The sequence below is a fragment of the Callorhinchus milii genome, unplaced genomic scaffold (assembly GCF_018977255.1).
Source record: "Callorhinchus milii isolate IMCB2004 unplaced genomic scaffold, IMCB_Cmil_1.0 Scaffold7, whole genome shotgun sequence".
Lineage (NCBI taxonomy): Eukaryota > Metazoa > Chordata > Chondrichthyes > Chimaeriformes > Callorhinchidae > Callorhinchus > Callorhinchus milii.
The window spans coordinates 19,980,864-20,187,321 of NW_024704748.1; the positions used below are offsets into that span (position 1 = coordinate 19,980,864).

The 206,458-nt window shown below is 38.7% G+C and overlaps 8 protein-coding genes across 12 annotated transcripts; 3 read left to right on the plus strand and 5 right to left on the minus strand.

Moving 5' to 3' along the window:
- Nucleotides 1-2,056: 2,056 nt before the first annotated feature.
- On the minus strand, nucleotides 2,057-12,468 carry lgi1b (leucine-rich, glioma inactivated 1b). The gene is made up of 9 exons (XM_042336979.1): nucleotides 11,671-12,468; nucleotides 8,969-9,346; nucleotides 8,550-8,621; nucleotides 7,922-7,993; nucleotides 7,739-7,810; nucleotides 6,545-6,616; nucleotides 5,943-6,106; nucleotides 4,320-4,484; nucleotides 2,057-4,215 (listed from the first exon to the last, which is right to left on the minus strand). The coding sequence occupies exons 2-9, from the start codon at nucleotides 9,157-9,159 to the stop codon at nucleotides 3,395-3,397; spliced, it is 1,629 nt and encodes a 542-aa protein (XP_042192913.1). The 5' UTR covers nucleotides 9,160-9,346; nucleotides 11,671-12,468; the 3' UTR covers nucleotides 2,057-3,394.
- Nucleotides 12,469-14,452: 1,984 nt separating this feature from the next.
- fra10ac1 (FRA10A associated CGG repeat 1) lies at nucleotides 14,453-28,825 on the plus strand. The gene is made up of 15 exons (XM_007896663.2): nucleotides 14,453-14,545; nucleotides 16,549-16,628; nucleotides 17,494-17,583; nucleotides 17,725-17,770; nucleotides 18,274-18,350; nucleotides 18,680-18,763; nucleotides 19,888-19,972; nucleotides 21,095-21,140; nucleotides 23,548-23,661; nucleotides 24,222-24,264; nucleotides 24,883-24,998; nucleotides 26,047-26,097; nucleotides 26,517-26,604; nucleotides 27,145-27,201; nucleotides 28,256-28,825. The coding sequence occupies exons 1-14, from the start codon at nucleotides 14,513-14,515 to the stop codon at nucleotides 27,185-27,187; spliced, it is 996 nt and encodes a 331-aa protein (XP_007894854.1). The 5' UTR covers nucleotides 14,453-14,512; the 3' UTR covers nucleotides 27,188-27,201; nucleotides 28,256-28,825.
- Nucleotides 28,826-31,771: 2,946 nt separating this feature from the next.
- Nucleotides 31,772-44,202, minus strand: pde6c (phosphodiesterase 6C, cGMP-specific, cone, alpha prime). Its single transcript, XM_042336850.1, has 22 exons — nucleotides 43,726-44,202; nucleotides 42,120-42,272; nucleotides 41,927-42,016; nucleotides 40,771-40,911; nucleotides 40,572-40,646; nucleotides 40,408-40,472; nucleotides 40,246-40,312; nucleotides 39,700-39,747; nucleotides 38,391-38,540; nucleotides 37,713-37,856; nucleotides 37,552-37,617; nucleotides 37,296-37,442; nucleotides 36,418-36,525; nucleotides 36,171-36,280; nucleotides 35,526-35,613; nucleotides 35,289-35,389; nucleotides 34,611-34,718; nucleotides 34,451-34,514; nucleotides 33,836-33,910; nucleotides 32,673-32,756; nucleotides 32,047-32,197; nucleotides 31,772-31,824 (listed from the first exon to the last, which is right to left on the minus strand). Exons 1-22 carry the CDS (start codon nucleotides 44,200-44,202, stop codon nucleotides 31,772-31,774), a joined length of 2,565 nt encoding a protein of 854 aa, XP_042192784.1.
- A 3,832-nt stretch (nucleotides 44,203-48,034) lies between these two features.
- On the plus strand, nucleotides 48,035-51,200 carry rbp4 (retinol binding protein 4, plasma). Of its 2 annotated transcripts, none has more exons than XM_042337063.1 (6): nucleotides 48,035-48,465; nucleotides 48,701-48,857; nucleotides 48,944-49,080; nucleotides 49,178-49,284; nucleotides 49,548-49,760; nucleotides 50,925-51,200. In XM_042337063.1, the coding sequence occupies exons 2-6, from the start codon at nucleotides 48,735-48,737 to the stop codon at nucleotides 50,939-50,941; spliced, it is 597 nt and encodes a 198-aa protein (XP_042192997.1). In that variant the 5' UTR covers nucleotides 48,035-48,465; nucleotides 48,701-48,734; the 3' UTR covers nucleotides 50,942-51,200. The 2 variants fall into 2 exon arrangements, with proteins under 2 accessions (XP_042192997.1, XP_042192996.1); XM_042337062.1 differs by having other exon boundaries at nucleotides 48,723-48,857.
- A 7,235-nt stretch (nucleotides 51,201-58,435) lies between these two features.
- On the minus strand, nucleotides 58,436-64,777 carry cep55l (centrosomal protein 55 like). Its single transcript, XM_042336915.1, has 6 exons — nucleotides 64,383-64,777; nucleotides 62,092-62,373; nucleotides 61,786-61,839; nucleotides 60,143-60,284; nucleotides 59,592-59,905; nucleotides 58,436-58,667 (listed from the first exon to the last, which is right to left on the minus strand). The coding sequence occupies exons 1-6, from the start codon at nucleotides 64,584-64,586 to the stop codon at nucleotides 58,479-58,481; spliced, it is 1,185 nt and encodes a 394-aa protein (XP_042192849.1). The 5' UTR covers nucleotides 64,587-64,777; the 3' UTR covers nucleotides 58,436-58,478.
- Nucleotides 64,778-68,330: 3,553 nt separating this feature from the next.
- LOC103180644 (myoferlin) lies at nucleotides 68,331-176,179 on the plus strand. Of its 2 annotated transcripts, XM_042337102.1 has the most exons (55): nucleotides 68,331-68,596; nucleotides 72,622-72,677; nucleotides 73,253-73,344; nucleotides 84,011-84,119; nucleotides 85,572-85,659; nucleotides 88,307-88,470; nucleotides 89,138-89,266; nucleotides 89,823-89,885; nucleotides 89,972-90,022; nucleotides 90,468-90,498; nucleotides 91,071-91,186; nucleotides 92,608-92,734; nucleotides 93,309-93,412; nucleotides 93,511-93,579; nucleotides 94,136-94,179; nucleotides 95,073-95,155; nucleotides 97,359-97,391; nucleotides 100,285-100,409; nucleotides 100,864-100,977; nucleotides 102,243-102,420; nucleotides 102,969-103,093; nucleotides 103,526-103,632; nucleotides 103,880-104,072; nucleotides 104,636-104,791; nucleotides 105,776-105,907; nucleotides 106,196-106,356; nucleotides 107,919-108,033; nucleotides 108,827-108,929; nucleotides 109,438-109,577; nucleotides 109,901-110,071; nucleotides 110,557-110,644; nucleotides 111,176-111,253; nucleotides 114,922-115,103; nucleotides 115,193-115,351; nucleotides 115,548-115,649; nucleotides 115,875-116,036; nucleotides 116,544-116,709; nucleotides 117,359-117,429; nucleotides 118,400-118,456; nucleotides 120,696-120,704; nucleotides 122,191-122,289; nucleotides 123,749-123,874; nucleotides 127,157-127,312; nucleotides 127,797-127,888; nucleotides 129,596-129,766; nucleotides 131,064-131,212; nucleotides 145,420-145,559; nucleotides 146,550-146,638; nucleotides 147,887-147,982; nucleotides 159,929-160,070; nucleotides 161,039-161,138; nucleotides 164,022-164,209; nucleotides 165,824-165,933; nucleotides 167,502-167,649; nucleotides 175,493-176,179. In XM_042337102.1, the coding sequence occupies exons 1-55, from the start codon at nucleotides 68,509-68,511 to the stop codon at nucleotides 175,532-175,534; spliced, it is 6,189 nt and encodes a 2,062-aa protein (XP_042193036.1). In that variant the 5' UTR covers nucleotides 68,331-68,508; the 3' UTR covers nucleotides 175,535-176,179. The 2 variants fall into 2 exon arrangements, with proteins under 2 accessions (XP_042193036.1, XP_007894818.2); XM_007896627.2 differs by lacking the exon at nucleotides 118,400-118,456.
- Nucleotides 176,180-176,182: 3 nt separating this feature from the next.
- Nucleotides 176,183-182,283, minus strand: LOC103180634 (cytochrome P450 26A1). Of its 3 annotated transcripts, none has more exons than XM_042337104.1 (7): nucleotides 181,799-182,283; nucleotides 180,345-180,569; nucleotides 179,455-179,739; nucleotides 178,902-179,051; nucleotides 178,479-178,613; nucleotides 178,084-178,239; nucleotides 176,183-177,267 (listed from the first exon to the last, which is right to left on the minus strand). In XM_042337104.1, the coding sequence occupies exons 2-7, from the start codon at nucleotides 180,549-180,551 to the stop codon at nucleotides 176,923-176,925; spliced, it is 1,278 nt and encodes a 425-aa protein (XP_042193038.1). In that variant the 5' UTR covers nucleotides 180,552-180,569; nucleotides 181,799-182,283; the 3' UTR covers nucleotides 176,183-176,922. The 3 variants fall into 3 exon arrangements, with proteins under 3 accessions (XP_042193038.1, XP_042193039.1, XP_042193037.1); XM_042337105.1 differs by lacking the exon at nucleotides 181,799-182,283 and adding an exon at nucleotides 181,470-181,637; XM_042337103.1 differs by lacking the exon at nucleotides 181,799-182,283 and adding an exon at nucleotides 181,114-181,637.
- A 9,536-nt stretch (nucleotides 182,284-191,819) lies between these two features.
- LOC103180630 (cytochrome P450 26B1) lies at nucleotides 191,820-200,320 on the minus strand. Its single transcript, XM_007896592.2, has 6 exons — nucleotides 200,016-200,320; nucleotides 198,610-198,834; nucleotides 197,820-198,095; nucleotides 196,781-196,936; nucleotides 194,314-194,973; nucleotides 191,820-192,440 (listed from the first exon to the last, which is right to left on the minus strand). Exons 1-6 carry the CDS (start codon nucleotides 200,217-200,219, stop codon nucleotides 192,072-192,074), a joined length of 1,890 nt encoding a protein of 629 aa, XP_007894783.2. The 5' UTR covers nucleotides 200,220-200,320; the 3' UTR covers nucleotides 191,820-192,071.
- Between the last annotated feature and the right edge of the window lie 6,138 nt (nucleotides 200,321-206,458).

The window sequence follows — 206,458 nt, forward strand, 5'->3', positions numbered from 1 at the left end:
AAGGACTGATACCTGCAGAATCTGGAAGCACCTTTCTCAGTTACCTTTATCTAACCTCTTTGTAATTGAATGATAGACTTAAAAGCGGCTCTCAAAGGTCTACTGCAATAGCTGCAACACTGTTCCAGAGGACTGACGACTCTTCAAATGACTGCTCAATACTATTGCACAATCCTGAAACAAAACATAAAGATTTTTCCATAACATAAGCCTTTTCAACATAAAACGGGTAATGTATTTTGCATTGAAAGAATTGATTTTGCTTAAATGAACAGATTAAACTGATTCCAGGAAAATCCTTTTTACTGATATCTTATCAGTAAAAAGATGGAGAGTAATTTGTTAATTATTAACTTACAAGTTACTAAAGGTGCATTAGGAAGATAACTAAAACACCTGATTTTGCCTCCAATACCATTTGAAAGTAAATGTGAGAAAAGATTATTTCAAGGAGAATCTTCTAGATATCTGAATTACTAATATATTCAGGTGACAGTTATCACAAAAATATTATTGGATAGTTGTCTAGATTGCTCTCTTGTGGCACTAGGCAGACTGCAATCATAATTGTCACAGATATGAATTGAAATGACAAGGAATAACATATTATCCAGTACCATCAATAAATCCCAGGTAAAACCCTAAGAGAGATCAAAGTTAAACTTCATTCAAACCTTGACTGAACTCCCCTACATGGGGAATTCAAATAAATAGAAATATTAATGAAGCCATGATGAGAAAGCAATTAATGGAAATATAAAAATGTGATAGAAAGCTGAGATATATTTTGATGTTACGAAATCAAGCTAAAAGGTGAATCAGACATCTAAAACTTTTTTGCAAGAGTAATAAACTCTAAAGGTTTGTCCTTGGTGATATTTACCATTCAGCTGAATTTTCCTGTGCAGCAATAATTTTAAAAACACATATGCCACCACACAAATTCTTCAAACATCTTGCAGCAAAACAAGGCAAAAAAGAAATCTGTTTATGGTCTTTTGGAGTTCAGCAAAATAAAACTGAATCTTGAGTCCGTAAATTATTGAAGGAATGAATCTGACTGTTAGGATGGCATAATTTGACATAATTCCAAAAGCATTACAATAAAAGCACACAAGATTCAAATGTCTTCAAGAAAGTGCCAGCTTTGCAGTCAACTAGAATTCCCCATTTGGCACTTTCTCAATCTTTAGGGAGAGTTACTAGATGAAGGCAGAACAAGTCTTCTTCCTCCCCCCACCCCATAATGGAGAATCACAGGGAGCATCAACCTAACAACTCTAGCACACTTGCTAATGTGCAGTTACACAGCAACAGTGGGCAAGGCCTAGAAATATGCCCCCTTTGTCAGTAACTGAAGACCTAAACAGGAGCAAAAAGAATAATTTATAACAACAACAAAGTTACATTTGTAAAGCACCTTTCACATCAAGAGGACGTCCCAAGGTGCTGGACGGACAGAGTTACGGACCCGAGCTAGGGGTCGGGGAGGGTGGAAGGCGGGGGGGGGGGGGGGGCAATGCGAGATCGAAAGCACTGTTGAAGAGAAGGGTCTTGAGATGGATCTTGAAAGTGGCAAGGGAGGGGACGAGACGGAGGGACTGCGGGATGGATTTCCAGAGGGTGGGGGCAGAGTGGTGGAAGGCCCGCCCGCCAATAGTGGGGCAAGCGAGGCGGGGGACATGGAGCAGGGTAGCGGGGAGCCACACCATGGAGGGCTTTGAAGGTGAGTTCCAGGATCTTGAACTGCATTCTCTGTGTGATGGGAAGCCAGTGTAGTTGGGCGAAGATGGAGGTGATAGGGTCGTCGAGCCTAGTGAGGGAGAGGACACGGGCTGCAGAGTACTGGATGATCTGCAGCCTTTGGAGGGAGGAGTTGGGGAGGCTGACAAGCAATGAGTTTGCATAATCTAACCTTGATGTAATGAAAGCACGTATGAGGGTTTATATATAAATACAGTATATATATATAGGTAGTATATTTCAACCATTATTTTGAGGAAGACTTTAGAAAATTTACTGGGCAACTAGATTGCAATACATTCCATGGATATGATGTAGTTCAAAATTCAGTGTTTTAATTACAATATCCATGCATCAGTCAGATTAACCCTGTACAATTATTATTGCTTGACAATAATTTTGTTGATCTGTTAGTTTGCCTTCTTTATAGATATGTTTATATTATTGAATTACTATTGTCTTTACTATTTGTTATTGAATATTAATTTGGGAAAGGTCATATGTATTTCAAAAGTTCAGGTATACATAAATCCACTCACAAAAGACAAATTACAATCTTGTTTCAAAGCAACATTAGAAAACGTGGAAAAAACATGTACATTTTAATGCTTATCATGGCAAATGACAGTTAAAAAATGACTAGAAGTTCTATTTACTAAATCTTTAAGCAAGCACACAGGTGCTCAATCAGTGCAGAAGACAATGTTGTTTCAGTTATAATTATTTGTAATCTAAGAATGAGTGAGGGGAGGGGCGCAGATCCATCTCTCAAAATTAATTAAATTTCAACTTGAAAATAGCCTGATTTTGGCTAATTTACATTCAAATTCTAAAGATCATATTTTAGTGTTATCAGAATGTATTATCTCATTGAACAAAAGGCATTGAACTACTCCATTTCACATTTGGACAACATTTAAAGCTCATTAGGTAGTTGCAGATTCTGAAAGATCCATTATCTTGAAAACTATAGGTAGTCAAAATATCCCAATTGCTTCACAACGAGTTATCAAATGTAACTTTTTGTGGGCAAGCATAAGAGTCATTTATGCTTGCATGGTCCCACAGCTAGCCATGAGGTGATTAAATAATTGATCTGGAGAATCGTTAGCCAGGAAAACATATTTATCAGCTGGATTCCACTAAAGGAATGTAATAGGGGTGAAGTATGCATGGTAAATCAATAGTGCTTCCCATTTCCCTAACTTCTTCAAGCCTGGTGACTAGGGGAAGTAGTAGGAAGAATGGAAGAGAGATTTATGTTTTTTTTTAAAATGAACAACATGAAAGCAAAACTGTTGGTTCAGTGGCAAATTTATGGCCACCCAGAAATTACTCCTCAGTCCTTGCAAAGGCACCTTACAAGAATTAAAGCAACTTATACGATTGTATTAAATCTGATTACACCTTAGCAAGATAATCCCTTAAACAAGATCCACGATTCCAAGGAGGAATTTGAGTGAGGCATTTCCTTGTTAATATTGTAAATGAAATATTAGGATACGTAGAGGCGATAAGACACCGATTATGCCTTTTCAAGCAATGTTAAACAAAAAAAGTGCTAACTGTTGTCATGTCTACTTATATTTACCTATTTATCACGGTTTCAAGAAGTATTTTATTGACAGGAAAATATATCTATGGGGCCTTTTTATATTTTACTTGTGTCAATTATAACATGTTCATATAATAGAGTATTTCCTGTAAAACTTGAGGCAAATAAAAAATCACGATTACCTGCCGATACGCGAGTGAATGCTCTTGGAGCCTGAACATTTATTTGTTTGAATTTGACAAATTTTTCTTCTTCTGTATCCCATCGATATATCTGAGTAAAAAAGTAATTATTTCCAAGAATGGCATAATGCCATTTGTTTATTGTAAGAGGCTGCAATACCATTGATCCTCGTGATGGTAATGTCTGTATTTCAACAAACCTGGAGTCTTTCCATTTCATTACCTTGGAGTCCCCAATGAATGTTGTTAAGCAAATGTACAAATCATTTTGGATTTTAAAATGCTTGACTGCATATACATCTTCTGTCTCAGGAATATCAATGCGCCTAGTGAACTGTTTCTGCTCTTTGTTCCACTGATAGATAACAGGACGCTGAGAACTACTTGACAAGATCAAATGTGGTTTGTTAGCTATTTCAAGATATTCCACATCTATATCCCTGTACCATTCATGTAATGAATGATGGGAATAAAATCCATTTCCATTCCATTTATATACAGTGGTTTTACCAGCTTTTGAACTATCAGCAATAACAAAGTACCATTCACTTTCTATTTTAAATGATTCAATGTCGTTAGGTTTTCTGATTTTCATAATCTCTATATCCTGGATTTTAATGAACTTGTTGGCAGCTGTTTCCCATTTGTATATGTGAGAGCCACCAAAGAGTTGTGCAACGACAATGAAAAGATGACTATCAACGACCAGCGGTTTGCAGAATACAGTCGAAGTGCCTATAGAAAGAAGCAAAAGTCAGACAATAATAGTAATAATAAAAGCCACACAGCAATATACAAAGAAATGAACTTTTCATGCTAAATGAGACAGCTGTTCTTACCAGCTATACTTTCAAAATTCCTGAAAAACAGTTCCACGTGATTCCATTCCAAAATTTGGCAGTTCCCAGTGGAAGGTTGAGCAATCGCTACATAAATATCATTCATGTAATTGAAGCTTTCTATTGAAATGGATTTAAATGGCAGAGTCTGGTGAATAGTGAAACCTATGAAAAGAGAAAATAACAGTTAACATGATTAAATTGTTCATTTACTATTTTAAACATCATTAAATAAGTTAGTGCATTCCAGGTAAACAGATACTCTAACACAGCAAGCACTAGGAAACTCTAGCTAACTTTCTAGTGGGTATCATTGTAAAGCTCTCATTCTGCACTGCCTTGTGTTGTTCACCGCGAGATACAGTAAGTGTGATGAATTACAGTTCTACTATCACAACAAAGCAATAACTCATTTCTAGGCTTGAGGCAAAACAAAATACTAATGAAAAATTTACAAAGGCCCTACAAAGATGTCTGGATGCTCTTGTATCAGATTCTTAATTTGAGGATCCAAATTTAAATCTGACATTCTATTGATGAGGTTAACTCAATCACGGGCTGAGATTTGTCTGGATCTCTGTGCCACAGACTTCCAACATGAGTTTTATTCACCTAAACAAGTACAGTACTTCATTTTAAAATAAATTATTGGACAAATAGGTACCCTCAGATTCAGGTCCTTTAACAAGTCTATTAAGGTGAAGCAAGAGCCAGGGAGTTACCTACAGTTTGGCCTGGGGCCCCTACTCTTCACACTGTTCATATACTATTCTTAGCACCGTAATTGTACTATTGTAAATCTGATTATGATGCCACATCATATGGCCAGGAGATAGATTATAGCACTTAAGTGAGATGTGGACCAGTTGAACAGGGCTATTCAATGTTAAATAGAGAATTTCTGTCATGTGTAATGAATGTGCATTTTGACAAGAAAACAGCAGGTAATTTGTTTACCACAAAATGCCGTGGAGTGAATATATAATTGTATTTGGAGGATGGGCAGATTACTGGAGAAATAATTTCTCTTTTAAAATAGTGTCAAGAGAACTTTAAAGTCTACAGGTAGTGAGATCTTTAAAGACCACATAAATATGCAGATTAGTCCTCAGTTTAACATCTTATCTGAAGGATGGCAGCTTTGACAGTGTAGCACTCTCTTGTACTGCATTGGAGTGTCAACCTAGATTGTGGCCTTGAATTTACAACTTTCTAACCCAGAGGTGAGAATGCTGCCAACTGAGTCAGAGAGAGGTATGAGGAAAAGATAAATGGGACTGAATAAATTGTTATTTAGTGACCATATGTTTAAAATATTCAGTCACTTAATAGTAATTCCTGTGAAGCACTTTGAGATGTAATCCCAACGTTAATCACACTATTGCAAATGCAAGGATTATTATTATTTTTATAAACCTGCAAGAGGTAATTAGAATGCCCTGGGGTTAAAATCTGCCAAATGCAAATTATAGGGACGCACAAAAACCAGTAAGTAAAGACTTGCATCCAATCAATCAAACACAAGTCCCAGAGGTGAAAGACAACTATAAACAAGTTAACCCAATTTGTAATATGCTAACCCTGCTCCTCAGACAAATATCTCTATAACTCCTACTGAATCACCTGTAGTTATGCAGTCAAATTCTTTCAGTGAGAGGCTACTTATCTTAGATCCCTTGATCGGACTTTCACAAAAGATCTCATCAACTGTTGCATTGGTGCTACCCAACCATTCCACCAGCCATTTCAGTTTGCAATCACAGTGGAAGAAATTGTTTCTAAGATCTCTATATTAAAAAATACATTTTTCATTGGTTACTTGGGTTATGGGTGAAATACTACCATTACAGTATTATATATTAATATTTCTGTATTTAAACTTATGGTTTGCAAAATATCAAAATGCAAAAACTTATTTGTTTGGAACGGTTGTAGTGAATGGATCATCAAATATTGATGAGGTAGTGTGGTGAACTAATGAATAGTAACTGACAATTGTTTTTAAATGGCAGGTAAAATTGGAAAAAGTTAGAATTAATAATTGGAATAATTCAAAGGTTATAGCTATGGATATCAATACAAATAAGATTATTTATCTCCGGACAAAGAAACGCTGCATGATATTTTTTGTAAAATGTAAACATAACATATTTAGATCTTCAGGAATATTAGATATAAATAATAACATTAGGTATGAAATAATAATTGATATAAATATGTCTTACATATTTGTCAATGATTCAAGGCCTTTGAACAAGTCTTTAGGAAGTGTTTGAAGGCTATTGTTTGCCAGACTCCTGTTGGAAACAAAACAGTGCAAAGCAACATAAACAAATACTGCTTCATTTTAAACTGCTACCCTGAGCAACATTTCCTGTGCTAGGTCAAAAAACGCACAGCTAAGACAGCTCGGTGGTTAGAGCACTCGCCTTGCAAGCAAGACACCTGGGTTCAATTCCAGGCAGGGCGAAACCTTGGGCAAGTTTCCTTACTCCACACACCTAATAATAATCCCTCCAAAACAAAAAANTAATAAATTGGTCATTTTCAATCCATGACTGTTTGTGGGACACTGCCGTGCACAATTGGCTGCCACGTTTCAACCCACAAATATATGGTCAATTCACTTTACAGCATATTCTGTGAAGCACTTTGAGACGTCGATAAGACGTGAAAAGCACCATATCAAATGCAAGGATTATTATTATTATTACTACAAGTATTGCACTATGAAAGGGAATGTTCAAGGACATCTTCAGTTTAATGGAGCAGCAGGCACGAGTGAAGGAAGGTATTATTTGTGTTTTATTGACCCTCTCATTGGTCCTGGGTATAGAAATGCAGGAAACATATTCAGCTAATAACACATACACTTGGACTATTGCTGTTAATGATTGATTAATTAATGTCTTAAAAATCTGTGGTAGTGAATGTTGTTATCTCACAATCTCTACTATCATCAAACCTTGATCTCCAGTTGAGTACAAGCATAGTTTGCCAATATAAAGTATTTAAAATGCAGATGCAAAGGTTAACTGGTTTTCAATTTTGGAATTATGTATAGCTTCCAAATGCCATTCTTAACTTTTGCACTTTCATTTTAGCATACTGTAGTGACCATGCACATTTGATTGTAATCCCATGTGCAATTTCTAGGTTGCGCCACACGGGATTCACAATTCCATGCAGATTCCCCAAAACTGACGTACACACACCTGACACTGAAAAAGAATCGGACAATTCCTTTCTTAAAATGACATTCAGGAGAAAATAGCTTTTTTTGTTTACTATTCAACATCAAAAATTGATATAAACATACTTTTATCCTTATTTAATTGTTATAATCCTTTCATTTTAAATGTTAAAACTCAAGTTATTCTGATACAGATTTACATTTTGAATAAGCGTACCGTACTTACAGATAAGCAAGAGACGTCAGGCCTCGAAATGCGTGTCTTGAAATAGACTGTATTTCATTGTTCTCAATAAACCTGGAAAATGGTAACCAGAACATTGCATAGTATTATTATATACAATCATGCCAATAAAGGATGTGCTAGTTTCATTCTGTTAAGTAAGGCCTTAACTTGAAAGCTACTTACAGATATTTCAGGTCAGAAAGTCCACGGAATGCATCATTGGCAATCACAGCAAAACTATTGGAGTCAAACAAGCTGTTTAAAAAATGGGCAAATGATTAAATCAATTCTATTTAATTCTGATCATTTACCTTGGTGTGATTCAAGCAGTTTATACTTCATAGAAATTCTGAAAAGAATAATTATGGTTGCTTAAAGCAAACTTAAGTAAGTTAATTTGTATCAAGATTGCTGAAATATCAGACTAGATGCAAATATTATTTTCAATCTTGAGCTCTTGTAAGTATTACAAAATTCTTCCATTTCATACTTTAATGAGAGAAACTTAAATATTCAGTATATGAGCTAAATCAGCTATCATCACAGAACTACTTGCTGCGTGAGGAGCTATGGGAAGTTGGGTAATTGTTTGAAACCTCTGTATGATACAGTAGACATTTGATAACTACTGAGACTTTACAGATTGTATTATAATTTACAGTTCTTGTTGCAATATTGTTGCTACTCAGGAGACCAGCTTCTTGGATTGAAGCCCCAATAATACAAATGTAACCACATAATTACTATTCCTAGTCAGAAAGATAAATCTTTTCCACTACACACAAAACAATGGAAAAACAATCAATCTCACAGAAGCTGGAGTATCTTCATATTTGGAAAGCTGCCTTCTGGAATTGTACTGAAACCAGACTTCATGAATGACCTGAAAACAAAAGAAACTAGGAGTTACAGTAGTTGGCAACCACAGTTCTCAATCTGTATTTACTGGTCAAGCACAAATAAACAATTGTACGCAACATAGTTTCAATAAAATGATTTTCATTTTCATTAAAAACAAATGTTCAAAAACAACCCGAATTATACAGAGGATTGACTGTTGTAATTCGCTACCAGCAGAATATTGGTTCAAATGAAAGCAGTTTAGATCAGTATATCTGCTCAAACAAAAAGTAGTGACTGCAATTATGTGATCCATACAGTAAAGCTTTTCACATCACAATTACTTTGATTTCAAGAAAACTGATACAATCCTGATAGTACAATACTTACAGCTTAACTATATCTCGAGGAAAGTGTTGAGGAATGAATTTACTATCTACACACTGGGCGTGTTCCTCAGTACAAATACATTTTTCGGGACATCTTGCTGATTTATGTTTTGCTGCCTCAGTTGAAAAGAGCAGAGTCAATATCCAAACTACAAGAGTGAATCTTTTTGTACATTTAGTGGTATTTTCCATGACTGAATCCGCGTACTGCACAACTGTGAAGAATATCCCAGAGCAGAAGCACTTCTTGTTGAAATCCCTTTTCTTATTTTGTGCCAAAGCTTTTTTTCTGTATTTTATGGAACTTCAGTAGTACTTCCCACTGATCACACATTCAAGTTCGCCACCACCACCCCCACTTTTATGTCAGTAGGAAAATCTGGAATGGATCACAGTAAAGAAAAATCAGTTTGGGTTCAGAACTCCGCGTATATAAAGGAAGAATAAATGATCTAAGCTGACTGCACTTGCTGTAAGATAATAATAATAATAAGCCTTGCATTTGATATAGTGCCTTATCATGTCATCCAAAAGAAAAAAAAACAATGTTCCTTTTCTCATCTCCACAATAAATAAAATAAATTTATATTAAAAGTATTCAGTAATTCATTGTGATGGTTTTCCAGCAAACTATATTCACATTTACGTTCAATGATAAGGAACAGTGAGTTCACAAATCTGTCTTTAGGGGAGGAACAAATGCACATTTCAAATTATTGATAATTTACAGAACCATAGGTTTAAGACTGCAAAACAATCTCAATGTAGAAAAATATCCTTGCATTGATGTGATAAAGTTAAAATTGAATGTTATGTTCATGTCTTTAAACAAGCTGGTAGTACTGATCAATGAGTCGATCTGAATCTACCTACAAAATATAAATTAAGATTATACATGATCCCACCTAATAAAACATTTGACACTCAGGACAAAATAACTATTCTACAGCTTACATTTTTGTTGACAGTTTTGCAAAATAATTAAATAATCTCTTGTAAAAAAACTGTCTTCTATTCTTCAATTTATTGTCCTTTCTACACCCTCTGAATCTACAGGATAGGGATTAATGTACCGCTTTTCAAAATATATACTCTTAACTTATCTGAAATCTCAAGCAAAGATCTCCAAAAACACAATATATTGACAGACCTTTACAGAATGATATGAAAAACAACAAAAATATGGAACTGAAACAGTTATAAGTTACAAATGATCTTCTACGAAACCTAAAAGCAAAGAGCCCCATTTGACCTTACACAGCAAATAATAAATTTTTGTGGCAGAAAAACATTGAATCAAAAATTCTAATATCCCTAAAATAAACGTTAAAGCCCTCTGGCAATTATGTCTGAAATGATTGCAAAATCATTGAGAATCAACAATATAGGCTTTCTTCCTTCATTTGGAAGTGCATATATTCATGTGTTTTTCTAGGGAGGGATTTCAGTGTTGCTGAAGTATAGGGAATGAGATAATGGAAAATATTACTGCAAACTGGGGCTCCTCCTATAAAGACAGTATGTACTCACATTGTGCATGAATATGACTCACTCATAATTGGAAAAGAAGATGTGGCAATATAGTAGTTCAAGAGATGCATTCCCAGGATTGTCATAGATTAAATAAAAACACAGGATAGTTAGAAAAAGGATAAGGTTTTTAAAATGCTTTGAAAGCAATGAAGAAAGGTTCAAGAGGCAGAAGGATTTAAAGAGAGAATTTCAGAAAGCAGAACCAAAGTGTCTGAAAAGTCACCCACCACACTTGTTATAAGCAAATCTGGTTATTGTATTATTTCTGCTTATCCTGATACATTTACTAATCAACCTTCTTAAGTATATTATTGCTTCCTGCTCATTTAATTACGATTCAGGTTGGATCTTTCTAGTAAGTTAGATTATTCTCAGCCCAGCTCTCCAGTGAACAGAAAAGAAACAACAGTAATCTACACTTTGTTGTTGCAGGGAACATTCATCTAAATGTAACTGTACAATTCATTTTTGATATAATTGGCTGTAAATAAAATTCAGTATTTCCTTTTGTAAACAATCTGCAATCCATGCCATAATATCTAACATTCAAACGTAGTAGAGTATAAAAAGTGCTTGCATTTCTAGATTCACAAAGGTTTATTGTTCACCTAGGATGTGACCATGAAGACAGTGTGGTCATATTCTAAATAATATTTAGAATTTGATTTTGGTATCAAATGTTGTGCATTGGTAAATTGTGTGAATGTCATAAAATTACATAAGCAGGGTTAAATAAGTCCTAGGCATCCAGCCAATCAGAGATTGTTTCTTAAGCAATCTTAACTGGCTATTTAAGCGCTGCAAGACACCACCCCGTGGGAAGGGTGTTATAAATTAAAGTTATTGTTGTAGTTAGGGTGACAGGGAGAGGCGGCTTCTGCAGTCTTGCTGTCAGAAAACTCAAGCAGCTCCTTGCACGGTGCTTTTATGTTATGCATATGGTCAATTGAAGAATTGAAAAAAAGGTGCTGTATTTTCTCTTTTACCCTCTATCATGCATTCGGCACCTATGCCATGATATATTGAAAATCAAAACTATTTTTCACTCCTAGAAATTCTTACTAAAGAACACAATGACAGATTGGGAAAAAAATAAAAATATTTTATTGTGCAATCATATATCAATTAAAAATTACAGTAGGATGCCTTATTTGATACAAATGCACTTACACGCAGTCAGTCAGCTTTGTGATGCCATGGCTATTATCCTCATGCATTATGACAAGTGAAAAATATTGTTAAAGCATTGGAATGCAATAAACAGTCCCCAAGTGCCTACTACCATTTCCAAAACAAATTAAGAGTTTCAAAGAGATTAATTTATACAGATTGCTCTTCATACATAACAATTGTCTGCTTTTCATTACCAGCTTGTTTTTTCACAGCAATGATAGTGGGAGATTACTACAATGGTCCATATCAATATTTGTCATTTTAAGCTTCAGCGAGCAACCACGGGTAGAGAATGAGATGCCATAGGATTTCAACTCAGCAGTAAATAGTACTAATATCTACATACTTGATGGTACAGAACACCATTGAGTTTTAAGAAAGCACATAGACAGCTCTAGCTGATTTGACAACAAATGAAGTGCATCAACCCATCTCCTAATTATGCTTTACCCTTGACATGACACAAATACCTGATGTTCACTTGGGAGTTTTATAAGACACAAATTTATTGCCAATGCAGAAATCTTAAACGATTTTAATTAGTAAAGCATTCAAGCAAATGTAATGGTGCCGAAAAGGTAGGTAGCTTGTAAATGATCATCTATCTACTCATGTTAACGAAACAAAAATCATCTTTAAGCTAATTAAGCCATTCAACTTCTTTAGAATGTACAGGATTTAAAGAGTAAACTTCATAAGCATTTAATATGGTGCAATTAGTGTTTTTATGGAGATGCTGAACATTTTAATTCCAAAAAAAACTTCAGAATTGTAATTATGGTGTCCAGAATATGGGTCCAGAGAAACAAAGGAGATGACAATATGATATAAGAATTGAAAGAGTATTATAAATAATAAAAAGCTGCTATTCTCCAGCAGTCATCTTACTTTAGAAAAATATTAAACATCAACAAAATGGTGTGATGTAAATCCATGGCAAGATCTGCAATTCCACGGAATTACAAAAGTTATAATTTCCTACAATTAAGAATTAATATATAAAAAATCTCGTGTTTTAATAAAAACAATTCAGCTCAGAAATCTTAATGATTTATGAACATTTGCAAATCAGTATAGTCATGGGATTAATATTTGTTGTAGACTGCTTTCTTGGTTTACACAGCTGTTCATATAAAAACAAATTACATTTGTATACTGCCTTTCACATTGGGAAGACGTCCCAAGGCGATAGACAGTCAGGGATTTGGACCTGAGCTGGGGATTGTGATCAGGAGGGGTGGAGGGCAGGGAGGATAACTGTGCAATGAGTCCCTTAAAAAAAGAATGCTGATCTTCAAATGCAAAAAAAAACCTTTACTAAATTTTAAAAATGATTATAAATGTGATTAATTATAAGTTTTATTTCTTGAGGAATGTATTTCTGTTCTTTATTTCATTACAGGAGTGATGCAGCAGAGTTTTCCCGATTAGATCATAAGAGCAATAACATAAACATGTCGGTAATGCACAATGCCCTACACTTTATCAATTTAATAAGATTGTTGCATTTTTAAACCCACAACTCCTGGTTATGTCTACAAAATACAGTTAATCCATTTCGCAAAATATTTTGTGAAGCACTTTGAGACATCACAGCAACATGATCAGGCGCTATATCAAATTGCCTTTTGTGCTTATTACTTTCCTAGTTATATGCAAAAAGAATCAATGATAGATTGAATTACTCACTCCAGATTCACATTAAAAACAAACTACTTTAAGCAACTGACATTCATTTAGTTGTGTACTGATAAAGCAAATATTGTTGTTTAACCGGGAAAGAAATACACCAAACCAGGGATTCAAATTAAATTCAGATGAGATCCATCGCCTAGTTATTGATCTTACAAAGGTTGGACGGGCTATTTGGATGAGTACCAGGAATATAACCAGGTCAGGGAAAATACCGTCAGAGCTTCCTTTCAAACCATAGTCCACAATTTGGATTCCCTTGATGTAATCTCTTGACAACTCAACGACCAAACGGCCGTTCACCAGGCGAGACTACAACACACCACAACAGCTCGCACTCTTATAACAACAACTTGGATGTAGCGCCCTCCCCGCAGGGAAGGCCATTTCAATACAGCAAAACAAATGTGTTCTACGCGGTGTGACCGAGACCGACATCGGGGTCTCCTGATCCTCCACATTTATGTCATGAAATCAGGGGGTTGAACAATGATTCGGTTGGAACCAGAGCGGCATCAGACACAAAACATCTGAACCAGATGCCAACACAAAACATCTGAACCAGATGCCAACACAAAACATCTGAACCAGATGCCAACACAAAACATCTGAACCAGATGCCAACACAAAACGACCTCTCGAGTTGCACTCCTGGCGTCTCGCCTGGACTGCGCCCGGAGCTTGAGCCAACCGCCAAACCTCTTGTTCTCGGGCCCTGACTTGCCCAGACTCGGGAGCAAGTCACTGGCGAGTTTCCCCGCCGCAAAACCGGACGCCGCAACCGCCGCCCGGCGTTTGGGAGAGAAACGGCCTTATTCCGGCTCGTGCGGGGGCGGCCGTGGGATCAGCGCTGTCACGAGGATGGGATAACATCGGCGCCCCCCCCCCCTCATCTCCCAACTACATTCTACAACAAGATTTAGATTGTTTTTATATATATATATTAAAAAAAGGTTGAAGTCGATTTAAGACGCATTTCAATCTAATTCAATGACACGCGCGGGCGACGGGGGGGGAGAAGAACCGCTGTCGCAGTCTCATGACGTCGCAGCGCAGCCTCATGACGCCGCAGCGCAGCGCCATTCGCCCGGTGCGCCTGCGCGCTCGATCCCGGGTCGCCCGCCCGCCCGCCCGCCCGGACGTCAACATGAGCGGCTGCGCGAGGCTCGAGCTGCTCAAGGTACCGTTCGCGGAGGCGGCGAAACTCGTCCTTCGCTTAACGAGAAGAGGGCGGAAGGGGGGAAACTAACGCCCATAAGATAATAGCCGTGTGCCCTCCCCTCGCTTGTCAGACCTCAGGGCCTTCGAGACACCGCGGGTAGTCGGTGACGTGTTGGGTCACAGGGCATTAAGGGTTACGGGGCAACTGGACTTGAGGTACGGATCAGCCACGATCTCATAAAATGGCGGACCAGTCTCGAGGGGCTGAACGGCCGACTCCTGTTACGGTGGACGAGCGCTAACTTTCCGCAGCCGAAAGTTGACTGGACAGAAACCGTTGGCTCGCGTCAGTGTCTCCTCCTCGCCCGCGGCTCTTGATTTCCCCGAAGCTCCTCGGCCTGTCTCTCGGACTGGCTGAACCTGTGCGCGGCCGAGTCGGGTGTCGGGTTTAATCCTCCATCGTTCCTCCTTCCCCACATTCAGGCCCTGACCGCCACATTGCCGGCCTCCGACCTGAGCTGTCCTTTCTCCCTCACATCCGCACCACAACTGGCACCGCCTTCCATCACCTCCGGAACATCGCCAGACTACGGCATTACCTCACCCCTCACGCTGCTGAAACCCTGGTCCACGCCTTTGTCACCTCAAGGCTGGACTACGGGAACTCTCTCCTCGCCGTCCTTCCCGCCACCTCCCTCCACAAGCTGCAGGTCATTCAGAACTCTGCAGCTCGTGTACTGTCCCGCACCAGGCTTCGGGACCACATCACTCCCACCCTCGCTCGCCTCCACTGGCTCCCCATCCCCCAGAGGATTGATTTCAAGATCCTCATCCTCACCTACAAGGCCATTCACGGCCTTGCTCCCTCCTACCTCTCCGACCTACTATCCCCCTACCTACCTGCCCGTACCCTCCGTTCCTCTGGCTCCGGTCTGCTCCACATCCCCCGCCCCAACCGCCCTTCCATCGGTGGTCGGGCCTTCAGCCTCTCAGCCCCCAGGCTCTGGAACTCCATCCCCCAGTGCCTTCGCCTTGCTTCCTCCCTTTCCTCCTTCAAGGCCGGTCTCAAAATCTTTCTCTTTGACCGTGCCTTCAGCTCCCCTCTCGACTCTCTACCCCCTCCTCGCTCCCTCCCTTCCCTCCCCTCACCCTGACCATTTCCCCCTCCTCGCTCCCTCCCTTCCTTCCCCTCACCCTGACCATTTCCCCCCTGCTCGGGTCATGACCCAACTGTGCAGCGCCTTGGGACGTCCTCCTGACGTGAAAGGCGCTTTATAAATGGAATCTTGTTGTTGTTGTACCTCGCACATATTATAGCCGAATCCCTTATTAATGCATTTTTTCACCTCCTGCCTCGAATACTCCCAATACCCTCCTTGCTGGTCTCCCCAACGCCACCGTTCATAAAATCCAATTACAGTAATTCAAAAAATCTGCCAACCATATCCTACGTGCACAAAACCTCTTGCAGAAAGGAGCGATTTCAAAATCCTCGCACTCGCATGCAAATCACTTCATGCCTTGGTACCCCACTAATCACACGCTCCCTTCGTCCAGCTGGCTCCAGCCTCTTGCACAGCCCCCGTACATTTCTCCAACTGTGGCTGTGTTTTTAGAGGAATATCCTGATGAGATGTAATATTGCCAATTACATCCACAACTTTGAACCCTACAACAACAACAAGATTACATTTGAATAGCACTTTTCAGGTCGGGAGGACGTCCCAAAGCGCTGGACGGTGTACAGCATTTCAAACCCGAGCTGGGATCAGGCAGGGAGAAGGGAGGGGAAGGGGACAACAACAACAAAATTACATTTGTAAAGAAATGAGATACATGAAAATAAGCTATTCTCTAATGCATCTTTCTCTGTTGAACATATAATAATAATAATCCTTGCATTTGATATAGCTTCTTATCGTGTCTTCAGAACATCTCAAAACACTTCACAGAATATACTGTAAAGTGAATTGACTGCGTATTTTGTAGGTGAAATATTACTTCTTCCTTTTTTTAAACCAGGAGCATGGTCTTGGAGGCTATGATTCTGAATTCAGCGAGGATGAAAATGAAGGAGAGACGTCTGATTCTAAATCTAAAAGGTACCACAGTGTAAAATGTTGGAGTAGTTGCTATTTTGATGTTAACATTTATTGTGGCATTTTACAAGGCAAGTCAGATAAAAGATACATCCCAGGCATCAAACCCTACATGTCCCACAATTTTTTTTGATCAACCCGCTGTCTGATCCATGCAGAAACCCATTACCATGCTTAAGAATATTCAGACCAAACAGAGTTCCATGCATCTGACCAATACATTGAAATATTTAACAGAATGGAATGCTCACTCTCCCTATAGGGATGCATCTACTTATCTAATTCTGGAGAGCATTAGGTGCAGGTTGGCAAAAGCCAAGGCTTGGGGACCCCAGAGTTTGTGTTGGGGAACTGCTGGAGTTTGAACAGCTAAAACCACATAGATTGCTACTGAATGCACTGTATGGCAATCTTTCCTTCTGACATTCTGTTGCCGAACATGTCACCTTGGAGCCACTTCAGCTTCAGGGACTGCTACCTCTCGCCCAAAGAGGATACATCTATTAATCATCTATTAACACTGTGGTGAAGTACAGTATATGTTAGATTCAAATTGATTTGTATTAGTCAGATTCATATGATCTTTGCTTCACAAACATAATGCTTATTTTTGTTGCCTTGGCACCTAATGTGTCAAAAAAACTGCTGCAAACAATATGATTTCGTAAGGATAAACAAATAAGTTATTATGAGGAGTTAATTTTATCAAAGTCTGAATTTCTCTTCTAAATTTAATAGAGATAATCTGTAACATAGTTCAATCCTATGAAGGTTATCTGTAATTTCTTTGGTTCGTTTCTACTTGTTCTCTGCCACTATTCATTGCAGAACTTTAAGTAGTTTATTGTATTTAATGTTTGGATTACAGTAAAGATGCTGCACTTCTTAAAAAGCCATTTCAAAAGGAAAAGCATGTCCACGTGGCTCACAAGCGAATTGCAGCTCAAGAATGGGACAGGTAAATGTATCTTTTTCAAACTTGATATTTACTGATCTATTGTAGTGGTAGCAAATGCCTGACAAACTTACATTTTAATGTCCATTTAATTTACAAGGTTTATTCATTCAGTAATGAGTACATTGTATTTTCGTTGAACAGGGAAGAAGCAAGACACCAACGGTTCCATCTTATTGCCATGGATGCTGTATCCTTGAAATCTGAGAAAACAAGTCTGAATACAATGCTGATTAATTCCTAAATGTGTATTTTTTAAAAATTGTAATTATTCTAGCGGTTTTGAATGTGTAGTGTAACTGATTTATTAATCCTCTCTTGCTAATTTACTGAATTATTCTGGGCAATTAATTTAACTAGAAATGCTCAGTGAAATAGAGTTTTCATCCAAATTGGGTTTGGATAGATACCATTCATACAGTACAATATAATGTAATGTCTAGTTTTTTTTAGAATGGCAAACCTCACCTATTGGAGATATTACCTTCAATAAAATCCCCTCAATTTCTCATACACATTTTATTCTAATGACAAAAGTGATCCTGAATTTATTTTGATGTCAAAAAACAGTGAGTGACCTTTTACAGTATATCTGAAGCACTTTGAGACATCCTCTTAACGTAAAAGATATTATGCTAAATGTAAGGGTTATTATCTGAACTATTTATTGTGATAGTTTCTTAACATTTTAAGTATGCAAGACACAAGAAGTTTATCAACGATTATCTGCTGTATTATGGTGGCTCAAAAGAAGACTTGAAGAGATCAAGGTAAAGAATCAAATGTTGAAATAATGCATTTTCAGTGCTTTATATTTACTAGTAAAATGTTCCATGTTGAATTTGCTATCCGAATGATGAAAATAGAAGAAACTTTGTTGATGGGAGGGTACATTTCAATCTTCATCCTTAAAACACTTCAGGGGTGAATCAATTTCAGTAGTGCCACAATATATGTAAATCAGTTTTATAGTCTAGTTGAAAACTGTCTTGTTCTTATATATTAGTGTTAATTTTCACCTAGTAGCATCATTTTATTTTATTTTCAGCAAACATTCATGTTCTGAATATACTGAATTGCACAATATTTTTGTTGGCAGAACTAATGATAAAACCGACTTGGATGTGATAAAGGAAAACCATAGGTTCTTATGGACAGAAGGTGATGAAGATGATTTGACTTGGTAAACACATTTTTCCAAAACTGTATTCAATTAAGAATGGTCATTTACTTTTAATCTCTTTAACCTAATTTAATATTTTAGTTTCTGCATAAGATGTTCCAGTTGTGAAAACTATTTTTGAAATATTCTGTCAAGAAGAATATATCTAAAGACGCTATCCCAAAGGTGCAAGGATTGTATTAATTGAGAACACATCCTTGAAAGCTTGTAATAATCATCTAGCAGTTGTTTACATGGCTTATTGAATAGTTGAAAAACAACAGCTTTGATTTGTAAAGTGCCTTTCATGTACAATAGCATGTCAAAACACTTCACAACAGGGTTCTCCAATCAGTCGATCACGATCGACTTCTTGGAGCATCAAGAAGTGCCTCGCCCAACACCTGCACAACAACAATAATAACTTTGATTTATATAGCGCCCTCTATGCCGGACGACGTCTCAGAGCGCTTCACAGTAATGGATCCCGGGGCCGAGCCAGGGGGAGCGGGAGGAAGGTGACCAAAGGCCCGGTCGAAAAGAAAGGTCTTCAGCAGAGACCGGAAAATAGGAAGAGAGGGGGCGAGGCGAAGGGAGTGAGGAAGGGAGTTCCAGAGCCTCGGGGCATAGTGGCTGAAGGCACGGCCGCCGAGGGTGGAGCTGAGGACTCGGGGGACAACAAGGAGGCCAGACCCAGAGGAACAAAGGCAAAGGGTACTGTTTTGAGGAGAGAGGAGGTCAGAGAGGTAGGGCTGTGTGGAGTAGTGGAGGGATTTGAAGACAAGGGTGAGGATCTTGAACTCAAGGCAAGTTCAGTCATGAATGCGCCAAAGATCCAGTAGCTCCCCAGCCGTGATACCCATGGTGTGGCCATATATGAAGAAATATTCAATAAAGAAAAATATTTTGTTGGCAATCACTGCTTTACAATGAGGGGAAAAATTTAAAGATAGAGAGTTGTCTCATTGCCCCCAGAGACTTAAGACCTATTATCAAATCTAGGCGGCTTGGTGTCTGGAAGGAGAAATATAAGAGGTGATATGCAGACAATTGATTTAGATCAGTAATGTTAAATGTTTATTTTGTATAAGCAACTGAACAAAAAATCCTTTAGAGAATGACTTTTAAAAACCTTCAACTTATAGGGAGAAAAAACTTGCAAAGAAATACTACGACAAATTATTTAAGGAATATTGCATTGCTGATTTGAGCCGATACAAAGAGAATAAGGTATGTACCAGAGCATTGATTACTTATCAACTGCATTGTACCTATCATTGATATGTATTTTTAGACTTTTATTTGTACCCAGCTTGAAAATGGTAATTTAGAGAAACAAATACAGAAGTTTAACTTTATGGAAGAGAACAAAATTAACTTTTAGTTGCTTCAGATGTATGGTTTATAGTTTTATTAGAACTCATAGAAACTCAGTTCAGATGGCCATCCAATTTCACCTATGTTGTACCTACATAGATAATATTTCATGTAAAATGGTGTTTTTTTTTGCCCCATCATTGGCGGGAGAGCCTTCAGCCACTCTGCCGCCAACCTCTGGAATTCCATCCCCCAGTCACTCCGCCTCGGCCCCTCCTTAGCCTCCTTTAAGTCCCGCCTCAAGACCCTCCTCTTCGACCATGTCAACGGCCACCTCCCTTCCCCTCCCCTTCCGACCCCAGCTTGGGTCTGAAATGCCGTACTCTGTCTAGCGCCTTGGGACGTCCTCGCAATGTGAAAGGCACTTTACAAATGTAATCTTGTTGTTTGAATTCAAATGATATTTTTTAGTAATTTAGCAGTGGGAGTATAAACCATACAGGCAAAGTAGCTTATTGAAATAGTATGCCATCTGTAATGACCAAAAGCAGCATTGAGATTTATAAAAGTTGATAGTGTTTGTTTATAATATCAGTGATTGAATCATTTCTATGCCTTGTGAGAAAGGTGGCTTTCTAAATAAAGTTAGTTCCCAGGGTTCCCACTGGATGGCACTGCTGTAATGAAAAATGATGTTTTGGTTGGGAATGCCAACCCTCTAACTTCAGATAAGCATTTTTTTAAATAAAAAGGTCATCAAACAATTCTACTATAACAACATTTTTAATGCAAAATAATGTATATTTTAACACCATCATTCATTTCCCAACAGCAAGAACCTGACTGTTATGCTTGCAAATAAATATCTTTATATAAACAACTAATTTTATTAAGAAGATGCCACTTTGAATACTTGAATAGGAGCAACATTCTGCCAAGTTATAAATTGCATTTATCATTATAATACAGTATTATTGGTCAGGTAGGTAGGTTTTAGATTTTTTAATAATCTAATGATATTTTCTCCTGTGACAGTTTGGATTTCGATGGCGAACAGACAAAGAAGTGATTTCAGGCAAAGGTAATGTAATTTTTACTGTTAAAAATGTTTCCAAACCTGTTTTAAAAACCTTTCAATTGACTTTTGAAAATCCTCTTCACCATTTGGCTACTGTAAAATTGAGGTCTTAGGACAGTCAAAACTTCTCATAATTTTAAGGAACTCTAATCAGGTCATCCTCAACCCTCTTTGTTCCAACGGGAAAAAGTCTCAGTCCCTCAAGTCTTTCTGCCTTGCAAGAAAATGGCCGACATCGCTTTGATCACTGATCTCACTGCTTGCACATACACAGTATGCAGGATGTGACATCAACGGCAACCTGATGACCTATAAGTAGACCTTTTTTTAGCATGGAAGCCAACTAATGAGAAAATGAGCGAGCCAGCTAGCTGGATGTAAATTATATGAATCGGGGGTGGGAAGAAACTACAGCTGGATTCAATTCAAATACATATTGCTCATCAAATAATTATAAAAATATGATCAATGGTAGAGTATAAATTCTGCAAACGTATACTGTATGAATGAATATTTTCCTTGAAAATGTTTACTGTTCCAGTAGGATTGTCATAATAATAATTCTCGCAGCTGATATAACGCTCTAAACATTACATGGAGAGTCAGTGGTTAGAGCACTCAACTCGCAAGTGAGAGACCTGGGTTCGATTCCCGGTAGGGTGAAATGTTGGGCAAGTTTGCTTACTCCACACGCCTCTGTTCATCTAGCAGTAAGTAGAAACCCGGTTGTTAGTCGATTAGCGGATAGCATTTCCGTGGGTAATAATTCCTTCAAAAAAATTATCATGGGTCACTCAATTCCAATGTTTGTGGAACATTGCTGTGTGCAATTGGCTGCTGAGTTTTGCCCATAGAATGTACAATCAATTCACTTTACAGTATATTCTGTGAAAACGTGGTAAGGCATTATATCAAATGCAAGGATTATTATTGTTACAACATTGCAAAGTGCACAGATAATTGCTATCAAATGTAGTGCCTGTATATTGTACGCAAACAATCATTTTAAGCGGAGCAAGTTAAGATAGGCCATGTTTTAAATTTAGGTATGTTCCATGCCTAATATAGCCATGAGCTGAACATCCTTGATATAGCTGCTATCAGAAATCCTTAGCTTCTAATCTGCACTGTGATTGCTTTGACATTATGTTTGACTAATACTCCAATTCAGAGCTTGGTAAATTGATTAGTTTACTTTAAAGAACGGAAGGATAATAAACCACTGGGACTGAGCTTAAAGCCAAGTAAAGGTAGAAACTTGGGGACTGAAAGAAAGTTACAAAAGGCAAGATTCAAGTTAATTTCTTCAATTTACAGTCACTGGTCAAAATGTGTCTCCACCGAAGCTAAGTTGTTTTAAATATTTAATCATACAGGAAATTAAACTTAAATACAGAAACTGCTTTTGATGAAATGTATTTTCATGAGACATTTGAGAAATGATAGACAAATTGAATCAAAATTGCAGGAAAATAATCTTGTTATTTTCTATCCTGATTTCAAAGAATCCACTTATCCTCATACACAATAGAGTACAATTTACATTTATTTAATGCCTTTCACATCAGGAGGATGACCCAAAGCGCCTTACCATTGACCACTCTATCCTCCTCAACCTTCATGGTTCTGTCCTTGACTGGTTCAGATTCTACCACTCACACTGTCTCTACTTCATCAAGACCTTCCTCTTTGACCATGCCTTCGATCACACTCCCTCCCTCCGCCTGCCATCCCACCCTCCCCGATCCCGACCCCCAGCTCAGGTCCGAAACACTGATGGTCCAGCGCCTTGTGATGTCCTCCCAAAGTGAAAGGTGCTATACAAATGTAATTTTGGTATTATTGTTTACACTGCTGGCCTGATTTTACTTTACTTGATTGGACCATCATAGTTGAATGGAACTTTTGGCAATTGGCTTTTTGCTTCTCCTCACATCTTGGGAAGTAACTGTCTAACATTCCTTCATGAACTCTGATCATTGCCTTCTGACTCTGATCTTAACATCAGAGAAGCCAGAAAAGAGTGACAGAAGAAATTAAATAATTTATGACTAATCTGACATTGTTCTGTAGTCCTTAATTTAAAATTTCTTGAATAGATTTTGGAATGAGGAAATTCACACAGTGGCTAAACTGAATATTGATCTTATTCTTTTGTAATATGGGAGAGCGGTTAATATGACCAATAAACTTTTGCATCATTTGGGGATAAACCCAAGTGAATTACAATTTAATTTGCCTTGCCAATGGCATTAGCATTAGAGAGGTTTAGACTGGAGGCCTAAAGTATCTGAGGACAAGTACAATCCATTTTAACATCTGATGTAAATATAGTTAAGTTTAATGTCTAATGCCACGTAGCATGTGAATGAATTATAATTTGTCAGTAATTACCTATTTCCATTTCCAGGTCAATTTTGCTGTGGAAATAAGTACTGTGATGTGAAAGAAGGATTAAAAAGCTGGGAGGTTAACTTTGGTTACATTGAACATGGCGAAAAAAGAAATGCCCTTGTGAAATTGAGTGAGTCTGATCTTGCAGTTTTGTCAGTGGTAACTACATCTGCACATGCCAAGTGTATCAGTCTCATTTGAGATCTGGAGGCAAATCTGTCACTCTTGATCCTAGCTTAGACAATCTGTAGTTGTAAAGGAAGAGTGTACCTTATTTGTACTTTCATTTGCCTGATCAATTGGTCATATGCTATATAGCTTAAGACTCATACATTGCCTCATTTGACAGTAAGGTCCAATCCTTAATAATTAATTATTTGTCTTCAGGTAAGTACCAAAATATTTTAACACATGTCAGTTGTGGCCTACAACAGTTGACAGTCGGGGATAACTTAAATTCACCTGCCTTGACTTGGGTTCAGCTGAGGTATAGAACAGGCTCTAATGTTGTGTCGTGAGTTCATGAGGACCAGCAGATCATGAGGATCAGCATTGTCTGTATACTTTCAATAGTAACACAAGCTTTTCTTCATATTGTTTCAGTTGTGAAAATATAGCATTATCACACAGTTTTCTTCTTCATGTTGAGTTTTAACTGAGTTTTAACTAAAAATTGTATTTCTATTGTAGGAGTATGCCCAGAATGTTCATCTATGTTGAACTATTTTCACAGGTAATATTCCTTACTCTTCTATAGCTTTATCTTAAAGTACTGGAGCTAATTACTCTAATCCAGCTCTGCACTTTTGCTGTACCCATTGTGTACTAATATCCATGTATTAATATGATGGGATTGGACATTGAACAGGTGGGAGTGGGAGTTGATTATAGGCATGGGTGAAGAGTACAGTTTTGAGGCAGTACTTGAAGACACATACAGAGGGAACATGGCAGAGAGGTAGACTGGATACACAATAAGTTTGGTATTTTATTGATAACTGAGTTGTCACAAATTTAGAATTCTGTATAACTGTTTGATAAACCTTGCATTTTATTTTATTACATTTTATTTTTACGATATTAAATTAAACACAATATTAAACGTCATTTTATTGTATTAAATTTAAACCTTTTATTGTATTGCAATCACTTTGCATTCTATTTCTCAGAAAAATACCCTATTGGTATAAAGTCGCAGAGTATATATCGAAACAGTTGCAGTACTAGTTTGGATTACATGCTGTATAATTTGTCTCATGGAGAGGGTTATTAAGTACTTCAATCAACTGTATAAAATGTAAACTGAATTTGCAGAAATATGTACTTATATTTATGTTATTAATTGGCAAAGGAGAAAAGAAGTAAAAGCGACAAAGAGAAAAAAACAAAAGGAACATAGCCTTGATGCACCACCAAAAAAGGCAAAGAGAGTGTCAGATAAAGAAAAGCATAGTTCTAAACAAAAAGGTAGGTAACCTAAAATATTATATTAAATTGAATTGATTTTTTTCATCCCAAAGTTCTATATTGGATATAGAAATTAACAATTTTTCCTAAAAGTACTTGAAGGACAACAAAGGAAGAGTCCACTATCTAATCAAAATTAGCCCAATAATGAACAAACAGATGATTTATCCAATATTCCAGCTGCAACCAAACCTCTGTTTTATACAGATTTGTCAACATTTCCTAATTGTTGTACTCAAAGGGTCTGTATATAAAACTCAGCATCCTATTTGTACCTAAACAGCCTTCTCTACCTGCAATCCCACTTTTTAATGAACTTTGAACTTCGAGGTCTCTCTGTTCCTCCATTGAGAATTTTACTACAAGGGTATAATTTCCTCGTCCTATTTATTCTCCTAAAATTTGAACAGCTTGCCTTGAAAGATTAAAATCTTGTGTTTCCTTCTCATGCCCCAGTTTGTTTGATTTGTATACATCATCCAGAACATCTCTGAGGATCTGTTTATCCCATGCCATAGTTTCATGATTTGGACTTTTTTTTCTTTGCTAAAGTATTTGTTCTTGCAGCGATTCCACTTCCTTGTTCAACCAGCTGGTGGAACGTAATCCAGACAGCCATCTGGTGTTTTTCCACGGATTTGTGAATGAGAGCGTCTGTTTTGTGGTTTACGTCTTGCTCACCACATTCCATTTCATCAGGCTTGGGGGCCACGAAGATAAATACATTCCAGAAGAGTTTTTTTTAATTTTCTTTCTCATTGTCCCCTAGAGAGTTGGTTCACCCACCTATATTGTCCTCAGTGAGATTGAAATGGTGAACAGTTCTAGTTTATACATATCAATACAATGTATATGATCTGTTCACCGGGAGGTTTAAACGTTCCATTTTAGAGCACTGCAAAACAATTTCTGCAACAGTTTGAGTGTGAATATCTTTTGAGATTAAATCTCTTGTTTCAACGCCAGAAGCCAAGATGCAGGGCCATGTTGTATTTAGTTGATGTTTTGTTTGGTTTATCGATGTGGAATGTTTTCTCTGTTTACACAGGTAAATCTTCCACATGTGGAACAGAGAAATCTGATAGTGATTCAGACCAAAGTAGGTATACTGTGTGCAATAAAGAATTCATTTCTGTATTTTTTTGCTGACGTGTCAGTTTATTGTCAGTCTTATTCGTTTATAGTGTCTTATTACAGCACTCTGTCCTGTGTAGATAGAAATTGAACTTAGGATGCATAAGATTGCTTATTTCAGGACATTGAGTACCATGTTAGAATGTGCATTTACCATTTGGGAGAGCATCATTGTGAATTTGACTAATGCTTATATCTAAGTCTAGGAAGGTAAGTAGGGTCTGGTTAACTGTTTTTGTGGGAGAATGTCATATTATTCAAATCTTCTTGTCAATGTTTTTATTGGGCTGACAAAGTGACAGTAACAGAAATCCACATGTTGTTGAAATGTAACCGTTCAGATTGCTTTTATTTCTTTGTTTGAATATAACTTTTAAATTATAGAATTATCAGAAGACAAAGAGGATAAAGATGATTCCTCGGATGCAAAGTTTTGGAAGGGACCAGTTCAGGATGTCGAAGAAAAAAGCAGGTCTGTTTTACTGTTTGTATTCAGAGGATCACAAGAGATGTTTAGATGAAGAAGGCCTTTTGGCTCATTTGATCTCACTCTTCCAGAATACCCACCCTACTGTCTTCTCATTACGGCATCAAGCTGCTCTTCTAAATTAGTCCAATGGGTGAACGTTCCTTTAGATGAAATTTAGATGAAATGGAGTCCTGTGGCTCAGTGGTTAGAGCACTCGCTTTGCAAGCGAGAGACCTGAGTTCAATTCCAGGCAGGGCGAAACCTTGGGCAAGTTTCCTTACTCCACACGCCTAATAATAATCCCTCCAAAAACCAAAAACAATAATAAATTGGTCATTTTCAATCTACGACTGTTTGTGGGATATTGCTGTGCGCAATTGGCTGCCGCGTTCGCCCACAAATATACAGTCAATTCACTTTACAGTGTGTTCTGTGAAGCGCTTTGGGACGTCCTCCTGACGTGAAAAGCGCTATATCAAATGCAAGGATTATTATTATTATTATTATTATTAAACAATGCTAAAACCTGTTCTTAATCTGCAGAGAGGACGCGTTTGATGAATATTTTGAAGGCATGTTTCTGTGATCTCCTTGAAGAAGGTAACCCACATTAATCACTTTGAAGTTTATTCAGAAAGACACCATAACTTTTTATTGCAAAAATAGTTTTAACATACTTCACAAAATGGAATCAAGCCTGTTTGGGTGGATGTATTGCTTATTAATGAAATCCTGTAAAGTAACATTGAGCCCTGTGACCTGTCAGCTTGCTGTATATAGCATTAAATGTGGCTTCCTACTCTTTTCCCTTTAGAACCAATGTAAATACAGTTATTTTTTGCCATTTTATAATAAAATAATCCTTACATTTGATATAGCGCTTTTTACATCGAGAGGACGTCCCAAAGCGCTTCACAGAACACACTGTAAAGTGAATTGACTGTATATTTGTGGGCGAACGCGGCAGCCAATTGCGCACAGCAATGTCCCACAAACAGTCGTAGATTGAAAATGACCATTTTTTTATTATTGTTTTGGGTTTTGGAGGGATTATTATCAGGCTCTGTGTGGAGTAAGGAAACTTGCCCAAGGTTTCGCCCTGCCTGGAATTGAACTCGGGTCTCTCGCTTGCAAAGCGAGTGCTCTAACCACTGAGCTACAGGACTCCACAATTTTGATTCTAATAGAATTTCATTTATAATGTGATTTTCCAAATAAACTGCATCTTTATGGCCATTTTTAGCACATAAAAGTTGACCAGCATTTTGAAGTAAGCCAACTGGTTGGAATATTGTGGACGCCTAATGTCTTCCTCCCTAACCACACTGTTATAATATACACATTGCAGCCCCGTAATCATGTGCTTCATTTGAGAACTGTGAAAAAGAATGAACTAGTAGATTTCTGATCTCCTTAGCAGTGAATGGTAAAGCTAATCCATTAGGCCCTTCTTAAAATGTAATCTTATTGGAGAAGATAGAACATGAAGGCACATCATTCTTGACACTGCATTCCCACATTTCGTTATTAATTGAAATGTTGTGGGAATTCTGTGTTTTAAACATTCACTAGTATAGATTGGCCAGAAAATTGCAACCAATCCTAAATCTGTTTCAGAAAGCTGGTTTAATCAAATTTATTTCTCTGTCTACAGGGCAGAAGAGTGGACATCTATGGGATAGAGTGACTCAATTGAATGAATTCGAGAACTGGCTTCTGTGATTGGATATTCTTCGTGATTCCATCTGGAAGATTTATGACAAAGAACATATTCATTACAAATCATCATCCCAATTAGATATGTAATTAATAGTTTCTGTGGAACTGAAAATACTAAAGAATGATTTGTAATTTTGTTTTGGTCAGGCTGGATGTCTGGCACATGGGGAAACCCATCACCATGTATAGCCTGCTGTTTATATGTTGCATCAAAACACACCTGCACATTGAACAGTTCTTTTTATTGTGTATATATATTTCACAGACATTTGTAGTAGCATTCAAGTCCAGTCATAATTTAAAGAGCTCCTTTCACTTTTCTTGGTTTACACACATACAGTAGCAATTTATATTACATAATCTTCCCAACAATCTTTTACATCTGTTATTGTGAAAAGCTCCCAAGTGCTTTATCAAACAATCTTCATGGCTGATTTACAACACTTTTGCCAACTTGTTCATATATATTTCAGACTTGTAAATACAAAATTTTTTTAACTGAAAAGGTTCTTTCTCATTTATGATATTCAACTCCTACCTTTCTGGGCCTGAAAAACAGATACTACAATAACAACTTGTATTTATATAGTGCCCTTTACACTTGGTAGTGTCCTGGAGCGTTTATACTGTCTTTGTGTTTCAATTTGACTGTATAATGTATATGGTGCATTATCACTACATGCCCATGAGAAGGAATACAACAGATCATGCTTTCACAAATGTCCTTGAAGAACAGATAGCAACAGTCGTCCTTTTCAAAGTCAGGTATATATTCAAAGTCTGCTTTAGGTAAGCAGAGGATTTAAAGGTTAAATCTTTATTTGTCCAACTTTAAAGCTTGGTTAAATTCTCAATCCAATTCAAAGCAATCTCCTTATACCAATGGATATGTGTCTCATAGCGGCTTTACCACGCTATATTGCTCTGTATTTTCCACAGCCACAGAAATACATCAGAGCTTCAGTAACAATAATGTTGTAAGAACACATGGAAGGATAGTGCAAGAAATGTTAATTCAGTCCATCAAGCCTCTTTCAACAGCAACAACAAAATTACATTTGTGAAGCGCCTTTCATGTCAGGAGGACATCCCAAGGCGTTCACAACTATGTACAAATTACCTTATGGAGTTCCACCACCTACTGGGGAAAGTATTGTGTACATACGCGCTGAACACCAAACATAATCGAGCAAAAATTCCAGAATGCCAATATTCAATTGTAATATTTCTTAACTATTGCATACTGGTAATATGCTCCAACAGCACAGAAATTATTGTGCTCTCTGGAGTATTTGTTTATCTCATTTGGCATTCCTATATCCTCCATGCTGATATCAAGATTTTTTTAAACAAGTTAATCAATGAAAATCAACTGCTTTGCTGAGACTTCATTCCACGTAATCGATATTCAGGGAAGAAAATATTCTAATCCTTATTGCTTGAAACATTACATTTTTTTCAACTGTGAACTCTAGTTTGGTTCTTACTATGTACACTGATCTAAATAATTTGTGTACATCATAAAATCAGAGTGAAATCAGTTCCATTTTGAATCAATGGATTCTATTTAGATTTCCTTTGAATCTAATATTGTCTTTAACTAAATGGTAGTGACTCAGCCTGCGAAAATGTACAACTTCTGCACCTCATAGTATTGCAAGTAAGATGTAGCCTATTTGCGATTTAACAGGGACAGCACTGTAAAATGAATGTTTATTTTTGTACTCATTGAAACACAGTGCAATTTATTAAAACAAACTTACAAAAATAGAAAGTAGATAGTAGAAGATAAAATTTGAGAGCTCTTATTTCTCTGATAATTTTAAATCTCTTATTGTTCAATTGAAAAGACCAAAACAAATGATAGTTCCATCATGTCTTTCAAGAAAATAGTTCTCACTAAAACAAATAGAGGAAGGTATTTAGTAATATCATAGTATACTGTATTTTTTAAATTGGGAGCAAACAATTGATAAGTCTGTAGAGAAACTACAAAAATCTTGCCAAACAAAAATACAGTAATATGCTACAACTGATTTTTCCGTAGATTTTTGGAATATAATATATCATTTTGTCACAGTTGTTATATCTCAGTTATATTTAGGTTTTCAATTACAACTCAATTTGTATTATAGACTCCTGCCTCACTCTGTATGGATAAGCATTTGAAAGTGGTAAATAGCAATATTGCAAAATGATAAGATTTGGGTTATGTGTAGACTTATTACTCATCTTAAATCAAGATCACAAATTCCTTGCAATATTTTTNAAAAATATTGAAACTATCAATAATTTTATATTTTACTTAATTTCACAACATTAAATAGAAGGGATCAATCTAATCATTGTGTGTTAATGATGCAAAAGCAAAAGAAAAATCATTAACATTCTGTCACTGGTCAAATACTTAATTCTGTGGTGTATTTATTTGTGTGATGTTCTCTTGAGAGTGCACAGTCCCTTTAAATGCTACAGTGGAGTCAGGCATTTCAAAAGTTAACACACAGACAGAAAAAATGCTACTAATAGCTATAAAACAAACATTACAGTGCTTGAAATACTATTTACTACAATTGATACACTAACATGCATCTTAAACGTGCTATTTGTCTAATCGGAGTCTCATTCATGATATTTGCAAACCAGATTTGTTCCATTAATTGCTACTTGCTATTTCCAAAATTTGCAACAGGCAAATTGTGAATCATGAGGGTTTGATAAAAGGCCAGCAAGCAAACTGCCTACTTAATGGCACTCTGATTTTCTCAATGGATTTTATTCAGAGTTTGGTGGTTTGAAATTCGCTGTTTCGTAATTTAGTAAACTGGAAATTGCAAGAAATGGAATGAATCCAATTTGCAAATATCACAAATTAGACCCGTAGTCAGTTACACAGACAATGAAACGGTTTGTTCAATTACAACAGTGAAGATTTTCAAATTGCATTCTTCCAGCAATTTATTTGGAAAAATCCCCCCAAGTATATGTAGACAAGGAAATAAAGTTAATTACATTTAATGTAATTCAAAATAATAGCAACAATAAATGTTAATTTGCTAAGTTAATATGTACAATAGATGGCAGAATCTACACAACTTGTAACTTTTCTATTCATGAAGTATTCAATCATGTATCATTTCTAAATATGTTCAATTTTAATTTTCATAACACTAAAACAATTACCCATTATTTTACTTCAATGAATCGGCTTCCAAGACCAATATGTCTGATGGGTAGGATTTATTTTGTGATGTCAGTGAGAGAAAGGAAATGCAAGATAATTGATGGCATGATTCTCCAAATGGATAACTTTTTTGTTCTGGTTTATTCACCAGAGTACTATCAGAAGGGTCGTTGAATTTGAACTGGTGATTCAATGAAGCTGTGATTGGCTCTTACTGTAGATGAACAGTTTGCTGTTTCCCTGAGACGCAAGCGTATTTCCAAGCTTTTAAACTATTGCACATGTTTTGGATTTTCCTCCTTCGTCCCCATTTCCTCGAACTCCTACTTCTCCATTTGCTGCTATGAGAGGCAAAGAGATTGAAATGTTAGTCTTGGAAATATAAAAACTTAGAACTAATTCTAAGAAAACATGTGGTAACAACTTGCTATTCTTGTTGAAGTAAAGAGTATTGAAAGAAAATTGAATAAGTTAATTCAACTGTAAACTAAATGAGCTAATAGTTTTAAGGAACAAAATTGGAAATTGAATAGCATCGTAACCCTTTGTGGCTGCCTCCTCTTCCTGTTTCTTCTTTTCTTCAATCGCCTTCATTTTTTCTTCATATTCATCAGCTAGTGATTTCCAGTGTACCCTGTTATTTAGGAGACCATCTAACATTGGTGTTATTTCTTTGTGGAATCTTGAAAATTCCTGCACAAGACAAAAGTGTGGTGAACTTGTGTCATTTAATCACGTAATAAATGTTAGGCATTATTATTAATAATAATACTTGCATTTGGGATAGAGCCTCATCACATCGAGACGTCTCAAAGCACTCGTTTCACAGGATATACTGTTAAGTATGTACTTTGTCTACTGTACATACTGTGTTAATACTGTACTTTGTGGGCCAAGTGTGGCAGCCAATTTTCACACAGCTACGTCCCACAGACAGCCATGGAATGATTGACCAATTTTATTTGGGGTATTGGCCACAACACTAGGAGAAACTCCCTTACCTTTTCGAAATGTGCCTTGGGATCTTTAAAAACGTCGACCTGAACAGGCAGTTGGGACCTTGGCTTAACATCTCATCCGAAGGACATTCATTGAATATGAGCATATTTGAATGAATAAGTTGAATATGAAATAGTCTAATTATAAAATCAACAACATTTGTACCTACTTTATATACAAAGGTACACACAAAGTCGATGAAGCCACATTGTAGTTTGGGGAGTTCAGCTGCTTTGTTTCGGTCCATCATGGGCTGTTTAAAACAAAAGGATCTCATTACTACAAGTTTTTTTTAACTGGTTTGAATTTGTTAATGTGAAAGGCAGTATGTATGGTACCATACATTTAAGTTCTGAAAAGTACTGTGATTCTATATCAGTATTACTGGCATTGATGCTGAAATATAATGCAATGTATATTTCCCAACTGAGGTTTTTTCACAGATTGGATTCTCACCTATAGCTAAAAATATAGAAAATGAAAAAAGGCAGCTGAGGTTCCCTTTGTAAAATATGGAAGAAATACAAAATGATTCTTTGATCAAAAACTGTGATTCTTTGATTAAAAAAACTGAATGTGAATAACATGAAATAACACAGTAGCTGTTCTAAGAACCGGCTGTTTTTAAGTTACTGCTCAGATGTGTTTTTTCAGATGGGGTTTTGTGCAGTTGTTAACATCTAACCTGTTTAATGGAGTGGCTGGTGTAAAAGTGGCTAGTCATACTGTAAATGGCACCTTCCTTTATATTTTGTAAAAATATGCATTCTGTTTACCATTGTATAATCTGCAGAAGTCTATATGTTTGTCTAGGAAACCATCCTCATCAATCTTGTGTACCAATGAAACAGAGGAATGTACCTTTGAAGCTATACTTTAAGAATTTCAAAGGCAATGACTTTGGCATTGAATGCAGTTAAAAGCAGAGACTTTGAAACAGTTTGTATGTCTGTCAGAGGTGTGAATGGGAAAACTCAAGCAACGCCTGCCTGGAAAAGTTAAACTTGCTAAACTACAAAGTGACCTTTATTCATTGGTGCCTCAAACTGACAACATCTGGAAAGTGTTTTTTTTCACTAATACGCTCATTGACTCCATCAGGGTTTCATTATTGTTTTTCATGAAGTAGAGGCATATTTTCTGCTTTTAGAAAATTTTTCATGTTTGCCATTTGTAGGACAAAAATATCACACAATGTATTATTCTACATAATAAAGTGTTTTGTAGATATGTTTTCTCATTGAAGGATTTAGGGTATTATAATTATTCAATAGTTGATCCAAGTCGACTAACCACATAACTAATCATTAGCATTCAGTTAAAACATCTTACAATAGGCTGTTGTTCTAAAACTGTCCTCTCCAAATCACCCTGCTCCCAGAATTCATTCGCTACCATAAGTGCAACCTGGAATTAAAGCACAATATCAATAAAAGGAGCAAACGAAAAAGTCAAGTGAATTTATTTTAATTACAAATACTGAAAAAGTGCATTGGTAAAAGTTACTGGTTGGTTATCAATAGGGGGTGTCGGATAAGATTTTGAGCAGTACAGACATGCTACTCATTAAAAACAGAAAGTGGTGGATAGTGCACATTGCACACTAGCAAACAGCAATTAAAGTGTTATTTGCTGATGGAAGCCAATTAAACAAGATAAAGCACATTTTCATTTTCTGAAACTCTCAAAAAGAATCTCTATATTACAATAAATGGTTTTATACATTAACCTCATAATTTTGTCTTTACTATTGCTCAGTGCAAGTGTTGTCTCATGAGCGCCCCGGGATGTTACTACGCTTGAAGGGCACTATATGAATTGTTGTTGTCGTGGTGCCGGTTTATGCCGGAGTTAAGATCAATCTTAAAATCAAGGGTGTTTTAATGTGTTTATTGGTTAAAATCAAATATCAGAAGCCCTGCTTATCAATTACAGTAGCAAACATACCTTGCTTTGAACTTCCCAAGGCTTGGTAATAGCAGACAAGTCACACCCTGTCATCATCATTGCCCTGTTCAAAATCATAGGGGTACAATATGTCAATAAATTCAGAATTCAGTGTGTCAGAAAATACAAATGTTAGAAGAAAAATAAGAAAAACACTTACATGACAATTTCTTTCTTGGTTGGATCACAAGAAATATACTTTATGGCTTCCTCTTCATTTTGTGTTTGTTCTATATGATCAACAATTTTTTTAAACATTGTCCTTTTTCTGTGAAACATTTGAAGGAGCAAATGATATTAAATACTGTCTAGTCCTCTGAATTTTATGCAGTATGTTTGTATGAAGCGGACACAAGGTTCAGGTAATTGACTTTTTGACTCATATAAGTATGTATTTCACACTTATCATTAATAGTAGTGATTTGTTTGCTACAACTTTTCCTTTTTGAAACAACACTCTGCTGTAATGCATTCTTTCACCCATCAGCCTAATGAAAAACTAGTGGCATATTCCATCTATATATTGTTGGGATTAAAAATATGCATGGCCTAAATCTGATATCAAAATATTTTCAGTTATTTTTTCAGCCGAGCAGAAATAACTTTTTGTGGTCAATGTTATAATGCCACGTTAAAGATTTAGGTATAATAGGATCAACACACAAGCAAAACAAATTAATACAGATGAGGATCAATGTATGTATATATATATTTATATGTGTGTGTGTAAAACATAAAACATTAGAACATTTTTGTGAATTTAATCTTGAAACTATTTTAAGAATAGATTGCTCCACTTCAGCTAAGTGAGAAAAGGTAGCACAAGTAGAGCACTCACTTGAAATACAAGGCCAAGTCTGTCGCTATTATAGCAACTTCCATTAAGTGCATGACTGTTTCAAACTGGCGCTTGTTCAGATTCTGAAAGATGTTTATACTCTGGTAATCCGAGAGAAGAAAAAGAAGGAAACACTGTGAAATTAATATGTCCATTCTAAAACCATAAATTCATATTTTTAATATTATTGCACTAAACTATCGATCAAACATATTCAGATATGAATAACTCACTGACCTCATCCTGAAGCAGGGTTTTGCTGTATTCAAGGTGATGCCTTTCCATAATGGAGGAGCCATGCAGCTTTGCAAGAGGTGCTGCTGATCTGTGGTTAAGTATCATTTAAATATAACTTTCAGATTTTGTCTAAACTGTAAACAGTAAATTGCAATCTCATATTTGTGAAGCGTAACTTAAATTCTATCCAATTCTCAACAAATCAGCCTATGCCTGATGTAGTGGTAGCACTCTCACATCAAAGTCATAAGGCTGTGGGTTCAAACCCACTTCGAGATTCAGAATCACATAGTCTGACACTCCAATTCAGTGCTGGGATTGTGTTACATTGGCAGAGGTGCCACCCTTTAGATGAAAGGTTAAACTAGGGTTCCGTCCGCCTTTTCAGGTGGATGTTAAAGATCCCATGGCATTATTCGAAAAGAGAAAGGAGTTTCTCCCAGTGTCCTCACAAACAAAACCCCGAAATAAAATTGGTCACTCGCTCCATGGTTGTCTGTGGGATATTGCTGTATGTAAACTGGCTGCCCCGTTTTGCCCACAAAATATACAGTTAATCCATTTTACAGTGTATCCTGTGAAGAACTTTGAGATCTCTCAACAATGTGATAAGGTGCTGTTATCACATTGTTAAATTCCACCTACTTCATCTGATATAAATTGTTGGTTCCCCTGTGATCAATATCGTGGCAGAAAGCTGCGGCAACCATGGCAAACGCTTCCAGATCAGTGTAGTACTTCTTTATTTTACCTGTCTACATAAATAGATTATAAAATTTGAACGACTAAGGATACAACAGAAATTCACATGAACAAAGTGATTGAACAATGAATAAAACGGTTGCTCTTTGTTAACAGTTTTGTTTGTTCCTCTTTAAATGGTGTATCTTACCATCAGTAGTGTAAACATAGTTTGTCCCACATTGAACCCATGCCGCCAGTTGTGATAGGTAATATCACGATAGCCTTTTCTAATAGTGTACATCCATCGAGTCAATACCTGTCAGAAAACAATTCCCATTTAAGATATTAAGTGGTACAAAAAATAAAATACATACTGTAATGTAGACCTATGGACTTAATCATTCCTATGTTACATACTCAATTCTACTTCTACAAATATGGTATCACACTTGGGGCTATAGGGTATCCTTTAAGATAATCTATAGATTATTCTAATTATTACTGTGTCTTTCCTACTTTTATCAAGGCTTTAGAATTTTTGCCTTTATCAAGGCAAAATGTTTCTCCAGCATTGGACCACTATCATTTTCAGCCTTGTTTTTCTCAGGTCCCTAAGAGTGAAATAATGAAAACAAATGCAAGAAAATATACATTGTTGCCCTATTACCATTTCTGATATTATTTTTATGAAAACAAAACATACTGTGGATCAGTTATGTTATTATCTGTAGTTATTATAAACGCTCCAGGATGCTACCCCTCGTGAAAGGCGCTATGTGAATGCAAGTTGTTGTTATTTATACTGCTGGATGCAAAGCAATATTGCTTCTGGCAGTATGATTTATATTTCTCACTCCACGTTGCCCAAAGAACCATCAGAGCAATTTATTGTACAATTTTGTATGCAAATTTCATACAGTTCAGGAACATGAACAGAGGCAAATTCAAAGCCCAGGATGGTATATTCCAATACCCTGTTACTTCAGGGTATTGGAATATACAAATTATAAGAATTGTAATAATCCAGTTTTACAAGTAATTAAACATAATCACAATACTGCAAGTGAATAAACCGAAAAGACTCACTTCAGGTGGTACTTTGAACTTTTGAACTGCATTAATTTCAAAGAAACACTTAATCCCACACTTGATCAGGTCAAATTCTGAAACAGGAATGTCACTGAAGTGGAATTCATACAGATCAACAACTTTTGGATCAGGTAATTCTTCTTTCTGTGAGCAAAATTTAAGTTGTAGTTAACACTTAAATGAGGTAAATATTACAAATAATAATTTAGTATCAAACAACTAGTTTTGTATAACAGATGCAAATATAACTTACCAAGATCTTAATCATTTCATTTTGTTCACAGTCTTCAATTTCCTTATTTATTTTTTCCTTTGTTTTCTATTAAAACATGGGATTCACAAAATTATTAACAATGTTATTCACGTTATTCTTAAGTAATAGTTAATGCAAATAGTCTTTTCCTTTGCACTCACCAGAATAGTCTGAAGTTCTTTGTTACTGCATTTTGAATGGTACATTAGCATTTCAGCAGCAATGTCTCTCCTGTTTTCTAATTTGTTCATTTTGTCATATGCATCCGTGTTCAGAACTGACCATCCTAGGAATTGTGTGAGACCCTGAAGCAAGCAACACTTTAATTCAGTAAAGCTAATAAGATCAATGGTGGACTATTAGCTGTGTCTTACTGATAGATCTTTGTATTTCAGTAACATTGTGTGGTTAAATAATAAGTTAATAGGTTCAAAGTATCAGGGTCAACTCAGAGCTAGCTTTATATACTCCCTGTGGAATTCAGTGTGAAACAAAGTGCATAAATGCTCCATTAATGAGGCCTCAATAATGTTAATAAGTCATTGTGCACACTTAGAGGAAAATAAGATTGTACTTGAATTTCAATTTAATGGATTAGACTATCAGGAATGCCAAAAAGCCAAATACTGTATCTTGCTAACTCCTGATGTTCTGCATTCTTTCGCATATATTGCCAAGGTTGTAACTTTACTTGTCAGCATGTATCTCTCCCCAACCTTTGTAGTATTGCTTTGTTCGCCACCCAAATTCACGTGTTCTTAAAATATAATTGACAATTGAGGTCTGAAAGTGACCCTGCCTTGATAAATGGTGTGAAAAATGTATTCTTTAGTACTTACTTCAATGATCTGTTCATCATGTTCATCAAAGGGCTTTCCATCTTTTCTGTTGTAAAATGTAGCTATTCCCACTATTTCTTCTTTCTTGTTTACAATTGGCAATGACAGGACATTTTTTATTACCCAGCCTGTTTCATCCACTGGCCCTTTCTTTCAAAGAAAGCCATGAGATATATAATAAATACAATGAAAATCTCTTGTGTTCAGAAGCTAATTTCAATTGGTGGATTAATAATAGCGTAAGTGCTTAGCAAACTCTGATGTGATAATAACAACATATGACCTATTTGCATCTTCATTGTAATTTTACATAACCTTTGGAAAGTAAAATAGGTAAAATAAGTAGTGATTCAAGAATACAATAGTAATATTACAACATACAACAGCCAGCCATAACTGGTAACATTATACTCATGGAATCATCAAGGCACAAATAAGATTGAGTTGTGGTGATGTGTAGTGTTTTAGATTATGTATGTTCATACTTACAGTTATAACTTTCTATCCTGTTCTTAACCAGATATTGATATAATTCCTTTCAAGTGAATAATGTTTAATGGACATCTATTCTTCACACCCAATTCTGTGGACAATCCTCTTTGTGGGAGGAGAGGGAGCACGGGATGGAGAGGTAAGTAGGGTCTCCGTGCAGCTGAGCTGATTCCAAGTTGATATGCTTGGCAATTGAATGTTGGAATCGAGTCAACCCTCTCTCTCGGTAGTCCAGTTCCTGAGACAGGTGGGTTTGCAGTACTCCAGGGCACTGCTGATGACAGACAAATTAGCCTGATTCATCAGCTGGGAGCAGGGATTCTTCCCATTCCATTCGAGACACAGAGAAATTTCCATGTGTACATGGCATTCACATCTGGGTGGATACTGTTAAACATGGCACGGATTTCCACATGTATCAGACCCTTGCTGGCAAAAAAATACCATTCTGTGGAGAAGCAATTCTCTTCTAATTTCTAGTCTTGCTTGAGGGTTGTTTAATTTTTGGCAGATCTCTAATTTTACAATCTCAGACTAAATTAGATATGTCTTTTATTTTTATGAAGGCCTAGGTATTCTCTTAGTTTGGTCTTCTTCTCATCCCAGATTCACATCCCAGACTCACTTGTATAAAATGGTTAGCTTTTACATGTTATATCCTACTCTGTCAAGTTCTTTGACAAACTGTCGAACTGCACGGTGAATGGTATTGCTGTTAATGAGTGTGTGCCAATAACTCCGAGTTTTGGTGCATGCAGCATTTGAAACTTGGTTTAATTGATTTAGGTACAGAGAACACATTTATTTTTGTACTTACTTGAAATGTAAAGTAGTCATCAGCCACAGCATTCATCATGTTGCAGATCTGCCACAAACATAAGTTATACATATATAGTAATAATATATAAATTGAGAGTGAGCAGGATTAGACAGCAGTGCATGCTCTTGTGGAGATGCTCTTGTGTTCTTTTGAAGAACATAATAACTATTTGTATCCTTATTTTGATTTATTCCTTTAATTATTATCTTTGCCCACCTAAGTTCAATGCAAGCTTCTGAAGCAGAAACTTCTATTCCTCTTCAGTATTATTCAACCACTTACCTGTACATTGACTAACACATTCACACCTTATCTGTAATATTCCATTTTCCTACCCCATGTTTCACTTTCTGTTACATATAATGTTTTTTTTTCTTCAGCAGAATAATACAGATCTATTTTACAAAATTAATTGCAGGTATTATTTATTATGGTATGAATAAATATATGTATGTGTGTGTATGTTTATATATAGTATGTCATAGCTAACCACTCCAACAAATAGCAACTAAGCTGGACATTTTCATTGAGTTCTTTACTTACAAATCCATTTTCGGCAACATAAGTCGGCAGCCCGCTCACAAGGGACCAATGATCTGCAGGAGGCGATCTTCAAACACAAAATGGAAGCAAAGCACATTAATTGTCAGTGTGCCATCTAATAAACCTTGTCTTACTTGTTTTGGAGGAGCTATTGGTACTTACGGGATGACTTTAATTTCTTCTTTCCCGACCAATAAATAATCAATGATCTTGTAAAAGATGATTTCCTGTAGAGTAAGAGTGAATTTAAGTGCCATCATCCTATGATTAATCTTAAAGATTTATCATGAACTCCTGAAATTAACAATAATTCAAAAACCACTTACTCTGCCATCTGGAGTTTTTGGACCTTTGTAAGGTTCTGCCTCACCCATCAGAATTGGCCATTCATCAAAGAACTCCTAAAAAGCACAACATGTTTAATTCTGATTTCTTTTATTTAATTAAGCAAAGCATATTATGGTGGTTCTGAATTAATAACCATAAGAAAGAGGGATGCAACATTAACTTTAGAAATATGGTTACCTTTTGTTTGGTCATGTCCAGCAGAGCAACTGAATATCTTTCCACATTTAAATAAATTCGAACTGTATACAAAGCTTTGTGGAACTGACGCTCAATATCTGTAAGCTCCTCAAACACCTTGTTAGCAGACCACAATAGGACCTGTTCATGGGAAGCAAAAGTAAATTAACCAAAGACGAATTAAAAAGAAACTACTGATCAAAATTAAAATTAGAAATCATTGATTGTATCTCTAAAACAAGCCATCATCATGGAAAGAAATTTATTTTTTGCTAAAACTATTTTAATTGCATTTTAGATAGTTATGGTTAAGACAATCGCTGAAATATGCTGTAAGGGTTTTCTGATTGATTTTAGGCTCATGCTGTTGGCATGGAGGTAGTTGTAAGAAATGGAGGAAGCAGGAAAAGTCTGCTTAAATTAATATTATCAGATTTTCTTTTATCTACAGATTTCTTGTTAGTAATAAGAACTCTTCAGTTCTGAAATATCAATGTGAGGCTTGAACCCATTACACTCAGATTCAGACGCAACAGTGCTACTGAGCCAAGATTTTAAGCACTTTGGAAATCCTCCTGACATAAAAGACGCTATATAAGTGTAAATCATATTTTATTATAAAATAACACCAGTATATTATACATAAATTTATAATCCAAAACTTATCCTCTGAATTCCAGTATAAGCTTTGGAGTCCTGTAGCTCAGTGGTTAGAGCACTCGCTTTGCAAGCGAGAGACCTGAGTTCAATTCCAGGCAGAGGGCGAAACCTTGGGCAAGTTTCCTTACTCCACACAGAGCCTAATAATAATCCCTCCAAAAAAAAAAAAAAAACAATAATAAATTGGTCATTTTCAATCTACGACTGTTTGTGGGACATTGCTGTGCGCAATTGGCTGCCGCGTTCGCCCGCAAATATACAGTCAATTCACTTTACAGTGTGTTCTGTGAAGCGCTTTGGGACGTCCTCCCGACGTGAAAAGCGCTATATCAAATGCAAGGATTATTATTATTATAAAATGTGCCTTGCCGATGGTAGTTAATTTTTATAGTACATATTATGATATTTACTACTGTCAGCCTCATGAAGACGTATATATTGATATCAAAATGTTTGAAGATATTGGGGATTTTTTTAATATAAAATTAAACATTACCTGGGTCCGTCGGGATTCAACATTGTAGAGATAATTCAAATGAGAGTATTTCAATCCTAAAGATGCAAAATTAAGGTATTTGGCAAACACCTGAGGATATAAAAGAATTAAATGAATTATGGGGAAACAGTACATTCAATGGATTTGCAATGTTTTAAATTTATTCACGAATATGTGGGTTCACTACATTTACCTCTTGGTCCAGTTTGGAGAAGTGAGGTTCGTCAATCTTGTTGACTAACATAAAGACTGCTAATACTTCTTTCCCCAGCAAAATTGGAGCAGCAAGAATGTTGGAGGTTGTGTAAGCAGTCTGTTTATCAACAAAGTCAGAAAAATGGCTATCCTAAGACAGAACGACAAAGTTACATTATAACATTATAGGCTCCAAATTGCACTGCAGGTCATTTTTTCAAGAATATTGGAGATTATATTACATTGAAGAAATCTAAGAGCGGTCTCCCTAGTAGTAATTATAACATTTTCTTTATCAGTTCTAGCTCAAATCCATAGTAACTTGGTGCTAGATACGCATAGACAGAGTTATAAGAGTAAGAACCAACAGTGTCTGCCAACATTGGAAGATTTACTTTGTAGATTGATTAGGGACAGTAGCTTTGTGCTGAAGGTAATTTGCTTTGACAAAGCTTATCTGGTGATAATCACGTGATTCCGTGTTTGCATCCATGAGAGGTATTTTGGGGCAAATATTACAAATGGAATTTCTAGATATATTATGAATGGAAGTTCCCTAGATGATCTTGGATAAAGTGGCTGAATTGGGATGCAGTGGCAAGCCATCTGTGCTATTAGGTAAAGTTCAATGATATCTTTGATGTCACAATCCAGAACCAGCCCCTCGTGCATTTTGACTATGTAAGGAATATAGATCGCCAGCTGACGACACGTCCTGAAAATACTCATCTTGATCCTTCTTGATCTTTTCCTCCTAATAAGCATTATACATTTAGAAGGATTATCCACCATTGTCTTGATTTGGCAATAAGCAGTTGCAAGTCAAAAGCTGCAGTGTTTTTCTTAGTAACCCATGACACCTCTTTGAATCTAAGCAAAATAAAAAGACCTGTTTGATCAACTGGATATTGCCTATCACTGTATTATTCTCATGTTCGATTATGCAACCACGCTCTGCATACATCATTACACTTTAAGAAAGAAAAATGATGCAAAAATGTTGCAGCAGTGCATATCCACATGATGAATTTCCAATTTGTTTTCACAATACCGGTAACGGATTCGGATTTGAAGCAGTTTAATTGAAAGCTGACAAATTGGTTTCACTGGATAACAGCAATCTAATGTAATAAGACTTGCAGTCATTTCTGGGCTGGTTTTGCTATTTAGCAGAAAGGCAGCATATGTGGTGAAAGCTGTGCAGAGAAATATTCCGGTGAATTCTCTCACAACACAAAATGAGATTTTCTAGCTTTACAAATAAATTACAAATAATAAACAAATCCACTGCACATAAAAGAGTAGGCAAGAAAGATTATTTATGTGATGCTACTTAAGTGAAGATATAAATTGAATGAAAATTCAATTGCCCGGGATAAAATTGATCATTTACTTCATAATTTTTGTAGTACATTGCTAAACACAAAATTGCCTGCTGTGTTGGTCGATAAATACACAGTCACTACACATTACAGTAAATTCTTTAAAGCGCTTGAGACGTCCTCTCCGCAAAAAAGGCACTAAATCAAATGCAAGGATTAATATTAATACCCATTTTTAAATGCAGTTCATTGTGTTGGCTTTAGTAGTTCAATCAAACCTACCTTTTTAACATCAGCAATATTCTGCACCTTCCTGGTGTGCGCGGTCCATCCTACCAGCCCAATATCGTACGGGAATACTATTTCGCTCTCTGGAGCAACAAGATTGGCTTGCAGTTCAGAGTTTCGGGTCACATCAAAAAGTCTTGTGGCCAGCTCGGGGATGCCATTCCTCGACCTCATTATGAACATGCTACCTCTGTCCGCATTGACTAGAGTTACAATCCTCTGCACTACCTTGTGCATCTGCTTGTCGATGTCGTTGGTATCTTGCATCTCAACCATCATCTCAAACACTATGTCAGACTCCTCCAACTTGCATAGGTCCTTGAAAGACGCCCCATCTTTCACTTCTACTTTTCTATCGTTAAACAACGCTCCTATTGTTTCTGGCTTGAGCTTCTTGTCAAAATATTCCTTGGCAAACTGTGGGTTGTTCTCCAAGTATTGCTCGACCGCTTGCTTGTTAACTTCCCCCATGTTTGCTGTTATTTTCCTTTTAGATTCGCATCGTCAAAGAGACAAAAGGGTAGAATCAAAGGCCCCTCGTATCTTGCTGCAGCTGACAGTAGATCATAGACATCATACGCCCAGTTTTACCATGGGAGTCCCAGCCAGCAGATCACACACCATCTGATGTCTCTCTTAGGTTGACAGCAGGCAATGGCTTAGAGGCTAAGGAGATCTTGCTGACTGCTAATAAACATGACGTCATTATCCTGATCATTATTATTAGAAAATAAATCCCAATCTTCTCTATTTTAGAATCCAATTAAAGCGCAAAAGTGATATTTCCAATGAGCACAGACAGATTATGCACAACTATGGTACTTCCTCGGTTTTCTATAACTATTCAATTGTGGATAACTGTTCTGTATGTTGGATTAGTACACGTGCAATACATTAGTACACTATTGCGTTATCCGTGACTCGTACCATTTAAAATACCCCTGTGACTCTGACTTAATACATTCTCATTCATGGGTAATTTACTTAAAGAAAAAAGGCAATCGTGCGTATTTGTAAGATCTGCCATATCCGCCTGAAAGAACAGAAATCAGCTTAATAACTGATTATTGCTTTGCTTTGAAAATCAACAACAAATCTTGTCTTTTTTGTATACTTTATTTGTGACTTCAGAAACTGTCTCCCGTATAATCTTTATTCGGTGTCACTTTCTAAATGTACATGTTTTGTTGAATATTGAATGTTTTTTTCCCAATACATATTGTACAAACGAGTCCTTTTTAGCTTATCTTTAGTTGATGTATGAACTCCCTTGTTTCACACCTGCAACGTTTTCGTTTGCAATTCCATTCAACTGGATCCAATAGAACTTCATTTTGGTTCTGGTTATTTTGTTGATTGAAGTCATATTGGTTGCATTGATTGGCAAAGTGGTTTTGAAAGCTTGCTTCGAAAACAATTTCTTACAATTCCACAAAAAGAGATAGAAAACGTATGTTGTTTCTGGCCAGGAGATTATCCTGACCAATGAGTCAATGAGGAATTTTGCGAATTAACCTTTGAAGCAATAACCTAAAGAGAGATTGAAAGCAATATTCGAATTTAGCAATGTGTTCTTTCACATAATTGTTGGGGCTCATTGGTGAAGTTGTGTAGAACTAAAACTTCAGTAGCTCGTAATATTCAGCGATGGTGATGTTGAATTGTACCTGTTGTTTAGATGTTTCCGGACACTGAAAGATTTGGTTCAACATTATTTTAATCGGAACGCTCTATGATATTTGACAGCTAATGGTTTAATCTACACGGTTTTTGCTAACCAGTTAATGGTTTAATCTACACGGTTAATCCACACTGCAGACTTTTGCCTCAGCAATTCAAGAAAACGGCATCACTATTCTAGACCTGTGTTCAATTCCAGGCAGGGCGAAACCTTGGGCAAGTTTCCTTACTCCACACGCCTAATAATAATCCCTCCAAAAAACAAAACAATAATAAATTGGTCATTTTCAATCCATGACTGTTTGTGGGACGTTGCTGTGCGCAATTGGCTGCCGCGTTCGGCCACAAATATACAGTCAATTCACTTTACAGTATATTCTGTGAAGCGCTTTGGGACGTCTAGAGAACGTGAAAAGCGCTATATCAAATGCAAGGATTATTAATATTATTATTATAGAATTGTTAACCGATCACAGATTTCTCAAACTGATAGGCGATTATCAGTCAGAGAATGCAAAGAGAGAAAAAGCTAAAACAGATCAAACAGAGAATCAAAGGCTCTGCTGAAGTTTCAAGAATTTGGATCCATATATACAATTTGATATTTTGCTCGAAAGTGATGATTCAGAAAGTGCCGAATTAATGATGGATTGCAATTAAAGCATTTCTGTCCGTTGTCTCGATCTTGGTTAAAGGTTACCTAATAACACGGTTGGCAACCAGTGAAAACAAAAGTATCTTATCCACGAAAGAAAATTATTGTTGGGAAAGGACTCCCATTTAGCTCTCTGCAGAATAAGCAGGTGTTTGCATTTTCTTTTGAAATCACCATAATACACAAACATGAGTCTGTCTGAGGCACTTCAAGGAGCTCAATCTGTCATAAGAGTAAATCCTGAGCTGTCAGTGTACAGCACATGTTCTGGATCTGAATCCCATAAAGTTCATAATTTGTCCATTTCAAGAAATCGAAATTCACTAAAGCATCAAAGTGGTCCCTATCCTCACTGACCCGAGCATTTAAAACAAGGGTAAGTCTAAACTCTCGTGTTCTTGCTTAGAAACTGTCTGACTGTTGTGTTTGTTAATTTGCAATTGAGTCAGAGTTTTTTTTGTTAATCTAAGATACATGAATATAAAAAGGAAATCGAATTCCACAGCATAGTGAACAACGGGTCTGCTTACAAAATCTACTGTGAGGATGTGATAGGTGGAACAATACTCTCCAAAATCCTAAACTATAATATAAATTAACACAATGAGGTGAATGGGATATATTGTCCTAATTTAATTATGATTTAATAAACCTGTCTCAGGTTAAGTATTACGCTCATGATTATTGCCCCTGGTGATTATAATGTAGATTGCAACATGGAGGGAGCATTTGCATAAATTTTATAAATGCATATGAGATGTTAAAATTATTTAAGAATCTATTTTGATCCAGGTGATACGACATTTTTAGATTATGTCCTTTATTTGTAGTGAATTTAGACTTAAAATAATATATAGTTATGCATAACATTTTAAAATATGTTTCATCAAATTATATTCATGTTTCTGTGCTGGCTCCATCAAACTGCACACTTAGATGCAAAATAAAGCTTTGTATGCAGTGTCTAATCTAACGCCCACAGTCAGGTTCAGCAAAGGATGAGATGCAGAGATACTTCATCTACTTTGTTGAAAATAGGCGTTTAGATTAGAACATTGGCTCCGAGTGTACGTGTGACATTTTCCACATTCCTCGTGGTTTCTCGGAATGAAACGTTGCGATTTAGTGTCACCTTATACTGAGTTGCAAGCAGTTTTCTGCATCCGCCAAGAACTGGCCCTGAAACAATACCAAGCTATTTTCATTTGGCACAATTGCACACATCAATTGTATTCAACGTTACATCACTGTTATACATTGTCATCGTTAAAATGAGGCAGAGCTCGTCCAGTTCTTCTTTCCCAAACTGAAAGAAATCTGCTTTGTCGATTTAATTCTCATAGCTTGTACTTTTACAACATTTCAAACACATAGGGACTTTGAGATCATAGTCCAGGCTGCCTATGATTGCTGGGGACTTCTGCTGTCCTTCAGATGAGACCAGGTCCCATCTACCAATTCAAGTGGATATTAAAGAGCTCATGGCACTATTTGGAAAGAGTAAAAAAACTTTCTCCCAGGGCTCTGGCCAAAAATCCTCTGGTTACATTTGATCATTCATCTCATGGCTTTTCGTGGGATGGCAATGCATGTTAACCCAATTATAACTTTGGATCCTTTTGCATTATACAACATAATTTTTTTTAATTACAAACAAGTTCTGTGGTATATTGAATTTGATAGAAAAAAAAACTAGGGTGTATATACATCTAAACCTGATGCCAAAGTACGATAACGTTGCTTAGCACACTCACTATTGGTATAAACTATAATATTTAATTAGACGAGATTACCCTTTTTTTAAAAAAAAAGCCTTAAAAAAACATCTGTGTTTCAACACAGCCAAAAAGCTGTCACGTTTAGCGCCAGGTCTTTTTTTTTTGGACATTGGATTGTGCAATGGAAAGAGATTATACAAGAAACTGTTATGAAAGCATGCATTAAATGCTCCAAAACGAGAGCATCTGTATTTTGTAAAGATTAAACAGGGAGTTCATTCATTGTTGATAGCTCCCAGATGTGGGCCTGCACACCACCACTCTTCGCAGCTTCTCGTGAAACCGAGACACTAACGTTTGCAAAGAACGGGATACATCGAAATAAGGTGCGAGTTGAGAATCTTTCATGTTGTCACGAAAAGTGACAAATCCGCAGTTTGCATTGTGCGTGAGACGGGCTGACCAACCTACTGGGTCGAGATAAATAGACGATCAATTATGCAACCGTTGAATTATGTAAACTCTGGTGAGAATGAGAGGCTTTGCCAATGAAATTTGCATTCCAAACTGAGGGCGGAGTGACTGAGATGCTGTTTACTGCAGAGTCCGAACGCACGTATATATAGATCGAGCAAAATCTGAATTGCTGCTCACAACTTGCAACTCGCCATTGCATCCCAGGTAAATCTCGATCTTTATTGGAACAGTACAGGGGTGGGGGGGGGACCCGGGTTTTGTGCCATGTAACTATTTTCGGATGAATACAGCTAGAATTCACTGTGTATTAGATGCGTCTGCAGAAGCAGCTTGAGCCAAACTGCCTGAACGCACAGTGCAGTCGTCTCTGCCGAATCACACAGAAATGTTGGGCGTTTTAATGTCGTGATGTATTGATTGATTTTTTTTGTCGAAGAAGAATTCGATTGTTGTTTTTGCAGACGTCCTCCAAGATGCTAGCAGAAGTTAAGATCCTGGGACTCTCTTTGGTTCTCATCTCCATCTGCCACTGTTATGCACAGTCCAACTGCAATGTGAGCACTTTCCCAGTCAAAGAAAACTTCAACAAAACACGAGTAAGTTGAATTTCTCCCCAGCATCAAAAAAAAACTGTGGTGAAAGCCGCCCACCCACCCTCTAACTGGTTGAAATTCCGTTACAGTATCTAGGACGATGGTATGCGATGGCAAAGAAAAGTCCAGACTCAATTTTCCTAGAAGACAACATCTACGCTGACTTTGCGCAGGATGACCAGGGATTCATGAACGCCACAGCCAGAGGAAGAGTCACTCTGCTCGAGTAAGCGCTAAAAAAACAACCCAAATCACCATTGAGCGCCGTACCGATCGTGAATAATCCGTTGTTTTCAGTTTGTGTGGTTGCCTTTTTAATGCAGAAACTGGCCAACCTGCGTCCAAATGCTGGGAAAGTTCCTGGAAACCTCGAACCCGGCTAAATTCAAACTGAAATACCGAGGAGCTTTGCATTACCTCCAGTCCGGCTGTAAGTAACAGTTCTGCAAGAGGCGATCACCACCTTAACCTCTCTCTCTCTCTCTGTCTCTCTCTCTCTCTCTCTCTCTCTCACACATTAATTCTAGGCAATGTCTTAAGCTATTTTAAGTCAAGCTATTTAAGTTATTTTTTTTATTAATAACGCGAGTCAACGTGACGCTAATGCACGTGTGGATTTGGGGAGAACGGCACCACATTCACGCCACGTTACCTGGAAAATATTTTTTAAAAGTTTTGAATTATTTCTTTCAGTTGATGATCACTGGGTGATTGACACAGATTATGATACATTTGCCATCACCTACACCTGTCGACAACTGAATGATGATGAAACCTGTGCAGACAGCTACTCACTTGTGTTCTCTCGGGATCCCAAAGGCATTCCCCCCGAGGTGCATGGTATAATTCGACAAAGGCAGGGACAAATCTGTCTGGCAAATAAATACGGACGCGTCCGGCATGAAGGTAAAAACAATGAATGCTGATCACATAGGGACATAGGAATTGCTAAAGACCAAGGTCCGTCCTGCTAGTCCCACACTACAATAAGAATGGAGATGTTAACACATCATATGGCAATCAATCTCTATTGCTTTGTCTACAACAGACTCAAGCCTGAGGCAAGGAAAACCCACTCGTGGTGGAAAGCTTTGGGAACCACTGGTGCAAAGTTCCCTGTTTCTCCCAAGCACACACTTGTCATATGTCATGACTCAAACTATTCATACGTTGTCTCCCAAAATATGATTTTCTGAAACAAAAAGGAATCTAATTTGCATTTGAATGAATCGACACGTTTTCCTTCCACCGACCCTAACCCTAACCCTAGGGGAACCTGTTGCATTATTTTTACCACTTGCTCACTGAAATAATGTTTCTGCAGATTAGTTTTGCATTTACAAGCGCAGGCTGTGTCCTCTGGTTCTACTGTTCTGGATAAGATTGTAGGACATTTTAAATGGCACCATCAGCCAAGCTTCCTTCATTTAAAATTTATGTGTGTTTTTTCTTGCGATCTCACCATGTGGCCTTTTGTTAAGCATAGTGATCCTATGCTTGAAAAGTCATCAGATTCTACCACTAAGACCTCATATAGAGCTTTTGAAGGTTGATATTAACAAGAGAACAGAGCAGTGCAAGTATATTTTATAATCATGTTTGTTGAAGGGATTAAAGGTAAGCAAAATAGTACTCTTTGTGCAACTTTCTATGTTACACACTAGCTCTTATCCTAGTCAGACTTTTTATAGCAGTATTAAAATGGACTCAGCATTTACAGGAAACATTATTAAAATGAGATTCTTCAGAGTCTATAATGTAACTTATGGAGTGTCCAAGGATAGTTTGTTATTGAGAAATTATTGAAAATGTAGCTTGTAATGGCAGCATCCCATGTCTGTATAATTCTTCATTTATTTTATTATATTCCTCTCTGAGAGTAGGACAAAATATCCATGATATTGCCAATAACATTTTGATTTATCTCTATATTCATTTTATTTTTCTTTACTTTGTACATTGTCTTGTTTGGATTGAATGTTATATTTTACTCTTGTCTAAAACAATAAACAGTTTATAGGTATTGTAGTTATAAAGTCTGATCTACATGTACTTTTGGTATATTTGCAGGTCTGTGCCTTGTGTAGGTCCACTGAATTATGTTAATGTTGACAAGAACATCATGGCTGTGAGTGTGAATCTGCAACACTGCACAAAAACCAGCTTCAATCATCTTGTGAATATCTTTTGCTAAAACTCTGAGATGCTACCCTGCGTGGAGGGTGCTATATAAGTGCAAGTTGTTGTTCCTAAAATTCACTCTGTAGCAATATTGTAAATTCAAACAGATTTCCACACGTTGTTTACTTTCACAATTGTTAGAGTTGAATAAAATAATTATAAACATTTGTGTACACTGCTTTCATAATTTTAATAGCTGTCAGACAAACTCACTTTTTGACTATAGGAAGAAAGAAATTCTTTAGTTGCAACACCACGGTGTTAAAATATTATCTTGATACAAATTGTGGAAAACAATTCAAATAGTGTGCTGTTTTAACATCTCCTGATGTAATCATTCCTAATGTTGACTGTTACACTTAATGCTGCTACAGCACAGCATGTAGCAAATAGCATCCATGCCTTGTGAATGAGGTACTATTAAAAACAGTTCCTCACTCATGACTTCTATTCGCTTGCTGCTCTACTAACCTCCGAACCAAGGAGGAAACAGGCCACTCGGCTCAACCAATCCATGTCAGTGTTTATTCTCCACATGAGTCTCCACCCATTCCTTTACTCCCCACCAAATTCACTACTGTGAATGTAGTGTTCCAAGCATATGCGAGAGCATTAATGTGTGGTGCTCTTATCGTTTGTTCACAATTTGGAAATAGAAGTCAAATGCATGTTAAATCGATCGGGTGGTGGGGGAAGGCAGACTAATTTTGTCAGGTAGACTGATTGACATAACATAAATGTATAACTTATTCCCTCACCGTTTAGACTCAGACCTGAAGTAGTGTAAGGCCACCTAATGACTTGCTGGTGCGATTGTTGAACTCACTGCTGGAAGCGATAGTTGAATCAGAAAGTATGAATACATTCAAGAGGAAGCTTAGACCTTCACATGAGAGAGAGGGGAATAAAAAGAATGGGAAGGAGTAAGGAGTGAATGGAGTAATATGGAGTATAAACACCGGCATGGATTCTTCCCGTGCTGTACATTCTTTGTAAATCTTAGTAATTCAAATGAACTATAACTCCTGGTGTTATACTTAAGAATTCGACGTTGGATTACTTCATTTAAACCAGCACCAAATTAATTACTTAACAACAACAGTATAACACAGTAAAAAGTCTTAACTTTATGTTGGAATGTGGCATCTTACAACTAATGTTACAAGATGTCAACTTCGAATCTGTATAAGAGAGCCAGCAATATTAAGCTATGCTGCTGACATCATACTTTACTTAAACAACGCAGAGTTCTGTCTGTGGACACTCACATGTACATGTAGTGCTCCACCAACATTCAATTTTCACAGCATTCAAAATATTTCTGCAAGACTTGCAAATGTGTAATAAAGCAGAGAGATCACCCAATTGTTTTGCAGTGAGTCGTCTGGTTACTTTCAAGTCAAATACAGAAAGAAGTCTTGTGTTTGGGAGTGGGGGGAGGGGAGTTTCACATGTTCTACACACGTTCAATGAAAATGTTTCTGTGAATTGTACTCCATTTGAGTTGCTTGGACAAAGTCCAACTATTTGTCCTACTGAGGCTTGACACCTGTTCCTCATCTGGTTTAGCCATTTTTTTAACCAAATGTGGATCTTTCACTGATCCCATCTTCCCAGCCCACGTCCCCAAATGCACAATTATCAAATGACAACTCTAAAGACTAATATTACCTGGCCATAGTTTTGCAATTGAAGAGATTTGGAAGGTGTTTTTCTTCCAGTGCCTGAATATAATGCAATTAAATTTTCCGGCGCCTTGGAAAGTCCTCCCAACATGAAAGGTACTAGGTAAATGTAATTTTGTTGTTGTTGCTGTTGTTTCGTGAAAAGAAACAATGGGACATGTAGTGCTCAGGTTGCCAGTAAGGGTAGTTGGACCAGGATACTAGACAATTTAAAAGTAGCTTAATACTCTGATGGGAGGATAATAGAGTGGATATGATCAAAGGGCCTTCTTCACCCAACTAATCTAGTGATTTATTTATTAAACCAACTTATATATGTTTAAAGGCTTACTGGATACCTTTATGCCGACTGACCTTCATTGTCTAGGTTCACACATGAAGAATAGGCACTTGTAAACTTTACAAACAAGCTATATGGTATACTGAGCTGGATAAAGTAAACATTTTGACATAGAATGACTTTGCTTCTAGAACCCAAACATATATAATATTGTTTTAGCAAGTATTTTACCACAAAGTACAATACTTCAATGGACATTACTGACCCAGTTTTCTGTCCTATAAACATCTGTGTCCCAATGCAGCCAACAGACTGACAATTGTACTGTCATTCTGCCAGTTTTTTTTTGAACATGGATTGTGCAAGCGAAAGGGATTAAACAAGAAAATGCTTATGTGAGCAAGCATTAAACAATCCCAACCATCTGAAAAACATCTGTATTTTGTCAAGATTAAATAAGAAAATCAATCATTGTTGATAGCTGCCAGATGTAGATCTGCACATAAGAGGCTTTGCACTTTTGCATTTTCTGAAGGTGTTCCCAATATTTTCTTTGATTAGGTTATGTATAAAGGGTTGCAATTTCTCCTGGCAGTAAAGCTGCATTTTACTTTTTCTGTAATATCTTTATGAAGGCAAGTGGTAATCAGATATTTTGAGATTCAATTTAGCTGGAGGTTGGGGGCACTACACTTAGTCCCACATCTCCCCTCCCCCACCCACCCACTCCCTCAGGATTCACATTACTGATTACAGTACTATCCATTAATCCCCAAAGGAAAGTCTGCTGATACTCACTGGTTTTTAACAACAACTTGCATTTATATAACGCCCCTCATGCAGGGTAGTCTCAGAACACTGAGAATGAGGACCATTAACAAAGTGAGTGAGTGTAACTATTACACCTGGAAATGTACATTTGGGTTCAGGCTTGGGTACTGTTTCATGGTTCCAACATTTTCAGGAAAGCAGAGGAGAAAATACTGACTGGACTTAATTAACTTACTAAATGAATGAAATGAACAATAGAGGTTTAACTTTAATCTTCAAATCCATTTCTGAGTGAATTGAAAAAAAATGCAATGATTTGGGTTTTACAACTGTGTACGGCATTGACGTTTGAATAAATAATTTAGATAACATAAATTGTTTTACTAAATAAGTAAATACGGAGCACTCTTCCCATCAATTGTTCTGACTGGTCCTGCTTTGCACCATTCCTTCCAATGCCATGTTTGGTTCCTGCATTTAACTGCACTGAGGTTGCCCCCTTCCCTCAGACACCCTTCTACTAAATACATTTGGTCAATTTAGTCCACATATGCTAACCTTTCCAGTCTACATGTTGAATCAATTAAATTTTCAGCACCAGAAAGCACTCAGATTCCAGCATCCTCTTCTTTGTAGCGCAGAGATGAATTTATTTTTGGGGGCAACCTGAAGCTTCCTTGCTGTTCTATCTGGGTTGAGCGAGTGTGGCGAGAGACCCATTCAGAGTCGAAAATGTATAATTGGTACATGACATCTTGGCTCTAGACCGACTGTAAATGTGATAATTTATTAATTTTTCAGCCTGCAGCCCAATATGTAAGATATAGTTGCAATATATCTTACATATTTATGCATACACATCGTATTGCCTAATTTTAGTATTATTAATATCCATAAGAAATAGGAGCAGGAGTAGGCCATTTGGTCCCTCGAGCCTGCCCCGCCATTTAATAAGATCATGGCTGATCTAACCTAATTCCATTTACCTGCTCTATCTCCATATCACTTAATCTCTTTAGTTTGTAAAAATCTATTGATCTCAGTTTTGAATATGTTCAATGATTGAGCACCTGGGCTAGAGAATTCCATAAATTCACTGCCCTCTGAGTGAAGAAATGGTTTTCACTCAGAGGTTCTTAAGAATACCATACTCATTTTTGTGTAAAAAAAAAGTAGCTATGTGTTGTTAATATTCTGAGCGCAGAACTTAATCTCTTCCCATTTTGTGTTGGTTTTGATGCTTTTAAATCAGAATTCGAAAATGAAACATTTTAAAAATATCATCATTATAATAAGAGCTTGAAAAAAAGTTCTTTACATGTTATGATTCTGGCTCTCACGATACAATGTCAGATCATTAATTTGTTCAGGGTTTTTAAGAATGCAGTATTTACAAATACCTATATTGCAGAAAGTTGTTGCTTTTACAACTGCTAAGTTACAGAGTTGAACTGATCCGACTAAAACCCAACTCTTGCAAAGGAAGCAGTGATCACTCTCAACAATTGATTATGCATTACAACAACAAGATTACAATTGTATAGCGCCTTTCACACTGGGATTATGAGGGAAAGCTTGTGAACGGTTATTAGATATTTTCAAGAGGAATGTTATCAGCAGGATCTGTCAAGGTTATCACTCAGACCACACTGTTTACCACTTATGATACAATGTAACCTGGCAGTTATATGGTACTGTCCCTACATGAATACTATAGCTCAAAAAGAAGTTTGTGGTATGAGAACAATTCTTTGAAGAAATAGCACACAGTGTAAATTTTTTCATACTAAATTAGCAATAGAACAAATGTTCTCTGTCAAGTGCAGTTCTGAGCAACATTTTGTCACAGATCTGCATCCTTGAAAAATGTAACTACTTGTCAAAATTGATTGTTTCCTCACGAGTGAGCTGTACTTAATACAGGCTATTCAATTTATAAACGGAACACAAGAGACAACAACAAACATTAAAGTGAACTGCATTGAATTCATGCAAAACAAGTATCTTTACATGAGGCAGTTCCAAGAATTTTTGATTCAACCAATAATTGCCAAATACATATCTTGAATGGGTCTGCTATCTGCAATCTAATACTTCCAACATATTCAAAATTGAAAGAGCACTTTCTAACTTCTGTAGCCTTATTTTCCCAGCATTTATCCGGAGGACAAACTTGCCAAATAACCAATTTTATCAAATAAATCTCTTATGCATTTGGCAATTTGCCTTTTCAGATATTCCCTTTTTGTGAGCATGTGTATTTAGCTTGCCCAAAATCTTCTCCCGTTGAGTGTTTAGCTAGGATTAACTTGTATCAGACAGGCTGGATTCTTTCACCAATCATTCCATTTAGTAATGCGACTTCAAGTCTGAAGATAAGCAGATGGTTAAACAAACCCAAACTGTTTACCCTCAAAGTAAAGCCTGCTTTGAATGAAGTCTTACAAAATAGCTAACCAATCTTTTAACCAAAGGGTTAAAAAACTCCACCAAGCAAGTTTTTTTTTTAAATTGATGATAGCATTTATTTTTAAAAAGTTGCATATAAATTGACTGGCACATTGCTTTGTTCTATAACAATTGAAATCGCACTAGCAAAATACTCTATACATCAAGTCAAGCACATGTTAAAAAAAAGTATCCCAATAACTGAAAAGCAGGAATTAGATTTCAGTATCCTTTTCAACCAAATAATTTACGTTTTGCAAAAATATCAGATTTATCAGTATGTTAAATGGCATGTAACCTAACTGGAGTGAAGCCTTTACATTTATTAAGACTGCATTTAAAATAGCTGCACAAATTGGTTTTCGGAGTCAGAGAAAGTTTGGGGTGTCGGGGGGGCGGGGTAATAAAGTATAGGAGAAATAAATACTGCTAGCACAGTATAATTGGAAGATCATGAAGTGATAGTCACTTCGGTAACTATCATAGTTGTTCACTTCGGCTGTGCTGTAGTGGATGTCAAGCAGAGACCCTTATGGGGTGCAGAGTGAAGGGCAAAGATATTAGAATGAGTGTCTCACACCAGAGCAGCAAAGGTTTGGAAGCAAGTGGGCTACAAACGGCACTTGGCTGGAAGACGCTCTCACAATATTTGAACCTGTATTAAAACATTCTGGTTCAGTATTTAGTCATCCTGCAGCACGATCCATGAATGTAGGACAAATTAGAAACCACTCTACACATTCCCTTTTTCAGAGGTAAGGTCCAGTGTAAATAAAAAGTAGAATGGATTCAAATTTTGACATGTCTATTGTATTGAACTGGTGTACGATCGCATACAAAGACAGGGAAGTGAATGATTCATATGGGAAGTGTAACCTGCAATTACCTTCATACAAGAATCAGTGAGTGCAATTTCCACAAAAGGTGTATGACTGCATCTCAGAAATAAGAGCATAAAACGCCTTAAACTCAAATATAAAAATAAATTCTTTAAATAAATTGCGCTTCTTGAATTTTGAAATTCTCTGATACTTTTTCTACAGTAGTATACATTCAGTTATGAAATGTCTGTCTTAACAGGTTGCTGCATTATCTTATGTCAGTACAATCTGTAAGAAACTTACATTATTTAACTTCTACTAAACACTGTTCTTTACTCTTGGCTAATATTAATTGAATCTCAAAAGTTAAAGGTGACACTTTAAATCTGCATTTCAGCTGAAATTAAAACAAAATACACTATCTACTGAAATAATTTCTTTTTTGTGCATTAGCTGATCATCATAAAGCACCTATCCATTGTGAATGGATAGCTTAGAAATGTTTAAAAAATGTACAATAGTTCTTTGTTAACTGATTCGTTGAGAACTGAAACACTATCTGTATTACAGAAAGTAAACAGCCACATAATCACAAATAGGTATAATCTGTCAAAAGTTGATAACCATAAATAGAAAAATAGTTCAGCAGGAAATTGCCGATCCATAGAAAACTATTGAATGGCAATTTTATGGGAACACTTTCAAATTACCCTTGCACATAGGTCCATGTGCAAATCAAATAGCAAAAATACAGAAAAAAAATAAAAGCAGATATTTTAAAACCCTATTATTGTGATGAATATATTAACACCGAGTGCTATTCATTCAATGAAAAAAAATTGACTCTGGCTCCAATAGGTCAAAATCCTTACTCAAAATATATTTTACCCCATCTAATTTTGCTAGTCTGTCTGAACAGTTTTAAAAACTTATCACACTATTTTTATAGGTCATAAAATATGTTTGCGTTTGCAGCTTTGGAAAAAAAACAGATGGAGTGATCCCCAACCTAGAATGTATTGCCATCCTATTTGGGGAGGAAGAGGAAATACTGAATATTTCAGCAATAATGTAAAAGATACATTTTTCAGGATTGTGAATTCCCAGATAGATGGACACCTGGACCTGGAAGTAAAATCATGTAAAGTTCAATTCCTCCAAAAAAAGGCAATGAACTAAAGATAGGGCATCCCAAATGACCATTCCGGTCAAACTTCTAAGTCAGAGTACTTAGCGTAATCAGAATTGCTCATCATTCTCAATTGCATTGTAACACGAATAATAATTTATTTCATGCCCCCAAATACACTTTCTAACACCACTGTTCTAGCTTTGTTCAAACAAACACATTTCACAAAAATGGAAAAATGAAAATAATACAATACAAAATTACATTTTTATAACACTTTTCATGTCGGGAGGACGTGAATATAAGTGGTTAGTTAGTACAAAAATCAATATGGTCCAGCAAGTCCCGGTGTTGGCTGGTGGGATACTGGGCTTTGCATTTAGGACATTCTAAGAAACTGTTATCGAGAAGGTTGCTGGATGTTCGTAAGCCTAATCTGCCATCATCTTCACCGTTTTTGTACAAAGCTGAGTCTGAAAGGCACATTTCGTACAGTTTCTGAAAGAGATAAAAACAATGTGATCATTTATTCCAATTGCTGATTTCCTTGTATGAAATAGGACTTGCTCCAAGAAAAACTACAGGAACTTTAAAGCAACTCTTTATTCCCAATTCTCTTTAAATAACTTTAGAAATCTGAACAGTTGTCTATAATGTTCAACAAGAAATGCCCAATAAAATGTTTTTGCAGTAAAGCCCAAAAATTAAAAATGCAGAGTTGCAGTCAGAAATACAAAAGAGATTTCAAATTTGAAATCTAAATGGGAAATTGAGATTAATCCCAATCTACAATGGATCATCATCTCTAAGTAAATGTTAGAGGTAGATATTCATCACTGTCTCAAGGCTCGTGATCTGTTCTCGTGCATTGTGGAGTTCCTTCAAGACTACCTGTAGCTGATGATGTAGATTTTTACAATTTTTTTTTCAAATTCAACATCTGAAGTGCAAATCTGTATCTGATAATAGATTCAAAATAAAGTGAGCAAGCAATTAATATAGGGAACACCTATGCTACACTAATAGTTATCCTTGCCTTTGATAAAAGTGCTTTCTCTCGTCATCAAAAGTCTTTTCACAGAATTTGCAGTAAAGCATGGCAATTGTATTTGTAGGTGAAAACCAATTTGCACACAGCAATGCCCCACAAACAACCATGAAGTGAATGACCAATTTTATCTGGGGAAATGTTGACCAGGACGGCACTCAGAGGCCCTATCAACAACAACAACAAAATTACATTTGTAAAGCGCCTTTCACATTGGGAGGACGTCTCAAGGCACACCAGCGAATGAGATTGAGCAAGTGTGACAGCACAGCCCACTCCATAATTGCTGCTCACACTTTTAAAGTGGCCTTATCAGAAACAAAAACAACTAGCCTAAGTAAGAATTAAAATTAAAATAATGCATCGAGTTTTACCTGATGAAAAAAATCTGAAGATTTCCTTTTCTCCTCTTCGTATTGCCTTTTTAAGCTTTCCAGCTCAGATTTAAGTTTCTGAACTGTTTCCGCTGCACGTTTCTTTTCCTCATCAACCTTCCACTTGCCAGCTTCCTGATTTACTTTCAGTTTTACGTTGAGGTCCTTGATTATCAACTTCTTTTCCGCATACTGCTTTTTCAATTCAGAAAGCTCTGAACGCAACTGCTCTCCAATCGCACACTGTGCTTCTGTATCTTTTTTTGCAGCGAGGAGCAGTTTTTCATATTTCTGTTTATCTTCCAATAGTTGATCTGAATTATCAAACATGCAATTTAGGTTTACATAAAGCAGATACGTACCTTGCAGAATACCCACAAACACATCAACAACAACAACATGCATTTATATAGCACCCTTCACCAGGGGTAGCGTCCCGGAGCACTTCACAGTGGCGGATTCTGACAGCGAGCCATGGGGAGAGTGAGGGTGGAAGTGGACCTAAGCACAATCACAAGCAACAAATAGAAACATCTAATGCAATTCAATACCTTCTGATCTGAAGTCTTCACGATGCTGCTGGCGTGCTAAACCAACTTGCTGCTCAAGCTCAAAGACGCGAGCGAGCAATCCTCTGACGTAGGCTTCACGTTGTTGGTCATAAACCAGCCACTGTTGGTTTTTCTCCAAAGCCTTCAATGGCAAGAAATCATTTATAAATGGCATGAATTAAATGTCATTAGGCAACTTTCATTATGTTACAAAAGCTCATGTATAAGAGTAACTCTTGGGCCCCAGCAAACCGAACAGTTGAAGCATTATTATGTGATTAACTGGTGGTATCGTACATCAATATTTAAGTATACAAATTCATAGTGGTGAATGGTTCTTCCAATGATATTCCCATCATGGGAAGTTCTACATTTCAGGCAGGCAGCTAAAGGGAGGCACCAAGTGGAGCCAGGAAGAAATGCATCTCTAACGAAGCAGTAGGAAAGGTTGAGTTGAAAGTCAGCCCAGCAGTAGAGTTTCATTTTTAATCAATGCGTCCTGTGATAGGGAAGCTTAATCTAGAGAAGACCAAAAACAAATATTTTGTCATCGGGGAAGAAGTGTTTTAAGAGTTATGTTATTTTGTCAATAAATATCATTGTAAACGGACACTTAAGTCATCTTACTAAGGGAGTATTTAGTGCTAGAGAGCTGGTTAGTATTCTTCATAACAATAACATTATAAAAATAATAATCCTTGCATTTGATATAGTGCTTTTCAAGTCTTCTAGACGTTTCAAAGCGCTTGACAGAATATACTGTAAAGTGAATTGACTGTATATTTGTGGGCAAAATGCAGCAGCCAATTGCGCACAGCAGTGTCCCACAAACAGTCGTGGATTGAGTGATCAAATTATTATTATTGTTTTTTTTATTTGTTTATTTATTTTTATGCTCATTAAAAGCATTTGAGGTGTAAATAGATACAACAATCTACACACAGATGTTGCATATAAGTTTATTGTAAAACAGTCCAATGTCTTGATGGTTTGTGACATCTAGTGGAAAAAGTTGGTGTCGACTCAACCACAAGTAACAAGCCTCTTTTCCTTTATTTTGCCTCTACATTCAGAATGGAAGTTTGTTAGAAAGTTTCACTGGAGCACCATTATATTATCAACAATAACAACTTATATTTATATAGCACCTCTTAGGCAGGGTATCTACTCTACACTATTTGACCAATATTAATAATAGTCTACAAACTATATTGTCCTGCATTATGCCAACGCAATTGCAACCTTAACAATAAGAATCAATTCTTCAAAAGTTAAAATGTAATTATTGAATCCACCAATATTGATAATCTCAATCTTTCACTCTATCACAGTCTAGATGCAGCCTATAAATACTAAAACTTGATCTTATTTCTCCATCAAAGCCTTCGTGATAATTTTTAGGGGCCCTTTTGCCAATATAAGTCATTCAATCCTTCTTAAAATTGTAATTGTTAGGTATTTATTATACAAGCATTTGCTATAGGTATTTCTCATTAAAATCCAACTTTAAAAGTCTATTCATTTTAACAACAACAAAATGACATTTGTGTAGTGCTTTTCACGTCGAGAGGATATTAAAAGATCTTTTTCTTAATTTTGAATGATCTTTGCCTTCCAATCAATATCTATTTAAAAGTACTTACATCTTTCAGTTGATCCTGGATAGCTGTAGTTTTTTGAGTTGATGCTTTTTCATTCTAGAAGGAATTAAAACAGTTACTCTTACACCACAGAACTTTACGAACAGCGAAACTGAAATGTGGAAATATGACAAAGAAGGAAACTTAAGGGCCCATTTGAAAATCAAGTTACCACACCTCAGTTGGTATCAACCCCAATTAAGATAAAATAACCCCACCCCGACAACAGGATAATGACAATTATAATTATATAGTGCATGTTCTGGAAAATATTCAATTACATAAAAGAAGATTTTTTAAAAAATCTACCTGTGTCTGGAAAGTTGGAGTGTGGTTTTCAAGCTCTTGGCATTTTAAAGTGATAACAGTCAGTTTATTTTTCAAGTTTTCAGTATCTTCAGTCAGAGACTTAAAGAGACATTCTCTCTTTTCATCTTCTTTATTTTTTTCTGCAAGTTGGCAGCGCAGGGATTGGACTTCAGCAAAACATTTAGATTTTGACAGTTGATCTTTCAATGCCTGGATCTCCTTATCTTTCTGTTCAAGCGCATATATCTGTTTTTGCTTTGTCGTTTCAAGTGAAAGAATTTTCTGCATGAACAGAAAGAGTAAAGCATCAATTTGTATACACGATACTTTGAAAATGTCAGCATTAACAATATACAATATTGGCTAGAATTAAAACATTTTAGAAGGAATAATATTCCCGTTTCAGCCCACGCATCATAAAAAAGGGAGTGTTTCTTAATTTCAAAAGAATCACAATTTAGTTATACGTTTACATACATCATTTGCAATACATTAACCAAATGTGGGTATTTCCTAAATGCTGTTTGATGTTGATAATTTTGATCAGAATTATATTTCTAAGGGAAAAAATAAATGCAACATCTGATGTAAACTCAAAACTGCCCTATTACAACATGGTATTGACATGAGAAAGAGGGAAATTTACCTCTAAAGCCCTACATGATCATGCTCCTCCCTATCTCTACGACCCATTAAAACATTTCCAACCTGTCTGCTCCCTCCGCACAGCAGGCACTGGCCTGCTCCATGTCCTTTGCCCTGCTTGCTCCATCTCGGCAGTCGGGCCTTCAGGTTTTCTGCTCCCATCCTCTGGAATTCCACCTCAAAGCCCCTCTGCCTCACCTCCTTCAATGCCTGTCTCAAGGCCTTCCTATTTGACTGTGCCTTCGGTCATCCTCCCATCCCCACTTGTCCTACACCCTTCTGGACTCCAACCCCCAACTCGGATGATAAACACTCACTGTCCAGCACCTTGGGATGTCTTCCCGGTGTGAAAGGCACTAAATAAATTTGTTGTTGTTGTAAATGGGATATGGACAAGGGGATTGTGGAGTGGAGACTTGTGTGTAGTATAAATAGAGGAACAGAATAGTTGGACCAAATGGCATGTTTCTATGTAATTCTGTGCAACAACCTCACTGAAATATAGGAAAGACACCCATAGGATCGCCATGAAGCCTTCTCCTTTTCCCTTTTTAAAGAAAAGTAATGGACGTAACCACCTGTTGCAGGAGGGTCTCACAGGTGGAAAACAAACAGGCCAAAAAGATTGCCAAAAAGTGATGAAAACAGAGAATCCCCACTGGAGACTCTCACAATATACAGCCTGCTTCACGTCTCCCGCTTGCCACCATTGGCAGGCGGGCCTTCAGCCTTTCTGCCCCTATCCTCTGGAACTCCATCTCACAGTCCCTCCGTCTCGCCCCTTCCATTGCTTCCTTCAGGACCCTCCTCTTCGACCGTGCCTTCGGTCACCCTTCTACCCGTACCCTTCCCCTCTCCAGATCCCAACCATCAGCTCGGGTGCGGACCCCTGACTGTCCAGCGCCTTAGGACGTCCTCCTGATGTGAAAGGCACTATACAAATACGAGAAATATACATATATATTATCCACTTTATAGTATACTCTGTGAAGCACTTTGAGACATCTCAAAGACAAAAGGCAGTTCTATCATCCAGAACTCTGCAGCTCGTGTCATCTCCCGCACCTGGCTCCCCTGGCTCCCCATCCCTCAGAGGATCGAATTAAAAATACTCGTCTTCACCTTCAAGGCCCTCCATGGCCTTGCCCCCTCCTACCTCTCTGACCTGCTAAGCCCTTATCAACCTCTCCGCTCCCTCTGCTCAGCAGACTCCGTCCAGCTTGTTCCATGTCCCCCGCCCGTCCCGACTCAACAGCGGCGGTCAGACCTTCAGCCTTCCTGCCCCCACCCTCTGGAACTCCATCCCACATTCCCTTCGCCTTGCTCCCTCCCTTGCCTCCTCCTGCAAGGCACGTCTCATGACCCTCCTCTTCGACGGCGCCTTCGGCCACCCTTCTACCCTCCCCGATCCCAACCCCCACCCTCCACCCCTATGGGTCCCAATCCCTGATTGTCCAGCGCCTGGGGACGTCCTCCCGATGTGAAAAGTAATTTTGCATTGTGTATCAAATGAAACGATTATTATTGCAAGTGCTTCACTCTTAACCTTGTCCCCCCTCCCCCTCCCCCTCTCTCTCTCTCTCACACACACACACACACACACACACACGGTGACGGTGGGGGCGGGGGGGGGGGGAGGGACCCACCTCCAGCAATCTGCTCCTCTCCCCGTCAGTCACTTTACTTTTTGCTTTGCTCGGCTCCGCCAGGCGCTTCTTGAGCGACGCGTTCTCCTTCCGCAGCTTATCCAGGTCCGTCTCGCAGGAAGTACCGCCTTTCCATTGCCCCAACCGGCCCGTCGCCGCCACCGCCGCCGCCGCCACCGCGGCCTTTTCATTCCTGGAAGTCATCTCACGCCCCAACTTTTGCCCTCGTCCTTTCTCCTCCACTCTCCTCCTCCTCCTCCTCCGGCCCTGAGACCAGCGTCAAACCTCAGATGAGTCACCCGGATTCCGCCGGGAGTCAGTCAGCGCACCGGAACCGCGTTCAAATCACGCCCTGAGCCGCCCGCCAGCGTTTACACCGCACGATTTCAAACTGCCCGCCCGAGGCGCACGGCATGCCGGGAAGTGCACCAGCGGGCCAATGGCTGTTGGGATCGGAGTGCGCGTGCGCTGGACTCGCCGTCGCCGCCGCGGTGCGGCCGGGCGGGCGGGCGTTTCAAACTGAGAATTTTTCTTTATATCCCCTTCCCCCACCGGGATTGTTATATTGTTTGTACGGACGGGCGGGCGGGGCGAGGCGTGCGGGCGGGCAGAGTAAAAGCAACGCTTGACTTCCGGCACAGCCCTGAAGGTGGTCCCTCATGTGTTCTCAGAGGACTCTCCAGTCCTAACCATCACCTCCCCCCCCCCCCCTCCCCCCCCCCCCCCCCCCCCCCCACCGCGCTGCGGAGCCGAGAGGAGATGTTCGGGAAACCTGGGTCTCAATGGGTCAATGGGAGGAGTGGTCTCCAGTCGGTGGTCTCGAGGCTCTCGCGGTTTCGCCCACACAACGTCCCGTCAGATTGACTTTACGGTCTGTTCCGTGAAGCGCTCCGAGACGTCTCGAAGACGTGAAAAGGCGCTGTGCCAAATGCACGGATTATTATCAATTCACTTTACAGTGTGTTCTGTGAAGCGCTTTGGGACGTCCTCCAGACGTGAAAAGCGCTGTATCAAATGCAAGGATTATTATTATTATTATTATGATGATGATGATGATGTGCCGAGACCTCTCCTGCGTCATGTAACGTTTTTGCAGACCCGCTCCCTAAGGCAGTTGGATTTGCAGGTGGCGCTAAAGTTGGGGGACTTGCGGACTCCAGAGGAGACGACAAAGGTCTTTGCAAAAAAATTCAATACGAGCTGATGACGTGAGCAAATAAAGTGCAGTACAGTTACATGCGAGGAACTACAAATAGGAAGTACGAAGAGGAGAACGTTGGACCTGTTTTAAAAAAGCAGCTTTATGATATAATAATATATAAGTCAATGCTTGAATTTGATATAATTATATAATTATAACAATTACATGATATGGTGGGAGGGCAGTGGGAAGAGATCAAATGATCTTTTTCATCTGAACCAATCAATATTTGTAAAGCACTCCCTTGAGCCATGAAGACACATAATACTTGGGGAGTGGCATTCTGCACACCACCGTATAACCACCAGGTTACCCTGTTGTTCAACACGGTAAATTGAGAGTCCCTTGACTGTACGAGTTCAAAGTCTTGTAGCGTTGCTTAAGCCCACAACCTTCTGATTCAGTCTACTGACTGAGCCAGGCTGACACATTTTTAGTACTGCTGCGTTGTGCATTGTCGCAACAAAGTATACTGAGGCCCCGGACAGTGGTATGGGAGGAAGTGAACGGGCAGGTGTTGCATCTCCTGCGCTGGCATGGGAAGGTGCCAGTAGAGGGAGGGCAGGTGTTAATGTGATGGTGGAGTGGACCAGGGAGTCACGGAGAGAGTGGAATGCTGAGAGGAAGGGAGTGGAGGGGAAAATATATTTGGGGGTGGGATCAACATTATGGGTTCATGCCCATATGGGGACTTTGAGCTCATTCCAGGCTAAAATTCCAATACAGTACTGGGGGAGCACTGCATTGTTGGAGAGATGCTGTCTTTTGGATGAGCCAAGTCCCCAAGTTCCTGTTCAGTTGTATGTTAAAGATCCCATGGCACTATTTGAAAAGAGAAGGGAGTTTAAATTAAAGAAGCTACTTTAATTTGATCACTGACAGCAATTGAAAATCAGTCAATTTATCATAATATCAACTGATAAAATTATAATCACTGCCACAATAATACACATTATTTATAACAAGCTATGAACAAATTTTACATTTGTGTTAAATGACAAGTGACAACTCCAAATGACTGCTAAGTTGTTCTTTGAAATATCTAAAACATTTTGTTTTGATTAGCCGAGTGCCTGAAATGTGGAAACTCATCACCACATTTAAGAACAACAACTTGGATTTATATAGCGCCCTCCACTCCGGTTGCCGTCTCAGAGCGCTTCGCAATAACAGATCCCGGGGCTGAGTCAGGGGAAGGGGGAAGAAGGTGACCAAAGGTGCCGTCGAAAAAAAAGGTCTTTAGCCGAGACCTTAAAATAGGAAGAGAGGGGGCGAGGCAAAGGGAGTGAGGAAGGGAGTTCCAGAGCCTCGGGGCGTAGTAGATGAAGGCACGGACGCCGATGGTGGAGCGGAAGATTTGGGGGACAAGGAGGAGGCCAGACCCCTTGATGTGGAGTGAAGGCAACGGGCACTGTTGTGAGGAGAGAGGAGATCAGAGAGGTAGGGGGGTGCAGAGGAGTGGAGGGATTTGAAGACAAGAAATCGATCCTCTCTGGGACAGGCAGCCAGTGCAGTCTGGCAAGGACTGGGGTAATCGGGGAGTGGATTTTGGTGTGGGTAAGAATTCAGGATGACCTGGATTTTATGAATGGTTGTGGAGGGGAGACCGGTGAGGAGGGCATTTGAATAAGAATATATCAACCAAATAGAGTTCCAATATGTATGCCACCTATTCATGTAAATTTCCCATGACTCAAATGGAAAGTGTACTCTCTTCCCGGATGCACCCTACCTATCTGATTCCAGGAGCATTGAAACAAGGCATGAAGCAAAGGTTATTGCAACATAATTGCAAACTTTGTTTTTCACTTAATTATAAACATTATGTGAACCTATTATGGGTTGTGGGTTCAAGCCCCATGTGGAGACTTGTAATCAAATAGTTTAAGATGACACTCCAATGCAGTGTTGGGAGTGTTTTGCATTGACAGAGGGGCCATCCTTTGGATGAGACATTAAACCAAGGTCCTGTCCGCCTGTTCAGGTGAACGTTAAAAATCCCACAGCTCTATTTGAAAAGAAAAGGGCGTTTCTCTCTGGCCAACAAATCCCCCAAATAAAATTGGTCACTCATTCCATGGCTGTTTTGGGGACATTGCTGTGCACAAACTGGCTGCATTATTTCACCCACCAAATACCCAGTCAATCAACTCTAAGTATATCTTTTGAAGTGCTCTGAAACGTCTCAAATGACGTGACAGAGCTCTAAACCAAATGCAAGGATTATTATAATGTATATTATAATTTATTATAATTTATAAATTATAATATCAATATCATTTATATAATATAATGAATAATCTGATGTAATAAATAACGCATAAATATTCAACAGTAGTCCCGATTTTATCGTTCCCTGTTTGCCTTATGAGTATTTGCTTCCCCAATTCAGTGCAATGGGAGGAGTGTAACTGGTGGAGGGGCAAACAGAGATGTTAATTGGGAATGGTCACAGTATTGTGTGCTCTCTCGATGTAGTCAATCTCAGAACCTGATGCCCTTGAATCCTTGCAAAGTTGACCGTCCTGATCCCTCGACCTGTTGCTTTTTAATTTGACAGCAAAATGGAACGGGTCCCAATTGCATTCACCAAACCCGTGTCTCACGCCTCAGGGATCGGTTGGGACGTGTGATGCGCAAAACGATACCATCACTCCACCAAAGGGTCGAAATGAATAAACGTTCAAATTAAGACGCTGAAGCCTCGCCTCTTTATCATCGGCATCTGGAACTCCTCCGATCCGATCCGTACTGCAGATAAACATTTGGCTGTTTGGGACTGAGGCAGGTATTGGTTTTCAGGTGCAGGAACCAATCCGCCCACGATCCGCCTCGGCGATGACATCTGTGCAGCAGTGGCCACACAGCCAGTTCCTGCTTCAGTGAAGTCGGGGAGTGATCTGGGACTTGCCCACTGCGATCAAGATGCTTCGGATCATAGTGGAGTCGGCCAGTAATCTCCCCGATTCAACATTTGGAACACCAGACCCAATAGCGACGATCATTTTTAAAGGTAAGTGAAGTGGGTGGTGATGAAACCTTGGAATATGTCACTGCACAAAGACCTGTGAGCAGTTCCAAAATGCGTACGGTGCGGAGTTTTGGAAAAGGGATTGCAAACTCGGGTCAGTGCAACGCACAGGGAGTCTCGTTTCGCTTCGTTGGGTAACGATGTATTTTTTGTGATTTGGCACATTTGTTCGTGTGTGTTTGTTTGTGTGTGTGTGTGTTTTGTGGGTGAAGTTGAAACTGCACACAGCGAAATCCTGTCCCCTTTTTTTTTCGGACTCTTTCTGTGTCATGTTTCAGCTTTCTGGGCGTTTCCCGAAGCGCAAGAAAAGTTTTTAACCAAAGCCATCCCTGGCTTCATCCCTGGCATTTTCCCATTCTGTTCCCTTCCTGATGTCAATGTGAAGTGCATGTTGCTTTGTGCTGTTTTATTGTCTAAAGGTGTAGCCATTTGATTAGTGTTGATTAGAAAAGACTGTTCCCGTTTATACACCGAGAATGAGCAGCTGCCCCCCATACACACAACTGTTGGTGGAGTACTATAGTTTTTGCATTACGTTCAGAATAACAAGCAGCTGACTTTTTTTCTTTCTTCATGTGTCTTATAATAATAATAATAATCCTCGCATTTGATATAGCGCCTTTCACGTTGGGAGGACGTCCCAAAGCGCTTCACAGAACACACTGTAAAGTGAATTGACTGTATATTTGTGGGCGAACGCGGCAGCCAATTGCGCACAGCAATGTCCCACAAACAGTCGTAGATTGAAAATGACCAATTTATTATTGGTTTTGGAGGGATTATTATTAGGTGTGTGGAGTAAGGAAACTTGCCCAAGGTTTCGCCCTGACCTGCCTGGAATTGAACTCAGGTCTCTCACTTGCAAAGCGAGTGCTCTAACCACTGAGCTACAGGACTCCATGTTTTGGGGGGTTTAACCAGAAGCTTTTGTTGTTTCATGAAAGTTCACAAAGTCATTCGGCCTTCATGGGGTTAATTTAATTTACTCCCTTTTTCATCCAGATAGAAGAGTAGCAGTGGCTGCATTAGTTCATAACAGTAGTCATAAACTTCCTCTTGTTCTGGGTACTGGTCATGATGGAAACTATGGTGCAAAGTTAAAATGCCCTTGTATGAAAATCGCATCTGTTTCAGCTGGTGCAAATGCAAACTCAATACTTTAATCTTGCTTGGAATGTCCCGAGGTGCTAATAACCAGAGTTGCATGTAAAGCAGAATGACATTTTTTTGTTTACATCTATTTATTCACAAACATGAATCACCAAATAAAGATATTTTCTATAGTATCAAAGACCATAATTGTAAACTACAAGTTGTTTTTCCCTCTCTTTCTCCTCCCCACATACTCCCCAGTTATATCAGAGTGGGGGTGGGGGTGTTTTGAATTGACTAAAGTACTGCTTTATATCTGTCTCAGCACCTTTTGAATACAGTATGTGTATGAATTGTATGTGTCTTACCTGCCCTAAATGGGAGTTGGTCCACTATGTGTTTGTTTTTGATCTGCTTGAGAGATATATGTGGGCAGCCTTATCTGATAATTTCTTAGGCCTATATTTCGATGGGGAAATGTAATATCTTGACTAGTTTGCTTTTCCACTGTTTCCTTTTTTGATGCCGTTTTTTTATCTCCAACCAATTAAAGCCTTACGCAAATTAATTTGGGTATCTTTGCAATCTTTGTCTCCAGTAATACAATTGGTTATTGTACGTTCCTCATCTCTTCTGTGATAAATTACTGTATTTGTAGAAAGTCCATAAACCCCCTCAATGCCTAGTACAGCTCTGGGATGTACCAGTAGAAGGTTGGAAGTTCAAATTCTGCTCTGTGTTTGCTTTTTGCTTCTGGTGCGGCAGTGTACATGCTACAATTGGCCACTAGGAACAAGAAAATTAATCAGGGTTCCAGCTGTTAATTGTTATCCAGAGACCTTTACTAGAGTGTCAGTACTATAGTTTTTGCATTACGTTCAAAATAACAACCAGCTGACTTTTTTTCTTCATGTGTCTTATAATAATAATAATAATCCTCGCATTTGATATAGCGCCTTTCACGTTGGGAGGACGTCCCAAAGCGCTTCACAGAACACACTGTAAAGTGAATTGACTGTATATTTGTGGGCGAACGCGGCAGCCAATTGCGCACAGCAATGTCCCACAAACAGTCGTAGATTGAAAAGAAAGAAAAACGTATATAAGAATGCTTGCAGGAGAGTGTGTGTGTGGGGGTGGGGGGTGATAATGGTAAATGTCTGACGAAGAGGTCCAAATACACATTCCCATCCATTCAATATAATTTATTAAGTTCCATCAGCCTGTGGATGCACTCGCCAACTTTAATATCCTCAGAGTATTTGAAGCATATACCTATAACCTAAATTGAATGTGCATAACTTCAAGATTGTTTTCATACTACAGCTTTACATCTGCATTCAGAACTTAAAGATCATATTATACATTCGATAGACGTGATAGATGCAGAATATTCAGGAAGATGTTTGCCTCAATGTTAGCATAAAATTTGGATTAATAATAATAATCCTTGCATTTGATATAGTGCCTTATCATGTCTTCGAGATGTCTCAAAGCGCTTCACAGAATATACTGTAAAGTGAATTGACTGCATATTTTGTGGGCAAAAGATCAATATTGATACACATTCACAAATTGCTTATCAAAAAGTTATGTTGGGGGTCCGCTACAAGGAGTTTCCTTACAATAACTGGGAGATTATTGCACCAAATCTGTTCCAAAAGTAGATTGTTTTGGGGTAGCGAATGCAGGATCCTACTAAGTGGCACAGCTGAGAATGAATGAAACTGTAGCCACGTGAATTGTATATTGTATATAAACTAGATGATTTAATACATCCTATCTAGTTAGCTGTAGTACTGTAAAGTATGGCTAAAAACTAATTGCTAGTCTTATGGGTTGCTCATCTATGTCCGAGCTGTTAACGCAAAGAACAATCTGTTATTACCACAGGCCCCAACCTACACTCCTTTTTCCCCCATCTCTTCTTTCTCCGTCTCATCCTCCACCACCCAGGTGAAATCCACTACCTACTACCTTGACCCCCTTCCCACCCAGCTGTTGGTCACTCAACTTTCCCTCCCCTGCCCACTGCTGGCAGACACAATAAATCAATCCTGCTTCTCAGGCTCCCATCCCATTCAAAGCTCATCAAAATAACAAATTGCGTCCTCTCTCTCTGTGACCAGAGCTCCCTCTGCCTCCTCATCCTCCTGGACCTCTCTGCTGCGTTCAACAAAGTCAACTACGCCATCCTCCTCAACTGCCTCTCCTCCCTCATCCACCTTAGTGGGACCACACTTGCATAGTTCAAGTCCTAAACCCAGCACTTCATCTCGGCAAATGTTTTTTTACTTTCGCCCTCACCTGGTCACCTGCAGGGTATCCCAAAGCCCCCTTCCATTCCTCATCTACACGCTTCCTCTCAGCGATGTCATCCGCAGACACGGGATCAACTTCCACTTGTATGCGGATGGCACACAAATCTACTTCTCCTTATGTGACTCCCAGTCGACTGATTCCCTGTCAGCTTGTCTGATAGACATCAAGGCCTGGATGAGCACAAATTTCTGCAATTGAATGTCGGCAAGATGGAAGCAGATACTCTTTGGCTCCCATCAACATCTTCTCTCCTGCGGGTTTGAACTCCTCAACCTCCTTCCTCAGACTCTCCAAACTCGTGCTCAATTTAGGCGTTAGGTTCGATCCCCAGCTTTCCTTTCTTCCCCATCCCTGCCCAGGACTGCTTTTTTCAACCTCGGCCACATTGCCCACCTCTGTCTGTTCCTCACAACCAACGCAGCTATATAAATGTAAATTGTTGTTGTTTACTACAGGAAGAATGAATGGAGTTGGGGATTTCTTTTAATCTTGTGTAAGATTAAGATTAATCCCGATTTTTCTTTTCACTGTTTCATTAAGTCGGTCCTATATGTACTAGATTTCAACTAATACTGTTATTTTAACTTTTTCAGGTGAAAAGAAGAAAACTCAGTCAGTTAATAATAATCTGAACCCAGTGTGGGATGAGGTAAGAAAAAAACATTTAGATCTGATTCATTACAGCAATATCTACACTAACAATTTATATTTGTTGGACTTTAATTGTTGGAGTTCAAGTAATGATTGAATATATGGGTATAATCAATTACAGGTTATTTATTTGAAAACATTTAACTTATTTTAAACAATATCAAATGCTACTTCTATTTGAGTTAAAATTCTTGTAACTACAAATTTGTTTTATTCTAATAGGAAATGATTAAAAAATGAAAACTAGTCATGAGTTCAAATTATAGATCTAAATTGCTATATCTTTGCTTGGAGTGTGCTATTGAAATTGTTCCTCCACTGGTCCTTGTTAACCAAAGTTTCAGTGATGTTTATTTTAGCAATCAAAACTATTATCCTTCTAAAACAAGATTCATTGTTTCATATTTTTGCTCAGTGTTATCTGAACAAATGTTAGGCTAATTAACATCAAAGCTCCATTTGATTCATTGACTTTTCTTTTTTAATATTGCCAATGTAAGGACCAAAATTTGTTAGTGATGCTTAACCGTTTACATTGATGTTTACTGACTGTTCCTATTACTCTTTCTGCAGAAAATTGAGTTTGATTTGAAGGGAGTCCCATTAGATAGCTCCTCATCGATCCAAGCTGTGGTCAAGGACTATGAGACGATTGGACAGAACAAGTGCGTATTTTGATGTATATATTTGTGGGCTAGATACTTCATTAAGGTGTTGCTGTAATTGGTTGACACTAGAACACTAAATGAAATTTGAAAGACATGCCCCAAAATTATTTGTGGATATAATTTAGTCCAAAGCCCAGTACAAAACAACTATTTTTCTTCCCATGGTGTGGATTTAGTCTCTTGCATAACAAAGGAAAATCCTATTTGTCCCCTCATTTCATGACCCACTTAATCTATTCAGAATTGTCTACAATAGATGTGGGAAGCTTGCGATTCTTTACTTCATATTCTTGACCAAAGGCATTTTTTTAAATGCATTGACATGTTTAGATCATTGTTATCGGTTGATATCTTTCTGCCTGGATTCTGGGAAGGTTTAGAGGTGTGATTTCCATGCAATTTCCATCCATGTTGAAGTTCTTTTCAAACTGGTCAACTTAAGTTTTGCCAGTTTTTAGCCCCCTTTTAATATATTAATTTCCTCTGAATATCTTGTAAGATACCCACTGGATATTTTTAAATATCCATTCTGCTTCCGATTTGTAATGCCTTGCATCTTAACTCCACTAGAAAAGGTGTAAATATAATTTATTAAATGTATGTGGGCTAGGAAGACTGAATAGAAACTGGTACAAAAAATATTTCTAAATATTTAGTGTTTAGTTTTTCTCATTGAAAGGATGTTTTTGTGACGAAGTACAAAGTGTAGTGAACATTGGTTATTGGTGTGGTAACTTGTATGTTTCTATATTTAACTGCTGAAAATGAGTGATCGAATACTCCTAAAGTACTTTGTAGGCTCATTCTAGAATGCAATAGACTTGCATTTATATCACAACCTTAAAGATTAATTAAGCACTCCTAAGACACTACCTTGTTTGAAGAGTGCAAAATAAATGCAAGTTGTTGTCAGATTTTTTAATGTATGATAATGTCTCGGAATGCTTCTCAGAGATGGTGTTGAGGGAAACGGGATATGATATCATTGTAACTGCAGTCAGAGGTAGATTTTTTAGGCAGATTTAAAGACTAATAGATAAGAGCAATGTAGAGGGAGCAAGTGCCAAAGTCAAAGTGCAGTGATCACATTTTCTTTTGAAAGAGCTTTTATATGTAACCTATGTTCTCCCTCTGTAATGATTTGTGAATTTTATCAATTCAGACTTTCTGTGGGGATTTCTGATTTAAAGAAGTTCCTTTTTATGTCCATACAAAGAGTGCCTGCCTTTATTCTTCTCCTTTTTTGAACGGTGCTGCAAATATTTGTGGTTAGTGGGTAGAAATGAGGAACAGGCATTCCAATCATTTATCAGTGAGCAACGTTTATCAACTTGTAAATTCTTCTAATGACCTCATCTCGAAAGGGAACTCGCCAGAATACCTTTCCAATCATAGCAATAGTTGTGGCGAAGTTGATACAGACTACCACAGTCTCTTGAATTTTGCCTCAGATCAAGCATTACAGCATTGCAAGTTGATCCGGTGGATTGTTAATCACAAAGTCATAAAGAAAGGAAATCAGGCTTGTCTGTCATTTTGTGGTAAAGTCACACAATTTGGGGGGCATGAGTTGCCTGACACTGAGTTACCGTTGGGGCAACTCACACATGTATATAAAGGAATTATATGTGGGGTGGGAAGGGCAGCCTCGCTCACTGAAAAACAAACGGTCGCTTGACTGATTGCAGATGGAAGGGGCCGGGTGAGAAATGTGAATCAGTTTCAGTCGAGTACCACCCTCTCTGACTAAATATCTTGGCAATAAAATTAAATCTTTCTTCAGTCATTTGAGGCCGCTGGTTTCAACATTGAATTCCTTTTTACATTTGTGTATGTTCAGAGTTTACGCACACAATCACTTCATGTAGACTTTCACATCAGCACAGCTTGGGGTTGGGTGGGGGGGAAGAATTCCTTGTTGATCTATCTACATTCTGGAAACCGAAGAACCTATTCATTTTTTGAGGGTTCATTTTGTCATTTGGCTTTATTAGAAATTGCGAAATCTTGGCTCGACTTAACAGCCTCTTGCATGCTCTTTGTACAAACTGCAATATGTGTATTCGTCACAAGCTTTGTTATCTTGGGGAAGCTTATTTTTCATTCTAGGAGAAGCTGAACTTTCAAAAGTAGCGATATGAATGTAAGAGAGTCCATTGTTCCACCTCCATTATGATGTGTTTAAAATGAGCCTCATCAGTCTTTGCAAGGATATTTTGCTCATTCTATCTTCAAGCTGTAACCATTACCATATTAAGACCTGTTGCAAGTGGCATCCTCCCCTTCTCTCATTTGTTTCCACAACCTTTTAGCTGCTAATTTCTCTGGAATACAGGAGGCCTCGAGGAAATCTAAAAACAGTCATTTTTATCTTTAGTAAAGGTAATCTATTAACCCCACCTCCTATGTTTTAAGAAATGAATATTCTGTAGAACTTTGAAAATATCTCTTCTGTTCAGTTATCGACTGTGGGGAAAAAAAACACACACACGCTTTGTTTCAGTCAGGTATACTTGTTATTGGTGCTTGTGGACCTCCATTTCACAGAAAGTGGAGGTTTGTAATTTATTTAGTTCTGCTACTAACTCAATTTGACCACTTATGGCAGGAGCTATAGGGCTGTGTTTAAAGGCTGGGATAAGCTATCTTAGGCAATTCCAGACATTAGTCTGGAATTTTTCATGGACAGAACGCATAAATGACTTTTTGGACATTTCTCCTATAATTGGCTAATTTGTACAGCACCTTCCACTTTCTTTAAAAAAAACTCAAATACTTTATACAAAACGTAAGTCCATATTTTCTTTGATATCATGGCCACTAATGGGATTTCCCATTTACCACTATAATTGCAAGGCCAAAATAATTGTAGGTTTCGCTGAAGGGATTTTTAAAAAAATAATAATACTTGCATTTGATATAGTGCTTTAACACATCTTTGAGACGTATCAAAGTGCTTCACAGAATATTTTGTGGGGGAACCACAGCAGCCAATTGTTAGAAATGAAGATTGTCGGTAAAAGTATTGGCAAATGTGGCAGCTAATCTATTCAAGCAATATCTGATGAATAGCCATGAGATGAGAAACCAATTCATTTGGATTTAAATTGGGATCAGAATATAAACCAGAAGAAAGTCTGCATGTTTTCTTTGCTGTAGCAATGGCATTCCAGCAGTCCTTTTACAGTCTCGTGAATTATGAGGCGGACAGAATTTAAACAAACACACTGAATGGTATGATCATCTGGAAATAAAAAATGAATTGTATATAATATTAAATGCTACAGTATGTGTCAAAGGATAGCTACATTAACTTGATTTCCATTTATTTCATGCACCACTCCGGACAGTGTCAGTGTCCAAGATTAAAGATAATGCCTTATCCAACATTTTGTAGAAAAAAATGCTGTTAATGCTGTACATGTCTCCACAGTTCCCGACCTGCTGGTAACTTAGTAACCCCATTCAGGACAGAACACGATTTGATGTAGGGAATGCAGGAAGATGAGACCATGCTTTCAGAGAACTCTCAAGCTTTATGTTAAATTAACTTTAATCCATGAGTTGCCAACCATTTGGCTAAAGTTTTCAAAGATTAAGTAAAAACATGTTTCTTGAACTTTTTGTAGCTGTGTTTAAAGCAGAGTCTGGATCAGTGCCAAAGAACTCTCTGTAATGGACACAGCCAAAAATTCCAATTGAACTTTTAAGCATTTCCACATGGGGAAGAGCTTATTCCTTGACTTGAAGTAATCAAAACTGAGGCCTGAATAGTTGTGCAGAGGCATCTCTTCAGAGTGAGAAATGTTAGGACAGAATTTGTTTACCAAAAGCTAGTATTTTCATTTTTGCAAATGTAAGAGCCCTTCACATTTTCAACTGACTGAAAAGTCTGCTTGATTGGATTTTATTTTTGAAACGTCACCACAGTTCTGAGTTTTAACCTTTGCTTTTATAATTACTGTATTTGCTGATCTGACAAGGCTCTGGATTTTTGATTGAACCAGTTTGTCAACTACTTTGGTAAAGAATACAAACTTGAAATGAATCGCTTCGAAAACACTGCTGGATGCAGGAAAATGAAATTGAATTTGATGTTCTATTTTATTGAGCATTGACATGATGTCTTGATAAAGTAACCATAAGCTTTTAAGTACAGTGATTTTAAATCTGTCTGTAAATCAGTTTCTTAATTACAAACGCCCTAAGGGCTAGTTTTGTGCAAACTAATCATCATACAGGCAAAGGACAAAGCTGTTGGTTGCTGTGGCGTGGCACAAATGGTTGCTGGGCAGGTCTGAGTGTTCCACAAACTCACTTCAGTATTTAACTCTTGGAGTACTTTTTCTTTATGGCATAAATGCAAAACTAGTTTTTCTGCAACATGACACATGGCTTTGTTCAGCGCTGAAAACAAATGGCAAAATGTCATTCCTGTTACAGTTCTAATGAGAAGACTTCTGATATTCCATGCATCCCCACTAAACATGGAAATCCCAGAGATAGATTGTTGGAATGGAATGTGGACTCTCTCCCTGGAGGGACGTATCCTGTTTACTTCATTCCGGAAAGTATTTGGCATGGGTTGCCAAGAGCCAAGGCTTAGGGATCCCAGAGTGTGAGTTGTGATACTGCTGGAGTTTAACCAACTAAAATGGCGCAGCTTGCCATTTATAACACTGTCTGGCAAGCTTTTCTGCTACTTGTCCAGCTCGGACCATCATACCCGTTAGGGCTTTGGCTTGCAGGGTTAACAGGGACTGAGTGGCAGGATTACCTGCGTCCAGTCACTGGTCTGCCCTTCCAGGTCCTGCCAATGATTCAAGCTGGCTGTGCTGTCATCACCAGTGCCCTGGAATACCTGCCTGGTTCAGGAACCGGACTATCAAGACTGCCACCACCTTCCTGTCCACAGCTCAGGCGCACATCCTTTCCCATTGAGCAATGATTCCACCAATTGAAGGTGTGGAGTTTAAGCAGCAACTGCTAATCTCTCTGCAACCCAGTCAAAGTGGATTCCAGGTGCTGGACATACGAACGTGTGTTCACAGACTTCGACGCCAGGAAACACCTTCCAGCAGCTGTTTCCCCAAATCACCAGTTTCCTCGTCAGCTATCTGGAGAACATCTACCTTAAGCATGGTAGGAGGACAGTTGCAGGACAGCTTGTGACATGCCAGCCACCTTGATGTTCTCAAAGTCCAATGCAGTGTACCAGGCTTACTCAGTACCAGCTGCTTAATGCAGGTCCACATGCGAGGGGTCTTGGCAAATAGACATGCCCACTGTGAAACTGACTGCACCTCCACGGTGCTTAATAACAGATCAGTGTAGGCCAGAGCCCTCCCTCCCTGTTGCCGAGTCCCGTGTTTGCCACAAATCCACCTCAATGCTTGATTCTGGACTTTGCAAATGGGTCGGAGGAACCCTCTCCACTGCATCCCCAGGAGCTCAGATCCCTAAAGTTTGCATACAGGTCTTATATGCTCCAAGAGTGATCTGCATTGGGACCTTGCTGTTTTTGAAGATGGATGAGACTGACCAGAACGCCCTTCGACCGTTCTCAGTGCAGACCTTCAGGACAGTGTCCAGGCAAACGTTCGTGACCCCGAGCTACCGATAAGGATCAACAATCAGGATTTAATTCTCTCCATGTCTTCACTTAGGCTATTTGGAACCATAATTCTGCACTTGGAGGCACCCACTATGTACTGCAGCCTCATTGTATATTTTTGTTTCAAAAATCTGACACTGCACACTAGATCCTGGATATTAGCCAAGTTTGGGGCTCAAGCACCCAGAACCATTTCTTCAAAAAACTAAAATGCCTGTTAGTATTTGCTAAAAGGTGATGAAGAGAAACAAAAATACAGAATTGTCTCCCATTTGGTCCTACAACAACAATTTGTATTCATATAGGGCCCTTCACGTGGGGTAGCATCCCGCAGTATTTCAAGGGAAACCTGCAAGTGATGCTTCTGAATGGCAGACATTTCAAACTGTAATTATAAAAATAGCTCCTAAACCTGTTCTTAAAATGTTACTCAGAACTTGCATAGCAGTTATAACTAAATTCTTAACTAATCCCATGTTTAAAATTGTTTGTGCTCATCGGGTACTAGTTAATAATGGGAGGATTAAAAAGAACATGTTCATTTTTCAGGCGTCTATCAAACACTAAGTGTGGTATTGTAAAAACCAGTGCTAATTATAAACATTCCTGAGAAGAACTCTTTCTCACCTCCGCCCCCCCACCCCGCCATACTGCTCTGGTGTGAGATTTCCCACATAAGTCAACCAATATCTCTTTTGAATCCCATTAATCTAAGGTGATCTGTCTGAAATGAAACTAGTGTGCTGATCCATTCCCCGTGTAAGAATATCTTTAAAATTTCCAGATGCCTCCTGGATTGTGTTGAATCAACTAATCTGTCTGTTTTCAGTACCCTAAGGTAGGGAGGGGAAGCTTCAAAATAGCAGTCAGACTAATAACCCGTAACTGCTGATATGCTAGTTTGTGCATATACGTAGGTGTTGGATCCTAACTAGATAGTACTCCGCTGTCCTTTGTTGTCAGAATGATATGGTAATATTGGTTAACACCTTCCGACACTTTTACTGTAGGTTGACTGATGACTAATGAAATCAGCCAAATCATCTTCAATTGATTTAATTGATTTAACACAATCCAATGAATAATGGCCAAATGGTTGAGACACCATAATGCTGCCGCCCCAACCAAAACTGTATCCCAGCAAGAGTTAGTGCTTTAAGCAAAAGAGAAAATTGGCAATAGTGTACTTTGGGCACTCTACACAATGGGAACAATGGATCATCCAGTGAATTAAATTTGTGAGGAAGATAGAAACCTACTAAAATATCTAGTTCTATCACTAGTGGAATATACTGGATATTTCATTTCTAAAAGGAAAAAAGGTCCTCTATGGGTGGGGTTGGAATACCATTCACACTCCTCTTCACAAATCACATGAATCTGCCCCCATTACTTGTTCCCTCTAAGTATTTCCCTGTTGCCTTGCCTGTCGTTCTCAATCCCCACCTCCTCCAGTCCTCTCTCCAGCCTTGGTACTAAACATCAGTAAAATCAGTGCAGCTATCCATTGGTGTAGATGCACTCATAGTTGTCTACTTCAACCTGTCTGAGCAGAGTGGGTGTTGGGGTGAGGATTTCATTTCTGGTGGCAGCAGCAGTGTAAACAGAGACTGACTGGGTGATTCTGGATTTGAATACAAAGTCACTTGTGCATGTTAAAACTTGCGTGCACATATTTGCCAGCACTTATCTATCAAATTCATCTTTTAAGGATCAGTGTGCATTAGTTGGGAGTCTTTTTATCAAACATGCAAATGTTGTTTCGCCCACAAAACATACAATTTACAGTATATTCTGTGAAGCTCTTTGAGACGTCTAGAAGACGTGATAACACGCTATATCAAATGCAAGGATTATTACATTATATAAACCTAGGGAGGTTATTTTACTTTAACCTTTTTAAACATTGCAGCTAGTTATACGAAAACAATTTCCATCCCTTTTAGTGACTTAAACAAAGAATCTGTAGGAGACGATTTCATCTCTGTTGGTTGTAAAGAAAGCACACTAAAATTTCACTGTAGAGAGATCTGTCTTTCAAAAGTTGAGTCAATTAAACTAAGCAGGAAAATGACGCATTTGTTCCAAGCAGGATAGGTGGAGCTTACCATGGGTGGTGACTGATTCATGGTATCCTAGTCAGGCTGTTGTGTTTAACCACAAAGTGAATAGGCTCAGACATTGTCGAATTAATAGCAGAACTAAGGATACAGACTTTCTCCCTATTTCCCAAGATATTGTCAACATTATAGGAGTTTTGCAACAGTGCAATAATGAACAATACATGCTTGTGTTTTAAATTATGAAGTATGATCCAAGACTGTAAAATCTACAAATTTGTCAGCAAATAAGAGCTCTGATGAAATTGTTGCTTTTTCTATTCTATTGATGGTGATGATGTGTTCTGTGCAAATCCTGCATTGAATACAATAAAATTTACATTTATATAATGCCTTTCATATCAGGAGGAGATCTCAAAGCGCTTCAAACAACAATATTTAATGATTTATCTGTTGTACATTGCCAAGGGCATCTTGAAGGTTGTTTCATGGTAATGAAATGTTCTGTGCAAATCCTGTATTGAATACAATAGAATTTATATTTATATAACACCTTTCATATCAGGAGGATATCAAAGTCTTGTAATGCAGATGCTAACATGTTAAATTCTAATATTGGCAAAATCATTGTTCCTTGACTGTAAGAGTCCCAAAGAGTTTTTTCCACTTCAGAAATCATGGAATCAGTGAGTGGTTGCTTGGAATGTATGTAGGATGTTTGTTTTTCTCTCCAGTGAAGGATTTTTACTGTAAGAATTAATTAACGACTTGGGGAGGGGAGGAATTTGAGGGGCCAAATGCCTGAAAGCTTTCTTTGGTTTTCTTTGGAGCTAGAGACTAAAACGTATTTCTGTGTGCTAGTTTTGAAGTTGACAAAACATTGAAGTAGTATAAACAACTAGTATAATAGTTAGTTCCGGTTGTCTTGAAGCTAAATTTGCCCTTCCATTGCTTTTTTTTCTCTCTAGCAAAAACTGACTAGTTTTAACCTCAGTAAGTTGGTATTACAATTCTGTACATTTTATGCATTTGTTGGAGCTGCAAGCTACTGTATTAACTAAGATTGTGAAACTATACTATCCAAAAAAAACTTCTCTATAATCTGTTGAAGCCTACGTATGTATACAGTACTTGACCAAACACTCTTAGTGTGCTGCATGGAAACTCTTTGCAGTTCCTAACAGAACAATTCCAGTTGCAGCAGCCAAATACCAGCTCATTTCCTCCATCTGCTTCAATAAAAATTGAATAATTTTTTGGTTCACAAGCTGGAAAAAACATACAATCCTCAGTTGGTCAGTTGCAATATTGAACTCTCCTTCAATATCTATAGTATTTTTCCTTTGGGGCCCCAAGAATTTTCCACGTCACATGATTGCTTCTTGGCTGCTGTTAACATTCCCCAGCAATTCAAACAAGTGGTTTAATGGCATATTTGTATTAAAAGTTTACCAATGGTGGATCCAAAGTTGTTTGCAACCTCAATGCTTGATCTATTGTAAACAGCACCCCCACCAAAAGAGACTGATTTTATCCATGGCTCTGGAAAAGCAACTTGACATTGTACGGAGGTGATTGTAGATTTTACTGTTTGACGTGCTGAATGGCTGTTATTGTACCAGCCAAATTGCTTGCCCTCACTTGCCTTCTCCAACCACTGGATTGTTATTGGCTCCAATAAAATCATTCCAACTTTTAAAGCCATCCATTATGCAGTTACAGCTGTTATCCAAGGTGGATTGTCACTACAAGCAATTATGTCTAACATGAGATCAAAGACTTCACTTTTCGACCGTGCATTCGTTTTTTTTATTTTCTCCCTCTCATCTAGTTCAGTTGCACAACCAGCTAAAGAAAGCACTTTGAGTTTCTTCTTGACATGAAAGACTCCATATAAATGTAATTTGTATTGTATCAAAATATCCTGCAATGAAAATTGGTTGGTTTCTTTAGAGTGAATAGTGTGGCATCTCGGATGACGTGAGCACTTCAGAATACTTATCAGCAGGAGTGGAATTCAGATCCACAGAAGAAGCTACACATTAGCTATAGTTATACTGATCCATGTTGCAACTAAAATTGATCTTGCTTTTGTTAGTTTGAGGTGTGTTTTAGCAAAGAGGTACTTTTAAAGCAATTTCAATAAGTGCAGATTCCATTTGTTCTGAATAGTTGATTCATATCCTGTTGGGCTGCAATAAAATTGCTCCAGAAGCAGCCACTGCATCTTACAAGGCGGGTCTTCACTAATCAGCAAGTGCATTCAACAGGCAGTGTGTGATTTTCCTTGATATTGCATACCCATGCTAACAGAACTTTTTTTTGTTATCTTGCAAGCAAATGATAGCAACCACTCAAAAGGAGCCAAGAGGCTTACAGAAGGGGTCTTTGCTGCTATATCTTACTTACACAGACCTCTGCAATGTAGATTGGTTAAACCCGAGCATCATGTGTATACTATCCAACATCTGATAGTGAACAGCTGATATAGAACACCTGGCACCTCTCCCGCCATCCCCTTGATATACATGATAAATTATTGTGATAAAATAAATAAGAAAACCACGGCTGGATAAGTATTTAAGGTGACGCACTGAACTGAAAATACCTGGAGTTGCTTTTGCTGCTGTGAATTCTTGGCTTCTTTTGATAATTACAGGAAAGCTTTCATTTCACAATTTTCTGGCCATTCAGCAGTGGAAAAGAAGAATTACAAATTTCACAACTGTGGATTTTTCAGTCAGAAACAATATCACGAGAGGACAGGAAAATTGTATGGTTGAAGCAAAATAGCGAAGCACTACCCCTCCTATGTTCAATGAGAAATGCGTCAATTTTATCCTTTTTGTATGGCTTTTTTTTTAGCTTATCCTCCCTGCCCTTTGATTAATTGTTTAGGTGGGTTTCTTGTGGATTTGGAACCATCTTCCTGTCTGTTCAAAAACAGTGTCTTAATTGCTCATTATTTTCTTTTTTGATTTTGTTTTAGATTTCTTGGCTCTGCAAACATTTCCTTGCGGGAGCTTGCAAGTGGCCAAGCTCGAACAACGCCATTCAAGAATGTGCCGTTGCTCAGTGAAAAGAAACAGCCAACTGGGGTAAGAATTATAAATTGCATATGTCCTCTTTTTTGTAGGAATAATGGGTGGTGGTCTTTCTGATCCTTTAGAACAGTTTATACTAGACTATTGAGTCTTTTGAGTCACTTCATCTACACTAGGAAGTTTCATAAAGAATTAGTACCGCAATTGGATCTCGGCATTGTGGCTTCTAAATTCATATTGGTATTAAAATTTGTTGGTCGGTGCCCACATCTATAAGAAGTAATGAGATCCATTATTCATGACTTAATAATAATAATAATCCTTGCATTTGATATAGCGCTTTTCACATCTTCTAGACGTCCCAAAGTGCTTCACAGAATATACTGTAAAGTGAATTGACTGTATATTTGTGGGCGAACACGGCAGCCAATTGCGCACAGCAATATCCTACAGTCAGTCGTGGATTGAAAATGACCAATTTATTATTTATTTTTTTGGAGGGATTATTATTAGGCGTGTGGAGTAAGGAAACTTGCTCAAGGTTTCGCCCTGCCTGGAATTGAACTCAGGTCTTAAGCATGAGTATACTCCATATATAGTGTAGTTCATGAATGCATTTTCACGATCAAGATACAAATGATCAATGAAGTCAGTATGGCTGCTCGCAGTTTTCTGGGACCTGTTTTAATCACTGCTGCTTATGCAAGTCCAAAAAGAGAGTAAAAGGATGTGGGATAACAAATATCAAATGAGGACCACTGTCAACCATTGTTTAATTATAGATCTGCTTCCAACTGCAGATGCCGGTGGTGGCTGCACACTGCAACAGCACTTAGAATTTAAAATCTGTTGCTTGTAATTTAGAGGCATTTGAGATATTACTGTGTGCAATATTTGCTGTTATGTTTGCCTACAGTCACTACATTTTACAGTAAAACTCTCAAGCACTTGAGGATGTGATTAGGCACTGTATAAAATGCAAAGATTATCATTATTAATTCATGAAACCTCTCTGTGCCAATTTTGTAATTTCGTCAGCCCACAGCAGTGCAAATCCAAGTCCCCTGATGAATCACGAGAATGAAATAGTGAATCATTAAGGTGGAACTTAATACCATATCCTTGCACAATGTTTAACTAAGGTTGAGTTTAACCTAGTATACTATTCTGGCTGAGTGCAGGATTATATGATTTTTATCCTTTTGTGTTTGCATAAAAATAGCTTCAGGGTAAAAGTGTGGTTCATGAATGCAGTTTTGAAGCTCAATTATTGTCTAACTCTAATAACGAGAAACGAGAAAAAAAATGCAGAAAAGAATTTCAGATAGATTTATTAGTTTTCATGAAGACATTTCAATGTGCTGAGGTGCTGTAAAATGCAAGTTTTGTGTTTTACTCTCCCTAACCCAAACACACACTTTTCTATGAGGTATTTTCTATGAACATAATTGGCTGGTTGGGGTAAGTGGTTAATCTCATGTTTTTGGCCTACGATTTTCCCCCAAGATGACTATAAGCTTGACAGCCTCGTATGAGCCACCGGCTGGATCAGGACCTCCTGAGGCTACAGGTTCCAATGCTCCCGGTGAAGCAGGTATGTTTTATTTAATCTGTACTTGGATGCCTTCATTAACGCTCATTGTGGGCAGGGTGCCACATTTAGGAAGGAACAGTCAGAACATTCGGTCAATGCTTCATGGCTGCAATGCTTATCCACCAAAAAATCACTACTCAACAGTAAGCACTTTGAGATGTTTTGATGTGTTAAGGTGCTATGCTAAATACATTCTCCTTAACATGCTCAATTAGTGTTACTGTTAGTTTACTCTGGTACTTGTTTCATTATTAGAACTTTCCAGGACTCTGTTCTCTGCCATCATTCCTCTTCCATTGCTCATCCTTTACTCAGTCGATCTTCATAAACTCCCTGCAGGAAACAATAACATGAATTAGTTGTGCCAAATGGTCAGGTTCCACGCTGTGCAATCTCTCAATCAAATTAAACCTGAACAGCTCCAAGCCCTTTGAGGGGTAGTAAATCTTTTTCATTCAGTTATTTGGCCCATATCTTGAAAGTCTAACTTGCCAATTAGCATCCCTTAAATTAGTAATGGTCAACCTTTATGGTTTATATGGTAAACCATACACATGGTTTTAAATGTGTTGTGTCGTGCTCTGTCTTTCTGCATTTCAAAGGTTAGCAGCTGACAAAATTCAGCAGGTGAAATGTGATGCCTTCCCTATTCGGTGTGTCAGCTTTGTGCACTCAAGTTTGCCTGCAACTGAAGCGCTTTGGGACGTCCTCCCGACGTGAAAAGCGCTATATCAAATGCAAGAATTATTATTATTATTATAACTGACTTCTCCCCAAAAACAGTAACTCAACAAATGGTATTAAAGCAACTGAGTGACTTAATTCTATTAGATTTCTCTAATGCACCCAACAAACATGAGACAAGTGGGATATAAAGATAACATGTGGCTATTTGCTCTTCAGATTTGTGAAATCGTATGCCATGTTTTGTTCATTGGGAGAAATTGAGGATCCAAAAGAGATGCTAAATTTAAAGATCAAAATCAATTTTGATATGATCTTTATCAATAAACTTCAATTTTGGAGCACAGCTCCCTGTGTATTGAGAGTGGTGCAGAACATTTGCCCACTCTATGACCGTTGATGTGGCAGCAGTGAAGACTTTAAAATGAAAAACTGAAGGGAGGAGCAGCAAAAAATGGCTTCTAGATTTTTGGTCAATATTTAACTTATTTGTCAATATGTATCTGATGCTATGATTCCACATTCAGTTCTTAATTCAAGTATAAATAAAAGTTCAGTTCTTAATTCAAGTATAAATAATTCAGTTCTTAATTCAAGTATAAATAAAAGTAATGTCACAAGGAAACTGAGTCAATGTTTATCTTCCGTGGACAATGGCTTTGACGAAACACTAATTGAGTGAAATGATGGGTGTGGGTAAATCTCCCAATAAAATGCCTCAGCCCCTACATTCAAAGAGTCCGAAGTGCAAAACTTTCTGTTCTATGATTTTCTGCCCAAACCATTCACACTCGCTCAATGATATTGCAGATTTAATGCTGACAAGGCCTCTGATCACGACCAATAGACTGAAAGTTACTTGTTGACACCAGAGACAAGGCCTAAATTCTCTAGTCATTATGACACCAAATACACACGCACAGAACTGGTGATTTGTTCAATTGTTATAGTCATCTGCACCAAAATATCTGGTTCCATAATTAGAATGATATATCTCTTCCTAAATGCCAACTTCCTTGAATTCCTGTTCTCCAATTCTTTTTATATAGAAGCTGCAGAATGTGGGTGTGGGATAGTGATAAAGCATTATTATCTTCCTTGCATTCTCACTTATTGAGCTGTCTCCTATTCTACAAATACAGAACTGGTGATTTGATCAATTTTTAAAGTCATGTGCACCAAAGTAGTCTGTCTGGTCCTATAATTAGAGTGATATATCTCTTCGTAAATGCCAACTTCCTTAAATTCCTGTGCTTCAATTCTTTTTATATAGAAGCTGCAGAATTTGGGTGTGGGATAATAATAATAATAATATAATAATCCTTGCATTTGATATAGCGCTTTTCACGTCGGGAGGACGTCCCAAAGCGCTTCACAGAACACACTGTAAAGTGAATTGACTGTATATTTGTGGGCGCACAGCAATGTCCCACAAACAGTCGTAGATTGAAAATGACCAATTTATTATTGTTTTTGGTTTTGGAGGGATTATTATTAGGCGTGTGGAGTAAGGAAACTTGCCCAAGGTTTCACCCTGCCTGGAATTGAACTCCGGTCTCTCGCTTGCAAAGCGAGTGCTCTAACCACTGAGCTACAAGACTCCACATAGTGATAAAGCATTATTGTCTTCCTTACATTCTCACTTATTGGGCTGTCTCCTATTCTAACACTATTATTTTCCCTCATATGTCTCTTAATGGTGTCCTGTTTTCTTACTGGACAGAAAACAAGAGGCCAAAGACAGAAATCCAGTAGTGGTAACAGCTCATTTGTGCTTTATGATGTCTCAAAGATGTGATAAGTGCTATATCAAGTGCAAGGATTATTATTATTATTTTATGAAGGCCCAGAAATACATGGAACAAAATCTCTCAAGGGTCAAACATAGAGCAAATTGGTTGCAGATATCTGTATTCTTCTAGATTGATTCATTGTTTTAATTGAAACTACATGGTAATTCCAGAGGGAGATGGGGATGAGGATGTGGATGAAGATGAAGATGCAGATGATGGGGCAGTGGCTGGTAACATTCCAGGCGTGCCAGCTCAGCCAGGTGTACCACCCACCAGACGATTTAAGAAGAGAAAGAAGAGCAAGATTCTTTCAAACAAACCTCAAGACTTCCAGGTACATATTGGACTAATAGCGATGTGGATTAGGAAAGTGCCAGATTTGATCTCTGGAATGCACTGTGTTTGCTGATCTGAGCCAAGTAGCAGAAGTGCTGTAACAGGCTTGAGCTGAACAGTCAGCTAGTGTTCACATTCCTGATTACTGCCACTGGTGCTGTGGGTGTGGGATGTTGGGCACAATCAACTTCCACTTTAATCCTTTCCCTTCCCAATCTTTGGAAGAGCTATCAACACCTAGGCAGAAGGGAGACTTGGGGGCCCCTACAAGGGAAGAAAAATACCTTCAGATGTAGAGTGAAGAAAGAATGCTGAAGCAGAGATCTCTTAGGATGAAGACTGTTTTATATACTTTCCATTCATTGAGAAAAATCTGAAATTTCTTACTATGCAATTGATTTTGTTTTACTGGTGAACTTACTTGTGATCTAATTCACTACTTAGCTTCTATTTATAGAAATATCTATTTTAAAATGCATTTAAGTGATGAATATAAATCATCCGATAAGTGGTTATATTTTATACCACCTCAGTAATACGATTCCATTTTATAAAGCAAAGAACTGTTTCATTAAGTCAGAAATCAATTGTTGTTCCAATTTTTTTAAAGCCAGCTATTCAGCTTGTCAGGTTGTCTTCATTGCGTAATTTGCCCTCTCTTGCAGATCCGGGTCAGAGTGATTGCAGCTCGACAATTGCCTGGTAATAATATAAAGCCCGTTGTGAAAGTGTCTGTGTGCAACCAGACTCACCGAACAAGGATCCGAAGAGGAAACAATCCTCACTTTGACGAGGTACAGAGCAATTTCAACAGCCTATAGTAAAATGACCTAATATCTGTCGACTGCCAGCAATCTTGAGCAAATAACAATAATTTGGTCGCTCAATCCACGATCATTTGTGGGATACCGCTATGAGTGCTTTTTTTTGGAAAAATTATTTCATAACTTTAAACTGGAACCTTGGTTTCCTCCCTCTCCCAACCACACACACAAATGAGCCTGTGGTATTTAAGAATACCGGCTGGATATTTAATAATACAGTAATATCAAGAGTAATATCAAACTCCACTTAACTATAGAAAGGCTAGAGAAAATCTCAATTAAAGACTGCATGAAAGTACATCTGCACCAATTGCTCTCACCTCCACCTACGTTATTAACACTGACAAACTATACAGTCAATTCACTTTACTGTATATTCTGTGAAGCGCTTTGAGATATCTAGAAGACATGATAAGGCACTATATCAAATGCAAGGATTATTATTATTAATGTTCTATTGGTGTCATTGGTCTCTTGCCCGTGTTGTAGTACCAAAATCTTACTCGCCTCTATAAACTGATTTCAGATTTTCTTCTACAATGTAACTCAGTCACCAGCAGAGCTCTTTGACGATACAATCCAAATCAGGGTAAGTTATACTCAATACTACATTAAATTCAGCAAACTATAACTGTATATAACCTCTGACCAATATTCACATTTTTCAACCCGCAGGTGTACAATTCTTATTCACTACGTTCAGATTCCCAAATAGGAGAATTCAAGGTGTGTTGTCTTTCATTATCTCCCGCCACCCCACCAGCTAAGCGCTCCGGGACACTACCCCGCATGAAGGGTGCTGTATAAATGCAAGTTGTTGTTAATCTCAACCTTCCATCTGGTGTGACATGCACAACTACCAGTAGAGGGTGCTGAAGAAGGGCCAGGAGCAGAAAATCTGGCTGGTTTTATCCTCAACCTCGGCAAAGACAAGGCCAATTTAGTCTTCCTATGAAGCCATGGCTGAGACAAGCAAGTTCACCATAGAATCAAACCAGCGGAACTGTCCGTAAACTGCAGCTCTGACCATTACATCACTGCCGTTAACCCTGTGGCTTTCAGATACACAAATATTGGCTATTTGTGAACGGAGTTGGTCAAAAAAAAATGTGATGAAACCAAATGTTTTAGAAGCAACCAATTCTAAATTCTACATTTTTATTTCTTTCAGCTGGACATTGGCTATGTGTATGATGAGCCTGGTGGGTACTGCCCTTTGAACACTGACATTTTGACCTGCTCATTTTCTCTGCACAGCTTTTAGAAAATGTTTGGCCATAATACTGCGTGCAGACATGCAATGGCTTGCTTTAAATACACTCTGGTATCTGGCACTGAGCAATGTCAACTATTCAATGCGTGTACCTACCTGCAAGAACCATGTACTGGATGATCATGGCTCAAACTCTACTGCAACTCAATTTAACTTTGTTTTATTTTAAGGTTTAAAAGATATGTTTGGAACAGCTAGAACTTTGAGAGTCCCTTTTTTCCCCCTCTAAAATCAATGTCTTGAAATAATGCAGATTTTGCATTGTATTACGTTGAAGATTTGGTCTAAGAGATATAACTGGTTTTACCTTTCTATTTCTATTTCACCCTTGTGTTCTTGTTGCAGTGGTAAGATGATTTTGAAATGTGTATTGAGTATTTGGAGAATAGTGAAATTACTCGCACATCCGAGCATTAATATATCGAAAAGCCCTTCACACATCGGTAAGAATACTGAATTGATTCTGGATGTGCACCTCATCTTTATTTTATATCTTTATAGGACATGCTGTTATGAGAAAGTGGCTGCTGCTTCATGATCCAGAAGAAATAAGTAGTGGATCCAAGGGCTACCTGAAAGTCAGTTTATTTGTTCTGGCAACCGGAGATGAGGCCCCGGTAATATTTTTTTCCTTATGTTGTTTGTGGCCGAGTAAAAGACTCGGCACCAATTGCTTATGATGTCTTTGTTTTTTCGATAATGGTAGTAAATACGTATAAAACTCATGATCAGAATGTGCTATAATGCAAAAGACTTGGTAGGAATCTACAATGATGCAAGTGCATGAGATTTATAAGATTGAACAAAAGCAAAATTCAGTTTTTGTATCTTGGATAGATTCCACAGTGATCTTGTACATGGAATATTAATTTTAAACTGAACCAATCAAGTCCATTCATTGTTCATTCAGCTCTCTAGGATGGTGGAAAAGTGTTGTAAAATGCACTGTACTTGTTTTTTATTTCATAATGTAGTCACTACAAGCTGACAGCCTGCCTGTCAGATCTCAGCGGCTGGATGAGCGCAAACTTCCTTTAGCTGAACGTTGACAAGACGGAAGCCATACTCTTTGGCTCTCATCTCAAATCTCACGGCTCTCACCTCCACCTACCCGACCTCCCCTAAAACTCTCTGAACCCGTACGCAACCTAAGCGTCAGGTTCGACCCCCAATTATCCTTCCTCCCCCACATCCGGTCCCTCACCAGCACCGCCTTCTACAACCTCCGACGCATCACCTGTCTGCGCCAATACCTCTCCCCAAAAGCCGCTGAAACCCTTTGCCTTTGTCACTTCTCGGCTGGACTACTCTTAACGCCCTCCTCAACAGTCTCCCATCCACTACTATCTATAAAATCCAAATCATTCAAAACGCTGCTGCCCGCATTCTCACCCGCACGAAACTCCGTTCCCCGATCGCCCCAGTCCTTGCCAGACTGCACTGGTTGCCTATCCCAGAGAGGATCGATTTCAAGATCCTCACCCTTGTATTCAAGTCTCTGCACTCCTCTGTATCCCCCTACCTCTCTGACCTCTCTCCTCAAAACAGTACCCATTGCCTTCGTTCCTCCGGGTCTGGCCTCCTCCTCATCCCCCGAGTCATCCGCTCCACCCTCGGCGGCCGTGCCTTCAGCCACTATGCCCCGAGGCTCTAGAACTGCCTTCCTCACTCCCTTCGCCTCGCCCCCTCCCTTCCCATTTTCAGGTCACTGCCGAAGACCTTTCTTTTCAACCGCGCCTTTGGTCACCTCCCCCCCCCCCCCCCGGCTCGGTCCCAGGATTTGTTACTGTAAAGCGCACTGAGACGCCGTCCTGCGTGGAGGGCGCTATATAAATCCAAGTTGTTGTTGTTGTTGACAAGGGTAATTGGCTGAATTACTATTTGAAGCGGTAAAATTGGCACAACTGACTTGGAGAATGATAATGTGCCAAAAATAAGTGCCTCTTTTGGATGTTTAGGCTTGATATTAGCTGTTCTATGCTGTATGGCCTCTTGTAAATTTGGTAATGGAGTAGTGTTCTGTGTATGTGGTGAATAGGCTGAGAAAAAGGAACTTGATGAAGAGAATGACGATGTGGAAAGCAACCTGCTGCTACCAGCTGGCCTCACACTTCGATGGTTGACATTCATTTTGAAAATCTACAGAGCAGAAGATATTCCGCAGAGTAAGCCACATAATGAATGCTTTAGCATGAGTGGATCAAATGCAACTTGGGATGTGTTTTTGTGTGTGAAGTAGGGAAGACCTGCTCCATTGATTCATTTACCTTTTTATGTGGGGTGTTCAGAAAACATAACAAAAAAAATATTTCTAGCGCACTAGATCTGTGTGTGTTTCACAATTCTGCATAAATCACTGTTGACTGATGATGGGCTTCCCACTGCTGTGACCCAGATTGGAAATATTTGGGTAGGACAGGATTCATCTCCGCTCTAATGGTCTCTCCCATAGATAACATCTCAGGTTGACTTGTGAAAAATGGCCATGTGGAAGATGTATAGGGGCAGCAGTTTATGTGTAAAATGGGGTAGAGAGTGAAATTAGATGAAGAAACAGAAGTGGAAAAGACTATGAAGGATTTTCCAATTATAAGCAAGTGTACATTATATGGTGTTAAGAAGACATTACTGCATAATTGTTAAATATTCAAAAGCTTTGAGTTTTGTTAATCACTACTTATTGTGCACAAGTTATTTGTGGCACGCACAATGACCAAAGTTCTTGTGTTTTTCTTCAAGTGGATGATGCCTTTGCGCAAACTATTAAATCCATATTTGGAGCGGAGTCTGACAAGAAGAATCTAGTGGATCCATATGTAGAGGTTGGCTTTGCTGGAAAAAAGGTGAGAGCAATCTAAGCTTTCATGTGACATGTGATGGAATTTCAATTGATTTCACTCAGGTGTCCAGGTACTGTAACGATGGTTGTCCTGTGTTGTAGATCTGCACAAAGATAATAGAAAAAAATGCAAACCCTGAGTGGAACCAAGCTGTCAATCTTCAAATCAAGGTAAAACCACTTATTAAACTGGAATTTTTATTCCTTGTTTACCTTCAACAATTATAAAGGCGATAAACTGCCGTAGATTTTGGAGAGGGAAAGTTATTTTAAATTGGCCATCGTTTTACAAGGGAAGAAATGGGAGTCAATAAACAATATGTAAGAAATAGCCCTATACACAGTTAATGTAATCTTTGACTTTGAATAGACACAGCATTTAATTCCTAAGATCCCAGAGGGAAGAGCAGACATGGTATCAGCTTTGGATTTGCAACAAAAGGATCTGGTTTCAAATGGCACTGTGACCATGTCAAGGGCATAGATCAAATGAAAGTTTATGGTTTTCACTTCAGAGAAAATTCTAGAGCTTTTGTTTCCTGGTTAGGTATGATTAAATGAAGTTGTTCTTAAAATGACATTGATGATCCCTTCTTTGTAAAGGCTTCCTTGTTTCCCATGAAGTCAAAACCTGAATTTCACAAATCTTCAGTGACCTTGAGATTTTATAAATAAACTAAAGATATTTTAAACGAACAGTAGCTGTCTAATGACTTTTCTTCTACAGTTTCCTTCTATGTGTGAAAGAATTCGCCTGACTATATTTGATTGGTGAGTCCAAAGCATCTTTGTATTTTTAATCCAATTTTTCTTCCCTTAATGACCATTTCTCTTAATAGTCTTGAATTTGATATAATATCTGATCACATCATCAAAATGCCTTCCCAGGAATTTTACTTTAAAATCGACTACAAAGATTATATTTTAATAACCAAATGAAAATTCTGTTATGTTTTCCCCATGAATCCATACTGTTTTATCAGTGGAAATTAGAATAAATTGATACAATGTAACTGCATAATACAAAATTAGTCTTTGGTGAAAACTCCCTCCTTCGGGAGTCCTGTAGCTCAGTGGTTAGAGCACTCGACTTGCAAGTGAGAGACCTGGGTTCAATTCCCAGTACGGCGAAACCTTGGGCAAGTTTCCTTACTCCACACGCCTGGTAATAATCCCTCGAGAAAAAAAAGCAATAAAAATTGGTCACTTCAATCCACGACTGTTTGTGAGACACTGCTGTGCGCAATTGGCTGCCGCGTTTTGCCCACAAATATACAGTCAACTCACTTTACAGTATACTCTGTGTAAAAGTGCTATATCAAATGCAAGGATGATTATTATTTTTTTTAAAAATGTGTACTCAATACAAGAAAATAGCCCTATCCAGAATGTGCATGAATTTGTATTCTGTGACTCCTTGTGAAATGGCTGGACAATACAGCTAAGCTATCAATTGCATGAATCTTGAATTAATTATCTCTAAATTTGTAATGTTGTGCAAATGAAACCATGTACTGATCAGCGCCACATATGAGGTGCAGGATGACTTGAAAGTGATGTTTAGCGAGAGCAGTTACATGGGTTCTTTAGAAAATGAAGTTATAAATCTAGGTTGGCTATGAACTGTGTCATCTCTTTTGTTATGTTGAATGTGTATCTTGCAGGGATCGGATGACCAGAAACGATGCTATTGGGACAGCATTTATGTTCCTCTCTAAGATCGCCTCATCTGGTGGTGAGGTTGAAGGTTGGTGCTCTTCAATGGGGCTGTTTATAGATTCTAGTGCTATAATTTCATATTCTGGATAGTAGATGAGAGAAACTATATTTCTGTTCTAGATTTAAGATCAGGCACTCTAATGTGAAGTATCTGAACAACAGCCAGATTGTGCAACAAATGGTGTCCATGTGTCACTTTTCTGCAATTTGCATTGGAAAAGAACAGAAGTGTAACATGGACCAATTGTTGCATTTTCCATAATCCAGTTGCCTGGGTGTGGATTAGATGGCTTCCATCTCTCACATTTACAAACCGATTAATATGTCAAAAAGGTGTGTGGCTATTTTAGAACCATATCGCTGTATAGTATGCTAAATATTGTTGAGACACTGGTTTGTTGTTTTTCTTTCTTATGTAATGGTATACGATGTTCATTTATCCCAGTCATTGATTCCAAGTCAGTTTTAACAACAACAAATAATAACAAATTGCATTTATATTGACCTTTCACATCGGGAGGAAGTCCCAAGGCGCTGGACAATGAGGGTTTGCACCTGAGATGCGGGTTCGGATCATAGAGGGGCTGGAGGGCAAAGGGGGTGGAGAAGGGAAGATGACTGAAGGCAAGGTCGAAAAGGAAGGTCTTGAGATGGGTCTTGAAGGAGCAAGGGAAGAGGTGAGGTAGAGGGGCTCCGGGATGGAGTTCTGGAGGGTGGAGACAGAAAGGCTGAAGAGCCAACCGCCTTTAGTGAAGGACGTGGAACAGGCCAGTGCCTGCAGAGTGGAGGGGGTGGACAGGTTGGTGAAGTTTAACTAGGTTGCAGAGATAGGGAGGTGCATTCATGAAGATTGTCTGAAAAAGGGAAAACCAACAATAACTTGCATTTATATAGCGCCCTCCACGCAGGGTAGCGTCTCAGAGCACCTGCTGCCTATCCAATAGCCTATGCTGGAAATGTGTCCATGTTGAAATTGGTCGTGGGCAGGCTGGAGCTTTCTGTTCCTTTCCTCTCCCCCATCCGCTTCAATTAGCCAGTTGACATTTCATTATCCATGAACAATGGGTACTTATTGAGGCACTGAAAAGTGGCCAAGAAGTTTTATCATAGAGGAAGGAAGTGAAAAAGCCTCACAGAAAGGGAAGAGGAAATGATTAGCAAGCAAGGGGAGCTTTCTTTTGTGTTATTTGAAACATTTTTTTAAACTTGCTTTAATTTATATATTTTTACAGAAGGGGAACATTTTAATGAGAGAAAAATTGTGCAGAAGAATTTCTCATTTGAGGAAAATAGTTCATGAAACATTATAGCTGACCTTTAAACGCTGAACTATCTTAATTAAATACACATTTTACTTTCAAACAAACTGCTGGGTTATCAATAGCTAATTTAACCTGTTAACTTTGAGATTGCAGTATCTTCTTGTTGATGTTTAAAGGTTAGAGAAAGGAAAAGGCATGGAAAATGTGAATATGAACTGGGTCACATTGCCAACCTTACTCTAGCACCACCTAGCTTGCAGGATACATACAAATGTAGGTAATCTTTCTTTACTGGAGCATTCATACCATCTTTGACCAACAGGGTGATTCTGGACTTCTGCTGCTCCTCTACTAGGTGACTAGTAATAAAAGCCTTTATAACTGTCTGACCTGGATAACGCAATGATTTGGGTCCAGTTACAACTGGTCTCGTTATAAAATGGATGCAAAAAGGCTGGTCTGTCTGTCAGGTTGCTGCTAATATCACTTCCTGCGTGCATGGGCGCATCATGCAGAAAGCTGGCAATTGCTTGAGTATTTCCAGGGATTTCTGCGATACTGTTAGATGCTGGGAGGCCTACTGTGCCTATGCACTATGCGCCGAAAGCTAGCCAGCTGAAGCTGTCAGTGTACCGCACTGGTAAACCACACCGGAGGTCTTGGTAACCTCCACAATAAATTGACCCATGATCCATTCAAGTGTATTATAATGGGATCTAGCTGTATCTGTTTGTTTATATCTTTTGGGCAGATGTCAGAACTCCTGTTGTCCAACGCAAAATCTCAACAAAGTGGGAGTTGAACTTGGTGTTCCCCTGTACTTCACCATAAATTGTCCATTTCACTCATAAGCTATATTCTGAAGTACTTTATATGAAATATCTATAGGACTGATGTACAATACATGTTAATGATATTGTTTGCTTTGTGATTTCTTGTTCTAATGCTGATTTTTTTTCTACAATCCAGACACTGAGGGAAGTGGGTCTTCTGCAAATGAAGGTTTTATTTGTTGGTCTATAATTTTTCTATTTCTATTGCCCAAACTGGAAACTGGTGTGGGATGAAAGCGTCAATTTCCATAAACTTGAATCATTTCATGAGACAAATGGGGGAGTTTGATTTTGAATCTGTTGAATGTTTCAGACAGTTTTGGCAATAGATGAATTAGCTGTTTGGCTTTTCTTGAAGCTTAATTATTCTGAAATGCTAACTGCATTTTTTTCCCATGTAGGCCTACATGCACTAAATGGCAAATTTTAACTCTGAAAATGGATAAAATGTTTTATCCCAGTTTTGCTATTGAGCTTCCCAATAACATATCCAAACAGCCTTCACCTGCAAACCTAAGAACTGAGCGTTCAATTATGAGATGACAGCCATCCTGACTGACCTTGCCTCTCACCCAATTCTCTTTTGCATGCTTTCAACAAATGTTTGAGATCAGAATTGGGATTGCTGTCTGTGTAGACCTTTCCTCTTTACCGAGGAATATTATTTTGATTGTAAATGATTGTAAATGACTACGTTTGAGCAATTAACTTCCTGATCTATGTGGTTCACTATTACACCATGCATTCCAATTAACCAATGAACCATTATCGCACCCCTCCCAGCAACAATTTCCATGGCAAGCTTTTCCTGACTGAAACTACATGCAATTGTCTCAAATGCATTGGAACTATAGCCAAAGTGCACTATAGGCTTGCATGCTTCAGCTGAAAGCTGTACAGATTGCTTACAAGTGCTCTTTCAGTGTACTAATAGTTTTTTCATGGAGCAAAATATTAAGAGTTAGATACTGCCAATTATTATCAATTGTTTTCAAAATGTATTGAAACAGAAAACTAAATGTTGCACTGCATTTCTTAAAAACAATTCTATAGTTTAAATAAATACCGTGAAACGTTTAATTTTCTCTTTCTTTGGGTTCTATATCTTTGCATGTCTGAGAGCCTACAATTCCAGCCATATCTTGTGTTTGACTACATTTTTCTCATGGGTGGAAAGCTTTGAAATTAGTGGGTGACTCTATCCTCAGTTGTAATAGCTTTTCTTTCCCTGATGTTGCCATTCTGTTTTCTTAACCAATTGCCATTATGGCTTGTTCTTTTTTTTAGAATGCCTCCACCTCATTATCCTCCCCTTGTGTCCTTATGTGTTGCTCTATATCCTTGTGTGTAACCTTCCTACTCTATGATAACTTCACTTGATCCTTTCCATTCCCCACGATGCACTTTTCTTGATGGGATTCAGTGCACAAATGTATAATGCATGATTAATATCTGGTACTCCACAATGCTGGAGTCTGTGACTAAGGATGTGAGCCACAGGGTGTTTCCAGAATCAGCTGTGCTCATTTTCATTCAGGTTGACACAATAATTTCAAGTCTTGAGTTACTCCTAGATAATTGCTTGATGAAAATGATGTCCAAATAGTTAACTGACCAAGTCTTTATTTAAACCAATAGTCAACTTGTAACTTAAAAGTAGATATTATTGCTATCTGGGTAATGGTCTGGCTAACCAAATCGTAACCATTTCATTCAGTTGGGAGATGAAGTGTCTCCATATTTGCTGGCTGGATTCTGGGAAGCAGTGGTATTCAAAATTACCTTTCACATTTTCCCAGCTGCATACCTATACTTACAATTTCTCTTATCTACCATAACTACTGTGAACTTTTTTTTTAGTTTTTTTACTCCACATAACTAAACATTTCAAGAGGACTTTCTATGAATTTTAATTTTATCTCATCTTAAAATCTTGCACTGAATTTCGCTTTTGATTTTCAACATTAAACAAAACAAAGGTTATCTTACTCAGCAATCGGAACTAAATCTATTATGGCAAAACCTCTCTGGATAGAGAAATTAGAATGCTGGCAATGTGGAATGACTTGTAAATCTTTTTTAATGTATATGATTTATGTAAAAGGTGTCTAACTCTTGATGCTTCTCTTGTTTAACTTGATTTATGAGTATTAAGAGAGTCCTAACCTTATGTCTTGCTGCTTAAAAACACATTTTTACTTCAGGCATAGCCATTTTCTTTCTGATATACCTGGGGTTACGGTGACTTCAGGGGTTTGAGATTAATTCAATGGGGCTGTCACATTTTTCCTCTTGGGTCTTGTGACCTTCCAACATCTTCAGCTGCCAGATAATCTGGAAGTCATTGAATCCTCTAGTTTTACATCAGACATGACACTGATTGGGAGTGCTACTGGGTGATGGAGTAAAATGTCCTGTTTAGGTTTCTCCAGTTATTCCATGGTCCATTACCTCCTCTCCACCACCCAAACCTAACGTTACTGTACAATCTCTCTCCCTGATGGTCTTGACTGATAGTAAGGGCAAGAATACTGAAGTCGAACTGTGGAAATAATGGATACAATTAGCAGTAAAACCTCTGGCTTATTTCCAAACTAAACTGTGCCAAAAAGCATAAACTCTCCCACAAGGCTTCTAACTTACTATCTGCCTTTTCAGACCAATATTCACATTTTCAGTCGAGTGACAAAGAATTCTGACCTTTCCCTTTCCTTGGTTTTTTCTCCCCCATCAATGTGGTACTCTCATGTTTCTTCCCAGCAGAGAATAGAGTAAAATAAAATGTACCAATGCTAGACTCAGAAAGGATTTCTAGCCACACAGAGAATACTTGATTCATAGTACCTTTTATATTTCAGATTTTATAAACTGAAAACTTAGTTTTGTCTCACTCCATGTGATGAAGTAACCAACTGCTATAATTGCAAGTGCATAGTAATGCATTCTCAGCATGTTTCTGTGTAAACTAACCCGAGTCACCACTTTTTAGCAAATGCATTGTTTAAAAAATTAAACCCAGCCCTATATGATACTGAACAATTTTTTTTTTGCATCTTCACAAGCAAAAACAGGAGATGAAGAAGTAGGATTTCTTCCAGCTTTTGGACCTTGTTATGTAAATGTTTATGGAAGTCCCAGGGAATTCACAGGTTTTGCTGATCCTTACGAAGACTTGAACTATGGAAAGGTAACTAATTTCCAGGGGGATTTGAAAGCTGCTCCCCATTGTTCTTTCATTTCTTTTACATTAATTTAAAAAAAACATGCATTTTGCTCAAGGCAAAATATAACAATGCTGGATAAAGGAATGCCTTCCTAGTTTTAAGTACTCCTTGTACTAGCTTTGCAAGGTCAGATCAAGCCTATTTGTATACAGAGTACTTCCTTCTGCTCCAATTTCCTGCAGTATGACTCTTATTTTGTACATCACACAATCTGTGATTTACAAAATATTTCAAAAACCCGTATCCACTAGGAGCTGGGAACAAACTATCCATTCCTGTATTTCACATATTTCACATTGCAGAATACATTTTCTTATGCACAACTTAATTTTGACTACTCCGACATGACAAAGATTTGCAGTAAGATTTGTTAATGTTTAACCTTGTATTTAACAAATTCCTATTTTTTTCTGTCAGGGTGAGGGAATGTCATATCGTGGAAGATTATTGATTGAATTAATCACCAAACTTGATGAAGCTCCAGAGAATAAGTTAGAAGAAATACCTAGTGACGATGTTTTGGTTGCTCAGGTCAGTTGTCGGTTTGGCACAGCGCTTGTGAAAGATTCAGCAAACTCTAACCATTCCATGTGAAGCTGAGTTGTTTTTTGTCGGTTGAGTGTCTGACATATGCAATCCATCACCATCCTTAAGAATATTGAAACTAGGCTTAGTTTGTATTCATATATATTCCACAAACTATGGCTGAATTCCACGTGGACATTTCCATTCTCTCTCTGGAGGGATTTCCCATTGCTCACCTAATTCACAAGAGTGTAGGTGCAGGTTGTTGAGAGACCAAAGCTTGGTGCAAGATTACACGATGCTGACATTCTGTTGCTAAGTGTGTTACTTTGAAGCCAGTTTAGGCCCAAGGAGACCCTGAGATTAGGAAACCTTAGTCCTTCATTTCTACCCACTCCCCGCGAGGATAGGATAGTTGATCAATTTGGGGATTGAGACTTGGTATACAAGTACAAAGACTCTTTCTAATAAAATTACGTAATCTAATGTTTACAGCAATGTGCATTTTTACTCCCAGATCCATGATGCTGTTGCTCTTTCCTCTTGAATGGGAGTGAACAGATGACAGATTACCAATGCAGTAACCAATACCCATCGTAGGTTTTCTGAACCAATAAAAACTGTACATTGAAAAGTATTAAATGGTTGTCATCATACAAAATTAGTCAGATGAACTGGCTTTGTTCCAGTGCTGTATAGCTCAGAAGCAAGCTGAGGAAGGCACGTTACATTTTTGGTTTTAGATTATAATCTGAATCAACTATTATGTTGTAATTGGGTACACAGTAATTAGGGTTATGGTCTCTATTAAACTACATTTCTTGATGTTCTGGTGCTGCTTTTAAACTAAGCCTGTGTAACCAATAAACATAACAGTAAGGAAGATGATCAAGATCTTGTGCGATGGTTTTATAAATTATTACAATTTAGTGAAGCAAGCCAAAAAGAATGCACTTGAATTGGAAATGGTCAATTTGTAATCAGTAAATTTAGCACTCAATGATAATTCTTGCACTTGGTAGTGCCTTTCACATCAGGAGGACAACAACAACTTGCATTTATATGTGCCTCATACTTTGAAGATATCTCAAAGTGCCTTTCACATCAGGAGGGCATCTCAGAGTGCTTCATAATATTTACTGTAAAGTGTAGTGAGTGTATTTATGGCAGCAGAATAAAAATTCCCTTTTCATGTCAGTTTTAAATTGTACTTGGGGTTGACTGGAAATTTCTCTCCATTTGAGTGACCAAGTTGTCCTGTTAATCTTCAGAAATATCAACGGCGCCGCAAGTACAATCTCTGTGCTGTCTTTTACTCTGCCACAATGCAACAAGAAGTCGGTGATGCCATCCAGTTTGAAGTCAGCATTGGCAATTACGGCAACAAATTTGATAAGACTTGCCGGCCTTTAGCTTCTACAACTCAGTACAGTCGAGCAGTGTTTGATGGTAAGTCTCTGCACTTGGAATCCATGGTGAACCATTTCCCTTGTAATGTGCAAGAGCAACTTGTCACATGTTTATAGCTCCCAAAGGAGTATGTTTATATTCAATTGTCTCCTACTTTCTAGTATGAAATTTTTATCGGCCAGTATCTGATGAGCAGCAATGTAAAACTCTAGGTTTTATATATAACTTTGACGTACAAGTATATGTATTTTGTCGTTTGTTTTCAGTAACCAATGATGTAACCAAAAAAACCTTAAATTCTCACCCATGAGACAAATGAGCCAGTTATAAAAACTACTGTCACAAAAATTCATCTGGATCTAGATTTGCTCCATTTGTCATCATTGCACAGATGGCAGCACTCGCCTTTGTCAGAAGGTTATGGGTTGAAACTCCATGATGGGATTCTTGAGATCATAATTAGAGGCTAACATTCCTATGCATTGTCAGAGGTGCTGACCTTCATATGAGAGGTTAAAGGCAAGATCTGTACCTTTACCATCACTAAATGTTTCTTAAGTGGCTTCAACTGCTTGTTTTTGTGCCAGGCAACTACTATTATTTTCTACCATGGGCTGATTCAAAGCCTGTAATCACGCTGACCTCTTTCTGGGAAGACATTAGTCACAGGCTGGATTTTGTGAATATTCTCCGAAACATAATTGACAGATTGGTAAGTAACATATTTCATATTCTTCTTAATGGGTTAGAAGGTATTCCAAATGTTTTAGACATTATATACAAGTTAAATGCTATGCTATAAAAAGAATCTACCTTTATGTTTTGCAATTTCTGGATGGTATTAAAATGGTGCTATATTTTTATTCTGTACGATTTGTTTGGTTTCATTTCTGTTTTCCTAACTTAATCTCTGGTGGCAATGGATTTACTTAAAAATAAGTGTGTTGAAGTGTCTTTCAACAGGGAAATAGTGTATGTCCTCCCTAGCCACCAATATTCATTCACCCAGCGCCTTTCCATTTTCTATTTGATCAACGCAGGCCACTCAGATTAAAAGTTGGTTGTCAAAAACTGACACACTGGAACTGAAAGATTGTACTAGAGTGATTGAATAAAATAATTCTCATTTTCTTTTTTATTCAAGGAAAATAGCTTAACTATGCTGAAGACAGCCATTCAAGCCAAATGTAATGATCTACTGGTGGCTGAGATTTGGTTGAAACTTGTTGAGCAAGTCATAGAGGACTGCAGGTAAAAACTGACTGTCTAGCTTTGCGGCAAAAGTTGCGACTTTACGGTTTTCTAATCAGCCTTAGTGATGTACTCCACCTTGAGTCATGGGGACCTTCGTTTAAGTCATTGATTAAAATGTCATGGGTTTTATTATACTACTGCTTATTCCATCTTCACTACTTCAAATGAAATTCATTTCAGTTGTTTCATCAAAACGATGGCTTTTTGGTGCTGCAAAATCAATACTCAATTCCTCTGATTTCAGCTGTTTTCTACCGGACCTGCAAGGAAAGCCCAATGTGACATTGCTTGACTTTCAAATCCTGAACCTTCGTAAGAAGGCTATGGAAAGCATTATTCAATCAGCAAACTTTTTGAAGATGAACGCAGAAAATCCCAAAGAAACACTTGTTGATATTGAGGACTGGCTGGAGAGACTTAGATCAGTGGCTGAGGAGGTTGGTGGCATTAAAACACTCTTGGAATAAATAACAACTTTGAAGCTCCCCTCAAATAGCGTAGTGAACAAAGGCAGCATTCAGTGAAGCATTGGGTCACAGCACAGGAAGGGGACAGTTTTAAATGTGAGTTAACTGATTTTAGTAATTTAATGCACTATTGTTAGATTAGTCTGCACCTTTTGATTAGGGAGTGGAGACTCCTGCTGGAGAGTGGGTGTTAGTGAGAACAGGATTGAGCTCAATTGCGATCATTTTATGGAGGGTTGCACAAAAAAAACTCCCTTTCCAGGTTCCCAGACTTGAAAGAAACATAGAAGGGTGCCTGTTTAACATACCCCAGTGGAAGGGGGTATGGTTTAACATACCCTTTAGTGGACGGACAACACTTGTTTTGAGCAATCAGTTAGGTTAGGGAAGCGTTCCCTCCTGCAATGAGACTGAGAATGTAAACACCCTCCCAAATGATTTATGCTCAATTCTTTATGTATACATGTGTACATTAGTTTTGTGTGTGATTAGATTTCAGAAGAATATTGATCATTCTTGTTCTCTTCTAACAGCCACAAAACAGCATGCCAGATGTCATCATCTGGATGATCTGTGACGAGAAGCGAGTGGCATACGCTCGAATTCCGGCCCATGAGGTTCTCTACTCCTCTGCCAGTGACAAGGCATGTGGCAAATATTGTGGCAAGACACAGACCATCTTCTTGAAGGTGAAGTGAAAACTTTCAGTCTTAACAAGGACCCATTCCATATAGTACTGTTCAAAAAGAAGGACGGGGAACTTCCTCCTGGCACATCATTTTGTTTTATCTGAAAGCACTTGTAATGCTTTTTACAAGATCATGAGTATGGGTGAAGAGGAGCTTTTGGGCTATTTTATCATCTTTCTGGAGTACCCAGCTTGCTGTCTTCCCATTGTAGTATCGAGCTGCTTCTTAGAATCAGTGTCCAGGCTTTACCTGGTTACCTGTTCCAGTTATTGATAACCCTGCTATGTGAAGACCTGGTTCTTGGTGTTTGTCATAAGATGTCCTTCATAATCCTGATCATGTGTCCTCTTTTCCTGCTTTATTGTACCCGAGTTTATTGTGGGGTTTATTTTGCATGTTTAACTAAATCTGTAATGTAATTCCAATCCATGTAGCACATGTACCTCTTTTATTTCAACGTATATATTTATATTGAGTTTCATTTGCTAGTGGCCAGCCAAGACCCTCCTGCTCTGTCAGTATCATTCTCTTTTTTTATGCAGAATAGCATTTTTACAAACTCAGTCAATTTCAGCAATTGATCTACCACAAGGCAGTTTGACGATAAGAAAAGGCAATAATGAATATTTACCATGCTAATTCCTGATATTAAAATGTTGATTATTGCAAAATCGATACAGTTACTAAAAGACCTTATTTGTGATCGGCAAGCATCTTCAAGAGGACAATGTATTTGTTCAGGCTGTTCGTTCAGTACATTTTGTTCTAGCTTTTTAATTCTTCCTTTCCAAATGGCAGTGATGTGCTGAAGTAGTCTCTGGTACTTGTGCTCCAACAACATCCATTATTCGCTCTGCCATAGAATCATTGTTTCTTTTCAGATGAAAAGCTTGAGGAGCAGAATGCAGCACCACATACTCATTCATCAGATTTTTCTCTCTAATGTACTATTGACAGTTTAACACTGTTCTCTTTGCCTTCCAGTATGTCAAGGACAAGAGCAAAGGTGCCAAAATTCCGACACAGTTGCATGTCCGTATTTGGCTTGGACTCGCAGCACTCGAAAGCAAATTTAACAGCTTTGCCGAAGGGCGCTTCAGTGTCTTTGCTGAACTGGTAAATAAAATATTTGTTTTTAAGATTTGAACCTTTGCAAAATGTGTTTTGCATTGTAAAAAATTTAATAAAGACTACTGTACTATTATGGCATAAACTCTAAGTCTTTGTATCTAGGTTCTCCATGATTAGGGCATGAAAATCAAATCTGTTCATTACCAACACATAATTGATTCCTTTGCAGTATTTTTAAAATTATACTTTTAAGTGAAATAGTTTGCATTGCTAGGTGTAGTTCCTTTGACTGCCTTTTATTTTTTATTTTTGTTCACTCCTTGTTGTAAACAGTATGAAAACCAAGCTCAAGTTGGAAAGTGGGGCACCACAGGGTTGGTTGGTCGTCACAAGTTTTCTGATGTAACTGGCAAGATCAAACTCAAGAAGGAGAGCTTCCTGCCTCCAAAAGGCTGGGAATGGGAAGGAGACTGGATAGTGGATCCACAGACAAGGTCAGTCAATTATTTTTTTTTTTGAAAACATCAATCTCTTTTGCTTAAATATTTTTCAGAATTTTATCTCAATTGAGGAAAAAGTAATTAATCCATGTGGAAAAAAATGTAGACTGATGCTGTAAGCCACCTTTTCTGTGTGATATCTATTAACACTGGCACGATGGGCCAAATGGCCTCCTTCTGTGCTGTAATATTATATGGTTCTGACTATATGCATGCTTTTATCCTGCTTCTATTTTTCCATCAAAAGTGGTTATGTGGAGTCCTGTAGCTCAGTGGTTAGAGCACTCGCTTTGCAAGTGAGAGACCTGAGTTCAATTCCAGGCAGGTCAGGGCGAAACCTTGGGCAAGTTTCCTTACTCTACACAGAGCCTAATAATAGTCCCTCCAAAACCAAAAACAATAATAAATTGGTCATTTTCAATCTACGACTGTGTGTGGGACATTGCTGTGCGCAATTGGCTGCCGCGTTCGCCCACAGATGTACAGTCAATTCACTTTACAGTGTATTCTGTGAAGCGCTTTGGGATGTCCTCCTGACATGAAACGCGCTATATCAAATGCAAGGATTATTATTATATTATTATTATTATGGAATTCATTTACAATTTTGTTTTATCTGTTGTTAATGAATTGGCTGCAATTTTAGTGATTGCCAACTGGTGGCAGCACTGCACAGTGCAATGCTGCCTCCTTTGAGCTAATGTTGAGGTACTCTTAATAGCTTCATGTTTTTTCTGTTAAGCCATTCAAGGCCAAAAACCATCTATGAGCCATTCATTTTAATTGAGTTTTTTTAATTTTCTTTCCAAAACCTGATATTTTTGAAGTTCACATTTTTTTTGTTATTACCCTGTTAGAACCTCCCCCGACCCCAACATTTTTAAAAATAGTTTACACCTTTGCTAAAAGTTTTTCCAAAGGGTTAAACATTTCAGAATCCCCAAAGGGTTCAACGTTAAAATTGTGAAGAATTCATGGAACATTGAATCTAGTTCATGGGTATTAACTGTGAGGTCTCGACATGTTGAAATGCGTGTAACTATGGTTGGATTCCCAGCCAGATGATCTTGAACAAGACTGGAAAATTCCATTTGCAAGTAGCCAGGGGCTGAGTTTCTTTGAGCTGAGAACCAGCCACTCCCATCTCAGACCTTCCATGGCTTCTCTCTTTATAGTACTCCTTTGGTTTCTGGTAGCAACTTGCAAGCTTTTTGAAATCCGAAGCATTAAAGCAAGCTGTCTGTAGCCAGGCTGGAAATCTTCCTGTGGCTCTAGGAGTTTGTCATTTTTGTCCTCTCTCCCTACCTCCTTCTCCCATCGAGATAGCATACATTCAAGATAGCATAGCCTGTGTCTAAGAAGAGGAATCACTCAATGACTGTTGTACTCCACAATGCTCCCATCAGTAGCATTGACTCAGTGGAGAGAGCAGCACAAGCATATTCTAAGGTGAAGAAAGCTGTTTTTGGCCTAATGTGAGCGAAAAATGTTTGTCAAATGCTTGCATTCTCAAAAAGTGGTTATAAACCTCACCAGGGTCATCTTTGTGTTGCCAGTATGCTTACAGAAGCTGATGCTGGTCACACTGAATTTATTGACGAAGTTTATGAGAATGAATCGCGTTATCCTGGAACTGAGTGGAAGTTGCCTGAGGAGCCTTATGCAGATGTGGTGTGTATACTTACTCAGTGCTTACAGTAAGATCATCTCATTCAAGGGAAAACTGATGAATTCTGGTGTGGGTTCCTTTGTATGCAATCACCATCCAGACTAGTATTGGACTGGAAAATCCCTTCAAGCAATATTAAAACGTGTTAGAACAGTGTAGAATAAATGCATTCTCGTAACTTTAACAGCAAAAGTTTTTTTTGTTCTAATCCTTAGATGGAATACCTGCACCTTTTAACTAGAGGACTGTTGGATTAAAAGTTGGCCGTCTGTATATTTTCTGTGGGTACAGGGTGTTGTTCATGCTCTGCTGATCATGCAGGGCATATAGTGTAACTTTATAAGTTCACACTAAGCACACATTTTATGTTCCTGCTGTTAAAATGTAGTTGATGCTATATCACTCCATACAGCTTAATCTAGGGGCATGAGCTAGATCTCCATTGTTACAAGACTTGCTGATGCTGCACTTTGGTATTTGCCCAGCGGTCTGCGGTGTATTCAGGCAGAAATATTTTGTATTCTTCATGGATGTGGAACTCTGATTGGCCCTCACCTGAACTATTTCTTGTATTGGGTAAACAACTGAGAGTCAAGTTAAGCGCTGAGCTAGGTTGGGCATGTCTTGTTTTCTGCAAGCTGGCCGGTGTTGCAGGTTTAGTCAGTATGCGCAAGGCAGGTGTCTAGTCCTATATCTTCCAGGCTCTAAGATAATTAAGCTACTTTAAGCTTATTGGTGCCATCAAGTTTCACTAAAACTAGTATTCCTTAAACATTACCTTTTACCCTCTAACAGAATGGGGAAAAATCTGTGGCAAAAGAGGAGATTGAGTGTCCTCCAGGCTGGAAATGGATATCAAGATGGGAATATGATGTCAATCGAGCTGTTGATGAGCAAGGTGAATTTATTTTTTGTTTTAGGATTAATTAAGTTTTTAATTAAAGATGTGAGTCGGTAGGCATGAAGTCTTTGTTCCGCAGTGAATTTTTTTTTCAATATTCCAATCCTTTCCACTGCAATTGACTCCATGCAATCATGCCTAAAGAACACCTTGAACACGAAAAGACTATTTGTACAATTCCCTTGACAGTGTTTGGATAACACCCTATCATTATTCTGTCTGTCAATCTAATTTGCTCCTTATCCACGATCGTAGAAAAAAAGCAGAGATGGTTACTATCCCTATAAATGAGAATGGGTGTGGAAACAGAAGTAAAATGTTACCAGAGCTTGAGGTCACAACAGACAGGTCAAACTTTTGGACACAAGTGTCATTTTTAATTCTGTCCCCAGCTATCTGCTAAACTCTTTTGTGAACAATCATTCATTTGTTGTACCTGATTAATCCATCATTTCAATTATATTGGCTGTTTATATACCAGAGCTAATTGACTATTTGATTTTAGGTTGGGAGTATGGGATAAAAATACCCCCCGATGACTGTCCGAAATCCTGGGTTTCAACAGAGAAAATGTACCACACCCAGAAACGTAGGCGTTGGGTGAGAAGACGTAAGCGAGAGTCACAGCAAACTGCACTGGCCAAGGTAAATGTGTTCTGATTATTTGTATTAAATATACATTTGTCTAGTAGCACATTCATCAATTGAATTTAGGATCTCAAAAAATTATCCTCATCCAGCTATAAAGTTCCTCATCCAACTTTTTGCATGTCTGTGGCATCAGTTTTATTGGTTTGGGTTTGGCATGTTCTGTAAAATCATTGCAAATGCAGCTACTAATATGTGACATGGGGAGAGAAGGTGATGGCAAGCAGGAAACTAATCAAAAGAATAAGTCTAATCAGGTCTGAGTATTGCAAATTTTGCCGGCCACTAAATAATTCTTGAATTCTGTTTAACATTTTCAGAGTAAATCTGAGTCAGATAGTGAAGGATGGGAATATGCATCCCTGATTGGCTGGAACTTCCATTTGAAGCAACGAAGGTCAGACACTTTCAGGCGTAGGAGATGGAGACGACAAATGGCACCATCTGGACATCTTGGGGCTGCAGCAATTTTCAAACTGGAAGGTGCTCTTGTAAGTGAATCAGTAAGATTTTCCCCTAAAACCAAGAGAGTGATATCTTCTGAGCGTAGCTACACTTCACTTTGAATCAGAATTGACAGTGTTGTGTAAATATAGTTTGAGATAGAAAAACTGGTTTGTTTCAGAGTAAGGCTTATTAATTAAGCTCCAGGAGGTGGCTTCAATAGTCAGGTCTGACTGAAGCCAACACAGCCCAATTTTCTACTTACAATTATTTTGCATTTTGCTTGTTTGGACATTCTGTGAAATGAATGTTTAGCACCAGGATTGCACTTGTTGCTTTTTCGAAAATCAACTGGTTCAATGGTGTTCCATGTTTGGGGATCAGCAGAATAACTGCGGAATCTTTAACTTTAAGTTTCCTTTTGCATTGCACTTGTTTTTTGTTAAATTGCAAAACGTTATTCTACCATTTGCTACAGTTCAACTAGGAAATGGAATGTCCTAAAATATGAAAAATAGTGGGGTTTTTTTAGATTTCAGATGGTGGGGATGGTGATAAATCACCAAGTACGGAAAGTATGTTTGGAGCAAATACCCCCATGATTTCCTGCATATTTGACCGTAAGTACACCATTGTTTTCATTTTAGAATATAACTTGATTTTGTGTTTGGAGCCTCTTTGTATCAGCTACAGTTAGCTAGCTTGTTAAGGAGTGGGAACAATAGTGAACAGGACTGGATTATCTTTATGTACTTTGTATTGCATTTAATATTTAAAATGGCTATAGATGAATATTTGAGAAGTAAGGGTCGTGGGGATTAAACGATGTACCATGCTCTAATAAAATGGTTAACAGATTTGACTGGCTGAATGTCCTACTTATTTTGTGGTCCTGGTAGGCATTAAGTGGAACTTGTCTATCCTGATGGTTTGATTTTGATCTTAAATTTTGAATTGGGCAGTTATATAGAGTAATGTGTTGTCCAGAAAAAAGATGTGCTCCATGACATATTGTGCAAGATGTTGAATCCATAGTTCCAGTAATCGGATACAAGCCATTTTGATTATTGGTAACTTCCATGATTGATTACATTGTCATTACCTGAGATAGACATCAGTTCCTCTTTTGTGACATTAGCATATTGTTTCAGGACCCTCAATCTATCACCTACGCTGCTACATTTATCAAGCAAGAGGCGTAGTAGCTATGGACAAAGACAGCTTTTCAGGTATGTTTATTGATCTTCAACCTGTGATCAATTTCTAATTTATGATCATGGTCGGATAATAAAAATCTCAAATCATCATTTGAACTCTATTTTTCATGGGTCAGTTCAATTAAAAGTTTGAGTACTGGTCTATGGTGAGTTATCTGATTTCAGCAGTTCCCTTAGAGGCTCTATAATTGACCTCCACACCTTAAGATCGAAAGGAACATTTTTTAAGTCCATGTTTCCGTGTTCCCACTTCTGATTGCTTTCTAGAAATGCCTGCTGGATGCTGCTTGCATGTGGAAGCATCCTCAAAATCACCGAAACTGTGAACTCTTGCTATGCAGCCTTGCACATTAATTTCTTTAGGGAGGATGGGGGAGAAAGTGTGTGTTGGGAGGGGGGAAAGTGTGTGTTGGGAAATACATCTCTCTGCTCTGATGTGGTCTACCACAAAAGTTCCCAGGGGTTCAGTGGAATTCTAACTGGCTACTTTAAATGCTGCAAATTAGATCCTAATTTTTATGGAAGTGATTTTTTAAATGAGTTTATTCCTTCAAAAGAATTTGAAAGAGTTTAAGTGCTCTGAATTTGCGTCTCCAGACAGCTATTGAAAGCTGACCTGAAGGTGACCTAAATAGTAGCTTTTGGAACTGGGCTTGACATTGTAAAGGAAATAGCAATGTTCTTCAGGAGTTCCTTCTAAACGGATAAAGGCAACTTAAGGTCTGTCAAAGCTACCGACCTCAAAGGTTTCCACAATTTAGTGGATGTACAGCTACCCATAAATACCACCTAGCTTAGTTTCTTCTTGATTGCTTCATATGAAGTTTAAGTATTTATTGGGCTGCAGCTAGTCTGTATTGAAGTAGATGGGCAAAGTTATTTATGTGTGTGTTTCTCTTTTGTGAACTCAGTGCCTTAAGTATGTGATAGTAAATATTGGCGGTTAACAGCGAATAGTTGGTTGTACGTTTCCTGATGTGAGCTATGCAAAGTGTTTGAGAAAAGAGTGCAGGGAGAATTAGTCAGAATTGACTATGAACAATTGTATAGTAAACCTCAAGTCTTATCTTTATAAATCATATAAATGCCTAAGTCATACATTTACTGGAATCCCATTCAGTTTCCTATCAAAACCACATAGATATATTTGCATTACTCATATTATTCACCTCTTAACTCATAACGCCACCCCCTCTACCCTCTATTACTTCTGCACTTACTGCGGACCTCGAATTATGGGAAATTACATGCTTGCCTGTCGAAACATGGCACACTTGCTGGCTGGTTGCATTGAATCACAGGAAACATCTTTATCTGTTGACGAATGTGCAGAAGTCCTGTAGCCTTGTGGTTAGAGCTCTCGCCTCGCAAATGAGAGGACTTAGATTTCATTCCTGGGCAGGGCGAAACGTTGGGCAAGTTTCCTTACACACCTCTGTTTACCTAGCAGTAAGTAGGAACCCAGTTGTTAGTCGACCTGCGGATCGCTTTTCTGGGGGTAATAATTCCTTCAAAAAATAAATAAATAATATTTTGGTCACTCAATCCACAACTGTTTGCTGTGCACAATTGATTGCTGCGTTTCGTCAAGGAAATATACAGTCAATTCACTTTACAGTAGATTCTGTGAAGCGCTTTGAGACGTCTTATTATAATTTCCTACAAGTCAGTGAGATTCCAACCTTCGATGGTAAGTGCGTGTGCAGTGACAGGTGAAGACGCATTAAATCAGGGCAAATGTAGTCTTAATCAGTTACTGCATGTGCGCTTACCAGCTGCAATGGCAAAATACGTGTGAATTTGAAGCTACTGGAGATTTTCCAATCTTGATAACAATGCAATATAAAATCCAATGACCAATATTATAGGGTCATTAGTGTGGGCTAAGTAGTTCTGAGATGGATCATGGAGCATTATTGTTTTCAAGTGACTAGAAAGAAGTATTGTAGTTGCTGGCAGAATATTTTAAAATTTTGTTCCTGTTCCTAAACAAATTATTGAAGAATAATAATAATCCTTGCATTCGATATAGCGCCTCATCATTGAGACGTCTCAAAGCGCTTCACAGAATATACTGTAAAGTGTAGTGACGGTGTAGTGACTGTGGGTGAAATGGCAGCCAGTTGCAGTGTTCCACAAACTCTCATGGATTGAGTGACCATATTTTTAAAAAAAAATTATTTGGAGAATTAATCATTTGCAGTGAAATATTACATTGGTAGTTTTATGTTGCTATTAAAGATTATCCAAAGTGTTCATTAAAATGATTGTATTCATAAAGTGTTACAAAAAGATTGCACTCTTTATACTAATCAATATGTGTATATTTATTTAAATTTCTCTGAAATAAATACTAGTAAATTCTGACTTCCTGTACCTGGAAAATTCTAGCATATATCTTGATTATTGTTAATCTCGTGCATTCCTAAAATGAGAACAAAAGTCTTGTAAGATGGGAAATTCAGACAATGATGTCTTGAACTTTATATTAAAAAAATACAAATTCCCAGTATAAATATTAGTATCCGTGTGCTAATAGAGGGTGAGAATCTTTGCTATGAACCTATTCAAAGTAAAAACGCTATTGCTGGAATAAGGACTGACTAATGGAAAACAGAAAGTAAAATTGCGCATCTTGGGGCAGAAGCTTTTTTTGTCTTCCTGAAACTGTTGGAATAATTACCTGATAATAGACTGAAGTAAGTTCAGGCCATGAAGACCATTCCACCTGTAATCCCACGAATTGTGAGCTCATTCACATGAAGCAGGAGGGGAGGACTGGGGGCTGGGATATAACAAATCTTTCATAACCTTGTAAAACTGAAATTCTGTCACTTGATGCATTCTTTATTATTTTCGTTTAATATTTTAGCCACTACAGATGTTGGGACTTATTGGTGAATAGTTCCTGGGCATCCTTATGACCATTCTTATGTCTAGCATTACATTGCCACCATTCCAGTCCTCTTTGGCGTTCTAGATTTAAAATGTTTCTGAAAGTATCTAATGGAATTGATTGCATTTCACTGGACACCTCCTTAAATATTTCACAATTCAATATTATGTCATAACACTGATTTTGAATATGATCCTAGATAAGGTACAAACAAACCTGGAAAATTGTTTTTAAAAAGTGGAGGGAGAGCCTGATGTTTGAGAGTGATAGTCCTATAAACCAGTAAAATTATTTGAGTGCCTAATAATAATCTTTGCATTTGATATAGTGCCTTATCACATAATTGAGACATCTCAAAACGCTTCACAGATTATACTGTAAAGTGTACATTTTGCGGGTGAAGCACAGCAGCCAATTGCGCACAGCAATGTGCCACAAACGATCGTGGCTTGAGTGACCAAATTATTACACTTTTATTTTAAAGGAAATATTATCCCTAGAAAGCAATCCACCAATCGACTAACAAAATTGTCTTTAATCCAGCCTACAGGAACAAATGTACATTTGATTGTGAGAAATTAAATTAATCCATTTAGCTTTTAGACCAGATTCCCTATATGATGATGATTATGTGAGTTACACTATTTGTTCTGGCAATAAGGAATAAAATAATGGATTGGTTTTCCCTCACCCTTTCCACACCTTGTGAGTTTTTTCATGCTGCCTTTTTTTTTTACACACATTAAAACTTGCTGCCACTTGATTAGGTATTTTTCTTTTGCAGATCCATATGCTCATGTTTCATTTCTTCACCAAAGCAAGTCAACTGAGGTTCTCAAATCCACCTTGAACCCAACTTGGGACCAGTCCCTTATTTTCAATGATATTGATATATATGGAGACCCTCAAGATTTAGTTAGAAATCCACCAAATGTGATTATTGAAATATTCGACGAAGATCAAGTTGTAAGTTTTATGTGGTTTAATTAAGCTTTAATTTGCATACTTGTACCCTTTGGATTTATTAACTTGGAACTTGTTTTTATTTTGGACAGGGAAAAGATGAGTTCTTGGGCAGATGTGTCTGTCCTCCAATGGTGAAGCTGAACCCAAATGTTGATGAAACACCCAAACTTCTCTGGTACCCAATCAAGACTGGAGGCAAGAATATTGGGGAACTCCTGGTTTCTGCTGAACTAATGTTGAAAGATAAGGTAATATTTTAAAGCCTTTTGTTTAGTGAAATAAATTTGTGCCATTGTTTTTCCCCAGTAGTCAAACATGATGGACACGTGTTAGTGAGCTAGAAATTGTGATTTCATTTAAAAGATAAAATGAGTTACAACAGCAATGTTTATAATAATGGCAGCTTTTGTGTGTTTTTTAAAAACATATTTTTGTTTCCAACAGCCTGATGGGTCTAATTTGCCAATTCTTCCACCTGTTAGAGGTGCTAGTTTATACATGGTGCCACATGGCATCAGACCTGTTGTGCAGCTCACTGGAGTGGAGGTAAGGCTGATTTTTTTCCTGGCACCTTTGCTTGGTGATGACATTTGATCACTGAGGTGAACAGAATGAGTAATTTGTATTATCTTTTCCAGGTCTATGCTAACTTCTCTGAGCAGTTTATTTTGATTTCCTAATGTAGTATTATTGAAAATCGTATTTCTCTCTCTCTCTCTCTAGCTGTAGTGCAGATTATTTATATTTAAAGAATGTGCTCCTTTCTCCCAGATTCTGACATGGGGTTTACGAAACATGAAGAGTTACCAGCTGGCCTCAGTTTCTTCCCCAAGTCTCATTGTGGAGTGTGGTGGTGAATGTGTCGAATCTGCTGTGATCAAGAACCTTAAGAAAAATCCAAACTTCCCTTGCTCCGTTCTCTTCATGAAAGTGGTATGTGTTGATTACAAGAATATGGCTTTGAAAGGATACAGCAATCTGTTAATTTGTTCCCATTTTATTTTTAAATACCCGATGAATAAGTATAACAGTGTAGAATTGAGCCGTAAGAAATGGACATATCCCAGTATCGATCACTAGATAGGCTTGTTTGGGCTATTTTTAGTTAGGAATTTTTAGAATTGTACAGTGATAATCTCATATTTGTATTCTCAATTATTTTGTGGTTGTCACTCTCAGCAATTTAAAATTAATGGAATTTCACATGTTTAAAAAGTTTCTGAAATATTTGAGCACTGCACTGATACAATTTGTTCATACACACTTTGAGAAAGCAAATGTAATGTGTTGTTGTCATCATTGGTCTGCTCTCTGCAGAGAGTGGAAATGGGTTGCAAAAAATGAAATTCACTCGAGGAGTAAATGAACTAAGTCTCCGAGTGGAGAACCAGATAAAGTAACCTGATAGCACTTAACCCCATGATTTCTGTATGTTTCTAGCTTCTGCCAAAAGAAGAAATGTACGCACCTCCAATTATCATAAAGGTCATTGACCACAGACCGTTTGGACGTAAACCAGTGGTGGGGCAGTGCACAATTTATTCGCTGCAAAAATATCGGAGTGATCCATTTGCTCAAAAAGAAACTGTTGGAACCCAATCAAAAGGTATTGTACACTATTCCTCAAAGGCTTAAGGCTCATGATTCAAAATTATTTAAAATCATTACATTTGATAATGCACCTTATGTCATTAAAACATCTTTGAGCACTTTGTAGGCTTATACTGTAAAGTGTAGTGACTATTTTTAGGTGAATGTGTAGCCAATTTGTATGCAGTAATGTCCCACAAACGGCCATGAAGTAAATAACCAAATGTATCTAGGGGATTGTTGGCAAGGACACTGGAAGAAACTCCATGCTCTTTTGGAAAAGTGCCATGGGATCTTTAGTGCCTACCTGAATGGGCAGAAGGGGCCCTCCTTTTAATATCCCATCCAAAGAATGGCATCACCAACAATGCAGCACTCCCCCAGCCCCCCAGGCAATGTCAGCCTCGCCAGTAAGTTCAAAATCTTAACCAGGGACTTTAACCCACAATCTTTTGACTCTGACGAAAGTGCTACCAAGGCCAGGTTATCAAAGATAGACTAAAATCTGCTCTTAAGCAAACTCATTTGTTAAATAGTTTCATCACTCTTCATAGTTATTGGTCAGGCCAGCGTCCTCTCATGTTCATTGCACATAATGAATTTGGTCCTACAAGTTCAGGGTACTGGAGGTAAAGCCTTCATAACAGTTGCTTAATTTCTTGCAGCTTCTTTACTTTCAACTGCCCACGAATGTGTGATTGATATGGATGACCAAAAACCTCTCCTGGAAACTCAGGTAACGTATTCCATTATAATCACAGAACCTAAAGAGATATAGGATTGGGAAGAATTTGCATTTGGTATGTGACAAATGTCAAATCACTTACCACAAGTTTTCTCCCCATGGTAGTGTTGGTTTTAAAATACTGTCCATTTTCTAAAACTGTAAAAGAGAGAACCTCAATATTTTCTGAGCTGATTTGCTGAGGATTAAAAACTGCTTTATTTGAATAGAGCAGATGGTGTAATGACTATGTATTAAAAATAATGGGAAGTGGCAGGATGTGATTTGGTTAAACAGATGATCCGATCACCCCATCCTCGCCCGGCTTCACTGACTCCCCTTCTGAGTTTAAAATCCTTGTCCTCAGCTTTAAAGCCCTCCATGGTCTTGCTCCACTGTACCGCTGTGATCTCCTAAAACCCTGTCCACTCCCTCCGCTCAGCAGGTACTGGCCTGCTCCACATCCCACTATCAGAGGTTGGGCTTTTAGCCGTTTTGCAAACACCCTCTGGAACTCCTCCGGAGCCCCTTCGCCATTCCCACTCGCCTCCTTCAAGGCCCTTTTCAAGACCTTCCTCTTATCTTCCCACCACCCCCTTGCCCTTCAACCCTCTTGATTCCAGCCCACAGCTCGGGTGCAAACCCTTGACTGTCCAGCACCTTGAAACATCCTCCTGATATGAAAGGCACTATATAATGCAATTTGTTATTGTATGGATCCAGATTAATGTAGGTTCTAGCCTGAGCTTCGTTTGCTTTGTTTCAGTATACTTTGATTGCATAATGTATTTAATGACCATCCAGTGTATATCCTGCCAATACAGGCAGCTTACTAAACCTGTTATGTGAAAGCAAAGATCATCACAATGTAATCTACATTTTAAAGTTTTCAGTCTAGCTAGAATTTGAATGGCTTGGATGAGGAATGTGACTCTTCAAAGCTACCAGTGATGGAACTCATGCAATACCTTCTAACTTTCAGTTTGTAGACAGTATGACCAAAGCAGTCATCAAAATGGCTACTCCATCGACTCTGCATGTATGTATGTGAAGTGAATATATAGAAAAGATAACACTGGTTAAAAGTCTGAAAACTCAAATTTTTTCCATCACTTTGTGTGAAATTGTAGGAGTAACTACTATATCTGCTGCTTCCAGTATTTCTGCAAACATGCTCCCTGCCAACAGCTAGCACTCTTTCCTGGATATTAATATCCCTGAATAGCTTCATTTAGTGCCCAGCTGCATCTGTTTTCCAATTTCAGTTCTCTAACTGACCTAGGTAGAAACCACTTCTTAAATTGCATTTTTTTTGTACAACAGTTGGATTGACTTAAACTGCAATTGGGACTAGTTTTGTTTCTTTGGAAGTTTTTGCAAATAGCTGGGGAAGATCCATGCAGACCAATGGTAGAATAACTTTTTTTTGGTGGGTGCATTTCAGTGGGTGTAATTGAATGCTCGGCAAGACTGACTCTAAATGCCTTGCACTGTAATTCCAGGTGACTCTTTCTGGCTTTGAACTTGAACCCTAAATACAATCCCAGCACTTTGTTTTGTTATGGACACTTATTGCTTTCTCCTGTCCCTTATTTTGTACTGATTTAATCTCTTTAAGGCTTCTAGGGGTGGGTGGAGGGGGCAATGGCAAACAGGATTTCATCTTTTAAAAATGAAAACTGATCTTTGCCTACACTCTAAAACCCTTTGGTGCAATTTTTCAGGCAGCTAACCTGAGACATTTCTAACATTATATCCCCCAGCAGATCAAATTCAAATTCAGGATCCTCGTCCTCACTTTCAATTTCCCCCCTTTACACCATCAATTTACACCATCTGCTCTAGCCTTGCCCCAACCTATCTCTGCAATCCTACTATTGATGGTCCACCATCAATAGTAGGCAGGTTTTCAGCCAATCTGTCCCCTCTCTGGAACTTCATCTTGGAGTCCATCTCCACCTTGCCCCCTCCCTCTCCACCTTTAAGAGCCATCTTTTCAACTGCACTTTTGGTCACGTCTTCTCTCTTTTCCCCACCCACACCCAAACTCGGGCCCCTAGTCACCTTTGTGAAGTGCTTCGAGACGTTCTCCCAATGTGAAAGGCACTATATACATGAAGGCTATTAAAGTAATCCTTTTTAATTCATCATGTAAGTTGCAAATTAACATGCTTAAGAGTGTTTGGCTGCTAAGGGAACTTCAAGGAAAGCTAGCTGTTGGCAAGATTTAGCATACAGATTGCAATGGTAAGACTTTTTTAAGATTCAATATTTATATGCAAGCAAAGCAGTCATAGTCTGTTACTCTTTAACCTCACCTAAACCCAAACCTCATCTAATAACACAATCTCAAATTCCAATTAGACATTATCTCCTCTCCTGGTCTACACAGATTACATTTTAATTTTTTTGGAAAATAAGGTCCAACAAGGATCATCTTTAAACTATACAGCATTGTTAACAAATTCCTTATCTTTTCTTACTAAATAAATCAAAGACTGGGTCGTTGATATGAATGAATCTGCAAGAATGGCTGCCTATCGGTCTTCACAGGTATGTAGTATGAAACTGTTTCTATGCAGGGTGAACCATTGAGCCTTTGCATGCTGTTAATAATGCTGTATGGATTTAAAAAAAAAGTCTTTCAGTCAAGACTGTGTAGGCTGATAGGAAGCGAGTGTTTCTAAAGACACAGAGGAAATTTGAAACTTGAATTTTCATAGTCATAATTTGTCATAAATTGGATGATAATTTTGGTTTCATTCCCTGTCAGCAGCTTTAAAGTACACATTGCATGATCATTATATAAAGCTGCATTTGTTTTAAAATAAAGAGGATTTCCTTTGGAATTAAATAATTCTGGTACTAACATTAATTATTCATTACATACCTTCATAAAAATCAATTTTAAAAAAACGTACATGTAGTGGAAACAAAATTTCTGAAGCAAACCCATTACAATTTTTTGAATCTTACGTGTTGCCCGCATGAGGGTAAATAATGCTTTCAGCCCAGCCAGCATCCTGAAGAGGTATGTAATAAATAAAACTTGTTTGAACACTCTTCTCAGTGGGTATGGTGGGTGGGGTAGGGAGAAATCACAGCACTGAAAAATCTCTTCCTGCTGAAAACTAAAATGTCCATTTTAATCTTGCCTGGAAATGGTGCATTCTTCCAATTTTTCCAGGGGCATTTTACTGTTCTAGTCACTGACGTTTTCTCAACTTTTCTTTTCCTTTTATTGACCCCACTTTGAAACAATATCACGATGTCAACAGGCTGCAAAGGTAAGTAACTTAATTAGAATTATGGGTTTTATTTCAATCCAAAATGCAACTGGAGACAACATCTATCACTATCAATAATAATAATAATCCTTGCATTTGATATAGCGCTTTTCACGTCGGGAGGACGTCCCAAAGCGCTTCACAGAACACACTGTAAAGTGAATTGACTGTATATTTGTGGGCGAACGCGGCAGCCAATTGTGCACAGCAATGTCCCACAAACAGTCAGGGATTGAAAATGACCAATTTATTATTGTTTTGGGTTTTGGAGGGATTATTATTAGGTGTGTGGAGTAAGGAAACTTACCCAAGGTTTCGCCCTGCCTGGAATTGAACTCAGGTCTCTCGCTTGCAAAGCGAGTGCTTTAATCACTGAGCTACAGGACTCTATCAAGGATGACTCCATTGAGTCACAGTCTGGAGTTGGTATTTTATAGGTGTAAAGCTGATATTTTGGGATTGGGGTGAGCAAAATCTTAACTGAGGCATCCATAGTAGTATCATATAGACCTAGAAACATCTCAGGGATGAGATTTCAGGCTGCCGAGTTCTGGATCAGTAGAGGCTTCTGGAGAATGGCATTAAGGAGACTGATGAAGAGTATTGAAAATCTAACCTTGAAGTAAATGAAGCATGACTGAGTTGTAGCAGTAGTTGGTTGGGTAAGGCTGGAAACCAGTAATGTTTTGGAAGTGGACGGAGGTCTAGCCAACAAACTAGAGATGGGGTTTGAAATTTCACTTGGGATCAAGCAGAATGTCAAAGAGGCAGTGTCTGGTTCAGACTGAGTGAGCAACCAGGGAACTTGATGACTTTGAGGCAGGAGCACATGGGTGCTAGCGAGAACTATGCAAGGAGGACAAAATACTTTTCATTGAAGGACACTAGGGTTCACAATTTGTCACATCAAGTGGTGTTCAATATCGCTAAATAACAGGCTCAGTCATGCTCTTGTTCAATGTTCACCTAACTGGCATTGCTTATTGTGAAATTATGAATATTTAAGATTTGAATTATTAACTTTGCAAGATTAACTTTAGATTTGCAACACAGTAATCAATCTAGTCAACCAGGTCAAATGCCCAGTTGAGTCCTTCAATATATCTATCTTTAAATCTAATAACCCTGAATATCATAAATACTTAGAGGAGTGCTGTTTAAGGTTAGCTTTGCAGATTAATGTTGTAGATGTAGCAGATGGCAAATATAGTCCTAATGGATAAGTTGATACTTCCACCTTTTAAGCCTTCAACCCAGTCCTCGGTCAGATTTTCAAGGAACTATTTATTGTAGTCTCACTGCAATTCCTAGGATTAAATTGTGATTATTGCAACCTCACTTCACTGAGTCTCATAAATCCATACGATTTATGGAGTTTGATTTGATTCATGTCTATAAGCTTCCCTAAGTTTGAGTTGTCTGTCCCATAGGTGAATACTGTACATGACTACATTATACTTAAAGAGGTTGTGAATGTTCTATTTAGCAGGATGAATCAATTGACTGGTGGAGCAAGTTTTACGCCTCCATAGGGGAACTGGACCGATGTGGCGGTTATCTTCAGAAAGGCTATGATACTCTGAAGGTAGTGTTAGCATTTTACTGTTTGTTTTTTTAAACTCTTGTACTCCAGATTCTATTCCTTTTTTTTATTTGATGCATTTTACTTTTATGCCTATCTATTTCAATACGTGAATCAAAACTGTGCAAAACCTTCTCAGGTGCCTGGTGCAATAGCAACAATCTCATTTTTTGTGTGTTGCCTTTATTGTAACACTCTTATATTGATTCAAAATGTTATCCTGCATGCAAACACATTATTTGTGGCAGGTAGTTCAGAGAATTAAAGGGTTGCAACCCAAATGCAATGGAAAGAGAGAAAATTGAATTTATTTTCACTACGGTCAAGATTCAATTTACATATAACTTTCTGTTCTGGACAGTAATTATTGAGACATTTTAATGAAGTTTTTAGCATATGCATTATCGAAGCCGCTCAATTGTCGAGCAACCTCTTTTAAAACTCCTTTTGAATTAAACTTTGCCAAAGTTGAACCTCTTTTGCCATCTTTTTGTGGAAACCAGATGGTGCAGTTCTTCTAGTGCTCTGTAGATGGACCACTTGCAGTTTAAATGAAAACTGAATCAACCTGGAAAGTTCAACTTCAGGATTCACTTGCTGCTTATGTAAAACTATTCCAGTTCATTCTGAGAAAACTAATTTTGGTTACGAGTCCAACTATTTTTAGTTCAGATTTGCATGTGATATGATTTATGGAGTTTGATTTGATTCATGCAATTTTGAGTGAACCTGGATCATCTTTGAATAATTGGGTCAACCAATGGTTAATTCTATTGTCTGCATTGAAAAACTGATGGCAACTTGCTTAAAATTCTTGATTCATTCGATTGAGTATATTTTTGTAGTACGTTTCTTTTCGGTTTTTTCCTGAAGTTGCTGACTCTCCTGTTAAAATGCTGAATTAGTTTGATGAAATATTTGACCTGGGGCACTAGAGGATATCTATTATTTAATAAAGAAAACCTCACAGGGAACTGTATATATTATATATATATTATTTATATATATATTATATATACAAGACTCCCAACAAAAAACTACTTTTATTTATTCATGATTTCAAGAAATAATTGGTTAAATATCTACTTGATAGAACTGGAGAATATCAGGATGCTATCACCCAGGTTCTTCTGTTGCTACTTTTCCATTCAAATTGGATTCCGTATTTGTCTTCACTTGAAAACTAGAAAGTTAAACTTTTCATATTGCCTGTAGACATGTAACTGCCAACGCAATTAAGAGAAATGATTTTTTAAAACTGACATTGCCTGGATATTTTCAGATTACACCTGGCCCTCACTGTTACCAATAAACAGCCTCATGCCAAACTGCATCTAGATAAGATGACTTTTGCCTTCTAGACAAAAAGTGAAGTTGGCTAGTCGGTGACTAGCTGAAATACCTTATCTAGCTGTTGCATATGTTTCTTTGTCTTGATCACATTTTAACATCTCTCCAATAGGTGTATGATAAAGAACTGGAGAATGTTCCTGAATTTAAAGGATTGACCGATTTCTGCAACACTTTTCAACTGTTCAGAGGAAAGCAGGAGGATGATGAAGACCCATCAGTCGTGGGTGAATTTAAGGTGATTGACTGTTCTTTGTCATAAAGCTTAGTCAAACATATATCCTCTGTTTGACCTTTTTGCTCTATCCGGTTAGTTGGGCACGACCTCTTACTCCTTAGTTCTTTTGTACTGTTCAGGTAATTGATGAAATTGCTGTCACTCCCCTATTCCAAGGATGCACTTGACTACCAACTTCTAGGTTACCATTTTTTTAAGTGACGAAAGTCCAACGCTACATGTTCTAGGCTAACCCTTAGGAGTTCAGACAGACAAAATAATCTGCAAACGCAGCTGTATCTTGGGCCCAGTGGTGGTCTCTCCAACTTATGGAGAAGGAATTAAGCCTCTACTCAAACCCACACAAATCCTACTTAATAGATTATTTCCTTGTCTGCTATCAGTCACAAATTACTGTTAGCCCAGAGCAGTTTCAGAGTGCAGATGTTTTGCTCCAGTTCGCCCTGAAGAACTTGATCTTCCATACCTGACATTGCTGCCTCAACGCTTCAAGAAAGCATTTAGGTTGACTTTGGACTGTATCATTGCTTCGACAAAGAATCAAATCAAAGGTAATACATTTTAAGGAGACTGAGATATGCCCACAGCAGGTATCAGTTGTTGTCGTGTTATTTTTAGCCAGGCCATAGACAACCTGGAGTCACCAAAAGGGGAAAAGTTCTGTGGTCCAGTAATGGGTGGACGAACCCATTGAGTGATGAACTAGGAAAGCTCCTCTCATACATCTTATAGCAAAACCAGAGAACAATTGCAATATTAGCTGTACAGCAAGCTTTCGCCCAAGGCCACTGACCAGGCGAAATGCACCTTCCTGAATACTAATAGTGCCTTATGCTTATGCTAATTCCAGCCTAATGATGGGTCTATCTTACTGACTGCATATTTTTGCCCTCTCACTAATTTAATGCATTTGAACTTACGGAGCCTAAGTCACAAATAAATTTAGGTCTCCTACATCAGCAGATGATGCCAGAAGCAAGCTAGCTGCTCTGTAGTGGTCAGCCTGCAGCATGCCAATAATCGTTCACCTTGGTGAGCACAGCCTGTGCTGTTATCTCCTTATCTTTTTCAGGATGCAAATACTAAAATTTCAGTGCAAATTGTCCCTTTACAACTGCCTTTGTAGCCTGAAGATGTATGAGATGCATTTTCAGCCTATGTGTCATATTATTCTGTCATAAGAGAATACCAAAAGCCTAATGGAGCCCTAGGGGTGCGACCCAGGGTATTGCTTTACAACCGAGGAATGAGCAAGATATGGAAACTGTCATTTTTTGACCTGTATATCCAACAGAATGCAGAAAGGTCATCTTAACATGATACTGAACATGCCAAACCCCATGCAAGCAACACAAATTCCATCCTTCTCTATCAGATTGCTGGAGGGGTTGTGGCATTGCAATGCATTTTCTGATCTTCCCCCAATCCTGTTCCTTTGAGCCATCAACATTAGCACAAGGGTTATGGACCAGTACTTTACTAATTTCAGCCAGAACTACACGAGAGGGTTAGGTTGGCCCCAGCCTTCCTGGGGACAGAGAAGGGGAAAAATCAGTCGGCATTCCTGCTCTTTCTCCAGCACCTCTACCGGTTGTACAAAGTGTGTAGCAGCTGGGTGGGGAATAATAATAATAATCCTTGCATTTGATATAGCGCTTTTCACATCAGGAGGACGTCCCAAAGCGCTTCACAGAACACACTGTAAAGTGAATTGACTGTATATTTGTGGGCGAACGCAGCAGCCAATTGCACACAGCAGTGTCCCACAAACAGTCGTGGATTGAAAACGACCAATTTATTATTGTTTTTGGTTTTGGAGGGATTATTATTATTAGGCGTGTGGAGTAAGGAAACTTGCCCAAGGTTTCGCCCTGCCTGGAATTGAACTCAGGTCTCTCGCTTGCAAAGCGAGTGCTCTAACCACTGAGCTACAGGACTCCAGGAAGAGATCAGGCCTCAACAATCAATGGTTGAGTGTCCTGCCAACATTCACAGCTGGTATTCACACATTAACAGCGATCGTTTAGGTGACATAATGGAGGCAACCAGTGCTCATAAACCCACACCCCACCAACAGGCCACACCAGAGGTAGAGAAGCTAACAGCCTTGTTCAACGAGTGATGGTTAATTACATGGATGGATGTTGGATTAGTGAAGTCCAGAAAAACTAGTATATTAGCTTCTAAAAGACATTTGGATAAGTAATTGGAGGGAGAAATGTGTGATGTATAAAGGAAATGAGATTTTCATTGAACTTTAGAATTTGTCCTGTAGTCAGATCAATAAGATGTCCTAACCAGTAATATGTCTGTCAGGAGGTAAGTGAAAATAATTAATGATACAAAGGTGTGGCAAAATGTAATCCCTCCTGCTGAAGATGCTCCTCACAATTTAATGGCTTTTTAATTAAAAAAACAAATCTTTATCTTCCTCCTCTGGTTACTGGAAGCTTGTCTTTCTCTCAAACATCTTTGCTTTCTGTCCTATTAGCAATAAATGCCTAGGTATGCAATTTAAAGCTTTTACATCAAATATCCAGTCATATTGTTGATAGGAAATTCAATAACCTATTCAATAGTCTAAAATATGCATCATGTCATCTCACGGTTTGGAATGGGTATATCTGTATTCAAATGTTGATAACTAAATACATTTATTGGGTAAATTTTGGAACTAAAATGTATCCCCTTTACTTGAGGCCATGAGGAAGTGAATTTTCTGTTAGTTCAGAAATTTACACCTCACAGTTGATCAGAAATGATTAGTTTCAAAAGCAGTTTTGCACATTTGAGTGCTCTCATTTTCTAAAATAAAACAATCCTTAGACTCCTTTACTGCATTCATGACCATACATTGTATATCAGGAGCTGGACAGTGCTTCTGAAGAGCTTGGAGTTCATTGGAACCTCCAAATCTTCATCCTGTGTCTTATTTAAATGTTTGCTATTCACACTTTGACCATTTATGGACAACACATGCTTTTTCTTTCTCCTCCTTGCTCTTTCGCTTTTTTTGGGTCTTGGTTGTCCACTGGCAGTGAGGAAACTTCTTTTCTGGCTTGTGATGTTCCTACATAAATATAATAATAATCCTTGCTTCTGATATAAATCTTTACAGATGTCTCAAAGCGCTTCACAATCATAACAATAAATGTTTAAATTGCACAAAATGTGATCTGGTCTAATTTATGATTCAGCAAAAATTATTAGTCTTCTGATATGCCTGTGTATGTAATCTATTCAAAGTGCTTTGGTTAACTTTCAATTGCCCTTGCCTTCCAGGGTTCCTTCAAAATCTATCCTTTAAGTGATGACCCGAGTGTGGAGCAGCCTCCACGGCAGTTCTGTGAGTTGCCGGACAGCGTACCTCAGGAATGCATTGTGCGCATTTACATCATTCGAGCTATTGATTTGCAACCAAAAGATAACAATGGCAAGGTGAGAAACGTACCACTGATTTTTAGTTTTTCTTTCTCTAGAACTTCCAAAAACTCCCACATCTCCCGTTTGGGCGTGAAACCATGTATGGGAGCCTTGGTTCATTGTAAACCAGCAGTGACTGAATTGGTTGCTCAAAAAGCATGACTACCAATTGCCTGAAGTCCTATTGCTTCTTCCTGATTTTATGACCGCTTTGAGCAGCTGTTTTAACATCTTCTACCACTTAGGTGCAAAGTTCACATGTGGGCAACATTCCATCTCTGTATAGTGTTTAAGAGAATTGGTTAAATGCCTACTATGTTCCCCTTTCTGTTAGTAGGTGTGCCTGGCACAATTTTGCCAGCAGAAACCTAAAGTGCAAAGGTACTGAGAGCAACTCTGACCATATTAGCTGGTAATGGTGCGGGGGCCTTTTACAAATGGGATTGTTTTGAACTATAATATATATATATACTTTTTAAACTTTCATTTTCTTCCTTAGTGTGACCCATATGTGAAGATCAGCTTGGGCAAAAAAGTAATTGAGGACCGTGATAACTACATCCCTAATACACTGACCCCTCTGTTTGGCAGGTGATGATTTATTTTCTTTCATTACAGTCAATGATAAAGACTTAACTCAGTTTATGTTGGTTTTATTTCAGTTTTGGTAACTTGAATCTAAGGTAAGGCACTTTCTATGGTAGTGCTTCCAGGATTGTATATATTTTTAAAACGTCTTCTAAAACTGCAGTATGCCTCAGAGTTAGTGTGAAAATGCAGTGTGCTGCAATTAATACAGAACTGCGAGTTTAAAGTATTTGCTTTTTTTTATTCTGCTTATTAATTATTCCCAAAGGTGGAGCATGCAATAGTTGGTATAGTTAATTTATTTATCCTGGTATGGGGTTAGGCAGGGGGAGAATTCAACCTGTTTTTCCCTCTGCTAATACCTATGTAGAGTACTGCTGCAAATTTACAGTTAGACCCTATTATAATGCAGTAGTTTAGTTCCATAAAATTTGACCCCACATTGTAACTCGCCGTGCTATAAAAACAGTTGCCTCTGGTCACTTCTGTATGCACAGGTGGTGCCACTAATGTCACTTTCTGCATGCACACTGTTGTACAGGACGCACTGCTGACATTATTTGGACTAGGAAGGCCATTCACGGCCTTGCTCCCTCCTACCTCTCCAACCTACTATCCCCCTACCTACCTGTCCGTACCCTCCGTTCCTCTGGCTCCGGTCTGCTCCACGTCCCCCGCCCCAACCGCCCTACCATCGGTGGTCGGGCCTTCAGCCTCTCAGCCCCGAGGCTCTGGAACTCCATCCCCCAGTGCCTTCGCCTTGCTTCCTCCCTTTCCTCCTTCAAGGCCGGTCTCAAAACCTTTCTCTTTGACCGAGCCTTCAGCTCCCCTCTCGACTCTCTTCCCCCTCCTCGCTCCCTCCCTTCCTTCCCCTCACCCTGACCATTTCCCCCTCCTCGCTCCCTCCCTTCCCTCACCCTGACCATATCCCCCCTGCTCGGGTCATGACCCAACTGTGCAGCGCCTTGGGACGTCCTCCTGACGTGAAAGGCGCTTTATAAATGGAATCTTGTTGTTGTTGTTGTTGTAGGAATGTTCCATGTGAGAACACATAAGATAACCCATGCTATTGCAGGAAACATTTTATAGCCATATCTGACTTTGTGAACAATAGGTGAGCACAGGATTAGGCTTTGCTGTGATGCTTTTCTTTCTCTTCCATTCTGCCCCCACCACACCTCTCCCAAACTAGACAACAATGCAGCATATCATTTGACTATATGAGAAATCTACTGGGCTGACTGATCTTGAATCTGCTGGAGAAAAAATGAATGACTTTCTAAACCTATTTTAAAGAGACTATGAACCAGTTACTTGGCACATTTTGTTGTTATGATTGCTTATTTTTTAGACTTCACCTCCATCTCTTAAAAACAAATCCACTGCCAAAGCCAGCAACTGGATTGAAAGATAATGCTATAAGTGCTGACATTTTATTTGTGTGTATAGAACCTCTGTGTAAGACTGTTGATAACTATAAAAACTCTGGAATACCACAATGTTCTCAATCCTTCTCTGAGCCTATTTCAAGATGTATGAATTTTGTGCAACAAACTACACTCATGCCTTCATATATAGCCATGTTTGTTTTAATGTAAGCCCTGTAAACTTACTTTTAATCTTCTTGTAAGCTTTGGTAAAGTATTTGTGTTAAAGGTTTTTACAATAAAGTGAAGTAACCTCTCCTTCCTCATTGCTCTCTTTCCTTAGGATGTTTGAACTTACTTGCATCTTGCCTACAGAGAAGGATCTCAAAATTGCACTTTATGACTTTGACTTGATGACTCGCGATGAAAAAGTGGGTGAAACAGTTATTGACTTGGAAAACAGGCTCTTATCCCGCTTTGCATCTTATTGCGGATTACCTCAATCATACTGCATGTAAGTTGAGATTTAACAACCAATTCTATCTGCTTCAAAGTTTTTTTTAAAAACGGGCTGAAATCTGGATTTGACTAAAACATGACCTGTTTATTAAAACACAAGATCTACTGAAATGATCTTGTTAAGGCTTATGTATTTGAGAATTTCACCATCAATACCTCTTTCCAAGAAAATGTAATTCCAGTCGACAGATTTTTTCTGATTCTCTATGACGAGGTATTGGAAAAAATGAACATTCAGCCTAATCCGTTGCCCATATAAGGAATTTCACGTTCATCTTAACACCAAAAATATTGAGATAAGATGGAAATCCTGTTTCACCAGGTGAATTGTGGTTTGTTTTTGTGTGCACATCTGCTTGTTTCCTCTGCTAATGAGTGAGATGAAATTTATTGTAGCTAAACACCACCTGACATTTTATATGCCAATTTGAATTTGTCCAGCTTCTATTCATTTATTGCTCTAAATCTCCTTTGCACTACTTCTGTATTTTTGATAAAAGCAGCCTTCTCAATTGTTCATGAATGGTATAAGCATCAGGCAATGTAGGACTGGGCCCTGACGAATTGTCCCTCAGAACAGAGCCTTTACTAATGAAACCCAACCAGTGAGTGAAACTGAGTGCTTTTGAAAAATGTTGAATTGTCTTCATGATGCTATAAAATTATTCTTCATTGTGAACATTCGGACAAATGAAGAACTCATGTTTAATTGCCAGTTGCAAAGATCTATGCACATTTACCTCCTTGTATGTAAATGTTATTTTGTAGATGTCTACTCTGTTTGCTTAGCAAGCATTGAAGCTGTCAAGATGAGAATAAAATACTTTCATTTGTTGCTGCATCAAACACTGCCAGATTATATATGAGTAGATGGAGAATAATGCTCCTATTAATGTAACAAACATTTGGACCTTACTTCCAGAGCACAATGTACTGTATCACTGTGACATTTCAATTTTCCATGCCAGCGTCCTTATAGGTAATGAGTGAAAATGAGTGCCAACTGTCAGCAAATTTATAATTCTGGACAGCTTTTGGCTTTGGACACTTTGAGCACTGGGAACTGGCTTGCGAATTATGAACTCATTTCAGCAAAGATCCTCTTTCATCGAAAGACTGGGAAACTCATTTTGCATCTGGGACCCAAATCCAGCTCAGACAGTGTCAGCCAATGTATCATCCAGTCTTTTTTTTAAACTTTTCTATAACTTAATCCTTTTTATTAAAGACTTGACCAATTTTTTTCATGAGTATGCTTAATGTATTGATTACCTTTCTTATATTTTACACAGGTCTGGGGTAAATACATGGCGGGATCAACTGAAACCTTCCCAGCTGTTACAGAATTTAGCCAAAATGAGGGGTGTTTCTCCACCGGTTGTGTCTGATAACGGAAAGAAGCTTCAATACAATGGTCAGGAGTACACATTAAGTGAATTTGGTGAGTACTTTAGAATACACTAAAACCCTGGCTGGCAAGGTGGGTGGGGGGCATTTACAGCTAGGTGTAATTACAATGCTAGTAACGGCATTTACCGGTTTTCTTTACTGTACCGACATTGGAATTGTTTGAACCCTGTGAGCAAAAGATAGCGAATAAGCTATCTTTTCACAAGTTTCAAACTGAGTGAGTCTATCCCTGGCCACTGCAGGCTCGCAAGCATGGTGAGGTAGGGCAGAAATCCTCACGTGGGTCTGGAAATTTTGAAAAAATAATAATTTGGTTTGGAGCCCGGGCCGAATTCAGGAAACCTGGAGACCTGGGTTTATTGCATTGAAATTGAGGTTCAAATTGCATAAAGCTTCCAAAGAAATCATTAATCTGCCAGAAAAGGAAACATTTGGCTTATACCATGAGCTGTAAGTTTAGGTCCTTTTAAATGTGAAGTTAAAATAAATACTTTGTCTTGTTTTAAGTAGAGAAAACTTACAATTAGTAACAGTTACTGTTTTGTCATTTGCCCTGTATCTTACAAATCCACAGTAATGCTGTATTTATTTTCAAAGCTGTTTCAGAATTGCACAATTACAATTCCATGAATGGACCTGATTTGATAGTTTTAAGAATTGATGCTTTATTATTCAATCCATTGGATCAATATCATTGCAAATCTATGCTAAAGTATCCTCTCAAAGTTCCTGGCAGTTATTTCCCATCCATGTCTAGTATTTCAAGTGTGGTCTGATCAGTCTCTGTTCGAAAAATGACTGCAGAATAACTTTCAGAATCTTGAACTATGCTTTCTGGCTATATGTTGTAGCGTTCTGATAGCCTTTATAATTGTTCTGCTAATGTCAATTCAACTCCTTACACCATCAAATTCAGGAACTCTTTCCAGCCAGGTCCTCCAATGAGTCTATCAGGATCCACAGCTTAAACATATCCTAAAGTGAGCAATACAACTTTTGTGAACCATCAGAAAAGGGAGTGAGGGACAGGAGTGAAGAGAAAATGTGAAACTGTTCAAAAGGGGAAATGCTAATGTTTTTAATTACGTTCTGACAAATAGTGAATGCACTTGTCAGTCGCAATGTAACACCAGGGCACAATTTGCACGGGATACAAGGCACAGAGTCTGGTTTTCAGTGATGTAACTGCTATTACATTTGTTCGATAAATATAAAAAAAATCACTATAGTGAAATTTGTCCCCACACGGTAATAAAATGCTGCATTAATATGGTACTGACAGAGCGAGTATTATTGCAGCTATTTTTCAGCCTGCTCAATTCTCCCAAAATTTGGACGAGATGGAGTGTTGCCTTAAATGCTCAAGGAATAAGCATTCTATTGAGTGCCACAATTAATCCTTGATCTATCGACTGAAAGGTGCAGTTCATTCTTTTTAAGGATACAACTGTAAAGGCTATAGATGTCCACACATGGTAATCGTAGCATAACTACCCAAAAATTCCCAGTTCCAAAGGCACAAGGTCGTGACCTGTAGATAAAATGGGTGAAACCTAATTACGATGTCTTTGTTTATCAAGTAGCCCAGTTAAGCTGAATAGGAAGCCTGGCTCGGTTTCTGGGAATCTTCTGGCAAATTCCTATTTTTGCCCCTCCCCCTCCCCCCCACCTCAGACAAGCTGATCACTTAAGCACTTAAGTCACCAATGAAATGCTATCTCCATTCAAAATAAGGACTTGTTTGTGTCGGGGGAGGAAAGAGAGAAAGAAAGGGATCGCTCATATCTGGCAAGTGCTACCACCAGTACCAGTGATATTCAGTGCCATTACCTTTTATGGTTTAAGTAGGCAGGCACCAGTACAGATTGGAATAGGATTTGAGACTGCAGAAAATAAAAACATGTCAGTGAACTATAATTTACCGGCTGCTGCTCTAAGTGAACTCTTGCTCGCTGGGTGACCTGATGTTATCTTGCTGCCTTCGCACTCTGTCAGAGTTGCTTCTGGTTGTAATTAGACCATTGGAAGGGTATCAATGTAATGTAGCACAAATTGTTTGCTTGGCAGTGATGTTAGTGGTTGTGCTGAATGGCTGTCCAGCCTGTGCAGTAGATTGACAGGTGCAGTGAAATTGGGCTGCTTTAGCCATGACCGTACTAGTTGTGTTTTTACTGCAGGTGTAGATGTAATTAATGCAATAGATCAGATGAAAAGTGAAATAATCGCAGGAAGCTGAACAGAGTCCAGCAGTTCTGACCTGTAGTAGAAGAGAAGACTTTAAATGAATCTTGCCTGTGTGTACAGGTTTTCAATTTTAGCCTTGAAGGGCATTTATAAAATGCAATGTATAGTATGAAAAAGATTCTATGTTGTAAGTATTTTCTAGGTTCAAATTTAAGTCACATCTGGAATTTATTTGTATATATGTATTGGTGCAGTGAACCAATGGATTGTCAATCTATTGAGTTAACGGTATAGTCCACCTATTTTAATTTCAGCTTAATAGCATTGTGCTAATTGCCCCAGCAGACTAAGTTCAAGATCTTCCTCCTCACATTTAAATCCCTTCACGGACTCGCCCCACTCTGCAACTTCTTCCAATCACACTGTTTCCATATCCCCTGCCCTAACCATCACAGGCATTCTGCCCCCACTCTCTTCAACTCTATTGTGAAGTCCCTCTTCCTCCCTCCACCTCTTTCAAGGCATGACTCAAATTTTGCTGAAGAGAAAAGTGCCTTGCTAAAATGTACGGTATATTATACTCAATTTCCCAATGATATGCTTGGCTGGCTTTGAAATCACGTGGTTGACAAATTTCCTAGAAATAGGCTATAATCCTTTCAAGGGAATTCCCTATATCCTCCTCCTGGGAAGGATTATTTTATTCATTTTCATCTGCAATTTTGCTTCCCTTCTCAACCTCTTGCTTCTCCTCCTCTATTTCCCCCCCTCCACACACCCCCACCAAAGGCAGGCTCATGCTGCAGCAACTATGTGTGATGCCCTATGGTACCTCGTCTGAGTTGCCATGATTAATGCGTTGTTCTGGAGATGGAAGTATTCAAAAGGCTTTGGATCAAGATTGTCCCCATCAGATACCTGCAGACATGCACATGTTTCCAGCGGGGCATACAGCCAGTGATGAGAGAGAGAGAGAACCACGGCAGTTTGATTCTATTATCTTTTTTTTCTTGCCCCCGCTAAGCCAGGGTCAATTTGCAGCTCCCCACTGCTTATTCAGCTGAGATCAGTTAATTCAATACAGACCGAAGATCTTCTTCACAATCCGCTGGATCTCCATGACTCAATTTCTTACTTGCTGGTGGCTATTGATTAAACCATCAGTGGAGTCATTTCATCAGTTCTTTAAGGAACTAAATGAGCATTTAGAATTTAATGTTCAACTTAAGAAAAATGCATTAAAACTGCTAAAGGTCTTTGGCAGTCATGGCATCAAATTGGGAAATTTTGCTGTATCAATTTCTCTACATAATTAGCTACTACTGTTTCTATTGTGTAGAGTATGGTAATGATTGAACTAAAATGATGTACGTATTCAATAAGGCACGTTCAAGCAACTTTGCCGGGGGAGGGAGCAATGAAGGTCTAAATTTATACTTTTAACCTGAACAAAACTCAATTTGCCTTCAGGAGATATTTTTCTTTCCATATTGTACCCAATATAGACAATAACAGATGTTCAAACAGATATTTTATAATTACAGTTGCTGCTTATCAGATTGACTGGGTTAATGTGTCCCAGTCCTAAGGAAGTTAGATTTACAGTGAGCACAATTGTAAAGTGCTGCATGGTGGTTTTATTTCCTCATTGATGCTGTCGGTTGAGGACATTCAGATGTTCCTTTGATGGCCTGTTGGGCAGCCACTGCCCCCAGTTTAGCACAGACTCGTATATACCAGAGGGCATAGTATGATTGCCAGACTGCACTTTGTTAGCTGATCTCAACCAGGGCAACATTTTGGGTATGTTGATTCCTCTTAGTATTCCTCATTTATGGAGAGGGAAAATTGACCAAGATTCTTGCTTTAATCGATATCTAGTGACCCCCCCATCCCCATTACCGGAATGTGCAAAATTGCATACAAGGGACTATAGGATATGATTGTAATGCCTTCTAAAACAGAATAACCTGCTGGTGCTTTGTCCAGACCTCCCTCTGAAAGAAGTACAAGAGGACACCCAGTATCTGGAGTCTTCAAGAGCAATTTAAGAAAGTTAGCAAAATATATTCAGAGAGCTAAGAAATACATTTGTGTATCTGACTGGAAGCGAGAGAGGGTTCACAAATGTGCATGGCTTTTTCATTTGTAAAAGTAGCATCCTTCTTGGCATGAATAATCCCGTTTTGTATTCGGATGGGAAAAAGATAGCAGGAGAATTCACCCATAGCATAAAATTCTAATTGGTTTATTCCAATTTATTTGCAATCTTGCATACTATTCAAGCACACTATAAGCCTCGATGATTACACTATTCAGCTGTAATGTGGAAATTGTTCTGAACCAGAAAGTCAATAAATGACCTATTTTTGCTCACTATATTTGAAGCAATCTTGGGATTAATTTGTCAAGTAAATGGGAACCTCTCAGAAATTGTAGCATTTGAGTACTCAGCTAAAACGCAGGTAATGTGATGCAGCTAGTAAGATGAAACAGGATATCAATCTGTTTTCAGTGTCTTAGTGGTATGGCTAATGTTGCTATCTCAAAAGCTAAAGAAATTAGCTGCTAAACCTAAAAGCTGCTAAATTTGTAGCTCATTGTTGGCCAATAAGATTATTTAGATCAAACTGCAGATTGCTTAGTATTTGGTGTTGCATTTACTGTGACATTTAATGTAACACAACTGGAATCTTTGATACCTTGGGATCCGTAATAAATAGGGTTAATGCGATCTCCATGTGAATTGCTGCACATGTATGCTCACTACATATGTGTGCCTGGTCTGCTCCTTTACACTTCATCATACGGCACATGTTGATTGATTGCTATCAGTGGGGTCTTCATTTTCTTTATGTTGAGGCCATTCACTTTGAAAGGATCTTGATCTTGCTGTAACTTTATCAAGCTTTTGCTTGCGGCATTAATTAATTCATTTTCATACCTCTTTTTAAAATCTTTCTACTTCTTTTGAAGGCACTGCCTTTTTGCTGGGATATAGTTTGGGGGGTGCTAGCTGACTTCAGTAACCTGCACTTGTCGCTTCTCTTCATGTATGAACTAGACTGTGATGGACTATTTGATCATGAAAGGAATTGCAACCAACCCAAGCTTTTTATGGTGGTTATATTTTCAAGTTCTCCTAACCTACTAGCTTAATATTTTCAACTTCAGTTATTTTAGCATTGCTAATATTCTTTTTGTTAACTTGTCAAAACTCGAGGTAAGGTTTTTTAGATTTGTAGCACTACTTCAGAACCGTAGAAATCTCTGACACAGTAGGAGCCATTTTGTCCGTGCCTGTGTTGCTCCTCCAATAAAGCTATCTAACGTAATCCCTATATGGCTTTCTCCATAACTTCTAATACCTTTCTTCTGCCTGTGCTCATCTCATTACCTTATAATGCACCAATCAATTCTACTCCAATTGTCACCCATGCTAATGATTCAATATTGTGATCTAAATCATCCACCAGCGCAGATTGTCCTTTATCCTTTTATGTTAAATACCTCTGTCATATCATCCATCAAACTTCTGTTATCCAACAGAAAGATGTAACTTCTCTAGCTGCTCCTCTTACCTTTAGTATCATCCCTGTGAATCTACACTGCATCTACGATAGCTCTAATATCTGTTATAATGTGGTCCTCAGCCTAACCTGTTCTATTTTTCTGGTTGCTTTGAGTGTAGCAAAAACTGCATCTGTTTATTATTGGACAGTTTCTACGGCAATTGGTTTCCCTTTAAAAATGACCGAACAGGTCAAAGCTATTAACTATGATGATATGTCCACTAATGACTGAAGAGGGTTTGTACTAGTCATTGATCTCAAAACTACTTGGAAATCTGCATCGGGCTGATGTGAGCTTCACCTGTTCAGCCTGATACCGGTAGCAGCCACAGTTCTGCTTCTATTTGCTGTCTAAAGGTTGTCAGTGTCAACGTTGGCTGAAAGCATCTCTTTGGTATATTCATTTAGTTCCTGGTTTGCTGCAGGCACTGAATTTTTTTAGAAATATTCTCACATGGAAAGATCCTTGTAAATGAAACTTTTATTGACCGACTCCTTTTTTAAAAAATGCTGAAATTGACAGTGAAGCCCTGCTATAAATCATATAAACGTGCCTGTGCTTTTAGCACCTGAGGGGCTTCAGATTCTAACTACCTTCCCCCACCCCAGTCTATTACTGTCTGTCAACCTGGGTTTGTTGCTTCAAAGATGGGAGTGTTAAAGATTACACTGAGAGCTGTTTGGAAACTCTTGAATTTAATTATGTGTACATAGACTAATCTGGCATAAGGCAGTATGTGCTTTAGGAACAGAAGCTTGACTCCTATAGACCAACCACTGAGGCAGAAGAGGTAGCACTGATTCAAAAAGGTGTCAGGCTTCTGATAAAGCCTTGAGATTTTTGCAAGCCATGCAACGTGGAGAGACCCAGCAGTGATCGAAAACCTCATTTTTGTTAGTCAGATTTAGTGATTCTGAGAGCGTTCGTAATTAAAGGGAAAGAACTGCAGTTTTAAATGAGCCACAGTAATTCCTTAGCGAATGATTTAATGGGAGACTTGCAGAGAATTTAAATAGGTACACTACATCAGAGCTCCGACACGAAGCTTTGAAAGTGCAAAATTTATGTTGGTTAATGTTTCTATATTCATATGCTTAGGCGTCATTACAATCAGCCTTTGTTTGTACTAAAGTTGGCAGGCCAGACCTATTACATTTGGGTAAGGGGAAATTTTAGGGTCATTTGACATTGTGTTGCTCTTGATGCTCCAAGCACTACTATAATTCTGCCAAAGCAGTATAGTAGGCTTCTCTAGTGCAGTTTGCTCCAACTTCAATTATTGTTTATCTCCAGACTGTTTGAATAGTTATAGTAGCAAGGAGGAAGTTTTTACTCCTTAATTCAGGGTCAATTTGTAGTGAACCATGGCTTTTAGCCGCACGAACAGCTGCCTCTTTTATAAGCAAGAAGGGTTCACTGGCAGTTCAGGGTAATACAATAATAATTTCATGAACAAGGAAACTTCTATTCATTGCATTATTTTGATATGTGCTTGAAACATTTTGACAACTGACTCATCCAGCTGACTTAAAACTGATATGGTGAGTTTTGCAATACAGTTAAATCTGAGTGCAACGAAACCCAAAATGATACGGGCTTAAACCTTTTTGGTACAGAACATGTGTTTGATAGAGCAAATGACCCTCCATATATCTTTACTGAAATACAATTTAAAAGTCCATTTTTCAGAAAATGGAACAAGCAACAGATTTCAGTATCCTATTCTGTACTTGTGCAACTTATTGAAATTAGTGGTTGACTATGTCAGCAGTAGTTACTGTCTTGTGAAATAAATCCGTATTACTTTCAAGCTGGTCATGTGATCAAAACTAGATTTGTATTTACAAGATCACAAGAGGTTTGGATGAAGAATGCCATTTGGTCCATTTCATCTCATCCTTCCGGAATACCTGCTCTGCTGTCTTCCCATCACAGCATCAAACTGTTTTTGAAATGAGTGCTGGCCTCAACCATGCTTCCTGGTAACCTGTTCAAGTCATTAATTACCCTCCGAGTTTTTTTTAAAAAGAAACTACTTCCTCCTGGCGTCTGTGCAGAAATTTCCATTTGCACTGTAAACTTATCTTGGTGCATTCATTGTAAAACCCCAGAATCATTTTAGGTGAATTGAGGGAGCTCAAAATCTGCAAATTCTCAACCCTCACAGCATCCGTTTTACTTTTAATACAGCAGCTCATCAACGTTAAATTTTGTGGTGCAGGTCTGTGACGCTTATAAACCTCACCCAAGTGGTACTTCATGTGTGAGCCTAGTCTGGATGTCAGCAGGCTAATCCACCCTTGCAGGGCATCACAGCTGTGCATGATCCTGTTAACTGACATCCACATGTGCACTTTTCTAGCAAGGTTCACTGATAGTGATCAGGAGCAGAAATCCCGGCTTTTTTTTTCCTGCTTAACTCACAGCAACTGAAGCCAACTAATGCTCTGGCGAGATTCATCTAACTCAGAACAGAGAGTTGAACCTGAAACCTTCTGGTTTATGTGGGTTGCCACTGTGCCAAGTGAACTAGTCCATTAGGGGAAGGAAGCCTCAATCTTTTAATGGAGTTAAAACCTTCCTCATTGCCAGTATTGGATCATTCTCAGTGGGGGGGAAAAATGTGCTTCAAGAGAGATTTGTCTCTTGAGTTATAATTTTCAAAAGGGAAAAGTCTAATCTCGTCAACATTTAGCATCTTGGCTCCATATCAGCACCTTCTCACCTGAAAACAATGGATGCTCACTTCATCCCAGAGTGTCTTCACCCGCTCCTCCAACTATCCTTCAAACCCTACATCTGGGATCGTGTACTTTGCTTTTCCTCATCTAGACAACTTTGCCTACCTCCATCACTGCCCTCATCATGAAATGAAAGGCGCTATATCAACGTAACTTTTATGCCCCTGCAAATTTCTAGACTGATGTACAGTTCATTTTTACCCGGCTTCAGTTTGAAAAATGTTACTGGGAATGAGGGTTTTCTCAAACTAAATGTCTAACTCAGTTATAAGCTAGCAATGTTCTTTGCTTTACAAAGCTTGTAAAATCTGCTTGTATTGCTTTGTGATGTCCTTTACATGCCTTGATGCCGACATTGCATTTAAAGGGCTCTCCTGTTGATTTACACGTATTATTGCAGGATTCTAAGGCATTGTCTGAATCCAACAGAAGAACTTTTGTGACTGAAACTCTCTCATCCACAGCAACTCTTCAAGTACTATAATCCTTCGGGATTCTGGATATTTCCTCCTGCTCCATCTCTTTATCCAAGAAGCAAAGCCACTTTAGGTCCATAATAAGCAAGAAGCTGCTTTGCACTTCAAAATGTCAGTTCACAAGTTCAAAGCATAAGTCGGTGTTTTTACATTCTGAACTGACAAAGATCAGAGTGGGTCCTTTTGTTTATACCCCTTTTAACCTTCTGCCCTCACGGGAGGGGGAAAGAAAGGGCCAGATCACCTTCCACTGAAACAAAGATTTAGATCTCGAATTGGAACGAACCACATCTGACTTTGGTGTTGAGTGACACTTCATTTCAGATCCTCATTCTGACATGAAGTCTCAGAAACGTGTGCAATTTAATACCAGCCTGAACAGATAAGCCTGCAAAAAAATAAAATTCTGCACTTCATACTAGAAGCAGCTTAGTAACACAGGTAAAATCCCAAGCCTTTTACAGCCACTGGGAATGTGGTGCATTGATGGTGGCTGCATAAATACCTCTTGTTCCCAGGAGTTGTGAAATAGTTAACCTTGACAACTTCTGTCCAGGTTCAAATCAGCCTAACTTCTTCCAAGTTCTTTGAAGTTAACAACATTTTTAGTAAAAAGTGGAAACTTGGAGGGGGAAGCGATTGCTGACTGTAAATACTGCAAGACTTCAATAAAGCCCATGCAAAAAGCTCTGTGTGCCCCAAGTGCTAAGTGCCTTAGGCTGGACGTAACCCAATACTGTGTACACTTTTCATGCTAAACCCAATGTTCTCTTAGAAGATTTTATTTTCAAGTGCTACATATGCAAAATCATTTGAAATACATGATTTGATGAGAATACATTGGCAGTTTAAAGGTGAAGTTCAGGGCAGATCAGTGATAGCTTTGTCCGTATGTTAACAACATCAGATGAGCTCTGTTGAGTCTTCCTCCTCCAAAGACTTGCTTTTTGCTCCCGACCAAGCCAGCTCTTTGAAGATGTGTTGGGAAGAAGTAGAAAGCTGTGCCAACCAAGCCTGTGACTTTTTTTGTTCACATAGGGCTTCAGTTCAAATTGCTTGCTGTCCAGCAGGAGGGGTTGATATTCATCTGGTCTAAACCGTTCTGTTGCCATAGCAATATCATTGATTTAGGAATAATGGTGGGGTGAGGGTACTTGGCAATCCTGGATCTTGTACCAACAGTCATGAATTGGTAAATTTGTAACAGAGTAAACTCCCAGTCTCAATAAGTAGTAGACGTTTCTCAGTGGGAAAGGAAATGAAAGGGGGAGTTATCCTGGTACTCTTATGCTCCTTCCAGCAGCAACTTAAACTTGATGGAGGCTCGATCATGGGATTCCTGATTGTGCTCTCTGCAGAGAAATTGGGGGAGGAAAGAAGAGGGCAATAATGAGAGCGCAGAAAGGATTGGTTTGCTTTTTATTTTCGACCATTTCAAGACTTTGTTGTGTAAAAACAATTTTGTTACAGATGATTCAGTTCTATGAATTGAGAATCCAAAATTGCCAGTATTTGTAACTTGGGATTCTTTTACTGAACCTGACTTTGTAGGACTTAAATGTAAAACTAGAGTGACTGATTTCCCTCTCCCGATCTGTAATTACGAAAGATAAAGAGTTCAGTGTTGTGTGGACCATTTGCATTACATCAGCGCTTCTGATCCAAGCCTCAACTTGGCACCAATGCTGTAATGTAAATGTAATGCAATGGCCATTACCTCAAAAGGTGCCCAAACTTGCCTAAATATTGGGGGCCAAAGCATCAGCTATTTCATGCTCTTTTTCTGGTCACCAAAATTTTCCTCAGACGTCATGGAAAGTCTGCTCACCAGAAAAAAATATTCATATCTCTACATGCATAGTTATTGCTGCCAAACTGTAGGATTTGCATGTAAAAGTTGTAAATTACTTGCCTTGAACTTTACGGGCTCTCTCCCATGGTACTCAATGGGTGGGACTACAGAGAATTTGAATGAATGTATCATTGTTTTGCTGATATTGTGCTTCTGCCGAAACCAATACGCAAACAAATGGATTCAAATTCAAAATGTAGTCGTGCATTAGCAGGGCAGCAGGGGTGTTGCAAACTGCCTCAACACTGTTGAGATAAGAAAGCTTATGTCTATTAGGGTTCTTCCTGATTGCTGTTTGGAGACCCCATGCTGGATCAGTAGGGGGAAATCAAGCTATGTTTTGATGCTGCACCCTCAAGAGGAGCTCAAAAGATAACAATTGGGACCACATATGAAGTGAGACAAAATGAGTCATTGGCTTTTTACCTTTTAGGATCTAGATTCCAATCCAAACCAGATGTGGGATAAGTCTTATCTGGCTGTAGAGTGTACAGAGTGTAAAGAGTTTTATGTGGAGTGTGTTTTGAGAAGTCTTAACAGTTACTGGTGACCATGTGCCACATTTTTCTCAATCAGGAGGATGGCTGCAAAGTAGAAAAGTGTCATGCTGGTGCAGTGACTGATTTAATTAGTGGTTGAGGGGTTGTGTAATGAAAGCTTTTGCTACCCCTGATCATGGAATGCATAGCGCTGGTGACATGTGGTCTGACATCCTTAACTTTGAGCATAAAATATACCAAAAAGAATGTACCTGAAGTTTTAATTCAAGGTACACATTGTTAATGCTGTTCTATATTAAAAAAAACTTTCTTCATGGATAATTTTAATATTTTTACCTCTGATAGATTTAATAAACTTGTGTATAGTAGCATTGGTTTAGAAGTGTTGTCTGTGCATCACTCGTGGCTATTCTGCATTTATCCATTACTGTACAGTAACTTTATATTGGGATCACCAGCACATCATAGCAACATTCCAGCTGGTGAAAGTCTCAATAGGAGGAGTTAGAAGGGGTCAAGAGGAAACTCTATGGCCTTTTACTTGCCTCACCCAATTATATAGTTTATTGGTATAGTATTGTATTCAAATACTACATTTCAACAATATGAATATCTAACATGTTTGCATTCACAATGATTATGAACCCGCCATAACTTTGATATGAGTTTAAACTATTTTTGGAATTTATTCTGGGTGGTTTTGCAACCTGTCAGTAACTTTAGACTGTTGGTTCTTTACCTTTCCATCGTATGCTATTGTGGTAGCTTCCAAGTTATTTGCATTCGTATATTCTTTCGTTGACCCTTAAAATTGGAAAAAAATTCCAAAGTGTTTTAAAATGCTTTACAATCCAAGCATTAGTTAAATCTTTGAAGATCAGTATTTCAATAGAGCGAAACTGTGCTTTCCTGCAGTAATGAGAGAGCGGTCTAATGCACAAGCTAGACTGGTGGGTTTGACATGGGAATGAACCCAAAGAGTATGAAAAGTAGAGATAATGGGTGCTAAAATGAGAGTGAAATGTTGTGAAGAGCATTTCTTCTCGCTGATTCAGGGGGAGATTTGTAGCGGGGCAGCTGGGGGTGATTCTTTCTGCCTGTGTGTGCAAAAGTGTCAGGGACTCGCTGCACTATATCGTTTCTGCCCTCTCCATGAACTGGGCAGCTTCCTTTCACCAGTTTATTTTAACTCGTGCTTTGGCAGCTGCCTGAAAGCTGCAGATGTTCCATATAAATAAATGCGCTACTTGCCTTAGTAACTGTGTTCAAGTACAGGAAAGTTAACCATTTCCTTCCATAGAAGAGCATTAGTAGAAGTGGAAAATACTGGCATTTGACGAAATAATGCTGAGGAAAGTGTGTTTTGTGTTGGGACTAAGCTCTCCCGCACACTTCAAATTATTGTACATTAAGCAGCTAAAATGCCACTGGAGTCTTGCATACCACAAAGGTCGCAGATTTAATCTTAACTTAACTGATTTGTTGAGAGCAGCAGCAGGGAGTGATACAAATAAACTCAGGACTCCTGGACTTGGGAGGGTAATGTCCACCATGGTTCTATCTCCTAAGCTACCAGTGACCTTGATGGAAAGTGGACATCTGCTGAGCAAAATTTGGTCTTCCTCCGATGCCCATTGCAGCCAAATATACTGCCAACGTTCATTGGATTTATGGAGTCCAAGATCACAGAAGGTTTAGTTGAAGAAAGTTCTTTGATTGATTTGAACTCACCTTTTTCAGAACAATGATCTTACTGTCTTCACACAACAACAACCTTTTTTTAGACTAGTGTCCCAACCTCAATCACCTTCCTGGTATCCTGGTCCAACTGTTGAATATGCTGTGTAAATAATTCCTGGTATTTGGGGTATGAACAGAGATGCACAGACCCTTGCTGAAAATTGTAAACCACAGAGCACAAGATTCATTTTGCATTTAATAGTGGTAAATTGCATTATGCTATTTTATGGTTACTGTACTGAGGAATAAAAGGGAATGCAAGATCTTGAGAACTGTGCAGAGTCTCTCGTCTGTGCAGAGTATCTAGAATATTAATGTAGAAGAGTGCTAATGTGTAAGTTTCATGGTCTTGTATTGAGTTTTGCAACTTTCTGGATTTGTTTGTGTAATCCAGCTGTTTTTAATGTAATAAATCTAGGGAACGTTATGTAATCTAGTGTCAAAATATGTGGTTTCCTGGAGTGTATGCAACTAGATCTTGTTTATTTGGGAACCTCATTTGCACAGAGTTGTGTTTTGGGAATTGTGGCATAAAGCCAAGTAGTGCAATCGTGTTGAAATGATGCTTTCTTGGAAATTAGTGTCAGAATAAGTTCATGGAGAACGATTAAGGGCATGAACTCTTGCAGTTTTTAGTGTTTGTAGAAATTTGGACACAATGTGAAAACAAGATGCCCTTAGGAAATGCTAAATGTTAGAACTACAGAATACCCATGACAAAACATTTTTTTACTTCTATGTCCACCTTTTTGCCAATTTTTTGTTTCTAAGGACATTTTGTCTTCGTATCTCAAAATGGGAAGAGATATAATTGGATAACTTGTATATGATTGTATTTTTATAAGGAGTCTGTGATCTCTGGTGTAAAGAAAATATCATTCATCTTTTTTCAAAAGAATCGCACAATGATCTATTTCTTTTTAAAATGAGCAATAGATAAAAAGAGCTGATTGAAATTTGCCTTCACTTTGTGACATCTGTTTGCTTCTCATTATTTATGGAGTATTCTACAGAAGCTCTTAAGTCTATGGCGGTCTAGTCATTACCTTATAAGAACACACTATTAAATTGTATTACTAAATATTGACCATATGTACAGTTATCAGAATAAACAAGCAATTTTTAATCATCTAATTTGTTTTGTTCATTTTTAAAAAAAAAAACTACTACAGAAAATAACCAGCCTCTTAATGACCATCTTGGACCTCAGGGTGAGCGCCTTGCTCTTCATGTTTTGAGACTCCAAGGATTGGTACCTGAACATACAGAGATGAGAACATTATTCAGCAGCTTCCAACCCAATCTTCCCCAGGTAAGTGAATTTATTTTTATTGAAAAATGACCAGCACAAAAAGGCTTGCAACAAAATATAAACTATAATATCTTGGATATTGTTCAATGACGGTATAGATTCTGAAGTGGTTACTCTGCAAGTGTGTAACATTTTAAATGGGATTGAGCAAATAAATCCAGAATAATGTTTCAGATATGCCAAGGGGGCTCACATTCAGGATGGCAATAGGTAACTTTAGGATAGATGGCGGCAAGCATTTTTTAACCCAAATGGTAATTAACAACTGCAATGAATTACTAGGCAAGATAGTTGAGCCCAAGACCAGGAATCATTTAAAACACAACCTAAAGCTGTAATAGAAGAATGGTAGTGGGGGATTCTGGAAGGATGAGATCAAATGGGCCAAAAGATCTTCATCGGAACCTCTTGTGAACCAATTTGTACTTTCGACCCCTTCTCCATTAAGGTCCACTGGATAAGATACAAGAGAGGAATATGTTTCAGAGGTCATTTGGCCTTTTGTGTCTTTGTTTTGTGTTTTTTGGTTAGCCGGGTGTCTGACACATGCGGAACCCATCGCCATGCTTAATGCCCTGAAATATTGTGGACCCGCCTGGCTCAGGAACCAGACTATCGAGACCGCCACAGAGGGCAGGCTCGATTCTGACATTCCATTGCCAAGCATGTCACCTTGACACCAGTTCAACTCCAAGAAGACCCCATTTATCATGCCATACCATATTGTGTACATGCTGTGCTAACTCTTCACTGGAGCTATAAATTCTTAATTCTATTTCCATATTCATCCCTATTTTTATTAATATATTGGTACCAAAGCAAACCATCTTGTGTCCTGAGGAACTGCTAGGTGAAATGAATAGCTTAGGAGATAGGAATCAGGAGATAGTGTTACTTTATGCATGTTCTAGGCATTAATTTATGACTATATGTAAAATATCCATTTCTTTTACTCCTTTATACTGACTCTCTGAAGTTGTGTTGTATTAGGGAAAGCTCCAGATGTGGGTTGATATATTTCCAAAGAGTCTGGGTCCACCTGGGCCACCTTTTGACATCACTCCAAGAAAACCCAAAAAGTAAGTGTAATTGAGACAAGCAACGTCGAAGCAATTTTTAATGAATATTTGCGGCTGGTTAGCTCATGTAATGTTTTTGCCTTCAAAATTCTGTCTACGCCATGCAGTGTATAATGTACAGTATAGTGCACTATACAGTAAATCATGTCATGTTTTGAGAAGGCTGACTGATGTGAAGGGGATGGTATAAAATGCTATTTATATTTAAATAGAATGGGCAAAGGATGAGTGTTTTTAATCTTGTTTGCCTATTAATGCTGTGTAAGATTTAGCAAATATTCTAATTTATGTATGTGAATAGAAGTTGAAATTATTATAATCCTTGTGTTTGACGTGGAGCCTTTCACATCTGGAGGGCGTCTCAAAGCGCTAGATTTTCTGTGAAGCGTAGTTACAATTTGGAGGTGAATGAAATTGATGCTACACATAGCAATTGCGTGTGTGCTTATGCGGGCACATTGTAAGCATAATTTCAGTCCCTACACTTTGCTCTTGTCTTGCTCTCTCTCCCCTGAATATTCATGTTGCTTCCATTATGGTGTTTACTGCCTTTAATCATTGGGACTTTTTTAATGAAATGTCTTTGGGGTTCCCTGTTCATTATAATTTGTGGACGGTATTCAATGAGTATTTAAAGAAAAGCTTTACTTTTCCTTACAGCTTGGTTGGTAAGTCCACTGCCTGGAATAAAACTCAGTTGTGCAAATCCAGCAGGTCCCAGATTTTCAGCACTGATCTGTGCTTTTATCAGATCTCAGCTGGAAAAAACACAGAAGGATGTTCTTTTTTAATTGCTCCAGGCCCCCTGGGCTAGGGAGGGAGAAAATATTCATAATCCAAATTGCTATTCAGTGTAAGAGACATATTCTGCTTTACCTGTGATGGCTTTGTCTTGGCTCACACATGCAAAATGGTGTTACTCCAGATACGGCCTATGTAATTGCACCCCAGAATGAATTGGTCTCTTAAGAAGAGGTGGGGAAAAATTTAAGAAAGGTTGGGTGATATTCTTAAAATTTACTTCTGAAGTTGCTCTAGTTTTCTTTTTTTAACTGTTAGTATATATTGGATACAATGCGTATTTAAAAGGTCGAACCTTTGTTCAATATTGCAAGTGTTCATCAGTTTAGGAAGAGAAAATGTTGACTAGTCCAATTATCAGATCATTAACTGAGCTTGCTGGGCTGGATATCGTCTGCTTCAACTACTACAACCTTGCTGATCATGTTGATAATGTGATCTATGCAGGAATGTGCTACGCTGCATAATTTGGAATACTAGTGATGTAATCCTGGACGAAAAGAGCATCACTGGAGAAGAGATGAGTGACGTCTATATTAAAGGGTAAGTGAGGTCATTTTAACATTATCTGATCTTGGACAATATTTTAATAAATAATGCTAGCAAGTAGTAAAGAAATATCACAGTCTTATGTATATCTGGCCTGATATACCTAATGTTAGAATTACCAGTTCTATTTGCCATCTGGTAGGGCTCTGCTCTCTGTCACACCAGCATTGAGTAGAGTGGAGTTCATACACAGGCCACATGAGACCCCAGGGGAGATGCTGGTATTCTGACTATTAGTTTTACGGATGGTCTGATGAAAGACTTTGGTCCCTGAAAGGCTCATGACCTTGTTGACTATTTTCATGCAGTCAGAAGTTCAGCAGTGGCGCAGGTGGGAGTTCTAGAGAAAGTAATCAAATTTTCATTTTGTATACATTTATTTTTTTCCTTTTTAAAATGATACGACAAAAATACAGTGGATGTATGCTTGTCTCTGAGTTTTGATTGAAAATTCCTTTTTCTAATATTGCCTCTTAAATTAATCTGCCAGACCAATAAGAAGGTGAAGTGGACAACCCGTTCCCAACCTCTTCCAGGTTGTATCTCACATCAAAGCTTTTCATAACATGCCATTTATTTTACTCCATGGGTAACGCCTTGTGTTTGCTTGCCGCCTACCATCATGACACTGACCTGGGTCAGAAACTTAAGAATACTCTTTGCATTTTGATATAGCACCCTATCACATTGTCGAGGCACCTCAAAGTGCTTCACAGGATTTACTGTAAAGTGCATTGATTGTATTTTGTGGGCGAAATTAGTTACCCAGTTGCATACAAGCAGCCATGGAATGAGTGACCAATTCTATTTGAGGAATTCTTGGACAGGATACAGGGAGAAACTCACTTTTCTTTTCGAATAGCACCGTGATCTTTAACATCCACCTGAACAGGCAGACAGGACCACAGTTTAACGTCTCATCTGAAGGACGACATCTCTGACAATGCAACACACCATCAGGAATGCATTGGAGTTTCACCTTAGGCTCTGTTTCAAAGTCCACTGCGACAGTCTAACGCACACAATTTGCTACGTCGATACCCTTTTTAACTTGTATTCATTAAGTTGATGAAAGTTTTAAAACTTCCTGTCCTCCTGAAATAATATAGAACTTTTGTAAAGAAGAAAAACAATAGTTAAGAACTTTCTTGGTTAAAGTAAAAGGAGGATGAACTTTTCTTTTTAAAAAAAATCTGTGGCAAGACAGGCTAAGACTATATGGAATTTCAGGCCTCATGGGAGAAAGAAGTTGAACAACAACTTTGAAGGGATCCAGAGAGGAAAGCTGAGGAGAAATTATACTGTAGAAATACAGATGGAGTGGGACTGGAGACGATCCAATGGATCTTACTTTTAAGTGATAGCCTATTCGATCTTTGACTGAAGCTGAAAAAGCTAAGTGGATCTGTGACACAATGTAATACAATTTATCTTAAGTTAAATTCCAAAGTGATCATTTGAATCCTTCTACTTCATATATTCAGTTCATGCTCAAGTACTTCTAATTTCTGGGAAATCGTAGCTTAGTTCTGACTGCAGGCAGCTGCTACAGTATTACTGGATTTCCCATCTGTTAGTAATACAGTACTTCAATAGAATATCACACATTTGATAGGAAATCGCATATTTTCTCACAATTGCACCACTTGTATCGACTGGTGAATTATAAACTTTGCGGCAAGTAAATATAGAATTGAAGCTCATATTTTACCTTAAATAGCACTTTACCTTAAATAGCACGATGGGGGGGCTGTCTTTAAACTTAATGTTTGTTCAAATATAGTTTGTTGGGAAGAAATGTTTGCTAGATTTTGTATTGCCAAATGAAGGCTTTTTTTATATTAGTAGTGGAAGAGCTGTTGCAGTCACCTTCACAGAGAGGGTCTTGAATAGCATATTTAAGTTATAGTTGTAAACTTAGCATCTAAAAAGGAGTTTACTCTATGAGCACAATCTACTCTTTTGAACTTCTCCTCTTGAAGGAGCATACTTCAAAATTGTCTGGGTGCACTTCCGTCTGGAATAAGCACTGAGTCCAAGAATTCCTGATTGTGTACCACCTGATGAACAAATGTAGATAGCCTACTTGAGCAGGATTCTCTCATTCTTCAAATAATCTCCTCCACATAAGATCCCACTTGAGCATGTCTATAGGAATTCAGATCTTTTCTAGTGCTTTAACCCAAAGTGCAGATCTTCGTTTGCTGCTTTGGAAAAAAGCACTAAAGATATTGAGTGGGGTTACGGACCGGGAAAGATTGGAGTCCTCTGGTATTTCTGTCTTCAACCAAACAGTTCATAATCTTTTTTTTAATTCATTGTTTAGTTTACAGTAGTGTGCTCTACTCTTGTCTGCACTCAAAACCTGTGATCTGATTGAAAAGCCTTGGTAGTGTGCAACTCTGCTATTCCCTGCAGTCTCGTTAGTGTTTTGCTAAGCAAACATTAGTTTTGAGGGCCACCAGGATTGTAAATTTTGTCTAATAATTGACAAATTGTTCTCAATGCTCTACGTATAGGATTTGGACTCTTCTTCCTCCTTTCTTCCCCGATCCCCACCCCCAACTCGCTCACTGACATTGCCTGTCTCAACAATTGTGAGATGTCAGAACGTGTGCTATGTGTGTTTTTATATGTTCCTGTAAAAATCTGGATGAGTAATTTCCTTGTTAGCACATAAAGTTAAAGGAGTAGGGGACATATGTTTGTTTTCATTCCCAGCTTAATTATGCTTTGTACTGTTTTGCATGGCTGGGTCCAAGGCCACATCACAAGATGACATGTACATCAGCTTTAAACAAATACTGAAAGTCATGACCCATTTGTTTTGATTTTTCCACTAAGTTCCGTACCAGGCGGAATGCCACCACAGAGACCAAAAGACATGACCAGGAATACAAATCCTCTTAGAATTTTCTTTTTTTTCCTGAATAACTCTAGTAGATTTACTTTCCAAAGTAATGGCTCATCATCACTAAGTATTTGGCCAGAAGCACTAAAAACCTGTATTGACTCCTTATAAGGTCTTAAAAGTAAATCTCTTTACCATATTAGTTCACGACTATCTTTCCCTTTCCATTTCTCTTCTCTTTTCTCCCCCCCCCACTTCCCCACCCCATATGAGGGGCAAGGAAGGAGGGACAAAGTTACTTCAACACAGCCATGCTTGGATTTGTGCTTTGGGGACGTTAACCACTTTTTCCTTTTGGTTGTATTTGTGGAACAGTCTTCTGTGAAATGGTAAAGTTCATGGTTCATCTGAACTTTTGAACTGCTAGCAGCATTTGTCGCAGGACAACAGACTAAATCAACTTAGCAGAGAGGTTTGTCGACAGAATCTTGCGCATGGGCCCTTGTCTGGGTCATTTGGCAGGGGAAAAGTTTTTTTTATTTACTTAGTATAAGCCATCAGTTTAATAACTAGCAGGGATTGGAGATAAGTGAAAGGAGCACCTTGGAAAAGCTGATATTGTTGATTTGTCAGTTCACTGAACTCTGTTTGACCCCCTTATTGGAGGCTTCCCCAGGACAAGTCATAGCAACATTGAGATAGTCGAGGCTTCCTATCCGATTTCACATGCTGCAGGGCAGGGAGTTCACTGGAACAAACCATGATGTGTTTACTGCACTTTTTAACTCAATATAACCATTTGTAAATACTGAGTTATTGATCTGCTCAACAATAGAATGGTTACGTAGAATGGGTTCATTTTATAAATGTAAAAAAAATTGTACTTAATACTGTAGACCCATAAATAAGGTACTGTAACCTTTAGCAATTTAAACCACTGAATGCTGAATATTTTTCTTGGCAATGTATTTTATTAAATCATTGCAGTTCTATTGTATTCAGACAGCCAACGACCTTCACCCATTTCTCCATTTTTGGGGGGCTTTCACTTACTTTTGTGGAATTACTCAAGACTACAGTTATTTTATAAGCTGCACTCAGCTGTAGCTAAGGCATAAGGGTCTGTTACTCTCACTCTTTAACTGAAATTGGCCTGCTCTGACCTTGAATTGTCTGCATTGCTCCATAGTCATACATTCTGCAATTTGTTTTGGTTTGCATCTCTGCTGAAACTTTCTCAACATGAGGAGGTGTAGTGCATGTTGCATGGATTCCTGCGCAAATTATTGAAGGTTTCTCTTCCTCGATTTCCTTTCTCCCCCAAACTACATTATCTCCTGATCTAAAGTTATGATTCTATAAGACTGCCATCATCCAGGATCATGTCCAAGTTGCCCTTCATTTATGAGCATAGCCTATGAATGTTGATGAGATACTCGACCAAGGGAGCACAGCAACTCTTAGACTTTCTTGGCGTCAAAGCACTTTCTGGCAGGAATTACTAGTCAGTGATTGGGTGCAAGAATGCTGGCTCTTTTTCTTCTCCATGGCCACAGCCCACAACACTATTGTCTCTCTGAGATCCAGCTTAAGACTAAACCTGGCTTTCTTTCCCTCCACTATTTGTTTTACTCAATACATGACAATTAACCATTAAGCCAAGGAAAAGCAGGTTCCAAGTTGCTGAAAGAGTGATTGTATTGTATTTTTTTTTGTCTTCAATCCATCTGGCTGTTTTTTTTTGCTCTCCATGATGCATTTGTTGGCTATAAAGATTTACTGGGTCTAATGGTCTGGAAATCGTAATAAGGATGCAGCCCGTTAAAGCCACAGTGAAGCACCTGGCTGTGGAGAATGCAAGGTCAACCTTGTGCTGAAGAGAAGCTGAGGCTAAGCATATTCTGGAGGGAGAGAGTATTCCAGGTCACTGTTACAAGACTCTCAGTAACAGGCTTGCTGTCTACCTAGGACAAAGATAAGGTGGTATCATCTCAGTATCACCTCATTAGTTTCCTCTGCTTTTAAAACGGCAGATAACAGACAGTGTGTGTTCATGCAATTGGAGCCAGTCTGTGGTTGGCACAAATAGGGTACCTTTACTACTTAAGTAACTTAGTACAAGTGATCAAAGATACTTATTTAATATAATTACTTGGTCCTTATACAAACTGGGCATTAATCCAATTAGTGACCATTGGGAAACCGTTTAAAATTAAGAATATCTTTAGCAAAAGTAAAAAAAATTCTAACTTAAAGTAATTTGCTTAATTTAAAAATTCCTGTATAGCTGAGTACATCCTATGAAACAAGTTATTCAACACTTCAGTTCACAAAAGCATATCTGTTTACAGTTAGGGCCACAATCAACAAAATGTTGAATAAGGAATTCAAAAAAACCACATGTAATTCTAGAAGTTCAGATAACGCAATAATGTAGCCATTGTGCAGGTATATTCTGCTTGATTTAATTGCTGTAGTTTTAGAATTGAGTATTTATCTATTGGTTTAGATTAGGTTCAGCAGCTTTCACTCTAGTGTACGCTGCTTTCATTAAACTCATCACAAGATGCATTAGAGGTTTTCTGAATTTCATTAGAAGTTATCTGGTAATGGAGCTGTTGTTTCTGCTGTTTTTTTAAAAAAAACTTAGCCTTTAGCTCCTCTGATTGCTTGTTTGGTAAAGCTACTTCCCTCTGTGAAACTGAGCTGTATAGACCAGGATGGGTGAAGATTTAAATTATTTTCTTCCGCCAACCACCATTACAGGGATAGTGTTTTTATTGAGGGTGGCAGAAGAGGGTTGTCTCAATTGGCTGAATATTCCATCGACTAGGGAAGAAAAAATACAATCTCATTCCTGATAACTAACTGCAGCCTGAAATTTGTATGTGGTTGTGAGTGTGAGGGTGAGAAATCAGGTCAGGTTTGGCTGTGATGTCCAACGTCTTCACTGAATTCAACGGTCCTCACTTTTGAACCCGAGTTAACAAAGACTGACTGAATGAAATCCTCTTCTCTGTTTCTCATGAAACCTCAGCAAAAGCAACACATTTCATAGGCAGCACAGAATTCAAGCAATCTTTCTCAAATTATCTGAGGCCATAACAATGGCTAGTGTGAGAAATGGAAAAAATTGCTGGTACTGTACAGGAAGAGGCACTCTATTGAAGTTAAGGTTATGGCACATTGTTGTAGTTTAGAGAGCTTTCATCTGGCCTGAACTATATCTGACCTTGGTGTGTGTTGCTGATATTGGGTGCCAAAAGGGGAAAAATGAACATTTGTATTTTTTCCAAAAAAAACTTAACTGAAATCAAAGATGCATTTTTTGAGAAATTCAACAATTGAATTTCTTGTGCTTAGCCTAGGCTTTAGATGACTTTATCTGGTGGGGAAAAAATTCAAAATATGTCTCTTGACTTTTACAAGCTCATTATTAAGATGGGTTTAGTGCCTGGGCAATAACCTTGAATAACACTTGTATGAATGCTATAACATTTGAAAAGCAGGCAAGCAGCCATCCTATACAGTATGCGCATTAAACGTATAAGATGTAGGCATGTGGGAGGAGGTTGTCGTATGGGTATGAACAAAACTGCCTGGAGCAGCTGTCAAACGTGAACTTCAGAGGGAAGTTTCAGCATGTCCTCCCGAGTTCAAGAATGCTGCAGAAACAGGTGGTGTCTGACAAAGGCAATAATTATCTTTCAGCTTGATGGATGTAGGTTTAATCTTCTTCTTACATGGTAGCCAAAGCCTTCAGCTCAGGTAGTGTCAACCAAGCAGATGGGATCTTCATGTGGTTTGCATGCCATAGAGAATGCCCCAGACGGTATTTTATGCACCTATTTGATTTATATAACACTTAGGAGTGCTAATGGTACCTCTGGTCTTGTTATGGATGATGGCCTTAACACACACAGCTGTTTATTACACCACAGGAACGGCACTTGGACATAATGTCAGCAGCATAGTTCCTCTCCACCAGTTTGAAGCATTTGATGTGCTATCTAGAAAGCGAGTTAAATGTCAAATCCACCACCAGTTTAAAAACAATTTTTAAATGTCACATTACTGTTTTTTAATTGCTATACAACATTAATGTGTTATTGATTTAACAAGGACATGCAGACAATATTTTAGTTATAGTGACCTTGTAAATTTGCAATAGACGATGATATTGCTCACAGATAACTGTTTTAATGAGAAACCTAGGTGAAGGGCCAATGCCCATAGAGCAACAGACTAAGGCTGAAAATAATATAAATGGTTTAAGATTAAACAAATAGCAGCTAGTAATATTTTGTTGGAAGCTTGTCTAACCTGTGAATAAATTTAAATCTAATTTAAATCAACCTTTAAAGTGAACACTTTAAGTGTTCTTTTTACCCTGACTGATGGTCCCCAGTGATTAAAGTGCTGTGCGCAATTGGCTGCCGCGTTCGCCCACAAATATACAGTCAATTCACTTTACAGTGTGTTCTGTGAAGCGCTTTGGGACGTCCTCCCGACGTGAAAAGAGCTATATCAAATGCAAGAATTATTATTATTATTAACACTTCCTTTTAACATTCAATTAAACTGTCAAGAAATGAGTAATATTTTTACAATGAGAAAAAATTATTTTTGCTGCTGTCTTACACATTACTGAATTGATTGTAGGGGTAGCATTGTTTTAATTTTTTCTCAAATGATAACGTACATCTACAAACTGACATACTATATACATTTGGACATTTTGATCCCAGGAAATCAATTTATTTTGGTGAGGTTCTGTATGTGTTGAGAGCAAAGTATGTCAAAGGTTCAATATAAATGCAGTTTGTTGTTGGTGGTCGATGGTTGAAACAATGCTTGACTGGAAATTGGGTTTCCTTTTTACCCTGACTGATGGTCCTCAGTGATTCAAATTCTGTCAGTGAGTCTTCTGTTGAGTCATGATTGAGTTTCCCCCTCCTCGGATGGTGCTGTTCCTTCAAGATTTACCCCAAACTGTCCGGTATTTCCCCAGTTACCACAGAGCCCACAAAAGCATCACAAGTATTGTTTGTTGTATATAACCAGAGATGTTCAGCCATGCATATTTGGGTGATGGGGTTTGCACACCATCACATTGATAGGAAGTAACTCTTTGCCACTAAGAGGAAAGTGCTGCTGAGGTGCTCCTTTTGCTTCCAATCGGTAGTCACAACTCTCAAGGTCAGTGAGATTGCAACCCAAGTCATGGTGTTTCTGGTCTTCTGGACTGTAGTCCAGGAATGAATGAACATATTATTATTAACGTGGAAGAATAATCTCAGGCCAGTGTCTCTCTAGCACTGATTAGTTAAGGAAGAATGGAATTTGTGCAGGTCCGTTGAATAACCATGCATTTCAGAATATATAACAACCGTTCTGTGACTGGCCGTGTTTAAGATTTAACTTTTGAAATCAGTTTCTAATTTACTGATCACAAATTCTGTATTACTTGTGGGCTTTCAAGTTTTGAGTGTGTTCACGATGGAGCATGTTGAATGTGTTCACAATGGATTTTGGACAGCAGCTTGTGTTAGTTTTTTGTAATCATTTGTTAGCAAGGCTAGAGTTTATTCCTCAACACAGGGAGAGTTGTTTATTGCCAGATGTAATAACTTGGGAAGGTATTAGTGACAGGCTTCTGAAATCATGCAGACAGGAGTCTTTGACCATTGTTAAGTGTAGAATGCTTGACCATTTAAGAGTCAGTGTCCCTTAATATGCATGGGTAACACATGAATTTAATCAATATGCATGCAAAGTTTAGCCCTCCACATTGAAATAATAAAATAAAATGTGACATGTTTTTAATCTGCCAGGTGAAGTGAATCTCTTATTCTGCCCAAACTGAGAATTTATATTGCACTGCCCTGACTGATTCAAATGCCTGATATCTTCAATGTAATTTTACCACCCATCTCCTAACAAGATTACTGCTTTGACAGATTGGGTTGAAGTTAAATGAACTTACAACGTAATGAACTATAACTTAAATTTTTTTAAATTAAAAACTGATGCCCTTCATTGTTTAACTGCAATATTTCTAAAAAAAATCCTTGCACAATACTGCTTTTTTTTATATTGCCCCGTATTGCATAACGGTACAAAAGGTCAATTTGAAGAATGGGTTTCATTTCCCAGAAGTCCTGTGTGTAGAAGGTAAAACAGCTGCTTAAATATTTAATGCCAAATAACATTGACTCTTTTTGCAGATTCCGCCAGTATTTCCTGTTTTTAATGGGGGTAAGGAGCAGCTGAGTTTATCAATATTTCAATTGCAACTTACTGCATTTTTATGAATTCAGGAGTGTGAAATTGGTTCTAGTTACTGCATTCCTGTGTAACATACAAGTTAGGTGCCAAGTTTTTAACCAGAAAATCTCAAATTAAAATAGAAACTGCTAGTGCTTATAGTTTCAGGCATCTGCTACCAACTGAGTCAGAAGGTTATGGATTTGGAGTTAACCAAGGTCCCAAATGCCTATTCCAATAGGCATTAAAGATCCTTCATACTATATGAAAAGAGAAGGGAATTATTCCTAGTGTCCTGGCCAAAACATGATAGTTGCCATTCATATTAATACTATAGGTGGTATACAGTACATAAAATAGCTGGCTTGTTTGCTTGCAAAGTCACTATATTGGACAGTAATTTCTTAGACAGCTCAACCTTCTATTGGGGAAATAAAAAAGCACATTTCTTCTGTCCCAGAGTAATGCACCACCAACTAAAGCTGAAAAGGCGATCGCACAAACTGTATCCAAGTGTCTAATTCAGCTCTGAGCCAACTCTGAGATATGTGAAAGCAGCTGGGAGGCATTCACTTTGAATCTCAAGTCTTTAAGTTCTTGATCTCAATCCTTATCCACAGAAGATGCTCGAAATGGACAGCAGGTTGATCCACTCTGGCGAAGGGTCACACCTGAAACCTAAGCCCATTTTATTTGTTTCAGTAACTAATTGACCTGTGTTTCCAGCATTTTTTGGTTTCATATCAGATTTCCACAATTCATTTTTTTTTATTGATATTCCTTGTCCTCTGACCATGTGCTGATTCTCCACATACTGAATCACTGCAAGCCTCCACTTTATCAATTGTCAAAGCAGGTATTACATGGGAAATTGAGAAACTCATTGAATTACAAAAGGCTATCTATTGCATATTTCTAAAGTTCACTCATATAGTATAATCCTCACAGCCTCCATCATACAGAACAGATTCCGCTGCCCTGGATGGCCATTTGACTTGTTGAACAGAAAGGGGGACATTGAGTCAAGGCTGATGTGTGCTATGTAACAGTCAAAATAATAACGTTACTGAAAAGACTTGCAACTCGTGTACCCAGGGTAAGAACTGAAAGCTACGTATCTCCCAAACCAAGCTCCTGATCAATCGCTGTTGGGAGGTATGAGCCGTAAGATTCGACTGCAGTCCATCTAATGATGGAAAGTATAGCCACATCTGAATGTTTGAATACAACTGACTAAGGCTGGATACAATTTTTATGTATTTTAAGGACAATGGGAGATTGTCATTCCTTCCCAAAGGATATAATGGGTAACTGATTTCACAGCACAAGAACAATAGTCAAACAGAACATGCACAAATTCACACGTACAGTCTGACTATGTTCCTTTCCTAGCTAACAGGTATTTCCTGCTGGCTGAGAGCTCAGCCCACCTGTGGCCAGGAAGAGAGAGGCAGGATGAGAAGCTTTTTTTTTTCCACCTGCTAAGCTGCTGCCTTTGAAAGTGGACCTTGGCTTCTCTAGAGGCAAGAGTGTCACACTCTTTACATTTATGGCAATCTGTTTGTGTTTAAGTTTGCGTAGTTGGCAATGCTGTAATGTAAAGCAGACGTTACTTTGTGCTAGCAAAAATCACTATAATACTGGTTCTGTCAGTGTTTCATCAGTACTGTTATTCCATTCACTTATGCTATAGAGCAGTAGATTAAAACCAAGAAAATGTTTCCTGGATGGCAGGGGAGATTCTTCTGAAGGTCCTGTTTATGCTGACATACTCGCAGAGGTGCTCGTTGCTCTTTGGTCCCTCGTCTGAATGATCATTCTCTTATGAGCTGAGATAACTTGTTTGTGGAGGCCATCCAAATGCATGCACTTTCTGAAGGGGTCAATTTTGGACCAGCAACCCTGGCTATTTTCCATCTTTCTTCCCCTTCTCTTCTCTCCCCGCCCCACCCCCACCACCAAATCCAAGCAGCATTGAGCAGATTTGTGAGTCTCAATTTCATAGAAGCAGCTAATAAACATAATCCTTACATTTGGTATAGTGGCTCTCACCAGGGGAGGATGTCCCAGAGATGCTTAACGAACATAGAGGGAGATTTTCAAAGAAGGGAACAGTTTTCTTAGAAATGTTTATAAAAACTAAGGGATTACCAATGGTGGAGAGGAGAACAATCCAATATTGGCACCATGCACTCCTAGGTCAGGCATGGCCTTCTTTTCTACTTCTGTAATATGCCTGAATCTAGTCCCCTTCTGCTCCAGTGATTTCCTTTCTTCTCTCCTTCCCTCATTTTTTTTCACACAAACTATCTATGGCCTCTTTGAGTAACCATGCCAGTTTAGAGTTCATTTGTGCAAAAATTGTTGGCAGCTCTGTGCTCCTGGCCCATGCCCAGTCAAACTCATTTCATATAGGACTCATAAAGTCAACAGGGATTAGAAGACTCATTTGGCTGGATTCAGGCCCAAGCCTTGTAGGTCAAGAGGCAGCAGATTTTAATTTTGTTTTATGCCCTGTACTGAGGGAGTTTCCTGCTCTGAATCAAAATTCCTGCTGTTCTGGGATCCCTGCAGTTTAATGTACCATTTCTGTTGGCTGTCGTTTACAAAATGCTTTACTGAAAAATGGAATCGCAATATAGATGTGTTCAAGTCACTGTCCATGAAGTTAAATTTCTTTTTTTTAAACTATTCACAAAACAAACAGCATGGTAGCAATTTCAGGGAAACATTTAGAATAGTATTTCTTTCTCTCGTTTATATATTTTTTAATGTTATAGCATCTTGTATTTTATTTCAAGATATCTCTGAATTCTTTGCAGCTGGATGGCTGGGCTTGAAGACCAGAAGCAGAAGACAGATGTGCATTACAGGTCAATGGGAGGAGAAGGGAATTTTAACTGGAGATTTGTTTTCCCATTTGAGTTCCTCCCAGCTGAACAGCTTTGTGTTGTGTCCAAGAAGGTGGGTTCCTGAATGAGAGAGCATTCATCCGTGGGTATTGAAGGGTCATAACGATGTGTGAAATTCTTCAGACAGCTCTTAAATCCTACAGATTATCTTAATAAATGGTTCACATCAACATTACCATGTAGAACATGAAATGTATGTGAGGAAATCAGCATGTAGTTGGGAGGGTTGAAAGTCTGTCTGAAGTTCAGTTTTAACTTTTTGTATACTCTGCTCACAAGAGGACAAAGTCAATCCCATAGGGTAATGCACTTTCTATGGAATGTGCAGGTTCAAGTACAGTAATTGCTGAGTGCTCCTATCCCCACAGGGCAGTTGCATTGGTTTGTAACTAGTTCGGCTTTTGAAAAAGGTTCCCATAGGGAGATCTATTGTCCTCCACCCTAGCCCATTTCCTCTTGTTTATAAGCATACACTCTCTCTATTCATACTAACAGCCATGTGAGTGTAACCCTTGCTGAGCAGTTATTTATGCAGTCTTCTGTGGGAATACTACAACACGTAGAAATGTATTCCATGGTTGGAGCTAGCAAAGGTCACTTCTAACTGACCCCTACCTTTCTTTGGACCTGAAAATACATCATATTAGAGTGACCCTTTAGCTTTCGTACTTTGTACTCCTGCTGGCTTTCTTCTTAGCTCCCTCTAATTTGACTGTGTACAGCTGGTTGTGTGTTTTTAAACCAGGTGTTGAGGGTGTACCCTCTATTGCCAAACAATTTTCCTCCTTATTTACAAGAATCTGCCTACATCTGATTTCATTAAAGTTAAGGACTACCTCATTATGAATGAACATTAACAAAAGGGCACCAATCGTTATGTTAATGTGTTTTGCTGCCTGCATCTCTGAATAATCTCCAGTATTCTATGTACAATGTTTAAATCCCCACTGATCTCTTTGCATTTTTTAAAAAACGAAAAAAAGGGGAAAAGAATAATTCACTTATTTTGTTTTGTTCCAGGAACACTTTTGGAGCCTTGACAATACTGAGTTTAGGATACCACCAAAACTAATCCTTCAAATATGGGACAATGATAAATTTTCTATGGATGATTACTTGGGTATGCAATTCCTGTCACTATTTATCTTGCTCTGCTTAACCTGCAATTGATAACCTGAAGTAATGCCATAAATTGCCTAATTTTAATAATGTGGCAATAAATACGTTAATCAAGTACAATCTCCTGAAGGTAAGGAATGCATGTGAGTATCTAAAGGTGCAAACCTTGCTATCCTTTTTTGTATAAATGTATGAGTTATTTGACTGAACTCCATTCTGCCAAATGAGCTTTTAATGTCAGGTAAAGCTATCACTTTATAACATTGAATACTTCATCACTGTTTACTCCAAATGACTACAAAACCTTAAATTGCTCCCTTTAAATATTTCTTACACTGTAATTACTTTCTTAAATATTAAAATGCTTATGATACTGCTACCTCAGTACCACAAGAAAATGAATCTTATGAAGCACCACTGGAGAAATATTACTCCTATTCACAATTCACATGTATCTTTTTCTGTGAAACATGTTCAGCCATGAGCTAGTCCTAATTTACTGAAAATTCAACATGCAAATTCATCTAATTTTCACACCTTCTTTGGCCCTTTTCCTGACAAAACAATAAGTATTTAACTCTATTTAACTCTATTATTATGTAAACCAAGAAGTGAGTAGCCCCATAATTATAGCATTTAACCTATGAATGTAATCCATTCATTTAAATTCCTATGATTACATTCTATGTGATCTTTCCTCTAATAGTGTTGATCCAGAAGTACATGTTGTAACCTACCTTTGTTTAATTCCTTAATTCTCATTTATAGGCATGTGAGTATTCTTTTTGTCTCTTGCCCTATTTTGGGAGTTGAATTGAGTTTGACAAGCAAGTCCTATTGTTTCCAACACAGCACAAAGCTTCTTTCAGGAAGCTGTGTGTCCTGAGCTAACGGTACTAATTACATACCCGTCTGTTCTAGCAAGTTAGGCTATTTCTCTTGCCACACAAAGACTAATGTTCGCATAGAGATTATGTAAGACAACTTTTTTGTTTTTAAAAATCCTGGGTTCGGGATGATTTGTATATGATTTGATAGGGGAAGTGGAGGACAGGGAGAGGGGCAGGACAATGGAAAGAAACTTGATGGAAATTTTAATCTGATTCAGGCTTTACATGAACAACCTGTCTACTGATTATTGGAGACCTAGAGCAAAACCTAAATATCAGATGACTTTGTTCTCTGCCCTTTTCTCTTTTTTTGGGTAGCAGGCCAGTTGATTTCATGGATCTTCCTTAGCTGTAGTGAATGGTGTCCTTTCAGCTACTGAGACTGCCATCCCTGGGTGCATACAGACGAGACCCAGGATACAATTGGCTAATGAGTTGCAAACCATGTTTGAAAGTAGTTGAGTACTTTAGGTTTTTTTGCATATAAATCCAGCAAATATGTGGTTTTATATTGGTGGTATTTTTTGCCATAGGAATTTACAAGAAATAACTGGTGCAAAAATTATTTGGTGCCACCCAATTTGTTTTCCCATCTCTGCTCCTGCTGGAAAGGGCACAGTGCATTGTAAGATGAGACATCTTTCTTGCTTGAAATATTTTTTCTCTTTCTTTTCACCCCAACCTCCCCTGCCCCTCCCACCCTTTCCCCCCATTAAAAAAAAACTTGTCACGTGCTTGTCACCCGAATGGTTATCTGGTTGGAGTGGCTGGTACTGGTGGCTTGTGAAACAATACCCAGTATGTATCTGCAGAGACACAGAAATTTTAGTCAAACCGCTGCAATTCTGAACACAGAAGTGCACACTTATTTTTGCATAGCCGCTCTCAATGACGATTGAAAAGATGTTTGCAGAACCCGGTGACAGGCTTGATCCCTGTGCTGTTAGCTCATATCAGTTATAGGGGATTTTACAATGGATATCTGGGAACTGAAATGGGCCCAACTGATGTACGGGCACACACACAAACGATATGCCCTTCTAAAACAACAAAACCTTGCATTTATATAATGTACTTTATCCAGGATACTATCTTGGAGCACACTATCTAAGATCACATATGAAGAATGACTACTTGAACAAGGCTTGCTGTACAGTAACCTGTATCTGTGCCTTTAGAAGAATAAGGGAGAAGACTAGAAGGATCAGTAAAAATCTCTTTTGCAGAGGGGAATGTTTTCTATCTGGCTGCTCCACCTCTTTTTCTGGATATTTCTCAGTCCCTGGTTCCTGACTGGCACAAGAAATGGACGGTAATATCAGTCAGTTGCAATCTTGAGGTGACACGATGAGAGATTACTCTTCAGAATTAATTTTTAACTTGCAGCAGATAACGTTAGCTTGTTGACAGGTCCTAAAGAAATTGTTTGGCTCTATCACAGTCAGCAACTGAGTTGTATTAAGTCTGTGTTAATTTAATTCCACCCTGCACTGTTAAGCTTCTAGTTATTACTATGGTTATAAAATGCATGTTGTCATTGGACAGTCCTCTAATTCGTCAGGGTTTTTTCCTGCTCCTGTGTTAACTATTTTTCTGAGTAGCAGTTTGGTCTCTCGCTGCCATGAATTTCACGGTTTACCACATAATTGACTGTATCAAATGGTTTAAGATTGCAGAAAGGCCGTAAGGGAATGAAGACATTTATCCAGAGGGAGAATAATCTGTTGATTATTAACATGATGTGTTTATTTCCTGGACTCTCACGAATCATCAACATCTAAAGGAAAGCACAAGGCTATTTTAGATGCCTTAAGACCAAAACATTTCAAACACTAAATATTTAAATATAAGTGTTTTATGAATAATGGGATGTATCAAAAAAGAGTTGGTGAGTTTAGAAGTCTGTGGCTCAGTGGGTAAAATTGAAGTGCATCAGCTAACAGATTCCCTAACATGTTTTTTGTTACATTTGTGACTTCGTCTCAAATTCGCAGGTGCTATTGAGCTAGATCTGAATTCCACCATATCTCCAGCAAAAACAGCTAAAGGATGCAACTTGAGCATGCTGCCAGAGAAGGGAGGTGACCCTAAAGCAGGAAAAACTGCCTCTCTTTTCTCCCAAAAGTCTATGAGAGGATGGTGGCCATGCACTCAAGAAAAAGATGGCAAGCGCATTCTGGCTGTAAGAAGCTTAAACATTGTGATTTTTATTTTCAGTAAAAGCATCTAACTTGACTGAATTTTTTTATTCCTAGTTTGCCTCAATATGAGGCAAATGTGAACTACTTTGATTATTTGGTGGTGTGGGGGGGCGCAAGGGAAAGCAGAGGAAATTTTGCGGTAGTACAGATTTATACTCACTGGCACCCACTCATATTTTGGTTATTCGCCATGTGTGAGCCTAGTAATTAAATTACTGTCAACAGGTTCAACTTGGGTCAACTTGGGAAGTGAATTGCATTCAAGAGATGGGAAGGGGTGGTGTAAAGATTTTTTTTCTTATGATTTTATCAACTGTGGAATGCCTGATTTTTCTCATTGTGTTCCCTGGAAATGACTGCTTGCTTTAACTGCTCTTTAACTGGCAAGTTACATATGTATTGAGAAAGGCTGCTAAAACGTAATCCTTGGGATTAACATTACTCATTTCAAACCTGCAAATTAAATTTTATTATGGTTTAGAAATGAAATACTGGCAGGTTTTATAAGCTGTTTTGTGCCATGGTGTATACTTTGATGCTTTCCAAAAATCATGGAATCCCATTGAATAAATCCAAGATTGTTGAAGTTTAAATGATTATGGTTTGAAATTGCTTGATTTTTCAAGACTGAAATATGGACACCGAGTCCTTGGATTTGATGATGTAAGTATATTATCAAAACTAAAGCCCATTACTAAATTACCAGTTTCTTCAGAAAGTAGTATTTTGGGAAAGTCTACAAATAGGATTCAAAGGTAATCTTCAGATTTAAAAAAATGTGTAATACTTTGTTGTGTATATGTACATTTAGAAGAAAAGAAGTTACATATTGATGCAACTTCTGTATGCACATCTGTTTTGTAAAGAAGCTTAAACAGCTCAACATCTGTCTGGAATGTCAACAAGAACGTCCATTTATCTGTATCTTTTACATTTTGCCATGTGTTCTGAATTTTTCACTACTGTTACTTCAATTTGATTCCCTGGTGTAATGCACTGAACAGTGTGTGTTGTTTACTCTGAACCAGACTTCAGTGCACTTATATTTATTCTGCAATGTTTCAAAGAGCTGAGATGCATGTTATCCCTACAGAGAAAACTGGCAAGATTGTCATCTGCATGAAATCATAAGAAATCTAAAAGGCTACTTGATTGATGGCTTAAACGGTCAAGAGCTGAGTGTATGTTCAGCATTGCCATGAAATGCCTTAATTTAATCAGTTCAGTAATAATATTTGGCATCTTGTTAAAGGGCTTAATCTTTTCCCCTTTTATTTAGTAAAAACACATGCATTCCTCTAATTAAGTATAAGGCTTGAATAACAGGCAAACCTTTTAGAACAACTGTTTGGTTAACTAATTGACAGTGTCACTTAAATAGGCCTCCTCCCAATTCAGGATTGTATACCTGCTTCAGTAAACTTTAAGAGATCAGGCTGAGCCTCTAAAGGGATTGAATAGTGTTCTGCTTTTAAAAGGCTGAGGTAATACTAGAAGTCTGGTAATTTAAAGTTAACAGTATCACTTATCTCTGAATCCCACTCTGGTTAGACAACTTATTGAGCAGGGATTTTTTTTCCTTTTCTGTTTTCCAGGGTAAAATTGAAATGTCACTGGAGATTGTCTCTGAACAAGAGGTTGAGGAGAGACCTGCTGGCAAAGGAAGAGATGAACCCAACATGAACCCAAAATTAGAGCTTCCAAAGTGAGTTGTCTTTTTTAAAATTAACACTTTCTACAAAAATTGGATAATTTATGAACACAATGGGCTTCTATATTTTAAGCCTTGAAATACTAGCCACTTAAACGCTTTAAATCCAGTCTTTCAAGTGAAAAGAAAAGGGCTTTTTACCTTCTCTTATTTCATGAAATCAGTATTTACATTTAAGTGTTCTATTGATTTGTGCTCAGAGATGGTGGCTAGTTGAAAGTTATGTTCTTTGAACTATCAGAAATAAGAACAGCAGTTAACTTTGTAATTCTTTGTAATTTAAGCAAAAAAAATTAGATTGTTAGCAATTCACCATTTCAAACATTTACTTGTTAATTGGCATGAATTTACTGTTGTCTACATTTGTCCAGTCTGCTGGAATATCCTGTGTATAAAATAACTTTCCCCCTATATTCATTAGAATATATTGGTCATCTTCCACCAGTTACAGATTTGGACAAGTTCTCTCCTTCCAATATTTTCATTTTCCCATATTTTCATCCTGCTCAGGATATCCATGTTTCCCAGCAATCCTATTAGATTTCCAAGAACAAGGTAGAATTCAACATCACAAGTTGCCTCGAGCTGTAGTTCAGCTTTGTCTATGGAAATGTTGGGAACAGATTATTGGAGCTGCTTCAGTTATTTTAGTGCTTTTAGCACGCATTTAAATGTGTGCTGCCATGGAACAAATGCCTGAGGTGGCCTGTTACTCTGGCACCGACTTGGCTGAGTTGTATTTAACATCAAAAGTCTGTGGCCAGTATCAGTTGTCTGACATCCAATGTGCATATGAGCAGGACATTCATTCCCTCCAGCTAGCTGGCTTCCAGTGGGTAGACTGATAACTTGGGAAGAACCAAGCCGTTCTGTCGTCCAAGAATTTCACCTACTTTCTGTAGTCAAACTAAGGAGTTCATTTGATTTCTATTCTGATTCATTCAAATGTAATGGGTATTAGAGATCTGGCATGCTGGGCTACATTAATGAGGCATGCTTAGTTGAAGAACGCACACTGAGTTTCCGGTATCAGTCATTCTGCTGTCTGGTGTGTGAGAGCAGTAATCATTCATATCACCAGGATGCCTAAGAGGAACATGGGAAAAAATATGGGAGCAAGCAGTTCATATGTTGCCTTCTCAGCTGTAATGTACAGTGGAGAAAATTGAGAGGTAACTGCAAAATGAGAAAGGAAAATTGAGGGCAATCCAAATTTGGATGTGTTCAAGCCCCGCGTAGGGACTTTGAGTTCATCTAGACTGATACTCCAGTACAGTACTGGGGATTATTGCATTGTAATGCTTCAGATGAGATGTTAAAATCAGGGTCCTATCTGCCTTTTCAAGTGGAAGTTAAAGATTCCATGACATAATTTGAAAAGAGAAGGGAGTTTCTCTTGGTGCCCTAACGAGCAATCCCTCAAATAAAATTTGGTCATTCACTTCATGGAGGATGGTGGAAGAAGAGGGAAGAAATGATTTGGTTCCTTGTTTCAGTCATTCTAACTATTGTAAACCAGATTGCAGTTAAATGAAATTAATCATTTACCTTTTTATATGTAGCCGTCCAGCAACGTCATTCCTGTGGTTCACGAGTCCTTGCAAAACAATGAAGTACATAATCTGGCGTCGATTCAAATGGGTCTTTATTGGTCTCATCATACTCATATTTGTAGTTCTGTTCCTTGCAATCTTCTTCTATTCATTGCCGGTAAGTAGAGAAACTGAAAAGCAACTGAGTAGTAGTTTTTTTGTGTATGTGCTTTTTATATTGAGTTCATAAATGTTTGTAATATTTGATAGGTAAGTTAATGATAGATTTTGCTTACCTTTTAACTGGACCTTAATGGTGAATATTGTCATCCATTACATTGAGAGTTGGTACTACAGTATTATTTTGGCAAGGTTTATTTAATATCTAGAATATCCTAGATTAAGCTGAAGTTTGGGCTTTTAATTCATGGCCAACAAAAAATTAAATCCAAAATAGATTTATTCACAGCAGGTTTGTTCCAACTTAAATGTTTTATAATAGGCTGTAGGTAACTTCATTGAAAGGCAGCAATAAACAAGACGGGATCCTGGCTGATGTTGCCAAATCACCCAGGGTGAGTTTAGAATGCCCCAGAAGCTATGCTCAAGCTGTAAAGATCTCTGATCAGGCTGAACTTGGAGTTGCATACATGTTTGGTTGCAGCAACCTAACAGGCCTGCCTAGAGCAGTGCAGAAGAGAGCAATGAGGGAGCAGTCACTCCCCTCTGTTAGAGGAATGAGTTATGTATGAGCAACTATTAGGCAAGTCAGGGCTGCTCAGTCTTGAACAAACGCATCTCAGTGGGGACCTTATAGAGGCATAAAATATTCTAAATGGAAATGAGAAAGTAAAGATAGAACAGTACATTCAGATACAAGTAGCACAAGAAGGCCATGGGTTCAGGATTGCAAAGGACAATTTCGAGACAGATACCAGGAGTATTTTTTTTACTCCAAGGATAAGTAATACCTGTAACAGGGATGCTGGACTCATTTAAGAAATAGCCTGTAACCCAAGGATGGTAGGATGAAATCAAATGGTTCAACATGACACACACCATGCTTTAAGAGTATCCAAGCCAGATAGCGTTCCACATATGTATGCCACTTCCTCATTGACCAAAGTGAACACGTTTTATATCCTTTATTTTCTTTACAAAAGCCCCAGTCCAATTTTAAACTATTCTGTGGAGAGCTTAATTGTTTGGGTTAGGATGTAAAAGAAAATTGATAAGTAGTAAATAGTTTTGATATTGCAACGATAGTTACCAGACTACATACTCGGGTATTGATTGACAGAGTTGACAATTGTGTTAGCATTTTTTTTATCCTATCTAACATTCATAAAGAACAAATTATACAAACCAATTCAAGTTATTGAATTCTGAAAATGCTGAATGAAGCAGGTGTTGATTTGCACAAAGAACAGCTCTAATTCAAAATTGAATTAAAAGGAAATCTTTATTCTCCTAGACCAACTTTTCCTCGTTGGATTTAAATGAGTGTGGGATAATCTGGGCTTCCCCATTGTTATATTAACAATTCTATTGACCTACTTTGCCTCATGGAGTTTGTCTCCCTGAGATGTTGAATCTTACGTAGACAAAAATGGTGAAATATGTTCCTGCAGGCTGCCTTGTGTTTTAATGCTGGGGTTTGCTCCAATTAAAATTTAGAATCCCTCAATGGGAGCCCAGTACTTTACTACCATTGCCAAGCTACCTTAAAGGGGTGAGGGTGAGGAATTCAACGAACTGAAAGGAAAAAAAAACTGATTTGCTGGATTTTGCCTCTACATAATAGAAACAATTGTACATTGCTTTCATTATTTATAGCTTAACTAATACTTTATCTGGCTGACTGTAAAATTGATCCTCAACATAACTTGCATTGTATCAGCAATTGAAGAGTTAATGTTGGTAACTTGAGTTCTTCCCCCAGCGGCCCCCACCACCCCCATTATCTTAACATTTTCAATTCTGTACACCAAATTACCAATGGTGCTCAGAATAAAGTATTGCTACAATAATGTTGGACGAGCAGCAATTACATTGATTTACTCTGGACTATGTTCAGTTCATTGGGTAGAAAAAAAAGAAATTGGAGTTTAAGAATTTCACTGGTGTAATAAATTCTGTATATTGCTACAATGTTAGAGCAACAGAGCTGTTAATTTAAATTAAATAAAACCCCTTCTGTTTCCCACTTTGACGGAAGACAAAAGATTATGGGAAAGTTCTTTTAAAGGTGATAAGAGGAAAAGTTCAGCAGCATCCATCACAGCCTCCAGGCCTGCTGGGATAGGAGGGAGGGACATAAAGGTGTCAACACTCGAATTGGTACAGTAGTAAATCACAGTTAGTGGAGCTAGCACAGGAATGGCAACCCGAGCCAGCTGTTCGCTGTTCCAGTCCTGGATCTCTCAATGTTGTGTTAAGGCAAGACCCCTTCTCGTGACCTTACAGCGCAATTTGTATACCATCTCCCCTTGTTAATTCTTGCGACCTTGAGTTTTATTTAAAGTGGTTAAAGTGTGAAGACTGGGATGTTTGGTGGTTTAACAATTATTAATGTAAGGCTAGATTTTTCAATGACTATGAAACAGTGATGCTGTTTTATTGTCATTCTTTCTTTAAAGAAAACTATCATTGATTATGGGATTATATTGCTCCGTGCTGCTTAATGTGAACATTTTTAAAAAAGCTCAACATCCCTTAAGTTTCCTGTTTTAAGCAGCACATAGCAATACGCAACTGCAGTACTGTCCTTGATCTGGTTTGGAATATATTGACCTTTTTAAAAGATGTGGCTGCATGTGTTTTTTCTGCTTCCACTTACAATGAGAGCTTTGTTTAAAATCTGGGTGGATGTTTGCATTTCCAACACGTATTGATGTAAATGGCTGTTTCCAACATGTATTGATGTAAATGGCTGTTTAATTCATTCAATTTGTTTTTTAGTTTACAAACTTTTTTCGACCATTGCCATTTTTTAAAAATAATTATCTGGGCTGACTCTACTCTGAATCATACTAGCTGCAGCCAAAATATGGTCTATCTAGTATTTATAAAACTAAAGACCTCAGACTTTGTAATCCCAGGAGAAATAGTTTGTCCCATGATCTCAAATAACATTCATCGGCATTCATTCTTTCTTGGATGTGAACAGTGTAAGGTGGTCACTTGTTTGAGCTGTGAGCAGCATTTCTTCCCTCCCTTGTATCAGTTTTATCAGTATAGCATTCCTATGAATCAAGTAATTTTCGTACTAATTGATGTGTTCATGTCTGATTTTGATTTACCCAGAATTAACCTTTGTGGTACATTTGTGTTTTAAGGCCGTCACAGGCAATTCATTTTTGGCATCAAATTTACCTGAAATTTTCCAGTTTCCCCCCCCGCCCCCCACCTCCCACATCCCCAATTAAACATAGCACTCAGAAGTATCCAGCCCCAGGACAAGGAATTTGCTTTCATGTCATTCGATCTAGATTTATTTAAATTTTCTACTCTCTCTGAAAGGCAATGACTATATCCATATATGGTTATGAAGTGACAGCAGTTTAATATTTTGCCCAAGTGGTCATTCTTAATGTTGGCTTTCACAATGATGTCCAATTACATAGCCCTACAGTAATCAGCTTCAATAAAAAATGATCTTGGCCCTAAGTTTTGTGCCTTTGTTGATTTACAACGTGATCATCATTATCACTCTAGCAACTGGAGGAATTTCTCAACTCTTAGGTTTGAATTCCAACCTTATTTAAACACATCTGCCTTCATTGGACAAGTTTCTCTCGTTCTTAGACTGACCACTAGGTAGAGCTCTGTACAGCACTGAAATGCTACTGCTTGGAATAGAGGGAAAAGTGCACAAGATGAGTTCCTATTCATTGAATGCAGAATGGAAACCTGGGTCCAGTGACGGGGAACATCGAGGAAGGTGCCAGAGAATACCTGAGAGCATTCCATTGAAAATGGAATTTTTTAAAAACTTATTTCAGTTCCAGGGTTTTCAATTTCTCACTTGTATTGTTGCCTTTTGCTTACAGAACTTTGGCAAACATTATTTCATACTATTTATGAAGTTAAGGTGCAATGTGTTGTTATTTAAGGATGTTTTTCTTCAAGGCTATTTGTGAGACCATGCTGATTCGAATAGCAGAAAAAGCTACTAACTTGACAGAAAGTACCTGTGAAATGCTTTGTGCTATTATAATAGATAATAATTCTTGCATTTGATACAGCACCTTTTTACATCATTAATATGTCTCAAAGCACTGCACAGGATTTATGCAAAATGTGGTGACTGTATTTGTATTCTGACATGAGGTGCTATAAAGTGTGAAAAGCATGTCAGGATAGAAATGGTTATAGTGATGGTGTGGAGTCCTGTAGCTCAGTGGTTAAGAGCACTCGCCTTGCAAGTGAGACACTTGGGTTCAATTCCAGGCAGGGCGAAACCGTGGACAAATTTCCTTACTCCACACACCTAATAATAATCCCTCCAAAAAACAAAACAATAATAAATTGGTCATTTTCAATCCACGACTGTTTGTGGGACACTGCTGTATGCAATTGGCTGCCGCGTTTCACCCACAAATATACAGTCAATTCACTTTACAATCTATTCTGTGAAGCGCTTTGAGATGTCTCGAAGACATGAAAAGCGCTATATCAAATGCAAGTATTATTATATCTGTAGTTAAAAATTGGTCATATAAATTTGCCACAAATGAGATGCTAAATTAGCAATCTCACACACTAGTGAAATCTGGTATAAAAAATGTAAAAAATGCACACAAGTGCTAACCTGAATTGGGGTTAAACCACATTAAATGAAGCTAGTGCTGCTTTTACTGATATTGAAAGAGAAGATATTCCATTCCCCTACACAATCTTCTTGAGGCACAAACATTGAACAAAAAATAGAAAATTGAATGTGAAGAGCATCAATCAAACATCAGAGTGGACTACATGCAAAAGATAAATCATCACCTCTTATGTAGAATGTGCTATAATGTTCCCCTGCTGCCTCCATGGTATTAATAGCCAGCATCCTTCCTGAATGGAGAAAAGCTGGTGGTGCCATAAAGAAATGCAATGATGCCTATTAATTAACTCAGTTAGAACCTGTTCTTGAATATAATTCTCTCCATTTGTAACATCCTTTTAATTGGGAGCAAATCTTCAGTCAATAACTCTCTCCAGGTAGAGAGTACACATTCCATTCCCACAATCTATCTCCATGTATAGGTGGGATGCCTGGAAATCTTGGTTTGGATACGCATAAGCATGGTGATGGGTTTCTGCATGTGTCAGACATCCAGCTGACCAAAATAAAATCAACAACAGTCTGAGCACAAACATTATATGATGCTCCTTAGCAGTCACATGGCACCTGCATCCAGTGGATGAAACTTATGCAACTATAGATTCACCCACAAAAATATACAGTCAATTCACTTTACAGTATATTCTGTGAAGAGCTTTGTGGTGTCTAAGAGGTGATAAGGCACTATATCAAATGCAAGTATTATTATTATAGTTGGTTGACCTTAGTACAGCTGTTGTTTAGAAATTGCTGCTTTAGGTTCCACCAACAACTACTTGCATTCATACCTGGCCCTTCACACGGAGTAGCATTGTGTCCTAGGTTTATTTCTCTCCCTCACCCCAAATTATTAGGAAACTTGATCTTGAGATGGCTTGGGTTGAGTGTTTCACTCCTGAAGCTACTTGCAGATAGACCCTAATTACATTACGTAATTAGCTATTCTTCAAGTGTGAAGCTAGACAATGAGTACTACTATGCTCTTTGATCTGGCAAGAAAAAAGGGCATCACAGCTGTTCCTGTTTTCACCTCATGTCCACCTGCAGATTTTCCAGAGCAATGGTAGATGGATAGGGGCAGTGGTAGGATCCCAGATTTTTCTTTTCTTAGACCCTCTTTACAATTTCGTTTCAAGGATAAGTGAAACATTTGGTGAACTGCCCCTTATTTTATGTTGTATGTGGAATCATGAGATTTTAATTTAAACCCAAAACTGATGTGTCAGTGCATATTCATCCACGACAAAAAATAATAAACTGGAAACAACAACAAGATTTCATTTATAGAGTGCCTTTTACGTCGGGAGGACATCCCAAGGCGCTGGACAGCTGGGTCGGGACCCGAGCAGGAGGGAAATGGTCAGGGTGAGGGAAGGGAGGGAGCGAGGAGGGGATAGAGAGTCGAGAGGGGAGCTGAAGGCACGGTCTAAGAGAACTGCCCTCTGGTTCCCCAATTGCTCTGTGAGAATGGCCATGATCTTAAAATAGTCCATTTTCATAAAGTACACACACTATTTTACTTCACTTTAGAAGTGAAATGTTCATAAAAGGCAAATAAGCACAGTGAAATGGTGAAACATTTTTGAATGCTTTCCATGTAGGTTTCTGCTGTGAGCTCCTAATCTTTGTAACTACACTGAATTATGCATAGAATGAAAAGTAACTTAATGATGCTGTATAACTTACTATTTTTTAAACAGTACTTTAAAACCTGTACCCTATTAGAAATCTTTCATTGCCTATGTGAGGTCTGGTGATTATATGATGCTACAATTTGATTATTATCAGTCATCATTTACTCACTCAGACCTTGTTTTTTTTGTGTTGATATCCACTGCATAATCTTGCATGGAGAGTTCACAAATATCAATGTGAGGTCACACTAAGGTGAAAATTGCCATTGCATGCTGAATAACCAACCCATGTTATGCTTTCATTATAAGAATTGAATTGGGAGTGTCCTTCCTATGTACATCTCAATTCCTGGGCAGCACCTTTGCTTATTTAAAATATCTGATCATTGTGGTCATGAGCAGAACTAGTCAATGATTAATCGTATGATCTGGTGGATAATAGAGAAGGGATAATGTTTATTTGCCTTTTAAAACAGGATGCATGGTCACAGACCAGGAAGTTCCCACACTTGATTTTTGTTCTGGGTTCTCCGGCAAAGTGGCAGGACCTCTGCGTTCCTGGTGTTGGGAGAGTCTGAGACGATGGCCAGAATTCCCAATTATAAATAATCCTGTAAATGTAAATATTGTGTATAAACATTTTACCTCATTGTGACCTTCCCATTGTTGAATAGCCTGCTGTCATTTGTCTTGCCCCACAAATGAAGATTTAGCTTGGCTCATTTGGCAACGCTCTTGCCTGTGGGCCAGAAGACGATGGGTTCAAGTCCCTCATTGGGGTCTCCAAACTCAAAGTCTCGGCTAATACTTGAGCACAGTGTTGGAAGAGAACTCCATTATTGGTCATTCAGATGAGACATTAAACCCAAATCTCTACCTTTTCAGATGGTAGTTAAAGAACCAATGACACTATTGAAAAAGAAGGTGTTTCTCCTGGCCAACAAGCCATCAGTTTTTTTTAAAAAATTGGTCATTTACTTCATGGCATGCTGTGTGCAAATTGGCAACATATAGTCATTGCCAACATATTGCTACACTTCACTGAAATCTTTGAATTGCTTTAGGATGTTTTGACATAAAAAGGCACTATTTAATGCAAGGATAATTATTAACGTTGAATTGGGTTGCCAATACGACTGAACTCTGTCGATGTGTTTCAAGAAAGGAGACAATATGGAGTCCTGTAGCTCAGTGGTTAGAGCACTCGCTTTGCAAGTGAGAGACCTGAGTTCAATTCCAGGCAGGGCGAAACCTTGGGCAAGTTTCCTTACTCCACACGCCTAATAATAATCCCTCCAAAAAACCAAAAACAATAATTAAATTGGTCATTTTCAATCTACGACTGTTTGTGGGACATTGCTGTGCGCAATTGGCTGCCGCGTTCGCCCACAAATATACAGTCAATTCACTTTACAGTGTGTTCTGTGAAGCGCTTTGGGACGTCCTCCCGACGTGAAAAGCGCTATATCAAATGCAAGGATTATTATTATTATTATTAATATGCTGGACGTTTTCATGGTATTGAAATTTGTATCTTCTGTTTTTTTTTATAGAACTATTTGTCCATGCGAATTGTGAGTCCTTTCAATGGATAGGACAGTTCTCCATCAGCAGCAGCTCCTACCCTGCTTTGTGTAGCTGGACCAAGAGATCTCATTTCTTATGTTTTCAGGCTTCTAACTTTAAGGATGGAAATCAGCTGGGTTTAGGATGGTGACGAGTTCTATGTTTACCAAGGTTAGTCAAGGTTCACGGGGTCATGACTGGGCTTTTTATCAGTGATTCCATGTTAATGTGTTGACCTCAATGACCAGAGCCCTGCTGATTTTTCTCTCAGCATTTGTGAAACTTGGTTAGCTCCTTTAGCAGGTGGTTTTGAAAGGCCAGGTGTTTCTTTGTATATTGAGAATAGTACAATTGTGAAGCATGGCTATTTGAGGTGATCGGTTTGCTAAATGTTGCATGATAAATATGGAAAACCGTTACATTATAGATATGGGAAAACAATCAATTGTAATAAAAATTACATAAAAATAGTGTCTTCAATAGATGTTTCTCAAACCTACCTATGGCCATATCAAATTACAGTATTGAATCAGACAAAAGATGGCAATTTATTTTTCAGCTCTAGCTGCGTATATCTGTTTGACTGTGCCTAATTTACTGTATACTGACATAACATTAGATATGTAATCAATGTGTCAACAACATTTGTTTCTCTAATAAAGACATGAATCACAGGCTACCAGTGAAAATATTTATTATATATATATATATATCATTGATAAACATTCACGATATAAGGAACTCATACATTATGAATCCTCTCAATGCATGACCTTGTGCTCAGAAGATGCTTCGCACCCAGCCTGTACTTGTTGAATTTACAAAAAAATTTACAGTCCAAGACTTATCATAAATTAACTGTCCTATTACGAGCTATTACAAGCTACAAGTATTAAATTATTTTTAAATCAAGAGATTCAAAAAACCTAAAGGTTAATTGTATAAAATAGCTGGTTATTTACAGATCATTAAAAAACTGATCTGTGCAACAATTAGGAATATGTGACAATATTAAACAATATATTCTGACAGGTTTTCTTCATCACCTTCTCCCTCTCCTTGCTTCCCATCCTTGGCATGAAACCATCATACTGAAAAAGGTGCAAGTGTAAAGCATCTAGTAAGGTGAATCCAAATCTGAAAGGATCAGGAACCTTTTATAAAACCGAAGCCGATCACAGCATCTTTATATATATAAAATACCTAACGTTGGAGCCACCTTCTTTGGACATGCGCTTTAGCATCAATTATTTAATGAAATTGAAGCCAAAACCACCTGATTGCTGAAGGAGTCTTCGCTCACCCTCCCAAAACATTACAATGCCTCATGTTGAACATTACAAGAGTTTGAAAAGGGACAATACAATACCACTTAAGGCTACATTAAGTTTAGAGAGACTGCAGGTCTGCTGGAAGATCAGACTGTGTCATAAAACTCTGTGAATTTTGTGGGCAGATTGTCCACCGGATACACAGTGGGACTAGTCTTCATTGTCGGAGGTCCATTTAAAAGCTCCCAATCGCAAGTCCTCACCAGCTCCACTGTGAAGATCTTGAGAAGGACTTTGGCAAATTCTTTGCCCACGCAGCTCCTAGAGCCTCCGCCGAACGGGATATAACCAAATCTGGAAGAATCCTTTTCCAGACAACCTTCCATGAAGCGGTCAGGGTTAAATTCATCCTTTTTGGAGAAAATTTCTGCTATGTCATGTGTGTCACAGATACTGTAGATGACATTCCAGCCTTTCGGGATTTGATATCCCTGCAAAGAAAATCAAATGTTTGGAATCATTTTCTATCTATTAGGAATATCTATTTTTCGGTTGCAGTTAAAAATAAGGTTCAGATAATTTGTCACTAAAATATTGGAATTAAACTCAGTTTTTTACTCCTCATTACTGTACCTCTAATACATCTGAAATAGACCATGTAAGTCATCCCTAATTAGGCCCCCTTAGACGACTAAGGGTGAAAGGGCAGGCATGAAATTAGCTGCAAGTTGTTAGATATTATCAACTGCTTCTGTAAGCAACCTTCTGACCCAAGTTTATTATTGCTTTCAAATGAATCTTCCCAGGCGAAAGGTTGGACCTAGTTCAATCGTCTAAATCAGATTTGCAATTATTTCCTCAGAGAAGGCCGACCTAAATTTGATAAGTTATTGTTAGATAAACCAAGTGGCTCATCCATCATGAAAGTTAATTTTCCCGGTTTTGCCGGGCCAGTGGTATTTGCTATTTGAAAGTGAAAGCTCTGGGCAGCTTGCATTAATTATCCTAACTGCTTATCTCGATCAGCGAGACTTGACAAAGACCCGCTTTAAACGATGCATGATGTCCGTACCGCTTTGAGCTATTCGAGGCGGGTTAACTTGGAAGCGCATTTTCACCTTTGAAGCCTTAAGTCACAGCGAAACCGCAATCCATGTGGAATCGATTTCATGCCGGTGTAATATTTGTGAGGTGGTGGGCGGAGTGGGGGGGGGGTGTGTGCTTAAATTTTCCATAATTCATTGATGGTCAAGTCAAAAAAAAAAAAAATGTTTTGGGGGGTGGGGGGGGGGGGAAGAAAAGCTTACATTTAACACGAAGGTCTTTAGGGCCACGCGGAATCCTCCCGGGACGGGGGGACTCAGTCGAAGCGTTTCTTTGATGACGCTTCCAGTGTACTTGAGCTGTTCCAGGACTTCAATGGTGATGTGTTTGTTCTCTTGAGCGTCGCTGGACAGTAATCCCTGCAAAGCCACCAAAAGCCACGTTAGACCCCCATCCAACCCGAGCCGAGCCAACCCGAGCCGAGCAGTGCAGCGCTGAGCTCCTGTCACTTGTTGCTCGCGGATCCTCTCCAGTTCCCAATCCCTCAGCTCCACAGGAGGAAATGCGGTTGAGAATTGGTAGGGAAGGAGGGAGGGAGGGAGGGAGGGAGGGATGGAGGAAAAAAGGCGGATGCTTTATTTTTTTAATATTTATTTACCTGCTCCTGCAATTCCTTTCGGACTTTCCGCACGACTTCGGGATGCAAACCCAGAAACATGACTAAGGAGGTGGCGGTGCTCGCTGTGGTCTCGTGTCCCCCAAACAGGAGCTCGGTTGCAGATTCCTTCAACTCCTAACGTGTGTGTGTGTGACAGAGAGAGAGAGAGAGAGAGAGAAAATAACATGAGCCCAACTGGAGCCATGGAATCGAGTCGCGATGTGCGCTCTCGCAACAGACACTTGGTTAGAAGGACCTAAATTCGCTATTGCTTATATATATATATATACACATACAAATAACTTCCCGAAAGCCAGCAAAGGGGGGGCTGAGATGCGTGCAATATGTCGGATGGGGGTGTTGGGGTTGGGGGGGGGGATGTGGGTGGGGGGGATGTGGGTGGGGGGGGGGGGGGGGGTTTACCTGCAAACGCAGAGGTTCATCGTCCTTTTGCGAGTGCTCAATCAGCAGCTGCAGAACATCTTTGAACTGGTCGCTGGTGTCCCGCTTTGCCATCTTTTTCCTGATGTTTTCTTCGATTTTTGCGTGGATTACATTCCGAGCCTTCAGCCCCTGTCAAACAGAGGAGCAAAAGCAAGTGGTCAAAATCCTGAACGAATGAAGAGGAAGCACGAAGTGAAACCCGAAGCATTCAACCCAATATATATGGGGGGGGGGGGGGGGGGGTGGGGGGGGGCGTTTTGTTTATTCGTTGCGCCTTCGTTTTGATACCATTTCTGGTCTCGATCCGTGCGATTTCGGGGACCTTTGGGCAAATCGGGCAATACTGAGCGTATTGATAATGAGAGCACCGGCGTGAAAGGAAGGAAAAAAAAACGTCTCCAGACTGAATCCCACCCCACACCCCCCCCCATCCATTCCCCTTAACCCCCAGGGTCCGACTCCCACCGGTGTTGTCTTTGCTGCCATGGAGGTGGGGGTGGGGGGGTGGGGTGGGGGGGGGGGGGTCTCTTACCCTGTACAGGCCGCTGAAGGGCACGTCGATGGGCAGAGAGAAGAGATTGCGAATCATTTCCTCGAAGGCTTCGATCAGCTGCTCTTGCGTTCCCCGGTTGGTCTGTGCTGGCTCGAAGCCCAGTAAGATCCTCATGGCGATGCCGAACATGATCCGCTTCATCTCGGGGTAAACCAGCACCCTGGGGGCTCCTTCCAGCCATCCCCGGACCCCAGCCCTGATCTCCTCGCTCATCACCGGAATGTAATTCTGCAGAGCTTCTCGAGAGAAGGCTTTCAAAATGACCTATATTTTTTTTTTTTCCGCACACCCCCCCCCACCCACCCATCACCATCACCAACCACCCCGAACACACACACACACACACACACACACAAACAAACACACACACACACACAAAAAAAAAGAAACAACACAAAAAAAAAGAGTTTAGGAAAGAAACTCCCACGTACTCGCACCTCAGTTCTGAAAAGCTGCGAAGATGCATCCACTCTGATGTGACCACCATCCAGCCATCTATGACATGGCAAGACTATCTTTATGCTTTTATATTGATATCTAATCCAGGCACGGAAGGGGGAGTGGGGGGTGGTGGTGGTTGGGGAGGGGGGGGGGGGGAAGTAACACAATTCGTGAATTTTGCAGCAAGAAGAAAAATATTTTGCTAAACCTTGCATGAAATGCAAACGCAGGCTGTTCTGTGGAGAGCATCTCCTTTTATTATGCTTATTGGGTCTAAGTTCAGACTTAAATTTAGAAAGGGGGGGGAAAAAAAGCTTACAGACTGAAAGACCCCTTGCAAACCAACATGTATGTCCAAGTGAATGGGGTCATATGTGGGAGCATGGTCCTGGTAAAACATGCTTTGTTACTGAGAACGGTGCACTTACTCTTTTCCTGTGTTTGTGCTCGGAATCGTGGAGGCTGGACAGACAGGCAGCCCCCAGGATTGTCCTCACAGAGGCTGGCCACTGCACCGAGACAAGTTTATGTTCCCCCAATAAAATCTGTTTGACGTTCTCAGCCCCCATGATTCGCACCGTGGGGCTCCCGAAAAGATGAGTCTTGTAGATGTAGCCATATTTCTGTACTTTCATCTTCAGGAATTTGTATCTCTGTCAAAATAGATACACAGTTTCAAGTTACTTGCCATTAATGATGAGAGCTATTTATTCTTCATTAACCCCCCCCACACACACACACACACACACACAAACACACTTGTCCAACGCTCCAAGAATATCCTTTTAAAAATGTTATGGAGAGATGTGTGGGAAAAGAATCAACCTTCAGCCAGTCATCTTATTACACTTACTACTACATCAATCAGTTTGCTGGGCATTCAAATGAGTCAAATTGTGCTCGTCTAACACTCTAGACTGCCTCCCCCCTCTGCTGTACTCCAGTGTTACACATACACCCCATTGCATTGCTCCAGTTTGCCAGGTGTTCTTGCCTTTCTACCTGAAACAGCTCTGCAAGTGTCTACCTGTTGGAAGCAATTGATGTTCTCTCTTCTCTCCACCCCCAACTTTTAACGTATTCGATAAAATGCAACTCGGGTTACCTGGACTGTTATTTTAGGTTTCCCTCGGAGAAAATAATAGTCTTCCAACTGTTCTTAGACTTGAAAGCTGGTGCAGCAAATGAATATCTTACCTGCAGGACCAGCTGAAGCGTTTCTCCCAGGAAGGGCAACCCCATGGACCCTGGAGGAAGGGGACTTTTACAGCTCGGGTCCCTTCCGCTTATACAGTAAACCTCCCACAGCTTCACAGCAGCGAGGAACAGTAACAACGGCAACACACATGTGCACAGGAAAGTAGCGAACAGTGTAAATAAAACCATGTTAAACAGACGTGGAAGCGCCACTTCTTTTAAAGACACACTCGGTCTCTCTGAAGCTCTTTTGCTGCACTCGGGATGAGGTGAGTGAGAGCAATGAATTGCCAAACTGTTCACTCTCCAGGTTCAAGCCTCTTTATAACTGCTCCCAGGTCTCAGCCCCCTCTTACCTTGGTCAGTTAAATTAGTTCACACAAAGTTCATCTTTAATTGTGTAGATTGTGCCATCCCTCCGACTCCACCTACTTCAATGACGCAGAGCAAAAATCTTTAACCTTTTATTCGCCAAGAGTGCAGCTATCCTTCCAAGAGGTCAAACTGCATGTTTTTTTTACCCCCCCCCCCCCCCCAACACTAACCACATTTTTGGGGGGATTCAGTTTGTTCAGAGGGTTAATTACAGTCGTGACACACGGCCGCAGAGGTTCTTCATTACGCATTTCAGCTCAAATATCACTGACTTAAAAAGACACATTTGAATAAGAAAGGAGTCGGGTACCTTTTAGAAGGGAAGAAGTTCCACTCTTTATGGGCTCAGTTAATCTCCACCAACCAGGTAACCAGTCTAGTTGTTCTATTAAGACAGGAATTCTTCTCTATGCTGTGTGCATATCACCCAAACTGGACTGTCATCCACGAGTTACCTGAAGTTTGTCATTATTTACGTTTTTGCACATCAAAGTGGTGTTGATGTTGATGTGTGTTGTCGGGTCACTGGTCCAGGACCCGGTTGCGAAGAACACGATATTAATACCTTGACGAGGTGCATATGTTGACTGAATGAATTTGTAAGATTTTGCACCGCGATAATAAAATAGCAAACACGATATTTATCGCCACGCACCGAACCCACGAAGATTGAAATGTGTCAATGCATTAAGACTGCGAGAACTCCGGTTTGAACGGTCATATTTTCAAATCATTCAACAATTATTGCGATAACTTGATTGATAACTGCTCCCCCTTTTATATCTCACACCAGGGGACTCGTGCTGCAATGTATGAAACGGTTAAGCATTTAGCTGCGACATTAGTGGAAAGATAATAAATGCGGGTTTGCTTTTTTCTTAAAAAAAAGAAGTCTGCGGGAGTCTTCTTACAAAGCCTGAGACGATTCCAAGTGAATATACCACTGGAATTTTGTACTCGAAGTCTCCACGTCCTCTTAGACTGCAGTCAGACTGACCGAACTCACTGCAAAGATAATTATGTAATCGCAATGGAACAGAACTGTGCAGAGAGAGAGAGAGAGAGAGAGAGACGTGGCACCGGGGCTGATTGACAGTTATCTAAAATAACAGCCTGGCCTGGAGTTAACCTCAATTTCAGATTAAACCGCGCCTTGGGTACTGTGAGAAATAACCACAACGTCATTCAGATGTGAATTCCTAAAATTATGATCCCGTGCTAACCAGAGGTTCAAACGTGGGTCAGCCAGGGAAACACTGGAAAAGCAAGGTTATATCAGAAAGTAAACACGCCTGTCACTGCCACCCACAGTTTATAGGTACTTTTACAGCAGTTACAACCCAGCAAAAAAAAGTATGTACGAGGATGCTCGTCTGCAAAGCGGGGAAAAGGAGATTTGGACTTGTTGCTCTCAAGCCAAGTATCCATTTCCTGGAAACAGCAGTGAAGAGTATATAACAAAGTACAAAGACTGCTGTCCCCCGCCTGAACTCTCGTGTTTATTTAATTCTAATTTGATTTCCGTAAAATGTAATTACAGGGCTATATTTACCGAGGGTTCTCCTTTCTAAATCAGCCCAGGACGGATTTAAGATAGTTGAAGGAATTTATCCTGAAACTGAGACCCCGCGTGTTTAATGGGTACAGTACTCAGTCTTTATTGCAGTTCATTCCATTTATGTGAACTGGTGATAAATCATTACTGTACCCTTTCAACTCAGTAGAAATCGAACAATTATTTCTGTATATATCTCTCTTTTTTTGTTAGTGTGATGTGTTATTCGACAGCATTAACCCTTGCTCGGGAAACACTTTTTTTTAACAATATAATACAATAGCTTCCACTTTCTACACCCGCGCAGGTCACCACATTGAATATTTATCACAGGGATTCTTGTCAAAACGTCACGAATGGCTCTCTATCCATTTGTGTGCGATGGACCAAAGGTCGTGAAGTTACAAAGAATACAAATTATGTATTAAGAGAACGCCATCAGCTGCGTATTAGAAGCTTCACGGCAGCGATTTGTTTTATAAAATTCCGCACATTTTCAATGGCAGAAAATGGGTTTTAGGTTCAGAGATTCCTGGCCCTTAACGTGATGAAGGAAGCGATTCCTCAACGGGGAAACTAGCACCTCCAGGATAAGCCTTGTGTGCTGAAAATCACATTTTATGTCAGCCGCTGTGACAGGGTATTAATGAGATATAATATTACCGCCGCTTAATTGCTTGGACTCCAGCCAGTGTTGCGATACAATGAAAGAGAAGCTGTTTTGGGACCTTGGCTGGAAGTTGTCGATGTAAAATCGCTTAACATGTGCACAGAGTTTGAAATGGCCAACACAGCAGCTGTCTCTGCTCCACTGAATTCCTCTAACAGGTGCTGCTGCTGAAGTTCAAGGCTCGAAACAGTGCTTTACCGCACAGAGCTCACTCTTTATTCAGAGTTTAAACCCATTCCACCGGAGTCTCCACGTTGCAAATGGCAGTGCGCGCCAATAACTAATTTAATATGACGACCCGCGTTTGCTGATGGAGAGGGAGGTAACCGTACTTACAGCGCTATTCATTTGCTAATTGTCGGCTGGAATTCCGTTTCGATCAGTGCGACCCCACTCCCGTCTGTTCACGTGGCAGAAAACAAAAGTCTCACCAAAAGTGCCACCGCAATTCAGCCCCGATTCGGCATTGACAGGTGAAATATTCACACTCTGCAAACTGCTTCTGAAACCCAGTAAAAAAAAAGAGTTTGTTTTATTGCAATGTTTTTAACCACACATATAATAAATGTACAGCGATAACTACACAGAAAGGCTATTAACATCGAGTGCCTTAGATTACTATATGGAGATCCATCCTGAGTCAGTCAGTCAATCAGCCGAAAATGATGTGCCGAAGGCGGTTTGACACTGGAATGATTTTACACCATGGAATTTTTTGTTCAATTTGCTGGAGCAGAATGTATTCCCTACACACTTTCATTGGATTTACTTCATATGGCTTTGTCATCGGGATTTAAATACATTTTTTTCCCCAAATGCACGTGTAAAACAATATACCAAACGGAACCACGGTGTTTGGCAAGAGCCAGGAATTCGCTGGCGGTGTTAACCGCCTTCTGTGTATCATCAAGCGGTTGAGATGACCTGTGAGAACAGTTAACGTGTCCCCCAGAATTACGCACGAAATACCTTTCATTGTTTTCCGCTCATTAACTACAACATTTTCAAACGCTGCCCTGGTCTCGATTGCCTGCAACGTTAAGATCATTGCGGAATGCGGCTAAAATCTGATAATGATGCTAAACTCGAGGTTAAACACAAAATTACGAATTGGTAGATAGCTCGTTTACAGATACTACGATTGAATATCAGCTGCATTGATCCAAGACGTAGGGCGTTACTGTTTTTTCTCCCCCCCAAACAACACAAACTGTACTGGTTCTCTATGTTCCAGCACGCAATCTGTCGATGGGTGCCAATTGAAATGCATTCTGTGTTATCTTGACTCCTACCCAGATTCGGTCTCGAGTAGATGACATGATACGAAAATAAGAAACGATGCATATAAGAAAGATCATTCGCTTAACGCCCACTCTTGCCACAGTCATACAAACCTAAACCCTACCATGGACTTCACACCACCTCCCTATCTCTTGGGGTGGGGGGGGGGGGGGGGGGGGAATTGTATAGATACTCCCTGAACCACAAAGTTAATTAAGTAAATGAATCCATGAATAATCATCCACCCCCTCCATCTTCCTATTCAGCCTGGCCTCTTTCGTTACACAGTTTGCATTCCCCTACCCCAGCAGCTCAACAGTCATTGTGTTCCTTTCAGTCCATCTTTATTCATACATACAGTACTCCAATACTATTCTCAGAGAAATCATATCATATTACAGCACAGAAATAGGTCATCAGTCGCATCAAGTCCGTCTACGTTGTTCCTTTTCTTCACAGTAACCGCCTAATGGGATCTACTTTCCTGCTTATTCCTGATAATTTTCTCAAACACCTTATATCTATATTATATTTGCCTCCCGTCATTTTAAAATTCTGAATATAATATTCGCTCTGTAGTTTTTCTATGGACAACACAATTCGAAGTTCTCCAATATGTCAATGAAATCTTTGAGAAAACAGGATGCCAAAGTATACATCAAATATTCCAAATATGCTCTCTCAGTGCAAACTGATCTCGTAGATAGTTCATTCTACAGTACAGTACTTTCCATTTAATAAATGCCCTCACAATAGAACTTAATATTTGATCAGTTTTATTATAAGGAGCTCGAAACCTTTGTCTGGAAACCTCCAGTGACCAATAATCTTTATCCCAAAGGTTTTCGATTTTTAAAACACAGACAACGGCCAATGAAGGTGACAATTTATTCCGCAGTTGTCTATGGAATGGGAGTACATTAATCTTCCTATATAAATTGCAGCTGTGAAACCGTTTTTTTTAAAAAATGATCTGGATCAGATTAAATGTCTTGGTCTATTCTACCTGTGTTGTTGGTAGACTTTTACGGGAATCCCAACAAAAGTCAAAGAAGGTCCAATGCGCACAGTAGGTTCACAGTATATCACAGTATAAGGTTCACTTGCATATCTCTCATGCTGACACTGCAATACGTCTCTTTCAAAATGATCCATTCACTCCGCGTCCCATACCTGATCTAAGCTTAGCATTCCAACGTCGTAAGTCATTTCACATTCCGTGCCATTAGAATAACACTTGAATGCGTTATTCTCATTCAGAATATACTTCAAATTATCTGCGGTTTCACTGTTAAGCACAATATTATTGCAGCAACTGAGCAAAAGGTGTTACAACATATTGGCTTTGCACGTTACTACACTATGAATCGTTGAGTGGAGAAGGTGGATTTTTCACGTTTACAAACTTGATTTTGGAAACAGGCCATAGAAAGTGTGATTCGTGCAAAACTGATTGAAATTTACAAACACCTGCGTTCTACAGATAGTCAGTTCTGTCTTTAAAAAGGTGTACAGGCAGCACTGTTTACAGAGTGGAATAGAATAATTATTTATTAATCAATGTGATGATAATTTAATGATGGCGTTGGTGTGTTGGCCCCAGCAGATGGCGTAATTATGGATAGCGGCGTGAAGTCATAACAACATTAATCTTAAGGACATCGCTCTCAATTATCGGTGCTTCAAAGCTACTGTAATTGAATTAAATCAGAATTCACTGTTATGTCAAAAGACATGTGCGGCATTTATCACGAATATCACAAAGCCGTGTAGGTCTGGAGAAAATTGGAGAATAATGCTAATCATTTCGATTCTGTTGATGACAGATTTTCCAAAGCCCATCAGTTGCAGGTGAACCTATTAGTTCAGCTTTAAAAATGCATTGTATTTGCTCTTCTCTGATTACTGGTTAGCCTAGAGGTGAGGTGGGTGACTTTTCAGTCTATACACGTTTACAGTAATGTATGGATTGCAGCGTGATGTCTGTGTTCCCGAGGATTGTCATTGAATGGGACTCCTGTTTGTTGCCCATCGCAGGGCTTTTTGCCCCCAAGGCTTGTTCCCATTCCTGGCCCGAGCTGACCCGAATCTGACCTAAATGACGGACCATGACATTTCTGTGAACTTTGCATGAAACTTCGTCAAGTTCACCGTCCATCAAATAAACAGATGCGCGATGTGGTGTTGGACGCGTCCATCCAGCCCAGAAATTCCTTATTATCTTATATCCACAAAGATATGGAAATCAAGCCATAGCTTTCGCATTTAGGCAATGCCATAGGGGCACGAGCATAGTGTGAAGTTGTTTTTTTTACAATCTACATGGCAAACTGATCAACTTCTGCGGCAGGAAGAAAAACTGAATATAGGCAGCTTTTACGCACGATATATCAACCGTCGCTTTTGCATCAAAAAGTGTACAGTTTAGACAGACAATTGCGAAAATGATGTTGTTTCGTAGAATCTGCATTTCTACCACAGTCCTTGTGTTAAGAAATTTACAGGGAAGGAAACGATTAAGAATCCACAAATAAAACACTCGTGAAATAGTGCATACACACACACACACACACATGTATATATATATAATTGCACCGTTTTGTCTCTGCGGATAACGAGCATAACAGACCTTAACACATGTACAAGTATATATGTTGCTTGCTGAAATTTTTTTAAAAAGCTACTCATGCACGTTTTATCAGAACTGTGATATTTTACATTTCTTCAGAGGCAGTCAAGCGTTGCAGATGCTCACCAAGTAATCATTAGTTAACGCCAGTCGTGGGTGACATATCTACCACCTACAGATCTATCCTCTTACTGACCATGAGGATTGACCATAATGGCAAGGTCACAAGGACACGTGCTAGTAGTTCATTGAAGGGTCAGTTAGTAATATGGACAACTTGCACTAATCAGGCAAACAAGGTTTACAATACCCCATTAGTTCCGATCTAAGGGCTAAAATCAGAAGGCACCTGACACAACACCTCTCCATTTACAGGCATTCATTTATCTGACCCATAAACTGTTTTTAAAATACTTGCTGGAGTAATTGCAATGAATACATTGCTACGTCTTCACGACAGTCACTCCCATGAATTTGGTCAGGCTGAACACGGTGATAAGGTATTTGTTTAACCTGCTGATTGAGAAATGGATCTGTTACCGCCTAAATGATCCTTTACAGTTCCTGTCATCATATATCACAATTTAAGGCATGAATCCTGTAGCTCAGTGGTTAGAGCACTCGCTTCGCAAGCGAGAGACCTGAGTTCAATTCCAGGCAGAGGGCCAAACCTTGGGCAAGTTTCCTTACTCCACACACCTAATAATAATCCCTCCAAAACCCAAAACAATAATAAATTGGTCATTTTCAATCTACGACTGTTTGTGGGACATTGCGCAATTGGCTGCCGCGTTGGCCCACAAATATACAGTCAATTCACTTTACAATATTTTCTGTGAAGCGCTTTGGGACGTCCTCCCGACGTGAAAAGCGCTATATCAAATGCAAGGATTATTATTATTATTATTATTATATTATATTCTGACACCATGCTACGTTAATAGACGAATATGTGGTGTATTGCAGATGAATTAATTGTATTTCAAAGATGATTCACAATTCAGGAACTGAACAGGAAAGAGACATTTACCTCCACATCAATAAGCCATCATTGAACGTTTAAACAAAATTGGATTCGTGGTCATGAAAGGTGTAACAAAGATACGTGCCTGTTTTAAAAACAATCTTAATTTATTTTACCCTTGACTCCAAAGAATAGGTGCAGGCCATAGGGTCAATCTTGTTTTCCTTCTGTTATCTGATATTCTGACACAAGTGTGTGTTAGCCACAGTTCAAACTAGATTACAGTTGTTTGGTGATCCCGGATGGCGTAATTATATGTTTAAAAACCTGTTTGATGATTCCGGATGGCGTAATTATATGTTAAAAAGTAAACAGCTTACTGTCTGGTTTCCACAAGTTTTGAAGTAAACGCAAAAGACAGATTAATGTGCCCTGAACGTTTTTGAAACAGTATTGTTTGAACCATACGGAAACCAATGTAGGCCACGCATCAATTTCTTATCAGATTTTATAATTGCAATTAGTTTTCAATTGTATCTTGCAAATGTTTCCCCACGTGACGTGCATAATAATAACTTTTTGCTTTGTGATGTGCTAACCTTTCTTATGGTATCTAATTTTTGTGTATATGTATGTGGAAAAATAAATTGGCCTTCCTTTTATGAATAATGGATCTTCTCTCAAGAGTAGTGACTTTGTGGAAGCGCCTATAGTCAAAGCTGTTAAATTTACCGGTAGCGGAATAATAAACATTCAAGACATGAAAAAAAAACATTGTTTTTTGCGGTAGGAGTGTTGATGCTGCTCAGCGAATGCAAGAGTGATTTTCCACATTTTCATACTCTCATTGAGAAATTTATTCACAAATTTCATCAAAATCAGTACGATAATATCAAAGTACATCTCATATTTTTCATTGCAATCGTTTTAAATGATATGATTTTATTAGTTTAGTATTTAAACAATTGAGGTCAAAATCTACACAAACACACCATGAGCATTCAAGTAATATATTATGTTTCATATTTCTAAAATACAATAAGGGAGCAAACTATTACAATTCATATATAGAAATGTGATGTCTTATATCAACTCGTCAACATTTAACAAGAGGAAAATCAGAGAAAACAGTACCTTTCAAGACGAGGTCCCAGGAACTAAATTTTAAAAAAATTGTGACAAAACCAAAATTGGAAATAAAGCTTGTGTTTCTGTGGAATTCTACTATTGAAATTATGCAGTGTTTTATAATATAATTCCGAATTATAATGTAATTATATTATAGAATTAACAATTATTAATCTGCGAGCCGGTCATATCCTTCCTGTCATTTCATGGCTGTTTGTTTCATTGCGATGCACAAATTGGATGCCCAGGTTGTCTGGAAAATACAGTCACTCCACTTTAAAGTGAAGCATTTTGAGACTTCCTGCCCACGTGAAAGTTAGATCAGATGCAAGAATTATTATTAAATGCAGGAAATGGGAGTGTGGACTAATGCATGCATATTTCTGAATACGCTTATCTGTTATTTCTAAGTATTATTTTATTATCCATTTAAAATTAAACCACTATTCTGAGCAAACTCAGTGACTCTCACATCAGTAGGTAATGCACCACCTTATGTATGCGCGTATGTGTGTGGGAGGTGATCAGTTGTACAGAGCAGGAAGGGAATGCACACCTGCTCTAATCCTGTGTCAGCTCATATCACTCGGACTGCAGTGGCTACAATTGTTTGGGCCCTGTAGAATTGGGAGATCAGGCAGATCAGGCCATACCCGATAATCATCCCAGGAAATCTCCCTGTATAGTTAGGATGGGCTCCATCGTGGGATTGCTCTCATGGCGACTACAGCAATATAAACGACTCAAGCACCTTCGGCAATATAATGGGAAAATAAATTGCAATGGAACCAGACCTCAACTTGAGTTATAGATTTCAGGAGATGAAACCTAACTACCTGTTGGTTTCAAATTTCACTGGAAATATTTAGATATATGATAGAAGTTATTTCACACATAGATAAAAACTGGACACTATTTTGGATCCATCAGGATTAACTTATTGGCTCAGAAATACGTGAGGAGTGTAAGAATCTTTTCATAAAATGGAATTTTATGCTGCTCATCAGTTTAACGAAGTGGTGATGCGTTCATGCAGTATATACAGAATTTTACAATAACAGATTGCATCGATGGTGTAATACACTTTTAACCAGACATTGAATTACATTTACTCATTTGGAATAACATTGGTTATTGGAAAGTGTTCCGCCTACGCTTCTAAACCGATTTCCAGCAACGTTTTGTTCCAGAATAGATTGCAAGCAGTACTTTTAAAATATTTGTTGGGGTTTTATTATGAACGTTCATTTATTATTCATAAAATATCACAACACAGAGACACACATCAAACATTATAACATATTCCAACATCACAAACACAATATAATATGTGAACAGGAAAGTTAGCTTATTTTAAATCGTTTCTTTTTTCACAGCAAGAGACAGGCTGGTATATCCACCATCCACAAATGTCCAATGTGAGAATTATGTTGAGCCTGTTGTTGCTGTGAACAGCAATTGGCTAACAAGCTTCAAACAAGAATACGTGCAATGAGGTAACACCAAACAAGTGCCAAATCGAGAGGGTAAAAGCCAAACTGGGCAATTCTACATCTTGTTCTTGTATTGACTTTTTCGCATGATGATGGTATTTCCCAAGTTTCAGCATGGTCTTGTTAATTAACACTTCAGACCATAGCTACTGGTTTGAACGCTTTTTTGTAGGTATATATGGATTGATATATTGTAACATATTGTAGCAGCCCGCAAACATGATTACTTTAGGGATATAAATTATCACATATACACACTGAAATCTAAATTCTATGCAACAGTTTATGAAATGCTGGGCATTAAGATAATATAAAAGAAGTTTCATGTTCCTAAAACCATCTCCAGCATACCGACTTTTCCTCTATTTCACATCCCTCACACAATCGATCTTCTAGGCACTGGTCCTAATAGTTGCTTCACAGAAGTCTTCACCCACAGAAGTATCTGCTTTTACTCAATCTTGAGTGACACCCATTATATCAAAGGGCATTGCAACTTAATTTTAATAACAGCATTTAAACAGAATCTATGGTTTTAATAAATTATAGACTATCCTGATGTTTAAGTGCATGGATTAAATGTGAAGATTTTCAAATGTCTTTCAATAATATTTCATTCTAGCATTAAAAATTGAATACTAAAAATGGCTACATGATTCTGTAATCAGTTGAGAGTGGCAGCAGCTTTTTGGGGCAATCTTGATGCCACTCAAGAAATGGTGACCAACATCCTCCTTAAGTGAAGAGTGGCAAAAATGTCCCATGATGAAGATGATTTATTTGAAATCACCATAAGATTCATGACGAGTCACAGAATGGAATGCATTTTGCACTGCTTTACCTGTTGCCAGTGTTTGAGGATATTATTCCTCTGTGGGCAATTTGTTTCCCTTTGCATCCACACAATGAAATCTAACTTTCAGCCCATCCACAGGGTGCACAACAGGAACAGTCTGCATCTTAGGGTAGGTGGCAGTCGCCAATTCCCACCTAGCTGCACTGGTTAATTCAATTGCCAGAATTTTCAGGATCACTTGTGCCAGCTCTTTGCCTATGCAGCTCCGAACGCCTGCTCCAAAGGGTATGTAATTAAATCGCCCTTTTTTGTTCTCATCCCTCTCTGGTCCAAAACGATCAGGATCAAATGTGTCAGGATTCAGGAAGACAGCAGCAGTTTCTTGTGTGTCACGGATGCTGTATATAATATTCCAACCTTTGGGAATCTGGCACCCCTAGTAAGAAGACAGATCACATTATCTATAACATAGGAATGCACAGGATGAGATTTTTCTCATTTTCAGTCTATTTGGACAGTTAGAAATAATACCACCAAAATGATACTACATATTCCATCTCTCATACCCAAAATTGTTTTAGCTACTGCTATCTAATTTCCTCTTGAATATGATAACATCCAATAAATCTATTCTTTCGAAATTACTGTTCAGAACCCTTTAGATAGTTAACCACCATTTGGATAGGCAATAAAATGTAGGTTCTATGTGCAATATTAATATAATCATATTTAATATTGAAAATTGTACATACAATAACCAATGCAGCCAATACCTATCCCACAAATATAATTAATGCTGTTAGGAAGTTGGCCAGTGAATTTTAGATGTTTAGATAGCTCAATACATATTATTTTATAAATATATCACTTCAGACACAATATTTCAGTTCTGCTCAAGAGCATTCATTTGAATAAAACTTTGGCAGATTGAATACTTTGTATCTGGATTCAATTGTTTGCTTGAGGTGATCTGATACACGAGAATATCACTTGTTTCAAAATAGTTGAAACAAACATCCCTCAGGAATAACAGCAAAAGCTTTCAAACAAACTACAAAGTGTCATTTTGGTGACCTACGTGTTTGTACATATTAGTTTATATGAACATGGTTTGTGTTTCACTGGGATATAGCTTTTAGGATACCTTTGTTTTAGAATGTTTGCATGTGTTTTTGTATCTGCTTTTAGAATTATAGATGTGCAGGGTTTGTATGTATACCGGTTATGTGGTTTACATGTACAAGATAGGTGTTTATATTTGTGACACCATTTGTTTATATGTCCAAAAACGAATTTAGATCTGATTTGGAGTTTATGTGAACAGTGCAGAATATGCAATGTGTACTCTAAAACCCTAATGCCCTATACAAATTGTACCAGATACCCTTTGGTGCGATTCAAAACAAACATGGAAATATACAGGAATCAGAAGATATATGGCATACAAGTGCCATACGGTTCTAGATCATTTTTAAAAATCATTGCAGTGAGTGTGAACTCGCTGAGCTGCTGGTAGTAATCATTGCTCACACCTCCTTATAATAGTAATAGAAAACGTAGTGTCAATTGCAAGCAATCAAACTGTATAATTCCCAAAATATCATGCCAAGTTCAGGATGGGAGACATCAGGGTCAATAGAGCTTGAGTTGATTCAGAGCTCTCTGTCTTTCACATGTTGCCATATGATATTCTGATATTAATGTTTTAAACTATGAAGGAACCACATCATACAATGAGAAATACCTTGCAGATGTGGCTATTTCCAGCATTAGGGAGAATTAGAAATGTTTATCTTTGCTCATTATTTCAGATTCATCTCATCAAATGGTGTGGATTCCATCATTTAAAGCCTTTCTTTTGAACTCTCCCCTCCCTCAATCCAGTTGTACTCCCATTTTTGCTGAAAGTGTATGTGTGTGTGTGTGTGGGGGGGGGGGGGGTGGGAGTGGTGGTGGGAGGGGAGGGGGTCTCTTTGCTCACTAGGTGTATGAGACGTTTTTTGGATGAGTACGGTTTTATACCGATGAAAACAAAAAAATGTAGCTTGATGGCAATTAACCCTGCATGAAAACTGAACCATACCTCGCACTCCTGAGACACACTCAACATAGCTACATTTTGGAGATAATCGACCTGACAATTTTTTTTAAAAAAAAGATAGGAGAATTATCTTGAGGTATGAGTTAACTACCTAAATTGTGTTAAGGTGCTTCTCCGCTCACAGTTGAAATCAAACTGACTTTACTTTACAAATCTTTCCGGCTTATCGAGGCTACTGGTGAGTGTTTTCTTACTAAACGCCACTTACATCTAATTCGAAGGTTTGCAGTGCTGTCCTGTAGCCCCCAGAAACCGGGGGAAGCAGCCTCAACACCTCCTTGATCACACAGTCGAGATAGCGCAGACGACTCAAGGTTTCCAGCCTCAGATAGCGTTGGCACTCACAGTCCTGGGACACCTGACATCTCTCACTCTCTGTCCCCTTCCCCTGTGAGAGAGGGTCTTGCTGACCATCACTATCCAGTGTGTGGTGGGATTGCAAGTTCCCTTTATCCTCAATTCCTTCCTCTTCGCTGATGTATATTTGTTGGCACTCCTTATCCTGCGCCATTCTATTTGAGGAGGCAGTGTGTTGATGGCAAACCCTGTCCCGGTTTTGGTTCTCCTGGTTGAAGGAAGATTGGTGGCAGTTTTCATCCTGAGTCCGTTTCCCCAGGACCATGGTTCTTTGGTGAGTTGTGATATTGCCTGGAGTACTGGAGGACTGTTGACTGTCCTTGTGGAGAGTAATTTTATCCTGGGTGGTGAGGAATTGATGCCATTCGCAATCCCGGATCAAACCATGCTGTTCCAATTCCTGTCTCATTTTCTCTAGGACCTGACCATTCTGGAGCAGCTGGAGCATCAGTGATGTGCTGGCACTGGCCGTGGTGGCGAAAGCAGCAAAGATCAACTCGACAGCAGATTCCTAAACACAAGGAAATGCTCAGAAAAAACATAGGCACCTCAGTTGCCTCATTTCAGCTGATCTGGATATACGATTCAATCAGGGTTCCCAGTCCCAACTGCTATCCAACGCCACCTCCCAGCCTCCGCTGAAAAATGCCTTAGGTGGATGTTGGATAAGTACAGATAAAAGCATCCACTGTGAAGTTACCCAACAGTCTTACACCTTTCAGTGTCTGGGCTCAAACATGAAGAATTATTACTTGGCTAATGAGCTTCTAGTGCGAGTGGAATCATGCTGCAGCTCGAGTCAAAACTAGTGAAAAAAGATGAATTCTGCCAATATTTTATTATTTTCCTTTAACATAAAAGCTAACTACAAATAGATAAAATAGTGTTTGCATATCTATGTTGCCTCAGGTCAATTGGCTGAGCAATAGAGAATTTCTGAACTACAATTATTCCGTCAGTCTTGTGAAATGAGCGCGAGAATCTGAGCATTTTGAAAATACCTAACCAGTGGCACCCAAACATTGTGGTAGAAGTCATCCCTTCTTGTCAATGAGTAGACAATCAGCTCAAATTTCACAATGTCCTCTACAAGCAGTACCAGTGCTCAACAGAGGAGGGACTCAAGGTCTCCAAGAGAGCAGTATGCAACACCCAGCATCAGTATTATCAGTTGATTGGGTTGTTCGAGTTGGGAAGTGGAACCCTAATGTGCCTGTTAGCATATAGCACATTGCCTTGGACGAGACACTCTCCAGTAAGTCCACATTGCTCATAGAAAATGTCGTATAATTGCAACACCTTTTGGTGGCATTAACGAAAGATTCAAACCTGCATGCTGACAGAATCGTGCCTCGCATATTCCCTTCCATCAAAGATGTCCCTACCCAAACTCCACGCCGATTGACTATTTCCATCCTATTACTGCTCACTATCTATACATCTTAAAATCATTTCATTAAATTTCAGCATGATTTTGGAATGGAATGTTCTGAAGTATTCATTATTTAATAATAATAATCATTGATTGTTTCAGTTCTACCGGCATGTCTGCGGGTATGAATATGATATTGACAGGAATATTAATATTCGTGCAAATGGAGCAGAAAAGAGTGAAGTTGAGAATTTTCCCTGTGAAACTTTCAATATGTTAAATGCTTCGATCAACCCAATATCAACACATTTAACACCCATCGTCTCTTCACGTACAAAAAAAAAGTTAGACAAAGTAACCAACTTGTGTCTTCTGGCCTGATCTTATAAATGGGTAGTGAAACAATAAAAGTCAAGGGTTAATTTTTGAAAAAGACCAAATTGCATTTATGATTCATGTGCCTTACCCGTGTCTTACATGTGCTCTATCATATGCCCTACAACAATCAGGACGCAGTACTTCTCTCCCATGCGCAGCCAGTGATTGAGGCACGAAGCTGCCACAAACCAGAGCTGAGCTTCACAAGAGTGAAACTTAACTCGGAGCATCCACAAGTCAAATACATTATTTCTAACCCGAAAGCGACAATTATTGCAACAGAAGCTTTTGCAAATATCTGTTTTAACCCCCACCCCATTAAAACTACTGTTTCTTAAGATTTAGATTCAAGCGGTGAACCTTAATAGAGTCGCTTACTTCCTGCAGTGCTACCTTACAAGTAAATGTATTTGTTTGTGAGTTAGGCTCGGGATGTTTTTTTTACAGAAACAAAGAGGAAGGTAATGGGAATGGCAAACGAAACATTGTGCAAACAGAAAGGAAATCACTGGGAGGAGAATACGGGATGAAAGAGATGAGGATCTTCTCGGAGTTGGGATCCTATTACCTTTAGTTCCTGAAGGCTGAGCTCTTTTCCATGCTCTCTGGCGCTGTTCAGCATAAAATCCAATGCATCTGGGTAATCGCCTGAACTATTTTTCTGTAGCTTCTCTATAATTGCTTTCTCCAGATATTCGTGCAGTGTATCGCGTGCTTTGATACCCTATTTAAATGGCAATAACAAGAATAAATGGTTTCACGCCCAGTACAGTTCGTATTAAAGATTTCATTACACATAACGTCTAATACAGGCAATTAAATTCGACATCTCTTTCGGTTAAGCCATTTTCCGGAAGGTTAGATTTTCTAGTATAAATCTACTGTTAAGGCTCATTGAGGCTTTGGTACTTAGCGAACACCATTCGAGCGCTAAACATTCAGTTTGAAATGTCACAGATGGAATACGGGAATTGCTGGACTTAAATATATACAGACAAACCCTGCGAAAAGCTTAACTTCAGAATTCTAACACATGGACACACATAAGAAAGTGCAATTATGACACAGCCCTTTGCAACATTTACAATACTGGTGATGGAGGATCCACAATTTCAAGCTCCGAGGCATCAGTGCTGTTTGGTTCGCCACAGACAGATGTTCTTTAGAAAATAGATATATCGCAAACAGTGAAAGGGACTATCTCTGTGGTGCCAGGGCTCATAGGAAAAGCTCTATATCAAATGCAAGGATTATATTGCTATTAGTATTTATAGGTTTTTAAACGGCTGATCTGCTGGAGAAAGCGGGGGGGGGGGGGATATTGGTGATCCAGTCTGAAAAAAACACAGCACTAACAAACTGAATTTAAATTTAAATTTGAACAGAACTGAAATGTAAAAAAAAATAAACATTGTGTGTAGATTTCACTGGAACACAGACTGCGGGTAATAAACCTGAAATCCGTCTGAGATCAAAGCTCGATGCGAACCAGGTTGCGCGGCAGTGCTGGTGGGGAATGGATTGAGAGGCGATGGAGGCAGACAGACAGACAGACACACAGACAGACACACAGACAGACAGCATGGCTGGCTCGGTCGGTGCCTTACCTTGCGCAGACCGCTGAAGGGAATGTCCAGGGGCAGCGAAAAAATGTTGTCCATCAGCTGCTCGAAGATGTCGGCGAGGTGAGTGAGCTGCTGGTCGGTGGCCCGCAGCCCGAGGAGGATCCGAATGGCAATGCGGAAGGTCAGGGCTTTGGTGGCCGGGTAGACAGTCACTGCACCTCGCTCTCCACACCAGCCCCGGATCCGACTGCGCACCACCTGCTGGATCCGAGGAATGTAGCTGTCCAGAGCAGAGTGACTGAATACCTTGGCCAGAATCTGCAACAGCAATTGGGTGTGTGTCAGGGTGGATAAAATCAAGATTGCAAGGGTTTTTTTTCCTCTCTCTCTCTCTCTCTCTCTCTCTTTCTCTCCATCTCCGCGTTCGTACAATTGGCAAACACATCACTTGGCAAAGTACCTGCCAGGACTGCACAAGAAGATATCGCACAACGCCCGAAGGACGAAGAGATATTCGAATGCACGAACTATATATATATATAGATATATGTCACACTGTAAAGCCGACCATTTCTGAGGACCGGTTGCACTCATCCAACAGTCCCGACGTTTTATTTGACAGTAAACAGTCGCTTTCTGTCCTCAGGTCGGCTATTCCCGTCCCGTCTCGCAGTTTCTGATCAGTTACGCACACAGTTTACCCGCAACAACATTTCGGTTTACGCCGTGAGTCACATTATTAGAATTGCATTTTTTTAAAAAAAAAATTTTTTTTTCTAAAGACATAATATCCTCTCTCCCCTCCTCCCCTCCCCGAATGCTGTACACTTACTCTTCTTCTCTGGCGGTGGAGCTCTCCGATGGAGTTGGCCAGAGTGTTAAAGCCAAGGATGATCCTTGTGCTCTGCGGCCACTGAGCACTGACCAGACTGTGTTCCCCCATCAGGATTTTCCGGATATTCTCAGCACCTGTCACTCGGATCACCGGTTTACCTAAAAGATGCGTCTTAAAGACATTTCCATACTTTTCTCTCCTGGAAGCGTGGAAATTAGAGCCCTGAAAAAAAAAACCCACCCACACACAGAAAGACAGTCATTTACTCCTGTGCAGCCTCTCTGTCTTCTCCAGGCGTTGGTGAAGTGGATTCCGAACTAACTGCAACCGCCTCTGCAGCGAACTCGGTCAGAAATACATGCGATCAAAAACAAAGTTGTGTTCGGTTTCTCGGCCGCTTGTTCAGAGACATTAAGAACAAACCCGAAGGCCTTTCAAACCCCGAAGCATTTACAAAAAGCCTCGAGAAGCTGCCGCTGAAGGCAAAGCAGACCTCGTAACCTTGGCATCTGATCACAGTTCGGCACCGGCCTTCATTAACCCACGTTAAGTGCGTTTGCAACGCGACAAGAATAGTTGCATTGGAGCGCCTCCGAGTTGGGATTGGGACGCGTCCCTCTACAACATCAAACTCAGTGTTTGCTTTAAGTCTATCGCCTTTCCCCAAAGTGACTGAAAACGCCGCGATGGAGTGGAATGATATTGTTTTGAAATCATCAGAAAGTTCAGCCTTCCATTCAGGTTAAGTACATTTATCATTACTATTTTAAGGCCTTTATAAAGTGTATGTCTACTCGGTGTCTTCCCCGTATTGTTGAAAACTTCCAACGCAGTGATTTTTATCTTTATGCATAGGTTTGGAATGTAATAATCTGATAATATTAACATTATTTTCCTTCGGGCAGATTCAGTATTAGCCATCTTTACAGCTTTAACGGACTGTAACTGGGCTCCTTCCAGTTAATGAGGAATCGTTTAAGGAAATCGCAGCAATGAAATAAATTTAAACACAAATAATGATTTAAAAGAACTGACTGCCAAGAAAAGAGTGTATAGTAGTCATGAAAAAACTCCACCCGTGGCCTCGGATGAAGCTGACTTTCTTGGTGGCGACCACTGACTTGCATTGTCTACGGAAAATATATATCTAAAGAGCTAATCATTCTTTTAGTCGAGGGGCCACACGCTGGATCGGAATTGTAGATTACTTTAACCGACTTTGACAGCATTTTCATAACAGAAAACTAATGCCACGAGGGAAGCAGAGCTGCCTTACACGGTCAGTCAGAACGCGAGAGGGAATCGATTGCCAATAATAACACTTTGCAATACATATCGGTATTCGCAACAGTGCATTTTTTTTCCAAAGAAAAACCCAACGCGCACACATCTCGCTTTCTCACCTGTACCAGCCAGTGAAGCGTCTCCCCGAGCAGTGGCCAACCCATTGAGCCTTTGGGCAGCGGTAGTTTGTTGCCCCGGTCTCTGGTCACATTCCAGCCCAGAGTCCATAGCTGTCGCGATACAGCGAGCAGCAGCAGCACAGACAGCAGAGAGGTGAGAGCGGTGGCCAACACCGACAGATAGTCAACCCCCAGCAGGAACATTGCTCGGAGTCACTCGGACTGTCACAGATCTGACCCCCTAAATAGATTAGTTGTCCACAGCAGAGAACTCCGCAGCTCCTACCTCTTTGACGGTGCACTTTACAATTCGGATTTTTTTTTTTCCCTTTCCCCCCCCCCACATAGAAGTGAAATACTTTCTTTTCGATATCAGATCGTGAGCGTTGATCAGCTGTTCAGGAACCGTTCATGTTTTCTGTTGGGCAAACAGGCCCGTGAAACTCCCGACTTCTTTATAATGTCCTACAGACAAAAAGGTAAATGAATTTAATTTTTAAAAAGTAATAGCTCAAAAAAGGACCGAGCCCCGTAACTTTGTAAACACAAATGTCAGCTTGAGTTAATCATTGTTTATTTCTAACGATAGTCTGAAAATTAGGGGTAAACTCCAAATGGTGTTTGATTTCATGTAAAGATAATTAATATTTGGGCGCAATAAATTTGGGAACAATTATGTTGCAATAGAAATACTTGTCTACATATTACGTTGCGTAGAAACTAAGCAAAAAGTAACTATTAATGGCATTGTGTCTGGGTGTTTATATAAAACTTTCGAATTAAATTTAATCTGGTCAACTTTCAATTTACAGATCAATACTCGAGTCTGGATTATAACTCTCAATTTTCAAGCTCTGTATCATCTCTTGCTATCATATCACATGCCTAGAAACAATTCCTGAATATTTTAACTGCGAGGAATTTTAAAGTAGAATTAAAGTATGACAAATTATATTTTGCTAACGTTGCAATTTTTTTCTGAATGCATGAAGTGCGTGGTAAAGTAACGTTTATCCTTATGCATAAATGAAATGTTCATTTAGTAGCACCAGACTACAGGAGTTACATTCTTATATGATCAGATTTATCTTTGGAAATCATCTATATGGTTGAGTAATTTAGGGAGAAAGTAAAAAAAAAGCTTGTTTTATTCATTATCCTTGATGATCCATCAGAAGTAATGTGCCACCTTCACACAATAATATGTACATTTGACGCATGGAATAAATCTCGGCTCCAAAACAAAGTTGATTTAAAACAGAACAACCCACAACCCTGTATTTTACCGCATGATTAAACTCATGATCACGAATGTTAACACATAACTTTCCTTGTAAAAACACGTATGCGGGTTCCAAACAGATTAGATTTGATTGAAACGCTTTATCAAAAATGTAAGCCAAATGAGAATAAACTGCTACGTTGATCAATTTGAATGCACTTTGAGTCTTCCTACCACCCCCCCGGAAAATCTTACTAAGTGTGCGATTGGTTTTGTTCACAGTACTCCCGATAGCGTTACCGTGATTTGCTGAGAAGAACTTTATATCTCACCAACATTGCTTAGAATCCCAGACAGCACATTGCCAGAATGCTACCTTTCCGGTGACAAAGCGTGAGGGTTTACATTGCTTACTTCACACTTGTCAGGGAAACACTCAAAGCAAATATATTTTCAAACAAGAGAAACCATCAGTACTTACTGTTTAGACAGACGTGCAAACAAACTCACACCATTCGGGATGCAAAACCTCCCTTTATCTGATCGTGAGCGGGTTTCATTCAAAATTCCACCATAAAACGTGCTCCTGGTTTGCACTGATCTTTCTGGACGGCCTTTTTATAGAGGTTCGCTGAATAAACCATCCACCTCCCCAAATGACGTCGTTTGCAACATTTAAATACGTTGTAAAGTGCAATGATCAGATTGTGATAATCCCTGTCAGGTTAGTGGCACTCCGGGGAAGTGATCACATTGATTGAGATCCGAGCGAGCGAGCGAGCGAGCGAGAGGGGGGGAGAGCGCAGCAGCACAGGCAGTGTGACAGATTGCTGCTCGGACTCGCTCTGTCAGCTCATGAAAGAACAGGTAACCAATAGCAGGAACTGCACAAACTCCCCATATCTGCAGTGAGCTCCTGCCATACATCCTCCCAGAGAACACTCAGCACACTCCGGGCCACCGATCCACGAGCGAGCAACACAAGTCACAAAACTCGTATTTCAGCAGTGAGATGGAATTAACACTTAAATGTCATTTTTATTGGTCATTGGCAGCCTGGAGAGTAAAGAAACTAGTGCCTACAGGCGGATCTTTATGCATGATTAATTTTTGTCTTTTAAGCGATTTACACTCTGTCATTTTGCATTGTTTCTAAGTCAAAAATGTTCAGTGTTTACTCCAGTTACATCCTTTCGCGTTTCCCTATGTGGTTGGGGTGTTGAATAAGCTACTTTGTGTTTTCACTTAATACGGTTTAGCTGAAGAAAAGTACCGGAGGCTAAATGCAAGTGGGTGCTTTTCAGAAGCTCAACCAAGTTATGGTCAAATGTAACGCCGTATTGGATGGGCAATTATTGCTATAATCCAGCACTATAGTTCTGTAAAGATCAAACCTTTATAATATGCATTCATCACAATAGAAGTTTGTATTGAAGCATTACAAAACTACAGTCTACATGTTTTAAGAGACTAATGCAGAGACTTTCTATGTTTTGATTTTTTTATCATAAAAGCATACTGCAAAATGATGGCACTCGATTTAAAGTTGTACATTGGGGCATTTGACCTATTTGACCTCAGTCATAGAACTTTGTACTCCCGAAATATTATTGTTGAGCCTTAAGATGCGGCGAAAGTTTGCGGTTCTAAGTTCTTTGTAAATGAAAATTACAGGTCAAACCAGCAACTATTGTCAGAAAGTATTAAAGGGGCTTTTATTCAGTAGCTTCGCATATGGGCAGATCTAAACAACTGTTTGGGATTCCACACTTGAAAATATTCAAATAAGAATGAATACTGAAATGGAAATGATCAAATGAAATTAGGACCATACATATATTGAAAACCACTTGCTCCTGTAATTGCTAAAATATTGGACAACAGCTTTCAGATGCGAGTTGCTGAGTCAATACTCGCATTGAACATATTTCGGTAACCCTCTGCATTGCGTTTTAAGATGCAAGTCCCAACATTTTCTTAGGTGCTGCATGACAGACACTTGTCATTTAGAGATGCTCACTCGTTTAGTGATTGAGGTTGTAGCACTTTGTGGGCGGGAGGATAACTCTCAACTGTATTGGAATAGACTCGCCCACTTGGATTTAGTCCCGGTTCGAGTCAATACTTTTCTTTATGCATTATTTACTATCACTTTCGAGGCAGTGTTTTGCATCAGTCTAATCTGTTGCACATTTCTTCGATGGTAATACCTTTTTTGTCCCTGTTATCACAGATTACTCCGAACCCAGGCCTTTCTCCCTTGCACCGTTTTCTTTCTACTGATCATTTTTTTCGAGGCAGCCATTGACATGGGTTTAAGAAGTTCTTGAATTTTAAATATAGGATTTAATTATCTGCATGGGCGTGTGTCTTTTTCGACGGTTCCCTTTAAACCAGACCACCAACTGGGCAAGTATGCTTGATCTAAATCCTTGCAAGTACAACACCATTTGAACCCAGAGGATCATTAAATCGTGAAAAACCTTATTTATAATTTTGATGGTAAGTTGCAAAGTTCACGATTTGCAGAACCGACCCATGTCTCCACCTACACAATCTGTTTTAATGCACAATCCGTTAGTCGCCGGCTTTTCTTTGACACGCTCAGTACATAATGGTCCAGTTACTTCTCTAAATTAATTATGTTCCTTTTCGATTCCCCTGGACACCCTTCATGACACTCCGATTTTCTTACTGGACTTAAAGCATAGCTCCAGGTGCATCCCATCGTTTTCCCAGGTTCATCCCATCCCCGAGCTTCCAAAGGCACCTGTCCGGTGTTTGTTAAGATGTTTCTTTAGGAAATGTCCCTTTAACAAAAAGCGTAGAGACTCACAGGGGCCGAATCTCAAGTGGCCAGGCTCCACCAGGCTCTCCTGATAAATCACTCCGTTTTTTTTTGGTCAGCTTTTGGAAACGAAAGCAATTAAAAAGCAATTTAATTAGTTTACATCCAGCTTCTTTGAATGCAGCTTGGGATTGTGGTTCTCTTCGACATGGGTGTCAATCTACTTTGGATTGGACTTCCAGTAGATCAGGCAGTGAAGCATGCTATGAACTGGTGGGGTGCAAACTCCATGCTATTCGTGTTATAGAGATAGGTATCTATCTAAATAGTCAATACAATTAGATGTGTGCATATAAACATTCTACATATATGTATAAGCCAAGATCTGAACGTGTTACCCTGTAATTATCATTAAAGAAACGTACCCTTGTAGCTTTTTACATCCATTACATATTCGAGCTGAATTCTGAATTTGGAGCACACATGATAGTTAAATAAAGACCCACCAAGTACTTTTGTTACACCTCCACTATGTTTCCCTGTATGTTTCAGTTCCCGAGAAACCGACATGAATTTCAAAGACACGATGACTAACTATTAAGTTACATGTACATGCAGAATACACTTTTTGGAAAAAAAAAGTTTAAGCAGCTATGGATTCAGGTAATCTTATTCAATTGCGGATTCGTCCAAGAGTTTTGGTTGCTTTGATGGAAGTATGTGTACAGAAGGGCACAGATATTGCTGTCTGCCCGGCGGAGAGGTTTAAACAGACAAATACATTAAAAACTATTGTACATCCATCCCCAAACACGGGCTTCGATAGAAGCCAATGTGAATTCATTTCAACTTGTCCAACGCAAAAGTAAACGTCCTTATCCATTCATATGAAAGTGCCCATTGGAAATCTCTAAAAAATGGTTAAGATACAACATTTACATTAGCAGCTTCACTGGCTGGGGGAAGTTCCCCCCCCCACCCCACCCCCAACAAAAAAAGTGGCGTTTTTGAAGGGTGTATTCTTTCAAGAAAAAAAGAAGTACAAAAAACGTGAGAGACCCCAAATGGATCGGTGAGCTTCTCCATAAGAGCCCGATTTTGTTTGCAGCTCTCGGTTACCCCACTGGGGACTGAGAGAACTGTTCCACCCTACAGCAGGAGCAGCGGCACAGTGATGGGGTGAATTAAATGCTTTAGTGGAACTCTGGAATCCCTTTCCATCTTCCTGCTTCCGGAGCACAGCTTCTTCCACGATTCCAGCAAACTTAAAGCCAATTAGCACATTAGGAAGCGGCTGTCCCCGGTGGTTGAGACGCGTTTCATTCTCCACCTCATACAAACACGAATCGCATCTTTCACTAGAAAACAAAAACGATTGCAACTTCACCCTGGATTTAATTTCTCTCAACCATTAACACCCACACGAGCAGATACGACGATAAGAAAACACAAAACGCAGGGAAGTTGAAGATGGAAACCCGACTGACTTATTTCTCTTTACGAGCAGTTTTTTTTAAAAAAAAACAATCGTGGAGTGATTGCCAAAAATAAAAAAACACGCATTTGGTAACACCAGTCTCCACCTCCAGTCCAGGTGAGCATCTGGAATTTACTTGTAGAAACACTGGAGTGGGAGGGAATAAGAAAAACGATCGGCCAATGTATGACCTAAATAAGCCAGTCAATGGGAAACCTATTACAGCCATTCCCCCCACCACCAAAAAAAAAGAGATAATGAACCAAATGACCACTTTAAAAAATTCTTAACAGCTTGAATAGCTTGTCGAGAAAACACTCCCCTCTTGGTTTCCCAAAGACAAGTACAGACCAACATTTCCACGCAGAATAAAAACACCGACGATCGCCTTCTGCTCGTGTTCTTAATGGAAGTGAAAAAGCTGAAACGCAAAGCAAGTCGTTTCCTTTTTGTTTGGGATTGTAAGAATTTTTTTTTGAAAAAAGAAGAAAACGCAGGGATGGACAGCTGAGGAATTCTGAGCTGTAATGTACATCGTTTTCTTCTGCCCATGTAGGGTTATAGTTTAAACAGGGAATAATGGACATCCGAGAGTGATTACAAGAGAGCTTACACTGTATAATCAATGTGTTCCGATGGCGGACTAAACCGTGGCAGCGAAGGTACGGTAGTTTATAACATCATCTGAACCACGTGAACAGACGACGGTCTTGAAGCAATTTCACGGTATTAACCATTTGGTTTTGCTTAAAAAATAAACAATTTATGGGGTCCAGATATCAATTTGGGGGTCTGCTTTTGCGTTTGCAGAAGGTAACTGACAGCCCATCCATTGCATTGCCGAGTGACATTCAAACTGAAAGACTGAGTGGCTTTATGAATGAAGTGAGTGAGTGAGTGAATGAATGAATGAATGCAACGTTATTCAAAATAAATTGCAGCTAATTAGTACAGTT

Bases quoted from the DNA above. Each gene is read 5' to 3' on its own strand.
- lgi1b (XM_042336979.1), bottom strand. From the start codon at position 9,159: ATGGAAAATACCACTAAATGTACAAAAAGATTCACTCTTGTAGTTTGG. The intron at 7,994-8,549 runs GTGAGATTGATT...TTTTTTAAACAG, and splicing joins ATGAAGATACTCCAGCTTCT to CTTGTTTGACTCCAATAGTT. The intron at 4,485-5,942 runs GTGATTCAGTAG...CTCTTTTCATAG, and splicing joins ATTTGACTGCATAACTACAG to GTTTCACTATTCACCAGACT.
- fra10ac1 (XM_007896663.2), top strand. From the start codon at position 14,513: ATGAGCGGCTGCGCGAGGCTCGAGCTGCTCAAG. The intron at 17,584-17,724 runs GTAAATGTATCT...TTCGTTGAACAG, and splicing joins GCAGCTCAAGAATGGGACAG to GGAAGAAGCAAGACACCAAC. The intron at 24,265-24,882 runs GTAATATTCCTT...TAATTGGCAAAG, and splicing joins ATGTTGAACTATTTTCACAG to GAGAAAAGAAGTAAAAGCGA.
- pde6c (XM_042336850.1), bottom strand. From the start codon at position 44,202: ATGGGGGAAGTTAACAAGCAAGCGGTCGAGCAATACTTGGAGAACAAC. The intron at 40,912-41,926 runs GTAATGTTTAAT...TCCCATGAACAG, and splicing joins TTGAATCCCGACGGACCCAG to GTCCTATTGTGGTCTGCTAA. The intron at 37,618-37,712 runs GTGAGTGCAAAG...ATGTTTTAATAG, and splicing joins AAGAACTTCAGACTATTCTG to AAAACAAAGGAAAAAATAAA.
- rbp4 (XM_042337063.1), top strand. From the start codon at position 48,735: ATGCTAGCAGAAGTTAAGATCCTGGGACTCTCTTTGGTTCTCATCTCC. The intron at 49,081-49,177 runs GTAAGCGCTAAA...TTTTTAATGCAG, and splicing joins GGAAGAGTCACTCTGCTCGA to AAACTGGCCAACCTGCGTCC. The intron at 49,285-49,547 runs GTAAGTAACAGT...TATTTCTTTCAG, and splicing joins GCATTACCTCCAGTCCGGCT to TTGATGATCACTGGGTGATT.
- cep55l (XM_042336915.1), bottom strand. From the start codon at position 64,586: ATGACTTCCAGGAATGAAAAGGCCGCGGTGGCGGCGGCGGCGGTGGCG. The intron at 62,374-64,382 runs GTGGGTCCCTCC...CTGTTCATGCAG, and splicing joins AGAGGAGCAGATTGCTGGAG to AAAATTCTTTCACTTGAAAC. The intron at 61,840-62,091 runs GTAGATTTTTTA...AATTCCTTCTAG, and splicing joins CTCCAACTTTCCAGACACAG to AATGAAAAAGCATCAACTCA.
- LOC103180644 (XM_042337102.1), top strand. From the start codon at position 68,509: ATGCTTCGGATCATAGTGGAGTCGGCCAGTAATCTCCCCGATTCAACA. The intron at 85,660-88,306 runs GTATGTTTTATT...TGGTAATTCCAG, and splicing joins CAATGCTCCCGGTGAAGCAG to AGGGAGATGGGGATGAGGAT. The intron at 89,267-89,822 runs GTACAGAGCAAT...AACTGATTTCAG, and splicing joins ACAATCCTCACTTTGACGAG to ATTTTCTTCTACAATGTAAC.
- LOC103180634 (XM_042337103.1), bottom strand. From the start codon at position 181,302: ATGGTTTTATTTACACTGTTCGCTACTTTCCTGTGCACATGTGTGTTG. The intron at 180,570-181,113 runs GTAAGATATTCA...CTATTTTGACAG, and splicing joins CGCTTCAGCTGGTCCTGCAG to AGATACAAATTCCTGAAGAT. The intron at 179,740-180,344 runs GTAAGTGCACCG...AAAAAAATATAG, and splicing joins AGCACAAACACAGGAAAAGA to GTCATTTTGAAAGCCTTCTC.
- LOC103180630 (XM_007896592.2), bottom strand. From the start codon at position 200,219: ATGTTCCTGCTGGGGGTTGACTATCTGTCGGTGTTGGCCACCGCTCTC. The intron at 198,835-200,015 runs GTGAGAAAGCGA...TTTTTTTTTCAG, and splicing joins CGCTTCACTGGCTGGTACAG to GGCTCTAATTTCCACGCTTC. The intron at 196,937-197,819 runs GTAAGGCACCGA...CCATTTAAATAG, and splicing joins CCTTCAGCGGTCTGCGCAAG to GGTATCAAAGCACGCGATAC.